This window comes from Scyliorhinus torazame, chromosome 2 (assembly GCF_047496885.1).
Source record: "Scyliorhinus torazame isolate Kashiwa2021f chromosome 2, sScyTor2.1, whole genome shotgun sequence".
NCBI classification, from domain to species: domain Eukaryota; kingdom Metazoa; phylum Chordata; class Chondrichthyes; order Carcharhiniformes; family Scyliorhinidae; genus Scyliorhinus; species Scyliorhinus torazame.
This window is the reverse complement of record NC_092708.1, coordinates 123,912,943-124,201,300: the sequence shown is the minus strand read 5'-3', so window position 1 is coordinate 124,201,300 and position 288,358 is coordinate 123,912,943. Positions and strand designations below refer to the sequence as shown.

General features: G+C 48.2%; 2 protein-coding genes and 1 pseudogene across 6 annotated transcripts in view; all 3 read left to right on the top strand.

The window, feature by feature from the left end:
- LOC140391665 (WAS/WASL-interacting protein family member 1-like) overlaps positions 1-9,949 on the top strand; it is a 192,561-nt gene extending 182,612 nt beyond the window's left edge. For all 3 annotated transcript variants that reach the window (XM_072476389.1, XM_072476406.1, XM_072476398.1), the window contains exons 4-8: positions 1,203-1,355; positions 3,162-3,992; positions 5,931-6,140; positions 6,804-6,917; positions 9,437-9,949. In XM_072476389.1, coding sequence (XP_072332490.1) covers positions 1,203-1,355; positions 3,162-3,992; positions 5,931-6,140; positions 6,804-6,917; positions 9,437-9,498 — 1,370 coding nt within the window. In that variant the 3' untranslated portion in view covers positions 9,499-9,949. The remainder of the gene's footprint in view (positions 1-1,202; positions 1,356-3,161; positions 3,993-5,930; positions 6,141-6,803; positions 6,918-9,436) is intronic.
- A 63,555-nt stretch (positions 9,950-73,504) lies between these two features.
- On the top strand, positions 73,505-237,121 carry LOC140391655 (lysosomal cholesterol signaling protein-like). 3 transcript variants are annotated; one of them, XM_072476355.1, is made up of 16 exons: positions 73,505-73,597; positions 100,925-101,428; positions 140,171-140,570; positions 147,574-147,739; positions 148,138-148,293; positions 155,447-155,530; positions 160,193-160,313; positions 161,391-161,469; positions 191,948-192,041; positions 205,632-205,845; positions 226,983-227,081; positions 227,501-227,634; positions 228,744-228,839; positions 228,974-229,038; positions 233,228-233,365; positions 235,572-237,121. In XM_072476355.1, exons 2-16 carry the CDS (start codon positions 101,026-101,028, stop codon positions 235,777-235,779), a joined length of 2,457 nt encoding a protein of 818 aa, XP_072332456.1. In that variant the 5' UTR covers positions 73,505-73,597; positions 100,925-101,025; the 3' UTR covers positions 235,780-237,121. The 3 variants fall into 3 exon arrangements, with proteins under 3 accessions (XP_072332456.1, XP_072332476.1, XP_072332466.1); XM_072476375.1 differs by having other exon boundaries at positions 235,524-235,728; XM_072476365.1 differs by lacking the exon at positions 73,505-73,597 and adding an exon at positions 73,613-73,837.
- LOC140407790 (nuclear cap-binding protein subunit 2-like) lies at positions 87,065-87,730 on the top strand (annotated as a pseudogene).
- Positions 237,122-288,358: the final 51,237 nt, after the last annotated feature.

Genomic DNA, 288,358 nt, shown 5'->3' with positions numbered 1-288,358 from the left:
AAAAATTAAGAAGCTTATTGCTCTAATTTAATTATGTAAAAGATCCTGATGTTTTTACGTTAGAAAATTATACACTACTGGATTTGTTCAAAGTCTGTAACCCCTATATGAATTTACATGCAATATACAATCCATTTACACACTGTCAAAATGCTTCCCACAACACTATTTGCATTTTGCATCCATGTGCTGTTTAAAATTCTGGTTAAATTTGTTTACGCTTTTTTTTAATCCAGTTACCAGAATTCATTCAATTATATGAACAAGGAGCAGGAGTAGGCCATTCAACCCCTCAACCCTACTCCACCATTTAATAAGATCATGGCTGATCTGATATTAACATCAAATCTGATCCCACATATCCCCAATAACCTATAGTCCTCTTGCTTTGTAAATATCTGTACACCTCTGCCTTAAAAATATTCAAAAACTCTGTTCCCACAGTCTTTTCAGGAAGAGAATTCCAAAGACCCTCAATTCCCTTCAGAGAAAGAATTTCTCCTCACCTCCATTTTTATTGTTAAGCAGTGACCCCTAATTCTAGATTCTCCCACAAGACGAAACATCCTCTCCACATCCACCCTGTCAAGACCCCTCAGGATCTTTTTTGTTTCAATCAAGTCACCTCTTTACACTTCCAAGCTCCAGTGGATACAAGCCTAGCCTGTCCAACCTTTCCTCATAACACAACCCGCCCATTCCAGTAATTAGTCTGCTCCACCTTCTCTGTACTGCTTCCAACACACTTGCATCTTTCCTTAAATAAGGTGACCAATACAGTACACAGTCCTCCAGTTGTGGCCTCACCAATGCCCTGGATAACTGAAGCATAGCCTTCCTGGTTTTGCATTCAAAAGGACCTTTTTGTTTCATGACCCAAATTATTTTTTTGTTCAAATTGTTTCAAGGAAAGAACCCTTTTTATCTTGCACAAAAATAGTTTTCCCTGGAACAGGAATGTAAGTCTGGCATTCTGTCACAAGAAGACATTACTTGAGACTAGATTTTACAACTTTAATGAGCAGAAGATCAAGAATCTCACAAACCATTGGCTTCGGTATCATTCTTCAGATGACCCACTGGGCAAATGAGACTCAATGCTCGAAGCTACAACTTGTAATATATAACCTGTGTTACAGTATTGATAGGGATGGTTTACCGATCCTTTACAAATAATATCAATTGTATTTCTTTTTAAACAGCACCTAAAGGACCTGGAGGAGGCGGTGGCGGTGGTGGCGGTGGCGGTGGTGGCGGTGGCGGTGGAGGTGGTGGGGGTGGATCTGCTGGTTTAGGTGGATTATTTGCAGGAGGAATGCCAAAGCTTCGGTCTGCAGGAAACCGAGAGAGTTCAGGTAAGTTCTAATTCATTTTAATCTTGCTTAATATTTTCCAATCATGGGGGCGATTCTCCCAAATGGAGCCCAAGCGTTTCACGACAGCACGAAACGGGCACGGGGAAGACCGATTCTGGACCCCATAGGGGCCAGCACGGCGCGGTCCACACCGCTCCAGCCTCCCTTCCCAGTGCCAAATGGGCGCCGCGCCAACCCGCGCATGCGTGGGGAAACCGGCCTCGACTCAACATGGCGTCTGTGTTCAGGGGCCGGGTGCGCAGGAAAGTGGGGGAGGGGGGGGAGAAGAGGTTGGCCCGCCAATCGGTGGGCCCCGATTGCGAGCCAGACCCCATCGGAGGCCCCCCCCCAGGGACGGAGCCCCCCCCCCCCCCCGACCGTTCGCGCAGACCGCCAGGGGTGAACGGCGCCGGCGGGACTCTGTCATATCCGCACGGCCCATCCGGGCAGGAGAATCGGCGGCCCCGACAATTCCAGCGGCCCGTGGCCGGCGCCGTGCACATGGCACTGATTCTCCGAACCTCAAAGAATCGCACGCCGGCGTCGTGGCACGGTTGCGCCGATTCACCGGCCCACCGCGGGGCTCGGAGAATCGCCTCTCCATGCCTTTTATTATTTTTACATCCCTATTTCCATACAGTGCAGTTTCTTTAAAGGAGTTACTCGCCTGATTATGTTGACTGCTATGATTGAAAATTACTGTGTACTTTTTAATTACATCTTTGTGTTTGTTGCTTTGTGGTGTGAGTAAGAAATTATAGCCATTTGCTGATTTCAATAAGGATCAAGAAGTTTTGAGTTAGCAAAAAAAATAGAGGTGTTGATAAAGTCAACATTACTGCAAAGGAGGGTTCTATTATATTTTAAACAATGACTCCATGGATGGAAGAAACATGAGGTCACTAATACCCTGAAGCGCCTCACTCCGTCAGACGTTCCCTTGCCCTTCAGGCACATCCAGCATCTGATCATACCTGGTTAGATCAGCGTACCACTCTGGCAAATTCTGGCTATGTGGCCTGGGTAAAGGTGCGGCCTGGACCCCTAAACCACTGAAGAATGACATTTATAAAGAAACATCACTGTGACCACCATTCAGAGGGGCACTTGAGGCACCCTTGTTACATTTATGGAGGAAGGATGTAGGAACCAGCCCCCTCCCCCTCCACCAGACTTTACAACTTTACATACTTATTATAAAGTCAGGCACCTCTTCTTAGTTGTGAAGGCACTGGCTAATAGCATGATATACCCCCCCCCCCCTCCCCCAGCCCCCTCCCCCCACCAGCCCACTCTTGGGTGGTGATTAGAAATACAGATAATGAGTGTGAACGGATTATCAATGCCAAGTGGTACAGACCAGAATCACAATTGGGCATAGGAGCCATATTATGTCAGAACCTGCAGATATTTGGCTGCCCACCTAACAATTGTTCACTTGCATTGTAACAAAACATTTTTTCCCCCAAAACAACCATTAGGAGCTGGTTCTGTTCTTTCTCCTCCCATCAGTTTATAATTTAAAATTGCTGTACTTAGCACACAATGGGTGATTATTTCTTCCCAGTGTAATTTAGCTGTATTCCTGGAGCCCCATGTCATGTTTGTGGCTTTCAAGTATCTTAAAGAGAAAAATAAAAATGCGTAAAAGGAGTAGATAAATCTGTTTGTCAGACTCTATTTGTCTGTTCACAATTCAGACAAATTAACTGCTGCAGAATAAAATAAAATTGTACATAAATGCTAATGTTTGCAAATAAACTCTATTTCCTGTATATCATACATTTATTATATTTCTATCCACAGATTCTGGTGGAAGTAGACCGCCAATTATGCCTCCTGGTGGAAGATCATCTGGTCCCAGACCATTTGCAATAAACAATACTCCACCAAGGATGTCTGGGTCATCTCCTTTTCCAAGGAATAATAATCCTGAGCCACCAAGAAATAAATTGCAGCCACCAAATCAACCAAAATTTTCAAGGCCAGATATAGGTTCAAAGCCTGATGTAGGACCACCACCGTTACCAAATGCACCACGACCATCAGCATCAAATATGCAGAACAGAGGTCCTCCACCTGTACCGGGAAGTCGAACGTCAAACCCAGGACCTTCTCTACCAAATCGCAATCAAGGGTCTCCTCGTCAGTTCTCTCCTACTGTTCCACAGAGCAGTGCAAATAGATCTTTTCTGCCTCCCACCCCAAGCAGACTTGCTGAAGACAAGCCTTCACCACCAAATCCTCCACTTCCCAATTCAAACAGACCTCCATTGCCTCCTACTCCCGTTAGGATGACAGATGATAGGCCTCTACCACCTCCAATGACAAGTAGACCCCCACCCAACCGGGATGGCCCTCCACTTCCACCACCACAACATCAGAAACCACCTGTCCCTCAAACACCTCGGCCAACTCCCTCTTTCCAAGCTCCACCCCCACCACCACCTAATCGACCAGGACCCCTTCCCGCTCATCCAAGCGCTGCTCCAGATGTTGAAATTCCAAAGCTCCCTCAACGGAATTTGTCCCTCCACAGCACTTCATCATCAGCATCGCCTGGGCCAATGCGAAGTGGTCCTCTTCCTCCCATCGAAAGACCTCCACCACCTGTCAGAGACCCCCCCAGCAGATCGGGTAGGTTCAATGAATATTTCAACATCTCTTGTTTGTTACCCTACAACTCCTCCTCCCCCCAGGTTTTAAACCAAGATTAAAAGCAAAAGCTCCTGCTGATTGGTATTGCTGCCTGTATTAATCACAACATCTCACTGCTACATTACAGCTTTGTATCCGGTTGTTATTCTTTTAACTCCACCACTGATTTCTTCTTTTCCAAAGTTCTGATGGCATAATTTGTCACCTTCTGATCCTTAACATTGCACTAGTTGCACCAACACATGCTCTGTTCTGCTGAAGTAACCTTGGTGCCTATTCCTTTTCCCTTCCTGCAACCTTCCCCTTTGGCAGCATGAGTACCTTAGCTGGGAGTTCTGACAGTGGGGCAAATGCTAGCAAATCAAATAGCAGAGTGTTTGGAAATGGGAGGAGGCAAAGGGAATGAAATGAGGATAGATAGAGCGAAGGTCAAGGAATGTGGATGAATGATGAAGAGAAGAATGAGGAAGTAATGGAAGGAATGTGAAGGAAGAGAGGAAGGACAAAGAAAGATTGCTGATTTTGGTTTCCCTTCTTTTAATCCCACAAATAGTTGAAGTTTGCACTTCAGCGTGGAAAATGCCAGCTTGGCATTTTGGCAGTGCCAGCCTGGAACCCTGGCAGTGCCCTTACGAGCTGACTGTCACCTTGGCAGTGCCAGGCTGACACTGGCAGGGTGCAAGGAAGGTACTGCAGGGTGTCCAGGTGGCACCAGCAGCGCCAGGGCATGCATCTGTGGGCCTCCAATAACCTGGGAGACCCCCACAAGTGTTGTTCCATCTGTCCCTGTTTGTGGAGACCAGTACCGAACGTGCTCGCCCGAGGTCGCCAATGTGAGGGAATTGCCTTGGTTAGATCTCAGGAATGCACGTTAGTGAGACTAGCTGTCTCACTCTAATATGCTGATTTGCCAGAAGGTGGTCCTACCCACAACTGGTAGGATTTACATCGCGACGTCTCGCGAGATCACGATAGATCTCGCGAGGCATGCGAGCTGGGTAAATCCTGGAAGTGGGATTTCCCAGCATCTACCGGTTGAATTGCTTTGCGACGTGCTGCTTTTGGGTCGCGACGCGAGTTATCTTTAAAGCAGGTTGTAAATACAAAGCCGACTCCTGTAATTTGAGCATATAACCTAGGATGACACTGTAGTGCGCTATTTAGTGTGTTGTGAATCGGCAGACGTGTCATCCTTCTGATGAAATCAAGGCCTCATCTGCCTGTTTAAATGGGCGTAATAGATCCTACAGCAGTATTCAAAGGAGGGTTGTTCTTGTATCATATGCAGCAGTTTGCCCTCAATCAGCATCTTAACTGTTTCAACAGCGGATTAATTGATCATTTATCTCATTGCTGATTGTGCGACACTGCTGTGCACCAATTAGCTATGCATTTGCTTCCATAACAACAACGATTACAAAGTAAGTAATTAACTCTGAACATTGGGGTGTCTGGGGATGTAAAAGATGATTTATTAATGAAAGTAATTTCTTACTCTCAATTAAGTTTGGGAATTTTAGAGTGTATAAGTGTAGTTCTTTTCGAACAAAACAAGAATAAGGGCACTGTACATTGGGGAACCTGTAAAAACAAAGAAATGGGAGGAAAAGCAAAATGTTAGAAACTTCACAGTGACATGCTCCTGATCTAATTTAATGTGCCCTAAAGTTTGAGAAAAATCTTGAAGGTGGGGGGTGGAGGAAAGATACCGACACAGTTTTATATACTTTCAGCAATAAAACAATAATCTCTAATTTAAATAATATTGAGAGCATGAATATGAATAATTTTCTGATTCCAGCGCCATTGTTAAGAAGCTCTTTGCACACACTGCATTCATTTTCTTGAGGAAGCTGACTTCTTGGCAATTACTCTATAAGATTGCACACTAATTGCTTTCTGAACTTCTTAAAACAGGACCTCTTCCACCACCACCTCCAGCTAGTAGAAATGGTAGTATCCAGAAAGCACCACCTGTCCCACAACCCCCGAATCGAATGGGTTCAGACACGAGAAGTGGCTTCAGACCCCCACTTCCTCCCGATCGAGGAAGTCCTGTTGCCCCACCGCCCCCACCGACGTCAATGAGGAATGGCTTTCAGGAGTCCTCACAGTCAATGTGTGAAGGTAAATATTACACACAACTCACCCTCCCGAAAGTGTTTTCAGAATATATGCACAAATTTATCAAGAAATAACATTTAACTGACGTGTAAAGCAGTCAGACGACTGAGTTGTGAGGAAAACCTAATTGAGCTCCCAGCTCTGGGTCACTGTTCGTGTGGAGTTTGCACATTCTCCCCGTATTTGCGTGGGTTCTGCCCCCACAACACAAAGATGTGCAGACTAGGTGGATTGGAAACGCTAAATTGCTCCTTAATTGGGAAAAATGAATTGGGGGTACTCTTTTTAAAAAAATAAAAAATAAAAAATTTAAAAGTAAAGAAAAACCTAATTGAGTTAATTTGTATCCGTCTTTAATGTTCCAACTCTAATTTCTGTGTTGCATCTCTCCTAATAGCAGCTAAGTATAGAGAACTTGCTGTATAAAATACTGCAGCCGAGATCCCACACCACCATACCACTCGGTGGAGCTGCTACACCATATGGCAGTGCTGGAGAAAATTCACAAAGTCCAGCATCAATTAATGGATTCAAAAATATACATTCATTTATGTTATTTCCTAGAAATAAGTTACAAATATTGCAGTATTTAGATTTAACACCAGTATAAATATAGATATGTTGATGGTCATGTATTGCAAAATGAATTCTTTTATCTGACTACAGATGAGTGGGAAGGCAGATTTTCTTTCCATTCCATCTCTGAGCTTCCACCACCGGAACCATATGTAAACTTCCCAAAAACGTATCCTAGTAAACAGAACAAGGCAGAGAGCAGAGGTGAGTAGCAGAGGAATCTGCCAAACCCCAGTTATGAAGTTTGAAGCAATAGGAACTGAAAAAACTCCTTTCTTGATTTTAAAAAGAAGTTTATAAATTTTACATTTGTGATGAATATTAACCAGGTATTACATATTGCATCTTCCTTGACCCATGGGGATTTAATAGAACAATTCGGAGGTACTAAATAACTAGAAATGATGTTTATACAATTAATAGCTGAGCCTTGCTTCCTGGTTCAATTTTCTGAGGACAGAATTGGCTCACTGGTGATTACTACCAGGGAAAAGTAGCACAAATAATGGCACATAGGTGAAGTACCAGAGGGTAAGTTGTGCTTCTGAAACCGGGACCCACTTTCAGAAGCAAAGAGTAGAGCATTGACAAAAGCAAAAACAAAATAAATTCAGTATAAACTTACTTCAGAATTTAAAATATTGCATAAATCACAGAGCAACATTTGGGTAAAACAAAACTGAATTGTGTAAGTTGTTGAGGGAGAAAGAGAAATTCAAGCGACTTGTCTTCACTAAGGAGGCCACAGGTAATCTTCCGGAAATTCTAAGGAACAGAAGGTCTAGAATGAAGGAGGAACTGAAGGAAATCCTTATTATTCAGGAAATTGTATTGGGGAAATTGATGGGATTAAAACTTGATAACGTCCCCAGGGCCTGATGCTCTGCATCCCAGAGAACTTAAGGAAGTGGCCCTAGAAATAGTGGACGCATTGGTGATCATTTTTCAGCATTCTATAGAGTCTGGAAGAGTTCCAATGGATTGGAGGGTAGCTCATGTAACCCCACTTTTTAAAAAAGGAGGTAGAATGAAAACGGGGAATTATAGGCCGGTTAGCCTGACGTCGGTGGTGGGGCAAATGCTGGAGTCAATTATAAAAAATGAAATAACTGAGCATTTGGAAAATAGGGACAGGATCAGCCCAAGTCAGCATGGATTCACTAAAGGGAAACCTTGACAAATCTTCTGGAATTTTTTGAGGATGTGGCCAGTCGAGTGGACAATGGTGAACCAGTGGATGTTGTGTATCTGGACTTTCAAAAGGCTTTTGACAAGGTCCCACACAAGAAATTAGTGAGCAAAATTAAAGCTCATGGTATTGGGGGTGATGTAATGACGTGGATAGAGAACTGGTTGGCAGACAGGAAGCAGAGAGTGAGAATAAGCTGGTCCTTTTCAGACTGGCAGGCAGTGACTAGTGGGGTACCGCAGGGTTCAGTGCTGGGACCCCAGCTGTTCACAATATACATTAAAGATTTGTACAAAGGAATTGCATGCAATATCTCCAAATCTGCAGATGACACTAAGCTGGGTGGCAGTGTGTGCTGTGAGGAGGATGCAAAGAGGCTATAGGGTGACTTGGACAGGCTGGCTGAGTGGGTAATTACTTGGCAAATACAACATAATGTGGGTAAATGTGAGGTTATCCACTTTGGTGGCAAAAACAGGAAGGCAGATTATTATCTGAATGGTGGCAGTTTAGGAAAAGGGGAAGTGCAACGAGACCTGGGTGTCGTGGTGGAACAGCCGCTGAAGGTTGGCATACAGGTACAGCAGGTGGTGAGGAAAGCTAATGGCATGCTGACCTTCATGGCGAGAGGATTTGAGTATACGAGTAGGGATGTCTTGCTACAGTTAAGACAGGGCCTTGGTGAGGCCACACCTTGAGTATTGTGTGCAGTTTTGGTCTCCTAGTTTGAGGAAGGACATTCTTGCTATTGAGGGTGTCCAGCAAAGGTTCACCAGAATAATTCCTAGGATGGCAGGACTAACATACAGAGAAGGATTGGATCGACTGGGCGAAGATGAATGAGAGGGGATCTCATAAAACCTATAAAATCCTGATGGGACTGAACAGGCTAGATGTGAGAAGAATGTTCCCGATGTTTGGGACATTCAGAACTAGGGGTCACAGCCTAAGAATAAGAGGTAAGCCATTTAGGACAGAGATGAGGAAGAACTTTCCTCAGAGAGTTGTGAACTTGTGGGATTCTCGACCACAGAAAACTGGTGGGGACAATTCATTGGATATAATCAAGTGGGAGCTGGACGTGGCCCTTGCAGCTAAAGGGATCAAAGAATATGGAGAGAAAGCGGATCTGGGATACTGAATTTGCATGATCCGCCACGGTCATATTGAATGGTGGTGCAGGCTCGAAGGGCCGAATGGCCTGCTCCTGCACCTATTTTCTATGTTTCTGTGTTTACCCTCATACTATCTAAGGGATTATTACTCAAATTCATTATTTGGGAAGAGGAAAGATTATTGGGACAGGGGGGAATTTTAATTTTATTCTTCAACTAGTTTACTATTTCTCTTCCAAAACAATTAATATCTAAATCTGTGGTGACCATCATCTCTTTCTAGAATTGTGCAACAATTAACTTTACAATTGTTCTCAGTATCCATACCTCCGAAAACTATTAAAATACCATTTAACCGGAAATGTTACACTTTATAATTATAGAGATTGCGTATTTCTTATGATCTTTTACTCCAACAGATTCAGGCCGGAGAGAACGAGGTGCTCCGCCCCTTCCACCAATTCCACCTATACCAAGGTGAAAACAGATATGACAATTGAAAGCTCATGGAAAGCCATTCTACTCTTCGACCACCTTGCATGCTTTAACTGCAGACTTGCTACAGGGATGTTGAATTTGCCTCTTATCAGCGTCAGTCATTTTCAGCTGTAGAAATGCTGGCTGTCTGGCATTTTGTTTATGTGATGCTTACAGCATCTAGAAATTAAAAAAATAATTTCTCCTTTGCATTTTTTGACTGCTTTAATGTAAAACATGCTAACTTGTTTACAATATTGTGGACCAGAATAAATACATGTATTTTGCAAGAATATTTCTTTAACCTATTTTATACAGTAGCAGTATCGGTCGGGTGCTCAATGTATGATGTCTTCTAATAAAAATAGGCACTTTGGCTTTAATATTGAATATTCTTAAAGGTTATGTTATCAAATTGAATTTAAATAAAGAGCAGAATTGCATTTTTCAAGCTACCTGTTGTAAATTGTAAACCAAAAAGACCTGGAAAGCAAAAAAAAACTAACTGCTATTGATTACAGGGTTGCCTGTTGTACTTATTAACTTTGGGAGTTATCTATATAAAACACATAGTCGGCAGTTAAAAATACCAAATAACGAGTCCCAATACCTACATGAAGCTGGACTAATGGGATGATTTGAGGGTATCAAATTAGGAAGTTCAGTCTGAATAAAAGCTGTACATAACTAATCCATTTTAGGTACCTTCTCTACCCATTTACACCTTTTAAAAAGTACTATATTTACTTTAAAGGTATAAAACTAGTATAATTTACCACTTAAAATATTAGAAATAACCTTGTAAGGTGACTAAGTATAATAAAAATGGAAGAGAAAATTATATTGATGGTGAGGAAAACTGGGTGTCATGTAACTGGCTGTAATCGTTCTGTTGCCCATTTTGAGTGATTGTCTTCAACCAATTTAACCACCGTAAATGTTTTTAATCTTTCGATGAAGTCTCCGATGGAGATAATGTAAATGGTTTGTTATCCCTTTGATCCAGTTAGAAACAAGCATTTTCATTATCACAGAATTAGAAAGAATTACATGGGATATACAGCACAGAAATAGGCTGCAGTCTTCGCCAGTGTTTGGGCTCCACACGGGGCTTCTGCCATTCTATCTAACTCAGCATTTCTTACTATCTTTATTTTTTCATACTTGTTTGGTTTCCTCTCGAAAGCACTTGTCTGCTTAAATTCCATCTGCCATACTTCTTCCCATTTCACAATCCTGCAGATGTCATCCGAAGCCGAAAACTATCCTGCAATTTACAAGTTCCCTTTCAAGCCACTCACAATCCTGACCGGAAATATATCGCCATTCCTTCGCTATCACTGGGTCAAAATCCTGGAACTCTCTTCCTAACAGTACTGATGTGGAGATGCCAGCGTTGGACTGGGGTGAGCACAGTAAGAAGTCTTACAACACCAGGTTAAAGTCCAGCAGGTTTGTTTCGAATCACTAGCTTCCTGAGGAAGGAGCTGTGCTCCGAAAGCTAGTGATTCGAAACAAACCTGCTGGACTTTAACCTGATGTTGTAAGACTTCTTACTGTCCGAACACTACTGGTGGTGTATCTACACCACGTGGACTGCAGTGGTTCAAGAAGGCAGCTCAACACCATCTTCTTGAGGGCAATTAGGGATGGGCAATAAATACTGGCCTAGCCATCGATGGCGACCATCCCATGAAAAAATAAAAACAGCCCTCACCCATGTTGTACTACTTTGCCAAGTTTCATGTCATTTACAAACTTTACAATGTTGCTCTCCACAGCTGAGTCTAGCTTGATGATGAAAATTGCAAAGAGCAATGGAATCAAAACAGGTATGTTACGATGGGGATCCGTAAACCAAAATAACAAACTTTACTGAATGATCCCCAAGGAAGAAATTACTAGACAAGTATTCACATTTTAAAACTTTAACATGAATCAGAATCAATGAAAATTAAACAAGAATTAACAGGAAAATCACTGAGTATTACACTTAGAATGGTAGATACACCAATGATAGAAATAGTCAGCCGGGGGTTCACAAACCGAGGGTTAAGAGCCCTGATGGGACGTGGGATGAGAGGATTGAGATCGCAACCATGATTGGCTCTGAACCCCCATCACAAGTGTGCAACCAATTTTTTTTCTGGCCCCTGTTTGCTGAGAGGGGAGGGAATGAGCTCTTGAGGGAGCATTACTGTCTGCCAGAAGCACACCCAATTTTTTTTCTCTGCCCTTGATTTGCTAGGAAGGGAGAGTACCTTCAAGTGGCCTCTCGCATGACAGGGTGACATCAATCAATGGGAACCCTAATTGGATGATCAGTGAGTGGGGGAGTGATGTCATGTTGCAATTGAAGGGTTGGGGTGAGAGAGGTGGGATTTAAAGGAATGTTCCAGGACTCCTCATTGGCACGGTGCTTGTCTAATCTGGAGCTTAACAGTTAGTCCCAGCGAGTACAGAAGATAACTTTCACGAAATAGTTTAAAAATATAGATTTTGTATGTGTATGATGTATGTTTAACTTTAGCATGCAAACTTAAAAAAAACATTGAATGTTACTTCTGTTTTGTTCTGCGGTTGCTGTATGTGGCACCAAAGGCGAGTGTGAGGACCAATAATATGAGTTTGAGGAGCTTTGATTTACTCAAGGGTACAAGGCAGGGGTGCCGGCTGCCTCTGTTACTGTTTGCGCTGGCCACAAAGCCATTGCCTATGGCTCTCAGGGGGTCAGCGGAGTAGCAGGGGATTATGAGGGGGACAAAGGGAACATCAGTGTCACTCTATGCCGATGACCTTTTGCTGTATGTTTCGGATCCACAGGAGTGTATGGGAAGGATCATGGGACTGCTGGGGAGGTTTAGAGGGTTCTCGCAGTACAAGCTGAATGTAAGGAAAAGTGAGGTTTTCCGGTGAATGAGCTGGGATGGCGGGCTAATTTAGGGGGGATGCCATTTACGTAAGCGAGGGATAGGTTTAGGTATTTGGAGATTCAGCTAGTGAGGGAATGGACGGGGCTCCATAAGTGGAACTTAACAAAGCTGGTGGAGGAAGCCAGGGAGGATCTTAGGAGGTGGGATACACTGCACTTAATGCTGGCGGGGAGAGTTCAAGTGGTGTAAATGAATATTCTGCCAAAGTTCTTGTTTATTTTTCAGTCTCTCCTGATCTTTATACCAAAGGCCTTTTTTCGGAAAGTGGAAACGATCATTTCGACTTTGTATGGGCGGGGAAGGTGCCGAGGGTCGAGAGGACCCTGCTACAGAGTCAGCAGGCGGGGTTGGTGTTGCCGAACCTCCTTCGTTATTGTTGGGCGGCGAATGTGGATAAGGTGCGGCGATGGTGGGAAGGAGAAGGGGTAGAGTGGGTTAGGGTGCAGGAGGAATCTTGTAAGTGGCCTAGTTTGAGGACAATGGTGACGGCAGTGTTGCCAATGGCTCCGAGTAGGTATTCCGAGTAGGTGAAGGTATGGATTCAGTTGAGGAGGCATTTTAGGGTGGAAGGGATGTTGGTTGGTGTTAATGCCGCTTTGCGAGAATCATGGGTTTGAGCCGGGGGGGATGGATAGTGTACTCAGGAGGTGTAGGGAAGTGGGGCTGGTCAAGGTGAGGGATCTGTATTTGGGGGAAGGGTTTGCCAGTCTGGAGGAGCTGAGAGAGAGGTTGAGCTGCCGAGGGCAAGTGAGTTCAGATATCTGCAGGTTAGGGACTTTGTGCGAAAGGTATGGGGAGGTTCCCTAGGTTGCTGGGATACACCCTGCTGGGGCGACTGCTCTGTCCGGATGTGGAAGGGGTGGGAAGAATTGGGGACGTATACAAGTGGCTAGGAGGGCAGGGAGGCGAGCGGGTGGTGAAGATTAGGAGAAATGGGAAGGGGAGTTGGGAGGAGAGATCAACTGGGGATTATGGAATGAGGCACTGCGTCGGGTAAACGGGACCTCCTCCTGTGCCAGAATGAGCCTTGTACAGTTTAAGTTGGTGCACAGGGTGCATATGACTCGGGCAAAAATGAGTGGGTTCTTTCAGGGGGTAGCAGATGAGTGTGTGAGGTGTGGGCAGGGGAAAGCGAATCACGTGCACATGTTTTGGGGTTGCGAAAAATTGGGAAGATTCTGAGCAGGAGTGTTTGCGGTCTTAGCCAGGAAAGTGGAGGAGGGAGTGGACCCGGACCCTTTTGTGGCGATATTTGGGGTTTCAGAGAAGTCGGAGCTCATGGAGAGGAGGATGGCTGGTCGTAGCCTTCACCTCTCTGATTGCACAGCGGCGAATTTTAGTGGAGTGGCGGTCGGCATCGCCACCGGGGGTTGCAGCTTGGTTGGGTGACCTATACGACTTTCTGTGGTTGGAGAAGATAAAAATGAGTTAAGGGGCTCTGCAGAGGGGTTTGTGAAATGGTGGGGGATGTTTGTGACCACGTTTGAGGAGCTGTTCGACGCAGGGGAGGGTGGAGGGGGGTGAAAAAGGGGAAACAATTTGTACAGACTGTATGGTTGGCTGCTGGGAAATATGTTTCCCAGGGTGTTTGTGTTGTAACCTGTTTTGATACATGTTGGTAATAAAATACATGAAATAAAATGGGTATCGGCATGTGATGCAGGATGGGGTTTTGGCTGCCCACAAGGGGGGGGAAGGGAGGAGGGGAGGGTTGCAGGTGTGTGGGATGGGGTTAGTGCCAGGGGCACACTGCTGCCTACTCACCATGGCCCCTGAGGACGTTGTGCAGTTTTTCCGGCACTGCTGGCCCGTCCGGATGGTGTTGTCCACGGCGCTCATGTCCTCTGCCACCTGCACCCAGGCACAGCGAATGGCAGCAGCTGGCAGCCTCCTTCCCAGGCCGGGGTACAAGATCATCCCCCGCTCCTCCACCGCGTCCAACAGGATTTCCAGCTCAGCATCTGTGAACCTCGGGGCTGCTCTCCTCGCTGCCATCTTGTTGGCGTATGTGGGGAGTGATGTGTGTTTATGCAGCTGCAACTTGTCAGCCTCCTGAGTGTCAATCGTGAAACCGGCGAATCTGGCACCATTTCCCATTAGAATCAATTGTGTTCCACGTGGTGCCGGAGTTAGTACCTAGCGGAATCGCTCCAGCTGCTGCGCTGGTTTTTCTGTTGTAAAGGTCCATGGATTCTGCATTGGTGTCAACACTTAGTCTCAGAAACGGAGAATCCCGCCCCATGTGTTTGGAATGTATTCCATCACATTTCTGACTTGTTCTTTGTAGATGGTGGACAGGCTTTGGAGAGTCAAGAGGTGAGTTACTCACTGTAAAACAGGACTCTTGGCAAGTTGCTGTAGTGCATCTTTTAAATGGTTGGCATTGCTGCCATTGTGCACCAGTGGTGGAGGCTCTGAATATTGAAAGTGGTAGATTAAACGGTGGCCCTGCTACCTCACGGCGCTGAGGTCCCAGGTTCGATCCCGGCTCTGGGTCACTGTCCGTGTGGAGTTTGCACATTCTCCCCGTGTTTGCGTGGGTTTCACCCCACAACCCAAAGATGTGCAGGGTAGGTGGATTGAACACGCTCAATTGCCCCTTAATTGGAAAAAAATGAATTGGGTACTCTAACTTTTTTTCAAAAAGAAAGTGGTAGATGAAATGACAGTCAAGCGGCAGCTCTATCTTGGATAGTCTCAAGCTTCTTGAGTGTTCTTGAAGCCGTGCTCATCCCTTGTACCTTGTAGATGATGGACAGGCTTTGGGAAAGCAGGAGGTGAGTTACTCACCACAGAATTTCCAATCTCTGATCATCTCCTGTAGCCACAATATTTATTTATTTTAAAAATCTTTTTATTCTCAACATTTTCATCAATAAACAACCAAAGAAAAAACAAACAAAAACAAATACAGCAACAAACCCCACATACAAACTGCCCCCTCCGCTCAATATGCAGACCAAAACATTCACCCATACATTCCAGGTAAAAAAACACAAGTTAACAATCAATCCGTAAACAGTGTAACCAAAGAAAACATACCTTTCTCTCTTTCCCCCCTTCCGCCCAATGCTCAATTCTCGGAAGTGCATAATAAACAGCCCCCATGAATTGTGAAACCTTCCTTCATCCCCTTCAGCTGAGACTTCACCATCCCGAGAGTCAGAGAAATTCAAGTAGGTACCCCCCCCCCCCCCCCCCCCCCCCCAAGCCGTGTTAAAGGATGGAGAAGCTGACCTCCACCCCAACAGGACCCACCTCCGGGCAATCAGCAAGGCAAAGGTTAACATCTGCCCCGCACCCGCCTGCTGCCCGTGCCGGTCCGACCCCCCACAAAGGCTTCCAGGGGCCCTGATTCCAAGTTCACTAGCACTACCCTCGAGATGACCCTGAAAACCTGCCTCCAACAAACCCCTCACATTCCACGTAACTATCCTAACCGAGGGTCTCTCAACCACCCCCCCATCCACAATCATCATAACTCCAGGTCCTGCCCACTGGGCTTGGCCCATCCCGTCCCATTATTACCATCGAGCATCTCCCTCCCAGAATCCTCCCATCCACTTCCTCTTGAAATACCTCACCCAGTATTGGTCCCCTCCCCCAATCTTTCACATCTCCTAGGTCCATCGAAATCTGTTCTACCAGGCTCTGATGGTCACAGCCCCTCCCCCCACCATACAACCGTTCACTGGCCAGCTTGAGCTAGCCAGTGTGGAGGCCCCTGCCCAGACCTCACTCCCCTCCAAACCCTCCCCCCTGCCTGGTCCCAGGAAGTGGAGATGCCGGCGTTGGACTGGGGTGAGCACAGTAAGAAGTCTTACAACACCAGGTTAAAGTCCAACAGGTTTGTTTTGAATCACTAGCTTTCGGAGCACTGCTCCTTCCTCAGGTGAATGAAGAGGTAGGTTCCAGAAACATATATATAGACAAATTCAAAGATGCAAGACAATACTTAGAATGCGAGCATTTGAAAGGTAATTATGTCTTTACAGATCCAGAGATAGGGGTAACCCCAGGTTAAAGAGGTGTGAATTGTCTCAAGCCAGGACAGTTGTTAGGATTTCGCAAGCCCAGGCCGGATGGTGGGGAATGAATGTAATGCGACATGAATCCCAGGTTCCGGTTGAGGCCGCACTCGTGTGTGGAACTTGGCTATAAGTTTCTGCTCGGCGATTCTGCGTTGTCGCGTGTCCTGAAGGCCGCCATGGAGAACGCTTACCCGGAGATCAGAGGCTGAATGCCCTTGACTGCTGTCTGGGGTTACCCCTATCTCTGTAAATACTTAATTACCTGCAAATGCTTGCATTCTAAGTATTGTCTTGCATCTTTGAATTTGTCTATATATATGTTTCTGGAACCTACCTCTTCATTCACCTGAGGAAGGTGCAGTGCTCCGAAAGCTAGTGTTTGAAACAAACCTGTTGGACTTTAACCTGGTGTTGTAAGACTTCTTACTGGTCCCAGGAAAACAAAGAAATCCCTTTCAACACACAACCCAACACACAACCCAAGTGTAAACACACAAACCCCAAAGAACCATCATTGCCAAAGAAAATCCCAACTCTTACCTTGTCCAAATAGGCAACTTCTACTAATTTAGCACAAATAACAACATGCAGTGAAAAACAGAGCTACATACATTCCTCCACCACCCCCTCCCCCTCAGTCCAAGACCAACCCTCAGTCCCATTTCTCACTTCTGCCCCAGTCCTTCTGCCTTCACAAACGCCTCCGTCGCTTCCACCGTCTCAAAATAAAAGTCTTTGAAGTTGTAGGTTGTTGCTATATTTATTTGGTAATAAATATGGCAGTCAATATGGTCGCCTTTCTTAATCCTAATTATGAGTGTACTTTCAGAGTTGCCAGGTATCTCTCGATACCGCCGCAAGGTTCAACCCGAATACCGATCAAAGAGCCAATACACCAGTTACTTAGTTCAAAGTCAATACTATTTATTTACACACAGTAAGATCTACTCATGCGCAATAATACTACTGCAGTGGGAAATGGTTCAGAAGGGCACTTGGCACAGAAGGTGGCTGCCTGACACACAAGATGGAGACACAGAGAATAAAGCAGACATAACTGCTGCCTGGAGCCCAGCGGGGTGCCAGTGGGACAGATAGGAACAGAACCAGGACAAAGGGAGCCAGACAGTAAGATTAAGAAATACATAAATGTGGAACACCACTTGAATAAAGCTGACTTCAGCCAAGGTGTACACAATGATATGCTAATACGAATGTCTTGGGCCGTTTCCTAAAACAAAGGGACAATCGATACTGCTTTCCTGCTGCTACCTGCAACCTGTAAAACCTCTTTAACTATAACCATGTGTAAATGGCAAAACACTTACAAAGCGCGATGTACAATCTATAAAATGTTTAAAGATAACTAGGTGATAATTGTTTTGTATCTGGGCTCATTGTGAACCCAAAGTATAAAATGAATGACTGCCATTCAAACCGGGAGAAAGGCTGGCTACCGTACCGCGGGGTACGTACGCTTTCTCCCGAAGCTTCGTGTGACAATAAAACTGCACTGATTTGAACACAGCAAGTCTGACTCTTGAAGTGGTTGATTTTTCCCACAACACTACAAACTAAATTATTTCTATCACTAACACCTATACTTAACTTCGGGTGCCCACTTAGTCAGAGGAACAATGGCCGTTGTTCGGATCTGAGGTTGTTGGGTTTGAAGAGGTAACAGGAGTACAGCTAAGGTCGTCCGTCTGGTAGCGAGCGTTGACCTTGAACTTACTTGCTTGTGGTGATACTGGTGGATGGGTCTCTCCGCTTGAGAACCGAATCCAAGAGACCGAATCTTTGTTGGGGGTTCCTTCTTATACTTGGAGGGACTTCGCGCGCTTTTAGGTGGGCCTTAGACTTGGTCCCAATTAATTGGGCAGCTTCTTGATCATTGTCATCGATCTAAACCATTAAAGGGATGGGTGCCCTGATGGCTGGGTGTGTCCTAGGTGGCCTTTGGCCTTGCTTTGTTTGTGTCTTTCGGTTGGGGTACTGGCGCCGGGATGTCTGCAATAGTATCGGCTACCTGAGTATTAGTCCTTTGATCCTCGGAGATGGGCCATCAATATGTTAATTGACCCAGAGTTTCGATTCCGTCTGCTGACTGCTTCCCAAATATACATTCAGGCTCTGTGCCTGCTTGTTGCTTAGTATTGTCCACATTTCCCTATATTCTCTGTGAGTGTCCATTTTGTATTCTGAAAGTGGCCATCCCAGATGGCTACACTCCCTTCTTGTGATCCTCAACGCGAAACGTGAAGGATCATATTACTGAGTCTATTTTGTTCTCTGCCTAAGTCGACCACCCACAATCAAGGTCAGGTTCTACTCTACTCTGTCCTATGGATTGGAACTTTTACCTAAATTGCTTTATATACATCACATTATTATAAAATCCTAAGGGGCGCTATGACATTCAGGCATGCATTACAATTAAAACACGGGAACCTCTAACTATTCTTCTCTAAACTATCGTTAGTCAATTAAAAGAACTTACAACAGTATAAACTGTACAATAGCAGCATTACATGTCTCTGTATCTTGGCAGTCAAGTACAGGATTTCACATCTTTACTAGAACAAACAAACAAATTAGGCGATGCACTTTATTCATTTAAAGCGAGTGGGGGGTTTGCTGAAGTCCGAAAATAGGGAGTCTGAGGCTATATACCGGAGTGCGGGAGGCTTTCCTTCACCATTTCCTAAGTCTCTGTGTCTGGATGCAGAGTATCGATATGACTAACAATGCTTCCACGATGTAGGACAGGGAATACGATGTGATAGATTTGTCACACCAGGTTGGTGTATCAGTGGCTGTCTCTGGGTGTGGATGGGATGGGAAACATTCACGGCCTGTGGGGTAGGGGTCAGGGGGGATCGTGTCCATGTACAACTGGAGGGATCCTGCGAAGATCCAAATGTTGACCATGATGTCTGTCTTCATGTTTTCTTTCCTTTCTTGGTCTTCCTGTGCCTACTATTGTTCTGAATTTCCTGTGGACACAAGCATAATATCTGTTATTATCTTGTTTAAGATCTCGTATATCTGTCTGTCTGTCCTTTTATTAACAATTGCCCATTAAAATTTTCACCATATGTGACTCCCTCGTTCTTTTTTTAAACCAAAAATTTTGGGACAAGACATCCGAGAAGAAAATGCTGTCACAGCGCGAGCAATCTTGCGGCCTGTGTGATCGATGCGGTGAGTGTACCATCCAAGTGTTTGAGGATGTAAATAACATATGGGAGAACAACCTAAGGGTCGCCGGAAAACAAACAAAAGAGTTTTGAACCAAAAGTTCCGAATCGGGTGCGTATGGGCCACGGCGGGGCAAGTCCCCGGGGAGGACGGTGACCAGTGCAGTAGTGCACTACCCGAGTGTAGCTGACCGGATGGGGGTCCTCAGGCAGGGCGGGGACGAATGCCGTTACTCCACTGCCTGAGCGACCGGATAGGAACGGAAAGAATTTGTGTTCATCGTGGATACTGCCTCTTATGATTACCTTCGAATCAGAAGAGTAGTTATGATTGGGTGTCTGCCAACAAACTAGTTCCTTTAACTGCCAGTGGGCGTTATAAGAGTGGTGGCGTGGGGGCATGAATAAACTTTAAATGTTTGTTACTTTAAATGTTGAATGTTGTTTGTGCACTTAAAGTAACAAACATAACATAACAAAATCGGGCAGGCTCCATCAGAAGGACACCGTAAATCTCCATCGGTTCCTTTTTACCATCATCTGGACACCTCATTGCTCTATAGCGAACATAGTCGCAAAGGGGCTCGTCTGGTGGGAGTCAGACTCTGAGTCATTATCTTCTCCCAGTTGCCATACTCGTGACTGGTGTAGCTGTGCCAAAGCTGCTTGGGGTGAAGTGTGGTCCATCTCATCATTCCGGATGAGTCTGTAAGAATTGTCGCGATGCCAATGTTTCGTGTCAAGGTTGGAGGTGGTAGGGGGCAATCCATAGTCATCGGGCGGTGGGTCTGGATCAGGGGCCTTTATGTATGTGGTCTCAAAGGGGTCGAATGAATCTTGTTCGGAGTCGCTGGGAGTGGGGCCTGGTGCAGGAGTGTAATCGTGTCGCAGTGCCATGGGGCTGTCGCTATCGCTGTCGTTGTCGGTGCTGGATGAATGAAGGGAGAGGCGGAGTCGTGCCTCTGGGGGTGGAGTTGCAGTAGTGTCTGAGGATGGGCTGGACTGGTTGGGGGAGGGTAGGACTAGGTCGTCCGTGGGCGGGGCGTGTTCATCTGCTGCTGCAAGTGAGATGTGGTGTGAGTGGTTGTTCTGTGTGCCATAAGCCTTAAGCTGGTTTATGTGAAACCATCCAGACTTGCCATTGGGATAGGTGATCTTATATACGGAGGGGCTGACTTTATCAGAAATGGAGTAGGGTCCTACAAATTTGGGGGAGAGGAATGAACTGGGGTTGTACAGGGATAGCATGACCTGCTGCCCTACTACAAATTCTGTGGCATGTACTGTCTTGTCAAATCAAACTTTACTTTGCTTCTTTTGTGTCCCAAGCCTAACAGCTGCGGCGAGCAGGGCTGCTTTTACATTATCAAGATTCTGCTGTACTGCTTTCTCATGGGTGAGGGCGGTGACTGTGGGGCTGGCCAAATCAAGCCCTAACAAGTATTCTGTTCCCTTCATGGGTCGTCCGGTCATGAGGGTGTGGGGGATGTATCTTGTCGAAGTGGATACCGTGTTCCTTATAAACATAAGTGCAAAGGGAAGAACTGTGTCCCAGGTGCTATTGTGCTGTTGCACCATTTTCCTGAGGGTTACCTTGAGAGTTCTAGTCATTCTCTCTACGGTTCCGCTTGATTGGGGGTGATATGCAATGTGGAATTTTTGGCGGATGCCGAAAATTGTGAGGACGTTTTTCATGACGCGTCCTGTGAAATGTGAGCCTTGGTCTGACTCTATACGACGGGGAAGTCCCCATGTTGTAAAGATGTGCTGCGTTAGGATCTTGGCTGTCGCTTTAGCCGTGTTAGTTCTGGATGGAAAAGCTTCCACCCATTTCGTGAAGGTGTCGATGACCACCAACACATACTTAAAACCATTCTACCAGCGGGGTAGGGGTCCTATGTAATCAATCTGCAAATTCGTCCAGGGGCCATTAACAGGGCGGGTGTGACTGAGCTGACCTTTCCTTGCACATCTGTCCGGATTGTTCTGGGCGCAGATTAAACAGTTTTCAATGTAATGCGTTACATTGGATTTTAATTCGGGCCACCAGCAGAGAGGTCTGAGGTGGGCGAGTGTTGCTTCTATGCCTTGATGTCCATGGTTGTCATGGAATTGGCAAATAATTTGGTTTCTGTCCTGGGTGGGGACTACATAAATACCTTCTTTTAAAATTATACCGTCATGTGTCGTCAAAGTGTTCTTGTATTTATCGTAGGGGGCTGGGAAGTTGCCTTTTAAAACTTCCCTGAGCTGTGCATCTTCCTTTTGGGCCTGAGCTAAATCTTGAATGTTGGTCTGTGAGACCTGGACCGCGTGTACTGGGGCACTCTCGGGGGGATTCCAAAAGTGACCGTGTCTGGAACCTGCCTTTGCTAGGGCATCTGCCTTAACGTTACCAGGAGGGGAAGAACGATGGTGGCTACGAACTTTAATGATACCATATTTCCGATCTTTAGCTGTCCTGAGAATATGCTGGAGTAATGGGGCTGAGGGTAGGGGCTTTCCAGCTACGGAAACAAATCCTCTAGATTCCCACAGGGGTAGAAATTCCGTTAAACTATTGCAGATATATAAGCTGTCGGAGTACATGTCAGCTGGGTTCGGGAACGAGTCGGGGTGCTCTACAATATATGCTACGACTGCTATTTCTGTTGCCTGTGAGCCTAGATGTCCAGGCAATTTCAAGGAATCTCCTCTAACGCGCTTCCCTGCGCGTCCTCTACATATATGCCACAACCAGTAATTTGTTTACCGTTCAAAACTGTGGAGGAGCCATCCACATAAATCTTAAGGGGTGCGCCTATGTCAGTGGGCTGGGGTCTCTGGGGTGTAGTACCTGGCTTCGGGGGAGCTGACTTTGGTACAAATGGCCCTGAATTGTGCCTGGTGGTGATGATCTCACACTCATGTGGGGTGCCTGCGTAATGTAAATTGTCTGCGAGGAAAATGTGTGTTTTTGTCCTCTTTACTGTAATGTCCCGTCCCTGTAAGAGAAGGGTCCATCGGGCTGCGCGAATTTGGTTGACTGTGCCGTCCTTTAGTCTACCATCTAGCAGAAGTTGTGTTGGGGTGTGCTCTGTTAAAATGGTGACGGGGCTGAGTCCTGTTATGTAGGTGAAGTATTGAACAGCCCAAAAAACTGCGAGCAGGTGCCTTTCGCAACTGGGTCGAGAACTCGTGAGGGGTATGCTACAGGGCCTAAACGATTGTGTCTTTCCTGGAGGAGCACGGCCAAAAGGGTTCGGTCGGTGGTTGCATCTTCAATTGCGTATGGGGAGAGAGGATCTGGGACCTGTAATGCGGGAGCTGTGCTGAGTGCTTGTTTTAATGCATCCACGGCATCCGTGTGCTGTGGAATCCATTCCCAAGGGGCTTGCTTCTTTAGGAGTTCGGAGAGAGGGGCTGCATTTGTCGCAAAACCGTCTATGTGATTCCTACAGTAGCCAATCAGTCCTAGAAATGACCGGAGGGCTGTGACATTATGGGGTAGGGGTAATTTGAAAATGGAGTCAATGCGTTTCTGCTCGATCTCGCGTTTGCCATGGGTGATCACTGTGCCTAAGTAAATTACTTTTTCTTGTAGAATCTGGGTCTTTTTGAGGTTCACTTTACATCCAATTTCTTGAAGGAATCCTAATAATTTGGTGAGAAGCGAAATGTGCTCTCCCTTAGTGTCCGTCTGTAGAAGCAAGTCGTCTACATACTGGACAAGGCAATTGGGTCGGGGAAATTTGGCTAATCCATTCGCCAGCTGTCGGTGGAAAATGGAGGGGGAGTTGTGGAAGCCTTGTGGAAGGCACGTCCACGTGTATTGCTGTCCCTGGAAGGCGAAAGCAAATTTATATTGGCATGCTTTATCCAATGGAATGGACCAAAAGCCGTTGCTAATGTCCAAAACCAAAAAAGATTTTGACTGGAGTCCCTGTTTTAACATTGTCTCATGGCTATGGTGGGGGCTGCTACTGGGGTTACTTTGTTTAGTTCCCTATAATCGATGGTCAGTCGCCATGATCCATCGGGTTTCCTGACGGGCCAAATTGGGGCCTTGTTCATTGAGGCTAATGAACGGAGTATGCCTTGGTCAAGCAGACTCTGGATAACCTTTGCGATTTCTCCCTCTGCTTGTTGGGGAAAACTGTACTGTTTTGGGGGTTTGGGGTCGGGTCCTGTAATGTTGACTAAACCTGCTATCTTGCCGCAGTCGTGCTTATGCTGGGCAAAAGAAGCCTTGTGTCTCTGTAGAAAGTCTCTAACGTCTTTATCCTGACTAATGGCTCGAGGGTTGAACCAGAAGTCTCCTACTGCGCTAATTCTGTGTGCGTAGTCTCCAACTGTGAGTGTGGCAGGGGCTCGTGCTGCCTTTCCCATTCTCCACACACATTTGTTTACGGGGTCGAACGATAGATTGTGGGAGCTCATAAAGTCTATCCCCAAAATGTGTTCAGCAGTCTGGGGTAGATCGATTAGAACTACGGGGTGTTTGGTTTTAATGTTCCCTATCTGAATCACTACAGGGGCTGTGATGTGTCCCTGCTACAAGTGCCCTGTAAAACCGCTGAGAGTAATGGTGTCTGTGGTGGGCCATGTGTCTCGTTGAAACATTGTGGAGGAGTTTAGCGTGGTGCGGGACCCACCTGTGTCCCAAAGAAATTCTACGGGGTGTCCCCGGATTGTGCCTGCCACTACCGGTCTTCCGGCTTTGTCCCAAAGGGTGTCCCAGACCCAAGTTGGGGAGTCCGGACACCGTCAATCGGTGCTGTTCATATCTGCGTTATCGAACTGGGCGCTAATACTATGAATTGGCTTGGCCCTATTCTTATTCAGGGTGTTTGCCTGCTGGTTTCGCTGCTGTTTCTGGAGGGCTTGACACTCTCGTGCATAGTGTCCTAATTGTCCACAATTGTAACATTCTTGGGATTTAGGCTGCTGTGGGCTGTTTCTTCCCTCACTTACCCATGTGGGTTCTGATGTGTCCTAACTGGGTGCATGTTAGCATCTGCCTGCTCTTCCTCTGCTTTATTGTAATCTGATTTTCCCTGAATGGACTGTTCCCAAGCTAGGGACAATCCCTTTAGTACCCATTTCTCATTGTGGGTCTCGTCTGAGGGGTCATAATTGGTGCAAGCTCTCTGTCCTGCTTCGGTCGCGTGAGAGACTAGGATTCAAGTCCATTTGGCCATATTGTCTGGTGTCAAATGGGCGCGGGCTAACTCTCCGAATATTGCTGTGAAATGAATCCACAGGCATCCAGCAAACGCTGTGGGGTGCTCTGTCTTTTTCTGCCTACATTTATTTAGGCCTTCTACGGGGTCTCCCTTATTGTAGCCGATCGCATCTAGGATCGCTGCATGCAATTCTTGGAGGGTGCCTCCTCCTACATTTTGTGGGTTGGGAAGGGCTGCCACGACTGAGGGGTCGAGACTCAAAACTGTGAGCTTCTCGTGCTCTGTTTCATCCAGGCCGTACATGGTCGCCTGTTGTTTGACTCTTGCGAAATAATGGTGTGGGTCCGATGTGGGTAGGAACGGTGTTATCTTATCGCACGCGTCCCTTAATTGAGTGACGGTTAATGGGGTGGTGTACAGAAAATCTGGGTCTCCGTCTGTTGTGGCCCTGCGCTGTGTGGTGACAGGGTTCATGTGCCGTCGGGGGTGGGGGTGCTTTCCTTTTCTGAGGTTTGTACTGGGTACATGTGCCATGTACATATCGATGGGCAGTCTCATTTAACTCCTGCCAATCGGGGCCATTTTCCTGATCTAACTGGGGTCCAAATGTATTTTGGAATCCATTTTGTACAGAAAGCAGGGATTTCAGGTCTGCAATTTGCTTTCGGCATTTGGCTGGTCTACCGAGCTCTGCCTTTGTTCCATCGTGGAACTGTGGAGTGCTCGTAGGGCTGCTTTTAAATTGTTACATTGTTTCTTTAATTGCTCGACTTGTTGTTCTGTCTCTTCTCGTACCAACACCGTGCGTTGCGTGTCTTGGTAGGCCTTATCATATTGTGACTGAAAGCTGCTTAGGTGAGCAAGACAAGATTGGTGTGCCCGTTTGACATCAGCCATCTCCTTGTCCTTTGCCGCTAACTGCTCTCTAAGTTGTCTGTTAACTTCTTTGTACTCACTAACGCCTCCCTCACTATTCTTATCTCTCTCTTCAATCTCTCTGTGGAGCGTCCTCATGACCTCTGTGCTTTGCAATTGTGCCAAGCAGGACACGATTGCCATCGGCTTACGAGCTTTCCCTAAGCTTTTCTTATGAATCTCGGTCAGGTTCTCCCACCAAGTATAACTTCCGGAACCTGTTTTGTCGTTTGCACAGAATTCACTCCAAAGGGGCCATCCTTTCCCTTTGAGATATTTTCTAATTTCCTCTTCCCAAAAGGGACAATGCCCTGCTCTACTGGTTGCTGCGACCTCAAATTCCTGGGGGTTCATAAGGCGTTCCATTGCCTTCATTGCCATCTCTACTGTTATCTCTGGGTTTCTACCGAATTTGGAACAGGAGGGAATAAAGTGGTGATGTAAACATGGGTACGGCTTACGCTATTTTCCGATCTACAAAACTCCCGACAGTTTTACGCAACAATATCTATCAAGTTTACCTCATATCCCTTGTTAGTATGCATGCAAATAACACACTTCCGAATCTTGGTGGTTTGATTGATATTGGTCTTACGCTTGTGGTTTTTCTTTTTCCAATTGGGTTTCTAATTCAAATTTGGGTTCTTTCGGAGTGACAAAGCCACTTCTAGGTCGAGTCCCGTCAGATGTCGCCAGTAATGTTGCTGTATTTATTTGGTTATACATATGGCGGTCAATATGGTTATACATATGGCGGTCAGAGTCGCCAGGTATCTCTCGATACCGCCACAAGGTTCAACCCAAATACCGATCAAAGAGCCAATACACCAGTTAGTTAGTTCAAAGTCAATACTATTTATTTACACACAGTAAGATCTACTTATGCACGATAATACTACAAACGAAACTATCTCGATCACTAACACCTATACTTAACTTCTGGTGCCCACTTAGTCAGAGGAACAATGGCCGTTGTTTGGATCTGAGGTTGTTAGTTTCAAAGAGGTACAGGAGAACAGCTAAGGTCGTCCGTCTGGTAGCGAGTGTTGACCTTGAACTTACTTGCTTCTGGTGATGCTGGTGGACGGGTCTCTCCGCTTGAGAGCCGAATCCAAGAGACTGAATCTTTGTCGGGGGTTCCTTCTTATACTTGGAGGGGCTTAAACTTGGTCCCAATTAATTGGGCAGCTTCTTGATCATTGTCACCGATCTAAACCAATAAAGGGGTGGGTGCCCTGATGGCTGGGCGTGTCCTAGGAGGCCGTTGGCCTTGCTTTGTTTGTGTCTTTCGGTTGGGGTACTGGCGCCGGGATGTCTGCAACAGTATCGGCTACCTGAGTATTAGTCCTTTGTTCCTCGGAGATGGGCCATCAATATGTTAATTGACCCAGAGTTTCGATTCCGTCTGCTGACTGCTTCCCAAATATACATTCAGGCTCTGTGCCTGCTTGTTGCTCAGTATTGTCCACATTTCCCTATATTCTCTGTGAGTGTCCATTTTGTATTCTGAAAGTGGCCATCCCAGATGGCTACAAGGTCACCCTCAACTTAGCTGGGTACACTATGCCGAACTGCACCCTGCTGTTATACACTGCAGTCTTCACTCGGCTGAAGGCCGCCCGCCTCCTCACCAACTCCACATAAAGTCCTGGTATACACATATACCAGCTACAGCCCATTGCACCTCCCGCTTCTGCTTTGCCCAACACAGGACCTTCTCTGCAAGTCAGGCAGGTAAAGGGAACCAGCAGTCAGGAACTCAGGAGCCTCAGCCCTTGACTCTGTCCAACAGGTATGAGGCACTTGCTCCCTGTGTGGATGGCGAACAGGGCTGCAGGAAGGATGAGTCAGCTGACCAAGGCACCATGTTTCAGCAGGCCATTCAAGGGGAGGGAGTAAATAGGCAAGTTGTAGTTGTAGGGGATTCTATTATCAGGGGGATAGATAGTATCCTTTGTGAGCAGGATAAAGAGTCCCGCATGGTATGTTGCCTGCCCGGTGCTAGGGTGCGGGACATCTCTGACCGGCTTGAAAGGATACTGGAGAGGGAGGGGGAGGATCCAGTTGTTGTGGTCCATGTCGGTACCAACAACATAGGCAAGTCTAGGAAAGAGGACCTGTTTAGAGATTATAAAGAGCTAGGATTCAAATTAAAAAACAGGCCCTCAAGGGTCATAATCTCCGGATTACTGCCCGAGCCACGTGCAAATTGGCATAGGGAGGCAAGAATAAGGGAAGTTAACACGTGGCTGAAAGAGTGGTGTGGGAAAGAGGGGTTCCTTTTCATGGGACACTGGCATCAGTTTTGGGACAGGGGGGACCTATACCGTTGGGATGGTCTCCACCTGAACAGAGCTGGGACCAGTGTTCTGGCGAAAAGAGTAAATAGGGTGGTCAATAGGACTTTAAACTAAAGATTGGGGGGAAGGGAAAGTCAGGGACCCAAGAGGTGAAGTAATCAGTGGGAAGCGTAGCTGCTTAGGAATACAAAAAAGCACGAAAAGACAAAACTCAGGAGAGGTTACGATAGTCCCCATCCCACAAAATATGACACAGTGTATGGAAAGGCTCAGTAAACCAAGGTCCACCACACTAAGAAAACAAAAAGGGACGGTCAATAGAGAATTAAAGGTGCTATATTTAAATGCGCGCAGTGTACGGAACAAGGTAGATGAGCTTGTGGCCCAGATTGTGACTGGCAGGTATGATGTGGTAGGCATCACAGAAACATGGTTGCAGGGGGTTCAGGACTGGCATTTAAACATCCAGGGATTCACAACCTATCGAAAAGACAGAGAGGTGGGCAGAGGGGGAGGGGTTGCCTTGTTAATGAGGAATGAAATTAAATCAATAGCACTAAACGACATAGGGTCAGATGATGTGGAGTCTGTGTGGGTAGAGTTGAGGAACCACAAAGGCAAAAAAACCATAATGGGAGTTATGTACAGGCCTCCTAACAGTGGTCAGGACCGGGGGCACAAAATGCACCACGAAATAGAAAGTGCATGTCAGAAAGGCAAGGTCACAGTGATCATGGGGGACTTCAATATGCAGGTGGACTGGGTAAATAATGCTGCCAGTGGACCCAAGGAAAGGGAATTCATTGAATGTTTACAGGAGGGCTTTTTGGAACAGCTTGTGATGGAGCCCACGAGGGAACAGGCCATTCTGGACTGAGTGTTATGTAATGAGCCAGACTTGATTAAAGATCTTAAAGTAAGGGAGCACTTAGGAGGCAGTGATCATAATATGGTAGAATTCAATCTCCAATTTGAAAGAAAGAAGGTAGAATCAGATGTAAAGGTGTTACAGTTAAATAAAGGTAACTACAGGGGCATGAGGGAGGAACTGACGAAAATCAACTGGGAGCAGAGTCTAGTGGGAAAGACAGTAGAACAGCAATGGCAGGAGTACTGGGAGTAATTGAGGACACAGTACAGAGGTTCATCCCAAAGAAAAGAAAGGTTATCAGAGGGGGGATTAGGAAGCCATGGCTGACAAAGGAAGTTAGGGAATGCATCAAAGCAAAAGAGAAAGCCTCTCATGTGGCAAAGAGTAGTGGGGAGTCAGAAGATTGGGAAGGCTACAAAAACAAACAGAGGATAACAAAGAGAGAAATAAGGAAAGAGAGGATCAAATATGAAGGTAGGCTAGCCAGTAACATTAGGAATGATAGTAAAAGTTTCTTTAAATACATTAAAAACAAACGGGAGGCAAAGGTTGACATTGGGCCACTCCAAAATGACGCTGGTAATTTTGTGATGGGAGACAAGGAAATAGCTGAGGAACTAAATAAGTACTTTGCGTCAGTCTTCACAGTAGAAGACATGAGTAATAAATATCCCAACAATTCCGGAGAGTCAGGGGGCAGAGTTGAATATGGTAGCCATCACAAAGGAGAAAGTGCTAGAGAAACTAAGAGGTCTAAAAATTGATAAATCTCCGGGCCCAGGTGGGTTACATCCTAGAGTTCTAAAGGAGATAGCTGAAGAAATAGCGGAGGCGTTAGTTATGATCTTTCAAAAGTCACTGGAGTCAGGGAAAGTCCCAGAGGATTGGAAAATCGCTGTTGTAACCCCCCTGTTCAAGAAGGGAACAAGGAAAAAGATGGAAAATTATGGGCCAATTAGCCTAACCTCGGTTGTTGGCAAGATTCTAGAATCCATTGTTAAGGATGAGATTTCTAAATTCTTGGAAGTGCAGGGTCGGATTAGGACAAGTCAGCATGGATTTAGTAAGGGGAGGTCGTGCCTGACAAACCTGTTAGAGTTCTTTGAAGAGATAACAAATAGGTTAGACCAAGGAGAGCCAATGGATGTTATCTATCTTGACTTCCAAAAGGCCTTTGATAAGGTGCCTCACGGGAGACTGCTGAGTAAAATAAGGGCCCATGGTATTCGAGGCAAGGTACTAACATGGATTGACGATTGGCTGTCAGACAGAAGGCAGAGAGTTGGGATAAAAGGTTCTTTTTCGGAATGGCAACCGGTGACGAGTGGTGTCCCGCAGGGTTCAGTGTTGGGGCCACAGCTGTTCTCTTTATATATTAACAATCTAGATGACGGGACTGGGGGCATTCTGGCTAAGTTTGCCGATGATACAAAGATAGGTGGAGGGGCAGGTAGTATGGAGGAGGTGGGTGTCATGATATTCAAACACACACATCATGATAGACACACCAACAGACAAATCAGAACACACAACACCACAACCAATGACAGAAAGATATAAAAGCATAGACACGACCCCCGGTGGTCAGTATTAGCTGCAGAGGAGGACCAGGACAGATCTGTTACCAAACACACTCAGGGAGACAGCACGTGCAGAGTATCCAGAACGAACTGTATTATAAGAGTTAAAATAAAATAGAGTTGTACCACATACAACTGTGTTGGCTCATCTGTGCACCAGAGCACCCAACACCACATGGTACAGGAGTGGATCGATACCTGCCGGCATACCTCAGTGTACAGAGACAACCAGCAGTGCCCAGGCAAAATGATAGAGCTCCCGGTTCCGCAGCCGCTCCAGTGCTACGGCGATCTCCGCGAAAACTGGCGGCGATTCCGGCAATGGTTCGAATTGTTCCTGGTGGCAGCTGAACTCCAAGACCTGGATGATAGCGAAAAAATTGAATTTCTCCTCACCATCGCCGGTGCAAGGGCAAGAGAAATATTCACAAGGTTCAGGTTCTTCAGGAGGCAGCAAAGGTACGATTACCAGGCAGTCCTGGACAAATTCTCCAAGTACTGTGAAGAAAACGCAATCCAATCGGCAAGTAAAGGTAAGAAAAGCTGCAGTACTCACCTCGTGGCTGGGATCCCGGAGCCCGAATTCCCAGAGGCCGAAATCCCGGGCCTGAGAGAGGGCTGGGTCGAGGTCGGCGGCCATCTTGCTAAAGGTATCACGCTAGCACAGTTGCGCGAGCAGTGCGCAGAACCGGAAGTTTTGTTTGCGCATGCGCGAGATGCTGCGCATGCGCAGTCAAGAAAACGGCCATCGGTAAAGGAACAGCGATCTGAGCATGCGCAGTCGCTTCCTACGTGCTACATACCGAGCGTCAGGATGTCAGAGGCCCCAGACTGCACCAATTTAAAGGGGAAATGTCCCAAATCCAATTTAAAAGGGAAACGTCCCACATCAAAAAAACAAAAATCTGTTAAAGCTGTAAAACAACCTTCCCTCACCTGGAATGACAGCACATTGCCGCAAATTGACCCAGGAGATGAATTTGACCTCCGAAGAACCCTCCGACAAGCAGTTACCTACGCACAAGCCGATGATTCCGACCTCGAATACTTCGATGACGATCTTTACAGTGTTTCCGGACCTCGCGAGCCCAATGATAGCTCCGTGGTCCTATACGACTATGACCTATGACTCGGACAAACCTTTCGTGTTGCACATTGGCGGCCCCCACATTGAATCCGACGCAGATGCGGATTCATTTTTCGGATTTGAGGATCTTCAATCCAGCAGATATGACGTTCCAACTTATCAGTACCGGATGATGCTGCAGCCTGACATTAACAGACAGGGAGCGGTGCAAGCACATGGAGAGCGCCCTGCTGCCACACAGAGCGTGGTCCACGTCCCAGTCAACGTTCCCGACTCTATGAAAGAAGACATGCAAGACTCCAGAGTGCAGTCCTCGCATGAACCAGAAGTGACTCCAGTGTCACAAGCTTCCACAGAGAGCTCGTGGACAGACTCCACAATTGCAGAAATGCAAGACTCCAGAGCGCAGTCCTTGCACGGACAAGAAGTGACTCCAGTGTCACAAGCCTCCACAGAGAGCTCGTGGACAGCCTCCACGATAGAAGCAACGCAAGACTCCAGAGCGCAGTCCTTGCACGAACAAGAAGTGACTCCAGTGTCACAAGCCTCCACAGAGAGCTCGTGGACAGCCTCCACGATAGAAGCAACGCAAGACTCCAGAGCGCAGTCCTTGCACGAACAAGAAGTGACTCCAGTGTCACAAGCCTCCACAGAGAGCTCGTGGACAGCCTCCACGATAGAAGCAACGCAAGACTCCAATGTGCAGTCCTTGCAGGAACAAGACCATGAGGGTCTAGCAACTTCTCCTGACCAACCAGCGGCAGACGATGCAAGTCTGCCATGCTCACGTGAACAGCAAGAAGGCTATAACAGCCTACCATGCTCCACTACACAGCAGCATGACCATGACGGTCTCTCATGCTACAATGAAGGGCACAGCGCTGAAGACTGTTCAAGCCCAACTGAAGACAAGCCAAAGGAATCGCCTCGTCCAAGCCCGAAGAAAAAAGGTTTATGCGCTGACCTTCAGGATCATTATAGCCGAACAGAGATTAATAATGCTGCACGGCCACAGAAGGATGCTGAGGATTTGCTAACGAAATTAATTGAATGTTTAACTTGCAAGGAGCAGACTGAGAATTGCCAGTGTTTTAGTACGGATCGAAAAAATGGACAAGACATTGATCCTCAGGTAATGGAAATAACACAACCTGAATCATATCTACAGCAGGGACGAATGTCTCCCTTCAACACAACGCCGCAAAATCCCAACTTCGGAGACCAGCAGTTAGTCAGTAATGACTCTTCACACCTTGAGGGGAACATTAATTGCATTGAACCTATACACACTCCACTGATTATTGAGCAGAACATTGGAGCAAGAATCCTGAGGACACCGACATCGAGTAGCCAGATAACGAATTTAAAACCCACAGCAGTTTCAAGTGAACCAAGTATGCTTTCCACTAATGGTGAAGATGCAGATAAGGTCGACCCGATTATCCATTGTACCACACTAACCCCAGTGATTAAGCAGTTATGTATGGGGAGTATAATGTGGGCAATTGAGAACAGTAAAAGAGAGACTGTGACCATGCCAGTCCCAGCAAAATCAGACCCAGAGACCATGAAGGCATGTACATTAGACAAAGATACATATGAGGTACCTGAGAAGAAAAGTGAAATGGAATGTTCTTTGGAAAATAGTACAATGTCGATAGAAACATTGGATCCTATATTCGAGACCATACATATGGGAGAATTTGGGGGTAATAAACAAGGTTCTGCAATGTCTGGGGGAAGATTTAAAATTCCAAAGAAGAAAAGCCCAAATGAAGGACAACGGCAAGACAATGACAGTCCACCGACATGGTGTGCACCACCAGATGAAAACTCTGACAATTTACCCAACCCTAGTGAACAGCAAGCTGCTAATGAGGATCTATCCACGGGATGTGAGACGAGTGACGACAGCATCCCACTTCCCATGCAAAAGGTGCAAGGTGACAGACCTCGCCTAGTGCGTACCGAGGCACTCGACGATCACGGTGGGACCACTGACGACTGCGGTGGCGGCGCACCGCTTCCACCCTCGATGGCTCGACCCTCTCCACTGGTTGGTACATTCCTGCATGTTCCGACTCCAGAAGTGCAGCTTCAGGGAATCTCGGCTGCCTCCAGTGAACCTGTTGGGACTCTGGACGGGGGGCATCGACGGAAGGCAGACCGGACTCCAGATGGGGAGCAGCCAAGCGCCGACTCTGATTTGCGCACGCCAGACCTTGCTCCGGACGGGCGGTGTCGCGGCCTCGGTGATGGCACGCTCAGGGTGACGGCGGATGCCACGGCGACAGGGAATGGATCGCGTGGCAGTCCCACTGGGTCGGCAGTGGCAACCAGCACTGGCGGTCCAAGATGGACACACCAATTCGCGCCATCGCCAGACGTTGATGCGAGCAACAATTCTCTCTCCAAGGCGACATGCTTCGACGTTTCTCTGCGGAGTCGCCCTTCCGGCACAGCAGGTGGCCGGAACCAGCGTGCACGGTCTCGGCCAACTTCCACATCTGGCACAGTCATCGCCTTGCATGATATTAGTGATGGTGCTACTTCGATGGCAACGACCCATCGGCTACAAGATGCCGTCCACCACAAACATAAAAAGAAAAAGACTCCACCTTGTTCCTGGCATGCAGGGCGGATGGATTGGTGCGTAGGCGCAATCAGCGAGCTTTGCGCCGCCTTCCACGCTCGCAACTGAACCGTACGCACACGCCGGATCCTCCACTGGTTCCCAAGGATGACTTTGTGGAGATGCCACGGATCATGCCCCTTCCATCGCCACCAGAACCAAACCACAGCCAAGGCACCACTAACAGAGATGTTGAATGTTATATTTGCACGAATGAAAAAACCAAGCACTGCACGAAGTACAACAAATGGTAAAGTAGAGACTTCGGCAACAGCATCACCTCCAACAGTCCAAGGTGAACCAGTGTGACCCCAAATCTCCACAGCTGAACCGGCTTGAGGACCAGCCCATTCTTGAGGCGGTCACCCATTAGACTGGACTTATAACGCTGTTCATACGTTCAAAAAGTCAAACACTTCTGTATTATAACCTGTTGTTGTTTATTGTTCCAGATATCGTCTGACCAGACCAATGTTCAAGTTTTTTTTTCTCTCGCATCCAAGTTTTGTTATGGTACAACCTTGTTAGTTTGACGCACCCGACATCGCCCCATGTAAATAGTTACGTCATATACACACGCTGTACACAACACACACACACACTCTTAGATGCACTCACGACACAATTATATTTATAACCACGTAGGCACATATCTTTGTAAAAAGGGGGGATGTCATGATATTCAAACACACACATCATGATAGACACACCAACAGACAAATCAGAACACACAACACCACAACCAATGACAGAAAGATATAAAAGCACAGACACGACCCCCGGTGGTCAGTATTAGCTGCAGAGGAGGACCAGGACAGATCTGTTACCAAACACACTCAGGGAGACAGCACGTGCAGAGTATCCAGAACGAACTGTATTATAAGAGTTAAAATAAAATAGAGTTGTACCACATACAACTGTGTTGGCTCATCTGTGCACCAGAGCACCCAACACCACAGTGGGGAGGCTGCAGAAAGATTTAGACAGTTTAGGAGAGTGGTCCAAGAAATGGCTGATGAAATTCAACGTGGGCAAGTGCGAGGTCTTGCACTTTGGAAAAAAGAATAGAGGCATGGACTATTTTCTAAACGGTGACAAAATTCATCATGCTGAAGTGCAAAGGGATTTGGAAGTCCTGGTCCAGGATTCTCTAAAGGTAAACTTGCAGGTTGAGTCCGTAATTAAGAAAGCAAATGCAATGTTGTCATTCATCTCAAGAGGCTTGGAATATAAAAGCAGGGATGTACTTCTGCAGCTTTATAAAGCATTAGTTAGGCCCCATTTAGAATACTGTGAGCAATTTTGGGCCCCACACCTCAGGAAGGACATACTGGCACTGGAGAGGGTCCAGCGGAGATTCACACGGATGATCCCAGGAATGGTAGGCCTAACATACGATGAACGTCTGAGGATCCTGGGATTATATTCATTGGAGTTTAGGAGGTTGAGGGGAGATCTAATAGAAACTTACAAGATAATGAATGGCTTCGATAGGGTGGATGTAGGGAAGTTGTTTCCATTAGCTGGGGCGACTAGGACCCGGGGGCACAGCCTTAGAATAAAAAGGAGTCACTTTAGAACAGAGATGAGGAGAAATTTCTTCAGCCAGAGAGTGGTGGGTCTGTGGAATTCATTGCCACAGAGGGCGGTGGAGGCCGGGACGTTGAGTGTCTTTAAGACAGAAGTTGATAAATTCTTGATTTCTCAAGGAATTAAGGGCTATGGAGAGAGAGCGGGTAAATGGAGTTGAAATCAGCCATGATTGAATGGTGGAGTGGACCCGATGGGCCAAATGGCCTTACTTCCGCTCCTATGTCTTATGGTCTTATGGTCTTACATTCTTCTCCTTCACGCGATACCTACGGAAACAAATAATCACTGCTCTTGGCAGTTCATTCGCTTTTGGTTTCGGCCTCCACGCCCTCTGAGCCCGATTCAGTTCGTACCGAGAGGGATCTTCCCCCTCCCCCAACATCTTGGCAAAATACTCCGACGGCCTCGGGCCCTCCACTCCTGCAGGCAGGCCCACCATCCTCAGATTTTACAGCCTAGATCTGTTTTCCAGGTCCTCCACTTTGGCTCACAGAGCCTTGTTGGCCTTCACCACCCTCTGTAGCTCCTCACCCATCAAGGTGACCTGATCACTGTGTTGCGACAAGGCCTCTTCCACTCCCTTCAGTGACTCAACCTGCTCCCGCACCTCAGCCGATGTCCTTGACATCGCCATCTTCACCAGGGCAATCACCTCCTCCACCAGCACCTTCAATGCTGCCAGCATCTCCTTCCTCATCACCTCCATGTGCTTTGCGAACTGTTTTTCAAGTTCCACAAACATCACCTCGGTCATCTTTTATGCAGTGAACAGTGCGGCCCCACCCAGTGACCCAGCCTCCACCATCCTTCCAGTTGCCAAGCCGACTCTTCCACTTGACGGTGAACCTTCATTCGCCCTCTTCTGCACGGCAGCTTTCCTTTGGGTTTTGGACATCTTTCTTCCTTATGTCTTCCTCCACTTATTTAACCAAAAATTGCACCTGGGACCGGGCATTAAATTCTAAAAAATCAAGCCTCGAGCAGGAGCCATCCAATGTGCGACCTCCTCCTACATGCCACCACCGGAAGTCAGCCACGGTATTTATATGGCTCTTCTAGTTAAGTTCCTGGCCAATGGTAAATCTTCGGGCATTGATGTTGCAGATTTAGTGAATGTAATGCTGTTGAATGTCAGATGGTCAGATTTTGTCGTTTTGGTGACTATCATTGCTGGGAATTGAATATTACTTGTCATTTATCAGCCCAAGACTGAATGTAGTCCGAACCCTGCTGCAGGCTGGCACCAATCCGCCACCAGCTGAGGGGTTACAAATGGAACTGAACACCATTCCTCTACCTGAAACAACTTTAAGGCTGTCCTTCGAATGGGCATCCAGCACGATCTTAAAGAGGCTGCAGGACCTATTCCTAACCTCACTCAGTGTCTACATAAGCTCATTTAATAGCTTCACTGCTGTTATCAATTTAAATGAGTTAACAGCACAGTCTCTCAATTGACTCTTGGACTTGGGGACCACCATGGCCCAGTAACACTGAGAAATCTATTCACTGGAACTATTATTGCTTTGTTCACCCATTGTTTTAATACATTTGTTCACCAGCTGTTGTTTTATCCAAAAATCTGTTTGCAATACTTTATGGCCATTTCTGGAGAAATTTATTTTTGAAATCGACATTCTTATCCTTATTGAACGTATTTTCGCACCGTGACCTTGTAACTTACCCCCTTAAAGAATTTTCTACCAGCTGATTGTTTTGTCCAATAGGTGCCAGTCATTCTAGTGGTAATTAATCATTCATTTAAGCTTTATAACTGTCCCCAAATTGATGGGGATACACCCATAGCCTATATTCACAAAGTGCTCTTCTAGCACGAGCTGCTGAAAGGCAGAGGAACCCTAAGCAACTTTGCATTCTCTAATCAAGGGCACTGTGGACTATCATTATTCTCCAGCAGCCACTCAATTAGGATCATCTGAATTGGCACAGATCAAGGACCATCTGCTGTTTTTTAAAACTCACTGCATAAAATTATTGAGCCACGAGAACAGCCTCCTTATAATTTCCAATAATTTGTCCACAAACGTTTTTGTATTGACACAGATTTGCTGCTGCATCTTTACAAATTGCACATTTGCCACTAGTTAGATAATGGGCTGTCCAGGTGGAAATTTGCTACTTGGGCACCTGCCCAATGTGATCGTTGGGGGCTCCTTTGGTTTTCAGGTTCTGGTTTCATTAGCGGTTCACTGTGAACTGTGGGTGCTAAACCGTCGCTGCAGATCATGGTTTTCTGCAACAGAAAATTGTCTGGCTGAAGGATACAACTTGCCGGTAGAGATAAGTCTGGCTGGGGAGGGTGCCGATGCTGCAAGAGACAAGAACAGGAGTATTTCATGCCGGCGTCAACGGGCCTCTTGCCCAGCGATTCTGTTGCCCACAGGGAGCCAGCACGGTGCTGGAGTGCTCGCCGCTGCTCCAGCTGCCGTATGCGGCCCTGCACTGCTCGCCACAGGTCCGCGCATGAGCACGCCGTGTGCCGACACCGCGCAACATGGCGGAGCCACACAGCGGGCCGGTGCACAAGAAGATAGGCCCCCCCTGGATCGCGTACGCCCACCGATTGGTGGTCCCCAATCGCAGGCCTGGCCGTCACGGAGGCCCCCCTGGAGACTGACCCCCCCGCCCCTCCACCAGGACGGCCACCGCAGCTGTGATGCCGAGCTCCCGCCAGGTGGAACCATATGTGACCCACGCTGGCGGGAACTCGGCCGGTTGACCGCGGAGAATCGGCGCATGGGCCTCTTTCAACGGCCTCCGACGTGCGCCGCTTCAACTGCCCGTGGACGACTGGCGGCGATACTCCGGAGAATCGATTCCCGGTGTCGGACCAGCGTCGCGGGCCGTCTTGGCGGCAACTCCGAGTCTCCGAGCCGCGCCAGCCCTTAAATAGTTGAGGCCTCAAAATTGACCCTTGCAGCATTTAACCTGCTGTTACCATGACCTTTAGAATAGATTGAGCATTTTCTCTAATAATAATCGCTTATTGTCACAAGTAGGCTTCAATGAAGTTACTGTGAAAAGCCCCTAGTCGCCACATTCCCGCTCCTGTTCGGGGAGGCCGGTACGGGAATTGAACCCACGCTGCTGGCATTGTTCAGCATTATAAGTCAGCTGTTTAGCACACTGTGCTAAACAACCCCTTACTACTGATGTCAGTCCAGTTGGTCTTTAGTTCCCTGTTTTTTCTGCTCCCCCTTTCCTGAACAGCAGGGTTACATTTTCTACCTTCCCATCCATGAGTACTATTCGAGAATCTAAGCAATTATCTGACGAGGTTGGTGGAGCAAATGGAGGAGGATTTCAAAAGATGGGACATGTTACCGCTCTCGCTGGCGGGTAGAGTGCAGTCGGTCAAAATGGTGGTTCTTCCGAGGTTTCTGTTTGTGTTTCAGTGCCTTCCCATCGTGATCACTAAGGCCTTTTTTAAGAGAGTAGGCAGGAGTATTATGGGGTTTGTGTGGGCGAATAAGACCCCGAGAGTAAGGAGAGGGTTCCTGGAACGCAGTAGGGACCGAGGAGGGCTGGCGCTGCCAAACCTGGGGAGCTACTACTGGGCAGCAAATGTGGCGATGATCCGCAAGTGGGTTATGGAGGGAGAGGGGGCGGCATGGAAGAGGATGGAGATGGCGTCCTGTAAAGGAACGAGCCTGGGGGCATTGGTGACGGCACCGCTGCCACTCTCGCCGACAAAGTATACCATGAGCCCGGTGGTGGCGGCAACGCTAAGGATCTGGGGCCAGTGGAGACGGCACCGGGGTGCAATGGGAGCATCGGTGTGGTCTCCGATCAGGGGTAACCACCGGTTTGTCCCGGGGAAGATGGACGGGGGGTTCCAGAGCTGGCATCGGGCGGGGATTGGAAGAATGGGGGACCTGTTCATCGACGGGACGTTTGCGAGCCTAGGGGCACTGGAGGAGAAGTTCGAGTTACCCCCGGGAAATGCCTTTAGATATATGCAGGTGAGGGCTTTTGTGAGGCGACAGGTGAGGGAATTCCCGTTGCTCCCAGCACAAGAAGTTCAAGATAGGGTGATCTCGGGTGTATGGGTCGGGGAGGGCAAGGTGTCGGAAATACACCAGGTGTTGAAAGAAGAGGGGGAAGCGCTGGTTGAAGAGTTGAAGGGTAAATGGGAGGAGGAGCTGGGGGAGGAGATCGAGGAAGGTCTGTGGGCTGATGTCCTAGGTAGGGTTAATTCCTCCTCCTCGTGTGCCAGACTCAGCCTGATACAATTTAAGGTGGTCCACAGAGCGCACTTGATGGGGGCGAGGTTGAGTAGGTTCTTTGGGGTAGAGTACTGATGTGGAAGGTGCTCAGGGAGCCCGGCGAACCATGTCCATATGTTTTGGTCATGCCCGGCACTGGAGGGGTTCTGGAGAGGAGTGGCGGGAGCAATATCTCAGGTGGTGAAAGTCCGGGTCAAGCCAAGCTAGGGGCTAGCTATATTTGGAGTAGTGGACGAACCGGGAGTGCAGGAGGCGAAAGAGGCCGGCATTCTGGCCTTTACGTCCCTAGTAGCCCAGCGAAGGATCTTGCTAATGTGGAAGGAGGCGAAGCCCCCCAGCCTGGAGGCCTGGATAAATGATATGGCTGGGTTCATAAAGTTGGCGAGGGGGGGAGGGGGGGGGAAAGGGGGGACTGCCTGGGAGGGTGGACGAGCAAGAGATAACATGAAGGGTTGGGGAAACTGGCACGTACGGGTGAGGGCCAGTGTACAAAGCTGTGTAAATATATCATTTTGCTATGTATATATCTTGCCACTCAGGTTGAGAGGGTTGTTAAGAAGGCGTACGGTGTGTTAGTTTTTATTGGTAGAGGGATTGAGTTTCGGAGCCATGAGGTCAGGTTGCAGCTGTACAAAACTCTGGTGCGGCCGCGTTTGGAGTATTGCGTGCAATTCTGGTCGCCGCATTATAGGAAGGATGTGGAAGCATTGGAAAGGGTGCAGAGGAGATTTACCAGAATGTTGCCTGGTATGGAGGGACGATCTTATGAGGAAAGGCTGAGGGACTTGAGGCTGTTTTCGTTAGAGAGAAGAAGGTTAAGAGGTGACTTAATTGAGGCATACAAGATGATCAAAGGATTGGATAGGGTGGACAGTGAGAGCCTTTTTCCTCGGATGGTGATGTCTAGCACGAGGGGACATAGCTTTAAATTGAGGGGAGATAGATCTAAGACAGATGTCAGAGGTAGGTTCTTTACTCAGAGAGTAGTAAGGGTGTGGAATGCCCTGCCTGCAACAGTAGTGAACTCGCCAACACTAAGGGCATTCAAATGGTCATTGGATAGACATATGGACGATAAGGGAATAGTGTAGATGGGCTTTAGAGTGGTTTCCCAGGTCGGCGCAACATCGAGGGCCGAAGGGCCTGTACTGCGCTGTAATGTTCTATGTTCTATGGCACAAAGATAAAGCAGACTTAGACAGAAAGAGGAACACCTAATTTGTGTAAGGAGAGGAATCAAATCACTCTCAGGAAGAGGTCGGTTTTTCTGTTTGGCAGAAAACAAGTCAGGAGCTTGTGGAGGTAATGTGTGAGCTGGCTAAAAAGATAAGAGGCATTGAGGTTGGGAGCAGGATTTTTAGCCATCACTGAACATCCAAAAATAAATGAGTGTACAATGGTGCAATCATGTGATCAAGTGCTGAAATGAAAGAGGACAGGATTACTCAACAAGAAAGAACACGTCAGGACAATATGGACGGAGGTGACAGAGCTATTCAATGCTGTTGATTTTCTGGACCAAATCTGAAGATTCTTTGAGGTTACAATTGGTCGCCAAGCCAAGTAATCAGGCAGCAGTTCTACCTGAGCTGCTCATCACGATAAATTTACAGCAGCATTACGTGGGGAAAATTCAGGGAATTTTGCTCCTGCAAATACTTGTGCAAATACACAGGCATAGTCATTGGTTTTCTTTTAGTGTGCCATGTTGACATATTATAATGCTGCCTATGTTGGCCATTAAGTAGGTCAACTGTCAAACATTAATTTATTATAGTAGCACAGGTTTCCTTATAACTACATGCTGAAAAACTTGCACAAGTTTTATAATTTCCTGAGTACGCTATTGCATTTCATATCACATTTTCTTGATTTGCTCAACCATTCATTCTGTATACATAGGCTGGCATTGTAACACTTCACTACTAACACACTGCAAACCTGTTATGGGCAACTTGTTTCAAGTGGCATTCTACTGTAACCATTTTAAAATATACATAACCATTTCTGAGACTAACAGCTGGATTCTTCGATTTTGAGGCATGTGACTAGTCTTACGACCAGAAAGTCGGCGCCGCCCCTGCATTGATGCTCGGGCCGGTGGGGGGCTAGCAGCCGCGCCACATAAAGCCCCCAGCTTCACCTGTAGATATGGATGGAGAATTGCTGGGTCCGTGGCCACGCATGCGCATGGTGGCAACCTGTGGCGGCCGCACCGTATAACATGGCGCCAGCCAAGCGCGGACCCGGCCTGCCAGATACTGCCCGCCCCCCCCCGTATCCCCCTCGCCACCCCCGGACTACCCCCCATCAGTCATCCACCGAAGCCACCTTGGCCAGCGGAATGGCTCCCCTCCCGACTGTGGCGCCGCTGGACACAGTCCGCAGCCGCCATACGAGGTTCCCGAAAGCTGTGAGCACACGCGACCGACGCCGTCGGGAAGTCAGCCCATCGGGGCGGAGCATCGGGAAGGGCCTAAGGTGACGTCCTGAGGCTGTCCCGGCGGCGTGCGCCGTACTCAGCTATTACCCTGTTTCTGAGGGGGCAGAGCATTTGAAAAATGGCACCGCCTCCGATTTTGGCGTAAAAGCGGATTCTCAGGCCAATCGCCGAATGCAATTCCGGCATCGGCAATCAGAGAATACAGCCCTAAGTGTTGACACCAACGCAGAATTGGTGAACTTTCACGACAGCAAAACTGACACCGCACCTGGACCGATCCTGCTATTGTTAAGGGGCTAGCACCGGCACCACGTGGATCACAATCAATTCCAATGAATAATGGTGCCGGATTCACCGGTTTCACGACTGACTCTCAGGAGGCTGATGAGCTGCAGCCGCATATACACACTTCACTCCCTCCACACACACCATCCCATCAAACAGGATGGAAGTAAGGAGAGCGGAACCAAGGTTCGGGATGCAGAGCTCAAGACTCTCTTCGATGCCGTGGAGGAGAGGAGGATGACTCTGTACCCTGGCCCGGGAAGGACGTTGCCAGCTGCCACCATTCGCTGTGCCTGGGGCAGGTGGCTGAGGTGGTCAGCGCCATGTGCAACGTTGCCGGACCAGCCAGCAGTGCCGTACAAACTGCACAACCTCCTCAGGGTGGCCAGGGTAGCACTGTGCCCTTCGCACCAACCCCCGTCCCACACACCTGTAACGCAATCACAACCCCCACCCCCACCACCACCTGGAGGGCGGCCAAACCCCCACCCTGCACCACATGCCGGTGCACATACCGGCCACCATGGCCAGATGCTCTGGCCACTGAAGCCACCAGCTACCCACCCCCTGGGCTGCATGTATCGGACTGTCTAACACTGTGCATCTTCTGCTTCCCCCTCCAGGAGAAAGCCCCCCATAACTGCCAGGAGCGGGAGAAGACAGGAGTCGGACCGCCGGACCTGCGGCCCCTCACTGTGGCTCAGCAGAGGACCCTGGATGTGGTCGGTGGCCCTGAGGAAAGAGAGGTCGCCGAGGTGGAGTTCAGACGGGGGCAAGGAAGTGAGACCCCACTTAGTTGTGGTTACCCATGACACGTGTATCAACCACCCGCCCCAACACCACCCCCTCACACCCACCCCCACCCCCACACCCATACCACCCTCACTCCCATCCTCACCCCCACACCGCCCTCAAAACCACACCAACACCACCCCCACACCCATACCACCCTCACCCCCACACCACCCTCAAAACCACACCAACACCACCCCCACACCCACACCACCCTCACCACAACACCACCCCTACATCACCCTCACCCTCACCCACACACTCATCCCCACGCCACACCGGTCCGTGGTCTAATCATGCATCTTGTCCTGTGTCTGGAAGGGCCTGCTGGGGATGGGGTGGGTCTATCTGGTGTCCCCCACCCCCAGCTAGTGCCGCAGTCGGAGCCCCCCGTGAGCCGAGCAGTGACAGGGAGAGCAGCTCAGACGCCAGCCCTCCGCCCGAGGCACAGTGGACCCGGAGCTCGAGTCTGAGGAAGGCAGTGACTTTCCCTCACAGCTGTCTCCAAAACCCTCCACCATCCCAGAGACACTCACCTCAGTTGGGCACTTTACTGAAGAGGCTTCTGGGATACTATCTGGTGCTCACCACACAGCTGATCCGGTACAGCAGGTGGAGGTAGGAATACCTGAGGGGGCGGATGGTCGGAGGGTGTGCTGACCCCAGGAACTAGCTGCCATCCAGACAGATTTTGGGCTTCTGGAACAAATAGTCCCATCGATTGTGGAGAGCCAGGGACTACATGAGGGGTTGTCAGTGACCATCCAGAACCTGCAGGTGCAGTTGGAGGAGTCCAACCGTGTGCAGGAACAGGAGGTGGTGCTGACAATGCATGCCACCCAAGCCAACACAGTACGGGTGGATCTGCGGTGCTGTCAGACGTGGTGCATGTGGTGATCTCTGTAGGTGCATGCACACAAGGGGTTAATGGGTAGATAGCAGCACCACATGATCACCAGAGGGTTGGACCAAAAGGGGTATAAAGGGCAGCCACACAGGGGGCGCGATTCCCCACTCCCACGCCGAAGTGGCCGCGCCGTCATGAACGCCATCGAGGTTCACGAGGCGGAAGGGAAAGAGTGCCCCTACGGCACAGGCCCGCCCGCGGATCAGTGGGCCCCGATCGCGGGCCAGGCCACTGTGGGGGCACCCCCCGGGGCCAGATCGCCCCGCGCCCCCCCCCCCAGGACCCCGGAGCCCGCCCACGCCGCCTTGTCCTGCCGTTCAAAAGGTGGTTTAATCCACGCCGGCGGGACAGGCAATTTATCGGCGGGACTTCGGCCCATCCAGGCCGGAGAATTGAGCGGGGGGGGCCCGCCAACTGGTGCGGCGCGATTCCCGCCCCCGCCGAATCTCCGGTGCCGGAGACTTCGGCAACCAGCGGAGGCGGGATTCACGCCAGCCCCCGGCGATTCTCCGACCCGGCGGGGGGTCAGAGAATGACGCCCCAGAATCACATAGATAGTTAGTGGAGTTACATTTAGTTACAATTGTTAAATCTTGTTATCCAATTCCTAGTTCCCATGTTAAGGTAAAGAACTCACGTATTAATAGTTATAATTACTCAATAAACCTTTGTTACTGGACGAGTTCGAGTCTTCTGCAACAAGATTCAGAGGATCTCACCGTCAGCCAAGGATTGAGTTACACTTGTTATCGACCACGCAGGTAACACTACAGTGCAGACTCCGAGGGAGGCGATCCAGTCCCAGAGGGAGATGGCGCAGTCACTGGCTGATCTGACAGTGACTGCGCCATCAGTAGGTGATGGTGATGTGGCGCAGTCCCAGACGGAGATACTCCACTCCCTGTGCGAGCATGCAGACCCAGGTCAAGACCAGAACGGGCCTCCAGGACAGTCAGTGCCAGGTGGCATGGGAGCCTCAGGGGATGGCTCCGCTCAAGTTAGTCGACTAGGGCAGCTTGGGCAGGAGGAGGTGATGGGGCCTGCGCCGGTGACTTCTGCAGGGGAGGTGCTTGAACACCCCAGCAACTCAGAGGCCCCCCTCCTGTCCCTGGTGCATCAAGTGGGCAGCGGGCAAGACAGAGCAGCACCACCACACCTGTGACACCCGAGCAGCAGCCGGGTCCATCCAGGCCCGGTCGCCCCAGAAGACGGCAGCCAACGGGGACCCAGGTCACAGGGCGGGAATGACAACAGACAGCCTCCACTCCTGCTGTACCATCTGGGGAACCACCTAGATGTAGCATTGGGGCCCATAAGGCCAGAAAGTTAGATACTAACTTATCAGCAGGGCTTCGGCCCATTCGGGCCGGAGAATCGAGTGGGGTGGCATGGGTGCGGGGCATAGTTTAGTAAAAGGGGCTAGGGCACAAACCTGTACACATTTGTTCACATTAAACACCTATTCCACTGTTACCACCTGTCTTGGTGCTCTGACAGATGGGTGTCAGGGGTGGGCTGGCCAGAGAGGGCGGAATGAATGGGCAGACGTTGTGGGTGCCCGCCCCCCCCCCCCCCACCCCCCGCCCCACCCCCCAACCATCCCCACCACTGTCGCCCCAGGGAATCGATGGGACCGTGTGATAGAACGGCCAGCTTACATGAAGGGGTCACCCAGGTGGACAGTGGAAAGTGCTATCATGGGTAGGAGTCAGACGTTGGTATACGTGGGCAGCACGGTAGCATAGTGGTTAGCACTATGGCTTCACAGCGGTAGGGTCCCAGGTTCGATTCCCGCTTGGGTCACTGTCTGTGCGGAGTCTGTACGTTCTCCCCGTGTCTGTGTGGGTTTCCTCCGGGTGCTCCGGTTTCCTCCCACAGTCCAAAGATGTGCAGGTTAGGTGGATTGGGCATGCTAAATTGCCCTTAGGTTAGAAGGGGTTGCTGGGTTACGGTGATTGGGTGAAGGTGTGGGCTTGGGTAGGGTGCTCTTTCCAAGAGCCGGTGCAGACTCGATGGGCCGAATGGCTTCCTTCTGCACTGTAAATTCTATGATGTGGAGCACCAGAGCTCATCGCAGAGCGGGTTGTCATCATCCTCCATCCCATGGTCCAGACGCGCTGTTACTGCCAATCCAGGATCCCCATCCTGCACTGCGGCAGATATGTATCATGGAGGGGGTTGCAGGTGGGGTGAGGGGGGGGTGGCGGGGAGCGAGGCGGTTTGGGGGTGGGATGTGGTATCCGTCCCCTGGCCAGTCCCCCCCATCCCCTTCCCCCAGTTGGTGAACATGGAGGCGATCAGTGTTCCCTGTGCCCGTTTGCCCTGGCGCACATGTTGTGCGGCCTCCCGTGCCTGCCTGGACCGCATGTCCTACCCATCCTCACCCTCTCCCGCATCCTCCTCTTCAGACGAGGCCTCCTCCTCCTCCACCACCACGTCGCCCCCCCCCCCCCCCTCCCCCGCTGCACGATATTGTGGAAGACGCAGCAGACCACCAAAATGCGGGCGATTCTCTCAGCGTCATACTGGAGGGCCCCTCCAGAACAGTACAGGCACTTGAGGAGGCCGAAACATCACTCGATCACGGACCTGGAGATTGTATGGGCGTCGTTATAGCGGGTCTCCCCATCAGCCTGTGGCCTCCAGATAGGTGTCGTCAGCTAAGACCGCTGCGAATAACCCCTGTTGCCCAAGAGCCAACACCCCAGCCGGGGGGGGGGGGTCTCGAAAATGTAGGAATCATCGTGTGTGCCAGAATGAAGGCATTGTGCTTACTGCCTGATGTGTTGGGTGTTCTGGATCACATACAGGTCACCAACACTTGAAGTAGTGCAACACTATTTTATTAGAAGGTTAACTATTTAAACATACTTGAACTGTGGGTAAATACGATACCAGCTTTAACTAAAGACCTTTGCCTTGTCCTAACCAGTTGATGCACTCAGCACATGGTGAATGTCTGTGTTGCAGGCTGTGAGCTCTGTGCTCCGAGCTGGCTGCTACTCGAATGAGCAGGAACTCTGATACCCACTGTCTTTATAGTGCGTGTGCTCTCACTGGTGATTGGCTGTGGTGTTGTGTATGTTGATTGGTCCCACTGTGTGTCCATCAGTGTGTGTCTGCACCATGAATACGGGTGTATATTATGACACTGCCCATGTATCGGGCGCAGGCGTGTATGATGCTCATCTGATGGTCACATATCAACTGCACGTTCATTGAGTGGTTCCTCTTTCAGTTTCTGTAGAGCTGCCTGCCATCCTGGACCCACGGCATACTGATGGTGCCCGCTGCCTGGACATCCTGGTGGGCTCAGTCCACATTGAAGTGGCTATATTGAGCTGCCTTGGCATATGGGGCCTCCATGACGGCATGTTTGCAACTATGCACCGAGGTCTGTGAGATCCCGGACAGTTCCCCACTCAGCACCTGGAAGGACCACATGGCATAAAGGTTTGGGCGACAGTCACCTTGACGGCCACTGGGAGCGGATGCCAACCCCATACCGCCGCTGTGTCAGGTGTGCCATCATCTGGCAGATGTGTCACACTTCACTCTGCTCAGCCAGAGTCTCCGACAGCATGCCTGGTCCAGTAGGTCCTCGAATGACAGGCGGTGCCCGGTCCTCTGCAGCCAGGTCCTCTGCAGCCCGTTCCTCTGCAGCCCGTTCCTCTGCAGTCCGTTCCTCTGCAGCCCGTTCCTCTGCAGCCCGTTCCTCTGCAGTCCGTTCCTCTGCAGCCCGTTCCTCTGCAGCCCGGTCCTCTGCAGCCCGTTCCTCTGCAGTCCGTTCCTCTGCAGTCCGTTCCTCTGCAGCCCGGTCCTCTGCAGCCCGTTCCTCTGCAGTCCGTTCCTCTGCAGCCCGGTCCTCTGCAGCCCGTTCCTCTGCAGCCCGGTCCTCTGCAGCCCGTTCCTCTGCAGCCAGGTCCTCTGCAGCCCGTTCCTCTGCAGCCCGTTCCTCTGCAGTCCGTTCCTCTGCAGCCAGGTCCTCTGCAGCCCGGTCCTCTGCAGCCCGTTCCTCTGCAGCCCAGTCCTCTGCAGTCTGTTCCTCTGCAGCCCAGTCCTTTGCTGCCGTACCTCGGCTGCCCGCTCAGCGGCTCCAGCTTCCCCCTCCTCTCCGAACGGCCCCCGCTCACTCACCCACAGGGCATCTCGCAGAGCTGTGATCATTACCACGGCAGCCATCATTGCTGATTGAAAGCCATACGCCATTGTCTGCAGGGGCTGGAAGGCCAATATGTTAGCATGGTGTATACTCCCGTGCCCAGCCAGGTTCCATGGGCTACATGGTGGTCCCGGATGGCACTGAGGACTACACCCACACATGTCCCTCCCCACCCCCGGCACACCTGCCCTATTGGTGCCCGCCATCGGTGCCCCCGCTCCTGGCGCCCTCCCTGCAGCCAGGGGTACCATTGGCTGGCACTGCCCTCACTGGGGACTGCCTTGGGTGTGGCCTTGGGTGGTCCCCCGGTGGGTGGTGGCCGGTTGAACGGGGTGTTTGGGGGAGGGGGGACATGCTGTGGCAGGTGATGTGGTGCAGAGGTGGGGTAAGGGGGTGGGCGTACCCATACAGCCAGTGTCACTGTGTAGAATCAGGGGAGTGGTGGGTGGTCAGTGTGTGCGCAGCAAGATGGCTGCCGTAATGGCGGTTGTTGCCTGGGCGCCGCCCCAGTCCTGTGGGGGGGGGGGCACCCCGGCTGCTCAGCCTGTTTCCCCCCCCTCCCCCAGTCCTGGCAAGGGCCCCCCCCGACAGCCAGCATGGCCAGTGCCCAGGCCGCCAGCCCGCATTCACTCCATGCCATTTCCCACCTCCTCTCTCTCTCGCTCAGCTGCCACGACGCCAGGTTCACAGCGTTTGAAACCACAAGTGAACCACGCCATCGGGAACTCAGCCTATCGGAGGTGGTGAATCTTGGAGGCCCCGGAGAACAGGGGGTGCAATAATCCCATCGGAAGTCTAAGTGCCGACGCCGGAGTGAAAACCGGAGTGTCTCACTCCGGCGTCGGAGCCCACTCCCAGCTCCCTATTCTCCCGCCCCTGGGGGGCTAGGAGCGGCGTCGCTTCATTTACGCGCTCCGGGCCTTGGCGCCACGTAAAAGCGTCGCCGCGTAAATGATGCGGCAGCACCGCGTAAATGACGTCACCCGCGCATGCGCAGTTGCCGTCCTCCCCGAGGCCACCCCGCAAGAAGATGTCGGGTGGATCTTGCGGGGCGGCGGAGGAAAGGAGGTCCTCCTTCAGAGAGGCCGGCCCGCCGATCGGTGGGCACCGATCGTGGGCCAGACCCCATTTGAGGGCCCCCCCCGGTGCAGGAACACTCCTCCCCCCCCCCCCCCACAGGCCGCCCCCCACAGGCCGCCCCCCCCCAGCGTTCCCGCGCTGTTCCCGCCGGCAGTGACCAGGTGTGGACGGCGATGGCGGGCACCTGTCATTTTGGGCAGGCCGCTCGGCCCATCCGGGCCGGAGAATCACCGCTCACCCGTTGCAAATGGCGAGCGGCGATTCTCCCAGCGGCCAGCCGTGATTCTCGCCGTGCCGGTTTGGGAGGGGTGGGAGAAACGTGTGCGGGCATTGGGGCGGCGTGGCGGAACACGCGCGGCAACCCGGAGATTCTCCCACCCGGCCGGGGGGGGGGGGGGGGGAGAATTCCGCCCAGGGTGTCAGACCCGCTAATTATATGCCTACTGTACTTTAACAGCGCACGGTGAGCAACGCGTTTGGGTCATCTTCGGGGTGCCGGAGCATCCCAATTTGGTGTCAAACCGGAGCCTACCCCGATTCTGACGTCGGAAGCTACTCTCCACCCAATCGCGTTGTACGATTTAGCCATCTGCAAGCAGAGAATCCCGCCCTTAGTGCTGACACCTGGACTGAATCCTGAGTGTTCTTTGGCTCCAAAAGTGGTGCCGATCCCGGAGCAAATCAGGACACGATTCACGTTTCACGATTCCGGTGTCACTGGATGGAGAGTCCCGCCCTCGATGTTGGTGGAATTGCAAGAGGAACAACCTGTGTTCAGGGGTTTCAACCTCACTGATACGACCATCAATTCACGCGAGACAGTGAGTGGAAGTGAACGGTGGCTTTAATCGACTAGAACAGTGCCTGCCTGCGACTTCTCTGCTAGTGAGAGCCGCCTACAGGGCAGCTGCTCTTTATACCTTCCCTCAAGAGGGCGGAGCCGGGGGCGGAGCCCACAAGGGCACCAACATGATACATTCCATGTAGTACAGTACAATTGTCCATAGGTGGAGCCCACATGGGCAACAGCATGATACAATGTGATACACAATGTGATACAGTGGTGAATGGTTGGTACAATACGTTCACCACACTCACAAAGCATGCCTACTAATGTTCTTTAAAGCAGAATACATAAAGGTAGAAATTAGTACACATTCAGCTCATTTTCCTTGTATTAAACAAACTCAAAATACATTAATATATTTGGGATTTGTCCCATTTTTAAATTTGTGCGAACAATGTTTTAAGGATCTAAACTCCGCCAATGTGTAAATTACAGGCCTAGTGCTTATGCAAAGATCTCTTTTAAAGAAAACAATTGTCAGCAATGAGCAGGTGGGCCCAACCCCAGCTCTGCTCAAGATGCCTCAGTAACCCCATGGCGTCCAACAAAAAACCCTGCTTGAGTTCCTTGATTCCAAAGTAGGACCGCTGCTCCTGTTTGTTCTCCGTCCAATTACCTTTCCCCACCCCCATCTTATTTCTCCACAGCTCCCGATTATTTTGCTGGTCTTGCAATATATCTGAGACCCACTGCGGCCAAAGTATCATTAAGTGTCATAAAGTTCAGCAGGTTTCTGACTCAACTCAGGAAGCCTGGCGAGTGAGAGAAGAGCTGCTGTTCTGGTCCTTTGACAAAACAAGGACTGGTCTGAGCGAGTGAGCGAGAGACAGCTTGACCTGAGAGCTGAAGTCACAGTTGATCCACAGGTTAGCAAGGCCATTATTTAAAAAAAGCAACAACTGGGCTGTATTTATAGAGTGATAGAATTGAAAAGTAGAGAAGTTATGTAAAATTGTATATTCCATTTTAATTAGACCCCTCTTACGAGTGTGCGACTGTGTGCGATTCTGGTAGCCATATTATAAGAAGGATATCAAGGCACTTTTGTGTGTGTAGAATGGAGGTTGGTAGAGTCCCTACCTCTGAGTCAGAAGCTCTGGATTCAAGCCATCATTATAAGCCAGAGAATCCAGAAGAAACTTCTCGACCCAAAGAATGATGAACACAGGGAGTGGTTGAAGTGAACTGCAAAGATGCATTTGAGGGGAAGCTGGCTGAGCATGAGAGGCAGAAGTGAACTGAAGCTTCTGATGGCTTTAGAGGAGGAAAGACAGTAGGGGGTTTGAATGCAGCAGGAAAAGTTTGGGCAGAGCGACCTGTTCCTGTGCCATATCCTGTGTAAAATTAATAACCGTTTTGCTCACCAGGGGAGAAGCTCTAATTTAAATTCAGCCCAAGTCCAATTTCTACAAACATTGAAATTCTGAAATATAATACAACAAAGCCAGATTTTTTACCTGCAACCTATAATAATAATCTTTATTGTCAGAGTAGGCTTACATTAACACTACAATGAAGTTACTGTGAAAAGCCCCTAGTCGCCACATTCCGGCACCTGTTCAGGTACACTGAGGGAGAATTCAGAATGTCCAATTCACCTAACAAGCACGTCTTTTGGGACTTGTGGGAAGAAATTGTTGCCAATCGGAATACTATCCCACCAGCGTCACCAATAATGTTGCTCTTTAGAGTCGCCAATATGATACTGAGTGTTTCTATTTCTCTTACTGAACCACAAGGCTTTCCCGTATATCAGTCAAATGACCACTCAACCAGTTAGTCAGTTCAAGTTCAAAGATGGTTTATTTACACACAAGGGGTACTTCAACATGCAAGCACAATATACAAGTTAAACTACACCTATCAGCTGCAGTAACCTATACTTAACTTCAGGCAACCGGCACTGTGCAAATGGACAACCTTTATCTTGATCTCACGTGGCTGGTTTGAAGAAGTGGCTCTGTCTCAGCTGGACTCATCCGTCAGGTAGCGATCGTTGGTCTTGACTGTCTGGTCGTTATGCTGCAGTTGGGCTGGCACAGGCCGGATCCAAAAGAGACTGAATTGGTTGTGTCCCCTTTTATCCCTCTGGAGTTTCGCGCTCTTTGGGGCGGTCCTTAATCTTGGACCCAATAATTCGACAGGCTTCGATCATTGCCTTCGACTTTGGCCAATAAAGGGGCGGATGCCTTGGCGGCTGGGCGGGTCCGTGGCGGTCATTGACCATGGCGGTTCAGCTCTCTGTGTAAAGGGAGTGGTGCCGCTCAGTCTGTGACTGTATCAGTTTCTTGATTGGAGTCCTATTTGTCATGATATGCAAACATGAAACCAATGAACACTCAGAATAGGATACAACCAATTGGCAGTCAGGACACACAAAGGTGGCATCACCACAAGGGGGCATGACATAAACACTATAAAAGGGATGAGGCACTCACATCCTGCCTCTTTCCACAGACAGACATCTAGAGAGTTAGACAGGGTTGATCAGCAGCATCACACCCCCCGCACGTGGCTTAGAGCAAGCTGGGACAGTTAGACTGAGTTACTACAGTTAGATTAGCAGAGAGTCGAACTCATTTGAGAACTGTGTTAATAGTTCAATAAACACGTTGAACTCATTTCAGAGTCTGGAGCATCCTTTAGTTAAGACTGCATCAAGTAGCAGCCTAACACAACATGATACCAGGACTGTTCAATCTATTTAATTCAACTCATCAAGATCCGTGACAACCAGCTACTGAATACAGGCACAATGGACAAGATTCAGGCTCCTCATCAGCTCAGGACCACCGGCAATCTTAGTGCCAACTGCCGATCATTCAAGCAGAAATTTCAACTATATGTGGAAGCATCTGACCTCAATGGCGCGACCGATGCTCGGAAGATAGCTCTTCTACTCACCACTGCGGGTGACCATGCGATAGAGATCTTCAACTCTTTTCACTTTTTCGAAGGGCAGGACAAAACGCAGTACCAAACCATCCTGGACAAATTAGACAGCCACTGTGAGGTGGACACCAACAAAATCTTCGAGCGCTACATCTTCAAGCAGAGGATGCAAGGTAAAGACGAATCCTTCAACTCCTATCTAACTAACCTTAAACTGCTAGCACAATCCTCCAACTTCGGTGATATCACTGAATCCATGATCAAGGCAAAATCGTTTTTGGAGTTCACTCTGATCCTCCGCGAGAGCAATTGTTGAAAATCAAGCACATGGCCCTGCCAGTCGCGATTGAAACGTGTACTGTGCATGAGCACTCTAAAAATCGCTATTCACAGTACAAAACGGCAGAAAGTGAAAAACAAGCCTCCCACGAAGTGGAGAGTGTTCAGGCCATCTCCCGGATGCAGCGCCTCCACATTGACGAAAGCGACCATTTTGCGCGCTCTTCCCGGGGCCCGATGCATGTGCAAAGCGATCGGGAACACGAAGCAGCCGAAAACCGCACTGCGCAGGTGCAGACGTCCGAGAACCGCACCGCGCATGCGCAACGACGCACTGAGCGTCATGACGCCGACGTCATGACGTGTGCGAGCTGCGGCACCGCCCATTTTTTAAAAAACTGCCTGTGGGAAACCAAACCACTATGCAGCCCTGTGCAGATCTGCACCACCAGTCAGGAGCCAGCGCTCCCAATTCCGACAGCGGCGCATCAGAAGTGTGCAACACCGAATGCATGACTCTGATCCAGGCAGTGCGACGGATCCAGATGATGAATACCTGGACAACACTTACCGAGTGGGCATTATTACGAAATGCGAATACGCCACACCAGACACATCGCGAGTCCAATCAATCCTGGCCGTGGATTCTGAGGACGAACGGCATGCAGTGATGAAGGTCAACCACTGCCCCATCCAGTTCAAACTGGACGCAGGTGCCTCCGCCAACCTGATTTCGCAGGTGGACTTCAAGAGAATCAAGAAGCCCCCACAATCCTTCCAGCTGCCTGCAAACTCCTGGACTACAATGGAAACGCAATCAAGGCACTGGGGTCCTGCCACCTGCAGGTGTCCAGCCGACACACACAAGCAAGCTTACGCTTCGAGATTGTTAAACCAGACAGGGCGTCCCTGCTAGGTGCATACGCCTGCAAGCAACTGAACTTCATTCAAAGGGTCTACACCACGACACCGTCCCATTCGAATCTTCAGGCCAGTATTGACGACATCCTAACCCAGTACCCAGATGTATTTAGCGGGATGGGCACGTTGCCGTACGAGTACAAGATTCTACTGCGGCCTGATGCCAAGCCAGTGGTCCATGCATCACGACATGTCCCTGCTCGACTGAGAGGGTGCCTGAAGGCAGAGCTCACGAGTCTACAACAAAAAGGCATCATCTCCAAGGTCACTGAACCAGCCGACTGGGTCAGCTCGATGGTGTGCGTAAAGAAGCTTTCGGGGGACCTACGCATCTGCATTGACCACAAGGATCTAAACAAAAACATTATGCGGGAACATTACCCCATCCCGAAGAGGGAAGAAATCACGAGTGAGGTGGCACATGCGCACCTCTTTACAAAATTGGACACATCCCAAGGATTTTGGCAAATCCAACATGAAGAATCCAGCAGAAGGCTCTGCACCTTCAACACGCCTTTTGGCAGATTCTGCTACAACCGAATGCCATTTGGCATCATCTCGGCATCAGAGATTTTCCATCGCATCATGGAACAGATGATGGAGGGAATAGAAGGGGTTTGTGTCTACGTTGACGATATCATAATCTGGTCCAATACCCCAGAGGAACATGTGTCGCGACTCAAGAAAGTATTCCGACGCATACATGAACATGGCCTCAAGCTAAACAGGTCCAAGTGCTGTTTTGGGACATGCACGCCGAAGTTCCTGGGCGATCAGATTTCGCAACACGGTGTGCGCCCGGCACAGACAAAATTAAAGCCATCGAGGCAATGAAAGTCCCCGAGGACAAGAAGGCAGTACTGCGCTTCCTGGGAATGGTCAATTTCCTTGGCAAGTTCATCCCGAATTTGGCCACTCACACCATGGCCCTACGCAACCTGGTGAAAAGATCAACCGCCTTTGAGTGGAAGGCGGAGCACCGAACAGAGTGGCTGGAGCTGAAAGCCAAGCTCACCACTGCACCCGTCCTTGCATTCTTTGACCCAGACTGAGAGACCAAGATATCCACAGATGCCAGTCAGGATGGCATTGGGACGGTGTTGCTTCAAAGAGACGACACGTCATCCTGGGTACCAGTCGCATACGTGTCACGGGCAATGACACCCACTGAGACCAGATATGCGCAGATTGAGAAGGCGTGTTTAGGTCTTCTCACCGGCATCCTCAAATTTCATGATTATGTCTACGGCTTGCCAACATTTACTGTTGAGATGGATCATGGCCTCTGGTCCACATCATCCACAAGGGCATGACGCCTCGTTTGCAGAGAATTCTGCTCAAACTCTGGAGGTATGATTTCAATTTGGTGTACACACCTGGCAAGGAGCCCATCATCCCCGATGCATTGTCCCGCTCCGTCAACTCACCCAGTGAACCACTGGAGATCATCCAGCACATTGAATTGTAGGTACAACTGTGTGCAAGCACTCTCCCGGCAACTGCTGAGAAGATCGTTCTCATCCGAGAAGAGACGGCCAAAGACCCCCTGTTGCAGCGAGTCATCCACAACCTCAGCAATGGCCGGCAGAAAGAGCAATGCCCTCAATTTTACAACGTCAAGGACGACCTGACGCTGATCGACGGCATCCTGCTCAAGCTGGACAGGATAGTCATCCCACTACGTCTCCAGAGCATGGTGCTGTGGGAGATTCATGAGGGGCACCTGGGTGTAGAAAAATGCAGACGCAGGGCCCGGCAAGCTGTCTTCTGGCCCAGCATCAATCAGGACATCACGGACATGGTCCTGACCTGCAAAACCTGTCAGAGGTTCCAACCAGCGCAGAGCAAGGAGACGCTCCAACCACATGACCTAGAGACCTCTCCGTGGTCCAAGGTTGGCATTGACCTATTCCACGCGAATGGTCGCGACTATATCTTAATCATCGATTACTTTTCGAGCTATCCTGAGGTGCTGAAGCTGCCAGACCTCACCTCATGGACCGTCATCAAAGCGTGTTAAGATACATTCTCACGGCATGGCATCCCGACCACCGTCATGAGCGACAATGGTCCGTGCTTCCACAGTCGAGAATGGTCCATGTTTACCAAGAGCTACAATTTCAGGCATGTCACCTCCAGTCCGCACTATCCGCAGTCCAATGGCAAAGTCGAAAAAGGGGTGCACATCGTTAAGCAGCTCATCCGCAAGGCCTCGGACTCCGCTTCCGACATACACCTTGAACTACTTGCATACCGGGCGACTCCGTTGTCCACTGGCATGTTGCCAGCTCAACTGCAGATGAACAGGGACCTGCGGACGACATTTCCAGCCATACACCTGCCCAACCTACCGGTGCTGCAGAAGATGCAGCAGCTTCGCGACAGCCAGAAGCAGGGCTATGACGCACATGCCACCGATCTGGACATGCTATGCCCGGCAGACACGGTCAGAATCAAGATACCGGATGGTGGGTGGTCTGCTTCGGCTGTCATTGTTTGACAGGCCGCGCCCAGATCCTATGTCATACGTATGGCTGATGGCTCCATTGTGCGAAGGAATCCTGCAGTGGTGAAAAGTTGCTTGCCCACAACTACTTCCCCTCCATTTCCACATGTCGAATTGCCACCTCCAGACACCTCGAACCACGAGGCCACCAGTCATGCCTCCCACTCGCCTGTCAAGGCACCGTCATCCCCTCCACCACCTCTCTGGTGGTCGACGAGGATCAGACGCAAGCCTTAGAGACTGGACTTATGAGCATTTGTTTTGTTTGTTCTGTTCTGTGTTCCTCAGTCAATCACATTAGACAGACACATTCACTTGTATATACATCTAAAAAAAAAAGGGGTAGATGTCATGATATGCAAACATGAAACCAATGAACACTCAGAATAGGACACAACCAATGGGCAGTCAGGACACTCAGAGGTAGCATTACCACAAGGGGGCATGACATAAACACTATAAAAGGGATGAGGCACTCACACCCTGCCTCTTTCCACAGACTGACATCTAGAGAGTTAGACAGGGTTGATCAGCAGCATCACACCCCAGCACGTGGCTTAGAGCAAGCTGGTACAGTTAGACTGAGTTACTACAGTTAGATTAGCAGAGAGTCGAACTCATTTGAGAACTGTGTTAATAGTTCAATAAACACGTTGAACTCATTTCACAGTCTGGAGCATCCTTTAGTTAAGATTGCAACAAGTAGCAGCCTGTGTTATCCGAAGCAGCATAATACAACACTATTGTTCTGGGGAAATGGGCCATTAGAATGCAAACGAGTGGGGGTTTCGACCAGGTCTAGCTATCTGCGTTTCAAATACACATAAGCTCTGTATCTGTCTGAGTCCTGTGTTGACAATAATTCCCATGGTCCTTTGCAGATGGCCATATCCCGTCCTCTTGATCCTGAACGTGAAGCGTGGTAGATCACACTGTTTATCCTTTATCATCCTTGGTGTGCCGGTCACCTTTGGTCAAGGACAGGTTCTACACTACTCTGTCCTGTATTTTGGGCATTTACCTAATTTTATTAACACATCACAAATTAATAATTTCTAACGGGTCACGACAAAACATTTCACTATTAAACATTTAACTTATCCACACAATTGATTCTCTAACACTATCTAAGCTACTCTCATGCTGCTGGCGAATATCAAAAAGAACGTATGTACAGCACAAAAATTTTAAAACAGCAGCATTACATTTCTACTTAATCTTGGAAAGTTTACAGAGGTACATGGCTATAATTCTTACAGCAAGTAATTCAGTTTTGTTGAATGCCGAAAAAGGGGGCTCGAACTGTATATATCAGGGACCGGGAGGCTTTTGCTCGCCATTTACAGAGACAAAGTGTCTGAATGATCCTGCAGATTATTGCAATTACTAGAAGAGTCTCTACTGTGTATGAAAGGGGGTTCCATTGACCAATGTTTTCGCACCAAGTGGGGGTGTCAGTGTCTATCTCTATGTGTGGTGTCGTGTCCGGGCTAGGGGTGTCATGTTGTGTGGTAGTGTTCGGGCCTGGTGTGGTGTACATTAAAATAGTCCGTTGCGCGCGCAGTTGTAGGAGTCCAGTGAAGATCAAAACGTATGTCAGCGGTCCTTGCTTCATCTTGTCTTCTTCCGTGTTCCGTGTGATCCTGGGGGTGCAAGCATAATATCTGTTATTATCTTTGGTTAATATCTCGTTTTTCTTGTCTTTCTCTCCTTAATCCTATTTCCCATTATGATCGTCACCATGTGTGACTCCCTCATTTATTTTTTTAAATAACGTTTTGAGAGACAAGAAATACCAATTTTTAAAGTACAGAGACTCCCACAGCTTGTGGTCGATGCTTGGAGTGGGCGGACAATTTCTCCGTCCAGTCTTTTCTTTACTCCAACCAGTGGTGGTTGAGGCTCATCTTAACCAGCTGAATTTTAGGGCGGCCAGTTTTATTTATTTGTTAGCCGCAATCGCATTAGCCTGGGGTGTAACTAGCATATGTAGTCGGTGTAGTGTGACCGAAGAAGAGAGGAAGGAGGAGAGAAACAAAAATGAAGTGGCATTACTGAGGTGTCCCTGCCATGAGAAGTGGTGGGTAAGCGCTCACAGTTTGCATGGGGCAGCTGGGACCTTGTAGCTGCTGTGGGTGGTGTTCTCTTTCATATCTGGGGGCTAGTCTAGCTGGTGGTGGGGGTCTCCGGCAATCTCGGGCGAAGTGTCCTGACTGCCCACAGTTGTAACATGACCCCTGGGACACGTAAGATGGAGCAGGCTCTCTGGTGTATTGCTCCCTTGGGTATGGTTCCCTGAGATATTGGACTTATATTGGAGATATAGGGGCTGTTTAGCACAGGGCTAAATCGCTGGCTTTGAAAGCAGACCAAGGCAGGCCAGCAGCACGGTTCGATTCCTGTAACAGCCTACCTGAACAGGTGCCGGAATGTGGTGACTAGGGGCTTTTCACAGTAACTTCATTTGAAGCCTACTTGTGACAATAAGCGATTTTCATTTCATTTCTCCTCTACCCTCGTGTACCCATGCGGGTCGGTGGCTAATCGTAACTGGGTGCATGTTTGCTTCCATATCGTCCTGATCTGTCTGTCGGTGTAGGGTTTGTTCCCATGCTCTAGAAAGTCGTTTCAATACCCAAACTTCATTGTGTGTGTGGTCTGCGGGGTCGTAGTTTACACAAGCCTTTTGACCTGCGTCTGTGGCATGCGAGACTAAGGTGATGTCTTCCTCATTTAGGTGCGCGCGGTTCCATAAAATGGATCCAAAGGCGACCTGCAAATGCTCTCCCTTCTTTTGCCTGCAGTGATTTAAACCCTCGACTGGATCTCCCTTGTTGTACCCGATCGCATTTAAAATGGCCGGTTTCATTTCCTGTAGGGTTCCTCCTGCTACATTCTGGGGTTCTGGCAAAGCTGATCTGATGGACTGGCTAAGGATCATAATCATGAGTTTAACTTCCTCTCTTTCGTCTCGACCGTACATAACTTTCTGTTGGCGCACTTCCTCAAAGAAGTTGTGCGGGTCTGCGGTGGGCTGGAATGGAACGATTTTGGTGCAAGCATCTCTCAACTGGGTTATGGATAGTGGGGTGGTGTAAACAAAATCAGGCTCATCCTGATCCGAGGACTTGCGCTGTGTGATAACCGGATTCATGGGGGTGGGGGGGTGCTGCCTGTGCAGTCGGTGGTGCAGGTGCTTTCCTTTTTGGGGCTTGGGGAGGGGCTCGATTCTGATTTCCTGTATCCTCTCCATATCTCTGGGTGCTGTCATTTAATTCTTGCCAAGTGGTGTGCTCCAAATTGGTGTGCTCGTTTCACATCAGCCATCTCCTTATCTTTAGCTGCCAACTGTTCCCGGAGTTGCTCGATTATTATATCGCTTTCACTATTGTTTCCCTCATTCTTCTCGTCTTTCTCAACTAACTGCCTGCGGAGCGTCTTCACGGCCTCCTCTGTGCCTCGCAACTGTGCCAAACAGGACACTATTGCCATCAGCTTTCGGACTTTCGCTGCATTTTTTTATGGCCCTGTTAGGTTGTCCCACGAAGTTTGTCCTATGCTTCCTGGACGTGACTCATCATTTGCACAAGAATTGGATCAAAGGGGCCATCCTTTCCCCTTTAAATACTTCCTCAACTCTTCCTCCCATATGGGGCATTGCTCTGCTCTGTAGTTCGCTGTGACCTCGGGTTCCTGTGGGTTCATTAAACGTTCCATCACTTTTGTGGCCATTGCTTCTAGCACAGGGCTAAATCGCTGGCTTTGAAAGCAGACCAAGGCAGGCCAGCAGCATGGTTCAATTCCCGTAACAGCCTCCCCGAACAGGCGCCGGAATGTGGCGACTAGGGGCTTTTCACAGTAACTTCATTGAAGCCTACTTGTGACAATAAGCGATTTTCATTTCATTTCATTTCATTTCCATTTTTTCATATCTCTTTTCCTACTTCTAATCTCTCGTTTCCTACCATTAATCTCTGTTTCCTATTGTTAATTTGGGACAGGGCGATAAGGCGGCGATTTGAACTGCGGGTATGGCCTAAGCTATTTTCCGGTTCACAATTCCCTCGATAGTTTTGACACAATCTAACGAGTTTACCTTATATCCCTGTTGGTACCCATGCAGGTTAGTACACACTTCCGAAATTCGATGATTTGGTCGATATGGGCTTGCACTTATGGTTCTTTCTTTCTCTCGCAATTGGATTTCAAAGTTTTGTGGGTTCACTCGGAGTGACAAAATCACTTCTAGTCGAGTCCCATCAGAGGTCACCAATAATGTTGCTCTTTAGAGTCGCCAATATGATACTGAGGCTCTTTTTATGATATGATGTTATGTCCCAACAGCGTCGCCAATACTGTGGGTGTTTCTATTTCTCTTACTGAAACACAAGGCTTTCCCATATATAGGTCAAATGACCACACAACCAGTTAGTCAGTTTTAGTTCAAAGATGGTTTATTTACACACAAGGGTTAGGGTTAGGGTTAAGTAATACAACTTAAACTACACCTATCAGCTACAATAACTTATACTTAACTTCAGGCGACCGGCACTGTGCAAATGGATAAGGCCTTTATCTTGATCTCACGTGGCTGGTTTGAAGAAGTGGCTCTGTCGTTGCTGGGCTCAACCGTCAGGTAGCCATCGTTGGTCTTGAACTTGGCTGGCTGGTCGTTATGCTGCAGTTGGGCTGGCACAGGCCTGATCCAAAAGAGGCTGGCACAGGCCGGGTCCAAGAGACTGAACACATGGCTGTGTCCTCTTTTATCCCTCTGGGGTTTTGCGCTCTTTGGTGCGGTCCTTAATCTTGGACCCAATAATTCGACAGGCTTCGATCACTGCCTTCGATTTTGGCCAATAAAGGGGCGGGTGTCTTGGTAGCTGGGCGGGTCCTTAGCGGTCATTGACCTTGGCAGTTGGGCTCTCTGAGTAAAGGGAGTGGCGCCGATCAGTCTGTGGCTGTATTGGTTTCTTGATTGGAGTCCTATTGTTCTGGGGAAATGGGCCATTAGAATGCAAACGAGCGGGGGTTTCGATCAGGTCTAGCTATCTGCATTTCAAACACACAGAAGCTCTATATCTGTCTGAGTCCTGGGTTGGCCATAATTCCCATGGCCCTTTGCAGGTGGCCATCTCAGATGGCTACACCCGGAGGAAACCCACGCAGACACGGGGAGAACGTGCAGACTCCACACAGACAGACAGTGAACCAAGTTGGGAATTGAACCTGCGACCCTGGTGCTGTGAAGCGACAGTGCTAACCACTATGCTGCCGTGCCACCCATGACCTGACCTGCATGACACAATCTTTTCCAAAATGCAGAACTCATAAAACACTTGCCTATTGAATATCCCAGAAATGCTGAAGATGTGCAGGTTAGGTGGATTGGCCATGATAATTTGCACCTTAATGTTAAGGGGTTATAGGAATAGGGTAGGGAAGTGAGCATGGGCAGAGTTCTCTTTCAGAGGTTGGTACAGACGCGATGGGCCGAATGGCCTCCTTCTGCACAGTAGGGATTCTATGATTAAAAGATGACACTCTAAAGGAATTTCAATGTTAGGTGGTGTGGAAATAATGGTAACAAAGGGGATAAGGAGCTGATAGAAAGGGATGGGACTAATGAGGGCACACTGGAAACATGGTGGCGAGAAGCTCCAGTGATTTGGGAAGAGGGTAGAAAGGAGAGGCTGATTACCACATTTTCCTTGCAGTTTCCATTGAAAAGTACATTCTGGAGCGAATAGCACCTGCTTTTTCATCATACCACAACATGTGGTCTAGCCATTTAAAAAATATGTGTATTCATTCATGGGATGTGGGTGTCATTTGCTAGGCCAGCATTTACTGTTCATCCCTAATTGTCATTGAGAAGGTAATGGTAAGCTGTCTTATTGAACCGCTGCAGCCCATTTGGTGTAGGTACACCCTCAGTGCTGTTAGGAAGGAAGTTCCAGGATTTTGACCCAGCGACAGTGAAGGAACATAAGAACATAAGAACTAGGAGCAGGAGTAGGCCATCTGGCCCCTCGAGCCTGCTCCACCATTCAATGAGATCATGGCTGATCTTTTGTGGACTCAGCTCCACTTTCTGGCCCGAACACCATAACCCTTAATCCCTTTATTCTTCAAAAGACTATCTATCTTTATCTTAAAAACATTTAATGAAGGAGCCTCGACTGCTTCACTGGGCAAGGAATTCCATAGATTCACAACCCTTTGGGTGAAGATGCTCCTCCTAAACTCAGTCCTAAATCTACTTCCCCTTATTTTGAGGCTATGCCCCCTAGTTCTGCTTTCACCCGCCAGTGGAAAAAACCTGCCCGCATCTATCCTATCTATTCCCTTCATAATCTTTTATGTTTCTATAAGATCCCCCCTCATCCTTCTAAATTCCAACGAGTACAGTCCCAGTCTACTCAACCTCTCCTCGTAATCCAACCCCTTCAGCTCTGGGATTAACCTAGTGAATCTCCTCTGCACACCCTCCAGTGCCAGTACGTCCTTTCTCAAGTAAGGAGACCAAAACTGAACACAATACTGCAGGTGTGGCCTCACTAACACCTTATACAATTGCAGCAGAACCTCCCTAGTCTTAAACTCCATCCCTTTAGCAATGAAGGACAAAATTCCATTTGCCTTCTTAATCACCTGTTGCACCTGAAAACCAACTTTTTGCGACTCATGCACTAGCACACCCAGGTCTCTCTGCATAGCAGCATGTTTTAATATTTTATCATTTAAATAATAATCCCTTTTGCTGTTATTCCTACCAAAATGGATAACCTCACATTTGTCAACATTGTATTCCATCTGCCAGACCCTAGCCCATTCACTTAGCCTATCCAAATCCCTCTGCAGACTTCCAGTATCCTCTGCACTTTTTGCTTTACCACTTATCTTAGTGTCGTCTGCAAACTTGGACACTTTGCCCTTGGTCCCCAACTCCAAATCATCTATGTAAATTGTGATCAGTTGTGGGCCCAACACTGATCCCTGAGGGACACCACTAGCTACTGATTGCCAACCAGAGAAACACCCATTAATCCCCACTTTTTGCTTTCTATTAATTAACCAATCCTCTATCCATGCTACTACTTTCCCCTTAATGCCATGCATCTTTATCTTATGCAACAACCTTTTGTGTGGCACCTTGTCAAAGGCTTTCTGGAAATCCAGAAATACCACATCCATTGGCTCCCCGTTATCTACCGCACTGTTAATGTCCTCAAAATATTCCACTAAATTAGTTAGGCACGACCTGCCCTTTATGAACCCATGCTGCGTCTGTCCAATGGGACAATTTCCATCCAGATGCCTCGCTATTTCTTCCTTGATGATAGATTCCAGCATCTTCCATACTACCGAAGTTAAGCTCACTGGCCTATAATTACCCGCTTTCTGCCGACCTCCTTTTTTAAACAGTGGTGTCACGTTTGCTAATTTCCAATCCGCCGGGACCACCCCAGAGTCTAGTGAATTTTGGTAAATTATCACTAGTGCATTTGCAATTTCCCTAGCCATATCTTTTAGCACTCTGGGATGCATTCCATCAGGTCCAGGAGACTTGTCTACCTTTAGCCCCATTAGCTTGCCCATCACTACCTCCTTGGTGATAACAATCCTCTCAAGGTCCTCACCTGTCATAGCCTCATTTCCATCAGTCACTGGCATGTTATTTGTGTCTTCCACTGTGAAGACCGACCCAAAAAACCTGTTTTGTTCCTCAGCCATTTCCTCATCTCCCATTATTAAATCTCCATTCTCATCCTCTAAAGGACCAATATTTACCTTAGCCACTCTTTTTTGTTTTATGTATTTGTAGAAACTTTTACTATCTGTTTTTATATTCTGAGCAAGTTTACTTTCATAATCTATCTTACTCCTCTTTATAGCTTTTTTAGTAGCTTTCTGTTGCCCCCTATAGATTTCCCAGTCCTCTAGCCCCCCACTAATCTTTGCTACTTTGTATGTTTTTTCCTTCAATTTGATACTCTCCCTTATTTCCTTAGATATCTACGGTCGATTTTCCCTCTTTTTACCGTCCTTCCTTTTTGTTGGTATAAACCTTTCCTGAGCAATGTGAAAAATCACTTGGAAGGTTCTCCACTGTTCCTCAACTGTTTCACTATAAAGTCTTTGCTCCCAGTCTACCTTAGCTAGTTCTTCTCTCATCCCATTGTAATCTCCTTTAAGCACAAAACACTAGTGCTTGATTTTACCTTCTCACCCTCCATCTGTATTTTAAATTCCACCATATTGTGATCGCTCCTTCCGAGAGGATCCCTAACTATGAGATCCTGAATCAATCCTGTCTCATTACACAGGACCAGATCTAGGACCGCTTGTTCCCTCGTAGGTTCCATTACATACTGTTCTAGGAAACTATCGCGGATACATTCTGTAAACTCCTCCTCAAGGCTAACTTGACCGACCTGGTTAAACCAATCAACATGTAGATTAAAATCCCCCATGATAACTGCTGTACCATTTCTACATGCATCTGTTATTTCTTTGTTTATTGCCTGCCCCACCATAATGTTACTATTTGGTGGCCTATAGATCACTCCTATCAGTGACTTTTTCGCCTTACTATTCCTGATTTCCACCCAAATGGATTCAACCTTATCCTCCATAGCACCGATGTCATCCCTTACTGTTGCCCGGATGTCATCCTTAAATAACAGAGCTACACCACCTCCCTTACCATCCACTCTGTCCTTCCGAAAAGTTTGATACCCTCGGATATTTAACTCCCAGTCGTGACCATCCTTTAACCATGTTTCAGTAATGGCCACTAAATCATAGTCATTCACGATGATTTGCGCCATCAACTCATTTACCTTATTCCGAATACTACGAGCATTCAGGTAAAGTACACTTATGTTGGCTTTTTTACCTCTGTTCTGAATCTTAACACCTCGCTCAGTAACCTCTCCTAAGTTATATTTCCTCTTAACCTTTCTCCTAATTTTCCTTGTCGTCAAACCCATATCTTCCTGTAGCAACCTGCCGCGTCGCTTACCATTAATGTTTTCACTTCCATTTTTATTTCTTTTAGTATTCCTGGTCCTATTCACTGAGCTCCCCTCAGTCAATGTACCTTGTACTGTCGCCCTTTTTGATTTTTGACTGTGGCTTCTCTGCCTTACACTTTCCTCCTTACTGCCTTTTATTTCTGTCCCTGTTTTACTACCTTCCAACTTCCTGCATCGGTTCCCATCCCCCTGCCACATTAGTTTAAACTCTCCCCAACAGCTCTAGCAAACACCCCCCCCTAGGACATCGGTTCCAGTCCTGCCCAGGTGCAAACCGTCCGGTTTGTACTGGTCCCACCTCCCCCAGAACCGGTTCCACTGTCCCAGGAATTTGAATCCCTCCCTCTTGCACCATCTCTCGAGCCACGTATTCATCCTCTCTATCCTGACATTCCTACTCTGACTAGCTCGTGGCACTGGTAGCAATCCTGAGATTACTACCTTTGAGGTCCTACTTTTTAGTTTAACTCCTAGCTCCCCAAATTCAGCTTGTAGGACCTCGTCCTGTTTTTTACCTATATCGTTGGTGCCTATGTGCACCACGACAGCTGGCTGTTCACCTTCCCCCCACAGAATGTCCTGCAGCCGCTCTGAGACATCCTTGACCCTTGCACCAGGGAGGCAACATACCATCCTGGAGTCTCGATTGCGTCCGCAGAACTGCCTGTCTGCTCCCCTTACAATTGAGTCCCCTATCACTATAGCCCTGCCATTTTTCTTCCTGCCCAGCTGCGCAGCAGAGCCAGCCACGGTGCCATGAACCTGGCTGCTGCTGCCTTCCCCTGGTGAGCCATCTCCCTCAACAGTATCCAAAGCGGTATATCTGTTTTGCAGGGAGATGACCGCAGAGGACACCTGCACTGCCTTCCTACTCTTGCTCTGTCTTTTGGTCACCCATTTACTATCTCCCTCAGTACCTTTCACCTGCGGTGTGACCAACTCACTAAACGTGCTATCCACAACGTCCTCAGCATCGCGGATGCTCCAAAGTGAGTCCATCCGCAGCTCCAGAGCCGTCAAGCGGTCTAACAGGAGCTGCAACTGGACACACTTCTTGCACGTGAAGGAGCCAGGGACAGTGGACGTGTCCCTAAGCTCCCACATCGCACACGAGGAGCATGACATGGGTCTGAGATCTCCTGCCATGTCTTAAACCTTCGGTTAACTTCAACAATTTCAATTTCCACCCAAAAAAATTTAAATAAATAAATAAACAACAAAGAAAAAAATAAATAAATATACCAATGAAAAGAAACAGAAAAACAGAAACACTACTTACCAGGGATAAAAAGCACTTCCTCCCAACCCAGCTTTGAATTCCCACCTCGATTCAAATTCCCAAACTCACTCTTTGCTGTCTCACTCCTGGCTGTCTTCTCTCTGGCTCACTGGGAGAACTCACTGGGAGTGAGTTTACAAGTGGCTCTTTTTAAACTGTCCTGAATTGACTCCCCTCCCCCACCTGCTTTCAGATCAAAGTAGATTAAAGTGACTGACACTTAACTGCCAACCAGTTATGTGAGTGGGTGGGACAGCCCTTGTTAACCTACACTGCACAATACTAGCTTAATTTAAATTAATTTAAACTCCAGAAATTTAAAAGGAGCTGCCTTACTGATTCAATTCAATTCAATTCAATTCCCACCTCGATTCAAATTCCCAAACTCACTCTTTGCTGTCTCACTCCTGGCTGTCTTCTCTCTGGCTCACTGGGAGAACTCACTGGGAACTCACTCACGACGATATAGTTTCTAGGGAGGAAGGTGTATGGCTTGGAGGGGAACTTACAGTTGTTCCACAGTGACTGCTGTCCATATCCTTCTTGGTGGCAGAGGTCATGGGTTTGGGCGATACTGCCAAAGGAGCCTTGGTGAGTTACTGCAGAGCATCTTGTAGATGGTACACATGGCTGCTACTGTGTGTCAGTGGTGAAGGGATTGAGTGTTTAAGGCGGTGGATAGTGTCAATCAAATGGGCTGCTTTGTCCCAGATGGTATTGAGCTTCTTGAGTGCTGTTGGAGCTGCACTCATGCAGGCAAATGGAGAGTATTTCATCACACTTCCTGAAGAAAGGAAAAAAGAAATGTAAAGAAAGAGAAGTAAATTGAGTTAAAGACAATGGAGAGAGAGAAGAAAACAGCAAGGCTTGCCTGTCTTGTGTTCTCACTTTACGTAGCGTATATTCTGCGCTGTTCTATTAAGCTTCCATTAACAAGTTGTGTCTAATGCAGAACACTGCAATGCAACTCATCAATCAACCCTTATTTATAGACTCTCACAAATATAAAATCTTGGAATAGTTTACTCTAATCACCTAATCCATTCTTTTAATTCTCAAGTTTTTTTCCCTCTTTTAACCTATTTCACAGAATCTCACTAGTTCTATGCTCTTACTGTTCTTGATGGAACTATTTGGGATGTTTTACTTGTACCAGAATTTTCAATCAAATCTTTCTGGCTGCCTTGATTCTGCAGTTTTACTCACCCAGGGAATTACCCTCCATTAGAACCAGGCTGGTGTGCGCAGTACTCATTTGTACAGACATTGAATTTGAAGAAATCCTGGACCGTGAATATAAACTGGGTACGTTTGGTCTTCCAATTTCATGTGCTTCATTTACTCAAGTAAAGTGCCATCTAAAGCATTAACCTCTCTGTCTTTATGTCAACATCATTGGCAGAATACCCAGTACCATTGACTTATTCACTTGGTAATTTATTGTATTGAGATCTCAGAAGCTCCCTTCCATACTTTTTCCATAGAATCATAGATTTTACAGGACAGAAGGAGGCCATTCAGCCCATCAGGTGTACACCGGCCCTTAGAAAGAGCACCCTACTTAAGCCCATGATTCCACCCTATCCCTGTAACCCAGGGACCCCACTTAACGTTTTGGACACATAGGGGCAATTTAGCATAGTCAATCCACCTAACCTGCACATCTTTGGACTGTGGGAGGAACCCGGACCACCCGGAGGAAACCCAGGCAGACACGGAGAGAAAGTGCAAGCTCCACACAGACAGTCACCAGTGGCAGGAATTGAACCTGGGTCACTGGAGCTATGAGCAGCAGTGCTAACCACTGTGCCGCCTCAGTATTGGTTACCTCAGTATCACATGAACATAGTGACATATTTTGTACATCCCTGACATTTAACTTGCAATATTATGCCAATTTTGAGTGGCATATGCTGTGTGCCATTTAAAAAATATTACATGTACATTACAAGCATTACAGCTCCACCACTTAAAGCAGGCACATTGATCTCAACACAATTTACTTGTTATACAATTTGGATGGATTATATTTCATCGTATTCAATTTTTTTATCTCCCTTGCAACTGACTATACCTGAACTATCCATTACTAAGTGGGTACATGGGAGTTGTTGCTAAGACTTGGTGTTACATAATGATCATATGTTCCTGTCTCTGGCTGAATATATGCCATAGTTACAGTGTAATGTTTCACATGATTTTTACTCTGTCAGAATGAGGCAAAAAAACATGAACTCCTCATTTGCACTTCCAGACTGGTGCTTTTGGCTGAGATTACTTAACCTTGCTTCAATATCTTCGGCTGAATTCCCCATATCTCCACATAAGCAAGGAGTATGTTAGATAACTGCAATAAATACAAAAAATACTGGAAAAGCTCTGGCACATCTGTGGAAAGAAAAACAGAGTTAATGTTTACAGCTGGTATGATTCTTCAGAACTACAGAGGAGTAGAAATATGATGAGTTTTATGCTATTGACAAGGGGGACTGGAGCAGATGGAACAAAATAGGTCAAAGATAGGGAGATAAAATGACAAAAGATATCATGGACACAAGACAATGGGAGTAGTGTTAAAGACAGGTGTTAATAGTTAGCAGAATATGTTAATAGCAGAACAAGGGTCAGCACTGTCTGAAAGCAAAACATGAGAACATGATACAGACTGGTACTTGGGGATGAGGCAGGGAAGCTAATGGGGAAAAAACAGTAAAAACTGGGAAATAAGAGTAGTGGTCCAAACTGACATTCTATTTGAAGAAAAGAGAAAGTGCTGGAAAATCTCAGCAAGTCTTTTCTAATTGGAGGGCTGTGACCAGTGGTGTTCCACAGGGATCAGTGCTGGGACCTTTGCTCTTTGTAGTATATATAAATGATTTGGAGGAAAATGTAACTGGTCTGATTAGTAAGTTTGCAGACGACACAAAGGTTGGTGGAATTGTGGATAGCGATGAGGACTGTCGGAGGATACAGCAGGATTTAGATTGTCTGGAGGCTTGGGCGGAGAGATGGCAGATGGAGTTTAATCCGGACAAATGTGAGGTAATGCATTTTGGAAGGTCTAATGCAGGTAGGGAATATACAGTGAATGGTAGAACCCTCAAGAGTATTGAAAGTCAAAGAGATCTAGGAGTACAGGTCCACAGGTCATTGAAAGGAGCAACACAGGTGGAGAAGGTAGTCAAGAAGGCATACGGCATGCTTGCCTTCATTGGCCGGGGCATTGAGTATAAGAATTGGCAAGTCATGTTGCAGCTGTATAGAACCTTAGTTAGGCCACACTTGGAGTATAGTGTTCAATTCTGGTCGCCACACTACCAGAAGGATGTGGAGGCTTTAGAGAGGGTGCAGAAGAGATTTACCAGAATGTTGCCTGGTATGGAGGGCATTAGCTATGAGGAGCGATTGAATAAACTCGGTTTGTTCTCACTGGAACGAAGGAGGTTGAGGGGAGACCTGATAGAGGTATACAAAATTATGAGGGGCATAGACAGAGTGGATAGTCAGAGGCTTTTCCCCAGGGTAGAGGGGTCAATTACTAGGGGGCATAGGTTTAAGGTGAGAGGGGCAAGGTTTAGAGTAGATGTACGAGGCAAGTTTTTTACGCAGAGGGTAGTGGGTGCCTGGAACTCGCTACCGGAGGAGGTAGTGGAAGCAGGGACGATAAGGACATTTAAGGGGCATCTTGACAAATATATGAATAGGATGGGAATAGAAGGATACGGACCCAGGAAGTGTAGAAGATTGTAGTTTAGTCGGGCAGCATGGTCGGCACGGGCTTGGAGGGCTGAAGGGCCTGTTCTTGTGCTGTACATTTCTTTGTTCTTTGTTCTTTGTTGTTGTCTGACAGCATCTATAGGGCGAGAAAAGAGCTAACGTTTCGAGTCCAATGACTCTTTGTCAAAGCTTTACCTGATTCACCTGAGGACGGAGCAGTGCTCCGAAAGCTAGTGATTCGAAACAAACCTGTTGAACTTTAACCTGGTGTTGTAAGACTTCTTACTACTATCAGGTGTTGACCTTTCCTTTTTTGCTGCTTCCTGTTCCATGTCCGATGAGTTCTGTTGCTGCTGTGCATTGTCAAAATGTATGACAAGGCTCTGTAGGATGCAATATGTAAGTATGATACAGGAGACTTTTATGGGGAACACCCTGACCATACAAGGAACCTGAATCTTTGTTTGACATGCTTTACGGTGTTCGCAATTGTGACTCTGGTAGTCCATTGTCTTTGATCATGCCTGTTGCTTAGGTGTGAAGGATCACAAGCCATATGTGTACAGGAATTATCTCTCGTATACCAGCAGCCACTTGCCACATTCTTGGAAAGGTCAAATATTAAGGTGATGGCTAATTTTTCCCTGTGAAAGCATTCACAGCTGTCGGGATACTGTCTCAATATCTGCATTATTCTGTTTGTGAACAAAGACAATATTCTCCGACCCTCCGCGCCGGAATCACGCCTGGCGCGGGGGCGGAGAATAGCTGGTCACGCCGGAAAACCGGCGCGACGGCACTTCCGCGGACCCACCAGTCGCATGCACGCGCGCGGTCGACGCGGCGCCAGTTGGGGGCTGTTGGCACAGGTCCCAATGGCGATTCTCCATGGTCGACAGGCCGAACTCCTGCCGGTGTGGTTTACATCTGGTACCACCCAGCGGGAGCTCGGATTCCTAGTGGGGGGCGGGGGGTACTTGACTCCGGGGGGGGGGGGGGCCTCAGCGGTGGCCAGGCCCACAAGCGGGGGCCACCGATCAGTGGGCCATTGCAATATGTGGCGGACCTACCTTACTCTGTGCAGGCCCACTGTGTGCCTCCGCCATGTCGGCGGCGGCCGCGCGGCCTGGACAGCAGGGCCCCGCCGGCAGCCAGAGCTGCGGGACGCACGCCGGGGCTCTGCTAGCCCCCTGGAAAATGGAGAATCACCCTGGACTTTCGAGGAAAAAGTCCGGAGTGATTCTCGCCCGTTTTCCGGTTTTAGTCCACAAAAGGGAGAATCCTGGCCATGGTGTTCAGGAATTGTATGGAAATGTATCCTATTTATGTAGATGGCTCATTGGTACTCTGGAGCCCCGGTATAACATATGTGGTATAATACCCCAGACCTGAGGGAAGCCAGCCACTATTGCAAATCCCCAAGTGTCCTGGTGGTGACTATTGATACCAATGGGAAAAAGCATTTCCCATTAATTAGCCTTGAGATGGATATACTTTTTAATATATAATTTGTTACTTATGCATTAACTTTTTACATAGCTCCTATTTCCGTCCAGATCTTATTACGTAACAATGTATAACCTTTTAATTTCTGATCGCCGATCAAAATGTGAATACAGGCTTTAAGCTTTAATCAATGCCACTGACGAAATATTTTTGGTACATTTCAAATCAGGTTTGCCCCTTATATTATAGCATTTAACTATTTTCATTAGAAAATATTTGGAAAAAGAGTTAATTTAAAATGTTTCATTTTAAAGACTAGTGTATTCACCAAATGTATTGGGTACTCATTTCAGCCTGTTGCAGATGATTCTGTCCATGAATGTATTGGTAGGAACGAGCATCCCACGTAGCATACAAGGCTACCAACCAAGTGCTGGAAAATGGGATTAGAACAGATAGGTGCTTGATGGCTGGCACAAACACGATGGGTCGGAAGGCCTCTTTCCGTGCTGTAAGACCCCAATGAAATCCCATTTTCACTCTGAGGAGACCCTCCATTGTATTGTGATTGGATTTGGAATAAATCTAGCAGCTCAAAACCCATCATACGGTGTGGGCCATCAGCAAGAGCACAATTGTATTGCACCCCAATCTGTGTCCTCATGGCCCAGCAAACCCCACACTACTCGCCTTTTGAACAGTGAGTAGCATCACCGCCTGCTGTAAAGCTGTTTAGTCTGAGTGAGGCAGAGAGAGAGAGAGAGTGTGTGTGTGGGTGGAGGGCGGGAGAGATCCTGTGGTTGGCTCCGACCCGCTGCCACTCAGGGCCGGCGCGCAATCACTCAGCATAGTTGGAGCTGAACTTAAACAGAGAGGCGGAGCGGGAAGTGCGGTTCGACAGCGGAGGACAAGCTCGCAGGAAAAAGACAAGAAAGGTCCCTCGGCAATGTGCATGGTAACAGTCTTTTAATACATTCTACGGGAAAGAAACACAGTTTGTAGGCGCTGCCTTTGTGTGAAAGCGCCGATTGATCGTCTCAACCCAGCACATCGACTTCATGTCCAGGTTTTGCGACAGTGACGATCAGCAGAAATATTTAACCAAACATTACACCTCCAGCTCATGGTGCAATACGCTGTGGCTGGCTTGGATTATTCAGCGGCGACAGAGCTGAAATATAACTGGGTGGAGCCGGTAAGCCTCCCGTCACGTTTGAACGGGGAAATGTTGCAAGTGTCATCTCAGATAAGGGATTTTGTGCCATCTCATGACCTCTCAATTCCCCAGTAAAATCAAAAATCGGGGTCAGTGCCACCTCTTGAGGTGATAAGTTAACCTCCTCTAAAATAACCTCATTAAAAGCTGAGAGGAATTGATCAGGAACAGAGAGTGCAAAGAAAAGCTGCATAAAAATAAAAGTAGCATGACTTGCCTGTTAACCATAGTTCGTCAATCACCCAGAATGATTCTTCCCTTAAGTTGTCTGCCTGTGTAACGTAATTGCTAGATTGAATAATGTAATATTTGTTAATTTACTTGGAGTGTTTTCCAGCTGCAATTATGCTATAGTGTTTTTGATACTGGTACTTGGTTTTTACAGCAGTATGAATGTGAAACACTAATGTTTGCTGAGGCAAAGTGGAACTATATACAAACCTCAAAATGTACAGTGCTGATTATCAAAACAAAATTTGTGAAATTCTCAAGAGCTGGATGGGCCACTTTCTTTACTAGCATGAAAACTCTTAAGGTGGTGACTAATTAAATCTTAGATTTACCCCGCTGATTGATTAATTTATTGTCACATGTACCGAAGTACAATGAAAAGTATTTTTCTGCAGCCAAGGGAACGTACACAGTAAGCACATAGTAGACAAAAAGAATAATCGACAGAGTACATTGACAGCTAGTACATCGACAAGTAGTGATTGGTTACAGTGAGGAACAAGGACCAAATAAAGCAAATACATGAGCAAGAGCAGCACAGGGCGTTGTGAATAGTGTTCTTACAGGGATCAGATCAGTCCAAGGGAGAGGCATTGAGGAGTCTAGTAGCTGTGGGGAAGAAGCTGTTCCTATGTTTGGATGTGCGGGTCTTCGGACTTCTGTTTCTTCTGCCTGATGGAATGATCTGGAAGAGGGCAAAGCCTGGGTGGGAGGGGTCTCTGACAATGATGTCTGCCTTCCTGAGGCTGCAGGAGATGTAGACAGAATCAATGGGAGGGTGGCAAGCTTGTGAAATGTGTTGGGCTGAATTCACCACACACTGCAGTTACATGCAATCTTGGGCCAAGCAGTTGCCATACCAGGCTGTGATGCAGCTGGATAGGATGCTCTCTATTGCACATCTGTAGACGTTTGTGAGAGTCGATGCAGACATGCCAAATTTCTTTAGCTTCCGTAGGAAGGAGAGATGTTGTTGGGTGTTCTTGACTGTTGTATCAACGTGAGTGGACTGGGTCAGACTGTTGGTGATTGTGTCCTCCAGGAACTTCGAGCTATCAACCATCTCCACTTCGGAGCCAGTGATGTAGACGGGGCTGTATTTTCTATTGATGTTGCACTACGTATAATAAATCTGTTTATTTCATTTTACTGCTTATCTGTATGATGTAACATGAAAACTGCATTGAATTAAGACAAAATTTGAGGTAAACTGATCTATGAGTTATTTGGTATGCATGTATGTATTGCCTTTTGTGACCTTAACAAGACTGTTTCTTGCACAGTATTTATATGAAATCTATATTTAGAGACATGCTTTTATGTCAAGAACATAGCACAGGGTTCAAATGACACTGTTAAAACCTTGGCTCATCTGGCTCAGATGAAATAACTGAAACACTGGGGTACACCAAGATATCACCAGGTTCAATCTCAGTATGTAGTGAATTTGTTAATCAGATGACACAAATGTGAATATGACAATTGGCCTCTGTGTCCCTTGGTAAAGGAGGAGGAAATCAATTGAGATTCATGCTTCTAATAGCATGTGCTAGAACTGTAGTTGTGTGAGTACTGGATTGGGTACACACCCAAGGACCATTTGGGTAATTACAAGAAATATTTGTTTGGTTTTAATGCCCCTAGTCACACTTGAGCAGACATCACACCCCTATGACCTGGACTGTCTAGTGCAGTGTTTTTCAAACTTTTTTTCCTGGGATCCACTTTTACCAACCGGCGAACCTTTGCGACCCACGCCGGTTGACCTTCGCAACCCACTCTGTCCAGCTCCTCCATGATATTGAATATCTCTATATCAAATATCCTCTCGACCTTCTCCTCCATGTCCCAATGTCAAAGATGCAGATTAGGTTGATTGACCATGCTTAAATTATCCTTTAGTGTGCAAAGGTTAGTTAGGGTTATGAGATTTCAGGGGGATGGGCCTGGGTACAGTGCTCTTTCAGAGGGTTGGTGCAGACTCGATGGACAAGAAGGCCTCCTTCTGCACTGTCGGGATTCTATAATTCCGAAATCTATCTTCATAACTGAAGTTCCTCATTCCTGGAACCATTCTCGCAAATCTTTTCTGTACTCCCTCCAATGCCTTTACGTCTTTCCTAAAGTGCAGCAGCCTGAACCGGATGCTTAGGCTGAACAAATATCTTACACAAGTTCAGAATAACCTCCTTACTCTTGTATTTTAAGCTACCATTCATAATGCCTAGGATACTGTATTCTTAATTAACCAACCTGACCTGACACCTTCAATGACCTATACACATATATACTTCGGTTCCTCTGCTCCTGCACCCCTTTAGAAGTGTGCACTTAATTTTGTATTTGTATTGTATTGCCAGCCTGGAGGCAGGATATCAGGTAGTGGGCAAAGTGAAATTTGAATAGCCTGCATCCGTAGCTTTTGAGGGTGAGGGAATGGTAAAAATCTTTGAAAGTGAAGAGAAACACCACTTTAGATCAGCAGCTAGTCTTTCTCAGATTGTACGACAGCAAGGATACTGGAAGTGAGAGCCTTTAAGGCTCAGGAGTTAGTGCAATAAAACGGGACCAAGAGTCCATATTCAACTGTTTTAAGCCAAGTTTGTTTTAGTGTTGTGGTCGTACTGTGTTCTGTGCCACAACTCAGTCTTGTGACAGTTCTGTTTATAGTTAAGCTTGTTTACTCAGCTCTCTTGATAAACTGACCTTTTCTTATTAATTGCTGTGCAAAAGTCATGATGGGTTCAACAATACCGGTCGCAATGTGACAACTGCTACTTTTTAGTATCATTTAAGCATAACTCATTTATCTAATATGGATGAGTTGAAAACTCGATGAGCAACAGAAATCCAGGAGCAGTATTTTCCTGTGCGCTTCACGACGTTGGCATCACGCTCAAATGAGGGTCAAAAGCCAGCACGGTGAGGAACAGTCACTCATCTGTGACTTTGATTCATTTAACCAATTAGTGGTCAGAGGGAGGGGGGAGGGGCGCCATCCAATTAGGATGGAGGGTGGATTGTCGGAGCTGGAGGACCAGTTGGAGGCGCTCCAGTTGGAAAGCAGTAGCATGATGCCATTGAGGGTAAGTGAGAGGATAGCCACAGTTAGAGGCATCCTCTCTCAAACTTTCTAAATGTAAAATTAAAAAAGCCGTGCTGTGCCACCACTGTGACGTGGGGTTAACCCTCCGATGACGGCCAGCAGCTGCTGCTGAACCCAGACAGGCAAGGTGGTCTTCTAAGTCTGCCAGGAGCACTAGATGCCACGGCCATCTCTCTGTTTCTCTCGCTCTCTCTCTATTTCTCTCTATCTCTTTTTCTCTCTATCTCCGCACCACCAGTCTGGCACTGGGAGGCTGCCTTCAGGCAGCTGTACTGCCTCCTGCTCCCTGCGGAGCACTGGAAGCTGACTGAAAAATCCCAGTTGATCTGTTGACAAACATTTAATAAGCTCAATTGACTACTTCTTGCTTGTGGCCGGGTAACTCTGCTACACTGGATCCTCCAAGTCATTGTGGCTGGATGACAACACCTGCAAGCATTGGGTGTGGCTACCAGTATTGATACAGGAGCCAAGATGCAGTAAGAAAGCAAACTGTGTGGGAAGTCTGATCTCTTGCAACCATCGCAAAGCTGCCCTGGATTTCAAAACCTTTGCAATGCGTGCAGGCTAAGAGGGTGCTGGGCTTGCCAATGCAGGAGAGCTAGATCTGGACCAGAGATTACAAGAAGAGACAACCAAACAAAAGGTACTAGGGCTGGTTTAGCACAGTGGGCTAAATAGCTGGCTTGCAAAGCAGAACAATGCCAGCAGCGCGGTTTCAATTCCCGTACCAACCTCCCCGAACAGGTGCCGGAATGTGGCGACTAGGGGCTTTTCACAGTAACTTAATTGAAGCCTACTTGTGACAAGCGATTATTATTATACTAGCTGCAACAACAGGGAGTGCGTCGCAGATGCAAGTGCAACACGATTCACAAGGTTAGCGGCAAGGCAGACCAAGGTGAGGATTTGGAGTGGAGAAATCTTCAATTAGAAAGTGAACAGGCTTCCCACATCGTAAATGTGCCACAATTTTTAAAAAGTGTTTTATTATGGTTTTTCATTTTAACCAATAATGCAACAGGAATGGTGCAGCTCAGCACAAAACAAGTGGCCAAGGTGCCTGGCAAGGAAACTATGTATTGGCCTGGAAGCAACAAGGATATTGAAAAGGTAGTGAGGATGTATGAAGCATGCCAGAGTCACAAACTATACCAACATAAAGAACCACCACACCCTTGTATGGCTTAGTGTATTTTCATGTTTGTTCTTATGAATATCTTTGTAATACTCTTTCAGTAACAAAGCATGACTGTTAACAGGTTGTTTTTAGGCCATCTTGCATGAACACAGTTATGCAGGAAAAGAAATGTTCCGAGGCTGTGACACTGCACAGCAGACATTTGCTAAACTTTAACCAAGTGTGGGTAGAAATCACCTAATCTTGGGACTATATGTGGAGTAAACATCAGAGGAGTTGTACTAAAATGCTGTTTTCAGCATCGTTGCTTGGCTAAATGTTGAGAAGCAATTTTTAAAAAATTGGTATATGTTTAACAGCAATGGCAGAAATAAATAGGTCAGATAAGTTAGGTGCGAAACCACGAGTCATAGAAAGCAAGAAAAGTCAGACAAGTATGAACTTTGGGCAGTAATGGATGGCTAATTAAGTAATTTTTAATCAATGAAATGGATAGGACGGAGTTTTACCTAATATGGCACAAGGTCGAGGCTGAAAGGGGCATAAGAGAAGAGCTTGTTGAGCTTCTCGGCATGCACCAAGATGTGAAACTGGACTGTGGTCAACAGAACACAAGAGACAGCACTGTAGTCAACCAGAGGATCGTGAACCAGTTCCAGAGTGAACTAATTGCATAACAACTCCCATGTGAAGTATCACATTTTTGTACTTATTGCGATTAACTTAAAACATTGGGTACAGGTAACTTAAAACATTGGGTACAGGAATATTATTACAGGTTTCACAATGTGGTCTGTAGCTAACCTGAACTAAGGGTCCAAAAATCATATTAAGGAATTAGCACACAAACTATGGAACTTACACCTTCACTCGGTTCCAACGCACCCATAGCACAATATTGCGACAGATTTATTCACTATCCCTGGCAATGACTTTCTCCAAGTCATTAATTACTTTTCCTAATCATCATACAATTGAAGCTCACCTTGAGTGCATCCAGGAGGTAGTCACAATGAGCGTGACATTCAGTTTGGTACATCCAAAGGGATTATATCAGACAATTGGCACAATATACTTGAAGCAAACCTTGAAGGTACCAAATGGGGGATAAACCATGTGACAACCTTGCCACACACTCCCAGATCCAACTGTCTTGCCGAGCGAATGGTTCTCGTCATTAAGGCATTAATCAAGAAGTGTAGAGAATTAAAACAAGACATTGAGGGTGGCATCTTTAGGCATGAGCTTACCGTTACCAGTGGAAATCATGTGTGGAAAGCAGGTTAGGACCATGCCAAGCCACCTTTGTCCAAATTCTCAAGAAAAGAGGAGAAACTTCTTTAAAAACAAGGGAGGATCAAGATGGCACATGACCAATGTGCAGGTGCAGAAATGCCCAGTCTGCATGTAGGACAAAAGGTTTGGGTCATACATGCCACCCATGAGATGATAAGGAGAAATAGAAGCCAATGAAGGGAATTGCCCAGCTGTATAACATCCAGCACTCCAGTTGCATCTAGAAAACATCCCAAGGTGACTAAGAGAGAAAAATGTTGGAAGACCATTGCCGTGGCTCGAGACAATACATTGGAGACTTCCAGTAACAACAAAGTGGGTTTATTAACAGTAGGCAAAGGCCGCGTTGGACTTTGCGAAAAAGAAAGGGCTGGTGATGGATTGAGAACTTTTGAACTTGGCTGCAACGTTCATGTTTTTGTTTTTTCTTTTTGTTTCTCTGTTTTTGTAAAAAGTTTCCTGTTTTGCGTTTCATGGAAGATGTTTGTGATGCCGTTTGCATTGATTTGGAACCAGCGGTAGAGCTGAGTGAGTTAAAGTTTTCATTTGCACTGTTGGGGAATGGAGGGGTGCTTGTTTTGATCTTGGTGTTTTTCTGTTGGGCAATTGTGTGGGGATTGTTTGATGTTGGAGTTTGTTTGTATGAGCGGTGGGGAGGGAACAATAGGTGTATGCGCGGGGGGGAGGGAGGGGAGGGAACAATAGGTGGGAGACTATCTGGAGCCGGGAATGGGGGCCACCAAGCTAGCTGGGCGAGTTAGCTCTCGGAAGCGCTGTGGGGGGTGTGCATATGTTTGGTTTAGTAAAGGGGTTGGGTTACAGGGTGTTGTTACTAGGGGGGGATGAATGTTCTGCTGATGAGGGTGGGACTTGGGCTGAGGGATAGAGAGGATGTTGGGGGCGGAGGCTGCCTGGGGATGGACCGGTGGAGGTGCGAAGCACAGGCTGTAGGCGGGTCTAAAAAAGGGGATGGCTGATCGGCAGAGTGGGGAGGGCAATGAGCCCCCCAACTAGGCTGATCACCTTGAATGTTCGAGGGTTAAATGGGCCAGTCAAAAGGGCACATGTGTTCGCGCATCTTAGGGTATTGAATGCGGACGTGGTGATGTTGCAGGAGACGCACCTTAGAGTTATGGACCAGGTTAGACTGAGGAAAGGCTGGGTCAGTCAGGTCTTTCACCCGGGACTAGATTCAAAGACTAGAGGGGTCGCAATCCAGATCAATAAGCGGGTGGTGTTTGAGGCGGGTAGAATAGTCTCGGATGTGGGAGGTTGGTACATTATGGTCAGTGGGAAGCTAGAGGGGGTGCAGGTGGTATTAGTAAATGTGTATGCGCCAAATTGGGACGATGTGGAGTTTATAAAGAGGATGCTGGGGAAGATACCGGACGTGGACTCGCACAGGTTGGTCATGGGAGGGGACTTCAACACAGTTATGGATCCTGGCTTGGACCGGTCAAGCTCAAAAACGGGCAGGGTGCCAGCAATGGCAAAGGAACTAAGAGGGTTCATGGAGCTGATTGGGGGGGGTGGATCTATGCAGATTTGGGCAGCCGAGAGTGAAGGAGTTCTCCTTCTACTCACATGCATAAAGTGTATCCCCGGATTGATTTCTTTATTTTGAGCAGGGCCTTGCTGGCTGGGGTGGTGAACACGGGGTATTCGGCGATCACAATCTCAGACCATGCTCCGCACTGGGTTGACCTGCAGGTTAGTAAAGACAGTAACCAGCGCCCGCACTGGAGGTCGGATGTGGGATTTTTGGTGGATGAAGGGATGTGCGAGCGGCTGAGGAAATGTATTCAGAGCTACCTGCAGGTCAATGACACGGGAAATTTCAGCAGCGGTGGTGTGGGAAGCACTGAAGGTGGTGGTCAGAGGGGAGCTGATCTCCAGCCGGGCTCATAGGGAGAAAGTGGACAGGGCGGAGACGGACCAACTGGTCAAGGAGTTACTACAGATTGATAGGAGGTGGGCATACCCAGAGGCAGGGCTTTTAAGGGAACAGCAGAGGTTACAGGCGGAGTTTAGCTTCCTGACCACAGGGAGGGCAGTGGAGCAGCTGAGAAAGGCGAGGGGGGCAATCTATGAACATGGAGAGAAGGCCAGCAGAATGCTTGCACAGCAACTTAGGAAGAGGAAGGCAGCTAAGGAGATCGGGAAAGTAAAGGACGGAGATGGGAACCTGGTTGGTGATTCAGTAGGAGTGAATAAGGCGTTTAGAGATTTCTACAGCCGGCTGTACAGGTCGGAACCCCCTACGGGGCACCGGAGGGGATGAGGCACTTCTTGGAGGGGCTGAATTTCCCAACAGTGGACGGGGAGGGTGTAGAAGGGCTAGGGGCCCCAATTGAGCTGGAAGAGATAGTAGAAGGCTTGAAGGCCATGCAGGCGGGTAAGGCCCCGGGTCCGGATGGGTACCCAGTGGAGTTTTATAAAAAGTTCTCGGGGATATTGGGGCCGATGTTGTTGAGGATGCTCAGTGAGGCAAGGAAAAGAGGGGTGCTGCCCCAGACGATGTCACAGGCCATGATTTCGCTGATTCTTAAGCGGGACAAGAACCCGGAGCTGTGTGGGTCCTACAGGCCAATCTCCCTGTTGAATGTAGGTGCCAAGTTGCTGGCCAAAATCTTGTCCTCCAGGATCGAGGATTGTGTTCCGGACGTTATTGGGGAGGACCAGATGGGGTTTGTTAAGGGCAGGCAGTTGATGGCCAATGTAAGAAGGCTGTTAAATGTGATCATGATGCCCCCGGAAGGTAGGGAGGTGGAGGTAGTGATCGCAATGGATGCAGAAAAGGCTTTTGATCGGGTAGAATGGGACTATCTGTGGGAGATAATGCGACGGTTCGGATTCGGGCGGGGCTTTATTGACTGGGTCAGGTTACTGTATCAGGCTCCTGTGGCAAGTGTGCGGACGAATAGGACAACATCGGACTATTTTAGACTGCACCGAGGGACGAGACAGGTATGCCCCCTCTCCCCGCTGTTGTTTGCGCTGGCTATAGAGCTGTTGGCAATTGCTCTGAGAGCCTTGAGGGGCTGGAGAGGACTGGTCCAGGGGGGTGGAGCACAGGGTTTCGCTCTATGCGGATGACCTGCATCTGTACGTTTTGGACCCAATAGAGGGGATGGAAGAAATCATGAGGACTCTAGGGGAATTTGGACGGTTTTCGGGGTATAAGCTTAATATGGGAAAGAGAGAGATGTTTGTGGTCCAGGTGAGGGGACAGGAGAGGCGACTGGGAGAGCTGCCATTTAGGCTAGTAAAGGGAAGCTTTAGGTACCTAGGCATCCAAGTGGCGCGGGAATGGGACCAGCTGCATAAATTGAATCTGGCCTGGCTTGTGGACCAAATGAAGGACGATTTTCGGAGATGGGATGCGCTTCCGTTGTCTCTGGCTGGGAGGGTGCAAACGGTGAAGATGACGGTCCTCCCGAGATTCCAATTTGTATTTGAATGTCTCCCCATCTTTATTCTGCGGTCCTTTTTTAAGCGGGACAACAGAGTGATCACGGGCTTCGTCTGGGCGGGCAAGGCCCCGCGAGTAAGGAAGGTAATGCTTGAGCGGAGTCGGGGAGAGGGCGGGCTGGCGCTGCCAGATTTTAGCAACTATTACTGGGCGGCTAATATAGCCATGATCAGGAAGTGGGTGGTGGGGGAGGGGTCGGCATGGGTGCGTATGGAGGTGGCTTCATGTAAGGGCACCAGTCTGGGGGCGTTGGTAACTGCGCCTCTGCTGTTCCTGCCGGCACCGTACTCCACCAGTCCAGTGGTGGTGGCGGCCCTGAGAGTTTGGGGCCAGTGGAGACGGCATGTGGGAGCAGTGGGAGCATCGGTCTGGGCCCTAATCTGTGATAATCACCGGTTTGCCCCAGGGAGTATGGACGGGGGGTTCCGGTTATGGTGGAGAGTGGGGATTGAAAGGATGGGGGATATGTTCATAGAGGGGAGCTTTCCGAGTACGAGGGAGTTGGAGGAAAAGTTTGGGTTGGCGAGGGGAAACAAATTCAGGTATCTGCAGGTGCGGGACTTCCTTCGTAAACAGGTGTCAACCTTCCCGCTCCTACCGCTAAGGGGGATTCAGGACAGGGTAGTTTCCAGAGGGAGGTTAGGAGAAGGGAGCATCTTGGACATTTATAAGGAGCTTATGGGGTCGGAGGAGACGCAGACCGAGGAGCTGAAGCGCAAGTGGGAGGAGGAGCTTGAAGTGAGATAGAGGATGGTTTATGGGCAGACGCATTGAGTAGAGTCAACACGTCCGCAACATGTGCCAGACTCAGCCTGATACAATTTAAGGTTGTTCACCGGGCTCACATGACAGTGGCCCGGATGAGCAGATTTTTGGGGTGGAGGACAGGTGCGCAAAATCTGTGGGAGGACCGGCGAACCATGTCCACATGTTTTGGACATGTCCAAAGCTTAGGGGATTTTGGCAGGGTTTGCGGACGTCATGACCACGGTGTTAAAAACAAGAGTGCGCTGGGCCAGAGGTGGCGATTTCCAGGGGGTCGGAAGACCCGGGAATCCAGGAGGAGAAAGAGGCAGACATTCTGGCCTCTGGTTCCCAGGTAGCCCGGAGACGGGTACTATTAGCTTAGAGGGCCTCAAATCCTCCGAAGTCGGAGATCTGGCTATTGGACATGGCTAGCTTTCTTTGTTTGGAGAAAATCAAGTTCGCCTTGAGAGGGTCACTGTTAGGGTTCGCCCGGAGGTGGCAACCGTTCGTCGACTTCTTTGCGGGAAATTAATCGTCAGCAGACGCGGGGGGGGGGGGGGGGGGGGTGGGGGGGGAGAGTAGTTTAGATTAGAGTAGGGGTCAATAAGCGTGGAACCTGTACGAGAGGTAAATGGCTTTTGCGCTATGTTTATGGTTTCATGTATATTGTTTACATGTCACTATACCAAAAATACCTCAATAAAATGTTTATTAAAAGAAAACAGTAGGCAAAGGCAACTATATACAGGAGGTTTTTGATTTCTGGTTGCGCGATGCAGGGGAAGTGCAGGTGGTGTTTCTCCCGACAATTCTTTTTATAAGTTCCTTCTTAACGCGGTATCTGCCACTCAAATCTAAGCTAAACACCCAGATAACAATTTTTTTTAATATGCCCCAAATGTACAGGCAGAAAATATTAAATGATAAATGTCAAGTCGGCTGCAGTTAAGATGGCAGCCGGCTCCCACGTGCTTCAAACAACCGAAATTCTGAGCAAAATGTTGGTTGCTGAACTTGACAACTCCCAACGAAGTTAGGCTCTGGAGCTGAAAAATTCATTGGAAGAATCGCAGGGTCATGTTCGGTCCTCCCTCGACACCATTCGTTTAGCTGTCAACTCTCACACTAGCACCTTGCCGACTTCGAGGCGGCCCTTTTGGATCATAGTGACAGGATCCGTACACTGGAGTCAAGGCTGACTTCGACAATGAAGGAGAACGTGTTGTTGCGGGGCAAAGTCAATGACTTGGAAAACCGATCAAGACAACAAAATTTATACACTGTTGGCCTACAAGAAGAGACTCTAGGACAAACCCAAACACAGTTTATCTTGGAATTATGCAAAAAGGTGGTGGGCGAAGATACATTCCCTAAATCCCTGGAGTTAAACCAAGCCCACCATACCTTTTGGCCGAAACCTCACCCTGGCAATATCCCTTGGGCCATTGTAGTCCAGTTCGATCACTTCAAAGATAAAGAGCTTGTTTTTCGGTGTATGAAGAAGCACCACAATGTTACTTATCAAGGCCATTCGATCAGGATCCACCAAGTAATGAGTGCAGTCCTGGCACGGGGGCGTGCAGCATTTAACAACATCAAGTCCACGCTTTACAAGAAAGGTATTATCTTCAAGCTGATTCACCCTGCCCGTCTCTGCATCGCATTTAACAGAGAAGATCATTTCTTGACACGACTGACGAGGCAGATTCTTTCAGCGACGCATACCTAATTCTTGATGTGTTTACTGGAACATGTTTGTGGAATTGATTTGGGTTTTGTGTGTATGAATACCTGTATTGACCATTTAATATGTTCAAAATTAAGGGCATGTTCGATTTTTTTTTGTTCATACTAGATTACTACATTAGACGAAGCAACTTTCCAATGGTGTGTTATCTTCTTTGCCAATCACTCCCTAATGAGTATGTTTGCCCACCGAAGACACTCCATGTTACTGGTCATGGGTTCTGTGGGTCCTTGCATGGCTGATGAGCCCGGTCCTAGAGCTGCATCTTCGACTGCACACTTGACCGGTGTTTCTGGGATGTGTGGTCGGTCCTTGGACTCTAGATCGTTGGTATTCCTTTCCTAGGCTCCTTTCCCTGGCCTCCTGTTGTGATTGGATGTCTTCAGAGAATTATCCCTTCATCAGGAGGTTCCTCCAAGTGAGTGTCTTCTGGGCAAGGGTCTCCCAGGCTTTTACATCTATGTTGCATTTCTTGAAGTAAGCCTTCAGGGTATCTTTGAAATGCTTCCTTTGGCCTCCTTTCGTTCGGGAGCCTTGCTTGAATTGGTCGAAGAGGATTTGCTTTGGCAGTCAGGACTCTGACATCCTAAGCACGTGGCCATCCTAGTGAAGTTGATTTTGGATGATGGGCCTCGAATCGGGTGCTCTTGGCTCCTTCAAGGAACTGATGTTAGTATGCCTGTTCTCCCAGCTGATACGGAGAATCCATCTCAGACAGCGTTGATGGTACCTCTCCAGGGCCTTGAGGTGGCATCTGTAAGCTTCTGAGCTGCGTAGAAGAGTTGGGGGATGAGGTCTTGTACACGACGACCTTGGTATCAGCTTGTTGGATTCATCAAAGACTCTCGTCATTAGACATCCGAAGGAGGCACTCATGGATTGGATATGATGTTGGATCTCCTCATTGATGTTGGCCTTAGATGAGAGGTGGCTTCCCAGGTAGGAGAAATGTTCCACATTTGGTAGGGTTTCTCCCTTGATCTTGAAGGAGGGGGAGACTGGATCTTGCCCTGGGGCAAGTTGGTAAAGGACTTGAGTTTTCTTGAGGTTGAGACTGAGACTGATTCTTTGGTATACTTCTATGAAGGTGTCAAGCATGGCTGGAAGATTCTCTTCTGTGAGAGTGGAGATAGCGAAGTCATCCACATACTGAAGCTCCACAAATAATTTCAGTGTCGTTTTCTTCTTGGATTTCAACTGTTGAGATGGAAAGGTTTTCCGTCCATCCTGCAAGACCAGGGTTTTTCAAACTACGGGTCACGACCCGCGGCTGGGCCATAGGCAGGTGTCAAGAGGGTCACGGAACGATCAGTCGTGTTGTTCCTGATCGAGGGCGATGCGTCCAATGGTCGCGACCGGCTTATAAGGTGAGCATGCTGGCCGTGAGGGACCGATTCCGGACAGGTGCAGATGGTTTCCTTGCTCCGGTTGTTGAGCGACGCGGCTCTCCTCTCCTCTCCGGCACCATGTCTATGGTGCTGAAAGCCTTCAACAGTGAATCTCACATGGAGCAGAGCCAATACCGAGACCAGCACTTTTGGGGAAGCCGATATGAGCAGGACAAATTACTGAGATATAACTGCACTCTCTATGTTGGGAATCTGTCATTTTACACTACCGAGGAACAGAACTATGAACTCTTCTCAAAAAGTGGTGATGTTAAGCGAATCATCATGGATTTGGACAAACCAAGAAAACTTCATGCGGATTCTGTTTTGTGGATTATTACATACATAGTGATGCTGAACAATGCATGAGATTTATTATTGGAACATGCTTGGATGATCGAACCATCCAAACAGATTGGGATACAGGCTTCAAAGAACGCAGACAGTTTGGGCGAGGAAAATCTGGTGGTCAAGTACGTGATGAATAAAGGATAGATTATGATAGGGGCTGTTTAGCACAGGGCTAAATCGCTGGCTTTGAAAGGAGACCAAGGCAGGCCAGCAGCACGGTTCAATTCCCGTAACAGCCTCCCCAAACAGGTGCCGGAATGTGGCGACTAGGGACTTTTCACAGTAACTTCATTGAAGCCTACTCGTGACAATAAGCGATTTTCATTTCATGATGCTGGATTTGGAAAACTGGTTCAGATGCTGAAAGTCCCAGAACCAAGACAGAAATTCTAGACTTTCACTAACTGTACATTTGACATAATGAAGCTAGAATCTGCATAGAATCCTGGAATTGAAGAATACAGTTGACACGTTAATGCCTATAGCTTTGTGCTGTTCATTCGTTGATCGGCCAAATTAACTCTTTTTAACAGTTTCAAGCAAGAAGCGCCCAGTTTCTGAGGTGAAATCATTGTGTCCAATTTTGGTTCCTTCTAAAGTTGTAATTTTTGTCACTCTTAGTAAAAACAGAATAAAAACCTGAAAGAAAAAGAGAATGCTGGCGGGTAACGTGTTTCAAATACAAACAATGTAGTCTTCCAATCAGAAGTGGCAACAATGTACTCTTCCCATCAGACGCAGCAGCAGAGAGCATGACACGGTCCCTCATATACACTGACCTCATGCGCTCTGTATGTCCGTGATTCCTCCATTTTCTAGCTGCAAGCAAGCAAGGCAACAGGACTGTGAAGAACTGAAGATGGATCGTTTTGTGATAAGGAAGAGAGGGCCAGAGTCACAAAGGGGCCAGGATCTCACAACTGAATCTGCTGGAGAGAGATGCTCGAGAGAGTCCATGGCAGGATAAAGCAGCGCTGTATACTGACTTCCAGGGCCTCTGGTGAACAAGCTACAAAGAAGAAACTGAAATCGGGAACAAAGCAGTATAAAGATCATCTCTTGAGGTATGGCTTTGTTAATTGCGCCAAGCAAATCAGAAGGCAAAGCCCATGTGTGTTATATGCAGGGATGTACAGGCAAATGCAAGTTTTAAAACCCTCAAAACTTCAATGGCATTTGACGACTAAGAATGGCGAGTTTGAGGTCAAACCTCATGATTTTTTTCAAGGGATGCACTGAGAACTTAAATCATCAACAGAAGTCCTCCGCTTCTATCCTCCCTTGCCAATCTAGATATCCACCATTTTATTTTCGGAGGGAATCTAAACTGTGTTATAGACCCAAAGCTGGATTGCTCAAGTCCAAAGACTCTCGCCCTCACCGGCGTTTCCAATGCTCTCTCCACCGTTATGACTCAAAAGGGGTGTGCGGACCCTTGGCATTTCCTCCACCCAGCACAAGGGACCTTTTCTACTTCTCTCCTATCCACCATGCTTACTCATGCATCAACTATATTTTTTTGGACAGAGCTCTTCACCCCACAGTTAAAATTGCCGAGTATTATATCAGACCATCCCTTGACCTGTCTCTTGCGTCCAAAGCTAAAGGTTAGCCTCCATGGAGATTTAAAACAACCCTAGTATCTGACAACGGTCTTGTAAATCTATATCTACCATTTATAGATGTTGTTATTTAAACAAACAAATCTGACTCCCATGACCCCATCAGTATTATGGGAGACCCTCAAGGTGGTTCACTGGGGAAATGTAATTTCTTACAATGCATATATTATCAAAGAACAAAGAACAAAGAAAAGTACAGCACAGGAACAGGCCCTTCGGCCCTCCAAGCGTGTGCCGACCATGCTGCCCGACCAAACTACAATCTTCTACACTTCCTGGGTACGTATCCCTCTATTCCCATCCTATTCATGTATTTGTCAAGATGCCCCTTAAATGTCACTATCGTCCCTGCTTCCACCACCTCCTCTGGTAGCGAGTTCCAGGCACCCACTGTGTAAAAAAACTTGCCTCGTACATCTACTCTAAACCTTGCCCCTCGCACCTTAAACCTATGCTCCCTAGTAATTGACCCCTCTACCCTGGGGAAAAGCCTCTGACTATCCACTCTGTCGATGCCCCTCATAATTTTGTAGACCTCTATCAGGTCGCTCCCCAACCTCCATCGTTCTAGTGAGAACAAACCGAGTTTATTCAACCGTTCCTCATAGCTAGTGCCCTCCGTACCAGGCAACATTCTGGTAAATTTCTTCTGCACCCTCTCTAAAGCCTCCACATCCTTCTGGTAGTGTGGCGACCAGAATTGAACACTATACTCCAAGTGTGGCCTATCTAAGGTTCAATACAGCTGCAACATGACTTGCCAATTCTTATACTCAATGCCCCGGCCAATGAAGGCAATCATGCCTTATGCCTTCTTGACTACCTTCTCCTCCTGTGTTGCCCCTTTCAGTGACCTGTGGACCTGTACACCTAGATCTCTCTGAGGGTTCAATACTCTCTGAGGGTTTCAATACTCTTGAGGGTTCTACCATTCACTGTATATTCCCTACCTGCAACGGTCCCAGCACTGAATCCTGCGGAACACCACTAGTCACAGCCCTCCAAGTAGAAAAGCATCCTTCCATTGCTACTCTCTGCCTTCTATGACCTAGCCAGTTTTGTATCCACCTTGCCAGCTCACCCCTGATCCCATGTGACTTCATCTTTTGTACTAGTCTACCATGAGAAACCTTGTCAAAGGCCTTACTGAAGTCCATATAGACAACATCCACTGTCCTACCTGCATCAATCATCTTTGTGACCTCTTCGAAAACTCTATCAAGTTAGTGAGACACGTCCTCCCCTTCACAAAACCATGCTGCCTCTCACTAATACGTCCATTTGCTTCCAAATGGGAGTAGATCCTGTCTCGAAGAATTCTCTCCAGTAATTTCCCTACCACTAATGTAAGGCTTACTGGCCTATAGTTCCCTGGATTATCCTTGCTACCCTTCTTAAACAGAGGAACAACATTGGCTATTCTCCAGTCCTCCGGGACATCACCTGAAGACAGTGAGGATCCAAAGATTTCTGTCAAGGCCTCAGCAATTTCCTCTCTAGCCTCCTTCAGTATTCTGGGGTAGATCCCATCAGGCCCTGGGGACTTATCTACCTTAATATTTTTCAAGACACCCAACACCTCGTCTTTTTGGATCTCAATGTGATCCAGGCTATCTACACACCCATCTCCAGACTCAACATCTACCAATTCCTTCTCTTTGGTGAATACTGATGCAAAGTATTCATTTAGTACCTCGTCCATTTCCTCTAGCTCCACACATAGATTCCCTTGCCTATCCTTCAGTGGGCCAACCCTTTCCCTGGCTACCCTCTTGCTTTTTATGTATGTGTAAAAGGCCTTGGGATTTTCCTTAACCCTATTTGCCAATGACCTTTCGTGACCCCTTCTAGCCCTCCTGACTCCTTGCTTAAGTTCCTTCCTACTTTCCTTATATTCCACACAGGCTTCGTCTGTTCCCAGCCTTTTAGCCCTGACAAATGCCTCCTTTTTCTTTTTGACGAGACCTACAGTATCTCTCGTTATCCAAGGTTCCCGAAAATTGCCGTATTTATCCTTCTTCCTCACAGGAACATGCCGGTCCTGAATTCCTTTCACCTGACCCTTGAAAGCCTCCCACATGTCAGATGTTGATTTGCCCTCAAACATCCGCCCCCAATCTATGTTCTTCAGTTCCCGCCTAATATTGTTATAATTAGCCTTCCCCCAATTTAGCACATTCACCCGAGGACCACTCTTATCCTTGTCCACCAGCACTTTAAAACTTATTGAATTGTGGTCACTGTTCCCGAAATGCTCCCCTACTGAAACTTCTACCACTTGGCCGGGCTCATTCCCCAATACCAGGTCCAGTACAGCCCCTTCCCTAGTTGGACTGTCTACATATTGTTTTAATAAGCCCTCCTGGATGCTCCTTACAAACTCTGCCCCGACTAAGCCCCTGGCACTAAGTGAGTCCCAGTCCATATTGGGGAAGTTGAAGTCTCCCATCACCACAACCCTGTTGTTTTTACTCTTTTCAAAAAACCTGTCTACCTATCTGCTCCTCTATCTCCCGCTGGCTGTTGGGAGGCCTGTAGTAAACTCCCAACATTGTGACTGCACGCTTCTTATTCCTGATCTCTACCCATATAGCCTCACTGCCCTCTGATGTGTCCTCCTGTAGTACAGCTGTGATATTCTCCCTAACCAGTAGCGCAACTCCGCCACCCCTTTTACATCCCCCTCTATCCCGCCTGGAACGTTTAGCTGCCAATCCTGCCCTTCCCTCAACCAGGTCTCTGTAATGGCAACAACATCATAGTTCCAAGTACTAATCCAAGCTCTAAGTTCATCTGCCTTACCCGTAATACTTCTTACATTAAAACATATGCACTTCAGGCCACCAGACCCGCTGTGTTCAGCAACTTCACCCTGTCTGCTCTGCCTCAGAGCCATACTGTCCCTATTCCCTAGTTCTCCCTCAATGCTCTCATCTTCTGACCTATTGCTCCCGTGCCCACCCCCCTGCCATACTCGTTTAAACCCTCCCGTGTGACACTTGCAAAACTCGTGGCCAGGATATTTATGCCTCTCCAGTTTAGATGCAACCCGTCCTTATATAGGTCACACCTGCCCCGGATGAGCTCCCAGTGGTCCAGATAACGGAAACCCTCCCTCCTACACCAGCTGTTTAGCCACGTGTTTAGCTGCTCTATCTTCCTATTTCCAACCTCACTGGCACGTGCCACAGGGAGTAATCCCGAGATTACAACCCTAGAGGTCCTGTCTTCTAACTTTCTGCCTAGCTCCCTGAACTCCTGCTGCAGGACCTCATGCCCCTTCCTGCCTATGTCGTTATTACCAATATGTACAACGACCTCTGCCTGTTTGCCCTCCCCCTTCAGGATGCCCTCTACCTGTTCGGAGACATTCTGGACCCTGGCACCAGGGAGGCAAGACACCATCTTTCACGTCCACAGAAGCGCCTATCTGTGCCCCTGACTATAGAGTCCCCTATGACTATTGCTCTTCTGCGCTTTGACCCTCCCTTCTGAACATCAGAGCCAGCCGTGGTGCCACTGCTCTGGCTGCTGCTGTTTTCCCCTGATAGGCTATCCCCCCCCCCCGACAGTATCCAAAGGGGTATACCTGTTCGAGAGGGGACAACCACAGTGGATTCCTGCACTGACTGCCTGCCCTTTCTGGTGGTCACCCATTTCTCTGCCTGCACCTTGGGTGTGACCACATTTATATAACTGCTACCTATGACGCTTTCCGCCACCTGCATGCTCCCTCAGTGCATCCAACTGCCGCTCCAACCGAACCATGCGATCTGTGAGGAGCTCCAATTGGGTGCACTTTCTGCAGATGAAGCCATCCGGGACGCTGGAAGCCTCCCGGACCTGCCACATCTCCCAGTCAGAGCCTGCACCCACCCCTCGAACTGACATTGCATCAATTAATTCGTAAATTAAAGTTAAAAGTTTTTTTTAAAGTTACTGTTAACTATAGGTTTCCTAGCACTAGATTTCTACTATAAATGTGAAAGCTAAATACAGTACTCTCCGATCTCTGGCTTAGATACCCCTCTAAATTATAATTAAGTAATTATGTTTAATTAGTTTACCAATGCTTAATTTTTAAAATTTAGTGTAGATTCCCAACCAGCCAATCAGGTCACAGCTTTTCTGTGATGTCACGTCAGGTCTCTTCCCCCCCCCCCCCCCCCCACACACACACACACACACACAATTTGAAAAGGTAATGAAAGTAAAAATGAGTAAATATCACTCACTTACCTTCTGACGGTCTCAGATGCTCTCAGGTTCTCTCCCTGCTGATTAGAAGTTACAGGCCAGAAGAAAGAGAGAGCACAAAATAGTAGGGGAAAAGCACCTTCTCCCACTCTGCACCGAATTACCTCACTGCACCAAATTACCAAGTTTCAAATTCCCACTCTGGCTGGTGTCTCACTCAGGCTGCGCAAACAAAGAAAATGAAAACAACAACATTTGGTGGATTCAATCTTAGAAATAGGCCATCAATATTCCATTTCCCCCACTCCTGAGTTATATGTAGACAGGCTAAGCTCCAGACTCGTTTTACTTACTTTCCATAAGTAAAGCTGCGCGTATATTACAATATTCAAGGGGGGGCGCTTTATGAATACTGGGATAAAGCTGGCCGGCATAAATTGCGGTCTTCATGCCCTTGACCTGGCTAACTCATTGTGGACCTCATCCTCATAACTTCGCAGGATGCCTTGAAAAGCGCTGTTTAAGATTTTAAAGATTTATAGGCAATTTAGAATAATTTACGGTACCAGTCCCTCCCCATCAGACTTGGTCTGAGTCCCTCTATGACAATCAAAAGCAGCTGGGCCTCTTGTTCTTTGCAAGCTACTGGTGGTCCCAAGAATTTTTAGGGTTTCCCCCGTATAGGTCCACAGCTTGGCTGTTGTGCTACCTCAATTCAGGGTCTGAGCCCCTTCTGGAATGTATTCAAATGTCTGCACCCCCACAACCGTGACTGATGTCCCCTGTATTGACCTCCATCTTCAAAGGTCTTCCGGCCACTTGCAGAATTATTTATTAGGGGCTGTCTTATTTACCTGACGAAACTCAGATGGTACATTTCATGTTCCTCCTCAGAGCTCTTCTCCACTTGGTTCAGTAGTGTTGTGGATTGCTGCTGTTTTGTTTTTCATTGGCACGCTCTGCCTCGCGCGGCAACAAGCCTGCATATGGCCTCTTCAGTTGCAACAAAAACAGACAAACTCGTGACAATGGCAAGCTTCCTGGAGGTGATCTTTCCCACACAAATAGCAATGCACCTGTCTTGGCATAACGATCCATTCTTTTCCTGATTTTCTGACTTTGATCCGGTCCCGAGGACTGTGTTTGGTACTCTACTTTACCTGTTGATCTTATTACAGTCCTCACAGCCGTACTGCCTCACAACTAGTTTACTTCTTCTGCGGCACTTTGTAGTTCAAATGCGCCTTTTCCAGCGCACTCCATTGCCTGAGCTATTTCGATTGCTTTGTCTAACGTGATTTTAGTTTCAGCCAGGAGTTTTTTCTGGGTGCTTGTTAATTCCACACACTAGACAGTCCTGCAGCATATTGCTGAGCTCAAGATAATGCACTGGAGAATTCCAGTAACAACAAAGTGTATTTATTAACAGTGGGCAAAGGCAACTATATACAGGCACAGAGAAATGATGTTTAGGTCTTGATTCTCCAGCTCTGGGGTCCACACTACAAAGGCCCGTGCTACCGGGCCCCCGCGCCTTCTCTCTATCGATCGGGGGTTCATGCGCTCCCGCATGATTGGTTCTGAGCCGGTCACGTGGACCACAGAGCTTGACTCCTTAATACAACCACCATTAAACACCAGCACTCCAGTAATACACAGGATACCAATGCCTATGTGCCTCCAAGTCAAGGACACCGAAGTGATAAGTTAGATCTCAGGAAGGTTACACTGTTGTGAGATCCAGGAAGATTAGTAAGCCACCTAAACATTGTATAAACAGAAATCTACCTTTTTTGTAAATAGTTTTTGCAACCATATTTACCCTTAATGAATGAAATGTTATTCTTTGGGGGGGGAAAAAGTGGAAATTGCATCTCACTTTAAGAGAATATGTAAATGATGTACAGGGATTATCACAGAACCAACATGTGACTGGTACTCTATATTGAGCTTTGACAAAGTGTCATTGGACTCAAAACGTTAGCTCTTTTCTCTACCTACAGAAGCTGCCAGACCTGCTGAGATTTTCCTGCATTTTCTCTTTGGTTATATATTGTTGTTGCTGTTAGTGTTGATGGTTGCTATTGGGGTGTGTTTTGAATCCCGAGAGTAAGACCTGTTTGTTGAGCTCTCCTGCAGTGAGTACATATAATGAGTTCTAGTCTCCAAATTAAAGGAATCTATTTATAGTTTACCAATCCCATGTGTGTTTGGTTAGTTTGCATAAAGAAGCCATAAACGCAAGCATCAGTTCAGTAAGAAGTTTTATAACACCAGGTTAAAGTCCAACAGCTTTGTTTTGAATCATTAGCTTTCGGAGCACTGCTCCTTCCTCGGGTGAATGAAGAGGTGGGTTCCAGAAACATTTATATAGACAAAGTCAAAGATGCAATACAATACCTTGAATGCGAGTGTTTGCAGGTAATTAAGTCTACAGGTCCAGACGGAGCAACTGGAGAGAGGGATAATCACAGGCTAAAGAGGTGTGAATTGTCTCAAGCCAGGACAGTTGGTAGAATTTCGCAAGCCCAGGCCAGATAGTGGGGGATGAATGTAATGCGACATGAATCCAAGGTCCCGGTTGAGGCCGTACTCATGTGTGCGGAACTTGGTTATAAGTTTCTGCTCGGCGATTCTGCGCTGTCGCGCGTCCTGAAGGCCGCCTTGGAGAATGCTTACCCGAAGATCAGAGGCTGAATGCCTTTGACTGCTGAAGTGTTCGCCGACTGGAAGGGAACATTCCTGCCTGCTGTTTGTCGCGCGATGTCCGTTCATCCGTTGTCACAGCATCTGCATGGTTTTGCCAATGTACCACGCTTCGGGACATCCTTTCCTGCAGCGTATGAGGTAGACAACGTTGGCTGAGTCACACGAGTATGTACCGCGTACATGGTGGGTGGTGTTCTCACGTGTAATGGTGGTACCCATGTCGATGATCTGGCACGTCTTGCAGAGATTGCCATGGCAGAGTTGTGTGGTGTCGTGGTTGCTGTTCTGAAGGCTGGTTAGTTTGCTGCAAACAATGGTCTGTTTGAGGTTGCGTGGTTGTTTGAAGGCAAGTAGTCGGGGTGAGGGGATGACCTTGGCAAGTATCAGTTGGCAAAGCTGTGAGGAGGGGAAATGGAGGCCAGGATCCAGGATTCATTTCAGAAATCACCAGATGCTGTATTGAGGAGATGGTATATTTTATTCTTTAATGGGAGGTGGGCTTTGCTGGCAAGACCAGTATTTATTGTCCATCTCTAATTTGTCTTCGGTGAAGGTGCTGTTAAGCCACCTTCTTGAACCATTGCAGTTCATATGGTGTAAGTACACCGACAGTGCCCCGAGGAGGAAATTTCAGAATTTTGACCCAGCAACAGTAAAGGAATGGCAATGTCATTCCGAGTCAGGATGGTGTGTGACTGGGAGGGAACTTGATCATAGCTGATATGTTCCTCATTCCATTCTCCTGCCTTCTCCCTATAACCCCTGATTCCTATATTAATCAAGAAATCCCCATATTAATCAAGAACACCAGATTTGTACTTGAGGTGCTGTTACCTACAGGGCTACAATCCAAGAGCTGGATGGTGGAATTAGACAACATAGTTCTTTCTTAGAACATAAAAACTAGTAGCATGAGTAGAAAATTTAGCCTTTCGAGTCTGCTCCACCGTTCGATACGATCATGGCTAATCTAATCATGGCCTCATCTCCACCGTCCTGCCCGTTCTCCATAACCCATTACTAATTCAAAATCTGTCTAACTTCTCCTTATATTTACTCACTGTCCCAATATCCAGTGCACTCTGGGATAGCGAATTCCACAAATTCACGACCCTTTAGTCATGAATCTCTTTTAAATTTATAAGTGTTTTAAATGTTCTACCCCTTATTCTAAGGCTATGACCTATCATTCTAGAATGCCCCACAAGAGCTCCACGTCTACTTTATCCATACCATTTTTTAAATGTATTTTTATTCAAATTTTTAGCATTTAACATTTTACTAAACAACACAGAAATATTACACCCCAAATACAATAAACCCCGCACCAATCGCCCCCCCCCCCCTCCCAACAGTTGACCATAACTAGCTCTCCGAAATGCAAAATAAACAAATCTCATCTCTTGTGGATCCCCTCATCTGCTCCCCTTAGGGCAACTTTCACCTTCTCAAGATGTAAGAACTCTATTAGATCCCCCAGCCACACTGAGGCACAGGCTGGAGAAGCTGACCTCCACCTCAACAGAATCCGCCCATGAGTGATCAACAAGGCGAAGTTTAAAATCTTGCCCCCGCTCCCGTCTGCAACTCTGGCAAGTCTGACACCCCGAATATGGCCCCCAGGGGACCCTGCTCTAAATACACATGCAAGATCGCCGACATGGTGCTGAACATGACCCCCAAACGTTCACCAACTTCAGGCAGGACCAGAACATGTGCACATGATAGCCAGGCCCCACACTGTTCGCAAGTATCCTCTCTCCCCTCAAACAGCCGGCTCATCCTTGAATTTGTCAAATGAGCCCTGTGCACCACCTTCAACTGTATCAACCCCAGCCTCGCAGACGAGGTTGAGGCATTCACGCTCTGTAGCACCCCACGCCACAGTCCTCCTTCAGCGCCTACCCCAACTCCTCCTCCCACTTGATCTTAACCCCCTCCACAGACACCTTAACTGCCTCCAGAATCCTCCCATAAATCACCGAGACAACACCATCTTCCAACCCCATTACCAATAGCACCTCCTCAAACAACGAGGAGGCAGGCTTGATCAGAAAGGTCGGAAAAACCTTTCTAGCAAAGAGACACAGCTGCATAAACCAAAAACCCTCCTCACGCGGAAATCCAAACGTCCCCCTCAACTCTTCCAAGCTTGCGAACCACCTCTCCAAAACCAAATCCTTTAACTCCTTCACCCCTCTCTCTTCCCATCCCCAAAACCTTGCATCCATCCTCCCCAGCTCGAGTCCATGATTCCCCCGGAATGGCATCAGCCTTGACCCCGTTCCCACCTAACGTGCTGCCAAAATTGCCTCCAAATCTTCACGTGGCAACCACCACAAGACTTCCCGAATACTTCCCCGGGACAAACAAAAGTCGTGCCATCGCCGGCATCTGCAACCCCAACCCCCTACAATAACCCACTTCCATCCTCACCCGTAATGCCTCCGCCTCCCAACTCCAGCCCCGCACCTTCTAGGCGTTCGCCGCCCAGTAATAATGCATCAAGTTCGGAAGGCTCAACCACTCCAACGGCCAGATGCTCCATTCCTGAGACTAGGGTTGACGCCGGGGCAGGATTAGTGGACTTCTACGGCAGCAAAACTGGCGCAGCACCTGGACCAATTCGCCGGCCGTTAAGGGTCTAGCACCAGCGCCACGTGGAACACGATCGTCTCCAATGAAAAACGGTGTCGTATTTGCCGGGGTCGGGATTACCACTCGAGGCTGACCAGCTGCATATTAGCACTCCACTCCCCACACACGCCCACCCCAGTAAACAAGGTGGCACTGGTTGCACTGGAGCACACCGATCCTGTTGATGGGTCAGTTGGGGCCAGAAGATACCTAGGGGGGTGGCTTGGGGGGGACCCTTACGACCCATGATACTATGTTCACGGTGGGCAGTCGGCGCTGTGCATATCTACATGGCTGTCTTGCAGACTGCGGCAATGGTGTTCCGTGTCCGTCCACCTCGACCCATGGCCCACACCCTGGCTACCCGCCGCTACTCCTCCCAGCCCTGGCAGAAGTTCCCTGGCCAGCGGCACAACTGTCAGCGCTCTATGGCCATGTTGGACACTTTTCATACCCCCCCCAGCGGAGGCGAAGGATCGTGAAGACCCCAGAGAATACCAGGTCCGACCCGCTAATGATATGCAAAGGGCGTTTATTGTATGTGCTGAGTGGAACGCATTGACGCTGTTGTTGAACACCGGAGAATTATGATTTGCCGTGAATCTGGCACTGACCACGCTTTCGGTGTCAGAGCCGATTCTCCGCCCAGTCACCTTTCCCAATTTTGGCGTTGGCTGACGGAGAATCCCGACCCTCATCTCTGGGATCAATCTAGTGAACCTCCTTTGAACTGCCTTCATTGCCACTACATATTTCCTCAAATAAGGGGACCAAAACTGTGTAGAATACTCCAGGTGTGGTCTTACCAATGCCCTGTACAGTTGCAACAACACCCCCTTACCTTTATACTCTATTCCTTTAGCTATAAATGCCAATATTCCATTTACATTCTTTATTACCTGCTGTACCCACTTGCTAGTTTTCTGCGACTCCTTCACGAGGCCACCCAGATCTCTATACACCAGAAGTCTCTCCCCATTTAGATAATAAGTTGCCGTTCCATTTTTCTGAACAAAATGGATGACCTCTCACTTATCCACGTTAACTCCATCTAACCTATCTATCCAATTGTAAGGTTCTTATTTCCTCATTGCAACATACTGTTTCACCTATTTTAGTGTTGACTGCAAATTTGGCTATAGAACATTCTATCCCTGTATCCAAGTCGTTAATATAGATTGTAAATAAAAAGTTGGGGCCCAAGGACCGAACCCTGTGGCACCCCACTAGTTACAGCTTGACATCTAGAAAAATACTTATTTATCCCAACTCTCTGTCTTCTGTCCTTCAGCCAGTCTTTTATCCAAGCTAGTGAGTTACCCCTAACCTCGTGATCGATCCTTATGTATTAACCTTCTGTGTGGCACCTTATCAAATGCTTTCCGGAAGTCCAACTATACTACATCTGCAGGATCCCTATAATCCACTTTTCAACCTCTGACTTTGCTCCTTTTACCATGGTATTTATGAGGCTGGTCAATCATAACTGCCAGATGTTGATGCTGGAGGGTGTTTAGTGATGGGCATGCTATTGAACATCAATGGGAAATATTATTCTGCAGGGATGGGATCAAATCTGTTGAACAGTAATGTTCTTCTGAGCCCATCTTCTGCAGCTCCAAAATATAATACCAAAGTGGGATTACAATATATATGTTTTTATAAATTTAAAGTACCCAATTCATTTTTTCCAATTAAGGGGCAATTTAGTGTGGCCAATCCACCTAGCCTGCACATTTTTGGGTTGTGGGGGCAAAACCCATACAAACACAGGGAGAATGTGCAAACTCCACACGGAGTGACCCAGAGCCGGGATCGAACCTGGGACCTCGGCGCCGTGAGGCAGCAGGGCTAACCCACTGCGCCACCGTGCTGCCGGGATTACACTATATTGAGAGACTTAAGTGTGGGAAATATCAACCAGATCTCCAGGTGCGTATTGGCTAAACCATCCATAGAACCGATTGGTGTGATATATATCCTTGCAGGACACCCGCTAGTAGTTGAGCAGGTATGGTTTGCTCAGCCAGGGTATCGGTTAGACAATACAATTTTCCTTCATGCCTCAGGATGTCAGGTTGATGGAAAGAGAAGATTGAGCAGACCTTCTGACCCTGATGGGTATTTAGTGACCAATGCTGTAAGTGGTCAAATATATAGGTTGGGTGAGGTTAGGACCAGACTTGACTACGACATACCCATGCTGTCACATAGCCTGTTGGCACTCCCCACCAAGAGTCACATTAGGATAAAAGGAATGATCTCTTGAATGTGGTACTCAAAGCCATTGAATCATACCCCAGCAAGGAATACATTTCTTTCAGGAAAGGAGGATATTTTGAAAAATGGCAATTATTATTTGTCTTTTAATACCATGAGTACATATCTGTTCAAATTGTCATTGATTTTCTTTTTCTTTCAGCACCCAATGGGAGTCTTTATTTGATACATGAAAACTATCATCATTGACGCGTTTCACATATCCAATTCTTCAAAAAGGAAACCAGCCTGGAAGCTTACAGCATGGCAAGTTTGGATATTAGCACAAATTCCTCTGCGGGCTTTGTTCCTTCAATGTCTATTGACCGGCTTTTCCCAGCCCTTTTAGAATGTTTCGGCATCATTCTTTGTGGGTATGTTGCTGGACGAGTCAACATAATTACTTCTACGCAGGCCAAAGGTTTAGGAAGTTTTGTCTCAAAGTTTGCGCTTCCTGGCCTCCTTTTTAAGAACATGGTGGTTTTAGACTTGGCTCACATAAACTGGAGTTTTCTTTGGAGTATTCTTGTGGCTAAAGTTGCAGTTTTCATACTTGTTTGCACCCTGACTCTCCTGATAGCAAGTCCGGAAAGCCGATTTGGTAAAGCTGGACTCTTCCCAATTTTTGCTACACAGAGTAACGATTTTGCTTTGGGATACCCCATAGGTAAGTGTATTATAATAAATTTCTTTTAACTTGACTGCTACCGAATTCAAATTAAGCTGTGGAGAGGGAGGATAGATGGTCAGTCTTTTTGTTCCCATTTAAATGTAAGTGTTTCATAAAAATAAATACTGACTATAAATCCTTAAATCCAATGGCGTTAAGTATCTGTTAAATGTTAGACATTTTACCCAGACATTGTGAGTAGCTGCTTCCACTCTGCAAAATTTAGTGATTTAGTTGTAAAAAATATCCTTTGTTTGTTTAAACAAAATAATTCACTTAATAGGCCATTTCTGGTAAGAAAATTGCTGCATAATTTAAATGGGAATTTGTTACAAGTAATGGTCCTTCCAGGACATTATTTATTTCAAAATAATGTTGGAAGAGAAATAGTTTTCAGGATAGTAGCAGATTTCAGTAGAACATAGACAAGCTTGTGAAATGGTTAGGCACTCATGAGATGTAATTTAATGCAACTAAGCATGAAATGATGTACTTTGGGAGGATGAAAAACGGGTAGCATAACCTAAATAATTCTAATAGAAAATCTAAACAGTTCTGAAGAAGAATCATATTCGACTTGAAATGTTAACTCTGTTTCTTTCTCCACAGATGTTGCCAGATGTGCTGGGTGTTTCCAGCACTTTGTTTTGATTAGCATCCCCAATATTTTGCTTTTATAATTTAAATGGTGCTACTTTTTAAGAGCAGAGAGGGACTGCATCGCGGACTGCAGATTGACAGATATTTAAGTTAAGATTGGAGAAGCTGAGATTGTTCTCCTTAGAACAGAGAAGGTTATATGGAGGCCTAATAGAGATATTAAAATTGAGGAGTTTTGATAAGGTGAGTAAGGGGAAGCTGTTTGCTCTGGTAAGTGGGTTTGTAACCAGGGCTCATGGATTTTAAATGATTAGCCGATGATATGGAGGGAAAATTACAGGGAAAACTTTTTCTTGTTTCAATTCCCCCCACCCCCCCCTTAAAATGAATGAATTGCCACCACACCAATACTATTCAACATGCTTCTGGGTAATAAAACGGATAGTTTCATAAGAAATCGATCAAGTGTTATAGGACTCTGATGCAACATTTAACTACACTAATGTGTTACTTTGTGTCACCTGTGATCCATTTTCTATGTAGATACAATAAAGTGATTTTATTCTGCACAACAATTCAAACTTAATTTGCTATAAAGTACAATATTGTTCGCCATAATATTTACCTACAATGATAAAACTAAATTGTTACTGGTTCGGTTATATTTTAACCTCTGTGGGTTGAGATGGTAAATGTGAACCATCCCTGGTTCCAGGAAAAATAAACAGCTTAAACTAGATAAATGCTGGTTTATCTGGTTCTGCCACTGCCCTTCATATAGAAGGGTGGGCCTTAATAAAACCAGTTTGTCTGTATTTCTGAAATGTTCAGCAATTTTGATAACTGAATTGTCGAGGAGTTGCTTATTTAATATGCTGTGTTTAGTTTGGTTCAGATTATCATTTGGTGCATTTTGATGAGTGCCTTTTTGTTTGGAGAGCTGTATATTTTGGGAAGAAGTATTTTTGAAAGATTCTACTTCAGAGCCTGAAATTGTAAATATTCTTGGACCCGTTGCCAAATGCCACTTCAGGCTATTAAAACTTTACATGGCATTTCTGAGGAAGCAATTTTTAAAAAAATATATATATTTATTGAAATTTTTATTCCCCAAACAACAATTTTTCCTCTTACAAAACAAACGCTTTTAACCATACACATGTAACAAAACCCCCTTATCTATTGACCTAAACTAAACTAAACCCCCCCCCTCCCCCTGGGTTGCTGCTGCTGGTCATCTGTCTTCCCTCTAACGTTCCCCTAGGTAGTCGAGAAATGGCTGCCACCGCCTGGTGAACCCTTGAGCCGATCCTCTCAGGGCAAACTTTATCTGCTCCAGTTTAATGAACCCCGCCATATCGTTTACCCAGGCCTCCAGTCCGGGGGGTTTCGCCTCCTTCCACATGAGTAGGATCCTACGCCGGGCTACTAGGGACGCAAAGGCCACAACGTCGGCCTCTTTCGCCTCCTGCACTCCCGGCTCTTCCGCAACTCCAAATAGAGCTAACCCCCAGCCTGGTTTGACCCGGGCCTTCACCACCTGCAAAATCACTCCCGTCACTCCCTTCCAATACCTTTCTAGTGCCGGGCACGCCCAAAACATATGTGCGTGGTTTGCCGGGCTCCCGCCACACCTCCCACATTTGTCCTCCACTCCAAAGAAGCTGCTCAATCTTGCGCCCGTTATGTGTGCTCTATGTAGCACCTTAAATTGAATCAGGCTAAGCCTGGCGCATGAGGAAGAGGAATTCACCCTGCTTAGGGCATCAGCCCACATACCCTCCTCTATCTCCTCGCCTAATTCTTCTTCCCACTTTCCTTTTAGTTCGCCCACCGACTCCTCCCCCTCTTCCCTCATCTCTCGATAAATCTCTGACACCTTGCCCTCTCCGACCCACACCCCTGAAAGCACCCTGTCCTGTATCCCCTGCGCTGGGAGCAATGGAAATTCCCCCACCTGTTGCCTAGTAAACGCCCTCACCTGCATATATCTCAAGAAATTTCCCCGGGGCAACTTATACGTTTCCTCCAATGCTCCCAAGCTCGCAAAAGTCCCATCTATAAATAAATCTCCCACCCTCCTAATTCCCAACTGGTACCAGCTCTGAAATCCTCCATCCATTCTTCCTGGGGCGAACCTATGGTTGTTCCTGATAGGGGACCCCACCAGGGCTCCCCGCACCCCTCTCTGTCGCCTCCACTGTCCCCAGATATTCAGTGTTGCCACCACCACCGGGTTCGTGGTAAACTTTTTAGGTGAGAACGGTAGCGGCGCCGGACTTTCTCTCCAGTCTTTTCCACGCCGCTCCCTCACCCTCCATCATCCATCTACGTATCATTGCCACATTGGCGGCCCAATAGTAATCGCCCAAGTTCGGTAGTGCCAATCCCCCTCTGTCCCTACTACGCTGAAGGAACCCCCTCCTTACTCTCGGGACTTTCCCTGCCCACACGAAGCTCGTGATGCTCCTGTCTATTTTATTAAAGAAGGTCTTGGTGATTAATATAGGGAGACATTGAAATACAAATAAGAACCTCGGGAGGACCATCATCTTAATTGCTTGCACCCTGCCCGCCAGCGATAGAGGCTGCATGTCCCCCTCTTGAAGTCCTCCTCCATTTGTTCTACCAGCCGTGTCAGATGAAGTCTGTGCAAGATTCCCCAGCTCCTAGCGATCTGAATCCCCAGGTATCAGAAGTTTCTTTCCACTTTCCTTAGCGGCAAGCCTTCTATCTCTCTACTCTGGTCCCCTGGATGTATCACAAATAATTCACTCTTCCCCATGTTTAGCCTATACCCCGAGAATTCCCCGAACCCCCTCAAAATTCGCATAACCTCTATCATCCCCCCCGCTGGGTCCGAATAACAGGATATAATGGACGTATAACAATAGGTCATCCGCGTATAACGAGACTCGGTGTTCTTCTCCCCCTCTAATCACCCCTCTCCATTTCCTGGAGTCTCTCAACGCCATGGCTAGAGGTTCAATTGCCAACGCGAACAACAATGGAGACAGCGGGCATCCCTGTCTTGTTCCCCTATATAGTCGGAAATACTCCGATCTATGTCGACCTGTAACTACGCTTGCCGTTGGAGCCCCATAAAGAAGTCTAACCCAGCTAATAAACCCGTTCCCAAACCCAAACCTCCTTAACACTTCCCATAAATACTCCCACTCCACCCTATCAAATGCCTTCTCTGCGTCCATTGCCGCCACTATCTCTGCCTCCCCCTCCACTGGGGGCATCATTATCACCCCTAATAGTCGTCGCACGTTAACATTCAGTTGTCTCCCTTTTACGAACCCTGTCTGGTCTTCGTGCACCACCCCCGGGACACAGTCCTCTATCCTCGATGCCAGTACCTTTGCCAGCAATTTGGCGTCCACGTTCAATAGTGAAATAAGTCTATAGGACCAGCACTGCAACGGATCTTTGTCCCTCTTCAAAATTAGCGATATCGTCGCCTCCGACATCGTCGGGGGTAGAGTCCCCCCTTCCCTGGCCTCATTGAACGTCCTTGCCATCAACGGGGCCAACAAGTCCACATATTTTCTGTAATATTCCACCGGGAACCCGTCTGGCCCCGGGGCCTTCCCTGCTTGCATGCTTCCCAGTCCCTTAATGACCTCGTCCACCTCAATCGGTGCCCCCAGGCCTACCACCTCCTGCTCCTCCACTTTCGGGAACCTCAATTGGTCCAGGAACTGCCGCATCCCCTCCTCTCCCTCTGGGGGTTGAGACCTATACAGTTCCTCATAAAAGGTCTTGAACACCTCATTTATCTTTCCTGCCCTTCGCACCGTGTCTCCCCTTTTGTCTCTAATTCCTCCTATCTCCCTCGCTGCTGCCCTCTTTCGCAATTGATGAGCCAACAGGCGACTAGCCTTTTCCCCATATTCATACTTCCTCCCCTGTGCCTTCCTCCATAGTACCTCCGCCTTTCTTGTGGTCAGAAGGTCAAACTCCGTCTGGAGTCGTCTCCTCTCCCTGTACAATTCCTCCTCCGGGGTCTCTGCAAATTCCCTGTCCACCCTTAAAATCTCCCCCAGTAATCTTTCCCTTTCCTTGGTCTCTGTTTTCCTTTTGTGGGCCCCAATAGAGATCAGCTGTCCTCTGACCACCGCTTTTAGTGCTTCCCAAACCACTCCCACAGGGACCTCGCCGTCATCATTGACCTCCAGGTATCTCTCAATACACCCCCTCACTCTTGCACACACTCCCTCATCCGCCATCAGTCCCACATCTAATCGCTAGAGTGTTCTCTGCTCCCTGCCCTCTCCTAATTCCAGGTCCACCCAATGTGGGGCATGATCCGAAACCGCTATGGCTGAGTACTCCGCTTCTTCCACCCTAGAGATCAACGACCTTCCCAAAACAAAAAAATCTATCCGGGAGTACACTTTATGGACATGGGAGAAGAAGGAAAACTCCCTAGCCCTAGGTCTAAGAAATCGCCATGGATCCACTCCCCCCATTTGGTCCATAAACCCCTTAAGTACCTTGGCCGCTGCCGGCCTCCTTCCGGTCCTTGAGCTAGATCCATCTAGCCCCGGGTCTAGCACCGTATTAAAGTCCCCTCCTAGAATCAAGTTTCCTACCTCCAGGTCCGGTATACGCCCCAGCATCCGTCTCATAAATCCCGCATCGTCCCAATTTGGGGCATACACATAAACCAACACGACCTCCATTCCCTCCAGCCTACCACTCACCATTACATATCTACCTCTGCTATCTGCTACGTTGTTCTTTGCTTCGAATGCTACCCGTTTCCCCACCAAAATGGCCACCCCTCTGTTCTTTGCATCCAGTCCTGAGTGGAACACCTGTCCCACCCATCCTTTCCTTAGCCTAACTTGGTCCGCCACCTTTAGGTGCGTCTCTTGGAGCATAACCACGTCTGTCCTTAGTCCTTTCAAATGCGCGAGCGCTCGGGCCCTTTTTATCGGTTCGTTCAGGCCTCTCACGTTCCACGTGATCAGCCTCACTAGGGGGCTACCTGCCCCCCTCCCGTGTCGACTAGCCATTACCTTCTCTAGGCCAGTCCCATATCCCGCCTCCGCGCTCCCGCTCGCTCCCCCAGCGTCGCACACCATCCCCGCCCACCCACTCTTTAGCCATTTCCTTTTGGAATTCCGCAGCAGCAACCCAGTTGTCCCCCCCCCCCCTTATCTAGCTTGATTGCTCCCCCCATGTCACTTCCGTAAGTCAGCTGACTTCAACTGACCCCGGCTGCTCCTGCTCACTCCTCGACCCCCCCCCCCCCCCGTGGGGGAACTCCCATCCGCCTTGCGCCTGTCTTCCCGCCTTATTCTTTCTGCCGCGGGAACATCCGTTTACCTGACCCGCCTCTTATGGCACAGCTTCCTTTCCCCTCCCCCTCCCCTTCCCCATTCTCCGACTGTGTCCCGTCTTTCCCCCATCACCGGCGCCCACATTTCCCCAATGTCTCCCCCCCCCCCTTCCCAGTTTGCTTCTCAATTAACTTCACCCATAACATTAACAAAATCAATAACTATAACATTTCCTGCAGCATCAGTCCCTCAGTTCCCATCCAATTTCTCTTCTTTGATGAAGGACCGTGCTTCCTCCGCCGTCTCGAAATAATGGTGTCTCTCCTGATACGTGACCCATAGTCTTGCCGGCTGCAGCATCCCAAACTTCACCTTCCTTTTATGCAACACCTCTTTGGCTCGGTTGAAGCTCGCCCTCCTTCTCGCCACCTCCGTACTCCAATCCTGGTATATCCGTACCACAGCGTTCTCCCATCTGCTACTCCGCACCTTTTTAGCCCATCTCAGGACCTCTTCTCTGTCCTTAAGGCGGTAAAATCGCACGATTATCGCCCTCGGTGGTTCTCCCGCTTTTGGTCTTCTCGACTGAATCCGATTTGCCCACTCCACCTCCATGGGGCCCGTAGGGGCCTCAGCACCCATCAGTGAGCTCAGCATCGTACTTGCGTACGCTCCACAGTCCAGTCCTTCCGCACCCTCAGGGAGACCAAGTATCCGAAGGTTCTTCCTTCGCGCTCCGTTTTTTAGGGCCTCAATCCTTTCAGTGCACTTTTTATGAAGTGCCTCGTGCGTCTGAGTCTTAACCGCCAGGCCCAGGATCTCGTCCTCAATATCTGTCACCTTCTGCTCCACCACGTGAAGCTCTGCCTCCTGGGTCTTTAATGTCTCCTTGAGCCCCTCAATTGCCTGTAGCATCGGGGTCAGCACCTCCCTCTTCAGCAGCTCCACGCACCGTCTCACGATTTCATCCTGCTCAGGCCTCCATGTCGCCTGCGCTTTCTCCGCCGCCATCTTGAACTTCTCTCCCTCTGACCTTTTGGTCGATGATTCCTCGGGCTGCAGCCGCCGCCGCCGGTTTTTTCCTCCTTCGTTTGGGGGGGGACTCCCTTCTCCCACACCCCACACCGGGCTGGGTCGACAAAAAATTCCCCGTTGGGGCTCTTAAAAGAGCCCGAAGGTCCATCGGAGCTGGAGCCGCTGAAACGTGCAGCTAGCTCGGCATCACCGCAACCGGAAGTCCCTGAGGAAGCAATTTGATTAATAAATCTTGTCTTGTGGGCATATCAACGCAAAATGGCAAAACATTAAATACCTGAAAAACCAGAATCTTGATATGTAATACACCCAATTTAGCTCTGACACATCCAGTCCGCTCACTGCTCATGGAGGCAAAGCCCAGAACTACGCAAAGAAATGCATCCGATTTTAAATCTTCTTCCAGACTTTGCAAATAAAGCAATGGATCAGAGAACTTCATATAAATTTGAGAGCAGTGGCAGCGGCTCTGAATAAGAGCCAGGCAGGTGGGAAGCTGTTGAATTGGTATTTGCTGCTTGTCACAATATGGACAATTTCACCATAATTCATGGATAATTCACAGGTTGCTATCAGTAGCATTCCAGCAAGTACGTTGCGATCCTCGAATTGTTCATCTCTGGGTGCGATTCACCCAATAACTGACTCATTTTTGGGCGGGTTTGGCAGGGTGATTCACCAGCTCTTTTGGTGAGATCCAGACCTGTATTCACCCACACTTAGTCATGTTTTTGGGGCGTGGGGAGTTCCTCACTGGTAAATCCCACACTTAGAATTTTTTTCTGCAGTGGGGAAGTAAACTTGCCGGCCAGACCTACTCGTCCGAGATCGTTGCGCCATTTTGAAAGGGTGCCCAAACTCAAAGTGAGGTCGAGGGTCCCTTATCCCCACCCTCGGACAATGCAACCACCCACCGAAGTGGGCAACACCCCCAATCTTCAACCCCCACGGGGCGACCTCCCCACCATCACTAAATATTATAGTGAACCCCATTACCACCCAAGCATGTGGGTGACCCTGCCCCACACCCATTCATCATTTGAGCATTCCCCCCATCCTCCCAGCAAGTGAGCATGCCCACGATGGGGTCACTGAGGGCCCCTCCACCTTTAGGGCCCTCGCCCCACCTTTAGGGCCCCACTTTCAGTCTCTCCCTTTCAGGAACCCCCCCACCCCCCTTTCATGGGCATGGCCCCCTCAGACCCCACCCCTTCACAGTTCCAACCTGGCATCCGCACACTGTCCCAGGTATCCTGGCAGTACCAACCTAGTACCTGGCCTCAAACAGGCTGCACATATTTAAATGAGCCTAATGGCTCATTTAAATATGATTATCAGGGCACCATCCAAATCACGCCGGGCATCACGAGTCATTTTAAATATTTTTTATTCTCCCTTTTCACATTTTCTCCCAAATATTCACCCACCAACAATAAACAATAATCAGTAACAAATATGTCAATCCCCATATCAATAACAACGATCCCATCCTCCCACCAAACCCCAAACATTAGCCCGCATGTTCACATAAACAAATGACAAGAAGGAATCAGGAATCACCCATAGTCACCATTAACACCCACCGCCCAACTAATGTTCGATGTTATCCAGTTCTTGAAAGTGCATGATGAATAATGCCCATGAATTGTAGAACCCCTCCATCCTTCCCCTCAGTTCAAACTTAACCTTCTCAAGAGTCAAGAATTCCAACAGGTCCCCCCACCACGCCAGGGCACAGGTGGGGAGGTTGCTCTCCAATCCATCAGGATCCGCCTTCAGGCGATCAACGAGGCGAAGGTCACAACATTTGCCTCCGCACCCATTTCCAACCCTGGCTGGTCCGACACCCCGAATATGGCCTCCCGGGAGTCCGGGTCCAGTTTCACGTGCACCACTTTAGAAATTACCCTAACCTCCTTCCAGTAATCCTCTAGCTTTGGACAGGACCAAAACATATGACCTCTAGCTTTGGACAGGACCAAACCCCCCCCCCCCCCCCCCCCCCCCCCCACCTCCGCAACGTTCACGCACAACTTCTACTCCTTCAAAGAATCGGCTCATCCTCGCCCTCATGAGGTGCGCTCTATATACCACCTTCAGCTGTATCAGCCCCAACCTTGCGCACGAGGTGGAGGCATTCACTCTCCGGTGCACCTCACACCAGAACCCCTCCTCCATATCCTTTCCCAACTCTTCCTCACACTTTGCTTTGATCTCTTCCAGTGGTGCCTTGTCCTCTTCCAAAATAGCTCCGTAAACCGCTGACACTATCCCCTTCTCCAGTCTCCCTGTCGTCAGCACCTCCTCCAGCAACGTGGAGGCCGGCTCCACCGGGAAGTTCTGTATCTCCTTTCTGGCAAAATCTCGAACCTGTATGTATCTAAACAGTTCCCCCTGCTCCAGCCCATATTTCGCTTCCAGCTCTTTCAATCCTGCAAACCGACCCCTAAGAAACAAATCTTTTAGTGTCTTAATCCCCTTCGCCTCCCATTTCCGAAAACTTCCATCCCATCTCCCTGGCTCAAATCTGTGTTTCCCCTGAATCGGCATTTCCCTTGACCCTGCCCCCAACCCGAAGTGTTGGCAAAACTGCCTCCAAATTCTGAATGAAGCTATTATTACCGGACTTCCTGAGTACTTCCCCGGGGCCATCGGGAGCGGCGCTGTTGCTAGTGCTTTCAATCCCGACCCCCTGCACAAACTCTCCTCCATCCTGACCCACTGGGAAGCAACCCCTCTGACCCAGCTCCGCACCTTCTCCACATTCGCCGCCCAGTACTAATACATCAGGCTCGCAAGACCCAAACCCCCTGCCTGCCTTCCCCTCTGTAGCAGCACCTTTGTAACTCTGGCCACCTTCCCTCCCCATATGAATGAAGTAATCCTTCCCTCAATCTCTCTGAAAAAAGCCTTTGGCAGGAAAATCGGCAGGCATTGAAAAATAAACCGAAATCGCGGCAACACGTTCATTTTAACCGCCTGTACCTGACCCGCCAGTGACAGAGGGAGACCATCCCACCTTGCCAGATCAGCTTTCACTCTGGACATCACGAATTCATAAGCTCATTTTGGGCCTCCCCCGCCAGTGCAATGGGATTAGCAACGAGGTGGGAAAATCTCACCCTATATTTTTGATCAACTCATGCGCAACATATGAGTAATTTGTCAAGTTTGACAAGAAAATAGAATTTGAAGTAATTTGCTGAAGATTTCTTCCAGTGATTATTCTACATCAGAAAATACAGCTCGCTGGAACAAGAGTATTTTTTTTGTTCATCTATTAACTACTGGAGGCGAGATTTTATGGTGCATGATGGAAGGTTTAAAGTAACCGTTGTTTTCTACTGCTGTGACTGCCACACTGCAATTTGCCAATTTGCATTAATGAATAGGAAATGAAGGGAGGGCAAACAGAAAAAAACAGAAACGTGCATTTGGATGTCTCACAACACTGCCTGGTCAATAAGGTGTCTAGATTCTTGGCAGGATTTTCCATGCGTGTTTGTCGGTGGTGGCGACGGTCTGCTATTGGCCAGCGCGCACTGGCAGCAAGGTTTCCCGTTCTACGCAACCTCTGACACTTTGCCGTTGGTGGGACCGGAAGATCCTGCCGGCGAGCATGGCTGGAAAATTTCGGCCCATGTGTTTCTCAATAGTGCTTCCTACCATATAGTTGCAGGCCACTTGCACAATGCCAATTTAGATGCCCATTGACATTATCATTCTGTGCACACGATGTGTCATATAACATCTACTGTTGATTCGTCGAATGTTACTAGATTGAGTACACATCTGTAAATCTAGATGCACTAGAGATAATAATCTTAATTATTGTCACAAGTAGGCTTACATTAACACTGCAACAAAGTTACTGTAAAAAGCCCCTAGTCGCCACACTTTGGTGCCTGTTCGGGTACACTGAGGGAGAATTCAGAATGTCCAATTCACCTAACAAGCACGTCTTTCGGGACTTGTTGGAGGAAACCGGAGCACCGGGAGGAAACCCACGCAGACACGGAGAGAAAGTGCAGACTCCGTACAGACAGTGACCCAAGGCGGGAATCAAACCTGGGACCCTGGAGCTGTGAAGCAACAGTGCTAACCACTGTGCTACCATGCCCCCATTTCACACATATGTACTTAAATCCAACAGGGATTGAGATTTTCCATCTCTTTTCCTTTACCAGTGAATTCCTTTTTAGAAATTGTTAGTTCCTTGCAAAAAGAAAGGTGATAAGCTCAACAAAGTCATTTTCTACTGAGGAAGAATCGGCACAAAACATACTTTTGCAGCTGGACACAACTAACATGAAAGTACCTTGAAGGGCAGAGACTTATTAAAATTCCTGAATTTTCATGTTGACAGCATTTTTCAACAAGAATTTTCAAGTTGCCCAGTGGTATCCATGGATACTTTGCTTGTTATTGGATTCTGCCAGTTTCTGCGCACTGAGCATGTGCCTTGTTAGTAGAAAGGAAATACCTATAAACTGTGAAAGACAATTGGAAAAAATAAACTTGCCAGCAGATACTTGCCTATTCTGCACAGCAGATTTCTACAGATTTTCTGTTTCAAATGGTGTAGTTATGCCCCAACAAATGCACAGATTGATAGGGATCTGTGCTCCTGGCGTGTACATGCAAATGTGATTTTGAACCTTGTGCTCAAAGTGAAATAAAAAGAATGCTCAAAGCCAAGATGTGAAAAATTTTGCAAGATCAGTGCAGAGTGCGTGTGAGTGTGTTTGCTGAGTTTAGTTTGTGCAAGCAGAAGGTCTCCAAGTTGCCATAGCTGCTGGTGCAATGGGCAACAGTGAGGGAAGATCAGCAGCCTACCGAGCCCACGACGCAGCCAAAGCTCGTGTTGATCAGTCTTGGTCTTTGGATAACGGGAAGATCAGATGGAGAACAATTTCTGCTGCAACTCACAGTGCAAAAGAAAAAGCAAAATGCTGGAAACTGAAATAAAAACAGTAAACGCTGGAAATACCCAACAGTCTGGCAGCATCTGTGGATAGAGAAATGGAATTTATGTTTCAGGTCGTGCCCTCTCATCAGAAAAGCACAAAAACAATTGATCTGAGTTACATGCTATGACACATGTTTGACTGCAATAGGTATACTAATGGCCCTTGGGCAAGGATTGATTGAATTAGCATTATGATAGCTGGAATCTTTTTCTCCTTGTTTATTCAATAGCTGAACCACAGGTTATGCAGGTCGAAGAGGCAGCCCCAAGTCTACCTCAGTCAGAACAGGGATCAAACTCTGGGTGATTGCCACTATTCTAGAAGATAGTCACTATAAAAGAAGATAGGAAGACTTTTTTTTCAATGTATAAAAGGGTAAGAGAGAGGTAAGAATAGACTTGGACCACTGGAAAATGAGGCAGGAGAAGTAGTAATAGGAAACAAAAAAATGGCAGAGGAACTGATTAGTTACTTTGCATTAGTCTTCACGGTGGAAGACACCAGTGGGATATCAGAACTCCAGGAGAATCAGGGGGCAGAGGTGAGTGTAGTGGCCATCACTAAGGGGAGGGTTCTGGGGAAATAAAGGTCTGAAAGTGGATAAATCACCTGGACCAGGTGGACTACACCCAGGGTTCAAAAAGAGATAGCTGAGGAGATTGTGGAGGGATTGGTGGTGATCTTTCAGGAATCACTGGAGGCAGAGAGGGTCCCAGAGGACTGGAAAATGGCTAATGTAACACCGCTGTTTAAGAGGCAGGGAGGGGGGTGGCGTAGTAGGTTAGCACTGCGGCCTCATGGAGCCAAGGCCCCAGGTTCAATCCCGGCTCTGGGTCACTGTCCGTGTAGAGTTTGCACATTCTCCCGGTGTTTGCGTGGGTTTCACCCGCACAACCTAAAAATGTGCAAGCTAGGTGGATTGGCCACACTAAATTGACCCTTAATTGGAAAAAATGAATTGGGTACGCTAAATTTTTTTTAAAAAGGAAGGGAGGGAGGCAGAAGACAGGAAATTATAGGCCGGTTAGCCTGACGTCGGTCATTGGTAAGATTTTAGATTCCATTATTAAAGATGAGATTGCGGAGTACTTGGAAGTGCATGATCAAGTAGGACTGAGTCAGCACGGCTTTGTCAAGGGGAGGTCATGTGCGACAAATCTGTTAGAGTTCTGAGAAAGTAAAAAGGAAATTAGACAAAACAGAACCTGTGGACGTGATCTATTTAGATTTCCAGGTCTTTGACAAGGTGCCATAATGGAGGCTGTTAAATAAGTTAAGAGCCCAAGGCATTAAGGGTAAAATGCTGGCATGGATAGAGGATTGGCTGACTGGCAGAAGGCAGAGAATGCGGATAAAGGGGTATTTTTCAGGATAGCAGCCGGTGACTAGTGGTGTACCTCAGGGGTCGGTGTTGGGATAACAACTTTTCACAATATGCATTAACGATCTGGAAGAAGGAACTGAGAGCACTGTTGCTAAGTTTGCAGATGATACAAAAATATGCAGCGGACAAGTAGTATTGAGGAAGCAGGGGGTTACAGAAGGACTTGGACTGGCTAGGAGAGTGGGCAAAGAAGTGGCAGATGGAATACAAAAGTGTGAGGTTATGCACTTTGGAAGGAAGAATGGAGGCATAGACTATTTTCTAAATGGGGGAAATGTTTAGGAAATCAGAAGCAAAAAGGGACTTAGGATTCCTAGTTCAACATTCCCTAAGGTTAACGTGCAGGTTCAGTCGTCCATTAGAAAAGCAAATGCAATGTTACCATTCATGTCGAGAGGGCTAGAATACAAGAGCAGGGATGTACTTCTGAGGCGGTATAAGGCTCTAGTGAGACCTAATTTTGAGTATCGTGAGCAGTTTTGGGCCCCGTATCTAATTAGATGTGCTGGCCTTGGAAAGGGTCCAGAGGAATGATCTCTGGAATGAAGAGCTTGTCATATGAGGAGCGGTTGAGGACTCTGGGTCTGTATTCATTGGAGTTTAGAAGGATGAGGGGGATCTTTTTGAAACTTACAGGATACTGCGAGGCCTAGATAGAGTGGGCATGGAGAGGATGTTTCCACTAGTAGGAAAAACTAGAACCAGAGGGCACTGCCTCAAACTGAAGGGATGATCCTTTAAAACAGAGATGAGGAGGAATTACTTCAGCCAGAGGGTGATGAATCTGTGGTGTGGAGCTCTTTGCCGTAGAAGGCTGCGGAGGCCAAACCACTGAGTGTCTTTAAGACAGAGATAGATAGGTGCTTGATTAAAAAGAGGATCGGGGTTATGGGGGGGAAGGCTGGAGAATAGGGATAAGAAATATATCAGCCATGATTGAATGGTGGAGCTGGTTCAATGGGCCATGTGGCCTAATTCTGCTCCTGTGTCTTATCTGAATGGCAGCAGTCTGAGCAAACTGGCCTCACGATATCTAGAGTAAGTACAATGAATTTCAACACCACAGATGTCTGTAGTCACTGGATTCAGTATGACTAATGAAGTGCAAAGCTTGCTGATCAGGATCACTAAAGCTCCATGAATAAATTACCATGATCACTGGAATACAAACACCTACTGCTATCACTGGCATCAGTGTTAATGCCATGCAAGCATCTAGTTTAAAGATCCCCAGTTACTCAGGCTCAAGGACTTTGATCTATTTACTTTAGAGTAATGGAGACTTGGTGGTTTCTAAAGTAATTTAAGTGTTAGGTAGAATCCCATTGATTGTTCTAGTTCAACCAATTAGGGAGGGCCAGGGAACACAACAATGTAAAAGTGGCAAAGGACTGGAGGTTGAGCAGTTCTCTTTCCCAGAAAATTATGAGCCTACGGAATATTTAAAAAAAACATTTTACACGATGTGAATGTCGCTGGTTAAGACCGTATATATTGCCCAACCCTAGTTGCCCTTCAGAAGGTGGTGGTGAAGCTGCCTTCTTGAATCGCTGGAATCCCTGAGGTATAGGTACACCCACAGTGCTGTTAGGGAAGGAATTCCAGTATTTTGACCCCGCGACAGTGAAGGAATGGGGATATATTCCCAAGTCAGGGTGGTGAGTGAGTTGGAGGGGATCCTCCAGGTGATGGTGTTCCCAGGTATTCTTTGCTTTTGTCCTTCTAGATGGTAGTGGTCGTGGGTTTAGAAAATGCTGCCGAAGGAACCTTGATGAGTTCCTGCAGTGCATCTTGTAAATGGTGTACACGGCTGCCACTGTTCGCCAGTGGTGGAGGGATTGAATGTTTGTGGAAGGAGTAACAATCAAGCCGGCATCTTTGTCCTGGATGGTGTAGAGCTTGTTGAGTGTTGGAGTTGCACTCTTCCAGGCAAGTGGAGAGTATTCTATTTCACTCCTGACTTGTGCCTTGTGGTGGACAGGTTTTGGATGGGGTCAGCTGGTGAGTTACTCGCCACAGGATTCCTAGCCTTTGACCTGTCAAGGGGCGATGGTTAGACCCTCTCTTGTTTGAAATGGTCATTGCCTGGCATTTGTGTGGCGTGAATGTAACTTGCCACTTGTCAGCCAAGCCTGGATATTGCCCAGGTCTTGCTTTATTTGCACTACTTGGGTTTCTGAAGAGTTACAAATGGTGCTAAACATTGGGCAGTCATCGCCATTTCTGACCTTATGATGGAAATAAGGAATTTAATGAAACAGCTGAAGATGGTTGGGCCTGAGCGGAGATGATTCTAACCAGCACAACCATCTTCCTTTGTGCCAGGTATGACTCAATCCAGCGGAGAGTTTCCTCCCGATTCCCATTGACTCCAGTTTTTCTCGAGCTCCTTGATGCCATACTTGGTCAAATACTGTCTAGATGCCAATGGCAGTCCTTCTCACCTCACTCTGGAATTCAGCTCTTTTGTCCATGTTTGAGTCAAGGTTGTAATCATAGAATTTACAGTGCAGAAGGAGGTCATTCGGCCCATCGAGTCTGCACCGGCTCTTGGAAAGAGCACCCTACCCAAGGTCAACACCGCCACCCTATCCCCATAACCCAGTAACCCCACCCAACACTAAGGGCAGTTTTGGACACTAAGGGCAATTTATCATGGCCAATCCACCTAACCTGCACATCTTTGGACTGTGGGAGGAAACCGGAGCACCCGGAGGAAACCCACGCACACACGGGGAGGATGTGCAGACTCCGCACAGACAGTGACCCAAGCTGGAATCGAACCTGGGACCCTGGAGCTGTGAAGCAATTGTGCTATCCACAAGGCTACCGTGCTGCCCGTAATGAGGCCAGGAGTTGAGTAACCTGGCGGAACTCAAACTGAGCATTCGTGAGCTGGTTATACGAGTAAGGAGTAAGTGCCGCTTGATGGGCAACACGGTAGCACAAGTGGATAGCACTGTGGCTTCACAGCGCCAGGGTCCCAGGTTTGATTCCCTGCTGGGTCACTGTCTGTACGGAGTCTGAATGGTCTCCCCGTGTCTGGGTGGGTTTCCTCTGGGTGCTCCGGTTTCCTCCCACAGTCCAAAGACGTGCAGGTTAGTTGGGATTGGCCACACTAAATTGCCCTTTTGTGTCCAAAATAGGTTAGGAGGAGTTATTGGGTTAGGGGGATAGGGTGAAAGTGAGGGCTTAAGTGGGTCAGTGCAGACTTGATGGGCCGAATGGCCTCCTTCTGCACTGTATGTTCTATGTCTATGATAGCACTGTTGTTGACTCCTTCCATCACTTTGCTGACGATGGAGAGTAGACTGATAGGGCGATAATTGGCAAGGTTGAATTTGCCATGTTTCTTGTGTACAAGACACACCTGGGCAATTTTGCACATTGCTGAGTCGATGCCAGCGTTGTAACTGCACTGGAACAGCTTGGCTACGATTGTGGCAAGTTCTGGAGCACAAGTCGTCAGGAGTATTTCCGGAATATTGTCAGAACCTATTGCCTTTGTGGTATTCAGCGCCTTCAGTAGTTTCTTGACATCGCGCGGAGTGAATGGAATTGGCTGAAGACTGACATCAGGGTGATGAGGATATTTGTGGAGTCGCCTCCTCCAATGAGCTGTTTAAATGTCCACAACCATTCACGGCTGGATGTGGCAGGACTGCAGAGCTTAGATCTGATCTGTTGGCTGCAGATTGACTCCCCGAACAGGCGCCGGAATGTGGCGACTAGGGGTTTTTCACAGTAACTTCATTGAAGCCTATTTGTGACAATAAGCGATTTTCATTTCATTTCACTTAGCTCTGTCTCTCACTTGCTGTTGTTTTTTTTTAAAAATGTATTTTATTACAAACATGTATCAGAACAGGTTACAGCAAATAAACACCCCGGGAAACATACTTCCCAACAATCAACTAAACAGTTTGTACAACTTCTTCCTCCTTATCACCATCCCCGCTCCCCCCCCTCCAACCCCCACCACCATCCTGTCCCGTGACGAACAGTTCCTCAAACACGGTCACAAACATCCCCCACCTTTTCTAAAACCCCTCTGTTGAGCCCCTTAACTCATACTTTATCTTCTGCAACCGCAGGAAGTCGTACAGATCGCCCAACCATGCTGTTACCCCAGGTGGCGATGCCGACCGTCACTCCAGTAAAATTCGTTGCCGTGCAGTGAGAGAGGCGAAGGCCAATACATCGGCCTTCCTCCTCTCCCTGAGCTCCGGCTTCTCTGAAACCCCCAAATATCGCCAACAAAGTGTCTGGGTCCACTTCCTCCTCAACTATCCTGGCTAAGACCGCGAACACTCCCGCCCAGAATCTCTCCAATTTTGCACAACTCCAGAACATATGCGCGTGATTCGTTGGCCCCCACCCACACCTCCCACACTCATCTGCCACTCCCTGGAAGAACCCACTGGGGAGGTGGTGGGAGCAGGTACGATAGCGGCATTTAAGGGGCATCTATACAAATATATGAATAGGGTGGGAATGGAAGGATACGGACTCCGTAAGTGCATACGGTTTTAGTTTAGGCAGGTACAATGGTTGGCGCAGGTTTGGAGAGCCAAAGGGCTTGTTCCTGTGTTGTATTGGTCTTTGTTCTTGTTCTCTTTGTTATTCTTGCCCGGGTCATATATACCCGGGTCATATATAGATGGGTAGCACAAGTAGATAGCACTGTGGCTTCACAGTGCCAGGGTCCCAGGTTCGATTCCCCGCTGGGTCACTGTCTGTGCGGAGTCTGCACATTCTCCCCGTGTCTGCGTGGGTTTCCTCCGGGTGCTCCGGTTTCCTCACACAGTCCAAAAACGTGCAGGTTAAGTGTATTGGCCATGCTAAATTGCCCTTTGTGACCAAAAAGGTTAGGAGGGGTTGTTGGGTTACAGGGATAGGGTGGAGTGAGGGCTTAGGTGGGTTGGTGCGGACTCGATGGGCCGAGTGGCCTCTTTCTGCACTGTATGTATGTATGATATACTCCATGTACCACCTTAAACTGTATTAGGCTCATCCTTGCGCAAGAGGATGTCCCGTTTACCCTAGGCAGTGCCTCACTCCATACTCCCTAATTGATCTCTCCTCATCAACTCCCCTTCCCATTTCTCCTTAACCTTCACCACCGGTTGTCTCCTACTCCCCCAGCCACTTGTATGTATTCCCAATTGTTCCCACCCCTTTCACACCCGGAAGCAGCAGTCGCTCCAGCAGGGTGTATCCAGGCAACCTAGGGAACCCGTTCCAGACCTTTCGCGCAAAGTCCCTAACCTGCAGATAACTGAACTCACTCCCCCTCAGCAGCTCTACCCTCTCCTGTAGCTCCTCCAGACTGGTGAACCCTTCCTCCAAATACAGATCCCTCAGCTTGACCATCCCTACTTCCCTCCACCTCCTGTATACAATATCCATCCCCCGGGCTCAAACCCATGATTGTCGCAAGCAGCGTTAGCACCGATATCCCCTCCATCCTAAAATGCCTCCTCAACTGATTCCAAATCTTCACCGTGGACTGCACCACCGGACTCCCTGAATACCTACTCGCTGCCTTTGGCAACACTACTATCACCATAGCCCTTAAACTGGAACCCATACAAGATTCCTCCTCCATCCTAACCCACTCTACCCCTTCTCCTTCTCACCATCGCCGCACCTTTTCCATATTCGCCGCTCAGTAATAATGAACCAAAGATCACAAAGATGGTTGATACAGGTAGGGCAGTGGACATTGTCGAGATGGACTTCAGTAAGGCCTTTGACAAGGTCCCTCATGGCAGTCTGGTCCAAAAGGTGAAGTCACACGGGATCAGAGGTGAGCTGACAAGATGGATACAGAACTGGCTAGGTCATAGAAGGCAGAGAGTAGCAATGGAAGGGTGCTTTTCTAATTGGAGGGCTGTGACTAGTGGTGTTCCACAGGGATCAGTGCTGGGCCCTTTGCTGTTCGTAGTATATATAAATGTTTTGGAGGAAAATGTAACTGGTCTGATTAGTAAGTTTGTGAACGACACAAAGGTTGGTGGAATTGCGGATAGCGATGAGGACTGTCAGAGGACACAGCAGGGTTTAGATCATTTGGAGACTTGGGTGGCGAGATGACAGATGGAGTTTAATCCGGACAAATGTGAGGTCATGCATTTTGGAAGGTCTAATACAGGTAGGGAATATACAGTGAATGGTAGAACCCTCAAGAGTATTGACAGAGAGATCTTGGTGTACAGGTCACTGAAATGGGCAACACAGGTGGAGAAGGTAGTCAAGAAGGCATACGGCATGCTTGCCTTCATTGGCCGGGGCATTGAGTATAAGAATTGGCAAGTCATGTTGCAGCTGTATAGAACCTTAGTTAGGCCACACTTGGAGTATAGTGTTCAATTCTGGTCGCCACACTACCAGAAGGATGTGGAGGCTTTAGAGAGGGTGCAGAAGAGATTTACCAGGATGTTGCCTGGTATGGAGGACATTAGCTATGAGGAGAGGTTGAATAAACTTGGTTTGTTCTCACTGGAACAAAGGAGGTTGAGGGACGATCTGATAGAGGTCTACAAAATTATGAGGGGCATAGACAGAGTGGATAGTCAGAGACTTTTTCCCAGGGTAGAGGGGTCAATTACGAGGGGGCATAGGTTTAAGGTGCGAGGGGCAAGGTTTAGAGGAGATGTACGAGGTAAGTTTTTTACACAGGGGAGTGGGTGCCTGGAACTCGCTGCCGGAGGAGGTGGTGGAAGCAGGAACAATAGTGACATTTAAAGGGCATCTTGACAAATACATGAATAGGTTGGGAATAGAGGGATACGGACCCCGGAAGTGTAGACGATTTTAGTTTAGATGGGCAGCATGGTCGGTGCAGGCTTGGAGGGCCCAAGGGCCTGTTCCTGTGCTGTACTTTTCTTTGTTCCTTGTTCTTTGAACCAGATTCAGCAGTGCCAACACCCCCCTTCTGCCTCTGTAGCAGGGTCCTCCCAAGCCTTGGCACCTTCCCCGCCCACAAAGCCCTAAATAATCAATTGTCCAATTTCCGAAAAAAGGCCTTTGGTGTAAAGATCGGGAGTGCCTGAAAAATAAACAAGAACCTCGGCAAAATATTAATTTTTACCACTTGGACCCTCCCCGCCAAAGTCAACTGCAGTGTATCCCATCTTTAAGATCCCCTGGCCTCCTCCACCAGCTTCGTTAAGTTCCACTTATGGAATCATAGAATTTACAGTGCAGAAAGAGGCCATTCGGCCCATCGAGTCTGCACCGGCCCCCGGCAAGAGCACCCCACTTGAGCCCACACCTCCAACCTATCCCCGTAACCCCACCTCACCTTTTTGGACACTGAGGGCAATTTAGCATGGATTGGCCACCTAATCTACACATCTTTGGACTGTGGGAGGAAACCGGAACACCTGGAGGAACCCCACACAGATATAGGGAGAATGTGCAGACTCCGCACAGACAGTGACCCAAACCGGGGAATCGAACCTAGGACTCTGGCGCTGTGAAGCTACTGTGCTAACAATTGAGCTACCGTGCCCCCGTCCATTCCCTTGCTACCTGAATCGCCAAATATCTGAACCTATCCCTCGCCACCTTAAATGGCATCCACCCTAATTTAGCTCGCTGTCCCAGCTCATTCACCGGGAAAACCTTGCTTTGCCCTACATTCAGTTTCTACCCCGAGAACTCTCCAAACCTCCTCAGAAGGCCCATGATCCTTCCCATACTCTCCATAGGATCCGAAACATACAGCAATAGGTCATTGGCAAAGATGCTCCCTCTGTCCCCTCATAATCCCCTGCCACTCCACCGACCCCCTGAGAGATATCACCAATGGCTCAATGGCTAGCGCAAACAGCAACGGCAACAGCAGTCACCCCTGCCTCGTACTCCTATGTAAATCAAAGCTTCATGAGCTCATATTATTCGTCCTCACACTCGCCCTTGGTGCCACATCTAGCAACCGCACCCATGCCGCAAATCTCAGCCCAAATCCAAACCTTCCCAGAACCTCGAACAAGTATCGCCACTCCACCCGGTCGAATGCCTTCTCTGCATTCATGGACACGACTACCTCTGGGTACCAAAGCTCCCGACGGATTCATAACTACATTCAACAACTTTCTTGTATTACTCGCAGGCTGCCTACCTTTCACAAAGCCTGTTTGATCCTCTGCAACTACCCCAGGACACAATCCACCATCCTCCCTGCCAACAACTTAGCCAATAATTTCACATCCGTGTTCAATAGTGATATGGGCCTATACAACCCACATTCCACCGGGTCCTTCCCCTTTTTCGGGATTAATGTAATCGTTGCCTGCGTCATCATCTCCAGCAGCTCCCCCTTCTCCAGCACTTCATTTAACGCCCCCAACAGATGCGGTGCCAAGTCCATCGCAAACTCCTTATAAAATTCTGCCGGGTACCCATCCAGCCCCGGGACCTTTCCCGACTTCGTACCCCTGCCACTATTCATTACCTCCCTCAGCCCCAGGGGCTTCTCCAACACGTGCCTCTTTGCTTCGTCCACCTGGGGAAACCAGCTTATCCAGAAATTGCACCATATCCCCCTCCTCTCCGTCAGCTCCGTCTCGTACAGTCTCTGGTAATACCCTCTAGACGCTTCATTTATCTTCCCCGGCTCCGACACCACATCCCCAGCCCCAGTCCGTATCTTCAATATTTCCCTGGACACGGCCTGCCTCCGCAGCTAGAGTGCCAGCATGGGGCTCGCCTTCTCCCCATACTCATATTGCACCCCCCTTGCCCTATGCAGTTGCCCTACCACCCTCCCCGTTGTCGGCCTGTCAAATTGCCCCTGCAAATTCTTCCTCTTTGCCAATCCTTCCGTGGTGGGCAGCCTCGAATATTCTCTGTCCACATCCACTATCTTGCTCATTAGGCAGTCATATTCCTCCCTCCTTTCCCTATCCACACGAGCCTTAAACAAGATAATTTCCCCCCGAACCACCGCCTTTTGTGCTTCCCAAAGAATGGCCGCCAACGCCTCCCCATTCTGATTCAACTCCACACACACCTTAATCGCCGCCCGCATCTTAACACAAAAAACTCCATCTGCCAGGAACCCCGAATGAAACCTCCACCCCGGCTCTCGTCCCGATCTAAACCGAATCTCCAGCCAGTAGGGCGCATGGTCTGAAATAACTATCCCCGCATACTCTGCCCCCTCCACCCCAACCAAAATAAGCAATCCTCAAATACAGCTTATAAACGTGCAAAAAAGTGGAAGACTCCCTTCCCTCTGGGTTCTGAAAGTGGCATGGGTCCACCATACCCATCCTCTCCATAAACCCCCCAGCTTCTTTGCCATTCGTACCCTATCCATCGACCTGGGGCTCGACCTATCCATCCTCGGTTCTAGGACACATTTAAATTTTCTCCCATGATAAACTAGTGCATGGCCAAGACCGGGATTGCTGCCAGCAACCCCCTCATAAAACCCACATCATCCCAATTTGGTGCACAAACGTTTGCCAACACCACCGGCATCCTTTCCAATACCCCACTTATACCCCACTTACAATCACCCCACCAGAATCCCTCACCTCCTTCGCACTCACAAATCCCATTCTCTTGCTCATTAAAATTGCCACTCACCTTGATTTCGAATCAAACCCTGAGTGGAAAACCTGCCCGACCCACCCCTTCCTTAACCTGACCTGGTCTTCACGTGGAGGTGCGTCTCCTGCAGAAAGACCACCCCTGCTTTCAAGCTCCTGAGGTATGAGAAGACTCGTGATCTTTTAACCGGTCCAATAAGTCCTCGGATGTTCCACGTTACCAACCTTACCGGAGGCTTACTCCTCCATTCCCCTCTACTGTCCGTCATCTTCCCCCCCCCCTTAACTCCAGCCCCCTTAATTCCACCCTGTACCCAGCCCACCCCAGATGGCCCCCTTCCCCACCCCTGACCATGTCATCTCTCACCGCCTGCCACACGCGTCAACCCCTTTGGCCTTGTTGACCCCTACCCGCCGTTTCACCAACTCTGCTCCAATGTCCTGAAATATTCGGACCTTGTTCCCCTCTCATTCGCAGGTATGCTTCTCCTTGGCCCAAAGCAAGCTCTTCTCTTTCTCCACAAATTTATGGAGTCTCACGATCACCCCCTGGGCGGCACCCCAACTCTAGGTTTCTGCCTCAGGGACCGATGCGCTCGGTCCACTTCAGGGGCCTTATCTAGCACCAATTCCGCCACCAGCCCCGCCAGCAACTTTGAGACGTATCTCGTGTCACTCACACCTTCCACTCCTTCAGGCAGGCGCCCTATTCACAAGTTCTGACTTCTCAAGGTATTCTCCTGCTCCTCCACCTTTGCCCTCAACATTTTACAGTGGTCGCCGAGGAGTTTCACCTCCGCCTCCAGAGCCACCACATAAATCGCTGTGGTCCGAGATCACTCATTTGATCTCCCGAATCTACGACCCCTACACCGCCAAGCACTTCTCCACCCGTTCCATCGAACACTTCAGGGGTGCCACAGCTCCTTCGATGGCCTTCGAGCATTTCCGTCCTCTGCCGGTGGAATTCCCTCTTTAATAAAAGTCATCAACTGCTCCATCTGGGGCTTTCCACCTTGCACCAGCCCTTCCCCCTCTGCCATCCTTACGCCGGCTGCTGCGTCACAGATTTCCTCCCAACTCTTTGGCCAGGTCTCTCACCGTCTTCTGTGGGTTTGGTAGCCAGCGGACACACCACTCTTGGGGGAAACTACTCCTCTGACCTTCAACTACACCTTTTTGTCAAAATTCCACCCAATATTGGTAAAAAGAGCTCTTTCCTATGCCTTTGAGCAGGAGCTGCCCTGTGCGACCACTCACACCATGGCCGTCACCGCAAGTCCCACTTGCTGTTGTTTCTGGCTGTTGTGATGGTGCTGACAAGAGGGAGCTGGGCAGTTTCTCAACTGGGACAGGCACTGCATTGTACAGATAACATTTGTCAAAGTGATCTCTGGGACTGGTTCCGATCACTGGCGGGAGGTGGGGGTGTCATGGAGAGGAATTTTCCATAGTATTTCTTTCCCTCATGGGCCCTGGGGTTTTCTCTTGTTTTGCCTCTCATAAGAGATTACATATTTGCAGAGGTGGGTGGGAGCTGAGGTGGAGGAGGCAAAGTGTTTAGCCAGAATTGTCGGACCATCCCTAGATGTGTCAAGCTTGATTGTTGTCACAGTTTATCAGATCTTTGATTCATAAAGCAGGGCGGTTTCAGGTAGTATCAAAGTACACATTTAATGTTGCAGATCTTGATGGCAGAAAAGCACAAATCTTAATTAAGGCAGGTCCGAAGAATCATTGCAGATCTTTGCAGTAGCAGTATATATGTTTTTGATTCAAGTAGCACAGATGCACAAATCGTGAACTGAAACAGGAAGAACTAATGTAGAAAGCTAATGATGAACTTTGAAGTTTGAACTTTGTGAGACAGGAAGGATAAGCGCCATGATGAGATTCTTAACTTTTATATGACTGGAAGTGACATCGATGGGATTGCACATACAACGAACAAAGAAAAGTACAGCACAGGCAAAGGCCCTTCGGCCTTCCAAGCCTGCGCCGACATGCTGCCCGTCTAAACTAAAACCTTCGACACTTCGGTATCCCTCTATTCCCATCCTATTCATGTATTTGTCAAGATGCCCCTTAAACGTCACTATCGTCCCTGGTTCCACCACCACCTCCGGTAGCGAGTTCCAGGCACCCACTACCTTCTGTGTGAAAAAACTTGCCTCATACATCTCCTCTAAACCTTGCCCCTCGCACCTTAAACCGATGCCCCTAGTAATTGACCCCTCTACCCTGGAAAAAAGTCTCTGACTATCCACTCTGTCTATGCCCCTCATAATTTTGTAGACCTCTATCAGGCCGCCCCTCAACCTCCGTCGTTCCAGTGAGAACAAACCAAGTTTATTCAACCTCTCCTCATAGCTAATGCCCTCCATATTAGGCAACATCCTGATAAATCTCTTCTGCACCCTCTCTAAAGCCTCCACATCCTTCTGGTAGTGTGGCAACCAGAATTGAACACTATACTCCAAGTGTGGCCTAACTAAGGTTCTATAAAGCTGCAACATGACTTGCCAATTTTTATACTCAATGCCCTGGCCAATGAAGGCAAGCATGCCGTATGCCTTCTTGACTACCTTCTCCACCTGTGTTGCCCCTTTCAGTGACCTGTGGACCTGTACACCTAGATCTCTCTGACTGTCAATACTCTTGAGGGTTCTACCATTCACTGTATATTCCCTACCTGCATTAGACCTTCCAAAATGCATTACCTCACATTTGTCCGGATTAAACTCCATCTGCCATCTCTCCGCCCAAGTCTCCAGACAATCTAAATCCTGCTGTATCCTCTGACAGTCCTCATCGCTATCCGCAATTCCACCAACCTTTGTGTCGTCTGCAAACTTACGAACCATGTGACATTTATGCAACCAGAAGTAGAACCATCCAATGTTTGCTGTATGTCATGGGTTTAATAAACAGTCTCTACTTTGGGAAACACACCCAAGCCCAGAGAAACAGATAAATGTTGGGAAATGCTAATTGGAACCCTAGATTTGCATTAAGCGCAGCAGGGGTTTCAGTAACTAAAATAATGCAGTTCATATACAAAGCAGTTGGAAACTTGCCAATTGAGAATTAGAATGTACATCATGCAGAGTTGAGTAGAACAATTGCAACCCCCCAATACCAAGTCTGGAGAGACAAATCAATCACTGGTACCGTCTGATTGCTGTACAAGATTTCATTAGTTTCAATCTCATCCTTTTGCACCAATTCAGTCTGCTTTCCTCCTTTCGGTATGATCCTCCTCCAAAGAATACTACTCGTACTGGGCATGCTTATTGTTTGCAGATTAAGTTACCTCAAAATTGATGCAAGAATGAAACTAGCTCAATAATCCGCTCTGGTAGCGAACACAACCCAGTGTAATCACTATAGGGGCTAGGATTATTTGTACTCCGATGAATATTTTAACAGACCTAACCAAATCTGCACTCATGATGACAAGTGTGTAGTTTGTCTAGGTTACTTGATTTCTTCAACGATTTGGGCAGCACGGTAGCACAGTGGTTAGCACAGTTGCTTCACAGCTCCCGGGTCCCAGGTTCGATTCCCGGCTTGGGTCACTGTCTGTGTGGAGTCTGCACGTTCTCCTGTGTCTGCTTGGGTTCCTCCGGCTGCTCCGGTTTCCTCCCACAGTTCAAGGATGTGCGAGTTGGGTGGATTGGCCATGATAAATTGCCCTTAGTGTCCAAAAAAGGTGGGGCAGGGTTACTCTGTTATGGGGATAGGGTGGAGGTGTGGGCTTGGGTGGAGTGCTCTTTCCTGGGGCTGGTGCAGACTCAATGGGCCGAATGGCCTCCTGCTGCACTGTAAATTCTATGATCTATGATAGACGTCGTTTTCTATTACCAATTCTTATTTTTTCGTCATGGATTTTTAGAGCTTTCCATTATTTGGTGTGCTGTTGACTAGATTATAAGGAGGAGAATACTATACAAGTGATTTATATTGAAGATGGAAACTGCATTTTGACCTCAGCATAAATAGTGTTGGGATTGGGTCCAAACACTATCAAACTCCATAACTTATACAGAGAATGCCACACCTTTAATTTTGCATTACCACTTGCCAATGTAAAATAAACCAAAAGGTAAATATAAAAAATGTAAATAAACTTTTGTGTCACCATTAACAAGCTTACATTAACACTGCAATGAAGTTACTGTGAAAATCCCCTAGTCACCACATTCCAGCAACTGTTCAGGTACACAGAGGGAGAGTTCAGAATTCCCAGCTGGTACAGGAATTGAACCCACGCTGCTGGCCTTGTTCTGCATCGCAAACCAGCTGTCTAGCCCACTGAGCTAAACCAGGTGGCAAAGCCTTTAGGTGTAAAATGTAGTTTACTTTGGATAATAGAGCATAATAATTTGTGCTGTGGTTTGCTGATTGTTGAGCACTTGTGTTATGTTTACACAAAAGCAACTTGCATTAAATAGCACCTTCAACGGAAAAAATCCCACGGTATTTCAAGGTGTATAACTGGATGAAAATGGATACTGGGTCAAATATTTTTTTAAATATAAATTTAGAGTACCCAATTCATTTTTTCCAATTAAGGGGCAATTTAGTGTGGCCAATCCACCTACCCTGCACAGCTTTGGGTTGTGGGGGTTAAACCCACGCAAACACGGGGAGAATGTGCAAACTCCACACGGACAGTGACCCCAGGCCGGGATCCAAACCCGGGTCCTCAGAGCCGTAGGCAGCAATGCTAACCACTGTGCCACCATGCTGCCCACTACTGGGTCAAATATTGAGCTCCTAGGAGGGGCAATCATAAACTTGACGTTAAGAGATTTAGGGAAGTAATTGTTGAATGTAGAGCATGGAAAACTGAAGGCACTTTAGCTAAAGGGATAAGGGAAGGAGAGAAAGCCCAAAACACCATAATTAGAGAAATGACGCCTATTTGGTTGGTGTAGGACTGGAGGAGGTTTTGTCGGGTGAGCAAGATGAGGCAATTGAACAGGTAGTCTCAATCATGCAATTAGCGATAAAGGTGGAGGGGCAACAGGGAAATGGTTGAATGAGACAGTTGATTATGTCAGTAAAAAGCCTCGGCATTATATTTGCTACTCCTGATCCCGGAGTGCCACCTCTTAAAATCCCCATTCGTTCGCTCCACCAACCGGGCCAGATTCAATTTATGTAATTGCTCTCATTCCTCTGCCACCTGGATGCCCAGATACCTAAAACCTACCCCCACAACTTAAACGGCAGCTCGCCCAACCTCCTCTCCTGTCCCCTTGCTTGGGTCGGAAAGACCTCACTCTTCCCCATGTTTAACTTTTACCCAGAGAACCGGCCGAATTCCACCAAAATCTCCATGTTTCCTTCCCACCCCCCCAATATTTTCTAATGGGTCCGATACATAGAGCAACAGGTCGTCCGCAGATAGCGAGACCCTATGTTCCACCCCACCCCGCACAATCTTTTTCCAACCCCTTTACGCTCTAAGCGCCATTGCCAGTGGCTCTATCACCAAGATAAAGAGTAATGGGAAGAGTAATCTGCCTTGTCCCATGATGCAGCCTGAAATACCCTGAACTCACACGGTTCGTCCTTACACATGCTGCTGGTGCCTGATCCAACAACTGGACCCAATCCACAAACCCCTACCCGAACCCAAACTGCCTCAGTATCTCCCACAAATATTCCCATTCTACCCGATTAAAGGCCTTCTCCGCGTCCATAGCGATCGCCACCTCTACATTCCGTCGCTCCGAGGGCATCATTATAAAATGTTCAACAGACGCCTAACATTGACCGACAGATGCCTGCACACAGTCCTCAATCTGCGAGGCCAAGATCTTTGCCAACAAGTTGGCGTCTACATTCAGCAATGATATTGGGCAGTAGAACAAAGAACAATACAGCACAAGAATAGGCCCTTCGGTCTTCCAAGCCTGTATCGATCATGATACCACCTTGGCCAAAACTCTCAGCACTTCCTTGTGCCGTATCCCTTTATACCCTTCCTATCCATGTGTTTGTCGGGATGCCCTTTGAAAGCCGTTAATGTGTCTGCTTTCACAACCTCCCCTGGCAACGCGTTCTAGGCTTTCACCGCCCTCTGCGTAAAAAACCTGCCTCGCACATCTCCTCTAAACTTTGCCCCACGCAACTTAAACCGATGCCTTCTGGGGACTGACCCCTCCACCCTGTGAAAGAGTGCTTGCCCATCCACTCTATCCGTGCCTGCCATAATCTTGTAGGCCTCTTATCAGGCCACCCCTCAACCTCCGTCATTCTAATGAAAACAGTCCAAGTCTATTCAGCCTCTCCACGCAGCTAACACCCTCCAGACCAGGCAACATCCTGGTAAACCTTCTCTGCACCCTCTCCAAAGCCTCCACATCCTTCTGGTAGTGTGGCGACCTGAATTGTGCGCAATATTCAAGTGCCAAGTTCCAAGATTTAGACAGTTTAGGAGAGTGGTCCAAGAAATGGCTGATGAAATTCAACGTGGGCAAGTGTGAGGTCTTGCACTTTGGAATAAAGAATAGAGGCATGGACTATTTTCTAAACGGTGACAAAATTCATAATGCTGAACTGCAAAGGGACTTGGGAGTCCTAGACCAGGATTCTCTAAAGGTAAACTTGCAGGTTGAGTCCGTAATTAAGAAAGCAAATGCAATGTTGTCATTCATCTCAAGAGGCTTGGAATATAAAAGCAGGGATGTACTTCTGAAGCTTTATAAAGCATTAGTTAGGCCCCATTTAGAATACTGTGAGCAATTTTGGGCCCCACACCTCAGGAAGGACATACTGGCACTGGAGCGGGTCCAGCGGAGATTCACACGGATGATCCCAGGAATGGTAGGCCTAAGATACAATGAACGTCTGAGGATCCTGGGATTATATTCATTGGAGTTTAGGAGGTTGAGGGGAGATCTAATAGAAACTTACAAGATAATGAATGGTTTAGATAGGGTGGATGTAGGGAAGTTGTTTCCATTAGCAGGGGAGACTAGGACCCGGGGGCACAGCCTTAGAATAAAAGGGAGTCACTTTAGAACAGAGATGAGGAGAAATTTCTTCAGCCAGAGAGTGGTGGGTCTGTGGAATTCATTGCCACAGAGGGCGGTGGAGGCCGGGACGTTGAGTGTCTTTAAGACAGAAGTTGATAAATTCTTGATTTCTCAAGGAATTAAGGGCTATGGAGAGAGAGTGGGTAAATGGAGTTGAAATCAGCCATGATTGAATGGTGGAGTGGACTCGATTGGCCGAATGGCCTTACTTCCACTCCTATGTCTTATGGTCCTAAGTGCAGCCTTACCAAGGTTCTATACAACTGTAGCATGACTTGCAAGTTTTTTGACTCGATACCCCATCCAATGTAGGACCCACACTGCTCCGGATCCTTGTCCTTCTTCAAGATTAAAGCTAATGAGGCCTGCGATAACGTGGGGGGGGGAGCTCCCCCTTCTCACTTGCCTCATTAAATGCCCTTACCAGCAGGGGCCCCAGGTCTCCCAAAATCGTTATATAGAATTCTACCAAAAAACCTTCTGGGCCTTGGACCTTCCCTGCCTGCATCAACTCCACCAGTCCAATGGATGCTCCCAACCCCTCTACCAGGCCCTCCTCTACCCTCTACCTTGGGGAACTCCAGCCCGTCCACACCCCCACTGGGTCCAATACCATTCCACCCTTACTGTCCTTCACCCCACCAAACTCCCTTAAGCCTCTTGCTTCCTGGGTTGGTGGGCCAGCAATCTGATAGCCTTCCCTCCGTACTCATACACTGCACCACTGGCCCTCCACAACTGCCCTACTGCCTTCCCCGTGGACACCAGCCCAAACTCCATCTGGATCTTCTGCCTCTCCTTCAACAATCCAGCCTCCGGGGCCTCCTGTCCATACGCAGGATCTCATCCACCATCCTTGCTTTCTCTGCTCGCTCCTCCTTCTCCCTCTGCACTCGGATTGATATAAACTCCCCCCTAATCACTGCCTTGAGTGCCTCCCACAGCGTGGCAGCCGTGACCTCGCCTGTATCATTTAGTTCCACATACCCCCGAATGGCCGCCCTCACCCCTCACACACCTCCTCATCCGCTAACAACTGTAGGTCCAGCCACCACTGCGGGCACTGGGTCCCCCTCCGGTCCACTTGCAAGTCCACACACTGCGGCGTGTGGCCTGAAACCACAATCTGCGAGTACCCCGAGTCGACCACCCCAGCCAATAAAGTCTTACCAACCGCAAAAAAATGATCCGAGAGTTCACCTTGTGCACAGGGGAGAAGTATGAAAACTCCTTCGCCCTCGGTCTCCCAAACCTTCACGGGTCCAACCCCCCACGCGCTCCATGAATCCCTTCAGCTCCTTCGCACCGCGACACCCTCCCCGTCCTCGGGCTCAACCAGTCCAGCCCTGGATCAATGGCTGTGTTAAAGTCCCCCCCCTATAATCAACCAGTAATAGTCGGGATCTTCCCCAGCACTTTCCTCATGAACTCTACATCACCCAATTTGGGGCATAAACATTTACCAGGACCACCGGCATCCACTCCAGCTTCTCACTCACCATCACAAACCTTCCCCACGAATCTGCTACTATATTCCCCACCTCAAACGCCACCCGTTTGTTTACCAGCACCGCCACCCCCCATGTCCTCATGTCTAATCCTGAATGGAAGTCTTGGCCTACCCTACCTTTCCTTAACCTTGTCTAATCCCTGATCTTCAAATGCGTTTCTTATAAAAAGGCCACGTCCGCCTTCAAACTCCTCAGGTGCTCGAAAACACACAACCGTTTAACTGGCCCATTCAGCCCCCTCACGATCCATGTGACCAGCCTGCTCAAAGAACAAAGAAAAATTACAGCACAGGAACAGCGTCCTCCAAGCCTGCGCTGATTCAGATCCTCTATCTAAAACTGTCGTCTATTTTCTAAGGATCTGTATCCCTCTGCTCCCTGTCCATTCATGTGTCTGTCTAGATACATCTTAAATGACGCTATCGTGCCCGCCTCTACCACCTCCGCCAGCAATGCGTTCCAGGCATCCACCACCCTCTGTGTAAAGAACTATCCACGCATATCCCCCTTAAACATTTCCCCTCTCACCTTGAACTCGTGACCCCTAGTCATTGAGTCCCCCACTCTGGGGAAAAAGCTTGTTGCTATCCACCCTGTCTATACCTCTCATGATTTTGTAGACCTCAATGAGGGCCCCCCTCAATCTCCGTCTTTCTAATGAAAATAATCCTAATCTACTCAACCTCTCTTCATAGCTAGCGCCCTCCATACCAGGCAACATGCTGGTGAACCTCCTCTGCACATTCTCCAAAGCATCCACATCCTTTTTGTAATGTGGCGACCAGAACTGTACGCAGTATTCCAAATGTGACCGAACCAAAGTCTTATACAACTGCAACATGACCTGCCAACTCTTGTACTCAATACCCCTTCCGATGAAGGAAAGCATGCCGTATACCTTCTTGACCACTCTATCGACCTGTGCAGCCACCTTCAGGGTACAATGGACCTGAACACCCAGATCTCTCTGTACATCCATTTTCCCCAGGGCTTTTTCATTTACCGTATAGTTCGCTCTTGAATTGGATCTTCCAAAATGCATCACCTCGCATTTGCCCGGATTGAACTCCATCTGCCATTTCTCCGCCCAACTCTCCAATCTATCTATATTCTGCTGTATTCTCTGACAGTCCTCTTCACTATCTGCTACTCCACCAATTTTAGTGTCATCTGCAAACTTGCTAATCAGACCACCTATACCTTCCTCCAGATCATTTATGTATATCACAAACAACAGTGGTCCCAGCACGGATCCCTGTGGAACATCACTGGTCACAGTTCTCCATTTTGAGAAATTCCCTTCCACTACTACTCTCTGTCTCTTGTTGCCCAGCCAGTTCTTTATCCATCTAGCTAGTACACCCTGGACCCCATGAGACCCAATCCCCTGCCGATCAACGATATCCCTTCTTAGGTCAGCCTTGGCCCTGCCACATGCCCCTCCAGGCCCATCTCAGATGATCACCGTCACCACACCCTCCCGTGTTACGCCAGCAGCTCCCCCTCCCCATCCCCCCTTCCCTTAAACAAAACAATCATCCCATCCCGCTCTACTACACTAACCACCCAATCACCCACCACTGCCCTCCCATTAACTAGCCCACCCAGCTAGTCTGGTAGCCCCCACCCAAGGCACCAATGCCTCCTACTCCCTGCTGATTTCCCACCCCCCCTGCTCGCACACCACACAACCAACAATGCAACAAGAACAAAAAAGGTGCAGTCATCCCCAATCGCAACAAAACATCTCGAAGGAGAAAAGTTCTTCAACAACCAACAAAACAAAAGATACAGGAAAGAACCAAAAAAGCACTCATCTCCTCGGCCCTCCTCCACAGTTCAATGTCCTCCTTCACCTGTCAGTCCATTCTCTCTTTAAAAACTCCATCGCCTCCTCTGGTGTTCCAAAATAATGTTCTCAGCTATTAAGGCAAGCCGGGTACAACACGATTGTACCCGGCGGTGCCGGGTTCATCAGCGGGGCTGCACGGTAGCATAGGGGCAGCACAGAAGCATAGTAGTTAGCACAGTTGGTTCACAGCTCCAGGATCGCAGGTTCGATTCCTGGCTTGGTTCAATGTCTTTGTGGAGCCTGCACGTTCTCCTCATGTGTGCGTGGGTTTCCTCCCACAGTCCAAAGGTTGCGCAGGTTAGGTGGATTGGCCATGATAAATTGCTTAGTGTCCAAAAAAGGTTAGGTGGGGTTACGGGAATAAGGTGGAGGTGTGGGGCTTAAGTAGGGTGCTCTTTCCAAGGGCTGGTGCAGACTCGATGGGCTGAGTGGCCTCCTTCTGCACTGTAAAATCTGTAAACATCCCAAATTTCACCCCCTTTTTAAAGAGGGCAGCCTTCACCCGGTTAAACCCGGCTCTCCTCGCCAGGTCCACGCCCAGTACCCAAAGCTCGCTCCCCTCCCAAGTGCATCTCCTCGTCTGCCTCGCCCATCTCAATATCTTCTTGTCCAGGAACTGGTGAAGGCGCATCACCATCGCCCTCGGTGGCTCGTTCACCTGAGACTTTCTCATCAGCGCCCTGTGTGCCCGCGCCCAGTCAACCTCCTGGGGCTGGTCAAAGGCCTCTCTCCAGTCCAACTTGTCCAGCATCTTGGCTACATACGAGCCAGCATCCGCTCCCTCGATGCCTTCAGGCATCCACACGATTCTTAGGGAGTGGTCTCTGGGAGTGGTTTTCCAGATCCTCCACCTTCTCCTTTAACCGCTTCTAGTTCTCTCGCAACAGACCTATTTCAGCCGCCAACGAGGCAAGCTGATCCTCATGCTCCCCCACCGCCTCCTCTACTTTCCGACTAGCCTGGCCCTGGGACTGCTGCCTCGACGGTTCCACCGCCTTGGCTAGATCCTCCTGGGCCTCCAATTCATTTAAAAAGTCCACCAGTTGCTCCGTCAACCATTGGGCAGGCAAGGCAGATCAGACCCTTTACCCACTGCCATCTTGACCTGGGTCGCACGAAAATTCTCCTGCTCCAAGTGCTCCCTTCTTCTCGCTCCATTTCTGTACCATGGATCTATCCACCAGCCCCACCAGTGGAGTCAAACCTTTCTCCAATGACCCCGACACATTTTTTACGCATCCACCCGACAAAGGGGGAAAAGATCAAAAACATAGCCTCGAGCGGGAGCTGCCAAATGTGCGACCACTCACACCATGGCCACCACCGGTAGTTCCCTTTCATATTCCCTCCTGAAGCCACTTCATGTCCTGATCTTTTTTCCTCGCAGGCACATGCACTCGATGAGCCCGAAAGCTGGTCTGAAATGCACTTTTGGCCGCAGTCGGCACCAGAGCATGGCTTCACGCTGGCTCACAGCCAGCCAGCATGAAATGTGTGCTCTGAAATGCTGAGCGCTGCCAGGGAGGGCGGTGAAGAGTGCGGCTGCTGAGAGAGGGGACGGTGCAGACGGTATCATGCAGAATCAAGCAAGTGATAGCATGATACTTAGACCATCAAAAATGTTATTTTCCGAACAATTTATCCCTCCCTGGATGAGGAATGGTGAATAAACATGACCACTGCTTGGCTGATGGGCCCATGCGCCAAGCATAAAAGCACACTGGTCACGTAAAATTAGGACCAATTGCATGCTTAATGGGTTTAATTACCCTTTCAATTGTCAGCAGGCGAGTCTCCAACTCTCGCACATGCCCGCTGAACGTAATATCGCACGAGGGCACCATGTCACCAGAATCCATCATCTCAAGTGATTTCGCATGCACTAGGGTCGGAAACAAGTCCGTTCAAGCTCTGTGAAATTCTGGCCCATCTCGCTACCTCTCCTCCATTAATTAAGTCGTTAGCACTGCTGCCTCACAACGCCAGAGGCCTGAGTTTAATTCCAGCCTTGGACGACTGTCAATGTGGAGTTTGCACTTTCTCCCAGTATCTGCATGAGTTTCCTCCGGGTGCTCCAGTTTCCTCCCACAGTCCAAAGATGTACAGGTTAGGTAGGGTTATGGGGATAGGGCAGGGGCGTGGTGTTCTTTCGGAGGTTTGGTGCAGACTCGATGGGCCGAATGGTCTCGTTCTGCATTTGTAGACGTTCCATGGTTTTTTAAAAAAGTATTTTTATTACCCCCTCGCCCCCCCAACACCACCACCACGGATTGCTGCTGCCAGTTTAATTTTCCCCGAGAAAGTCGACGAACGGCTGCCATCTCCGAGAGAACCCTAGCGTAGACCCTCTTAAGGCAAACTTTATTTTCTCAAGGCTGAGAAACCCAGCCATGTCGTTAACCCAAGTCTCTACACTCGGGAGCTTCGAGTCCCTCCACATTAATAAAATCCGTCTCCGGGCTACTAGGGAGGCAAAGGCCAAGACATCGGCCTCTTTCGCCCCCTGAACTCCCGGGTCTTCTAACACTCCAAAGATCGCTATCTCCGGACTCGGCACCACCCGTGTGTTAAGCACCTTGGACTTTGCCCTCGCAAATCCCTGACAGAACTCTCTAAGCTCTGGGCATGCCCAAAACATGTGGACATGGTTTGCAGGGCTGCCCTTGCACCGCATACAACTGTCTTCTACCCCAAAAAACTTGCTCATTCTCGCTGCCGTCATGTGTGCCCGGTGGACCACCTTAAATTGAATTAGACTGAGCCTGGCACATGATGAGGAGGAATTAACCCTGCCCAGGACCTCTGCCCACAGACCCGCTTCCAAGTCCTCACCGAGCTCCTCCTCCCACTTGCCCTTGACCTCCTCCACCGGGGTTTCCTCCACCTCCTGTAGTTGCTGGTAGATATCCAACACCTTTCCTTACCCCACACAGGTGCCGGAGACCACCCTGTCCTGTATCCTCAGTGGCGGCACCGTCGGTGATGCACGATCAATCACTACTGAAGCGAGATTGTAGTCCAATTGAAGGCTTTAATGAACAAGTAGTTACCCCAGCAGCTCCGGTACAGAATGACTGCTGTGGGTGAAACACAGACTCTTATGCTCCGCCTGCTGGGCGGAACCAGCAGGCAGGTTCCACCACTCGTACTACAGTATAAGGTACATCCCACCTAGGTACCGCAATACCCCTAATATAGCCAACCGCAGTCGGAAAGGCCACTACCTGTTTTTTCAGGAAGGCTCGTACTTGCAGATGTTTAAAGGCGTTTCCTGGCGGCAGATTAAATTTGTCCTCTAGCGCCTTCAAACTGGGAAAGCTTCCGCCTATGAACAGATCTCCCATCCTTCTGATGCCTGCCCTCTGCCAGCTCTGGAACCTACCATCCATCCTATCCGGGACAAACCTGTGGTTGTTACATATCGGGGTCCAGACCGATGCTCCCTCCACCTTCTTGTACCTCCTCCACTGTCCCCAGATCCGCAGTGTTGCCACCACCACCAGACTTGTGGAGTAACGGGTCGGCGAGAACGGCAAAGGAGCCGTTACCAAAGCTCCCAGACAAGTACCTTTACATGACGCCGCCTCCAGCTGCTACCACGCCGCCGCCGCCGCCCCCCCCCCCCCAATCGCCCACTTCCTAACCATAGCTATATTGGCTGCCCAGTAGTAGTTGCGAAAGTTCAGCAGCGCCAACCCCTCTCCCCCCCCCCCCCCCCCCCCCCCCCCCCCCCGACTGCGCTCCAACGGCAATCTCCTTACTCGCGGGGTCTTATTTGCCCACACAAAGCCCGAAATGACCCTACTCACCCACTTAAAAAAGGCCTTAGGTATGAAGATGGGGAGGCACTGAAAGACAAACAAATATCTGGGGCGGACAATCATTTTCACGGTCTGCACCCTCCCTGCCAGTGACACAGGAGCATGTCCCACCTTTAAAGTCCCCTTCCATTTGCTCCACCAACCCAGGTAACGAAAACTTTTCTCTACCATCCTGAGCAGCAGCTCTTTCAGTCTCTCCTCCTGCCCCTTGGCCTGGATCACAAATAACTCGCTTTTTCCCATGTTCAGTTTGTACCGTGAAAATCTACCAAAACCCTCAGGATCCCCGCAGAACCTCCCCCATCCCTTCCACAGGGTCCGAAATGTACAGGAGCAAATCATCCGCTTACAGCGAGACCCGATGTTCCACCACCCCCCCCCCCCCCCCCCGAACCAGTCCCCGCCAGTTCCTCGAGGCTTTCTGCGCCATAGCTAGCGGTTCTATAGCTAGGGCAAATAGTAACGGGGAGAGGGGACACCCCTGCTTCATTCCCCGGTGAAGCTCGAAGTACCCCGACTTCAGCCGGTTTGTACATACACTTGCTACAGGCGCCTGGTACAGCAATTTCACCCAGCCAATAAAGCCCTCACCAAACCCGAACCTCCCCAGCGTTTCCCACAGGTACTCCCACTCCACTCGGTCAAAGGCTTTCGCTGCATCCATCGCTGTTAACACTTTCGCCTCCCCTCCCTCTGAGGGCATCATAATAATATTCAAAAGTCTCCGGACATTGGCGTTCCATGGTTCTAATACATTCCTTAATACCTATCTCTTTGACCAAGCTTTTGATCACCTGTCCTAGTATCGCCTTGCGTGACTTGGTGTCAAATTTTATTGATACAGCTCCTATAAAACACCTCAGGATACATTAAAGATACCACAGCACAATCAAAGGCATCAAGTAAATGAAAGTTTTTGTTGACATGATCCCGAAAGATTTCATGACGGATGGCTAAGCCAGTTACATAGAATCATCGATCATAGAAGTTACAGTGTAGAAGGAGGCCATTCGGCCCATCGGGTCTGCATCAGCTCTTGGAAAGAGCACCCCACTTAAGCCCATGCTTCCACCCTATCCTTGTAACCCAGTAACCACACCTAATATTTTGGACACTAAGGGCCAATTTAGCATGGCCAATCCAGCTAACCTGCTCATCTTTGGACTGTGGGAGGAAACCGGAGCACCCAGAGGAAACCCACACAGACACTGGGAGAAAGTGCAAGCTCCACACAGTCACCCGAGGAATGGAATTGAACCTGGGTCCCTGGAGCTGTGAGGCAGCAGTGCTAACCACCGCGCCACCCACATACGCGCCACATTCATGCAATTCTTTGTTTCTTGGGCATGTAGTGAGAATTGGGGACCATACCAAAGGGATTAACCAGGTTGGAAGAGAGTAAGTCTTGCTGGGGACAAAGGCATTGAAAAATATTGGAGAGCGAGTGGTTAAGCACTTCAATGACTGCAAAGGCAAGATGGAGAACTAGAGAATTAAATGCCGAGGCAATGGGGGCTTATTCCTAGCATGGATAGCTTTGTGAGGAATATGATGTTACATAATCGAATAATTAATTTTATAATGTAAATACTTTATATAAATCTGCATTGCCAGGAATTTAACTTCTGTTATGGTAACCTAATGGTTTTATGTGTTTCAGTTGAAGCTCTGTACAGAGACACTTTTCCTGAATACCTTCAGTACATTTACCTGGTGGCTCCCATATCACTGATGTTGTTGAATCCAATTGGTTTCATCTTCTGTGAAATACAGAAATGGAGGGAAAACATAAACACCCAGCAAAGCAAACTGAAGACTGTTGCACTGGTACTGTTACAGGTTTTTAAAAACCCAATTGTTTTTATGGTCATTGTTGGAATTTGTGGGAATTTTATCTTTGAACAAAAGATTCCGGTGATTATCGGAGAATTTCTGGATGGTCTGGCAAGCTCTTTCAGTGGTTCAGCTCTCTTTTATCTTGGACTTACAATGGTGGGGCAGATCAAGAAGCTGAAAAAAAATTCATTTGTTGCAATTATTCTCCTGATCACAGCCAAACTGTAAGTAGAAAAATCTTGCCATCTGATATAAGTACAATTAGTGCCTGATTCAATTAAGTTAAATTTTCTATACTGTGCATTTAATATGGTTGTGAAGCTTTTTTAATAACTGGATACCTCTTGTGAAATCAAAAAATATTCACAACTGCTTTTTCCCTATATTCACAATGTGTCTGTGACTGACTTCAGGATAGATGTAACAGAGGAAAAGTGTATTTTATCAAAAACGGGAAGGCAAATGAGAAGTAAACATCCATAAGGTTAAAAGGAGGAGGAGGAGGTAAAAGTAGGTGGCACAGGGTGAGTCTGTCAGTCTGGAATTGTCCAGTAAGTATACAGTTCTTGATATCTACACTGAAGGCATGGACTGAGACACAAGAGAGGGTTATCAAGAGCAACAACATGGTATTTGAATTCATTGGGTGGTATCTTCTGCCTTTCCCCATGGTGACTGGAGAGCATTTAATGAGTGAGGAGACCCCTGTTAAACCCATGGTGGGATGGCCTGTGGGTGGCCTTCCTGCCTCATCACTATTTGAGGTCCTAAAGTGGGCAACAAATTCCCACTTAAGGATCTCGTCCTGCTGCTGCTGTATTAACCCAGCAGCAGGCTGGGGGTTCACCATGTGGGGAGCGCAACAAGCAAACTGGCATATTTGCTTCCTGGTTGTCTGGAGAGCGGCTTCTTTGCTCCAAAGCACTCGGTGCCTGATAGAGGAACCCAGTGTCAGGAAGGTGAAGGATGGGGGTGGGGGAATGACTGCCCTTGCTGCTGACTCCAACCAAGCAACCCCATTCACTCACCTGCCTGAGTCTCTCCTTGACCTAATGTCTTGGGTCAGTGTAATAATGGCAGCAGCCACCACCTCCCTGGTAGTAGTGTTGAGTACAGAAGAGCCGGTGAATCAGTCCCTGATCCCAGGTGAAGCCCATTGCTATTCTGCCAAGTGCCTGAGTAGCAAACATTCAGTGGACTTTCCCGAAAAGAGGGGATGCAGGGTTCCCTCTGGCTTTTTAGCTGACAGACCAGGTGAGGAATTTCTCCTGGCCTTCAATCCCAATGAATCCTGAAAAAAGGCGGAATGATGTTGCGATGCCTAGCTGACTTCACGATAATTGGATTTGATTTCCCGCAGGCACAGAAACCTACCTCTCTTTGCCGACAACAGAAACTCCTGTCGCTTCCACATATGTTTATTCACAAGGGCATAAAATATGAGATATGGCAGCAGCTGTAACTTCTATAATGAAGGAGACAAACATTTTGGAAAGAATCTTCCCAGGCAAAGAGAGGTAGGTTTATGGGACTGTGGGAAATCAAATCCAATTATCGTGAAGTCGGCTAGGCATCGCAACATCATTCCGCCTTTTTTCAGGATTCATTGGGGCGGGATTGAAGGCCAGGAGAAATTCTCCACCTGGTCTGTCGGGAAACCAACTTAAGAACTGTTTTAACGCTCCATTCTGGATTTAATAGCCTAATTCTGCTGCTATATCTTATGGTCTTATGATCAGGGGTTATAGGGAGAAGGCAGGAGAATGGGGACGAGAAAAATATCAGCCATGATTGAATGACGGAGCAGACTCGATGGGCCGAGTGGCCTAATTCTGCTCCTAGGTCTTATGGCTCCTGTTTCCTTACCCGTTCAACTCGCCAGGTTCAGCGAGGAGAATGAACAACAGGAATAGCTTCAGCTTCTTCAATGAAACTGGCAAGCTTGTAAGGCTTTGATCAGTGAAACTGAAGAACCCCCAGCCATGGCCAGGGAAGAGACTGCTGTTCAAAGCATTTCTTCTGTCCGAGAATACTTTCCCTACTTGACACATGCAAGGCACTTCATCTGTCTAGCTGCTGCACACCCCGGCTGAGCAGGCAGTAATTGATAAGGTGCTTGTCACTGCAGGGTCACTATTTGGCACTTGACAGTGTTATGCCATACACCTTTCCTGTCCTTGAGATCCTCAATTATCTTGATGCACTCTCCCCAAGTTGGAGAGACTGCAGTTCTGCCACTTGGGGAGCCCATAGTTGGGAAGTGATAATCTTTATTGTCACAAGTAGGCTTACATTAACATTGCAATGAAGTTACTGTGAAAAGCCCCTAGTTGCCACATTCCGGCGCCTGTTCGGGTACACAGGGAGAATTTAGAATGTTCAAATTACCTAACAGCACGTCTTTCGGGGCTTGTGGGAGGAAACCGGAGCACCCGGAGGTAACCCACGCAGACATGGGGAGAACGTGCAAACTCCACACAGACAGTGACCCAAGCCAGGAATCGAACCTGGGACCCTGGAGCTATGAAGCAACAGTGCTACCCACTGTGCTATCGTGCTGCCTTAGTTAATGCTGTGGCTTTGCGAAAGGGCACCCATTAGTCAAACGGGTTCCTTACCTACAATTGGGCTGGCATTTCAGCAGGGATTAAGTGCAGAAAGATTTCACCCTTTGTTTTGCAGCCATGACTGGGAGTCCTGAATGGGATGTTACAGGACTCCAGGGAGAATGGAAAAAGTTACCAAATGTGACCAGAGGTAGTGGTTCATGTAGCTATCAGTGTAGTGGGAAAGAGTAAAATCAACATTTTGTAGAGTTTCAGAGATGGACTAAATATTGATGTATGAGACTTTGAGGATAGTTAAAATAGATAAACATGAAATAGGAGACATATTTGGATGGATTGGACAGTGGCAAAACCAGAGAAAGGAAATGGTTGTTAGGGGTCAGTGATGCCAGGTTGCCACAGGTTAGTGCTAAGTTTTTTTTAAATAAAGCTTATGTAAATGATTTTTGTACTGTGGGCAGAAATAAAGTTGCATACGTTTATAGAAAACACCAATTGAGAGGAAAATGCAAAATATAAAGGGATCTGGGCAAGTTGGAAAGGTGGGTTAATGGGTGGTAAATGCCATTTAATGTGTACAAGTGCAAGATAATGATAATAGATAAAGACTTGGAAGATAATCTAAAGGCTCTAGGTTATTGTATTTGCATATGTATTATTGAATTTCATAGTAATTCAGTCTTTGTGAAGCATGTTGACCAGTTTGAAATATGCAAATATTATGACAAATATAAATTACAAAGCATAAATGATCTTCTCTCATTTATGCTATCACATTAAATCTCTTTTCTGTGTCCCTGTTCTTTGCGTGCTCTTTTAAAAAATATATCTTATTCCAACCAATGCAAATAAAATTCACAAATAAAAAACACTCAAGTATATTACAAACAGTTCGTCATTTTCTTTTTACAAACTACTATTATTGTCCCCCCCTCCCCCATAATTGATTTCCCACTAATTGCTGGTCACAGACAGATCTTTAAAGAAAGCAATGAACAGGTTCCACTCTGAGTAAAACCCTTCCGATCCCCGAATGGCATATTTAAACTTTTCCAGTTGCAGAAATTGTGCCAACCCTGCCAAGGCCCTAGATGGCATCGCCGACCTCCATCCAAGCAGAACTTGTCGCCAGACAATCAGAGGAGCGGGGGCCAAGGTGTCAACCCTCTTCCTCCACTGAGCAGCTCCGACAAGCCCGACACCCCAAAGATCTCCACCAGTGGGCAAGGTTCCAACCTAACCACCATAATCACTGACATGGGGCGAGATTCTCCCATTCGGCGGCAGAGTGTCCAAGCCGTCGGAAACGCCGTCACGTTTCATGACGGCGTGAACAGGCCACTGGGAGAACCGATTCTGGCCCCTACAGGGGGCCAGCACGGCGCTGGAGCGGTTCATGCCGCTCCAGCCTCCCACCCCGGCACAAACTGTGCACCACGGGACCCGCGCATGCGCAGTGGCACCGGCGCCAACCCGCGCATGCGCGGTGGCCTCCCTCAACTTGCCGGCCCCGATGCAACAAGCCGTGGGAGTTCAGGGGCTGGCGCGTAAGAAAATAGGGGAGCGCGAGGCCGGCCCGCCGATCGGTGGGCCCCAACTGCGGGCCAGGCTCCATCGGAGGCACCCCCCGGGGTCGGAGCCGACCCCCTCCCCCAAACAGGTCGCCCCCCCCCCCGACACTTCGCGCAGAGTTCCTGCCGTTTGCGACCAGGTGTGGATGGCGCTGGCGGGACACTGCCTTTTTAGAGCAGCCGCTCGGCTCATTTGGGCTGGAGAATCGGCGGCCCAGCCGCGTACAGCAGCCCGCGACCGGCTCCGCGCCGGCGCCGATGGCGCCGACTCTCCACTCTGAATTGCGTGTCGGGGCGGCGTAGCCCGGTTGTGGGGATTCTCCGGCCCGGCCCCGGGCTGGGAGAATCCCGCTCCCGGTATTAAAGAACAAAACCAATTTTGGCCAGAACCAGAACATGTGCGAGTGGTTCGCTGGCAATCCGTAAATACCACTCACACCTATCCTCCACATCGGGAGAACTCACTCGTGCGCTCGAGTCATGTGCACCCTGTGGATTACTTTAAATTGTATCAAGCTCAGCCTGATGAAAGAGGAAGTAGAATTTACCCTACACAAAATCTCACTCCAGGCCCCTCCCTCCAGCCCCAAGCCCAATTCCTCTTCCTACTTCCCCGTACTCTTTTTTTTTAATTATAAAATATATATTTAAAGTACCCAATTCTGTTTTTTCCAACTAAGGGGCTATTTACATTGGCCAATTCACCTAGCTTGCACATCTTTGGGCTGAGACCCATGCAGACATGGGGAGAATGTGCAAACTCCACACAGACAGTGACCTGGGGCTGGGATCAAACTCAGGTCCTCAGCGCCGTGAGGCTGCAGTGCTAACCCCTTTATCACTTATAATGCAGCCTTCCCCATCTCCAGCAACCACACATGCATGTCCAATTCATCACAAGACAACATTCTATCTATCAGTGTAGTCTAGGCAACTGGGGGAATGAAGAGAATTCTTTGCGAACAAAGTCCCACACCTGCATATACCTAAACTTGCTCCTGCTCGGGAGTTAGTATTTTTCCTTCAACTCATCCAGTCCCACAAACCTGTCCTTCACAAACAGATTCCTGATCGTCTCGATCCCCTCCCTCTTCCAAAGCCTATACATTGTATCTATCCCAGACGGTGCAAATCTATGATTTCTGTAGATTGGCGACAGTACTGACATGCCCCATAATCTAAAATGTTGCCTGGATTGATTCCAGATTTTTAAAGATGCCATCAGTACCCAGTTTATTGTGAATTTGGCCAAGGAAAATGGGAGAGAGGCAGTAACCAATGGCCTTAAACTCCACCCCAATCTAGCGCCGGCATCTCCACATCATGGATACCTCTCCACTCATTCAACGATCTAAGTGCGATAGCCAAGGGTTCAATTACTAGCGTGAACAACAACGGACGTCCCTGTCTCATGTCCCTGTACAGATTGAAATACCCTAAGCTCACCGTGTTAGTCCAGACACTCGCTGTGGGAACACTATATAAAAGCCTCACACAGGAGATAAATGTTGGCCCAAACCCAAACCATCCCAGAACCTGGACGAGGTACCTCCATTCCACCGGATCAAAACTTTCTCTTCATCCATGGAGATGATTACTTCAGACACCTCCCTCTTAGATGGGGACAGAGGCCTCTACCATTTTCTCCTCTTCAGAGGCTTGAGTACCTTCTGAATCCGACGAGGATCCCTTACCCGACCTCTGCCTTGTGTTGTATTCACCAGACATCACTCGAAAGAAGGGAACTTATTCTAGTATACGGCACCAATCTCTTCCCCCAAAATACCTGTTAACAAGGGAGAAGGGGCCAAATAAATACCAAATCCCCAGGCGTGAGTCACTGCATGTGCAACTGTTTACCTCCTATCTGCCACCGGAGGTCATGGGCGGGATTCTCTGAAATGGAGGCAGAGTGTTTGCGCCGTCGTGAACGCCGTTAAGGTTCATGACGGCGCAAAACGGCCCCTATCCCGACCGATTCAGGGCCCGATAATGGGCTAGGAGCGGCGCCGCGTCATTTACATGTGCCAGGCCTTGGCGTCGCGTAAAGGCGGCGCCGCATACATGACGCGGCTGGCGCCGCATAACTGGCGTCACCCGCGCATGCGTGGTTGCCTTCCTCTCCGAGTCCGCTCCGCAAGAAGACGTCAGACGGATCTTGCGGGGCTGCGGAAGAAAGGAGGTCCTCCTTCAGAGAGGACGGCCCGACGATCGGTGGGCACCGATCGCGGGCTACACCCTATTTGAGGCCCCACCCGGTGCAGGATCTCCCCCCCCCCCCCCCCCCCCCCCGCCCCCGGCAGGCCGCCCCCCCAGCGTCCCCGCGCTGTTCCCGCCGGCAGCGACCAGATGTGGACGGCGCCGGGGGGAAGCCGCCGTTTTGGGCTGGCCGCTCAGCCCATCCGGGCCTGAGAATAGCAGGGGTGCCGGAGAATCGCCATTTTGGGTGCCTCGTGCGATTCTCCGGCCTGCACCGCGCGGAACTTGACGGGGCCGTTCTCGCTGCTTGGGGGAATCGCGGGAGGGCGTCGGACCGGCGTTGCGGGAAAATCTGGCGACCCAGGCGATTCTCCCAACCGGCGCGGGAGCTGAGAATCGCGCTCCATGTGTCCCAATCCCAACTACTAGTTCACACACACACCCACACACACATGCTTGCACTTGTTCACTGCTCCTTTTCACTTTTTAGTTGGATCTTTCTCACTACCTATTATCGCTATCTATTTTCAGTTGTGTTCATTCATTCTGAATCACGTTTGTTCTTATCTCACAAAATCGCGCCTGCAATTTTGGCCTCCCTTCCTTATGAACTCCGTGCTCTTTCACTTGTTTCCCTTTTCCCTTCATTCATTGCACATCTTTCCCATTGCTCACTCCTGTGTTCTTGTTCTTTCTTCTCCAACCGTTGCATATTCTCTGTTTCCATGCCACAGTGTTGGGTGATTAACTTCATAGTCTAGGTTTAACAATTCACTGAAATTCAAGTTGGGAATTTGAAAATTGTCATCAAACTTCTCAAAAGGGCAATATGATTAATTATTAATGTTTCATTTAATTTTAATGATACATCTGTGTTTTAAAATTCATAGATTGGTCCTTCCTCTCATCAGCCGTGAGATGGTGGAATTACTAGATAATGGCAGTACAGAGGCTAACTACACCAGTCTCTCGAACTATGCATTTTTATATGGCGTTTTCCCAACAGCACCAAGCGTAGCTATATATGCAAGTCAGTACAATATGGAAATTGAAATCGTAAGTATGTAGAGGATCACTCTCATTTTAAATTTCAGAAAGGAACGTTTTTTACAAAGCAAGGATATATTAAGGATACAATATATTTTAAAAAGTGGGTATTTAAGAGTTTGCAGTCTTTTGAATTACATTTTCAGTCTTCATCTGACTCCCGCGTACTAAGTAACTCAAGCCTCAGAAAAATTTAGAATGGATACTGCTGGATAAGCTTATAATGCACTTTCCAACCAAAACCATGATGTTTGTTTTCTGTGGAATTACTGACTTTTGAGGACTGAAGACAGTATGTAAAGGAAACGCTCATTTAGCCAATCATGAGTCAATGATATCGCATGCATTTTTCTTCTGTTTCTACCTCACAATTTATGAATGACATGGATATGAAATTATTTTTGTAGGTGACATCCGGGATGGTGATAAATACATTTGTATCTGCTCCCATTATGTATTTGTCCGCATGGCTTTTGACAATTCCATCGATGCACACACATGTGTTGCAATCTGAAATTCGGAACATCAGCTTTGACATAAGCATAGTCACCCTCATTTTTCTGGTTAGTACGTAGCTTCTGTAAAAACATTCCTTTTTAATATTACACATCTGCTGAAGCATACTATCACTGCTCTTGAAAAATTATTTGTTGTTGGCAGTAAAGTTATTGTTAATTTATAATCTATGTGGTTGGTTTACATTTTGAGGTGTTGGTTGACTTGCAGTTTAAATTGCTGCTAAATTTTATATCATTAAAGTCTCATTAGTTCACTCAAAATTATCTTTTTGGATAATGATGCTTCCAAACTCCAGCAATACCAGTGCAATCCTGTCACACTTCAGAACTCTCCACCCTGGTTCTGACAAAGACCAGGATCATCCCCAGTTATATCAATACCCCTGACTGTCCTTGAGTGCAGCTCAATCTTCTTTCATCTTAACGACCAGACATTTATCTCAAGTTGCTAAATGCTAGGTATTCACTTCCAATGGCATAAGTATACTTTTATTGTTATAAAACCATGATCTGCGTGATAGACACACATACATAATATATGTAGTGATATTCAGATATCAATATACATGATCAATGTATGTAAATGTAGTACAGTCATTTCAACACTAGATGGCTCACAGTCAGATACTATAAGAATTGGTTTCCCGCCTTTTCTAAGTCAGATGAGAGGATGATGTGATTCAGAACAGTGTACAAGAAAGACATAGAATAGCTAGAGTGAGAGAAGTTGGAACTAGTTTATTATAATAGTGTATAGTTATATAGTTATCTGTATTGTACTTTAATTCTTTATTGGTAGTTTAGTATTGAGTAAAAGGACTCACAGTTTATTATTTTATTACTCATTAAATAGTTCATCTTTCAACAAGAATATTGTTGGTCATTTTATCATCCTGGTGGATTCAAGAGTAATATATATATATTTTAGATAAGTCATTATTTAAAATATAACAATATATATACAAAAATACATCTGTGCACTTCGCATCAACCGTACCATCATGGAAATTAACTTCTACACACCCTGATCTAATATCTCGTACATTGTAATCCTTCTTCAGCTGATGACTACATTCAGCTTTGACTCTGTACAGCGATACGGGCAAATAACTATATAGAATTAGATATAACCACAGTATAGTAACACTGAAGGATGAAGGAAAATTGAGACTTTCAGAATTCAATTGTTAATATTTTAAAATAATGGGTGGGATTCTCCCAAGCCCCCGCTGGCGTGTTTGGTGGTTGGCACAGTGCGAGAATATGACGAGAGGGCCAGAAATCAGTTTCATGCCGGTGTGAATTTATAGCAGGATCCTCCACGGGTGCCCGCCATGGCAGATTGGAAAACCCACCAGAGGATGGCGTAAACCTCATCGGCATCCTATTAATGGAGCAGATAAAGGCCCGACCCCCACACCAGATTCTCCATGATGTCGCCAGAAAACACTTTGGCACGAAACACGTTCATATAAAGTAGCTTGCATGTCAGAATTCAACGGAACAATGCCTGAGGATGCCTCCAGAGTTCAGGTTGGAGGCTGCCTGCACCTCTGGAACACCCACAGTAATAGTGGGTTGGAGTGCATCTGTAGGTGGATCGATGTCCTGGAGGGGATCTTTGTTAAACAAAGATATTAAGGGCCAAAGGCAGGTATATGGAGTTAGACACAGGTCAGCCATGATCTCATTGAATGGCAGGACATTTTCAGGAGGCCTACCTATTTTCTTCAATGGTGGGCCAGTGATGTTGGGCGCCTTTTCAATATGACACCCGGGCACAATGGCGGACTATAATAATAATAATAATATGTGCCAACCAGGCTTGTCCCACCACTGTATACAGCATGAAACAACCAGGTTTATAATTAATGAGGTTGGGGAAAGAAGATTAGGTGTGTTTTCCCGCTGGCCACCTCAGCGGGAAACACTCCACGTTCCTGCCCCCCGCCACAGCACTTAGTCTCAAATTGGGAGAATTCTGCACTGTAAAGTCTATTCTATGGTAATTCTGCCCAGTGAGTATGCTTGCTCATTACATCCTGATTTACTTCAGCATTACCCTCAACAGAACAAACACACCCATTTGGGTGACCGTCTGATCTATTTAATTTAAAAAATATCGGTAAGCCTGAAGTAACTATTTCCAGTTTATATTGAAATAAATTGAATATTCTGTGAATAGGCACATGAATTATACAATCAAAATGGGAACCTTTGTGGCACATATGTGTCTGGTTCTTTGTTTCAATTTATTGTATGGACTGTATAATCTGTATTGCAACAGTATGTTGATTTTACTTAACAATCAAGACAGCCACTATTTTTTCTGTGGGCTCCGAGCATTCACCTTCAAAAGGGTTTCAGTGGTTTCTGTCCAATTTCACCGCACAAAATTGCATAAATCTGTACGTTACTATCTCACCCAAAAGATTCCATCAGTACAGCACTGAAGTGTCACCCTAAATTATGTGCACCAGTGTCTGGAGGCAAGCTTGATATCACAGCCTTGGAGACCAGAATGCTACCACTGATCTAATTGTGATGAATGAACCTAAATTTACAGTTGAAATTATAACATAAATCTATAAAAAGGGTCAATCAATTCAATATAAAATAGCTGTATCAGCCCGCTTTACCTCTGCTGTGTTCCAAGTTCCTAAAAATTATCTGAGTAAGATCCATGATTCACAAGGCAGCCTCAGTCTCAATTGACACTGATTTCCAACCCTACCCTCGCACTATAAACCATTCCCCTGCCACAACTCCTTCCCTACTATTACTCCAACTCTTCTTTTGCCAGCCTTACACCTCCTCGCCGACAAACGCTGACTAGCTTGCCTGTCTTATTTATTTAAATTTTACAAGTCCTGGAAAAGTGCACTTCAGTACTCAGCCACTTGAAGGAGCATTCAAAGGTCACAACCAATATCACAGGTCTTCAGTAAAACAAAGTCAACAGGCAAGTACAATTTGAAACCCAGCTGTGCGAATGTTGCAGTGAAACTTTATTTGCATTGTCCCTGATGCCACTCCTTCCTCATCTGTTTGCATTTACTCATGTATACGCCTCCACCACTGTTTAGATATGATTACTCTGGTGCCTATTCTGTGACTGCTAATGATGTATTTCTAGTGGTACACGCTCAATCTGATTCCTTTATCATTATTGCACCCTGTACTCTAAAGTGATAGCCGAGATTACTCAGAACACATACTCAGCAACTGACTAATGCATTCTGCTATTCTCCATTTCTCCTGTTCTTTATAAATCTTTAATCTTTAACTTACCATGACCAAAGCTATGCGATCCATCTGTACTTGAATGAAACTTTAAAAAATGTAATTTATCTGAGATGTCTGAAAGTGCTACAATTGAGCACGGTAGCACAGTGGTTAGCACAGTTGCTTCACAGCTCCAGGATCCGAGGTTCGATTCCCGGATTGGGTCACTGTCTGTGCGGGATCTGCGCGTTTTCACCGTGCCTGCATGGGTTTCCTCCGGTGCTCCGGTTTCCTCCCACAGTCCAAAGATGTGCAGGATAGGTGGATTGGCCGTGCTAAATTGCCTTAGTGTCCAAAAGGTGGGGTGGGATTGCTGCGTTACGGGGATGGGGTGGAGGTGTGGGCTTGGGTAGGGTGCTCTTTCCAAGGGCCGGTACAGACTCGATGGGCCGAATGGCCTCCTTCTGCACTGTAAATTCTATGATTGCCTCAGATTCTTATCAGTAGTTGAGTAGCTAAATCATCATATTTTTGCCTAGGTCTATTTAGACCTGGTGGTCTCAAAGAGCTAGACCAGGTTAAGAACACCCCTAACTTAGTAACAAACCTGTTGGACTTTAACCTGGTGTTGTAAGACTTCTTACTGTGCCCACCCCAGTCCAATGCCGGCATCTCCACATCATTAGTAGCAAATGACTTTGCACACAGCAGTGCCATTATCTGTATAAGCAAAAGAACTATGAATATACAAATACTTAATATTGTTATAATGGTTCTGCAATAAATCAACATTTCCTTTGAATTACCAAATACAATGCCATGGGAAAACTATTATTTATATATTAGTTAATATTAACCACTTAAAAATGCTGATCAAAGAATATTTTTAAAAGCTGATTAATTGATGGGCACGGGAGCAATAGGTCAGAAGGTGAGAGCATTGAGGGAGAACTAGGGAATAGGGACAGTGTGGCTCTGAGGCAGAGCAGACAGGGAGAAGTTGCTGAACACAGCGGGTCTGGTGGCCTGAAGTGCATACGTTTTAATGCAAGGAGCATTATGGGTAAGGCAGATGAACTTAGAGCTTGGATTAGTACTTGGAACTATGATGTTGTTGCCATTACAGAGACCTGGTTGAGGGAAGGGCAGGATTGGCAGCTAAACGTTCCAGGATTTAGATGTTTCAGGCGGGATAGAGGGGGATGTAAAAAGGTAGGTGGAGTTGCGCTACTGGTTCGGGAGAATATCACAGCTGTACTGCGAGAGGACACCTCAGAGGGCAGTGAGGCTATATGGGTAGAGATCAGGAATAAGAAGGGTGCAGTCACAATGTTGGGGGTATACTACAGGCCTCCCAACAGCCAGCGGGAGATAGAGGAGCAGATAGGTAGACAGATTTTGGAAAAGAGTAAAAACAACAGGTTTGTGGTGATGGGAGACTTCAACTTCCCCAATATTGACTGGGACTCACTTAGTGCCAGGGGCTAAGACGGGGCGGAGTTTGTAAGGAGCATCCAGGAGGGCTTCTTAAAACAATATGTAGACAGTCCAACTAGGGAAGGGGCAGTACTGGACCTGGTATTGGGGAATGAGCCCGGCCAGGTGGTAGATGTTTCAGTAGGGGAGCATTTCGGTAACAGTGACCACAATTCAGTAAGTTTTAAAGTACTGGTGGACAAGGATAAGAGTGGTCCGAGGATGAATGTGCTAAATTGGGGGAAGGCTAATTATAACAATATTAGGCGGGAACTGAAGAACATAGATGGGGGCGGATGTTTGAGGGCAAATCAACATCTGACATGTGGGAGGCTTTCAAGTGGCAGTTGAAAGGAATACAGGACCGGCATGTTCCTGTGAGGAAGAAAGATAAATACGGCAATTTTCGGGAACCTTGGATGACGAGTGATATTGTAGGCCTCGTCAAAAAGAAAAAGGAGGCATTTGTCAGGGCTAAAAGGCTGGGAACAGACGAAGCCTGCGTGGAATACAAGGAAAGTAGGAAGGAACTTAAGCAAGGAGTCAGGAGGGCTAGAAGGGGTCACAAAAAGTCATTGGCAAATAGGGTTAAGGAAAATCCCAAGGCTTTTTACACGTACATAAAAAGCAAGAGGGTAGCCAGGGAAAGGGTTGGCCCACTGAAGGATAGGCAAGAGAATCTATGTGTGGAGCCAGAGGAAATGGGCGAGGTACTAAATGAATACTTTGCATCAGTATTCACCAAAGAGAAGGAATTGGTAGATGTTGAGTCTGGAGAAGGGTGTGTAGATAGCCTGGGTCACATTGTGATCCAAAAAGATGAGGTGTTGGGTGTCTTAAAAAATATTAAGGTAGATAAGTCCCCAGGGCCTGATGGGATCTACCCCAGAATACTGAAGGAGGCTGGAGAGGAAATTGCTGAGGCCTTGACAGAAATCTTTGGATCCTCACTGTCTTCAGGGGATGTCCCGGAGGACTGGAGAATAGCTAATGTTGTTACTCTGTTTAAGAAGGGTAGCAAGGATAATCCCAGGAACTACAGGCCGGTGAGCCTTACTTCAGTGGTAGGGAAATTACTGGAGAGAATTCTTCGAGACAGGATCTACTCCCATTTGGAAGCAAATGGACGTATTAGTGAGAGGCAGCACGGTTTTGTGAAGGGGAGGTCGTGTCTCACTAACTTGATAGAGTTTTCCGAGGAGGTCACTAAGATGATTGATGCAGGTAGGGCAGTAGATGTTGTCTATATGGACTTCAGTAAGGCCTTTGACAAGGTCCCTCATGGTAGACTAGTACAAAAGGTGAAGTCACACGGAATCAGGGGTGAGCTGGCAAGGTGGATACAGAACTGGCTAGGCCATAGAAGGCAGAGAGTAGCAATGGAGGGATGCTTTTCTAATTGGAGGGCTGTGACCAGTGGTGTTCCACAGGGATCAGTGCTGGGACCTTTGCTCTTTGTAGTATATATAAATGATTTGGAGGAAAATGTAACTGGTCTGATTAGTAAGTTTGCAGACGACAAAGGTTGGTGGAATTGCGGATAGCGATGAGGACTGTCGGAGGATACAGCAGGATTTAGATTGTCTGGAGACTTGGGCGGAGAGATGGCAGATGGAGTTTAATCCGGACAAATGTGAGGTAATGCATTTTGGAAGGTCTAATGCAGGTAGGGAATATACAGTGAATGGTAGAACCCTCAAGAGTATTGAAAGTCAAAGAGATCTAGGAGTACAGGTCCACAGGTCATTGAAAGGGGCAACACAGGTGGAGAAGGTAGTCAAGAAGGCATACGGCATGCTTGCCTTCATTGGCCGGGGCATTGAGTATAAGAATTGGCAAGTCATGTTGCAGCTGTATAGAACCTTAGTTAGGTCACACTTGGAGTATAGTGTTCAATTCTGGTCGCCACACTACCAGAAGGATGTGGAGGCTTTAGAGAGGGTGCAGAAGAGATTTACCAGAATGCTGCCTGGTATGGAGGGCATTAGCTATGAGGAGTGGTTGAATAAACTCGGTTTGTTCTCACTGAAACGAAGGAGGTTGAGGGGAGACCTGATAGAGGTCTACAAAATTATGAGGGGCATAGACAGAGTGGATAGTCAGAGGCTTTTCCCCAGGGTAGGGGGGTCAATTACTAGGGGGCATAGGTTTAAGGTGAGAGGGGCAAGGTTTAGAGTAGATGTACGAGGCAAGTTTCTTTACACCGAGGGTAGTGGGTGCCTGGAACTCGCTACCGGAGGAGGTAGTGGAAGCAGGGACGATAGTGACATTTAAGGGGCATCTTGACAAATATATGAATAGGATGGGAATAGAATGATACGGACCCAGGAAGTGTAGAAGATTGTAGTTTAGTCGGGCAGCATGGTCGGCACGGGCTTGGAGGGCCGAAGGGCCTGTTCCTGTGCTGTACATTTCTTTGTTCTTTGTTCTTTGAGATGGATCTCAATTTTAAGTTGAAACCATTTATGTACTTACACAACTTTGTTCTTTCATATAGGTTTGGTCTGTGGCTGTTATGCTTCTGAGTAAGAAATTTAAGCAGTTGCCACATTTACTCGCTGTTAATTTGCTGCTTGCCCAGGTAAGGCCCTTAAATTATTAATTATTAGGGTCAAATTTTGTGGTATAACATATTCATTGAGAAATAGTTGGGCTGGTGGGCATTGCACATTTTCTGCAGGTACTTCAACTGAGGGAAATGTTAGCAGAATGGAGCAAATCCCAACGTTGAGCTAACAAGCTGGTCCCAGACTCTCATTTGCTGACAGCAAAACTGGATCAACAATTTTACCACAGACAGCCTCCTAATTGACCCCCAACCACTGCAAAATGACCTTTATGTCAATTGCCCAGCACACAGTCCACCACAGAGAAACGTCCCCAATGGTGTGACTGCACTGGGAGGCTATCTTGATGCAGCTCCCTGGAATTTTACTGACACCCACCACCCCCTTCCAGCCTGTTGTCTAGGCTGATTTTGGAAGGACAGTAACTAAGAAAAGGAGGCTCTGTTAATTAGGGATGACATGAGTACAGTAACGAGAGATTACCTTGGTTCTAAAGATCAAGATTTAGAGTCTGGGTAGAGATGAGATTGGGGCGGCAGTGGTTGGCACTATTGCTTCACACGCCGGGGTCCCAGGTTCGATTCACAGCTTGGGCCACCTTCTGTGCAGAGTCTGCACGTTCTCCATGTGTCTGCGTGGGTTTCCTGCTGGTGCTCCGGTTTCCTCCCACAGTCCAAAGATGTGCAAGTTAGGTGGATTGGCCGTTCTAAATTGCCCTAAATGTCCAAAATGGTTAAGCGGGTGGAGGTGTGGGCTTAAATGGGGTGCTCTTTCCAAGGGCTGGTGCAGACTCGATGGGACGAATAGCCTCCTTTTGCATTGTAAATTCTATGTCTGTGTCTAAATAGCAATGGAAGAAGTCATTTGTGGGTGTAGTTTATAGGACCATAATAGTAGCAAAACTGTAGAATGGAGTATACAGGAAGAAATAATGGGGCTTTGTAAGAAAGGTGCAGGTTGAGCATCCCTTATCCAAAATTCGAAAAGCTCTGAAATCTGCACTTTTTTTCAAGTGAATTTAATTATATTACAATGAGACAGCATTAATTAATGACTTCATAGTGAAGGAGCATCAAGGCAGCAGTGATCATAACATCATTGGATTTTGCATTCAGTTTGAGGGTGAGAAGAGCCATTCTAAGACCAGTGTTTTAAACTTAAATAAAAGCAATTACAAACGTGTGAATATAGAACTGACTAAAGTAAACTGGGAAATTAGATTAACGGGTAGGGCATTAGAGACAGACATTAAAGGAGATATTTCATAACACTTATCAAGAAAGAAAGAGTCCAGGAAAAGAATGCACTATCCGTGGCTAGCTAAGGAAGTTAAAATTAGTACCAAATTGAAAGAAAAAGTGCACAATTCTGTGGAGTAGTGGTAGGTAAGAAGGTTGGGAAGAACTTTTATAAAACAATGATTGAAACAAAATGAGGGAGAAATTAGAGCATGAGAGAAAATTAACTAGAAATGTAAAATTAGATCGTAAGAATTTCTACAATTTTTAAAAAAGGAACAGCATAATTAAAGGGACAGAGTAAAAATAGGGAATTAATAATGGAGAATAAGGAAATGGTGAAAGCATTGAATGGATGAGGTGAAATGGATTATTTCCCTGTGTTAGTTCTCACTCCACATGACAGAAGCCCAGTCTGATAGCTATATTCATCAGTGCTGAGTGGGGCAGCACCAAATCACTCTTGGTGATGGATCTTGCACAGTGGGTAGCACTGTTGCTTCACAGCTCCAGGGTCCCCGGTTCGAATCCCGGCTTGGATCATTCTGTGTGGAGTTTACACGTTCTCACCGTGTTTGCATGGGTTTCTTCCGGGTGCTCCAGTTTCCTCCCACAAGTCCCGAAAGATGTGCTGTTAGGTAATTGGACATTCTGAATTCTCCCTCCGTGAACCCGTACAGGCGCCGGAATGTGATGACCATGGGATTTTCACAGTAACTTCATTACAGTGTTAATGTGAGCCTACTTCTGACAATAAAGATTATTATTATGAGCATGATTCTCCCAAAAGGGATCAAAGTCCCCGAATGAGCACGTTTAGCCGTATGTTTCCTGACACTCGTAGTACCACGAAACACATGGCTATTCAACACGATTTGTGTTGGGACCTGAACGCGGGACCCGTGGCCAAGGCTGCTCATAGCCCCACTTTTCACAGTGGCGAGCTCTGCTCGCCAGAACTCCCCATTGAAGCGGGGTGGGCAGCACGGTAGCATAGTGGTTAGCACGATGGCTTCACACCACCAGGGTCCCAGGTTCGATTCCCGGCTTGGGTCACTGTCTGTGCAGAGTCTGCACGTTCGCCCTGTGCCTGCGTGGGTTTCCTCCGGGTGCTCCGGTTTCCTCCCCCAAGTCTCGAAATTAGATAATGTGGACATTTTGAATTCTCCCTCTGTGTACCTGAACAGGCACAGGAATGTGGCGACAATGGGATTTTCCCAGTAACTTCATTGCAGTGTTAATGTCAGCCTACTTGTGACAATAATGCTTATTATTGTTATTTTAAAAATCGGGACTTCATTTTTAAATGGCATCCCAATCCCCAAGGCCCCCAAAACAATCCCCGACCTCCCCCCAAGCCCGAATGCAATATGGGAGCTTTCCTACTAGTGGCAAGCTAGAGTGCCCTGATCCAAGGATTACAGACAGTTGTACTTTTGGGTTCGATTATACGAAATATACCAACCAAAGGTGTACATTTGTTTCAAAATTACCTGTGCCCATTTACAATGAATAATTAGGATTACATGATGTGGCACGGTGGCACAGTAGTTAGCACCGCTGCCTCACTGCATCGAGGCCCGGGCTCGATCCCGACCCCGGATCACTGTCCGTATGGAGTTTGCACATTCTCATCGTGTCTGCGTGGGTTTCGCCCCCACAACCAAAAGATTTAGATTTAATGTCATGTGTACCGAGGTACAGTGAAAAGTACTGTGTGTGTACAGTGCAGGCAGATTGTTCCATACCTGTAAAACATATGACGTACAATAAATACACAATGTATATACATAGACATAGGCATCGGGTGAAGCATATGGAGTGTAGTGCTACACAGTAGAGAAGGTGCGTGGAGAGATCAGTTCAGTCCATAAGAGGGCCAGCGGGAAAGAAGCTGTTTTTCAATCTGTTAGTGCGTGTCCTCGTGACATTTGTACCTTCTGTCCGATGGAAGAGGTTGGAAGAGAGGAAACCCCGGGCGGGATGGGTCTTTGATTATGCGGCCCGCTTTCCCGAGGCAGTAGGAAATGTAGACAGAATCAATGGATAGGGTTCACGTGATAGACTGGGCTGTGTTCATGACTCTCTGTAGTTTCTGATGGTCCGAGCAGTTGCCAGACCAGGCTGTGATGCAGCCAGATAGGATGCTTTCTATGGTGCATCTGTAAAAATTGCTAAGAGTCAATGTGGACATGTCGAGTTTTCTGAGGAAGTATAGGCATTGTTGTGCTTTCTTGGTCGTAGCGTTGGTGTGGGTGGACCAGGACAAATTGCTGGTGATGTGTGCACCTAGGAATTTGAAGTTGTCAGCCATCTCTACCTCGGCACCATTGATGCAGACAGAGGTGTGTACGACAGTTCGCTTCCTGAAGTCAATGACCAGCTCCTTAGTTGTGCTCTTTGAGGGAGAGATTGTCATTGCATCATGCCATTAGGTTCTCTATCTCCCTTCTGTACTCTGACTCATCGTTGTTTGAGATCCGACCCACTATGGTCGTGGTATCAGCAAACGCGTAGATGGAGTTGGAGCCAAATTTTGCCATACAGTCGTATGTGCACAGGGAGTATAGTAGGGGGCTAAGTACGCAGCCTTGCAGGGCCCCGATATTAAGGAGGTGTCATTGTTTATTCTTACTGTTTGTGGTCTATGGGTCAGGAAGTCGAGAATCCAGTTGCAGAGGGAGATGCCAAGTCCTAGATTTTGGAATTTGGATATGAGCTTGGCTGGTATTATGGTGTTGAAGGCGGAGCTGTAGTCAATGAATAGGAGTCTGTTGTAGGAGTCCTTTTTGTCGAGATTCTCCAAGGAGGAGTGTAAAGCCAGGGAGATGGCGTCTGCTGTGGACCGGTTGTGGCGGTATGCGAATTGCAGTGGATGTGCAGGGTTGGTGGATTGACCATGCTAAATTACTCCCTAATTGAAAAAACTAAATTAAAAAGCATTACATGACGCATAACATATGAGTATAGTCATCCAATTGAAATTTGGATACATCTACTTAATTATAATATCACCAAACGCATATTTTTCTCTGTTTATCTAATAACTTCCAGATATAGGTATGATAAGAATATATTTTGACCAGTGATGTATAAATTCCCTTCCCCATTGTTCCTTGTTGTAGTGAACACACATAAGCTGCACAGTGTTCAATTGAATCCTTGTATGCGAATTGTGTAAAGAAGCTTTCTCTATAATCTGGTCCTTGGTTGTTGTCTGTGGATAGTCTGAGCTGAAACAACTGTTTTCTCATCACTAGTTTTCCGTCTTTGAGGATTTAGCAGCATGTGTGGCTTTCAACTTGTATGATTTCTAATCCTTTCAAGGGATAAAAGAAAAATTCAGCTTACTTTGTAGAAATAAAAGTCAATTCTGATTCTTATTCTCTCAATAAACTGAATATTAATCACTTTGTCCATTGATTAATTGTTTTCCAGACCATGGTGTGTTTGGGAATGATCATGTGGTATATTATCACCAAGCAAAATAATCTTCTGGGTCAAGTCCTGGTGTTCATTGTGCTATATAGTTCTTTGTATAGTACATATGTATGGACAGGTAAGGTGCCTAAAATCTAATTAATGTTAGAAGGCTGTTTCAGCCCATTCAGTTGCCTTTCCTCATTTGTATGTTGTAATAATTTCTTGCATAAGTCGGTAATGGAGTTGCTCTGGGAGCCTTCAACATTGACTCCAGATCCCAGGAAGTCTCATGGCACGATGATGAAAACAAGAACAAGAAAACTCCCTACTGTTTACCACATATTAGGAGTGTGATGGAATACTCTCCACTTGCCTGGATGAGTACAGCTCTAACAACACTCAAGAAGCTCTAATATCATTCCCAAGGACAATTAGGAATGAGCAACAAATGTAGGCCGAGCCAAAAATGCTTGCGTCCCATGAAAGAATAAAAAATAGTACAGGACAAAGCATCCTGCTTAATTGGCACCACAGCCACAGCCTTCAACATTCGCTCCCTCTACCACCAGCTCACAGTGGCAGCAGTGTGTACTATCTACACGATGCACTGCAGCAACTCTCCAAGGTTCCTTCGACAGCACCTTCCAAACCTTTGACTTCGAAAGACTGGACAGCAAATGTATGGGAAAACCACCACCTGCAAGTTTTCCTCCAAGTCACACACTATCCTGACTTAAAATTATAGCGCGGTTCCTTCACTATCACTGGGTCAAAATCCTGGAAATTCATTCCAAACAGCACTTTGGGTGTAATTATGCCACATGGATTGAAGCGGCTCACTACCACCTTCTCAAGGGCGAGATCCAGATCGTGCCGGACGGAGCGATTAAAGCGACTTGCCATCGGCCTGGCGCGGAGCCCAATTTGGGGCTCATGCAAAATTCACTGATTGCGCCCGAATCTGTGCCGGACACATCAGGGTTTCTAAATTGCACCAGTAGTGATATTACCTGATGAAGGAGCTGAGCTCTGAAAGCTAATGACTCCAAACAAACCTGTTGGACTTTAACCTGGTGTTGTAAGACTTTTATTTTAAGAACAGATAGCCTATCTGATCATTTATTTCATTAATTTGGTCTCTGATTAACAACAGTTAGTTCAGTGAGTTCTTGCAAAATGATTTAAAATGTCCCCAACCAATTTCTTTTAATAGGCCTCATAGCACTGTCATTACTTCTGTTGGAGAAAAATGCGTTCAAGCAAAGAGGATTCTTCATTGTTGCAGGATGGGGGTGAGAAAACTTTGAATTTTCCACTTTTAATCTTTGCTCCAAAAGGTTTTTTGGGAGTGGGAAATTATTTGCGTTTTCAAATCTTATCTGTGGGTGCAGGAAACAACAGTGTAATTCAACCATAAACTGAAGACGGGGCAGTGTAACATCCTTTTCTGTGTTGCTATCACGGAGGTAATGGGTAGGATTCGCCCTTTGGGACCTATGGGCGAGATTCTCTGCCTCGTGACATCACAAACGAGAACCGCGATTGGGCGGAGCATCGGGCGCCGGGCCAAATTATAGGTCCACGCCCGGCGCCGAATCGAGTGCCTTGCTCCAGTCCCTGCCTGGTGACGATAACTAAGTTTGTACCCTGCGCCGGCATGCAAAACCGCCATTTACATTAATTTCAATGTCATTAGCGCATTTGACCCAGTATGCTCTGGGGCTCCGCAATTCTCCGCCCCACTCAGGAAGTCATGTGGGCACAGTTTACTACAAACAGGGATGGGATTTCATGGGTGCTGAGGGTGAGAGAGAAGGTAAGCAAAGTTAGAATTTTTAAAAAAAACTGTAGCGCTTCCTGGGATGTGGCTACCAGGGCGGCAGGGTGTAGCGGGGTGTGACTTGCTGTTAGCTTCATGGATTCGTGGTGTCCTCCTCAGGATCGGGGTAGAACAAAGAACAAAGAAAATTACAGCACAGGAACAGGCCCTTTGGCCCTCCCAGCCTGTGCCGATCCAGATCCTTTATCTAAACCTGTCTTCTATTTTCCAAGGATCTACTTCCCTCTGTTCCTCGCTGTTCATATATCTATCTAGATGTATCTTAAAAGATGCTACCATGCCCGCCTCTACCACCTCCGCTGGCAAGGCATTCCAGGCACCCACCACCCTCTGCGTAAAAAACTTTCCACGCACATCTGTGAGAGCATTGAGGAAGAACTAGGGAATAGGGACAGTGGGGCTCTGAGGCAGAGCAGACAGGGAGAAGTTGCTGAACACAGAGGGTCCGGTGGCCTGAAGTGCATATGTTTTAATGCAAGAAGTATTACGGGTAAGGCAGATGAACTTAGAGCTTGGATTAGTACTTGGAACTGTGATGTTGTTGCCATTACAGAGACCTGGTTGAGGGAAGGGCAGGATTGGCAGCTAAACGTTCCAGGATTTAGATGTTTCAGGCGGGATAGAGGGGGAAGTAAAAGGGGAGGCGGAGTTGCGCTACTGGTTCGGGAGAATATCACAGCTGTACTGCAGGAGGACACCTCAGAGGGCAGTGAGGCTATATGGGTAGAGATCAGGAATAAGAAGGGTGCAGTCACAATGTTGGGGGTTTACTACAGGCCTCCCAACAGCCAGCGGGAGATAGAGGAGCAGATAGGTAGACAGATTTTGGAAAAGAGTAAAAACAACAGGGTTGTGGTGATGGGAGACTTCAACTTCCCCAATATTGACTGGGACTCACTTAGTGCCAGGGGCTTAGACGGGGCGGAGTTTGTAAGGAGCATCCAGGAGGGCTTCTTAAAACAATATGTAGACAGTCCAACTAGGGAAGGGGCGGTACTGGATCTGGTATTGGGGAATGAGCCCGGCCAGGTGGTAGATGTTTCAGTAGGGGAGCATTTCGGTAACAGTGACCACAATTCAGTAAGTTTTAAAGTACTGGTGGACAAGGATAAGAGTGGTCCTAGGATGAATGTGCTAAATTGGGGGAAGGCTAATTATAACAATATTAGGCGGGAACTGAAGAACATAGATTGGGGGCGGATGTTTGAGGGCAAATCAACATCTGACATGTGGGAGGCTTTCAAGTGTCAGTTGAAAGGAATTCAGGACCGGCATGTTCCTGTGAGGAAGAAGGATAAATACGGCAATTTTCGGGAACCTTGGATAACGAGAGATATTGTAGGCCTCGTCAAAAAGAAAAAGGAGGCATTTGTCAGGGCTAAAAGGCTGGGAACAGACGAAGCCTGCGTGGAATATAAGGAAAGTAGGAAGGAACTTAAGCAAGGAGTCAGGAGGGCTAGAAGGGGTCACAAAAAGTCATTGGCAAATAGGGTTAAGGAAAATCCCAAGGCTTTTTACACGTACATAAAAAGCAAGAGGGTAGCCAGGGAAAGGGTTGGCCCACTGAAGGATAGGCAAGGGAATCTATGTATGGAGCCAGAAGAAATGGGTGAGGTACTAAATGAATACTTTGCATCAGTATTCACCAAAGAGAAGAAATTGGTAGATGTTGAGTCTGGAGAAGGATGTGTAGATAGCCTGGGTCACATTGAGATCCAAAAAGACGAGGTGTTGGGTGTCTTAAAAAATATTACGGTAGATAAGTCCCCATTGCCTGATGGGATCTACCCCAGAATACTGAAGGAGGCTGGAGAGGAAATTGCTGAGGCCTTGACAGAAATCTTTGGATCCTCACTGTCTTCAGGGGATGTCCCCGAGGACTGGAGAATAGCCAATGTTGTTCCTCTGTTTAAGAAGGGTAGCAAGGATAATCCAGGGAACTACAGGCCGGTGAGCCTTACTTCAGTGGTAGGGAAATTACTGGAGAGAATTCTTCGAGACAGGATCTACTCCCATTTGGAAGCAAATGGACGTATTAGTGAGAGGCAGCATGGTTTTGTGAAGGGGCTGTCGTGTCTCACTAACTTGATAGAGTTTTTCGAGGAGGTCACTAAAATGATTGATGCAGGTAGGGCAGTGGATGTTGTCTATATGGAATTCAGTAAGGCCTTTGACAAGATCCTTCATGGTAGACTAGTACAAAAGGTGAAGTCACACGGGATCAGGGGTGAGCTGGCAAGGTGGATACAGAACTGGCTAGATCATAGAAGGCAGAGAGTAGCAATGGAAGGATGCTTTTCTAATTGGAGGGCTGTGACCAGTGGTGTTCCACAGGGATCAGTGCTGGGACCTTTGCTCTTTGTAGTATATATAAATGATTTGGAGGAAAATGTAACTGGTCTGATTAGTAAGTTTGCAGACGACACAAAGGTTGGTGGAATTGCGGATAGGGATGAGGACTGTCGGAGGATACAGCAGGATTTAGATTGTTTGGAGACTTGGGCGGAGAGATGGCAGATGGAGTTTAATCCGGACAAATGTGAGGTAATGCATTTTGGAAGGTCTAATGCAGGTAGGGAATATACAGTGAATGGTAGAACCCTCAAGAGTATTGAAAGTCAAAGAGATCTAGGAGTACAGGTCCACAGGTCATTGAAAGGGGCAACACAGGTGGAGAAGGTAGTCAAGAAGGCATACGGCATGCTTGCCTTCATTGGCCGGGGCATTGAGTATAAGAATTGGCAAGTCATGTTGCAGCTGTATAGAACCTTAGTTAGGCCACACTTGGAGTATAGTGTTCAATTCTGGTCGCCACACTACCAGAAGGATGTGGAGGCTTTAGAGAGGGTGCAGAAGAGATTTACCAGAATGTTGCCTGGTATGGAGGGCATTAGCTATGAGGAGTGGTTGAATAAACTCGGTTTGTTCTCACTGAAACGAAGGAGGTTGAGGGGAGACCTGATAGAGGTCTACAAAATTATGAGGGGCATAGACAGAGTGGATAGTCAGAGGCTTTTCCCCAGGGTAGGGGGGTCAATTACTAGGGGGCATAGGTTTAAGGTGAGAGGGGCAAGGTTTAGAGTAGATGTACGAGGCAAGTTTTTTACGCAAAGGGTAGTGGGTGCCTGGAACTCGCTACCGGAAGAGGTGCTGGAAGCAGGGACGATAGTGACATTTAAGGGGCATCTTGACAAATACATGAATAGGATGGGAATAAAGGGATACGTACCCAGGAAGTGTAGAAGATTGTAGTTTAGTCGGGCAGCATGGTCGGCACGGGCTTGGAGGGCCGAAGGGCCTGTTCCTGTGCTGTACATTTCTTTGTTCTTTGTTCTACCTCCCTTAAACTTTCCCCCTCTCACCTTGAAATCATGATCCCTTGTAATTGACAACCCCACTCTTGGAAAAAGCTTGTTGCTATCCATCCTGTCCATACCTCTCATAATTTTGTAGACCTCAATCAGGTCCTCCCTGATTTGGTGGTAATTTGGTGGTTTGGCTCAGACTACCTCAGACTGCATTATTTGTTTTAAACGCGCCTATTTTGTACGAGTTACAAGGCCCTGGCGGCTCACTCTGCTAACTGCTAACTGCTCACTGTATCCTGTAAATGTTTACAGATACTCAGGTGATTTTGGAGCCCACCCAGGCCACCCCTCTGGAAACCCTCAGACCCCAACTGGCCCCCAGATACACATCAGACGTGGAGACGGCCTGCTACCTATCTTCCATTCTGACCTGTGGTGCCTTTGGTGGCCCTCCTCTGGAGTGCCTGGACCTGGATGAGCCCAGCCGACTTGCAGGTTTCACAGGTGATGGGGTGCCAACCTGTTCTGCACGCTGCCCATGAGATGCACTAGTGTCAGGTGGGGGATTCAGAAGCGCTGAGGTGTTCCAGCATCTCCCCTGCGAGAGGCGCCAGCACAGGCCACATCACTTCTTCCTTCCTTGGGGTGCCCGATGGCCCCCGGCAACTCCATGGACGGAGCTGAGACCGGAGTGAGCTCCCGAGGCTCCTCCATCAACTGGCGCAGCCAGTCCTGGTGATCACTCTTGTCTCAACCAGGGTCTCGATACCAACAACCAAGGAGCACAGAGACTGAGCCATGTCCCTCAGTTCGTGAATCATGTCCCTCATGCGCCTCGGTCATGTCCCACTGTGTATGTCAGCACCCGGCCAATCGCCCTGATGCTTTAACTGGCCCAAGTTCTGGAACGCCGCAGAATGTCCATGTGGGCCCGGTACATGGCTGACTGTGACTGGGCTCCCGTGGCCTGAGTGTCAGCTGCACAGTGTGCCCCAAGCCTTGGACGTCTTGACCCATGACTGTGACTTTTCGATTCAAAGTTTCCACTGCGGACGCCACCCGTTCAGTGTTGGCCTGGGTACCATGCATCGTTGACACCAGCTCTTGCACCTGAATGCAGTTGGACTCCACTACCTGGACCTGCAGGTGCTGGAAGGTTGTTGACACTCCCTCCTGTAGATCCTGGCTCTGCGACTGCATCTCCACCAGTGATGGGAGATACTTCCCAGAAGCATGGCACCCCTCCTGACTACAGCTGATTCCTGGGATTGTGCAGCCCTCCCTGCCCACTCCCTCAGGAGTCCCTACCTCTAAATGATGTGCTGCAGCATGTGTGATGTGGGCACCAGAAGGTGACCCAAGAGCCTCTTCACTAAAATGCCCCACCAATGTGATAGTATCTGCGTTGGCGTGGGGTGTTGGCGAATGCAGTGCTTAGAAGTTGATGTCGTCCCCGGACTGATCCTCTGGGGTGTGCTGGGTTATGGCTGGTGTTGCCTTTTCTGTGGTTCTGCTGTAACTACGGCAATCAGTGAGTTTGCCCTCCTTTCTTTTGATATCTATATTCTAATGCTCAGAGTCGCCAGGTATCGAATGATACCACCACAAGGTTCAACCGGCTATCGATCAAAAAGCTAAACACCAGTTAGTTAGTTCAAGGTCAAGGGTACTTTATTTACACACAATTAGTCATGCAACATAAACACTACTAGATAACTGCACCTATCGACTATGACAACCTGTACTTAACTTCAAGCACCCGGCTTAGGTCAGAGGAACAGTGGCCGCTGTTCGATTCTGGATCTATCGAGTCTGGAGAAGTAACTGCTGCTCAGCTGGGCTCATCCGTCTGGTAGCGAGCGTTGAACTTGGACTTGCTTCTGGTGGTGCTGCAATTGGAGATGGTCGTAGCCGGGGCGCCAGGTCCAAAAGAGGACGAACATATGGCGGACTCTCTTCTTCTGGTTGGGGGTTTTCGGGCTCTTTTGGGTGGTCCTTCAGTTTGGACCCCACTAATTGGATGATCCCCGATCACTATGTTCGATTTCTAACCAATAAATGGGCGGGTGCCTGGATGGCTGGGTGTGTCCCAAGCGGTCACTGACCCTGTTGTTTACGCTTCCCTAGAACAGGGAGTGGCGCCGAAATGTCTGGGACTGTACCGGTCACTCAAGTACCAGTCCTTTGTCATGGTGGAGATGGGCCATTGTTATGGGTCAGGGTTTAGAGAGCCCCCAAGTGTATCATGGAGTTCACCTGACCCACAACTTTTAATAGATTGTGGTATGGGGAGCACACTGCTCACTCTACAGTTATGGTACAGCAGAAATGGACCAGTATTTTTTTAAACAAAGCAATATATATTCTATGAACTCAAGTTAACCTTTTCAAAACAAACAGTGAACATCTTAGCAACAATTAATTCAAATTCAACCCCCAAAGAATACAACAGAGTAATTCTTTAAGCTATCCTTTTAACATCCAAAATACTTAACAAACCTTTAAACAGGAGCACATTAGGTTCACATTCTATTGAGAACATTTATAATTCTGAATTCACCAAATGATCCAGAGATAGTCTTTGGATGGCAGAGATCAACAGGACAGCTCTTTGTTTAACTTCAGCTGCAGTCACTGGAAAACCCAGACACACCCAAGCTTTTTCTCAAAGTGAAACTAAAAAGCAGAACCAGAGCTCAGCTCCACCCACACTCTGACATCACTGCAGTAACATGAGCAGCCAAACATTTCTTAAAGCGACATCCTCATGACACCTCCCCCAAGAAAAAGAAAATAAACCATCAACTTCAAAATGGTTTCATTTTTCACCTTTTCACCATCCTTTAAGAAATGCACACAGTAAATATACTTTTTCGTTTCAAAAAAACAACACACACAAACAGGTATAATAATAGTCCATTTTTTTTTTTTGTTCTTCCTCCAACTGAAATCTTTCTCGATTGACAGTCTCTTTGAACAAGAAGTCTGCACGATCCGTCATTTCTCTACGCCTCGGCATTTCTCTTTAAAGTCAAATACTTTAGTTCAATCAAATCACAAGAGTCCCTTGCAATTCTCCAACACAGGAGCATTGGTTATCACCGCTTTCAGGCAGTCAAATGCCTGTTGAAAGTCCGCTGTCCACTGAAATTTTCGACGTTTCTTCAGGCAGTCCATCAGTGGAGCAATTACGCTCCAAAACTTTTGCACAAATGTTCGATCAAATCCACTCATGCCAAGAAATCGCATTATTTCCCTTCGTCTCGAGGGTATCGAAAACTCCTCAAGGAAAGTGATTCGGCCTTTTCCAAATTCACTTTTGGCTAGGTTTATCAACAAAGCCGCCTCCTGAAGTCGATCGAATAACTCCATCAGATGTTTTAAATGTTCTTTCCATGTCTGGCTGAAAATTATCAGATTGTCAATGTATACCGCACAATTGGGTAATCCTGATACGACTTTGTTAGTTAACCGTTGAAATGTGGCTGGGGCGTTTTTCATGCCAAATGGCATAACTTTGAATTGGTATATACCATCTGGAGTCACAAAAGCTGAAATCTCCTTCACCCTTTCGGAGAAAGGTACCTGCCAGTAACCTTTAATTAAATCCAGTTTGGAAATAAAAGCTGATTGTCCCACTTTCTCAATACAATCCTCCAAACGTGGGATAGGACAAGAGTCCGTTCTTGTAACTGCATTAACCTTACTATAGTCCACACACAACCGTTGGGTACCGTCTGGTTTTGGTACCATCACTATGGGTGAACTCCATTGGCTGCAACCCACTTCAATTATGCCATTTTTAAGCATACTTTCAATCTCTTTGTTAACCTGTGCCAATTTTAAAGGGTTAAGTCTGTATGGATGTTGTATGATTGGAACAGCATTTCCCACATCTACATCATGTATAGCCATTTTAGTACTTCCCAATTTATCTCCACAAACTTGCCCATGTGATATCAATAACTCTTTCAGATCAGTTCGCTTTTCCTCTGGAAGATAACTCAACAATTTATCCCAATTTTTAAGAACATCCTCATTTTCCAATTTAATTTGAGGTACGTCAAATTCACAGTCATCTGGATTTGGTTCGTCACTTTGAGTTAGAATCATTAAAACCTCCTCCCTTTTCTCTCCTTTCCTTTCAAAGTACCTTTTAAGCATATTCACACAACACACTCGGTGAGTCTTCCTTCTACCTGGTGTTTTTACCACACAATTCACCTCACTTAATTTCCTTTCAATCTGATAAGGTCCACAAAACCTAGCTTTTAAAGGTTCACCTATCACTGGTAACAATACACTTTATCTCCACTGGCAAAACTACGAACTTTGGATTTCTTGTCCGCTACCCGTTTCATCACATTTTGTGCAATTTTTAAATGTTGTCTAGCCAATTCACCTGCTCTATTTAATCGTTCCCTAAAATTTGAACACGTAATCCAATAGTGTAATTTCCGATTTCTCACCCACCAATTTTTCCTTAATCAATTTAAGTGGTCCTCTTACCTCATGACCAAAAATTAGTTCAACAGGACTGAATTTGGTTGACTCATTTGGTGCAGCCCTAATTGCAAACCGTACGAATGGAATTCCTTTAGCCCAATCCTCTGGATAATCTTGACAATAAGCCCTCAACATTGTCTTTAATGTCTGATGTCACCTTTCTAACGCTTCCTGCGATTCTGGATGGTACGCAGTTGATTTACATTGTTTTATTCCGAAGCTATCCATAACTTCTTTGACTGACTTTGAGGTAAAATTTAATCCTTGATCCGATTGTATTTCTGTGGGTAGTCCATATCTAGTAAAGAATTTCAGTAACTCCTACACAATCTTTTTAACTGGAATGGCCTCTGGAAACCTAGTAGACACATCCATTATAGTCAAAAGATATTGATTCCCACTTTTTGTTTTAGGAAGCAATCAATTAGGACCCTTGTAAAAGGTTCCTCAAATGCTGGAATGGGTATTAAGGGCGCTGGTTTTATCATTGCTTGAGGTTTCCCTATCACTTGACGTTTGTGACATGATTGACAAAATTTAACTACATCTTTATGTAGTCCAGGCCAATAAAAATGTTTCTGGATTTTAGCTTCAGTTTTCCTTATCCCCAAATGACCTCCCACTGGTACCTCATGTGCAACTCTCAACACCTCCTTTCTATACCCTACCGGCAATACTACTTGATGAACTTCTGCACACTTTTCATCCGCCTGCATATGTAAAGGTCTCAATTTTCTCATCAAGACATCACTTTTACGGTAATAACACTCTGGTATACACTCAGATTCCTCTTCCGTATATGCTTTCTGATACATCCGTTTTATTTTTATATCTTTCTGATGTAACTCAGCCAATTTTCCTGAACTAAAAATATCCGCCTCATCCTCCAACTGTTCTTGTTCTTTTTCAACCATCTGATCAAAAATCGTTTCTGATAATTGCACTTCAACTTCATCTTCACTCTCTGATTTCTCCTCTTGTCTTAACCTGTGACTTTGCGACCTTGTTACTACACAATCCGGAAAAATCCCAAGATATTCGTCCTTCCACACTTTAGTTGACTGATTTTCCAATGGCTTATCAACCACAGTAGGCATCACTCCCACTTGCGATCCAGCTATATCATTACCTGACTGCTTAGAGACAGTGGACTGGTCCATATTTAAGAACTCAGCGACCAACTTAAATGAGTATGCCACCACCGTCACAGACTTCATCAGCAAATGTGTGGACGACTGCGTGCCAAAGAAAGCAGTACGTGTGTTCTCCAACCAGAAACCATGGCTCAATCGCGAGATTGATTCCCTACTGAAGGACAGATCTGAGGCGTTCAAGGCAGACGACCCTGACCTATACAAGAAATCCAGGTACGACCTCCGCAAAGCCATCCGGAATGCCAAGAGAGAATATCAAACCAAGCTAGAGTCACAGACAGACTCTCGGCGGTTGTGGCAAGGACTAAACAACATAACGGGCTACAAAGCAAAGCCGAACAGTATCTCTGGCAGCAGCGCACCACTCCACGATAAACTCGATGCATTCTATGCTCGGTTCGAGCAGGTAACCAACAATCCGCTGGCGAGTGCCCCAGCAGCCCATAATTCACCCATACCCACCATCAAAGCTACCAAAGTCAGATTGGCCTTCCTGAAAGTGAACCCTCGGAAGGCGACGGGCCCAGACGGGATCCCTGGTCATGCACTCAGCCTGCACGGACCAGCTGGCAGAGGTATTCACGGACATCTTTAACCTGTCCCTACTCCACTCCGAGGTCCCCACCTGCTTCAAGAAGACCACCATCATACCGGTACCAAAGAAGAACCAGGCAACGTGCCTCAATGACTACCGACCAGTGGCCCTGACTTCAGTCGTAATGAAGTGCTTCGAGAGGTTGATCATGAAGTGCATCACCTCCATACTCCCAGTTCGCCTTGATCCACTGCAATTCGCATACCGCTGCAACCGGTCCACATCAGACACCATTTCCCTGGCCCTACACGCATCCCTAGAGCATCTCGAAAACAAGGACTCCTACATTAGACTCCTATTTATTGACTACAGCTCTGCCTTCAACACCATAATCCCAGCCAAGCTCACATCAAAGCTCCAAAACCTAGGACTTGGCTCCCCACTCGGCAACTGGATCCTCGATTTTCTGACCAACAGACCACAATCAGTAAGAATGAACAACAACACCTCCTCCACAATAGTCCTCAACACCGGCGCCCCGCAAGGCTGCGTACTTAGCCCCCTACTCTACTCCCTGTACACACACGACTGCGTGGCAAAACTTGGTTACAACTCCATCTACAAGTTTGCTGATGATACGACCATAGTGGGCCGGATCTCGAATAACGATGAGTCCGAATACAGGAGGGAGATAGAGAACCTAGTGGAGTGGTGTAGCGACAAAAATCTCTCCCTCAATGCCAGCAAAACTAAAGAGCTGGTCATTGACTTCAGGAAGCAAAGTACTGTATACACCCCTGTCAGCATCAACGGGGCCGAGGTGGAGATGGTTAGCAGTTTCAAATTCCTAGGGGTGCACATCTCCAAAAATCTGTCCTTGCCCACCCACGTTGACGCTATCACCAAGAAAGCACAACAGCGCCTATACTTCCTCAGGAAACTAAGGAAATTCGGCATGTCCACATTAACCCTTACCAACTTTTACAGATGCACCATAGAAAGCATCCTATCAGGCTACATCACAGCCTGGTATGGCAACTGCTCGGCCCAGGACCACAAGAAACTTCAGAGAGTCGTGAACACCACCCAGTCCATCACACGAACCTGCCTCCCATCCATTGACTCCATCTACACCTCCCGCTGCCTGGGGAAAGCGGGCAGTATAATCAAAGATCCCGCCCACCCGGCTCACTCACTCTTCCAACTTCTTCCATCGGGCAGGAGATACAGAAGTCTGAGAACACGCACGAACAGACTCAAAAACAGCTTCTTCCCCACTGTCACCAGACTCCGAAATGACCCTCTTATGGACTGATTTCATTAACACTACACCCTGTATGCTTCATCCGATGCCAGTGCTTTTGTAGTTACATTGTATATGTTGTGTTGCCCTATTATGTGTTTTCTTTTATTCCCTTTTCTTCTCATGTACTTAATGATCTGTTGAGCTGCTCGCAGAAAAATACTTTTCACTGTACCTCGGTACACGTGACAATAAACAAATCCAATCCAATCCAATCTAACCCAAGATAAACTGTATTCCTGGACAAGATAGTTTCTCTATTACTCCTCCTACCACTTCACCACTCTTCACTGGACTTTCCAACCTTACCTTATATAATGGCACGCTACTCCTCTCACCCTGAATTCCACATATTACCACCTTTTCTGGCAACATTCTTCCCAACCTACATAACTCCTCATCTCTTACCATTAAAGATTGACTAGCTCCCGTATCTCTTAAAATTGTGACTTCTTTACCTGCTCCTCCTGATACATATGAGTAAACTTTACCCACACAAGTAAATTCTTTAACGACATCTGGCACCTTCTTATCAATCACCTCTTGAACAATCTGTACAATCTTTTGCACCTCCTTCGCTTCCCATGGGCTTTACCACTCTAACAAACCCCACTGTCTTATCCTGTTTTACCACATCAGCCTTCCCAGTGCTTTTCTTCAACCACCAACACTGTGAGTTTACATGGCCTAGTTTATTACAGTGAAAACATTTGAAACTTTTCATTTCTTTTCCACCCTCCTGGTTTTTTTTTTTAAACTGAGGTACGCTCTCCTTATTATCTCCCATCAGATCACCTTTACCTTTACCACTTGAATATTTCTCATGTCCCCAGTTTCTATCCCTCACAGGCTGAAACTGATGTTGGAAACCAAGCTTTGATTTATGAACTAATTCATAATCATCTGCTGCTAATCTCGCAGTTTTAACCCTCTGCTCTTCCACATGAGTTCTCACTACATCAGGAATTGAATTTTTAAACTCCTCCAAAAGTATAATTTCTCTAAGAGTTCCATACATTTGGTCTATTTTCAAAGCCCTTATCCACCTATCAAAATTACTCTGTTTGAGCCTTTCCAACTCCATGTATGTTTGACCAAATTCTTTCCTTACATTTCTAAATCTTTGTCTGTAAGCTTCAGGCACTAGTTCATATGCACCTAAGATGGATTTTTTCACCCCCTCATACGTCCCAGATACCTCCTCCGGTAGTGATGCAAACACTTCACTAGCCCTACTTACCAGCTTTGTTTGAATCAGTAATACCCACATGTCCTGTGGCCATTTCATTTGTTTAGCTACCTTCTCAAATGAAATGAAAAAGGCTTCTACCTCCTTCTCGTCAAACCTTGGCAAAGCTTGGACATATTTAAATAGATCCCCACCACGCCTTTGACTAAGACGCTCTTTCTCACTATCCTCATCACTATCATCCAACTGTACGTTTCCCTTTACGTCTGCCAATTCTAACTGACTGTCCTGTTTCATGGCCATTTTCTGAAGTTCAAACTCTCTCCCTTTATCTTTTTCCCTGATCTGTATCTCCCTTTCTTTTTCTTTTTGTTCTGCTAGGGCTATTCTTTCTTTCTTCTCTCTCCTTTTCTTTGACCTCTCTATCTCTCTCTCTTTCTTTTTCCTCTCTTTCGTATTCAAGCTGCTTTAACTCTTTCTCATGTTCCATTTGTTTAATTTGTAACTGAATTTTTGCCATTTCCAATGAGTCAAACTGTATCTCAGGCAACGTTAAATGCTTAACCACCGCCATAATTACCTCATCTTTTCGCATTTTGTCACGTAATGTTAACTGCAATGTTTTTGCCAAATCTAACAGTCTGCTTTTAGTCTCTGTCCGTAAGGTAGTGCGTGTGACCGTCTCCACCCCCAAAACATCTGAGCCTCTGAAAGAGCCATTGCACACTCCCCACTTAAACTAAAATACCACACCTGAAAAGCAACCACAATATGCTCACCCCTCACTGCCTTTTAAGTTCACTAAGCCAATCCAATAGATAGACTTTTATCCCCCTCAAGCCCCCAATTGTTATGGGTCAGGGTTTAGAGAATCCCAAAGTGTATCATGGAGTTCACCTGACCCACAACTTTGAATAGATTGTGGTACAGGGAGCACACGGCTCACTTTACAGGTATGGTACAGCAGAAATGGACCAGTATTTTTTTAAACAAAGCAATGTTTATTCTATGAACTCAAGTTAACCTTTTTAAAACAAACAGTGAACATCTTAGCAACCATTAATTCAAATTCAACCCCCAAAGAATACAACACTGAGTAATCCTTTAAGCTGTCCTTTTAACACCCAAAAGACTTAACAAGCCTTTAAACAGGAGCACAATAGGTTCACATTCTATTGAGAACATTTATAATTCTGAATTCACTAAATGATCCAGAGATAGTCTTTGGATGGCAGAGATCAACAGGACAGCTCTTTGTTTAACTTCAGCTGCAGTCACTGGAAAACCCAGACACACCCAAGCTTTTTCTCAAAGTGAAACTAAAAAGCAGAACCGGAGTTCAGCTCCACCCACACTCTGACATCACTGCAGTAACATGAGCAGCCAAACATTTCTTAAAGCGACATTCTCATGACACCATCAAACGCTAATCGGCCCATCAAAATGCTAATTGGTCAGAGTTTCGATACCGTCTGGACTCCTTGCTTGCAAATATATATTTCAGGCTCTGAGCCTGCCTGAATCCTGCTTTGTCCATTTTACCCGCTATGCTTTGCGAGTTTCTCTGTTCCTGGTTGCAATTGGCCATCCCAGATGGCTACACTGGTACCCCAGACGGGCCGGCTTGGTCTGATGGTGATCCTGGAAGACCGAAGTCAGGACACATGATGCGATCTCGGGAAACAGTGGTCGAGGGAGAAGGGTGACTCTATTGCTATAGGGACATCAATTTGCATTAGGGGCTCCCATGCTGACCTCCACCTCAGAAGTAGCCGCCTCAGAAGTAGCCCTCTCCTACACTTCCCCGGCTAACTCCACCACCCTCTGCTCGGTGGAGTGAGAGTCCAGAAGTCTGGGGTGCCCCTCCTGGTCTTCTCCTGCTCTTTTCTGTTGTGGGCCGTCTTTTCCACGGGGACACGTAAAGGACATGATCAGACGCATGGAGGCGGTTACACAGGGGGATCTGTAACTGGTTGTGCAGGTCAAAGAGACACAGCCTGAGTGAGTAAGACACATCCAGAGTGGGAATTTGAAACTTGGTAATTTGGTGCAGTGAGGTAACCAGGAAAGGTAAGTGGTTAATCTAATTCTGCTGTTTTTCAGTTAAAAGTGCAGTGTAGATTAGTGTCTGATTGGCTGAAGCTGCCCCCACCCTAATTGCTGAGAGGCAGTTATCTGGCAATCACCTGAGGCCTGTTTAGGGGCACAAAGGTACACATTGTATTCTTCTCTGAAGTTTTAGTGTGAGTCATCCTGAAGTCTGTATAAAAGACCGACAGAAAGCGCACTCAGTAAGCGTTGCGCAGGTCAAAGAGACACAGCCTGAGTGAATAAGACACATCCAGGGTGGGAATTTGAAGCTTGGTAATTTGGTGCAGTGAGGTAATTCGGTGCAGAGTGGGAGAAGGTGCTTTTCCCCCTACTGTTTTGTTCTCTCTCTTTCTTCTGGCCTGTAACTTTTAATCTGCAGGGAGAGAACCTGAGAGCATCTGAGACCCTCAGCAGGTGAGTAAGTGATTTTTACTAATTTTTACTTTTATTACCTTTTCAAATTGTGTGTGTGGGGGTGGGGGGGGGGGGGGGGGGGGGGGGGGGGGGAGGGAACTGAAGTAACATCACAGAAAAGCAGTGACCCGAGTGGCTGGTTGGGAATCTACACTAAATTTTAAAAATTAAGCATTGGTAAACTAATTAACCATAATTACTTAATTATAATTTAGAGGGGTATCTAAGCCAGAGATCGGAGAGTACTGTATTTAGCTTTCACATTTATAGTAGAAATCTAGTGCTAGGAAACATATAGTTAACAGTAACTTTTTTAAATTTTTTAAACTTTTAACTTTAATTTACTAATTAATTGACACAATGTCAGTTAGAGGGGTGCAGTGCTCTGACTGTGAGATGCGGCAGGTCCGGGAGGCTTCCAGCATCCCGGATGGCTTCATCTGCAGAAAGTGCACCCAACTGGGGTTCCTCACAGACCGCATGGTTCGGTTGGAGCAGCAATTGGATGCACTTAGGAGCATGCAGGTGGCGGAAAGCATCACAGATCACAGTTATATAAATGTGGTCACACCCAAGGTGCAGGCAGAGAAATGGGTGACCACAAGAAAGGGCACGCAGTCAGTGCAGGAATCCCCTGTGGTTGTCCCCCTCTCGAACAGGTATACTCCTTTGGATACTGTCGGGGGGGGGGATAGCCTATCAGGGGAAAACAGCAGCAGCCAGAGCAGTGGCACCACGGCTGGCTCTGATGTTCAGAAGGGAGGGTCAAAGCGCAGAAGAGCAATAGTCATAGGGGACTCTATAGTCAGGGGCACAGATAGGCGCTTCTGTGGACGTGAAAGAGACTCCAAGATGGTATGTTGCCTCCCTGGTGCCAGGGTCCAGGATGTCATCCTGAAGGGGGAGGGCAAACAGGCAGAGGTCATTGTACATATTGGTACTAACAACATAGGCAGGAAGGGGCATGAGGTCCTGCAGCAGGAGTTCAGGGAGCTAGGCAGAAAGTTAAAAGACAGGACCTCTCGGGTTGTAATCTCGGGATTACTCCCTGTGCCACGTGCCAGTGAGGCTAGAAATAGGAAGATAGAGCAGTTAAACACGTGGCTAAACAGCTGGTATAGGAAGGAGGGTTTCTGTTATCTAGACCCGGCTCTTCCGGGGCAGGTGTGACCAGATAAGAAGGACGGGTTGCATCTAAACTGGAGAGGCATAAATATCCTGGCCGCGAGGTTTGCTAGTGTCACACGGGAGGGTTTAAACTAGTATGGCGGGGGGGTGGGCATGGGAGCAATAGGTCAGAAGGTGAGAGCATTGAGGGAGAACTAGGGAATAGGGACAGGATGGCTCTGAGGCAGAGCAGACAGGGTGAAGTTGCTGAACACAGCGGGTCTGGTGGCATGAGGTGCATATGTTTTAATGCAAGAAGTATTACGGGTAAAGCAGATGAACTTAGAGCTTGGATTAGTACTTGGAACTACGATGTTGTTGCCATTACAGATACCTGGTTGAGGGAAGGGCAGGATTGGCAGCTAAACGTTCCAGGATTTAGATGTTTCAGGCGGGATAGAGGGGGATGTAAAAGGGATGGCGGAGTTGCGCTTTTGGTTAGGGAGGATATCACAGCTGTACTACGGGAGGACACCTCAGAGGGCAGTGAGGCTATATGGGTAGAGATCAGGAATAAGAAGGGTGCAGTCACAATGTTGGGGGTTTACTACAGGCCTCCAAACAGCCAGCGGGAGTTAGAGGAGCAGATAGGTAGACAGATTTTGGAAAAGAGTAAAAACAACAGGGTTGTGGTGATGGGAGACTTCAACTTCACCAATATTGACTGGAACTCACTTAGTGCCAGGGGCTTACAGGGGGCAGAGTTTGTAAGGTGGCATCCAGGAGGGCTTCTTAAAACAATATGTAGACAGTCCAACTAGGGAAGGGGGGGTACTGGACCTGGTATTGGGGAATGAGCCCGGCCAGATGGTAGAAGTTTCAGTAGGGGAGCATTTCGGGAACAGTGACCACAATTCAGTAAGTTTTAAAGTGCTGGTGGACAAGGATAAGAGTGGTCCTGAGGTGAATGTGCTAAATTGGGGGAAGGCTAATTGTAACAATATTAGGTGGGAACTGAAGAACCTAGATTGGGGGCGGATGTTTGAGGGTAAATCAACATCTGACATGTGGGAGGCTTTCAAGTGTCAGTTGAAAGGAATTCAGGACTGGCATGTTCCTGTGAAGAAGAAGGATAAATACGTCAATTTTCAGGAACCTTGGATAACGAGAGATATTGTAGGCCTCGTCAAAAAGAAAAAGGAGGCATTTGTCAGGGCTAAAAGGCTGGGAACAGACAAAGCCTGTGTGGAATATAAGGAAAGTAGGAAGGAACTTAAGCAAGGAGTGAGGAGGGCTAGAAGGGGTCACGAAAAGTCATTGGCAAATAGGGTTAAGGAAAATCCCAAGGCTTTTTACACGTACATAAAAAGCAAGAGGGTAGCCAGGGAAAGGGTTGGCCCACTGAAGGATAGGCAAGGGAACCTATGTGTGGAGCCAGAGGAAATGGGCGAGGTACTAAATGAATACTTTGTATCAGTATTCACCAAAGAGGAGGAATTGGTAGATGTTGAGTCTGGAGAAGAGTGTGTAGATAGCCTGGGTCACATTGAGATCCAAAAAGACGAGGTGTTGGCCGTCTTGAAAATAAGTCCCCAGGGCCTGATGGGATCTACCCCAGAATACTGAAGGAGGCTAGAGAAGAAATTGCTGAGGCCTTGACAGAAATCTTTGGATCCTCGCTGTCTTCAGGGGATGTCCCGGAGGACTGGAGAATAGCCAATGTTGTTCCTCTGTTTAAGAAGGGTAGCAAGGATAATCCAGGGAACTACAGGCCGGTGAGCCTTACGTCAGTAGTAGGGAAATTACTGGAGAGAATTCTTCGAGGCAGGATCTACTCCCATTTGGAAGCAAAGGGACGTATTAGTGAGAGGCAGCATGGTTTTGTGAAGGGGCTGTCGTGTCTCACTAACTTGATAGAGTTTTTCGAGGAGGTCACAAAGATGATTGATGCAGGTAGGGCAGTGGATGTTGCCTATTTGGACTTCAGTAAGGCCTTTGACAAGGCCCCTCATGGTAGACTAGTACAAAAGGTGAAGTCACCCGGGATCAGGGGTGAGCTGGCAAGGTGGATACAGAACCGGCTAGGTCATAGAAGGCAGAGTAGCAATGGAAGGATGCTTTTCTAATTGGAGGGCTGTGACTAGTGGTGTTCCGCAGGGATCAGTGCTGGGATCTTTGCTGTTTGTTGTATATATAAATGATTTGGAGGAAAATGTAACTGGTCTGATTAGTAAGTTTGCAGACGACACAAAGGTTGGTGGAATTGCGGATAGCGATGAGGACTGTCAGAGGATACAGCAGGATTTAGATTGTTTGGAGACTTAGGCGGAGAGATGGCAGATGGAGTTTAATCCGGACAAATGTGAGGTAATGCATTTTGGAAGGTCTAATACAGGTAGGGAATATACAGTGAATGGTAGTACCCTCAAGAGTATTGAAAGTCAGAGAGATCTAGGTGTACAGGTCCACAGGTCACTGAAAGGGGCAACACAGGTGGAGAAGGTAGTCAAGAAGGCATACGGCATGCTTGTCTTCATTGGCCGGGGCATTGAGTATAAGAATTGGCAAGTCATGTTGCAGCTGTATAGAACCTTAGTTAGGCCACACTTGGAGTATAGTGTTCAATTCTGGTCGCCACACTACCAGAAGGATGTGGAGGCTTTAGAGAGGGTGCAGAAGAGATTTACCAGAATGTTGCCTGGTATGGAGGGCATTAGCTATGAGGAGCGGTTGAATAAACTCGGTCTGTTCTCACTGGAACGACGGAGGTTGAGGGGCGACCTGATAGAGGTCTACAAAATTATGAGGGGCATAGACAGAGTGGATAGTTAGAGGCTTTTCCCCAGGATAGGGGGGTCAATTACTCGGGGACATAGGTTTAAGGTGCGAGGGGCAAGGTTTAGAGTAGATGTACGAGGCAAGTGTTTTTACACAGAGGGTAGTGGGTGCCTGGAACTCGCTACCGGAGGAGGTGGTGGAAGCAGGGACGAAAGTGACATTTAAGGGGCATCTTGACAAATACATGAATAGGATGGGAATAGAGGGATACGGACCCAGGAAGTGTAGAAGATTGTAGTTTAGTCGTGCAGCATGGTCGGCACAGGCTTGGCGGGCTGAAGGGCCTGTTCCTATGCTGTACTTTTCTTTGTTCTTTGTTCTTTGGTGACGTGTGTGTAAGGCACCTGGCCAAGGAAGCCAATACAGGTGTTGGGGTTTAATGCAGAGTGGGATGTAAGGGGGATGCAGGCAGATGGGTTTTGATTTACCTCTTGGGGAGCGGGGGTGTGATGTGAGGAGTGAGGGACGGGATTGATGCCAAGGGCACCCGAGCTGACCTAAAGAGGTTGTTCAACTTTTTGCGGCACTGCTTGCCAGTCCGCTTGGTGAGGTTCATGGCGCTGACCGTCTCAGCCACCTCTGCCCAGGCCCGGTTGACGACTTCAGGGAGCAGCATGGTAGCATAGTGGTTAGCACCATGGCTTCACAGTGGCAAGGTCCCAGGTTCGATTCCCGGCTTGGGTGACTGTGCGGAGTCTGCATGTTCTCCCTGTGTCGCCGTGGGTTTTCTCCGGGTGCTCCAGCTTCCTCCCACAAGTCCCAAAAGAAGTGCTGTTTGGTGAATTGGGCATTCTGAATTCTCTCTCTGTGTACCGAAGAGGCGCCGGAATGTAGCGACTGGGGGCTTTTCACAGTAACTTCATTGCAATGTTAATGTAAGTCTACTTGTGACAATAAAGACTACTAGAAAAAAATTATTAAGTCGCCTCCTGCCCCCCCTGGGGAAAATGATGACCTGCCTCCCCTCCACCGCATCCAGCATTCTATCCAGTTCTGCATCCATAAACCGGCTCTTCATGGGGCCATCATCTTGGTTGGAATGAGGGTGTTTGGGAATTGGAGTGCTTATAAGCTCTCTGGTACCAATCCCTGCCCTTGTGAATCTGACGGCGGTGCCATCCAGGCACCTACCAGGGTGGCAGCGCCAAGGAGCACTGCAATGGTGCCCGAGTGCCAGGGTGGCACTGTCAGGGGGCGAGGGTGGCCATGCCCATAACATGAAGGTGGAAGGGGGGGGGGGGGTTGAATGGTGGGAGAGTGCAGAGCAGGCAAGTAGGGGCCTCTGGAGGTTGGAGGGGTGATGTGTGGAGGTCCTGGAAGGGAAAGGCTGCTGTAAGAGGGCTTGGGGGGGGGGGTGAAGATAGGGGACCCCCAGGGACCCTATAGTGGGGTGTTCTCACTTAGGGGGGGGGGTGGTAATGTCCATGTGTGTGATGGGTGACATTGCCCATGGGTGGAGGGTGGGGGGGGGGGGGGACCCACAAGCACACTTAGATATCGGAGCACTCTTTCAAAATGGCGGCCCGATCTCAAAGTTCAGTTCCCCAGTGCTAAAACAATTCCAAGTGTGGGCTAAACTTCCCAGGACCCAAGAAAGTGACTAAGTGTCATTGAATAGCGGTGGGGAACTCATCGGCTCTATCCCTGAAAATCCCGCCACAAATTAACTTAGAAATTCTTTGGGAGACTTCCGGCTGCGGCTATGCGGAGCTAAGCCGCACGATTCGGTAGCTCCCGCGAACACGGACTTTCGGGCTCGATAGAAGAGCCCCAACGGAACTTTTTTAACAGCCAACCCGTGGGGAAGAGAGGAGAGAGGTCCCCTACTAACTTGTATGGACCGGACCCGCAACGAAACGGCCAAAAAAGTGGCATTGGAGCAGCGGGAGAAGAGAGGGAAAACAAGCAAAATGGCGGTGGCCGGGGACAAAGAGGAGATGCAGGAATTCATCAAGCGCTGCTTCGAGGAGCTGCGTAAGGAGATGGTGGCGCCTATGTTGGCAATAATTGAAGGACTTGGGGCAACCCAGAAAGCCCACGAGGTGAAGATCCAGGAGATCCAGGAAAAAGTGAGTGAGAATGAGGGGTGAGAGTGGAGTGGCACGAGGCGCTACACAAGACGTGGGCGGGAAGACTCGAAGACCTGGAGAACAGGGCGAGGAGAAATAATCTGAGGATCCTGGGTCTCCCAGAAGGAGTGGAGGGGGCCGACGCCGTGGCATATGCGGGCACAATGATCGGGGCGCTGATGGGCGCGGAGGCCCCCCCGAGGTTGCTGGAGCTGGAAGGGGCGCACCGAGTGCTGGCGAGGAAGCCCAAGGCAAATGAGCTGCCAAGGGCGATTGTGGTGAGATTTCACCGGTTTACGGACAGAGAGAGGGTCCTGAAATGGGCCAAGAAGGAGCGGAGCAGCAAGTGGGACAATGCAGAGATCAAAATATACCCGGACTGGAGCACGGAGGTCGCTAAGCGGAGAGCGGGTTTCAACCAGGCCAAAGCGGTGCTGCATCGGAAAGGAATGAAATTTGGAATGTTGCAGCCAGCGCGACTGTGGGTTACACATAGTGGCCAACACCACTACTTCGAAACGCCCAAAGAGGCGTGGACCTTTATACTAACTGAAAAGTTGGACTCTAATTGAGGGTTTGTGAGGGTGGGGGGTGTTTGAGGGTTGAAGTATGATGGTTGTTGCATATAGGGGGTCAATCACGCGCAGGGAATGTTATATGGGCTGGGGGAGAGAGACAAGGCCGCGACAGGAGCTGCGCCAGAGGGGGCGGGGCAGGCTTTGGAAAGCACGGGGTTCTTTTCCCGTGCGCGGGAAGAAAGGCGGGAAGGGGAACGAAGGAACGTATATTGATGGGGAGACTCCCACACGGGGTGTTCAAAGGGATGGCGGGGGAAGCCAGGGTCAGCAGGTGTCAGCTGACTTACGGGAGTGATATGGGGGGAGCAAAAAGCTAGACAGGGATCTAGCGGGAGGGGGGGGGGAGGGTTGCTGCTGCACTGGCCGAACGGGAATGGGACACACAAGAGTTGGTCGGGACGGAGGTCCCCCAGCTGGGGGACTGGAGGGTGAGGGAAACGCGGATACGGGATTGGCCCAGAAAAGGAGATGGCTAGTCGGCGGGGGGGGTGAGAGCCCCTCCAATCCGGCTGATAACGTGGAACGTGAGGGGCCTGAATGGGCCGGTGAAGAGGGCTCGAGTGTTCGCGCACTTAAAGGGACTGAAGGCAGACGTGGCTATGCTCCAAGAGACACACCTGAAGGTGCCTGACCAGGTTAGTTTGAGAAGGTGATGGGTAGGACAGGTATTTCACTCGGGACTGGACGCGAAAAATAGAGGGGTGGCAATTCTGGTGGGAAAGCATGTGTCACTTGAGGCCAAGACTATCGTAGTGGATAATGGAGGGAGATATGTGATGGTGACTGGTAGGCTGCAAGGGACGTGGGTGGTGTTGGTAAATGTATACGCCCTGAACTGGGATGATGCTGGATTCATGAAGCGCATGTTGGGGCGCATTCCGGACCTGGAGGTAGGAGGACTGATAATGGGAGGGGACTTCAATACAGTGCTGGATCCAGCATTGGACCGCTCCAGATCAAGGACGGGAAAGAGGCCGGCGGTGGCCAAGGTGCTCAGGGGGTTTATGGATCAGATGGGGGGAGTGGACCCATGGAGGTTTGCAAGACCGCAGGCCAGGGAATTTTCTTTCTTTTTCCACGTGCACAAGGCCTACTCCCGGATAAATTTCTTTGTTCTGGGCAGGGCGCTCATCCCGAGGGTGGAGGGGACGGAGTATTCGGCCATAGCCGTTTCGGACCTCGCCCCGCACTGGGTGGAAATGGGGCTGGGAGAGGAGAGGGACCAACGCCCGCTGTGGCGGCTGGACGTGGGACTGCTGGCAGATGAGGTGGTGTGTGGGAAGGTGAGGGGGCGTATCGGAAGGTACTTGGAGGCCAACGACAACGGGGAGATGCGAGTGGGGGTGGTATGGGAGGCGTTGAAGGCGGTGATCAGGGGAGAGATAATCTCCATCAGGGCTCATAGGGAGAAGACCGAGGGCATGGAAAGGGAGAGGTTAGTGGGGGAGATTTTGCGAGTGGACAGGAGATACGCAGAGGCCCCGGAGGAAAGATTACTTGCGGAAAGGCGACGGCTCCAGACGGAGTTTGACCTGTTGACCACGGGGAAGGCGGAGGCATAGTGGAGGAAGGCGCAGGGGGCGACCTACGAGTACGGGGAAAAGGCCAGTCGGATGCTGGCACACCAGCTCCGTAAGAGGACGGCAGCGAGGGAACTAGGGGGAATCAAAGATGGAGGGGGAGCCACGGTTCAGAGTGCAACGAAAATAAACAAGGTATTCAAGGCCTTCTATGAAGAGCTGTACAGATCCCAGCCCCCAGGGGGGGAAGAGGGCATGAGACGATTCCTAGACCAACTGCGGTTCCCGAAGGTGGAGGAGCAAGAGGCGGCTGGTTTGGGGTCACCAATCGGGTTGGAGGAGTTGAGTAAGGGTTTGGGGAGTATGCAGGCGGGGAAGGCCCCGTGGCCAGACGGGTTCCCGGTGGAGTTCTATAGAAAGTATGTGGACCTGTTGGCCCCGCTACTAGTGAGGACCTTTAACGAGGCAAGAGAGATGGGGACCCTGCCCCCGACAATGTCGGAGGCGACAATTTCCTCGATTCTGAAGCGAGACAAGGACCCACTGCAGTGTGGATCGTACAGGCCGATTTCGCTCCTCAATGTGGACGCTAAGTTATTGGCAAAAGTGCTGGCCACGAGGATTGAGGACTGTGTCCCGGGGGTGATTCATGAGGACCAGACGGGATTCGTAAAGGGCAGGCAATTAAATACTAATGCGCGGCGGCTCTGAAACGTGATAATGATGACATCGGAGGAGGGAGAGGCGGAGATAGTGGCAGCTATGGACGCGGAAAAGGCCTTTGACCGAGTAGAGTGGGAGTACCTCTGGGAAGTGCTGCGTAGGTTTGGGTTCGGGGGAGGGTTTATTAGTTGGGTTAAGCTCCTTTACAGTGCCCCGGTGGCGAGTGTGGTGCCGAACCGGCGGAGGTCGCAGTACTTTCGGCTGTACCGAGGGACGAGGCAGGGGTGCCCTTTGTCCCACCTGTTGTTTGCATTGGCAATCGAACCCTTGGCCATATCACTGAGGGAGTCTAATAAATGGAGGGGGGTGGTCCGCGGGGGAGAAGAGCATCGGGTGTCGCTATACGCGGATGACCTGCTGCTGTACGTGGCGGATCCAATGGAGGGGATGGTGGAGGTCATGCAGACTCTGAGGGAGTTTGGGGAGTTCTCGGGCTATAAGCTCAATGTAGGGAAGAGTGAGCTTTTTGTATTACAGGCAGGGGACCAAGAAAGAGGGATAGGGGACCTACCGCTGAGGAGGGCGGAGGAGAGCTTTCGGTATCTGGGGATCCAGATAGCCAGGAGTTGGGGGGCCCTACACAAATTGAATCTGACGAGGTTGGTGGACCAAATGGAGGTGGACTTCAAAAGATGGGACATGTTGCCGCTCTCGTTGGCGGGTGGAGTGCAGTCGGTCAAAATGGTGGTCCTTCCGAGGTTTTTGTTTGTGTTTCAGTGCTTTCCCATCGTGATCACAAGGGCTTTTTCAAGAGAGTAGGTAGGAGCATTATGGGGTTTGTGTGGGCGAATAAGACCCCGAGGGTAAGGAGAGGGTTCCTGGAACGCAGTAGGGACCGAGGAGGGCTGGGGCTGCCAAACCTGGGGAGCTACTACTGGGCAGCAAATGTGGCGATGATCCGCAAGTGGGTTATGGAGGGAGAGGGGGCGGCATGGAAGAGGATGGAGATGGCGTCCTGTGAAGGAACGAGCTTGGGGGCGTTGGTGACGGCACCGCTGCCGTTCTCGCCATCAAAGTATACCACGAGCCCGGTGGTGGCGGCAACGTTAAGGATCTGGGGCTAGTGGAGACGGCACAGGGGTGCAGTGGTAGCCTCGGTGTGGTCCCCGATCAGGGGTAACCACCGGTTTGTCCCGGGGAAGATGGACGGGGGTTCCAGGGCTGGCATCGGGCGGGGATTAGAAGAATGGGGGATTAAGTTTGCTTTGAGAGGGTCTGCGCAGGGGTTCTACAGGCGGTGGCAACCGTTCCTCGACTACCTCGCGGAGCGTTAGAGGAAGGTCGGTCAGCAGCAACCTTGGGGGGGTGGGGGAGGGGGGGGGAATGAGCAGGAGATAACATGGAGGGTGGGGGGAAACTGGCACGTGCGGGCGAGAGCCAGTGTATAAAGCTATGTAAATATACCATTTTGCCATGTATATATCTTGCTCAGTGCGATTTTGTGTTATTTTGTTACGGGGGGGGGGGGGTGGTTATTGTTTGTAAGGGGGAAAAATTGTGTTGTTAAAAAACTTTAAAAAAAGAAATTCTTTGGGAGAATTGCTCCCTTAGCCTCCCAAATGGAGAATCTCGCCCTATGTTCTTCCGCCGGAGTTGATTGCTGGGAGTGCAATCAGGAAGTAAGTCACAATCCTTTGCCATGCAAATTCATGGGGGGGGGCAGCCACCACCACCACCACCACCACCACCACCACCACCACCACCACCACCAAGCAATTCAACCCCTACCCCCTCAGTCAGTCAGCTGGATTTAAACCCTCTCAGATCTTTGATCTGCAAGCCTTTCATTCATTTGTCTGTGAAATTACTTACATCAGGCTTCCACACATGCTCCGCTGTCTGTATGGTTGCATTCACCTTCCTTCATGCTTGAGTTATTTTGAAGTCCCCAGCTGTGAAACGAACTGCAATGTTTATAAACATCTAGCTATGATTGACAACTTCTAGACCATATCAAAGATAGTTAAGTGCTTTCTGCAGAGAAAAAGAGGAAGTGAGCACTTAACAGCGCTAGCGCGGGATGTGCAAATCACTCTTCTGGCATTGTGAAGCGGAGAATCCAGTCCAATATTTTCATTCCTTTGTATTCATCTGTGATCAATATAGCTCAAGTGGACAGATTTCACTGAAACAGATCGGATCTGGCCAAAGGAAGAACTGACTTGTTTTTGGTGACGTTGCGAATCCGGATCCAGTTTGATGAGAAATCCATAGAATCTGGTTCTGTCACTCATTTTGGAGTGTGGTGTGTCCGTTCACCTATTTATTTATATATACTACATACTTACCCTGAATATTAGAGTATAAGGGGGATCTTGTAAATTGTTTATCTTTATGAATCTGGATGTATCTGTGAAGGTATAGTAGGGTGAAGGAGTGGTGTGCTTTGAGTCATTTACTGGTATTTGGATTGCGATCTTTACAACCTTTTTGTCCAGTGTAATAAAATTCATTTTTCTTTAATTAACGTTTTATTCACTTCTCAAGATGGCACTGGAACATGGCGACTCTCTGTGAGCTATCACACAGACACTCTTCCTACATCTCTTATAACCGTACTAACCTTTTAAAATGTAATTCTTTTTTATTTTTTTATTCTCCTTTTTCACATTTTCTCCCACATTTACGTCCATCAACAATAAACAATAGTCAGTAAGATATGTCACGATCCCATCTACCCCCAAACCTCAACCCACATGTTTACATAAACAAATGACAAAAAGGAATCAGGGATTACCCGTAGTCACCCTTAACCTTACACAGCTCTTCTCTCTCTCTCTCTCTCTCCTCCTTCCTCTCCCCCCCCCCCCCCCCCCCCCCCCCCCCCCCCCCCCCCCCCCCCCCCCCCCAGGTCTCCAGCTCCTCCCGTCCACTGCCTCTTGTAAAACTCCTCCTCCCAACCTCGGTTCCTTCCCCCCAACTTTCCACCCCAGCTAGACCACTCGGACCCTGTTCTCCCAGGCTCCGGTGGCCGCAGCCCCTACCCCTCCTCACGCCCGTTCACTGGCCGGCTTAAACCAGCCAGCGTGGAGGCCCCGCCCGGGCCCCTTTCCCACTTGCCCGGCCCTAGGAAAGCTCAAAGATCCCCTTTTAGCACACAAACCCCGCATATCCACCTACACCCCAAAGAACCCTCATTTCGAGTGAAAGTCCCGTCCCTTCCATTGTCCAAATATATACCACATTGGCTCCTTTAGCCTCTACACCTGCGCGCAGTGATACAAAAAAGAAGAAAAATGCAGTCATGAGGTTATATCGGCACATGGCCATTCCGCAATTTGTCAGTTCTGCCACAGTCCTTCTGCTTTCGCAAACTCCTCCGCTGCTTCCGCCGTTCCAAAATAAAAGTCCCTGAGCTTGTAAGTCACCCTCAGCTTCGCTGGATATACAATGCCGCACCGCACCTTGCTAATGTACAGTGCCCTCTTCACCCGGTTGAAGGCAGCCCGCCTCCTTGCCAGCTCCACCGTAAAGTCCTGGTATACACGTATACCAGCTCCAGCCCACTGCACCACCCGCTTCTGCTTGGCCCAGTTCAGGACCTTCTCCTTCACACTGTACCTACGGAAGCATAGAGTCACTACCCTTGGCGGCTCACTCGCCTTTGCTACAGGCCTCCACGACCGATGAGCCCGATCCAGTTCATATCGGGAGGGATCCTCCCCCTCCCCCAATAGTTTTGCCAGCATCGCGGCAAAATACTCAGTCGGCTTCGGTCCTTTAACTCCTTCGGGCAGCCCCACAATCCTCAAATTCTGTCGTCTGGATCTGTTTTCCAGGTCTTCCATTTTTCCTCGCAGATCCTTGTTAGTGTCCATCACCTTCCGCATCTCTTTCCCCATCGAGGCAAGTTGATCACCGTGCTGCAATAACGTCTCCTCCACTTCCTCCCTTGCTCTCGCACCTCCGCCACTGCGCTCGCCACCTCCGTCCTCACCGGGGAAACCGCCTCCTCCACCAGCACACTCAAAACCTCCCTCATCTCCTTCCTCACCGTCTCCATGCATTTCGCAATCTGCGCCAACTGCTTTTCAAATTCCGCAGCCATCACCGTAGTTATTTCTTCAGCCGTAAGCAGTGCGACCTTCCCTGGTGCTCCAGCCTCCATTTTCCTTGGTGACCCCGCGGTGACCTTTCCACTCCCCGACGGACCTTCGGCTGTTTTTTTTTCGGCCGTTTTTTTTGCTCACCCTCGACATTTTTCTTTGTTTTTCTTTTTCCTCCTGTGTCTTCACTGTGCCTCCTCCGTGCCTTCTCCCTGCTTCTGCCGCCTCCGTGGACCCTGGGACCGGGCTTAAAGCCCGAAAATGCCGTTCCTGAACGGGAGCCCTCCATTGTGCGGCCGCCTCCCGCCCGCCGTCACCGGAAGTCCTTAAAATGTAATTCTAGCACTAACACGATCTATAACCTTTATGCTCACCACTGTCTGCCTATGTATTTACATCGTATATTTATGCATGTCCTGTTTTTCATGTATGGAATGATCTGTCTAGACTGTAAGCAGAACAATACTTTTCACTGTACCTCGGTACACATGACAAATCAAATTCAATTCAATATTTTTTGTTTTAAAAGGATACGAGCATGCTCTTGTGAATCTGTTCAGTAACTGCCCTCTGTGATTTCTTTAAGTTAGGACCTATCAAGTCAGTTTTCATGCTGGGGTCTGATTGTCCTGTATTTACATCCGCTGAGATTGTAACAACCTGAGGATTTGTGAATAGTGCTGAACATTGTGCAATCACCTACAAACATCCCCATTTCAGACCTTACGATGGAGGGAATATCATTGATGAAGCAACTGAAGTTACTTGGGCTGAGGACACTATCTTGGAGAACTCCTGCAGTGATGTCCCGGCACTGAAATGATTGACCTCCAAGAACTACAGAAAGCTTTCTTTGTGCTAGGTATGACTCCAACCAATAGAGAGTTTTCGCCCTGATTCCCAGTGACTTCAGTTTTGCCAGGGCTCCTTGTTGCCATATTCGTTCAAATGCAGCCTTGATGACATGGGCCATCACTCCACCTCACCTCTGGAGTTTAGCTCCTTTGTCCATGTTTGGACCAAGGTTGTAATGAAGCCAGGAATGGAGTGGCCCTAGCGGAATCCAAAGTGAGCATCAGTGAGCAGGTTATTGCTGGATAAGTGCCACCTGATAACATTGCTGATGACTCCTCCCATCACTTTGCTGATGATCAAGAGTAGACTGATGGGGCGGTAATTCGCCAGTTTGGATTTTTCCTGCCTTTTGTGGACAGGACATTCCTGGATAATTTTCCACAATGCTAGATGTATGCCAGTGTTGTAACTAAACTGGAACAGCTTCCTGGATGGTGTCATGTTTGAGTTTTGTTGGAGCTGCATTCATTCAGGCAAGTGGAGAGCATTCCCTTACACTCCTGGGGAATCAAGAGGTGAGTTACTCGCTGCAGGATTCATAGCCTCTGACCTGCGTAGTAGCCACAGTATTTATATGACAAGTCCAGTTCCGTTTCTGGTCAATGGAAACTCCCAAGATGTTGATAGTTGAGGATCCAGTGATGGTAATGTCATTAAATATCATGGGGCAATGGTTAGATAATCTATTGTTGGAGATACTCATTGTCTGGCATTTGTGTGGCAGGAATATTACTTGTCACTTAAAAGCCCAAGCCTGGATATTGTTCAAATCTTTCTGCATTTGGACATGGATTGCTTCAGTATTTACGGAGTGGTCTATGGTGCTGAACACTGGGCAGTCATCAACGAAGATTCGTACTTTTGATCTTAAGGTGGAAGGAACGTCACTGATGAAGCAGCAGAAGATGGTTGGACCTAGGAAACTACCCTGAGAAACTCTTGCAGTGATGCTCTGGAACTGATGACATGATTGACCTCCAACAACCACAACCATCTTCCTTAATGCTAGGTATGACTCCAACCAGCAAAGAGTTTTTGACCCGATTCCAAATGACTCCAGTTTTGCTAGAACTCCTTGATGCTACACTCTGCGAGATGCTGCCTTGATGTCAAGGGTAGTCACTCTCACTTCTGAGGCTTGATTCTCCACCTGCCGCAAGAACGCCACTGGCGAAACTCGTACAATCGAGAACTCCATTGACCTCAGGCAGGATTCTCCGGTCACCAGGCGGACGTGGCCGGAGAATCCCGCCCCTGGAATTCAGCTCTTTTTTTCCATGTTTGAATCAAGGCTGTAATGTGTAGCTGAGTGAATCAACACTCATAAAAGGTGCTCAGGAGGCTTAAAGGAGTTACTGATGCCTCTAAACCTGTAAGCATCTAAAGCAGGCCTGATTTTGCACCTTGCACATTTTATTTCACACATTATACATGCATTCACAGCAGTGCTTGCATGTCAGCTAAAGTCACCTTGAAACATATGTAATCAAAAACCTTGATGTCAGTACTGAAAGTCTATGTTAAGATTAATTGTGAGTTTTCTGCCATGTCCATGTCTATAAGACCCGTACTACAGATGTGACTTTATTTCATGATGCTTGCCTCAGCTAATATCCATTTTAAATTTATTTGTTAATGCATTATTGTGACCCATTATTCTCGCAATTAATAGCTGTAAGTTTTTGTTTTATTAGAATACCGGCATTTGTTGTGGGAATGCTATTGATTACTGGTCATCCAAATACACAACTACTGGAAGATTCAGCATTCTTTTATGGAAATACTCAGGTATGAATTAAGTGGATCTCTGAATCACCTTCAAAGTATATCGCTAAAACAAGTACAAGTTCTTACATACACTGACTAGCATGGAAATTCAGTCTGCAGAGATCTACATTTTCTTCCAACTGTTGTCCTAGAATAATGTAAACCACTGATGCATTTATGACCAACATGCAAGTTTGGAGAAATGTAAAAGTAATTCACTTTTTATATACTTTATTTTGAAATACTTGAAATTTGGTAGTGTGAAACTGTTGAGGTCAAGATGGAGCATATTTTTATCATTCAGTGCTTAAATCATCAAAAGAAAAGCTTTCTTTGTGCTAGGTATGACTCCAACCAATAGAGAGTTTTCGCCCTGATTCCCAGTGACTTCAGTTTTGCCAGGGCTCCTTGTTGCCATATTCGTTCAAATGCAGCCTTGATGACATGGGCCATCACTCCACCTCACCTCTGGAGTTTAGCTCCTTTGTCCATGTTTGGACCAAGGTTGTAATGAAGTCAGGAATGGAGTGGCCCTAGCGGAATCCAAAGTGAGCATCAGTGAGCAGGTTATTGCTGAATAAGTGCCACCTGATAACATTGCTGATGACTCCTCCCATCACTTTGCTGATGATCAAGAGTAGACTGATGGGGCGGTAATTCGTCAGTTTGGCTTTTTCCTGCCTTTTGTGGACAGGACATTCCTGGATAATTTTCCACAATGCTAGGTGTATGCCAGTGTTGTAACTAAACTGGAACAGCTTCCTGGATGGTGTCATGCTTGAGTTTTGTTGGAACTGCATCACAATGGACAGATGAGCTTTAATAGTTATGGCTTACAATGATGAAATCCACCTATACATAGAATTTCTGACACAGAAACAGTTCTTTTGCTGGCTGTTTCTGCTCCACATCAGTCTCCCACCCATTATATTTACCTTGCTGTACTCTATTGACATATTGAGTTAAAGAATAAACAATCTTTCAGATTTATTTTCAAAGACCAGCTGAAGCTGGGAAATATCACTGCTATTGCTATGTGCTCACCAGTGATCTCTTCTTTGTAGTGTAATCTATAGGTCAATCTTAATAACTGGCACCAATAGGGCAGCTCCAAGACAGAACTTGTGTGCAGGAATAGCTCAGGAGAGATGCAGATGCACAGGATGATGAGCCCTGATGCTGCGAGTTTGCGACTTAAGAAAAGTTTGGGTAGTTTCTTGGATTTTCATCAGGCTAAGAGGGAAGAGGTAGTTTGATCTGAGAGTATTAAGATCCCTCCATTTTTCTGTAGCTCACAGGACCAAGTTGTATGCAAATAATCTGCAGTGTTTTTGTTTTGGGTTCTGAGCCATAAAAATAAATTAGCTCCCAAAGTTCAATCCTCGGTCATTGCTTCGTTAACTGATCCCAGTCAGGGAGCCATAAGTGGACCTATAATTAGCCTCAGTGACGTGGAAGAGAACAATGCCTTTGTGAGATTGCCAATAAAGGAGGAATTATACTGTAATTTGCTATGTTCAGACAATGTGTATCTATTAGAACATTAATTAGGCTTTTGAAAGGTGCTTCTGCAATACATTATCGTATTTGCTAAAAATTAGATGGATGGGTGAAATTTAACATATGTAGTCTCACTGTTCACTAATGTTAACAAGACTGTTCATATAATTATAAAACAGCATAGTTCCAAGTTTTATGTCAACAAATGACTAATTGTGGAAATGCACGGTATTCTTTATTGTATTGAATTGACTGAGCGATAGGTCAGAAGGTGAGAGCATTGAGGGAGAACTAGGGAATAGGGACAGTGTGGCTCTGAGGCAGAGCAGACAGGGAGAAGTTGCTGAACACAGCGGGTCTGGTGGCCTGAAGTGCATATGTTTTAATGCAAGAAGTATTACGGGTAAGGCAGATGAACTTAGAGCTTGGATTAGTACTTGGAACTATGATGTTGTTGCCATTACAGAGACCTGGTTGAGGGAAGGGCAGGATTGGCAGCGAAACGTTCCAGGATTTAGATGTTTCAGGCGCGATAGAGGGGGATGTAAAAGGGGAGGCGGAGATGCGCTACTGGTTCGGGAGAATATCACAGCTGTACTGCGGGAGGACACCTCAGAGGGCAGTGAGGCTATATGGGTAGAAATCAGGAATAAGAAGGGTGCAGTCACAATGTTGGGGGTTTACTACAGGCCTCCCAACAGCCAGCGGGAGATAGAGGAGCAGATAGGTAGACAGATTTTGGAAAAGAGTAAAAACAACAGGGTTGTGGTGATGGGAGACTTCAACTTCCCCAATATTGACTGGGACTCACTTAGTGCCAGGGGCTTAGGCGGGGCGGAGTTTGTAAGGAGCATCCAGGAGGGCTTCTTAAAACAATATGTAGACAGTCCAACGAGGGAAGGGGCGGTACTGGACCTGGTATTGGGGAATGAGCCCGGCCAGGTGGTAGGTGTTTCAGTAGGGGAGCATTTCGGTAACAGTGACCACAATTCAGTAAGTTTTAAAGTACTGGTGGACAAGGATAAGAGTGGTCCTAGGATGAATGTGCTAAATTGGGGGAAGGCTAATTATAACAATATTAGGCGGGAACTGAAGAACATAGATTGGGGGCGGATGTTTGAGGGCAAATCAACATCTGACATGTGGGAGGCTTTCAAGTGGCAGTTGAAAGGAATTCAGGACCGGCATGTTCCTGTGAGGAAGAAGGATAAATACAGCAATTTTCGGGAACCTTGGATGACGAGAGATATTGTAGGCCTCGTCAAAAAGAAAAAGGAGGCATTTGTCAGGGCTAAAAGGCTGGGAACAGACGAAGCATGCGTGGAATATAAGGAAAGTAGGAAGGAACGTAAGCAAGGAGTCAGGAGGGCTAGAAGGGGTCACGAAAAGTAATTGGCAAATAGGGTTAAGGAAAATCCCAAGGCTTTTTACACGTGCATAAAAAGCAAGAGGGTAGCCAGGGAAAGGGTTGGCCCACTGAACGATAGGCAAGGGAATCTATGTGTGGAGCCAGAGGAAATGGGTGAGGTACTAAATGAATACTTTGCATCAGTATTCACCAAAGAGAAGAAATTGGTAGATGTTGAGTCTGGAGAAGGGTGTGTAGATAGCCTGGGTCACATTGAGATCCAAAAAGACGAGGTGTTGGATGTCTTAAAAAATATTACGGTAGATAAGTCCCCAGGGCCTGATGGGATCTACCCCAGAATACTGAAGGAGGCTGGAGAGGAAATTGCTGAGGCCTTGACAGAAATCTTTGGCTCCTTGCTGTCTTCAGGGGATGTCCCGGAAGACTGGAGAATAGCCAATGTTGTTCCTCTGTTTAAGAAGGGTAGCAAGGATAATCCCGGGAACTACAGGCTGGTGAGCCTTACTTCAGTGGTAGGGAAATTACTGGAGAGAATTCTTCGAGACAGGATCTACTCCCATTTGGAAGCAAATGGACGTATTAGTGAGAGGCAGCACGGTTTTGTGAAGGGAAGGTCGTGTCTCACTAACTTGACAGAGTTTTTCGAGGAGGTCACTAAGATGATTGATGCAGGTAGGGCAGTGGATGTTGTCTATATGGACTTCAGTAAGGCCTTTGACAAGGTCCCTCATGGTAGACTAGTACAAAAGGTGAAGTCACACGGGATCAGGGGTGAGCTGGCAAGGTGGATACAGAACTGGCTAGGCCATAGAAGGCAGAGAGTAGCAATGGAAGGATGCTTTTCTAATTGGACGGCTGTGACCAGTGGTGTTCCACAGGGATCAGTGTTGGGACCTTTGCTCTTTGTAGTATATATAAATGATTTGGAGGAAAATGTAACTGGTCTGATTAGTAAGTTTGCAGACGACACAAAGGTTGGTGGAATTGCGGATAGGGATGAGGACTGTCGGAGGATACAGCAGGATTTAGATTGTTTGGAGACTTGGGCGGAGAGATGGCAGATGGAGTTTAATCCGGACAAATGTGAGATAATGCATTTTGGAAGGTCTAATGCAGGTAGGGAATATACAGTGAATGGTAGAACCCTCAAGAGTATTGAAAGTCAAAGAGATCTAGGAGTACAGGTCCACAGGTCATTGAAAGGGGCAACACAGGTGGAGAAGGTAGTCAAGAAGGCATACGGCATGCTTGCCTTCATTAGCCGGGGCATTGAGTATAAGAATTGGCAAGTCATGTTGCAGCTGTATAGAACCTTAGTTAGGCCACACTTGGAGTATAGTGTTCAATTCTGGTCGCCACACTACCAGAAGGATGTGGAGGCTTTAGAGAGGGTGCAGAAGAGATTTACCAGAATGCTGCCTGGTATGGAGGGCATTAGCTATGAGGAGGGGTTGAATAAACTCAGTTTGTTCTCACTGGAACGAAGGAAGTTGAGGGGAGACCTGATAGAGGTCTACAAAATTATGAGGGGCATAGACAGAGTGGATAGTCAGAGGCTTTTCCCCAGGGTAGAGGGGTCAATTACTAGGGGGCATAGGTTTAAGGTGAGAGGGGCAAGGTTTAGAGTAGATGTACGAGGCAAGTTTTTTACGCAGAGGGTAGTGGGTGCCTGAAACTCGCTACCGGAGGAGGTGGTGGAAGCAGGGACGATAGTGACATTTAAGGGGCATCTTGACAAATACATGAATAGGATGGGAATAGAGGGATACGGACCCAGGAAGTATAGAAGATTGTAGTTTAGTCGGGCAGCATGGTCGGCACGGGCTTGGAGGGCCGAAGGGCCTGTTCCTGTGCTGTACATTTCTTTGTTCTTTGTTTGTAGAAGCTCCATCTTGGTATTCTTGTCTTAGCTGAAATCTGAGAAATATAACTTTACTTGAAAAGCAGCGCTGTAAATATCCATTATTTTTCAATTATATTTTTGCAACTTATGTACAGTCTTGGTGCAATGTGACATCCCAAGGCAATTCATAGTACATCAAACCTGGGGGAAAAGACTCACTATTTGACTGGAGAGTTGAATTTTGAAGAGGCTTTTGTGAGTGTAAAGAGATGTGGAGAGTTTCAGAAGAGATTTTCAGAATGTAAGGTCACAATGGTTCATGGATCTGCCACTAGTGTTAGTTCGAAGGCAGTGGGGTTGGAGTGACGCAGAGAAATCTGTACAAGGAGGAATTGAATTAACTGAGAATGCTAGGGCTGTAGGAGATTTCAATAGGTAAAGTGGAAAGATGCCACAGGGGATTTTATAATAAAGCTAACGCTTTAATACAATGCGAAATGAGCCAGAGTTGGCCAGTCAGAACTGGGTACCTAGAGATGCGAGCGGCAGAGCTTCGTATGAATTGGAAATTGTAGTGCAGCTCAGAAGGTGGCTGGAAGAACAATTCCCCCAGTGACGAAGGTAAGGATGTGAATTCCATCAACGGTACGGTTAACCAGGGAAAAGAGTCAGGATTGGAAAAACTGGTCAGAGCCTTTACTATCTCCTTTTTGACATTCATAAGAACTAGGAGCAGGAGTAGGCCATCTGGCCCTTCGAGCCTGCTCCGCCATTCAAGGACTTGAAGACTTAATTGCCTTGATTCCTGTTTACCTGTTCAGAACTAAATTATTTTCTACAGTCATTTCATAAAGTCACAGAGACTTACAGCCCAGAAATGGGCGATTGGACTTATCATTCTGTACTGGCTCCATAAAAGAACTGTTAAAATTAGATCCAGCTTTTTCCACATAACCATGCATATTGGTTCTCTTCAAATGTATGTCCTATAGTCATCACCATTTCAGTTAATGCGTTCCAGAATGTAACAAAAGAATGGGTGCGATTCAGTGGACTTGAGGTACTGAGAAACATCTCGCTATTCAATGGTACTTTGCCAGTTTGTTTTGGCCTCGGGCAGATTCTCTCCACCGAGACTGCACTTGGAGGGATTTCCAGCTGGCTAGCTAAAGCTCACCGGTAGGAAAGGCTCCTCGCAGATCAGATCACTATTTTATCTGGATGTCCCGATCTCTTTCCCCCCCTTTTTTTTTTGAACCCCGGGCCAGATCCCTAGCAGTGCCAATCAGGCATCCAGGCACACTGGCACTGCCCACCTGGTGTCCTGACAGTGCCAGAGTGGCACTGGATCAGCTGTGTGGTGAGCTCCAGATAGTGTCCCAGGAGCCTCTTCACTAACCTGCCCAACCAAGGTGAGTGCCTCTGGGATACTGCAGGGTGTTGGAGACAGCTGTGACAGAAAATCACTGTCATCCTCCGACCCGAGCTCGGGGTCTCCTGAGTCTTGGGCGGAAGGCTGGTGTCCGAGCTGCTTTCAGCGATGGTGCTGGCTCACGGGAGGACTCCGGCTGTGGCTCCTGAGCCGCCGAGTGTCTTTAACTAGGAGATGCACCTGTGGAAAAAGAGATTGTGAAATTCTACAAATGTCACCTAGAAGGAACCGGAGGTGAAGAAATGCAGGGCTGTATTGACTTTGATCTCCACTGGAAATGCATACCTACCTTGGTCCAATTAGAAAGAAACTCACTCTTGACTGGATAAAGCTACTGTATAAGGAGCCGAGGGCGAGTGTCTGCGCAAATAATGTCAGCTCGGGATATTTTTCTCTCCACCGTGGGACTAGGCAGGGATGTCCCATACCCTCCCTGTTGTTTGCGCTCGCGATTGAGCTGCTGGCCATCGTCTTAAGAAGTCCGGGGGGTATGGAAAGGGATAATGTGGTGGGGGAGGGTAGAGCATAGGGTGTTATTATATGCGGATGATTTGCTGTTATACGTGTCATAACCGAGTGTGTGAATTGGAGAAATATTGGAGCTGCTTCGAGTGTTTGGGTTTTTCTCGGGGTACAAATTAAACTATTTTGTGGTGTCTCGGCAGAGTGTGGGGGGGGGGGGGGGGGGGGGGGGGCTGCCATTCCGTTAGGCAGGGACTCACTTTAGATATCTGGGGGTGCAGGTTGCTCGGGATTGGGGGGGACTCTGCAGGTACAACATTTCTAGTTTGGTGGGGAGGGTGAAAGCTGATCTGGCAAGATGATCTGGTCTCCCTCTGTCACTGGCGGGTCGAGTACAGGCGGGTAAAATGAATGTGTTACCATGATTTTGGTTTATTTTTCAATGCCTGCCGATCTTCCTGCCAAAGGCATTTTTAACAAAGATTGAGGGAAGGATTACCTCTTTCATATGGGGAGGGAAGGTGGCCAGAGTCAGAAAGGTGCTGCTACAGAGGGGAAGGCAGGCAGGGGGTTTGGGTCTTCCGAACCTGTTGGGGGCAGGGTCAAGGGAAATGCCGATTTGGGGGAATCATAGATTTGAGCCAGGGAAGTGGGACGGGAATTTTTGGAGATGGGAGGAGAAGTGAGTTGGGGCACTAAAGGATTTGTTCTTAGGGAGTCGGTTTGCAGGATTGCAGGAGCTGGTTGCGAAGTATGGGCTGGAACAGGGGAAAATGTTTCCTCCCACAAGTCCCGAAAGACGTGCTGTTAGGTCATTTGGACATTCTGAATTCTCCCTCTGTGTACCCGGACAGGCGCCAGAATGTGGCTTTTCACAGTAACTTCATTGCAATGTAAGCCTACTTGTGACAATAAAGACTATTTTTTTAGGTGGCATATAGAGCACACCTCACAAAGGTGTGGATGAGCCGGCTCTGTGAGAGGGTAGAAGACGTGTGTGAACGTTGCGGGGGGGGGGGGGGGGGCCCAAACCATGGGCGTCATTCTCCGCCGGCGGGAGTCTCCGTTTTGCCGGCGCCCGGGGTTTTCCCGACGGCGTGGGGCTGCCCCACAATGGGAAACCCCATTGACCGGCCGGTGTTACGGAGACTCCCGCCGGCCGGTCGGGGCAGAAATGTGGCGGGGCGGGTAGGAGACTTTCGCCCCTTGTTCATCAGTTTGGACAGGACCAAAACATGAAGATTACTTAAAGAAGGTTTTTAGGGTAATCTCTACGGTGGTGCACATGAAACTTGACCGAGGCCCTCTCGAGGCCGTATTCAGGGTGTCGGACAAGCCGGGGTTGGAAACGGGTGCGGAGGCAGATGTTGTAGCCTTCACCTTGTTGGTTGTTGTTTGGGGGTTGGTGGGAGGATGGGATTGTTGTTGTTGATGAGGGGATTGACATTGTATTTGTTACCATTGATTGTTTGTTGGTGGGTGTAAATTTTGAAGAAAATGTGAAAAAGAGGGAGAATAAAAAAATATACCCTCGCTCAACACCTCCCACCATTCCAGAACTTATTGTAACCTTTGAAAGAGCTGACTACACTGTCATTCTCCAGTGCTTCTCTCCCATTGCATTGTCGCACGTCCTGAATTCACCCCCCACCATCTGGCCTGGGCTTGCAAAATCCTACCAACTGTCCTGGCTTGAGACAATTCACACCTCTTTAACCTGTGATTATCCCTCTCTCCAGTTGCTCCGTCTGGACCTGTAGACTTAATTACCTGCAAAGACTCGCATTCAAAGTATCGTCTTGCATCATTGACTTTGTCTATATATATATATATATATATATATATATATATTTCTGGAACCCACCTCTTCATTCACCTGAGGAAGGAGCAGTGCTCCGAGAGCTAGTGATTCGAAACAAACCTGTTGGACTTAAACCTGGTGTTGTAAGACTTCTTACTGTGCTCATAAGCTTGTGACAACAATAAAGTGTGACAGCTAGCTTACTTATAATGTACTGACATTTTCAATCATTAGATAGGGCTCCCATGCAAAATAAGGTAGATCGTACAAAGTTTAGTGTAGTAGAACTAAAATGCTGCAGTGAAATAAATTGTTTGCACGGTAGAGCTTCTATAAAGATGTATATTTTTATTGAGAAAATGTTTCACTATAACAAAGTAGAAACACAAAACAAATACAATCCCAAATTTCACCCCCCCTAACATCTGACGGTGACCATCGCCCTGAAATAGGAAATGAAAGGCTGCCACCTCGAGTCAAATCTTTCTGCTGACCCTCTCAGGATGTACTTGACCTTCTCTAAGTACAAAGACTCCATAAGGTCACTCAACCATGACAAAGCACTGGGCAGAATCGGAGTCGTCCACCCAAGCAGAACTTGTCTCCGGGCTATTAACAAGGCAAAGGCAAGAGCATCTGCCTTCGCCCCCGTCTGCAGCTCTAGCGAGTCCGAGACCCCAAAAATAGCCACCAGCTGACAAGGCTCCAGTTCAATCCCAAAAATCCCTGGCATGCTGTTGAGGAAGGAGACCAAAAGCTCACAAGTTTAGGACATGACCAGAACATGTGTGTATGATTCGCTGGCCCCCCCCTGAGAACAGCGCTCGCCCTTACCACTCCCGTAAAAACCCACTCATCCGCGCCGTGGTCAGATGTGCCCTATGCACCACCTTGAACTGAATCAAGCTGAGCCTAGCACAGGGGGAGGTGGAGTTGACCCTGTGAAGAATCTCACTCCACACACCCCTCCATCAAAAACCGGACCCAGCTCCCTCTTCCACTTATTCTTACCTCATCCAACGGAGCTGGCTCTATTGACAAAATCCGACGATAAATATCCCGATATGTTCCCCTCCCCCAACTCAGCCAGCGAAAGGACTCTGTCCAACAGAGAGAGCGAGGGTGCCAAGGGGAATGAAGGAATATCCTTGTGCAAAAAGTCACACACTTGAAAAAACCTAAATAGATTAGACTTCAGGGGCGTCATTCTCCGATCTCCCGCCGGGTTGGAGAATCGCCGGGGGCTGCCGTGAATCACGCCCCTGCCGATTGCCGAAGTCTCCGGCACCGGATATTTGGCGGGGGTGGGAATCGGGCAGCGCCGGTTGGCGGGCCCCCCGCTCGATTCTCCGGCCCGTATGGGCTGAAGTCCCGCCGATAAATTGCCTGTCCCGCCGGCGTGGATTAAACCACCTTTTGAACGGCGGGACAAGGTGGCGTGGGCGGGCTCCGGGGTCCTGGGGGGGGCGCGGGGCGATCTGGCCCAGGGGGGTGCCCCCACGGTGGCCTGGCCCGCGATCGGGGCCCACCGATCCGCGGGCGGGCCTGTGCCGTGGGGGCACTCTTTCCCTTCCGCCTCCGCCATGGTCTCCACCATGGCGGAGGCGGAAGAGACTCCCTCCACTGCGCATGCGTGGGAAACTGTCAGCGGCCGCTGACGCTCCCGCGCATGCGCCACCCGGGGATGTCATTTCCGCGCTAGCTGGCGGGGCAACAAAGGCCGTTTCCGCCAGCTGGCAGGGCGGAAATTCCTCCGGCGTCGGCCTAGCCCCTCAATGTTGGGGCTCGGCCCCCAAAGATGCGGAGCATTCCGCACCTTTGGGGCGGCGCGATGCCCGTCTTATTGGCGTTGTTTTGGGCGCCAGTCGGCGGACATCGCGCCGTTTCGGGAGAATTTCGCCCCAGAAGTTGGAAATTCCCCAACAAATCTTCAAAACCGGTGAACTTCCCAACTATGGTCGGGATTTGCCGGGGGGCGGCGTGAATCCCGCTCCCGCAAGCTGCCGAATTCTCCGGCGCCGGGGTTTTGGCGGGGGTGGGAATCGCACCGCGGCGGCCGTTTGCAGCGGCCCCCACGGCGATTCTCCGGCCCACAATGGGCCGAGCGGCTGCCTGTTTTAGGCTGGTCCCGCTGGCGTAAATTAGATCTGGTACTTACCGGCAGGACCTGGCTCTGTGGGTGGCCTCTGGGGTCCTCTGGTGGGGGGGCTTGCGGGGTGAATCTGGCCCCAGGGGGTGCCCCCACGGTGGCCTGGCCCGCGATCGGGGCCCACCGATCCGCGGGCGGGCCTGTGCTGTGGGGGCACTCTTTCCCTCCGCACGTCTGCTGTGGATCTCCGCCATGGCCGGTGCGGAGACGAACCCCTCCTGTGCATGAGCTGGGATGACACCAGCACAATCTGGCGCTCCCGCGCATGCGCCAACTCGCGCCAGCCGGCGGAGGCCCTTCGGTGTCGGTTGATGCGGCGCCAAGCCCCTTCCGCGCTGGTTGGCGCGGCGCCAATCCCGCCGGCGCCGGCTTACCCCTGAAGGCGCGGAGGATTCCGCACCTTCCGGGCGGCCCGACGCCGGAGTGGTTCACGCCACTCTCGGCGCCAGTACCGCCCGCCGGGCAGGGGAGAATCCTGCCCTATATGTACCCAAACCACGCCAACCCCTCCCTCCCCCAAGACCCGAACAATGAGTCCAAAACCACTGGAACAAAATGCTGATTTCTGCAGATTGGGGCTGACAACCTAAAATATTGTTGAAATGTCTCCATATCCGCAGAGTAGCCACCACCACCGGACTTGATGTAAACATTGCGGGGGGGAAGGTGGAAGAGGGGCCGTAACCAAGGCCCTCGAACTAATACCCTTACAAGCATGCCTCTGTCCACCCCCATATGAAATCAGGACCTTTAAGCCACCCCTCTACTTTCTCAATGTTTGCCGCCCAATAGTAAAGTAACAAATTTGGTAGCGCCGATATCTTCCCCTCTGCAGACACTTCCAATGAATCTGTGGAGTTTTGCCCGCCCAAATAAAGGAGGAAATCGATTTATTCACCTCCACAAAGAAAGATTTGGGAAGGACAATTGGGTGACACTGAAACAAACATAAAAACCTGGAAAGGACATTATTTTTTACTGACTGAACCTTGCCTGCCAAGGACAGAGGGAGGTTCTCCCATTTTTTCAATGTGAACTTAACCCAGTTCAGTAGGCTATAAAATTAAGTTTATGCAGCGAGGCCCAGTGGTGGGCCACCCGGATTTCCAGCTAACGAAAGCTAGCTCTGGCCAAGCGAATAGGCAACATCCCCAAATCGGCACCACCCTCCAGGGAGTTCACCAGAGAATATTCGCTTTTGTCCAGATTCAACTTTTTCCCGAAATGGAGCCAAAACCCATAACTGACTTCATTATCTGCTCTACGCTGGAGAGAGGATCCATTATACAACAGCAGAACATCTGCGTACAAGGACATCCTATGCTCCCTCCCTCTTTATTCCCCTCTACCCCATTGATGACCTCAATGCTCTGTCCAGAGGCTCAATTGCCAAGGCAAACAATAGGAGGAACAATGGGCAACCCTGCCTCATACCTCTATTTTACAAAGTATTCCGAACTCAGGGCATTCGTACGAACACTACCAGTGGGGGCTCTATATAAAAGACGGATCCAAGATATAAATATATGCACAAACCCAAACCTTCCAAGGACTTCGAACAGATACCCCATTCCACCTTCTAAACCACCTCATCAGCGAACATTTAAATAATCACCTCTGGCTCAGGGACTTGAGAGAAATAATATTAAGCAAGCGCTGTATGTTGGCTGAAAGCTGGCTGCCCTTAACAAACCCAGTCTGTTCCTCCAAAATAACCCCGTAAGGCAGGACTCCAAGCACATTGCTAAAACTTTCAGCAATAGCTTAGCGTCTGCATTCAATAACGAAATAGGGTGATACGACCTATATACTGTCGTATCCTTATCCTTCTTTAAAATCAAAGAGAATGATGCCTGTGCCAATGCAATTGGCAATACCTCCTGGGTCAAGGAATCATTAAACATATTTAACATCAATGGATCAGCTGACCCGCAAATTTCTTGTAAAATTCTATCGGGAATCCATCCGGGCCTGTATCCATACCCAACTGTATCAACCCAATGCATTTCATGATCTCCTCTGGGCTGAATGGGGGCTCCAACTCCTCTCTTCTCTCTCACTCTACAACTGGGATGGACAAGCCATCCAAAAATTCCGTCATGGGCAACCTATCATCCAGGGTTTCTGACTTAGAAAGTCTGCGACAAAAGGCCTCAAAAAAACTCATTGACCTTACGTGGGGCTGAGACCAACCTGCCACTAAGGTCCTTCAGCTGTACTATCTCGCATGAGACAGCCTGCCGCCTCAGTTAGTGCACTAAAAGGCAACTGGCCTTCTCCCCATATTCATAAAATGCCTCCCTCGAGCGTCGCAGCAGATGCACTGCTTTGGCCCGTTGAGAACAGCGCAAAGTCCATCTGTAATTTCTTCCTGCTTGCTAACGACTCTGGTGTCGTGGTAAGCCAGTACTGGCAGTCCACCTGAAGGATGGAATCAAGCAACCTCTGTCTTTCGATCCTTTAACTCTTCTCTTTATGTGCCCTATAAGAGATTATCTCCCTCTTAATGACCACTGTCTGAGCCTCCCACAACGTGGAAGGCGAGATAGTCTCACTTCTATTAAAATCAATGTGCTCCCCAATGGTGGAGGATAGCCTATCACAGAATCCCTTGTCCTCCAGCAACATCGTATCCAGCTTCCTTGTGGGGCGCTGAGCGGGGCCTTTATCCAACACAAAATGTGGAGTATGATCTAAAATAACTATTGCCAAATATCCAAGGAAGGAGAAACCTATACCCCCCCACGAATTTGCTGGTGCGAGTCTAGATTGGGAATAGAAACCAACAAATTGTTGACGAAAGCTGTATCATCCCAGTTCAGTGCATATAAATTAACTAGAGCCACCAGAGTACCCACTAACAATTACTACCTCCATTTGAAAGAGCTTCCAAAAAGATATGATCCATGTATGAATAGAAATATGACCAAAAATCTGTTTGCTACAAGAGGCTGCATTCTGTATTTTCAATTGATCTGATCTTCAAATTCACACTTTTTGAAGGGCTATGATGTGTGTGTTTTTGTTTTCCCCTTCACATGTTTCTCATTTACAGGTTATTAGTACTGCATTGGTACTGTCCTGCAGCATTGTTCTTGCGGGCTCATCATTGATGTTACTGAGTCGGAACAGGCATAATAATGCTTACCAGATACTACAGCGCAACTCTATTTCCAGCAATACTAGTGTGGACCCTAGACTGAAAGAAATCCAACCAACAGCTAAAAATGTAGCACCTGATGCAGAATTTGCAACTGGAGAAAGTGAAGGTATTTGTTTGTTTACTTGATACAGCATGGAATGACAGATGTGGCATTTGTTACCTCTTTCCTCCTTAAAACTTCTGTATGGGCGGCACAGTGGTGCAGTGGTTAGTACTGCTGCCTCACAGCGCCGAGGACCCGGGTTCGATCCCGGCCGTGTTCATTGTCCGTGTGGAGCTTGCACATTCTCCCTATGTCTGCATGGGAGAAATGGTCTCTCATGACTTGGTCATTGTCAAATAATGGGGTCTAAGTTTCACCCATTCACACATCTTTGTGGTAGAGTTGGGGGGTTTGCACACCCATTTCTTGGAATTCCACTTCAAAGCCACAAGGTTTACAAAAAATATTGTTAACTACTTTCTTTAATTATATGAATAAGGGCAGCAATTAACCACAGGAAAGATTTGTTGCATTTTAATCACTTCTCAGTGAGATGTCTTGAAAGTTTGTTTGCAATTTAATCTCATCCAGATATGACGGCTAGTTCCAGGGCCTTGTATTTTTACAAGTATGTTTGCCAGGAAAGAAAAGGTCACATGACTCCTCAAATCCATTTTTTTGGGGGGGCGCGATTCAACGACCCTTTTATGCCCGGCGCCGGGTAAGAACCAGATCTGAATATTTAAATGAGCCTAATGACTCATTTAAATACCTGGACACCGATTCACCCGGTGCCCGGGTCTCACGGGCAGATCCTGGGAGACCTCTCCAGGATGCCATTTAGTGCTGGTTACAACTTGGTTCGTAACAACCAACAACCTGGTTATATATAAGTCTTTATAAAAGTCTTTCCCTAGGTACGGTGGCACAGTGGTTAGCAGTGCTGTCTCACAGTGCCAGGGACCCGGGTTCAATTTCAGCCTGGGTGACTGTGTGGAGTTTGCACTTTCTCCCCGTGTCTGCATGGGTTTCCTCCGGATGTTCCGGTTTCCTCCCACAGTCCAAAAATGTGCACGTTAGGTGGATTGGCCATGATCAATTGTCCCTTAGTGTCCAAAGAGGTGCAGGTTAGGTGGGATTATGGAGTTACATGGATAAGGCGAGGAAGTGAGCCTAGGTCGGGTGCTCTTTCAGCGGGTTGGTTCTGTGGGATGGTTTGATGAGATCAAGAATGGCCACTATCAGGCCTTCTCTGCAATTGGGGCCCCCAATGGCAGAAGCCCACTGAGAGCTATTGGCAAATCAGAGGCCAGCAGTCTTCATGCCATGAAAACCAGTGAAAGCAGATATTGATGGTGGCTGTGCACCTAGCAGAGGCCTAGGATTATCGTGGGACCCCCAGATCAAGTTGAGGGGAGGTGGGATGGACGTGTCCTGGGAGAGGGGGAGGTGTTTCGGACGCAACGGCTTGGTTTGGCTTGCAGTGGCCCAGCCCCCTAAAGCTGGATCCCTCGATTGGGCACAGACTGCCTGACTATGACTGGCCCATACACCACCTCCAGAAAGCCACTGGCAAATTCCAGCAGGGTTTGCTGGGTGACCTTCCAAGGGTGTCGGAGCACCTTGTAGCCTGTGGATCCCGAGTCCAGCAAAACAAAAATCAATGATTAATTTTGTCACTCTGGGTACTTTGCGACCATCTAAGTTTGGAAACAGCAAGCCCATAGTTCTTTTACAAGAGTGCTGACTCTTAATGCAATAATTAATTAAGTTGGCAGCCAACCACGTACACCGTAATTATGGTCCCTTCTTCTTCAGATAAATTTTAAATGAGATTCCGACGCCAGTGACAGTGATCCCCCCCCCCCCCCCCCCCCCCCCCTGTCCTTGAGAAGAAAAATCCATCTCGACTGGGCCTACTTCAAGACCCGACCCCAGGGAGGAAACAGACCACGGGACTCAGCCCAACCTGCCTCAGAAAGCCCCTGCCCACGACTCAGGATCCCCGAAATGGCAGAGACCCCATGCGAGAACCCGAACGCGCTGCAAGGTGCCCGTGCCCGCAGAACTCCGGGACCCATCTGGATTGCAAACATGGCCCCCGAGCAACCCCTCTACCTCAACCAGCGCCCAGGACCCTGCCAGACGCGACCCCAGAAATGTAACCAGCGCCCTGGTCCCCGCCAGCGCCCTGGACCCCGCCAGATGCAACCACCTACCTTCCACAAGGGCTGACGACTCCCATCGGATCCCGGCACCATCTATCCGCAGCCGCCGTCCGAGGAAGCGAGGGAAACGCGGAGGTCTGCAGGTTAGACTGAAGCAACGCGGTTTCAAGACCCCTCTCCCCAGCATACTCCTGGCAAACGTCCAAGCGATCGAAAACAAGCTGGGTGAACTTAACTCTAGACTTGCCTCTCAGAGGGAAGTAAGAGACTGCTATGTGCCCTGTTTCACAGAGACATGGCTCACCCCCGCCTCACCAGACTGTGCCATACAACCTGAAGGCTTCTCAATTCACCGAGCGGACCGCACCGCGTCATCAGGCAAAGCAAAGGGTGGAGGAGTTTGCCTCCTCATCAACTCCTCCTGGTGCTTGGATGTGGTGACCCTGGCGACCTACTGCTCCCGGGACCTGGAATACCTGACCGTGAAGTGCCGCCCATACTATCTTCCACATGAGTTCACTTCAGCCATTATCACAGCGGTCTACATCCCACCCCAGGCAGAAGTGAGGAAGGTGGTGGACGAACTGTACACAGTTATAAACAACTACGAAACAGAACACCCGGAGGCCTTGTTCATCGTGGCCGGAGACTTCAACAAGGCCAACCTCGAGTGTGCTGCCAAAATTGCACCAGCACATCTCCTGTCCCACCAGGGGCAACAACACTCTTGACCACAGCTACTGAAAAATCAAGGGCGCCTACCATTTCACCCCCGACCGCACTTTGGGAAATCAGACCATAAGACTGTGCTCCTTCTCCCGGCATACAAGCAGAAACTCAAGCGGGAGAATCCAGCTAAGAAGGTCGTGCAGTGCTGGTCCGAGGAAACAGAAGAGCTCTTATGTGACTGCTTAGAAACAGTGGACACGTCCATATTTAAGAACTCAGCGACCAACTTAAATTAGTATGCCACCAACCGTCACAGACTTCATCAGCAAATGTGTGGACGACTGCGTGCCAAAGAAAGCAGTGCGTACATTCCCCAACCGGAAACCATGGCTCAATCGCGAGATTGACTCTCTACTGAAGGACAGATCTGAGGCGTTCAAGGCAGACGACCCTGACCTATACAAGAAATCCAGGTACGACCTCCGCAAAGCCATCCGAGATGCCAAGAGAGAATATCAAACCAAGCTAGAGTCACAGACAGACTCTCAGCGGTTGTAACAAGGACTAAACAACATAACGGGCTACAAAGCAAAGCTGAGCAGTATCTATGGCAGCAGCACACCCCTCCCCGATGAACTCAATGCATTCTATGCTCGGTTCGAGCAGGTAACCAATAATCTGCTGTTGAGTGCCCCAGCAGCCCATAACTCTCCCATACCCACCACCACAGCTTCGAAAGTCAGATCGGCCTTCCTGAAAGTGAACCCTCGGAAGGCGAGTCTGCGTGGACCAGCTGGCAGAGGTGTTCGCGGACATCTTTAACCTGTCCCTACTCCACTCCGAGGTCCCCACCTGCTTCAAGAAGACCATCATCATACCAGTGCCAAAGAAGAACCAGGCAACGTGCCTCAATGACTACCATCCGGTGGCCCTGACTTCAGTCGTAATGAAGTGCTTCGAGAGGTTGATCATAAAGCGCAACACCTCCATACTTCCAGAAAACCTTGATCCACTGCAATTCACATACCGTCGCAACTGGTCCACAGCAGACGCCATTTCCATGGCCCTACACTCATCCCTAGAGTATCTCGACAACAAGGACTCCTACACCAGAGTCCTATTTATTGACTAGAACTCCGCCTTCAACGCCATAATCCCAGCCAAGCTCATAATCAAAGCTCCAAAACCTAGGACTTGGCTCCCCACTCTGCAACTGAATCCACGATTTTCTGACCAACAGACCACAATCAGTAAGAATGAACAACAACACCTCCTCCACAATAGTCCTCAACACCGGCGCCCCGCAAGGCTGCGTACTTAGCCCCCTACCCTACTCCCTGCACACATACGACTGCGTGGCAAAATTTGGTTCAAACTCCATCTACAAAGTTTGCTGACGATACGACCATAGTGGGCCGGATCTCTAATAACAATGAGTCCGAATACAGGAGGGGGATAGAGAACCTAGTGGAGTGGTGCAGCGACAACAATCTCTCCCTCAATGCCAGCAAAACTGAAGAGCTGGTCATTGACTTCAGAAAGCAAAGTACTGTACACGCCCCTGTCAGCATCAACGGGGCCGAGGTAGAGATGGTTAGCAATGTCAAATTCCTAGGGGTACACATCACCAGAAATCTGTCCTGGTCCACCCACGTCGACACTACCACCAAGAAAGCACAACAGCGCCTATTCTTCCTCAGGAAACTAAGGAAATTCGGCATGTCCACATTAACTCTTACCAACTTTTACAGATGCACCATAGAAAGCATCCTATCTGGCTGCTTCACAGCCTGGTATGGCAACTGCTCGGCCCAGGACCGCAAAAAACTTAGAGAGTCGTGAACACCGCCCAGACCACCACACAAACCTGCCTCCCATCCATTGACTCCATCTACACCTCCCACTGCCTGGAGAAAGCGGGCAGCATAATCAAAGACCCCTCCCACTCGGCTTACTCACTCTTCCAACTTCTTCCATCGGGCAGGAGATACAGAAGTAGAGAACACGCACAAACAGACTCAAAAACAGCTTCTTCCCCGCTGTTACGAGACTCCTAAATGACCCTCTTAAGGACTGACCTCATTAACACTACACCCTGTATGCTTCATCCAATGCCGGTGCTTATGTAGTTACATTGTATACCTTGTGTTGCCCTATTATGTATTTTCTTTTATTCCCTTTTCTTCCCATGTACTTAATGATCTGTTGAGCTGCTCGCAGAAAAATACTTTTCACTGTACCTCGGTACACGTGACAATAAACAAATCCAATCCAATCCAATTCTTCAGCCACTGGTATATGGTGACAACAACCCTTTAAGTTGATGTATGTTGTCCGCAGTCAGCCTATCTCTCTTCTGGGCAGAGATGCCTGTGTAGCTCTTGATCTTCTCAAGCTGGCTGAAGATGTCAAGAGTACAACGTCGTTAGCTGGCCAGAACATCTCGGTCCTGAGTCCTTAACTACTAAAGGGTATTCTGACTTTGATTTCGCCTGCAAATGTCACTTCTCCTTTTGCGGAGCAAGTTTGTCCATCATCATTCCAGATCTCAAAAGTCCCCATGGTCAGATCAATCTACTGCATTATCATTGCACCTCCAGTGGAAGTAATACCAGAAAAGGATCAACTGTGTGAGGAGCCTCTACCTCCAACTACAATGATAGTACAGCCAGTGGACACACCAACCATCTGCACTCATAACAAATTTCAGCCAGTGTGCCAAAACCACAAGGGATGCTGGAATCTGGTAGCATTTACAGGCCATCAAAAACAAAAGCTAAAGGTGAGCATGCTACTGAATCATTATCTCGCCACAGGAATGCTCTTCCTCAGCCTCGGTGAACTTCCTGGTGACCTAAACGGAAAAAGAAGTAAAAATATCACTAAGCAGACAAATACCATATTCATCCACCCATCAAGTAACAGTCAAGATAAACAACAGCTATACAAAGAACAGTACAGCACAGGAACAGGCCCTTCGGCCGCCCAAGCCTGCGCCGACCATGGTACCTGCCTAAACTAAAACCGTATGCACTTACGGAGTCCATATCCTTCCATTCCTATATATTGCCAGAACAACCAGACATGGTTTAGCATCAAGGAATGGAAGAGACAAATTAAACCAGACACAAGTACCAGTCAAATCTCCAAGCCAACAACAAGAACAGGAAACAGCAGACCCTACCATGCTCCCAACAAACAGCGAACAAGATATGGAAGAATTATAAGGCCTCCAGACCGCCTGAACCTTTAACTTCAAGTACTTGAAGTGGGGAGATGGGGCAGTGAGAATGTTGTCAATTATAATGTTAATGCTGTAATGGCAAAAATGTTAGAATAACATCAAAGTTGTAACAATAAGGGTATTGCACAAGACTTATAACAATGTAAATCTTGGAAGTAAACTAAAATTATTATATACATGAAATAAAGACTTGGGGAAGGTGTAGGGTACATGAAGGGTTAATGTGGGATTGAGTACAATACCACATACAGTGATGTAGAAGACACATGAACCAGAATCAGGGTCAGTCTAGAGATGGACAGAGTTGGGAAAAGACCTAGACTGGAGTCAGTTCCATACCTGTACCCTCTACTGTAAATTTGTACATAGTTATGAATCGTTAATAAAGATTTGCAGCTACACCTTCAAGTCCAAAGCAGGATTCTTCATTCCGCACTTTGCATCAGCTTGTGCTCAAGTCCCGCAGTAAGTCTTGAACCCACAAACCTAAGTCTCAGATGCACGAGTGCTACCAACTGAGCCATGGCTAAAACTAAAGATATTGGACCCTTGCTGATGTGTGCAGGCATTGAAAAGCATTGACTGCATGCAGAAATCAATAGTGAGCAGCTAGCCAGAAATTGGCATAATTACATCACTGGTCCACTGAACTTTGTGAGCAGGATAATCGACCAATATGATCCCTGAATCAATTTTAGGAGCTTCCCAATGTAACCCACGTGCTGGCGAGAAAGTTTTCTCCATTCACACTTAAGGTCATGATAATCAGTGAACTGTCAGCCCTCACACAGCGATACAGAGGAAGCGGTGACGTAGTGGTATTGTCATTAGACTAATAATCCAGAGACCCAGGGTAATGCTCTCGGGTCCTGGGTTTGAATCCCACCTTGGCAGATGGTGAAATTTTAACTCAATAAAAATCTGAAATTAAAAGTCTACTGATGATCATGAAACCATTGCCAATTGTCGTAAAAACCCATCAAGTTCACTAATGTCCTTCAGAGAAAGAAATCTGCCATCCTTACCCAGTCTGGCCTACATGTGACTTCAGACCCTCGCAGCGATGCGTTGACTCTTAACTGCCCCCCTCTGAAATGACCTAGCAAGCCACTCAGTTCAAGGGCAATTAGAGATGGGTAACAAATGCTGACCTAGCCAGTGACACCCACATCCCAAGAACAAATTAGGAACAAAAAACTCAACAAGCAGTCTGGATCTACTGAAAAGGAGAAAAAAATTGAGACAATGATTATTACATTATACAAAGAGACAAACTAATTGACTAACTAACTAGAGAAGTAACTAAACCTGAGGGCAGAGATTAATAATAATAATAATTTTTATTGTCATCTTTATTGGGCAGCATGGTAGCACAAGTGGCTAGCACTGTGGCTTCACAGCGCTAGGGTCCCAGGTTCGATTCCCCGCTGGGACACTGTGCGGAGTCTGCACGTTCTCCCCGTGTCTGCATGGGTTTCCTCCGGGTGCTCCGGTTTCCTCCCACAGTCCAAAGACGTGCAGGTTAGGTGGATTGGCCATGGTAAATTGCCCTTAGTGTCCAAAATTGCCCTTAGTGTCCAAAAAGGTTAGGAGAGGTTATTGGGTTACGGGGATAGGGTGGAAGTGAGGGCTTAAGTGGGTCGGTGCAGAGTCGATGGGCTGAATGGCCTCCTTCTGCACTGTATGTTCTATGTTAATCTATGTTAAGTAGGCTTACATTAACACTGCAATGAAGTTACTGTGAAAAACCCCTAGTCGCCACATTTCGGCGCCTGTTCGGGTACACAGAGGGAGAATTCAGAATGTACAAATTACCTAACAGCACATCTTTCAGGACTTGTGGCAGGAAACAGGAGCACCCAGAGGAAACCCACGCAGAATCAGGAAGAACATGCAGACTCCACACAGACAATGACCAAGGCCGGGAATCGAACCTGGGACCCTGGAGCTGTGAAGCAGCAGTGCTACCCACTGTGCTACTATTTAGCATTTAATTTTACACTAAAAATCTAGCGCCAGGGACCATATAGTTAATTGTAACATAATCAAATAACGATTTAAGTATTTATTTTAAATTAATTAACTCAAGCTTAAATGTCACTCAGCGGGGTGCAGTTCTCTAACTGTGAGACATGGGAGATTCATGGAGCTTCCAGCATTCTGGTCGACTGCAGGAAGTGTAACCAATGGCAGCTCCTCACAGACCGCGTGGTTCGGTTGGAGCAACAGTTGGATGCACCTAGGAGCGTACACGTGGTCACACCCAAGGTGCAGGCAGACAGATGGGTGACCACTAGAAAGGGCAGGCAGTGAGTGCAGGAATCCCCTGTGGCTGACCCCTCTCTAGCAAGTATACTGTTTTGGATACTGTTGGGGGGGATAGCCTATCAGGGGAAAATAACAGCAGCCAGAAAAGTGGCACCACAACTGGCTCTGTTGCTCAGCAGTGGAGGGCACAGTGCAGGAGAGCGATAGTAATAGGGGACTCTTATAGTAAGGGGCACAGATAGCCGCTTCTGTGGACGTGAGACTCCAGGATGGCATGTTGCCTCCCTGGTGCCAGGGTCAAGGATGTCTCTGAACGAACACAGGACATCCTGAAGGGGGAGGGTGAAGAGCCAGAGGTCGTAGTACACATAGGTACGAAAGACATCGACAGAAAGAGCAATGAGGTCCTGCAAAATGAGTTCAGGGAATTGGGCAGTAAGCTAAAAAGTAGAACCTCTAGGGTTGTAATCTCAGGATTACTCCTTGTGCCACGTGCCAGTGAGGCTAGAAATAGGAATATAGTGCAGCTAAATACGTAGCTAAACTGGTGGTGTGGGAGGGATGGTTTCAGATTTCTGGACCACTGGGATCTCCTCCGGGCAGGTGGGACCTGTACAAGAAGGACAGGTTGTATCTAAACTGGAGGAGCACCAATGACCAGACTGTGAGGTTTGCTCTGGCTGCTGAGGGGGAAAGAGGGGTACGGAAAGTGTGCAACATTGCCATGGTGTGCTGATAGTTGTGCTGCTGGCCGGGAGGGCTTCTGCCAGGCTTGGGGGAGTAGCGGGGATGGCCAGGAGGTGGGCTGTGGGGTTGGGGTGGACGGGGACAGACACCATTGTCACAGCCTGCCAGACCGCTATGCGGCTGTACATGCAGCTGACTGCCCACTGTGAACTTAGCGCCACGGGTTGTATGGGTGCCCCCCAGGCCATCCCTCCTAGATACCCTCTGGCCCCATCCGACCCATCAATGGGATGGGTGCGCTCCTGCGCAACCAGTGCCATCTTGTTGGTTAGGATGAGTGTGTGTGGGGAGTGGAGGGCTCATACGTGGCTGCAGCTTGTCAGCCTCTCGAGTGCCAATCCCTGCCCTGGCGAATCTGACACCATTTCCCATTGGAATCGATCATGTTCATGTGGCGCCGGTGCTAGCCCCTCAATGGTCGGTGAATTGGTCCAGGTACGGCGCCAGTTTTGCCGTCATAGAACTCCACTAATCCTGCCCCGGTGTCAACACTTCGTCTGAGGAACGGAGCATCCAGCCATCGGTGTTCGAAGAACGAGAGAACTCCAATCCAGCCCAAGCTCATGGTCTACAGAGCAGCCTTGGTCTCCACCCTGCTGTACGCATCAGAAACATGAACAATGTACAGTATATGCTTCAAATGCCTGGAGAGATATCACCAACATTGCCTCCGCAAAATCCTGCACATCCACTGGCAGAATAGGCATACCAACGTCAGCATCCTCTCCCAGGCCAATATCCCCAGCATCGAGGCACTGGTCACACTCGACCAGCTGCAATGGACGGGCAACATTGTCTGTATGCCGGACCTCCGGTGGCGGCAATGAGTGAGTGAGCCGCACATTCGGTGGCTCTCATTCCGGCGGGATTTGAGGACCTGGTTCCCCGGTTTTGCGGGACTGCGGAGCGCTGGAAAGACGGCCACGGAGGTGCTGAGGAACAGGCAGAGCTGCATGGAACCGCGGGAGAGCAGAAAGCAGCGAAAACGGGAGAGGAAGGGACAAAGGCAAGGTGCAGGGGAAGCTGACCCGGGAGCAAAGATGGCAGACCTGGTTAAGGAGCTGGGGGAGGCGGTAGAGGAGCAGGCGCACGCACAGACGATGGCTGCGCTAGAAATCGATGGGTTGAAGGAGAGACAGAGAAGACTGCTGGACAGAGTAGAGCCCGCAGACAAAATCTGAGGATCATCGGCCTCCCTGAGGGGGCTGAGGGAGCAGATGCCACAGCGTTCGTGGCTGACATGTTGATGCAGCTGATGGGGACTGACGCCTTTCCGTGACCGCCGGAGCTTGAGGGGGCACACAGAGTACAGGCGAGGCAGATGCGTCCGGGGAGCCCCCCATCCGATGGTGATTAGGTTCCACAGGTTTGTGGAGAAGGAGCGAGTGCTATAGTGGGCAAAGAGCGCTAAGATCAGCACGTGGAATAACCGTGTTCTTCGCATTTACCAGGACCTAAGCCAGGAGGTGGCCAGGCGGCGAGCAGCCTTTAAATAAGTTAAGGAGATGTTGTTCAAAAAGCACGTGAAATTTGGTCTGCTCTTCCTGGCTCGTCTTTGGGCCACGCATCAGGGCCAATACCACTACTTCTCCGAGCCTGAAGAAGCGATGGACTTCGCGAGGGATCAGGGGCTGGTCCCGAAAAAAGGGCCCACGGACGCAAGCTAGGTTCCGAGAGTTATCGTTTGGGGGGATGCCTACTGTGCCTGGACTGACAGTCGACTGTTTACTGCTTTAAAGGTGCCATGTGTTGTACTTTTGGGCAGCTTTTGCCTCCGGGGAGTGCAGGGGGAGGGGATCCCCCTCTCGTATGCTCTTTTTTTTTCTTTTCTCTTTTTCTCTGCTGTTGTTGGTACCTTTCGTCGTGTTCTCTGGGTGTGCTGGAGCCTTCATTGTAACATAAAGGTGGCCGGTAAGCAATGGGGATTAAAGATGTTGGTTGGAGTTTTTTTTATGTCTATGGTTTTTATGTTTGTTTCGGGTGGGTGTAATACGGGTACGGTGTTGCTATTTTATTAATGCTCAGAAAGGGACGTGGGTTAACACTTATCTGTGTACTCAGCTGGAACTGTGTTGTACCTGGAGCAGCCTCACGGTGCTGTTTGATGTTTCCATCTTGTTTGATCTTTCCCATTTTAGTGAGACTGCTCCAGTGGGTCGGAGGGGGGGATGTTGTGCTGGGGAGTGGGGAGATGAGGTCGGGGAAACTATGGAAGTGAGACAAGGGGGCGCCGGAGGGGTGAGTCACCGGGCTAGCAGATTGGCTAGTCAAGGGAGTCAGGTGGGGGGGTGAATACAGCCAGTAGATGGCAGGGGAGGTGAAGAATTCGGAATCCTCAGCAATCACTATTTTAGACCATGCCCCGCACTGGGTGGACCTGCAGGTCGGGGGGGCGAATTACCAACGCCCGCAATGGAGGTTAGACGTTGGATTGTTGTCGGAGGATGGGATATGTGAGAGACTGCGGAAGTGGATGCAAAATTACTTGCAGGTGAACGATACGGGGGAGGTTTCAGCAGCGACCCTGTGGGAGACGCTGAAGGCAGTAGTGAGGGGAGAGCTGATCTCAATTCGGGCTCACAGGGTCAGGGTGGACAGAGCAGAAATGGACAGATTGGTTAAGGAGATTCACCGGATAGACAAGGAGCATGCGGGGTCCCCGGGGGAGGACCTACTCAGGGAACGACAGAGACTGCAGGCGGAACTGAGGGTGCTATCAACGAGTAGGGCCGTGGAACAACTTAGGAAGGCAAGGGGAGTGGTGTATGAGCATGGGGAGAAGGCCAGCAGATTGTTAGCGCAGCAACTCAGGAAGATGGAGGCGGCCAGGGAAATAAGTAGAGTGGTGGACGGGAAGGGGAGCAGAGTGGAGGACCCGTCAGGACTGAATAAGGTATTTTGGGACTTTTATAGTAAGCTTTACATTTCAGAACCCCCGGAGGAGCCGGAGGAGATGAAACGGTTCCTGGACGGACTAACCTTCCCAAAAGTAGGCGGGGGACTAGTGGACGGGCTGGAGGCCTCGATTAGAGCAGAGGAGGTACTGGGGGGCCTAAAGGCCATGCAGTCGGGGAAAGCCCCGGGACCGGATGAATACCCAGTGGAGTTTTACAAAACATTCTCGGAGATAGTGGGACCGGCCCTGACTAGGGTTTTTAATGAGGCGAGGGACAGAGGGACCCTGCCTCCCGACGATGTCGCAAGCCACCATCTCGCTGATATTAAAGCGGGACAAGGGAGACTTCCGGGTGCGGCGATGACCAGCTGAGTCGCACGTTTCGGCAGCTCCCTGTGAAACGGACTTTTGGGCTCTTGATAGGAGCCCCAACGGCAATTTTAACGGCTGAAAACACCGTGCGGTAAACCAGAAGGGTGTTCCCCCTGGACACGGATGGAAAAAGGAGAGGAAAGTGGCCGGATTGCAGCGGATCCTTTGGAACAACGGCAAGGAAGGCAAGCAGAAACCAAGATGGCGTCGGAAGGTGGCAGTTTAACATGGGGCCCTGAACAACAAGAGTTCTTGAAATGCTGTGTGGAAGAGATCAAAAAGGAAATGAAGAAAGAGCTGTTGGCCCCGATATTACAGGCGATTGAAGGGCTGAAAGAGGAACAAAAGACACAGGAGCAGGAGCTTCGGGTCGTGAAGGCGAAAGCAGCAGAGAATGAAAACGACATACAGGGCCTGGTGGTGAAGTCGGAGATACAGGAGGCACACCAGAAACGATCTGTGGAGAGGTTGGAGGCACTGGAAAATAACGCAAGGAGGAACAACTTGAGGATTCTTGGCCTTCCTGAAGGTGTGGAGGGGGCGGACGTCGGGGCATATGTGAGCACGATGCTGCACTCGTTAATGGGAGTGGAGGCCCCGACGGGTCCGTTGGAGGTGGAGGGAGCATACCGAGTTATGGTGCGAGGATCGAGAGCAGGAGAAGCTCCCAGAGCCATAGTGGTGAGATTTCTCCGTTTTAAGGATAGAGAAATGGTCCTGAGATGGGCGAAGAAAACTCGGTGTAGTAAATGGGAGAACGCGGTGATCCGCGTCTATCAAGATTGGAGTGCGGAGGTGGCGAGAAGGAGGGCGAGCTTTAATCCGGCCAAAGCGGTACTTCACAAAAAAAAGATAAAGTTTGGAATGCTGCAACCGGCAAGACTGTGGGTCACATATCAAGGGAGGCACCACTACTTTGAGACGGCGGATGAAGCGTGGACTTTTATTGTAGAAGAAAAATTGGAATGATTGGACTACGAAAATGAACGTTTGGACAAAGTGGTGGGACGAGTGGGGGGGGGGGGGGCGAAGAGGGATTGTATGATTAATCCTGCGGTATGGTAACTTTTCTTTCTCCCACAGGTGGTGATGGGGGGAGGTGGGGAGGGAGAGGAGATGGGGCGTTGGCCATGGGAGGCGGGGCCAAGGGAGAGGCGCGGGCTTGGTTCCCGCGCTATGATAATTATGGCGGGAATAGAGAAGCAGGAAGGAGGGGGCGCCGCATGGGGCGAGCCGTGATCACGGGGGGAAGCCGAGGTCAGCCAGAGTTTGCTGACTTCTGGGAGCAACATGGGGGGAGTAATTACGCTAGCGGGGGGGGGGGGGGGGGGGGGTGGAATTACTGGGTTGCTGCTGCTGGGGAAAGGGGGGAGTGGGTACGGGAAAGGATGGGCGGGGGGGCACCGTCTGGGAGAAATACAGCCGCGTGGGAACTGGGCGAGAAGCTGGAAAAAGATGATGGCTAACCGGCAAGGGGGGGGGGTGGGAAGCCCCCCAACTCGGCTGATCACGTGGAACGTGAGGGGGCTTAACGGGCCGATAAAGAGGGCACGAGTACTCGCACACCTTAAGAAACTTAAAGCAGATGTGGTCATGTTACAGGAAACGCACCTGAAACTGATAGATCAGGTTAGGTTGCGCAAAGGATGGGTAGGGCAGGTGTTCCATTCGGGGCTGGATGCGAAAAACAGGGGGGTGGCTATATTAGTGGGGAAGCGGGTAATGTTCGAGGCAAAGACTATAGTGGCGGATAACGGGGGTAGATACGTGATGGTGAGTGGCAAATTACAGGGAGAGATGGTGGTGTTGGTAAACGTGTATGCCCCGAATTGGGACGATGCCAATTTTATGAGGCGAATGCTAGGACGCATCCCAGACCTAGAGACCGGAAAGTTGATAATGGGGGGAGACTTTAACACGGTGTTGGAACCAAGGCTGGATAGGTCGAAGTCCAGGACTGGTAGGAGGCCGGCAGCAGCCAAGGTGCTTAAGGATTTTATGGAGCAGATGGGAGGGGTGGACCCGTGGAGATTCAGTAGACCTAGGAGTAAGGAGTTCTCGTTTTTCTCCTATGTCCATAAAGTCTATTCACGCATAGACTTTTTTGTGTTGGGTAGGGCATTGATCCCGAGGGTGAGGGGAACGGAATATACGGCTATAGCCATTTCGGATCATGCCCCACACTGGGTAGACTTGGAGATAGGGGAGGAAACAAGAGGGCGTCCACCCTGGAGAATGGACATGGGACTAATGGCGGATGAGGGGGTGTGCTTAAGGGTGAGGGGATGCATTGAAAAGTACTTGGAACTCAATGACAATGGGGAGGTTTAGGTGGGAGTGGTCTGGGAGGCGTTGAAGGCGGTGGTTAGGGGGGAGCTGATATCAATAAGGACACATAAAGGGAAGCAGGAGAGTAAGGAACGGGAGCGGTTGTTGCAAGAACTTCTGAGGGTGGACAGACAGTATGCGGAAGCACCGGAGGAGGGACTGTATAGGGAAAGGCAAAGGCTGCATGTGGAATTTGACTTGCTGACCACAGGCACTGCAGAGGCACAATGGAGGAAGGCGCAGGGTGTACAGTATGAATATGGAGAGAAGGCGAGCAGATTGCTGGCACACCAATTGAGGAAAAGGGGAGCAGCGAGGGAAATAGGGGGGGTGAGAGACGAAGATGGAGAGACGGAGCGGGGAGCGGAGAGAGTGAATGAAGTGTTTAAGACATTTTATAAAAAATTGTATGAAGCTCAACCCCCGGATGGGAGGGAGAGAATGATGGAGTTTTTGGATCGGCTGGAAATTCCCAAGGTGGAAGAGCAGGAAAGGATGGGATTGGGAGCACAGATCACGGTAGAAGAAGTGGTGAAAGGAATTAGGAACATGCAGACGGGAAAGGCCCCGGGACCGGACGGATTCCCAGTTGAATTTTACAGAAAATATTTGGACTTGCTCGCCCCGCTACTGACGAGGACCTTCAACGAGGCAAAGGAAAGGGGACAACTGCCCCCGACTATGTCAGAAGCAACGATATCGCTTCTTTTAAAGAAGGAAAAGGATCCGCTACAATGCGGGTCCTACAGACCAATCTCCCTCCTCAATGTAGATGCCAAGGTCTTGGCCAAGGTAATGGCAATGAGAATAGAGGAATGTGTCCCGGGGGTGGTTCATGAGGACCAAACTGGGTTTGTGAAGGGGAGACAGCTGAACACGAACATACGGAGGTTGTTAGGGGTAATGATGATGGCCCCACCAGAGGGTGAAACGGAGATAGTAGTGGCGATGGATGCCGAGAAAGCATTTGATAGAGTGGAGTGGGATTATCTGTGGGAGGTGTTGAGGAGATTTGGGTTCGGAGAGGGGTATGTTAGATGGGTGCAGCTGTTGTATAGGGCCCCAGTGGCGAGTGTGGTCACGAATGGACGGGGATCGGCATATTTTCGGCTCCATAGAGGGACAAGGCAGGGATGTCCTCTGTCCCCATTACTGTTTGCACTGGCGATTGAGCCCCTGGCGATAGCGCTGAGAGGTTCCAAGGGATGGAGGGGAATACTTAGGGGAGGAGAAGAACACCGGGTATCTTTATATGCGGATGATCTGCTACTATATGTGGCGGATCCAGCGGAGGGGATGCCAGAAATAATGCGGATACTTGGGGAGTTTGGGGATTTTTCAGGGTATAAATTGAACATGGGGAAGAGTGAGCTGTTTGTGGTGCATCCAGGTGAGCAGAGTAGAGAAATAGAAGACCTACCGTTGAGGAAGGTAACAAGAGACTTTCGTTACCTGGGGATCCAGATAGCTAAGAATTGGGGCACATTGCACAGGCTAAATTTGACGCGGTTGGTGGAACAGATGGAGGAAGATTTCAAGAGATGGGATATGGTAGCATTGTCAATGGCAGGGAGGGTGCAGGCGGTTAAGATGGTGGTCCTCCCGAAATTCCTTTTTGTGTTTCAGTGTCTCCCGGTGGTGATCATGAAGGCTTTTTTCAAAAGGATAGAAAAGAGTATCATGGGTTTTGTTTGGGCCGGGAAGACTCCGAGAGTGAGGAAGGGATTCTTACAGCGTAGTAGGGATAGGGGGGGGCTGGCACTACCGAGCCTAAGTGAGTATTATTGGGCCGCTAATATTTCAATGGTGAGTAAGTGGATGGGAGAGGAGGAAGGAGCGGCGTGGAAGAGATTAGAGAGGGCGTCCTGTAGGGGGACCAGCCTGCAGGCTATGGTGACAGCCCCATTGCCGTTCTCACCAAGGAACTATACCACGAGTCCGGTGGTGGTAGCTACACTGAAGATTTGGGGACAGTGGAGACGACATAGGGGAAAGACCGGAGCACTGGGGGGGTCCCCGATAAGAAACAACCATAGGTTTGCCCCGGGGGGAATGGATGGGGGATATGGAATGTGGCAAAGAGCAGGTATAACGCAATTGAAAGATCTATTTGTGGATGGGAAGTTTGCGAGTCTGGGAGCGCTGACCGAGAAATATGGGTTGCCCCAAGGGAATGCATTCAGGTACATGCAATTGAGGGCTTTTGCGAGGCAACAGGTGAGGGAATTCCCGCAGCTCCCGACACAAGAGGTGCAGGACAGAGTCATCTCAAAGAAATGGGTGGGGGACGGTAAGGTGTCGGATATATATAGGGAAATGAGAGACGAAGGGGAGACTATGATGGACGAACTAAAAGGGAAATGGGAAGAAGAGCTAGGGGAGGAGATTGAGGAGGGGATGTGGGCAGATGCCCTAAACAGGGTAAACTCGTCGTCCTCGTGCGCCAGGCTAAGCCTGATTCAGTTTAAGGTATTACACAGGGCACATATGACTGGAACACGGCTCAGTAAATTTTTTGGGGTGAAGGATAGGTGTGCGTGGTGCTCGAGAAGCCCAGCGAATCATACCCATATGTTTTGGTCATGCCCGGCACTACAGGGGTTTTGGATGGGGGTGACAAAGGTGCTTTCGAAAGTAGTAGGAGTACGGGTCGAACCAAGCTGGGGGTTGGCTATATTTGGGGTTGCACAAGAGCCGGGAGTGCAGGAGGCGAAAGAGGCCGATGTTTTGGCCTTTGCGTCCCTAGTAGCCCGGCGCAGAATATTGCTAATGTGGAAAGAAGCCAAGCCCCCGGGGGTGGAGACCTGGATAAATGATATGGCGGGGTTCATAAAGTTAGAGCGGATTAAGTTCGTCCTAAGGGGGTCGGCTCAAGGGTTTACTAGGCGGTGGCAACCGTTCGTCGAATATCTTGCGGAAAGATAGATAGGGGAGAACAAAGAAGGCAGCAGCAGCGGCCCAGGACTTGGGGGGGGGGGGGGGGGGGGAGATGGGGGGATGGGGGGGGGGGGGGGGGGAGAGATGGGGGGGATGGGGGGGGGTGGCCTGAGACAAGGGGGGATGGGGGGGGGGGTGGCCTGAGACAAGGCAGTTGCCAATTAGGGCTAGTTTTTATTTTTAATTTTGTTATTTAATATTTATTTATTTGTTGTTGTTTTTGTTTAAATTTAAAAAGGTCATTATTATCTTTATTGTTACAATGTTGTGTAAAGGATGCACAATGTACTGTGTTGGTTGACCAAAAATTTTCAATAAAATATTATTTAAAAATAAAAAAAGCGGGACAAGGACCCGGAATCCTGCGGGTCATACAGGCCAATCTCCCTGATCAATGTGGATGCCAAGCTCCTGGCCAAGGTTCTGGCGATTAGAATTGAGGACTGCGCACCGGAGGTGATTGGGGACAATCAGACAGGGTTTGTGAAAGGCAGGCAGCTGACAGCCAACTTGAGAAGATTGTATAATGTGATTATGATGCCCCCGACGGGCAAGGAGGTGGAGGTAGTGGTGGCAATGGACGCTGAGAAGGCCTTCGACCGGGTGGAGTGGGAGGTACTCAGACGGATTGGATTCGGGGAGGGACTGGTTAATTGGGTCAGACTATTGTACCAGGCCCCAAAAGCTAGCGTAAGGACGAACAGGATAATGTCAGATTACATCAGACTACATCGCGGGACCAGACAGGGATGCCCACTCTCCCCGTTGCTGTTCGTGCTGGCCATAGAACCGTTGGCGATTGCGCTGAGAGCTGCAAAGGGGTGGAAGGGAATGACTTTGGGGGGGGGGGGAAGCACAGGGTCTCTATGAGGATCACCTGCTCCTGTACGTGTCGGACCCACTGGCTAGAATGGAAAATACACTGGAAACAATGAGGAAGTTTGGCCGGTTCTCAGGGTACAAATTAAATATGGCCAAGAGTGAGATGTTTGTAGTGCAGGCGAGGGGCCAGGAGAATAGACTGAAGGAGCTGCCATTTAGGCGGTTTGGGAAAGTTTCCGGTACTTAGGGATACAGGTGGCACGAGACTGAGGCAGGTTACATAAGTTAAATTTGACTAGAGTGGTGGAACAAATGAAGAGGGAGTTTCGGAGATGGGATGCACTCCCGCTGTCACTTGCGGGGAGGGTGCAGACGGTAAAGATGACAATCCTCCCTCGATTCCTGTTCATCTTCCAGTGCCTCCCGATCTTTATCCCACGGTCTTTCAAAAGGTCTGGCAAAATCATCATGAGCTTTGTCTGGGCGAGAAAATCCCCGCGGGTGAGGAAGGCGATGCTTGAAAGGAGCCGCAGCGAGGGGGGACTGGCATTGCCGAATCTGATCAACTGCTACTGGGTGGCTAACATAGCCATGATTAGGAAGTGGATGGTGGGTACAGGGTCTATCTGGGAGCGAGTGGAGGCGGCTTCGTGCAGGGGCACTAGTTTGGCAGCCCTGGTCACGACTCTCCTACCGCTTGTGCCGGCCAGGTACTCCACCAGCCTGGTAGTGGGGGCGGCCCTGCGGATTTGGGGTCAGTGGAGAAAGCATGCAGGGGAGGTGGGTGCGTCGGTCTGGGCTCCAATTTGTGATAACCATCGATTCGCCCCCGGGATATGGATGGAGGGTTTCGAACATGGCGGCGGGCGGGGGTGAGGAGGGTGGGCGATATGTTTCTGGAGGGGAACTTTGTGAGTTTGAGGGAGTTGGAGGAGAAAGCTGGGCTGGAAAGGGGAAATTACTTCAGGTACTTACAGGTACGGGACTTTCCACGCCTCCCGTCAATAGGGATCCAGGACAGAATAGTCTCTAGAGGAGGAGGAGGGTAGAGTCTCGGATATTTACAAGGTGCTCATGAAGGGGGAAGAGTCCAAGACGGAGGAACTGAAACTCAAATGGGAGGAGGAGCTCGGCGGGGAGATGGAGGACGGGCTGTGGGCGGAAGCCCTGAGTAGGGTAAACTCAACCGCAACATGTGCTAGGCTCAGCCTGATTCAGTTTAAGGTCGTTCACCGGGCCCACATGACGGTGGCTCAGATGAGCAAATTCTTTGGGGTAGAGGACAAGTGCGCTAGATGCGCGGGAGGACCAGCGAACCATGTTCTCATGTTTTGGGCATGCCCTAAGCTTAGGGGGTACTGGGAGGGATTTGCGGGGGTCATGTCCCGGGTGCTGAAAACAAGGGTGGTGATGAGTCCAGAGGTGGCAATTTTCGGGGTTTCGGAAGACCCGGGAGTCCAGGAGGAGAAAGAGGCCGGTGTTCTGGCCTTTGCTGCCCTGATAGCCTGGCGGCAAATACTGCTGGCATGGAGGGACTCAAAACCACCGAAGACCGAACTATGGCTTTCGGACATGTCAAGTTTTCTGGGTATGGAAAAAATCAAGTTCACCTTGAGATCTGTATTGGGGTTCGCCCGAAGGTGGCAACCATTCATCGACTTCTTCGCGGGAGAGTGAACGTCAGCGGGGGGGAGGGGGGGGAGACTAGAGTAGAGTAGGAGGGATAAATAGGCGGGTAGTGTCTATGGGAGAGGAGCGGGTATGTGCATTATGGTTTGGTTGAAGTGTTGGCTTTTCATTGATGTTTGCATATTTCTGTAATCTGTAACTGTTTACAATGCCAAAACATTCCTCAATAAAATTGTTTGTTTAAAAAAAAATCATTGTCTGCATTCCCAACACAAGATTCCCGAAACAAGTGCTGCACTCCGAGCTCCGCAATGGCAAGCGATCCTAGGAGAGCAGAGGAAACTCTACAAGGACCCTCTGAAAGCCTCCCTAAATAAATGCAACATCCCCACCTCTCACGTGGGAATCATTTGCCTTCGAACACCACAAACTGGAGAAGAAGCATCCGCGAAGGCGCCAATCACTTTTGAGTGTCATAGGGTGGAGGACGCGGAGGACAGATGTAAACAGTGGAAGGAGAGTGCAGAATCCAGAACGTCCCACCCATCTACCTCATCAAACACCACCTGCCAAACCTGTAGTCGAGTCTGCAGATCCAGGTTTGGACTATTCAGCCACTGCAGAACCTACCTGCCCGGATTGGAAGCAAATCATCCTCAATACTGAGGGATTGCCTGAGAGAGAGACATACTTGGAACTGCTGCTGAAAATGTGTTTTGATTTGGTTTCTGAATTTGAACATTTGCAGTTAATTATTTTAATTTGTATTACTTGGTTATTTCATTAATCTTTCAACCATTTCTGTCTATGACGTAACTGGATTGTGTTTTCTCAAAATATATATCTTTTTATGTAGCTAGAAATACATTTTGCAGTTTTTACAGGATTCAACAGTTTGTAGAATTTGATCTACTTTTTTAAGATTGCATTAATGTTATTCTGTTAGGCGGTTTTGAACAATTATGATTTTAAGATTCACTTTTCTCAAATTTTCTGCTGTTATATTTGGTGCTTATTTGAAAAGACGTGGCATAATAATTTTGGAGGGCTTGAGGTATAATAGCAAGCACAGTATATATGGACTTGAATTTCAGCTTTTAATTCCATATGTAAACATTTTTTTTATTGGCATTGTTAAGTATGGAAGCGGATGTTTAAGGTATTTCTACTTTACTCACAGAAATCTGTGCATGTCGAATGGAAAATCAAGGTGAATTATGTTGTGGCAACCAGCAAGTTCAGAATAATGATACAAGTATAAATGAGGCATTACTGAGTGGTAAGTTTATTAAACCAATATTGATTGGCTATTAAAGCATTCAGTTTTAATAACTTAAATGTTTTGATGGCTAAAAGTAATACCAAAAGTATGATACGTACTGCACAACTTTTACGCATACTAATCTAAATCCTTATCTCGTCAAACATTCTGGTATGGTATTTAAGAAGATATTGATAATTTGGCTAAAATGTTTAAAGTTTAAACAGGCTGCATTTCTTGTGGTGCAACTTGTATTTTTGAGTTAAACAATTGGATTTCTCAACTAGGCACTAATGAAATAATAACTTTAAGAGGAGAATCTTTGTTTGCTGCGAGTCTGATATTGTTAAGTTTACTTCCCTGCAATTGACAAAACTCAAAACGATAAAATGGTAGTTTCTGTATCTACAATACGTTACTTATGATATATTTTGCAGCAGAACAATGTACGGCCTTGTGCAAAGCTGAAAACTGCATGTTGATCCAAGAAGAACAGCGTTTACAGAATACAGATCCACAGTTAGCCAGACACGTGCTGCTGTGCTTGCTTCTCATTATAGGCTTGTTCGCTGTAAGTCTGACATTTTTTATTCAGTTCTTCCTTGACTTCAATCAAAAAACAAAAAATATATTTCATTTTTGCCCTGTAGTGTTTACCTTTTATCTTGCTCACTTTCCCTCCCCTTCTTACCTGAAGATGATTGGGCGGGATTCTCCGAGCTCGCGCCGCGTTGGAAAAATGTTGGAGGCGCGGGAAATTCCCGCCAGGCCGCTCTGATGCCGGGCCGCCAATTTTCCGGCGACCGGAGAATCGGCACCAATTGCGCCCGCACGGTCGCTGGTCGGAGGCAGCTGAAATAGGCCCCCGCGGCGGTTCTCCACGGGAGACGGGCCGAACTCCCGGCAAGTCCCACTGGTGCAGTTCTAACCTGGTCCCACCCGACGGGAGTTCGGACCCGCGGCCGCTGTGGACGTCCTGATGTTGGGGTGGGGGGGGGGGGTGCGAGGGGATCTGACTCCGGGGAGAGCCTCCACTGGGTCCAGGCCCGCGATCGGGGGCATCTGATCGGCGGGCGGCCGCGTTCTGGAGGGGGCCTACTTCCTTCCACACGGCCCACTGTAAACTCCCCGCCAGCGCGGAGACGGCAACCACACGCATGCACAGACCCGCGCCGGCCGTGCAGGGCCGCCTTCTGACGCCGGAGCAGCGCGCAGCTCTCCTGCACCGTGCTAGCCGCCTGAACAGTGGTGAATTGCTGGGCCAGGAGACCCGTTGACGCCGGCGTGCACACTCCGGTGTATACGCCGGTGTCAACACTTGGCCGGGATTTCGGAGAATCCCGGCAGATGTTCTTAGTTGGTTCAACAATTCTATAGCCTCTGTTCATCCTCCAGTAGTGCTCCCAAAGAGCCTCTAATTCATGTGAGCCTTGACAGTGAATTTCAGCAGACTGCTGGAGAAGGCAAATGAATAACCAAGAATGGAGCACCTGACTATGTCTTTCTCCCTATGCTGCTGCTTGTCACAGTTGAGCAATGGCAATTGCCATTTTAGTTGACCTAAGTATTACTGTGGGAAATGCTTGCCGAGAACATTATCTGTTTCACTGAGCTTGTACTTGCATCAATTGTATAAATAGCTTTTTGATTTGTCTCTCTTTGTTTTATTTCATTTTTCAGAATGTGTCCAGTTGTTTGTGGTGGTTGGTTAATCATGAGCCAGGTCGCCTTTACGTTGAGCTGCAGTTCTTCTGTATAATCTTTAATTTTGGTCAGGTTTGTATTTCTGAAATGCCAGCTTTATGTGACGCTGTTGTGATATTTCAACAGTAAACGTTAATCTATTTAGTGATTAATATCAATTGAAGTGTAATGGTAAATAATTAATCCACATTCCTGTTTCCTTTCAGGGTTTTATTTCCTTTGGCATATTTGGACTTGATAAACATTTAATCATTCTTCCATGTAAAAAGAGGTAAATAATTTTATTTCATACATCTGCACACACCCACTTCTGTCTCTTAAAATAAGTGACAGTGCAGCAGCTCCAGCAGTTTGCATTAGACCAGCATGCTGAGAGTTTTGATTGACCATCAGTGCAACCTGCATATCTCAGTTACCCACGTACTGCCAGTGTTCCTGATGACAAACTTCAGAGAAAAAGGAGAGCGTCAGAACTTGCCTGATAAGCCTTTTGCTGCAAAGGAGTTTAGCCAGTTTGCAATCACGTATTGTAGGGGCTGGTTTAGCACACTGGGCTAAATCGCTGGCTTTTAAAGCAGACCAAGGCAGGCCAGCAGCACGGTTCAATTCCCGTACCAGCCTCCCCGAACAGGCGCCGGAATGTGGCGACTAGGGGCTTTTCACAGTAACTTCATTGAAGCCTACTTGTGACAATAAGCGATTTTCATTTCATTTCATTTCATGTAATTAGTTGCAGTCATGACGTTCACAGTATATTCTGTCCTGTCATTGTGACTGAAGATATGCCAACCTGGTTGACCAGTGGTAACAGTGAAAGATGTCAAGGGGAAGTTTAAAAAAAAAAATGTTGTGATACCAGAGAATTTCTACATTATCAAAAAGCTTTAAAGTCCTGCAGCTGCCATTGATATTCAGACTATCTACCTACCTAGCTGTATCTACCTACATGTCTATATTTAAAATGTGACAGCAATTATGTTCTTCTGTCTGTGATAACACAGCAGTGCCCTCACTGGGGGAGGGTGTAATTACAGTGTGACAAGTTTATGATTAAGATTCAAAAACAACTTCTTCCCCACTGTTACCAGACTCCTGAATGACCATCTTATGGACTGAACTGATCTCGCTATACATCTTCACTATAGTTTTTTGTTTTAGAAAACATTTTATTGAAGCATTCGAAACAACAGAGCGGTCCGACACACGCAACAACATCACAATAACATACCCAATTTCTCCCCCCCCCCTCACCGCCCTACCTCCTGACTGCCCGTATATTAGATTTCCTATCCGTATTCTCCAATGCCATTCTCCCCCCCCCCCCCCCGGGCGAACCCCTGAATTGAACCTCTTAAAGCGAACTTAATCTTCTCCAGCCTGAGAAACCCTGCCATGTCATTGGCCCATACCCCTGACTTTGGAGGCTACGAGTCCCTCCATCCCAGCAAAATCCATCTCCGGGCCACCAGCGAGGCATAGGCCAAAACGTCGGCCTCTCTCCCCTCCTGGGCCCCCGGATCCTCTGACAGCCCAAATATTGTCATCTCTGGACTCGGAGTAACCATCCCTTCCAGGACCTCTGACATAACGTCGGCAAATCCCTGCCAGAATCCCCTCAGCTTCGGACACGCCAAAACATGTGTACGTGATTCGCTGGGCTGCCCACACCTGTCCTCCACCTCCTCAAAAAGCCTACTCATCCGGGCCATAGTCATATGAGCCCTATGGACCACCTTGAACTGGATCAGGCTGAGCCTGGCACACGACGAGGATGAATTGACTCCTCAAGGCCTTTTCCCATAGTCCGACTTCCAACTCCCCTTCCAAACTCTTACCCCCACTTCCTCTTCACCTCCCCGATTGGAACCCCTTCCCACTCCCATCAATTCCTTATATATTTCCGAGACCCTCCCCTCCCCAACCCCTGTTTTTGACATCACCTTATCCTGCAGTCCCCTTAGAGGGAGGCGAGGGAAGCTTGGAACCTGCCTCCGGACAAAGTCCCATACCTGCAGGTACCAAAATCTGTTCCCACCCGGCAACTCAAACTCCTCCTCTAATCTCTCCAGGCTCGGAAAACCCTCTTCAATGAAAAGATCACCAAATCTCTCAATCACTGCCCACTGCCACCTTACAAAGCCCCCGTCCAGCCCTCCCGGAACAAAACGGTGGTTGTCACAGATCGGTGACCACACCGACGCACCCGCCAGTCTCATGTGCTGCCTCCATTTCCCCTACACCCTCAGGGCTGCCACTACCACTGGGCTTGTGGCGTACTGAGCCGGCGAGAACGGCAGAGGTGCTGTTAACAAAGCCTCCAAACTCGCACTTCCTACCCATCGATATATTCGCCGCCCAGTAATAATTAATAAAATTCGGAAGGGCCTAGCCCCCCATCCTGTGCCACCGTTCCAAAAGGACATTCCTCACCCTCGGGACCTTATCGGCCCATGCGAAACCCAAGATCACCTTCCTGAAAAATGCCATAGGGATAAAAATTGGGAGACACTGAAACACAAACAACAAACTCGGGAGGACTGTCATTTTCACAGTCTGTACCCTCCCCGCCATTGACAGCGGGAACACGTCCCACCTGCGGAAGTCCCCTTTCATTTGCTCAAACACCCTGCCCAAATTTAACTTATGGAGCTGACTCCAGTCCCTTGCCACCTGAATCCCCAGGTACATAAAACTCCTTCCCACCACTTTAAACAGTAACTCACTCAGTCTCCTCTCCTGCCCCCATGCCTGAATCACCTTTTACCCATGTTTAATTTGTAGCCCGCGAACCGACTAAATTCCTCCAATATCTCCATGATCCCAGCTATCCACCCCAACGGGTCTGTTATGTAAAGGAGCATGTTGTCCGTGTAGAGTGAAACCCTATGCTCCTCTCACTTTCCCACGCCAGATGTTCGATTACCTAAGCACCATTGCCAAGGGCTCTATGGCCAGGGCAAACAGCAGTGGGGAGAGTGGACACCCCTGTCTGGTCCACCTACACAAACTAATATATTCTGACCGGACCCAGTTGGTCCTTACATTCGCCATCGGTGCCTGATATAACAGCCGGACCCAGTCAACAAATCCCTGCCCGAACCAAACCTTCCCAGGATATCCCACAGGTACTTCCATTCTACCCGATCAAAGGCCTTTTCTGCATCCTTGGCTACCACCACCTCGACCTCGCGCCGCTCCGCAGGCATCATTATCGCATTTAAGAGCCGTCTAATGTTGGACATCAGGTGACGTCCCTTCACAAACCCCGTCTGGTCCTCCCCTACCACCTCCGGGACACAATCCGCTATGCGCATGGCCAAGATCATTGCCAGCAATTTTGCATCCACATTTAACAGGGAGATCGGCCTATATGATCCACAGGTCTCTGGATCCTTATCCCGCTTCAGAATAAGGGAAATCGATGCCTACAAAAACGTTGGGGGAGCACTCCCAGTTCCTTGGACTCATTAAAAGCCTTTACCAGGAGCGGCCGCAGCAGCTTTTTGTAGAACTCGACCGGGTATCCATCAGGTCCTGGGGCCTTACCCAATTGCATCGCCCCCCCAATCCATCTATAATCTCCCCAATCCCGATTGGGCCTCCAAGCCTTCCACCAACTCCTCGTCTATCCTCAGGAACTTCAGACCCCCCCCCAAGAATTGCTTCATACCCTCCTCCTCGGCTGGGGGTTCCGATTTGTACAGTTTACTATAAAATTCCCGAAACACATCATTCGCCCCCGCCGGATCCACAACCACCTTCCCCCCTGTATCCTTTACTTTCCCAATTTACATCTTCTCTATTGTTGTAGCACTCTGCTCCGTATGCTTCACCTGATGTCTATGACCGTGCATTTATCACATGTCCTATGCTTTTCATGTATGGAACAATCTGCCTGGATGTACACAGAATAATACTTTTCACTGTACCTCGGTAGACGTGAAAATAAATCTAAATCTTATGAAAGCAGTTCTGTTACAAATATGGACATAAACATTTACAATGGAAAACATTGACAGGACATGCATACCAGGGTAAAACCTTTGATTTATATGACACACTTCAGAATAGGCACTAGACTATAATTATAAATTAAAACGGATTGACATAAAACAGTGTATTTGTGTAACTTTCCTGATGCGTAGAAAGTGGATGTGGGTTCACACCCCTCTTACCCCATTATGAAGCTAACTTCTTTCTTCTGCTGTACTGTCGCAGAGCTGCTTTTGTACAATTTTAGGACTGTGTTATTTGCAGCTATGAGTGAAAACATGGTTGCGCTCCCCATGCAATCACCAAGATGGTAGGAGGAAAACCAGATGGACCTTGGTCCTTTTTTTTGTGTAACAATTCCTATATTCCACCCCTAGAATGGCAAAGTGTGCTCAAGAGTTGTGAATTAGAGTTTATTTGGCAATTTTTGGCATGTCATTAGTTAATTATTCTGGTTAACCTGACAGGCTGGAATTCCTATGGTATGGAAGAAATCTAGGAGTACAGGCTGACGATACATTAACTGAGGACATAAGGATGACTTGCCAACAGTTTTCTCAATATCATAAGCATCAATGTGCCAGAGATATTGTCAAAGAGAGGAGGTATGAGTTTCTATTAGCATGACACATGCATTGTGCTATTCAATGCTTGGTATTGGCAATCCATTGCATTTTCTTAATTTGCTTGGACTCTTAATAGTTTTGTTTCAATCTGAAACACTCAATTTATTTCTGAAGATTTACTAATACTCCACTAATATTTATTCTTAAAGGCTTTTGGTATAATTCAAATTCACAGCAATATTTTCATTGCTGTAAACATTTGCTCTACAATATTATGCACTTGAGTATGGCACAAATTAATGAAGTAGCAATCTTTGTACAGGAAACTTTTAAATATATATTATTGTATTGAAAGCAGTAGTTTTAATTAATAAGGATACAATGCTTAAAATTTGGGGAAACTTTTGAGCGATTTGTACATGTTGCACTTTTTAAATATGTTAGGCGGAAGTCTCCGGCCTCTCAGCCGTGTGTTTCTCGGCAGTGCACCGTTCGCTGGCGGCAGGATGCTCTGCTCCCACCGCTGTCAATGGGAATTCCCATTGAAGCCACCCCATGCCGCCGGGAAACCCATGGGCGGAGGTTCACTGCCAGCAGCATCAGAGAATCCCGCTGCCAGCAAACAGCTGGAGAATTTCAGACGTTTCCTCTACAGAAACACATTCCTGTATTTATTAAAACATTTTTCTTTCCACAGATGCTTTTTATGTAGATTTTGATTCACCTTCAGAATTGCTGATTGGGTGAATGATTTTGGTTTGCAACCTGGATGAATGATTTGCATTGTATAGTGCTTGCATGGAAAGTTGCATGTTTGAAGCAGAATTAAGATACAAAATTGTGCTCAAAGCCAATTTTATCACAAAAGGAGATGCATTAATAAGTGTTAATCTCAGATTATTTATTTATATCAGATATCAGTGATAAATATGTTTGGTTAGGTTAGTCTGAACAGAATAGCACTTCAATTTTGCTAAAATCACTTGTCACATGACAATGTCTCACACAAGATCTATGTGTGAGGTGGTCGGAGGTTTATTCCAGTGGGAAGTGCTGAGATGAACTCTACCCCAGCGAGGGCAAGATCCAGATCACACCAAGCGGAGAAAATCAGGTGGACTCACAATCAGTCCAAGGCCTGGCACAGAGCCCGATTTGGAGCTCACATGCGATGTATCCATTGTGCCCCGATCCGCGCAATGGAGTCGCTGATTCATGCCCCAAATCTGGAGATAACTTAAATACGCAAGAAGGTTTTGGCAGCCGACTGACTGAGGCAGAGGTGGATATTATTGAGGTGGAAGTAGGCAGGTAGACAAAGAAAATATGAGGGGGTAATTTTCAGCCCGAGATCGCCATCAGAGAAACGGTGACAAGGGCAGAAAATCCGGAGAGAATCACTTTTCCTGTCTTTTCCCACCCCTTGCCGGCAACGTCTCCAGGTTCACACCCACAAAGGGTGGGATCCTCATTAAAATCAATTTTAATATTATTAATGGGACACCCCACCACATGGTCCTCCCTCACTAAATATTCATCGCTCGCTGACATGATGTCACGTAGGTGAGGTTTACAACAGGTTTGACAAACTGAGAAACAGTCAGGGGATCCCTCAGGGATGTAAAGGCAACTATAACCCCTAAAGGGAGAGGGACATGCCTAGACGGGCCCTTGTGGGAGCCCCATTTGGGGGTGGGGGGGGAAACGGGGTCTTGAGGGCCCGCTCATTTTTTTTATTTAAGAGAAAAACTAGTTTGTGCAAGTGGAGAGTTTTCAGACAGAGCCTGACACTTTGCCAAATTCTGGTACGATTCTGGCCAAGGGGTCGGAAGCTCAGCTAGGGGTCAAATAGAGCTGAGATTGTGAACAATTGAGTTGAGTCTAAAGATGGTAGACAGAGAGATAGGCTAAGGGATCAATGAACAATGGCTTGGTCTTCCCAATCCAAGTCTGGATGCTGGACAAGCAGTCTGCCAACAGTGGCCACGAGAGGTGCTGCTAAGGTAGAGCTGGGTGTTGTTCGTGTGGGTGTGGAAGTGGGATTTTGTGTATAAATTTTGCGTAATGCCAAGATATGTTTTTGTTGAACCTGGCTGCAGAGAGTTGATTTTGGACATCTGTTGGTTTATAATTAGTCTTATTTCCTACCATCCCACCGCTTTCTACTATTTTTGGTGTTTCCTTTCCTGTGAAACAGTGATGTGAAACTTGCAGACCAAGTGGATGAATCATTCCTTTGACACAGGTGTGGTGCAGAAACCTTCGCAGATGTCTTCCAGGGCTGTGATCTGGTGGACTGGTTGATTCAAGTTGGTCTGGCTCATGACCGAGGTGAAGCTGTTAAGTATGGAGAAGAATTGCTGGAAGGCGGTATCATTCAGCACATTACAAATGAATATACATTTGAGGATAAACCTTTGTACTATCGTATGATGCGGATGAATGAAGCATGATTTGTGCTACCATTAGAGCGGCTTTAAATCCAGAGATCAAATGTGAGATTTTCCTCATTGCTGTAAAATGTATTAGACATTTTAAAAGTTGTCTTTTAAAAAAATGTTTGTACTGTTAACCAAAGAATTTGAAATCCCCATTTACTAAATAGAATGGTTAAATTTGCTCCCAATTTTTACTAAGATTTAAAACCCATGCAGTATTAATGTATAGAAAGTGATGTTTTATCTATGGAAATGTAAAATGTGACTCATTCTGTAGTCGCAAAGTAGAGAGTGGTTTTAGGGTTTACCTTGCACCATATTGCAAGCATATTTAAGCCAAATTAATGGTACTGCATTGAAGTAATGAGTTAACATTTTATGTTCTGTACCTGGGGAACAGAAAAACTAACAACGTTTGCAGCAAATGGGTGCTCATAATGGAGCTGGATACTTATATTTAAAAAGCCTCAACCTTCCATGTATCATCACTGTGATATTGAACACTTGATATTTCCGCTTAACTTTAATAAGAAAACTAATACATGGAAAGAAAAGCAATGGCTAAAACAGGGTTAAAAATATCACGGACTACACGTTGTACGAGTCTGTTTCTTTTCAAATAAATTTCGAGAACCCAATTTTTTTTTTCCAATTAAAGGGCAACTTAGTGTGGCTCACCCACCTACCCTGCACATCTTTGTGTTGTGGGGGCAAGACCCACACAGACACAGGGAGAATGTGCAAACTCCTCACGGACAGTGTCCCAGGGCCGGGATCAAACCCGGGTCCTCAGCGGTGTGATGCAGCAGTGCTAACCACTGCGCCACCATGCCGCCCAAAGATTCTCATTTCAGAATGTGCCCTCACGTCAGCTTTGCCGTGAGGCAGCAGTGCTAACCACTGAGCCACCGTGCCGCCTGTACCAGTCTGTTAAACAAATGAAATTCACATTCATATCAAATCCAGCAGTCTGTACATGGATCTTCACAACGGGTATGCTGACATTCACATAACTAAATGTTAAAAACTGCACTTTAAGTTAAAAGGTGCACTTTTAAATTCAATATAAAACATACAGAAAAGGCCAAGTGAAAGCTGAATTGTTTATTTATATTTATCCAAAGTATCTGTTTAACACTGAATTGTGAAAGATTACAAAATATCTGATGGATTATAAATGATTGTTAACCTATTTCTTTTATTCTTAATTGTAGCTATATGGTAAAATTTAAAAATATAATGAAAAGGCGTGTCATTTGTTGGAATGTAAAATCCTGGTATTGTAATAAATATTTTGATATGTTTAAAGGTGTCCCTGAGTCTTGTACAAATAAAGAAATAAAACTTTTTTTAAATACTCGAGTGTCTAAAAGTTTGAGTACTTTTAGATTTTGACTAGTAGGCATATGGCTGAACTTAATAACTCATGCTCGATTTGCTTCATTATTATTTAATATTACCTGCCTTGTGTTAAGAACCTAAATTACTTGAGATTATTGATCTTGCATTTGGGTATCTTTTGTAGAATATGTAATTTTTGACAAGTAGTTGCAGGTTAATAATTTAAGTGGTCACATTATGTCTGTTTCATGTATACCTGAATAAAGCTCTAGTGGCACATGTGCATTTAATGAAATTGCTCAGAAAGATAGTTTTGGATTTTAAATTTGTTTGCTTAAAACCCATTCTTCTTTAGATCACATTTTCCCCACATTAGTGTAATTGATCTAGGCCTGGAACATGACCTGGGAAAATGACATGGTACGTTATTGCTGTTTATGACATCTTCTGACATACACCCCGTGATACACAAGTAATAATAATCGCTTATTGTCACAAGTAGACTTCAATGAAGTTACTGTGAAAAGCCCCTAGTCGCCACATTCCGGCGCCTGTTCGGGGAGGCCGGTACAGGAATTGAACCCGTGCTAGCCCGGGTGTCAGTTCTGCCTTGTTCTGCATTACAAGCCAGCGGTTTAGCCCACTGTGCTAAACCATCCCCTACAACTCTGTAGTACAACTCTGAAAGGACTAGCCAGAAACTATGACCAGAATTTTCCTGCCATTCTCACTGGCAGTGAACCCCTGACGCAGGTTTCCCAGTGGTGGGGGTGCATAGAATGGGAGACCTCATGAACAGGGGCGGGACCAGAAGATCCTGCCCCCAGGCAGAATTCCATCGCCAGAAACCATGCTGCCAAGGGTGTGGGAAATCCCAGCCCACATTTTCCTTTTTAGGGTTTAAATTTGTTGTATTCTTTTATTTATTAACAACATATTTTAATAAGTTAATTAATAACATTTCAGCCATTGGACCCATTTTCTATGGTGCTGCATTGGCTGTAGGCATGCTCCTGCCAATGGATAATGATAAGTTTTGACTGAAATCATTTTATACCTAGTTTTCAGAGACCCTCACCTGACACATCTGACTAAAGTGGTCAGATCTACCTTAATTTGGAGCATTGGGTTGCCTGCAATAATCAGGCACATCAACTGAGTTGGCATCCCTCAAAGATGAATCGTTAAACTAACTTAGAATTGGACAAACTGCTGATTTGCCGTAAGAGATTAGTGTTCTCATTCAGTCTCCTGTTAGTTGATTTGGGTGCCGTCAGCAAAACTACCATGCGGGATGTCACTTCATCAGAACAGGTGCTGCCCAGCTCAGAGGAAAACTATTATAGGAGGTGACGTGTAGATCAGGAGGGAAAGGATAGGTCTATTGTAATAAAGAAACAAAATAATTTAAGAATATGCAATGTGCTCCAAACAAATAAGGCTGCTTTATGCTCACCTGTTGGATTTTCAGGGCCTCAATCCTGAATGACGCCATTCATGTGTCCCTTTTATCTGCAGGAACGGTGGGTGCTCAGTCTTAATCTGCTGCTTGAGCACAGAGCTGATTGAATACAACAGCTGTAGTGGATCAGATGTACTTGAGGTTAAGCAAGTGGAAGAAAAGATATCACAGGAAGACAGAATTGATTGGTTGCTGAGTATTGTAGCCTTGTGTCCCTATTTCCAAAGCCCGGGTGTTAGTCTAAGCATATGGGAAATTATTTTGTTTTAAGAAAACAAGGGTTGAGTTAAAACATTGAAGTGAACTTCCCTATATTTGAGTGAGTCAGCAGAAGTAAGCAACGGGTGAGTTTATTCTTTCTGGAGAAGTGTTATTATTTAATAGACAGAGGAATGGTGGGATAGCCGTTCAGTGATAATCTTGACCCTAGCACCAGAGAGGCACCATACTGTCCTGGATTCACATCTACGGCCACAAAAAGCACACCTCTTGAGTGCACATCCTCTTCCATGAAGGAACTTTGGGTGCTTCCCATTTTCTTGATGACCATATGTAGGAAGTGTTAGCTGCCCAAGCTCAAGCTCTGGGTTTCGGAGCTTGAACGACAGCTGGCAGTACATCGGTGAGGTAGAGTGCATTGTACATAGCATGGTGAAAGGTGAGGTTACCCCCACAGTGTGTATGCAGGGAGAGAGGGAATAGATGAACACCAGGCAGTCAAGAAGATACAGGCAAATAATGCAGGACTTCCATGAATGCATCCCACTATCCAACATGTATTCTGTTCTGAATATTGATGGGAGTGATTGTTCATCTGGGGAATGCAGTTAGGGCCAAGTACATGGGATCATAATTGACTCAGTTGTACAATGAGGCTTGTAGAGGTGGAAGAGCAATAGTGTAGCAAACTCGATAGGGGAACAGGCAGATGTTTCTATGGCCGTAGGTATGAGTCCAGGATGGCTTATTGCCTCCCTAGTGCTAGGCTAAAGACTGAACAACTGCAGAGCACCCTGAAGAGGAGGGTGAACAGCCTGTGGTCATGGTCCACATTGGTATCAATGACATGGGGTGCAATCCAATGGCCAAGCTGCACCTGAAAACCCCTATGGAACCCTCCCAAACTGCGTTTGTGTTGGGGGAGGGTCGGGGACAGCTTTGGGGCCTCGGAAATCGTGACGCCATTTAAAAACAGCGTCTGATCTCTCACTACACCAGGGAGTTCCGGCGAGTGGAGTTCCCCAGTGTACAAAATGGGGCTATGTGCAGCCTTGGCCATGCATTCCCCGCTGAGGTCAGGAAGTTAGACACTAGTTAAGTTGGCACGGTGCAGGGCACAGTTTTGTTCTAGGGGCTGGGGCATAAATCTATATATATTCGTTCACATTAAACATCTGTTGTCATCCTTACAACCTGCCTCAGTGCTCTGATGGGTGTGAGGGGTGGGCTGGGCTGGCCAGGGGAGGAATGGGCAGACCCTGTGAGTGACCTGGGCTCCACACACCCCGACCATCCCAGGGATTCGATGGGACCATGCGATGGAATGGCCAGCTTGCATGCTGGAATTACCCACGGGCATGGTGGAATGTGCTACCGTGGGCAGGAGTTAGATGTTGCCCAATGATGTGAAGCACCCGTGTTCATCACAGAGCGGGTTGTAATCATCCTCCATCCCATGGACCAGACTAACTGTTACTGCCAACCCACGGCCCCCACCCCGTACTGCCACAGATAATAATAATCTTTCTTATTGTCACAAGTAGGCTTGCATTAACACTGCAATGAAGTTACTGTGAAAATGTCCTCGTCGCCACATTCCGGCGCCTGTTCGGGTACACAGAGGGAGAATTCAGAATGCCCAATTCACCCAACAGCACGTCTTTGGGGGCTTGTGGGAGAAAACCAGAACACCCGGAGGAAACTCACGCAGACACGGGGAGAATGTGCAGACTCCACACAGACAGTGATCCAAACCGGGAATTAAACGTGGAACCCTGGAGCTGTGAAGCAACAGTTCTAACCACTGTGCTACCGTGCCACCCATGTATCATGGAGGGAGTTGCAGGTGGGGGGATGGGAAGTGGTGTCCGTGTCCCTGGCCTGTTCGTCCGTGTCCCCCCCCCCCCCCCCCCCCCCCCCCGCTAGAAGTGATCAGAGTGTCCTGTGGACATTGTGCGGCCTCCCGTGCCTACTTGGGCCCCCTCCTGTGCCTACCTGGACCCCATGTCCCACCCATCCTCGCCCTCCCCCCCCCCCCCCCTCCTCCTCGTTGGACAAGGCCTGCAGGTCCTCCTCCAACACATCACTCCTCCACAACATTACGCTGCAGGCCCCCACGGTATGGGTGACTCTCTCAGTCAGGGAAGGGGGGGAGGGTCTCGAACATGTCAGGAATCGTCGAGTGTGCCAGGATGAAGGCGTTGTGCACACTGCCCGGGTATCGGGCACAGAGGTGAATGATGCACAGCTGATGGTCACAGATCAGCTGCACGTTCATTGAGTGGAATCTCTTTTGGTTTGTTTAGAGCAGCCTGTCATCTGCAGGTGCTCATAGGGTAACATGCATCCCATAGATCACCTCCTGGATCCGGGACATCCTGGCAATGGTGGGAACCCCGCTGCCCGGGCATCCTGGTGTGCTCGGTCTACACTGAAGTGGATATATTGAGCCACCTGGGCATGTAGGGCCTCCGTGAGGGCGTGGATGCACCTGTGCACCGAGGTCTGTGGGATACCGGACTCGGCATCTGAAGGAGCCCATCGCATAAAGATTTAGGGCGACCGTCACCTTGATGGCCACCAGGAGTGGGTGTCCTCCCCCATACCCCCACAGTGTCCGGTGTGCCATCATCTGGCAGATAGGTCGCACTGCCTCTGCTCAGCCGGAGTCTTCAATGGCAGGCCCTCGAATGACAGACGATGCCGGTACATGCAAGGCCTCATGTGGCGCCTCCTTGGCACCTCCTCGGTCTGTTGGGTGACCGACTCTCCACCTGAGCGGCTGCCCCCTGTCCCTCTACTGCACACTCCACTGCTGCAGTTTCCTCCTCCTCGAATAGCTCCAGCTCATACAGCCACAGGGCATCCCCCAGGACTGCAGCGACTAGCAGGAAGGCCACCATTGCTGGTTGTATTCCAATATCCACCGTCTGCGGAGGTGAAGGGCTGACATGTTAGCATGGTGTGTACCCCCGTGCCCAACCAGGTCCACCAGGCTACATGGTGCACCCAGTTGGTACTGCGGGCTCTGCCCCTGCAGGCCCCCACCCACATCCCTGGCCCTGTCGGTGGCCGGCACCACTGGGGCCTCTGGACCTGGAGCCCGTCCCTGATGCCAGGGGTACCATCGGCTTGCACTGCACTCACCAGGCGTATGCACTAGCCCCCGTCGAGGCTACTGTGGGTGTTGCCCTGGGTAGGCGGCCGGTGGGTGGTGGCCCATACGGCCAGTGTCACTCTGCAGAACCAGGTGCCTGATGGGTGGTCAATGGGTGCGCTGCAAGATGGCTGCGGTAATGGCGGTCCATGCCTGGGCACTGCCCCAGTTCTGTGGCGGGTCACCCTGGCCACTCGGCCTATTCCCCCCCCCCCCCCCCCCCAGCCCTGGTAGACCTCCTCCCCTCCACCCGGCCAGTGTCAGGCCCGGCAGCCGTAATCGCTCCTCTTTGTGTCCTACCTCCTCTCTCCCTCATCAGCCACCACGCCAGTTTCACGATTTATGAAAGCACAAGTGAATCGTACCGTCAGCAACTCGGCCCATCGGAGGCAAGGCCACACATGTCCCCGTTTTGTACAGTGGGGAGTTCCGCTCGCTGGAACTGCCCCGTGTAGCGAGAGATCTCTGAAGAGCTGGTCTCACCGGCCAGTTCAGCTCCCTAGTGTTGAAAAGATTTCTAAGTGTGACCACGGAGAAACTCCCCCAAAGCTCAAAAAATTACTTGAGGGCGCGATCTAACTGCCACGTTGCACCCAACACGGGAAGCCAGTATGTCTGCCAAAAGGCTCTCATGAGATTTACCCGACTCACCATATCAGCCGACGTTTGGCTGCACTCTAACCAGCAGGGCAGCCACTGAAGTACCTGCCACTTCTGAAGAGACTTTTACAGCTCCATCAATATTCTCCCCCAACTGCAAACCCCGCCCAACCCCCCAATCCCTTCCAGTTCATGTATTTGACACTGTAGCCCTTTCCCTATCAGAGACTTGTGCCCAGCCCTGCGTGTGCAAACGTTCTATCCTCACAATCCCTCCCTGCCAAATAAGGAGCCAGTGGCCTCAACGAAAGGTGTTAGAGATTGCAAATGTGACCCTTCTCCTGGGTCTCCAAGAGAGTCCAATAGGAGTGTCCTCCCTGAGCGAGCCTTGTGCATTCCTGCTATAATATTGCCAGCTGCTTGTGTGGAGACGTTCATACTGTGCAGGCATGCAGCTCTATGTCAAGATGCTGACGTGAGGGCACATCCAAAAGATGAGAGTCTGAGAGATTGTCTTTGGGTGGCACGATGATGCAGTGGTTAGCACTGCTGCCTCATGATGCTGAGGACCCAGGCTCGATCCAGGCCCCAGGTCACTGTTTGTGTGGAGTTTGCACATTCTCCCCGTGTCTGCATGGGTCTCACCCCACAACCCAAAAAGATGTGCAGGGGAGGTGTAATTTTTTTAAAAGAGAGATGTGTGTCTTTGCTGCAAGCTTTGCAGCTATGATATATTGAGCCAGTGTTTAACACTGAGGTTGTGTCAGAAATCTGCTCATGTCTCCTAGGCAGGTCTGGGTTCCAGACACTCAGACTGTGTGATACAGAGGGGGCTAGGTTGACCTCTGGGGTGGTGGGTGTCATAATATACACCAGTATATCATGGTGCAGCCACACACACTGATGGACACACAGCAAGACCAATCAACACACACAACACCGCAGCCAATCACCAGTTAGCGCACACTCACTATAAAGACAGGGGGCATCAGAGTTCCCGCTCATTCGGGGTGCAGCCTCTCAGAAGGACAGAGCTTACAGCACAGATCTTCACCGTGTGCTGAGTGCATGGACTGGTTAGGACAGGCATAGGTCTTTAGTTTAATCTAACATCGTGTTAACCCACAGTGAAAGTATGTTCAACAATTTCTAACTTAATAAAATAGTGTTGTACTATTTTAAGTGTTGGTGGCCTGTATGTGTTCCACGGATCCAGAGCACCCAACACATCATGGTACCAGTAGTTGGGGATGTTAGAACTTCTTAGACCTACCTGCAAGTGATCTGCCTTCCACCAGCATACAGCCAGCCTGCAAAATGGACAGCGTCCGCCCGCCGCTCCGCATCACCGGTAACCTAGGGGCCAACTGGAAGATATTCAAACAACGCTTCCAGCTCTACCTTGAAGCCACAGACCGGGAAGCTGCCTCGGACACCAGGAAGATCGCTCTCTTCCTATCCACGGCCGGGGAACATGCCATCCACATTTTCAATTCTCTCACCTTTGCTGATGGTGAAGATAAATCAAAATTCAAGATGGTCCTCCTTAAGTTTGACAGTCACTGCGATATCGAGGTGAATGAACGTTTCGAGCGCTATGTATTCCAACAGCGTTTGCAGGGTAAGGATGAACCTTTCCAGTCCTTTCTCACCCACCTCCGCATCCTTGCGCAGTCCTGTAATTACGGGCCCACCTCCGACTGCATGATATGCGACCAGATCGTTTTTGGTGTTCAGTCGGACCCCCTACGCCAGCAGCTCCTCAAGGTAAAGCAGCTCACCCTAGCGACTGCCATCGAGACCTGCGTGCTACATGAACACGCCAGTAGTCGGTATTCCCACATCCAAGCGGCTGAAACGGCGCGGCAAGGTCCCCACGAGGCAGAACGGGTCCAAGCAATCGAGCAACTCCAGGGCCTCAGCCTGGATGAGGGCGGCCATTCTGCGCGCTTTTCGCGGACTTGTGCGCACCGAACGAGGGGACGGCGACGTTGACGAACGTATTGCGCTGGTGCGCACCATGTACGACCGCACCGCGCATGCGTGGTGGCGCAGCGAACGTACTGACGCTACAACATGCGGCAACTGTGGCTCCGCCCACTTAAAGCGGCATTGTCCTGCCAAATCCCGACGATGGCTGCGATGTGGCAAACTTGGCCACTATGCTGCTTTATGCAGATCAGCTCAGCCTGCCAACTCTCGTCACTCCAGCCAGCCCCGCAGGAATGTCCGGGCCATTCAACCCACGGTCACCGAGCCCGATTCGGGCCTGCTACCCGATATTGACACCGAGGACCCAAAGGCGCCTTTTCAAGTCGGTATCATTACAAAAAACAGGGTGTCCCCGAAGCAAAGAATCCAGCCTCTATCGGTATACAGCATCGATCCGGACGATGAGTGGTGTGCCACCCTTACGGCCAACCGGTCCCAAATACGATTCCGCCTGGACACCGGTGCCTCCGCCAATCTCCTTGAGGAGCTTTGTGTCAAACCAGCTATCCTGCCATCAGCCTGCCAGCTATTAGATTATAATGGCAATGCCATTGCTGCCAGCGGCTCATGCCAACTTGAAGTGACGCACAGATTACGCAAAGCCATCCTTCCCTTTGAAATCGTGGGCTCCTCGATAGCCTCCCTGCTTGGCGCGCAGGCATGCAAGCTGTTGAACCTAGTTCAGAGAGTTCACTCTCTCTCTCCTGCTGACATGTCTGCCTTTCAGGACACTGACTTCAGGGCGCAGCTCGACGCCATTATCAACCAGTACCACAACATCTTCGAGGGCATGGGCACGCTCCCGTACACCTACAAGATTTCATTAAAACTGAATGCCACGCCTGTGGTGCACGCACCTCGCAGGGTCCAATCACCCCTTAAGGACCAGCAGCTGCAGGACCTCCAGAACCAAGGAGTGATTTCCAAAGTCACGGAACCGACCGACTGGGTCAGTTCCATGGTATGTGTAATAAAGCCTTCCGACGAATTGAGAATTTGCATTGATCCCAAGGATCTAAATCGCAATATTATGAGAGCGCACTATCCAATTCCCAAGCGAATTCCGCGAAGAGCTCACATGTGAGATGGCTCGCGCCAAGCTCTTTACCAAACTCGACGCCTCAAAAGGATTCTGGCAAATCCAGCTCGATAAATCCAGCAGGAAACTTTGCACATTTAACATCCCCTTTGGAAGATATTGTTACAAACTGCCGTTTGGGATCATCTCTGCATCAGAAGTGTTCCATAGGATTATGGAACAAATGATGGAAGGTATTGAAGGTGTTCGCGTCTATGTCGATGACATAATCATTTGGTCCACCACCCCGCAGGAGCATGTTAGTCGCCTCCAGCGCGTATTCAGACGTATACATGAGCATGGCCTCCGCCTCAACAGGGCCAAATGCTCTTTTGGTCAGACAGAACTTAAGTTCCTCGGGGACCACATCTCCCAATTAGGTGTGCAGCCGGATGCGGACAAGGTAGCTGCCATCACAGCTATGAAAACACCAGAGGACAAGAAGGCGGTCCTCCGATTTCTGGGCATGGTCAATTTTTTAGGGAAATTCATCCCTAACCTCGCCTCTCATGCCACGGCTCTCAGGAACCTGGTCAGGAAGACGACAAGCTTCCAATGGCTCCCTGCCCACGAGCGCGAATGGAGAGACCAATGGAAAACTGACCATGGCCCGGTCTTGGCTTTCTTTGATCCAGCAAAGGAGACCAAAATTTCGACCGATGCCAGTCAATCCAGCATTGGGACAGTACTCCTTCAATGTGATGAGGCCTCATCATGGGCCCCCGTTGCATATGCGTCACGTATGATGACCCCACGGAGCAGCGCTATGCGCAGATAGAAAAGGAGTGCCTGGGCCTTCTGACCGGTGTTGTTAGGTTTCACGATTATGTCTACGGACTTCCTCAATTCACCATCGAGATCAACCATCGCCCGCTGGTCAATATAATACAGTAAGACTTGAACGACATGACGCCTCGCCTCCAGCGTATTCTTCTCAAGATCCGGCGATATGCCTCCCAGCTGGTATACACCCCAGGCAAGGACCTCATCATTGCTGACGCTCTCTCCAGGGCAGTCAACACTCCATGTGACCCAGCGGGATTTGTCTGCCAGGTTGACGCCCATGTGGCATTTGCGGCCTCCAATCTGCCTCGGATGAACGTCTCGTCCAAATTTGTTGCGAGACGGCGGCTGACCCCTTGCTACAGCGTGTCATGTGCCACCTAATGGACGTGTGGCTCAAGAGCCAATGCCCTCAATTCTATAATGTCAGAGATGATCTGGCGATAGTAGACGGGGTTCTGCTAAAACTGGACCGCATTGTCATCCCACATAGCATGCGCCAGCTTGTCCTGGAACAACTACACGAGGGCCACCTTGGCGTGGAAAAATGCCACCGATGGGCCCGAGAGGCAGTGTACTGGCACGGCATTAATGAGGACATAGCCAACACAGTGCTCAACTGCCCCACTTTTCAGCGCTTCCAGCCGGTCCAACCACGTGAGACCTTGCAGCTCCATGAGTTGGTCACGTCATCATGGACCAAGGTGGGCATCGACCTGTTCCACGCGCTGGGTAGAGACTATGTCCTGATTGTGGACTACTTTTCGAATTACCCGGAGGTGATACGGTTGCACAACCTCACCTCGTCTGCAGTCATTCGTGCATGTAACGAAACCTTTGCTCGACACGGCATCCCGCTCACGGTTATGTCGGACAATGGCCCCTGCTTCGCCAGCCAAGAATGGTCCAGCTTTGCCAGGCGGTACAATTTTGCCCATGTGACATCCAGTCCCCTGTACCCCCAATCCAACGGCAAAACAGAGAAAGGAGTACATATCGTCAAACGGCTCCTATGCAAGGCTGCCGATGCTGGGTCTGATTTGTACCTTGCCTTGCTGGCCTATCGCTCCGCCCCACTGCCCACTGGCCTGTCGCTAGCCCAGTTACTAATGAGTCGCACCCTGAGGATAACTGTGCCGTCCATCCATGTCCCAGACCTCGACCACGTTCCGGTCCTTCGCCGGATGCAGCTGTCTCGTGCACAGCACAAGGCGGCTCACGACTCCCGTGCAGTTGATCTCCCTGCTCTGGCTCCAGATGATAACGTCCGCATCCATCTTCCAGATGGTGGCTGGTCTGCAACCTCTGTTGTCCTTCGGCAGGTGGCCCCCCGCTCGTTCCTGGTTGGTCTACCAGATGGCTCTATTCTGTGCCACAATCGATGTGCCGTTCGTCTCGTTCCATGCTCGCCACGTGATCCTCCAGTGTCGCCTCGCCCTCCTGCTGACCCTGCCACGGACTTTGCAGAGCTCCCTGTCACTCTGCCTCCCCCTGACATTGACGCAGTCCAGCCTGCTATTGAACCGGCGGCTCTCGACCCACCCTTGAGGCGGTCAACCAGAATTCATTGCCCACCTCAGAGACTAGATTTATGAACTTTCGAATTTATGGACTCTCTGAATTGTTTCGTTGCTTTGTTTGATCGTTTCCCTGGTTTGTATATAGTGTTGATCTCGTTACTCTTGTTGCATACTGCTTCTCTGCACCAGGCACCATCCCATGTAAATAGCTTAGTTCTCATGTACGTAGTCCTGTAAATATGTCTTCGCACCCCACACGCAGTTAGGAACATTCTCACCACACATTATTTATTGCCACACACATACATTTTTTTATAAAAGGGGGGATGTCATAATATACACCAGTATATCATGGTGCAGATACACACACTGATGGACACACAGCAAGACCAATCAACACACACAACACCGCAGCCAATCACCAGTTAGAGCACACTCACTATATAGACAGAGGGCATCAGAGTTCCCGCTCATTCGGGATGCAGCCTCTCAGCAGGACAGAGCTTACAGCTTACAGCACAGATCTTCACCATGTGCTGAGTGCATGGACTGGTTAGGACAGGCATAGGTCTTTAGTTTAATCTAACATCGTGTTAACCCACAGTGAAAGTATGTTCAATAGTTTCTAACTTAATAAAATAGTGTTGCACTATTTTAAGTGTTGGTGGCCTACATGTGTTCCACGGATCCAGAGCACCCAACACATCAGTGGGAAATCACCTGAGCCTTAGGAGTGGGTTGGCTGATAGTCTCACCAGTGAAATTTCTATCCTGACGGGAGCTGTGTGCCAAAGAGGAACCCACAGCCACTGGTCCATGTATGAACTCAGCTCTGTTCATCCTCTCATTCATCTGCTGTGGAGCTGTGCATCTAATGAGGCGTCCCAGCCGCTGGCCTGAGATTCAGCTTGGCTTCACCCATCTCTTTGATGAGAGTGCTGAGAGACAGTGATGAGGGTCTCCAGATGGGTGGGGTAATTGAAAATCTACATGACCAGGAGACCTCAGGGCAATCCAGTGAAAGTGACAACAATCAACAGTTTAAACAGCCGGGCTGATTAGTACTTTGGATGTTCCTGCTGTCACGGGCGGGAATCGCGTTATGGCTGGCTGGGCGGGCCCGTAGACTCACAACGGGTCTGACGCCCGGCGTGAATCCCAATTTTGGTCCAACGGGCTTTTCACCGTCCGATCGCGAATCCCGCTTCTAGCAGGAGTAACCAGAGAATCCCGGCCCACGTCAGCAGGAACGTGCTAAGTAATAATTAGCATTCATTCATGGAGCAGGGAGGATACACCGAGTCTGCAAGATGAGTGACAATCATGCTGAAAATCGCCATTGCAAGAATCTGTCCTGCTGTGGAAAGAAGTGAAATGCCCCAATGATTGTCACAGAAGAACATCTTTCCCTTCTGTTTTGCATTGCTGTCAGCTGGGAATTATGTTAAATACCAAAAGAGCAGAAGCTGAAATTCTTCGTAAGGAAGACAGAGTTTTGAAGGATTTTGTGACTGAGTTTGATGCCCTATCTGCTGTGTAGGTTGCTGAACCAATTTGTAAAATCTGTCTGATTTTTCATCTGCCAGTAAGTGTGTAATTTATAGTTTACAATCAACCGCAATTTTACTGTTTATTCATGATTAATTTATGTTGATTTTGGGTTTTAGAGTACAGCTTGGTACCAAAGATCATCTTTATTATTTGCTTTGTTTGACTCTTGTACAGTAAAAATTATTGGGATTTAAATCATGAAATCTTGTGACTTTATTCTTCCAGTAAATAAATGGGATTTTGGATTTATATCCTTTTTTAAAAAAGCAGTCACTGGTCTCAATCAAGAACACAACAGAATTTACAGCACAGAAACAGGCCTTTTATCACTACTGGTTCATACTAGATTTTATGCTCCGCATGTGCCTCATTCCATCTCACATAATTTAACCCTTTTTTTAAAGCTATTTTATTCCAAACAAACACAATATCAACAAAATACACAGTCCAACAAATCATAGTTAACAGTTTGTACAATTTTTCCTCTTTTAATCCCGTCCACCTCCCCACCCCCCGACAAACAGCTCCTCAAATAAGGTCATGAACGGCCTCCACCACACTTTGAAGCCCTCCTCTGACCCCCTTAAAGCAAACTTAATCTTCTCCAGCCAGAGAAAGTCATACACATCTACCAGCCTGACCACCACTCCCAGTGGCATATACGACCTCCAATTCAAAAAGATCCTTCACCGGGCGTTTAGAGAGGCGAAGACCATGACATCGGCCCCCTTCCCCGCCAGCAGCTCGACTCCTCTGAAACCTCAAAGATTGCCATCCTTGCCCGAGTCATGTGTACCCTGTGCACCACCTTGAACTGAATCAAGCTCATCCTCGCGCAGGAGGAGGTTGAGTTCACCCATCGCATCGCCTCACACGAGAGTCCACATCCTACCTCCCTCCCCAAATCCTCCCACTTATGCTTTATCCTTACCACCAGTGACTTGCCCTGCTCTTCCAACCACCCATATATACCCCCAATCCAGCCCTCCCCACGTCATCAGGAAGCAGCAGTTGCTCCAATAACATGTACTCCGGTTGCTGGAGGAACGGCTTCCCCTTTCACACAAAGTCCTGCATATACCTAAATTCACTCTCCCTCGGTAACTCAAATCTCTCCCGCAGCTCGTCCACTCCAGCAAACATCCCCTCAGAGAAAATATCCCTAACCTGCACCAGCTCCACCTCTCTCCACATCCCATCCAACCCCCAGCCTAAACCTCCCACACAGTGGCACCAACACCAACATTTTATCCAACTTAAAAAACCTCAACTGACTCCACATCATAGAACATAGAACAATACAGCACAGTACAGGCCCTTCAGCCCACGATGTTGTGTCATCCATTTGTCCTAATCTAAGATCAACCTAACCTACACCCCTTCAATTTACTGCTGTCCATGTGCCTGTTCAAGAGTCGCTTAAATGTCCCTAATGACTCTGACTCCATCACTTCTTCTGGCAGTGCATTCCACGCACCCACCACTCTCTGTGTAAAGAACCTACCTCTGACGTTTCCCCTATACCTTCCTCCGATCACCTTAAAATTATGTCCCCTCGTGACAGTCATTTCCGCCCTGGGGAAAGTCTCTGGCTATCCACTCTATCCATGCCTCTCATCACCTTGTACACCTCTATCAAGTCACCTCTCTTTCTTCTTCGCTCCAGTGAGAAAAGCCCTAGCTCCCTCAACCTTTCTTCATAAGACATGCCCTCCAGTCCAGGCAGCATATTGGCAAATCTCCTCTGCACCCTCTCCAAAGCATCCACATCCTTCCTATCGTGAGGCGACCAGAACTGGACACAATATTCCAAGTGTGCTCTAACCAGGGTTTATAAAGCTGCAGCAAAACCTCCTGGCTCTTAAACTCGATCCCCCTGTTAATGAAAGTTAACACACCATATGCCTTCTAAACAACCCTATCAACCTGGGTGGCAACTTTGAGGGATCTATGTACGTGGACCCCAAGATTCCTCTGTTCCTCCACACTTGCAAGACTCCTCCTGCCTTTAACCCTGTATTCAACATTCAACAGTCGGCCTCCCCGTATACTTCCGCGGGGCTAATGGCCACCGGGCCGTCACCAGGAACCCCCATCCCCACCAACGCCTCACCTTCTCCACATTCACAGCCAGTAATAATGCATCAAGTTTGGGAGCGCCAACCCCCCTTTCTGCCTCTGCCTCTGTAGCAGAGCCCTCTTCACCGGTGTCTTCCCCACCCATATGAACTCCAAATCAGTGCCTCCACCCTCTGGAAGAAGGCCTTAGGGTGGAAGATCGGGAGGGTCTGAAAGACAAACTGGAACCTTGGCACCACATTCATCTTTACCACCTGCACCTCCCTGCCAACGTCGTGCAAAATACCGTACCTCTTGAAATCCCCCTTTGCCTCTTCCACTCACGCTGTCAAGTTCCACCTGTGCACTGTGGCCCACTCATGCATTATCTGGATCCCCAGAGACCTGAACTGCTCTCTTGCCACCTTAAATGGAAGTGCCTCCAAATTAGCCCCCCCCCCCCCCCCCCCCGCCACAGATTCACCGGAAACACCTCGTTCTTCGCTACGCTCAACTTATACTCGGAGAAGGCCTCAAATCTCTCCACCAGACCTATAATTCTGCCCATACTCTCCAGCAGGACTGACACAAATAACAACAGGTCATCTGCATACAGTGACACCTGGTGCTTCCTACCCTCCCTCACAATCCCTAAAAACTCGACCAAATCCCAAAGGGCCATCACCAAAGGTTGAATCGCCAACACGAATAACAACGGTGACAGCAGGCACCCCTGACTCGTCCCCCTATGTAACCCAAAATACCCTGAACTCATCTCGATCATACGCACTTTTGCTACAGGGTATGCCACAAGCTTTGGCCCAAACCCAAACCTACCCAGAATCTCAGATACCTGCACTCTACCTGGTTAAACGCCTTCTCCGCATCCATGTACATAATGACCTCCGGTGCCTGCCCCCCCTGACGGAGTCATAACTACATTCAGCATTCTCCTAATGTTACTGGAGAGCTGCCTACCCTTCACAAAACCCGTTTGATTTTCAGAGACCGCCTCCGTCACACACCCCTCCATCCTACACGCCAACACTTGTGCCAGCACTTTCACACCCGTGTTCAACAAAGAAATAGGCCTGTAAGACCCACGCTCCAGTGAGTCCTTCCCCTTTTTCAGGATCAACGAGATCTACACCTGTGACAATATTGCTGGCAAGTCACCCCTTTCCACCCGCCTCACCGAACATCCCCAACAAGTGGGAGGGTCAACTCTGTTGCAAACTCCACGGATCCAGCATCCACATCCTTTTCATAAACCCTCCCAGCTCTTTCACCATTCCTGATCTTCCCATCGACTAGGGGTTCGTACCTGTCTACCTTTAGCTCCATAACACAGTTAAAATCCCCTCCCATAATTAGTTGGTGCGAATCTAAGTCCGGAATTGACCCCAGTAATCTCTTTACAAACCCAGCATCGTCCCAACTAGGTGCCTACACATTGCCTAACACTACGGGTGTCCCCTCTAACACCCCACTCACCAGCACACACCTCCCCCGTCCAGGTCTCACACCTCCCTGGCCCCATAAACCTTGTTTTCTTGCTCAACAAAATGGCCACCCCCCTTGAGTCAAAACCTCAGTGAAATATTTGTCCCACCCATCCCTTCCTCAGCCTAACCTGATCCTTCACCCGGAGATGCGTCTCCTGCAAGAAAATCAACTCCGCTCTCAAACTCTTCAAAAACCCGGGATCTCTTTACTGGATTGATTAACCCGCGGATATACCATGTCACAATTCTTACCGGAACCTAACGCCCCCACACCTCTCTATCATCCTCCATCGCCTCCATTCGCTCTGCTCGCTCAAACCCACTCTGTACCCGGCCCATCCAAGATGGCCCCCTGCCGATGACCATGCTCATCTTCCATACCTTCCATGTCGCATTCCCCCCTCCCCTTCCCCCCCCCCACAAACTGGCCAACCATTGCGGCCTCCCTGCCACACTTCCTCTACCAATCCCACCTTAGCCTGAGCACAGGCCCCCAAACACTCCAAAAAACATCCAAATGTCAACACAATACAAAGGGCCTCATAAAACACACCCCTGACATGAAAGAACACCAAAATACACAAACACATCCTCCTAAAATACAAAAGGCGGGGAGGGGGGAGCGATCACCTTTCCTTACAAACTTACAACTTCAACAGTTCGCCCCATCGGCAACCTACAACCACATCAAATCCCAACTTTGCTGACTTAACGCTTCCATGCCATACCGTCCTTCAGTTCTCGCCCAGCACATGGTCCATGAAAAAGTCTTTCGCCTCCCCCGGCATCTCAAAGCAACATTCCCGGCTGCCATGAGTTACCCAGAGTCTGGTCAGGTACAATACCCCGAACCAAATCGGTCAGCTGTACAAGACCGCCTTGGACTTGTTGAAACCTGCTCGCCTTTTTGCCAGCTCCGTGCCAAAGTCCTGGTAGATCCGGATTCGATTACCCTCCCACTCACAGACTCGCTTTACCTGGACCCACCTCAGGATCTTCTCATTGTCCAGAAACTTGTGCATCCGCACAATCACCGCCCGTGGCAGCTCCCCTGGTCTCGGCTTCTGCCTCAAGGACCTATGGGCCCGGTCCATCTCTGGGGCCTCATCCAACACCTTTTCCTCCACCAACCTGGCCAACATCCTCAAAACGTACTTTGTGGCACTCGTTCCCTCTACTCCCTCCGGCAGACCCACAATCCGCAACTTCTGTCGCCTGGGCCTGTTCTCCTGCTCCCCCACCTTTGACTGCAGCAACTTGAATAGATCTCCCAGGATCCCCAGCTCCACCTCCAAAGACACAATCCGATCACTCTGGTCGGACGTCACCTTTTCCACCTCCTGGTTCGTCTCACTTTTCCACCAGATCCAGCGAACCGCGAAGAGGTGTCACTGCTCCCTCAATCACCTTCAACCAGTCACTATGCATCTCCTTCCTTTGCTGCCGTGATTCCTTCTTGATGAAACTCATCAATTGCTCCATCTGAGGCTTTCCTGCCGCCGCCGACCCTCCCCCTCCTCCATTTTCATGTTGCTCTACGAGTCTCCTCCAACTCCTTAGCCAGTTCCCGCACTGTCTTCTGCCAGGTCTGATAGCCAGCAAACATGCCAATCCAGGGGAGAACTTCTTCCCTGACACTTTCCGCTCCACCTTCCTGCCGAATCTACCCCAAACATGGGTGAAAAAGGCCAAAACCAACACCTTCGAGCTGGAGCCACCCCGTATGTGACCACTCACACCATGGCTGCCACCAGAAGTCCTCTGTGGTACCCTCAATAATAACGCTTAGAGTGTAAACAGTAAAGAAGGCTTTAATAAACTAAGAACTAGACTAGTGCAGAGACGTGTGCTAACTACTGCACTGCCCACAAGGCGGCCCCTTATATATGGCTCCCAGATGGGCGGAGCCGGAGGCAGAGTTCTCCAGGGTTCCAAGCCCGGTCTTAAAGGGGACATCACCTTACATGATGACAAAGGTACAGTGTTACAGTAACCGCTCATCACATCCTCATTTAACCCTCTTAACATATATTTCTGCTCCTTTCTCCCTCATGTATTTATCTAGCTTTTCCTCAAATCTATCTGTGCATTTATATCTATTATTTATATCTGTGATATGTACACATACCTGTATAATCCCATAGAGTTTCCCTTTGTGAGTCCAGTGTTCTGATATTTGGCTCTTTTCCTTTGGCCCCTTGACATTTGTTTTTCTCCTTTAATCTGTTGATTACTTTTTACTCTCTTTGCCCCAAGTGCTCCCTTGTGATTTGGCTACATGATTTTTTTCCCCTACATTATTGTTCTCCCTCATATCTCTCTGCCTCAATCTCTACCTGTGACTTTCCCAAATCTCTCTGTGATCATGTTATTGAGCTGTTAACACTGTCACTCATATTCTCTCTGTATCCATCTTTTCTGTTCCATGCCTCATTGAAAAAGCTGTATGCCTCCATCTAGCAGTGCTTCAGATAATCATTAACTTTTATAACTGAAATTTCTAAGTTATACAAGAATATCAATTTAGCATTAAGAGAGGAAGCTTTAGTATTGAGCTGCATGATCTGGGGGTTTCAAGGTATAAAACCCCTCTAATTAAAAATGTTACGGTCCGAATTCTTAATTTCTAACTCTAAGGTCCTCAGTTGTGCTTGACCTAACAAGGTACAAGCAGAATTTATTATATAAAATGTTAATATACTGAGCAAGAAGCAGTGAAGACACCCTGGATACTCTCTATCCTCAATGGCCTATGATTCTGACAGCACAGCCAAAGTCTGTTTTCTTTTGTCTCCGAAGTAATGCTGAACTGTTTCAGAAGTATACCATTGAAGCGATGGTAGAAACTGTGCCAACAAGAACATTAATTCTCCAACTTTTATCCCTATGACTCACCATTCAGGCATTCCTTTTTTGGGAATGATCCAAAATCACTCCTTCTATTGGCTATAGAGTGAAGATTATCTTATGTCACACCCCCTTTGCAACCCCTGCTTTATGGGTCATAAACTGAGGTACAGCTCTATCTCTTACTTCCGAAGACTCCAGAAGTTTACATTCCATTACAAATGAATGAAACGTTTCCCCAGACTCAGAACTGTCACAAACAAATTCACATTCTCTTGTCAACATATATTTTTAAAATAAATTTAGAGTACTCAATTAATTTTTTCCAATTAAGGGGGAATTTAGCATGGCCAATCCACCCACCCTGCACATCTTTGGGTTGTGGGAGAAAACCCATGCAAACATGGGGAGAATGTGCAAACTCCACACGGATAGTGACCCAGAGCTGGGATTGAACCTGAGACCTCGGCGCCGTGAGGCAGCAGTGCTAACCACTGTGCCACCGCGCTGCCCTTGTCAACATATTTTAACCCAAACCTCACACAAAAGCTATTAAGATCAACAGTTCAGTTCCTTATCATATCAGAAAATAAAGCTTTCCTTCTGCTAAAGATCAATTAAAGCAATGCATGGTTTGTTCAAACATAAGGGGCTAAATTCTCCACCTCGCGCGTTGGTAATGGCGTTACCGATAAGGTGAAGAATCCAGCTGTTGTGAAGAAAACAGAATCCTTCCCAGGCGCTGATCCGTCCAATGCGCCAACTCCCCACTGGCATCAAGATCGATGTTCGTACCCAGTGAAAACACATTTGTATTCACTTATCGAGCCAGGCACCATATTCTCCAGGCCCGCATGATTCTCCGGTTGTCTGGACCGAGAATCACGTGGGCGAGAAGTACTAGTCCTGACAAACGTGGCCCTAAAGCAGTGGATCTCACAGTGGGCCAAGGGGTAACTCTTTAAGGGAATTGTCTCCAAAATCCATCCGAGGACCACCCTTCTCCCCACAATGCAACCTGTCCACCTCACCAGACACCCACAGAGACACGCTAAATAAGGAACCCCCCAGGGACCCCCTGAATAAAGTGACCCCCCAGAGACCTCCTAAATAGACACCCTCCACAGGCACCCCCTAAATAAGAAACCCACCTTCAGAGACCCCCTAAATAAGGAGACCACCCCCGGAAAGTGACCCCCGTCAGGAAGCCCCCTCATAAAAGAGACCCTACTGCCAGGAAGCTCCCCCAGAAGAGAGATCCTGCTCGGAAGCTAGAGAGAAGTCCAGCCAGAGGCAGTGAAAAACATTACTGCTTTAACACTCACCTCGGCAATACACCGTCTGGCTCAGTCACAGGAGCTATCAATCAAAGCTTGATGTACATAAACATTGCAGTTGGAGCACTTCAGAGTTACTCAACCATGAAGAAAGATGAATGGAACAATACTGACAGCTGGGGTGAGTGGAAGCTGTCAATCAAAGTGAAATCAATATCAAAGAGAAATGAATGTATGCCTTGCAGATCGAAGATCTGAGAGGGTTTAAACACAGCTGACTGGGTTTCTCTTTCCAGGAATTGAGGGGTGCTGCGTCCAGTGTCTGAGAGGGCTTCCTGACAGGCATCTCTCTTCTGGGTGGCTTTCTGACAGGGGCCTCTCTTCTGGTGGGCTTCCTGACAGGAGTCTTTCTTCTGGGGGACATCCTGACAGGGATCACTTTTCTGTGGGACTGTGGGGGTCACCTTATTTAGGCGGTCTCTGGGGGGTCTCTTTATTGAAGGGTCTGTGGGGGGGGGGGGTCTCTTTATTGAGGGGGTCACTATGGGGGGTCTCTTCTTCAGGGGGTCTCTGGAGGGGGTTTCTTATTTAAGGATTTCTGTGTGGGAAGGGCTGGCAGGTTAGGTCACCCATTCTGGATGGGAGGGGGACCTAGCAAATCTGGGGGGTTGGGGGTTGAATTGCGATGCAGTGGGGGGGGTTGGTCAATCGTGGGACCTCACTATCGGGCTGCCCGCTCAAAATGGTGGCCCCATAATGGTATTTCCTAGGGAATCCCTCGTAATCCTTGGCAATTAGGTGCAATTTAGCACTGCCAGGAGAACATCGTCTCCCAAACGGATAATTTTGCACAAGGTGTCATTCAAAGTTTAAGCTGTTGACCTCAATGCTGTAATTATTCCTTCAGAGCAGAAACATCCTTGAATTCAGACCTGGTGGCACCACTGCAGTCATAAGTTAATCATAAGAACATAAGTACATAAGAACTAGGAGCAGGAGTAGGCCATCTGGCCCCTCGAGCCTGCTCCGCCATTCAATAAGATCATGGCTGATCTTTTGTGGACTCAGCTCCACTTTCCCGCCCGAACACCATAACCCTTAATCCCTTTATTCTTCAAAAAACTATCTATCTTTACCTTGAAAACATTTAATCAAGCAGCCTCAACTGCTTAAAAGCAAATTAATGCGGATGCTGGAATCTGAAATGAAAGGGAAAATGCTGGAAAATCTCAGCAGGTCTGGCAGCATCTGTAGGGAGAGAAAAGAGCTAATGTTTCGAGTCCGATGACTCTTTGTCAGCTCTGACAAAGAGTCATCGGACTTGAAACATTAGCTCTTTTCTCTCCCTACAGATACTGCCAGACTTGCTGAGATTTTCCAGCATTTTCTCTTTAGCCTCAACTGCTTCACTGGGCAGGGAATTCGATAGATTCACAACCCTTTGGGTGAAGAAGTTCCTCCTAAATTCAGTCCTAAATTTACTTCCCCTTATTTTGAGGCTATGCCCCCTAGTTCTGCTTTCACCCGCCAGTGTAAACAACCTCCGCACATCTATCCTATCTATTCCCTTCATAATTTTATAAGATCCCCCCCGCACCCTTCTAAATTCCAATGAGTACAGCCCCAGTCTACTCAACCTCTCCTCGTAATCCAACCCCCTAAACTCTGAGATTAACCTAGTGAATCTGCTCTGCACACCCTCCAGTACCAGTACGTCCTTTCTCAGGTAAGGAGACCAAAACTGAACACAATACTCCAGGTGCGGCCTAACTAACACCGTATACAATTGCAGCATAACCTCGCTAGTCTGAAACTCCATCCCTCTAGCATTGAAGGACAAAACTCCATTTGCCTTCTTAATCACCTGTTGCACCTGTAAACCAACTTTTTGTGACTCATGCACTAGGACACTCAGGTCCCTCTGCACAGCAGCACATTTTAATATTTTATCATTTAAATAATAATCCCTTTTGCTGTTATTCCTACCAAAATATATAACCTCACATTTGTCAACATTGTTTTCCATCTGCCAGACCCTAGCCCATTCACTTAAACTATCCAAATGCCTCTGCAGACTTCCAGTATCCTCTGCACTTTTTGCTTTACCACTCATTTTAGTGTCATCTGCAAATGTGGACACATTGCACTTGGTCCCCAACTCCAAATCATCGATGTAAATTGTGAACAATTGTGGGCCCAACACTGATCCCTGAGGGACATCACTAGCTACTGATCGCCAACCAGAGAAACACCCATTAATCCCCACTCTTTGCTTTCTATTAATTAACCAATCCTCTATCCATGCTACTGCTTTACCCTAAGCGCCATGCATCATGATCTTATGCAGCAACCTTTTGAGTGGCACCTTGTCAATAGGTTTCTGGAAATCCAGATATACCACATCCATTAGTTCCCCAAGGTCTACCGCACTGGTAACATCCTCAAAAAATTCCACTAAATTAGTTAGGCATGACCTGCCCATTATGAACCGTGCTGCGTCTGCCCAATGGGACAATTTCCATCCAGATGCCTCATTATATTTCTTCGCTGATGATAGATTCCAGCATCTTCCCTACTACCGAAACCAAGCTAAATGGCCTATAATTACCCGCTTTCTGCCTACCTCCTTTTTAAAAAAAATATATATTTATTAAAGTTTTTTAACACAATTTTTCTCCCTTACAAACAATAAACCCCCCCCCCCCCACCCCCCGTAACAAAAAAAAAACGAGAAATCGCGCAGAGCAAGATATATACATGGCAAAATGATATATTTACACAGCTTTGTACACTGGCCCTCACCCATACGTGCCAGTTTCCCCAACCCTTCATGTTATCTCTTGCTCATCCACCCTCCCAGGCAGTCCCCCCTCTCCCCCCCCCCCCCCCCAAGGTTGCTGCCGCTGCTGACCGACCTTCCTCTAACGCTCCGCGAGATAGTCTAGGAACGGTTGCCACCGCCTGTAAAACCCCTGCGCAGACCCTCTCAAGGCGAACTCAATCCTCTCCAACTTTATGAACCCAGCCATATCATTTATCCAGGCCTCCAGGCTGGGGGGCTTCACCTCCTTCCACATTAGCACGATCCTTCGCCGGGCTACTAGGGACACAAAGGCCAGAATGCCGGCCTCTTTAGCCTCCTGCACTCCCGGTTCGTCCACTACTCCAAATATTGCTAGCCCCCAGCTTGGCTTGACCCGGACTTTCACCACCTGAGATATTGCTCCCGCCACTCCTCTCCAGAACCCCTCCAGTGCCGGGCATGACCAAAACATATGGACATGGTTCGCCGGGCTCCCTGAGCACCTTCCACATCTGTCCTCTACCCCAAAGAACCTACTCAACCTCGCCCCCGTCAAGTGCGCTCTGTGGACCACCTTAAATTGTATCAGGCTGAGCCTGGCACACGAGCCATTTTGGGGTTCTGAAAACACCCTTGCATAACAATTGGGGGCTCGTCCGGGATAAAAGTCTATCTATTGGATTGGCTTTTGTGAACTTAAAGACAGTGAAGGATTGTTGCTTTTCCGGTGTGGTATTTTAGTTTAAGTGTGTTGTGAACAATGGCTCTTTCAGAGGCTCAGATGTTTTGGGGGTGGAGAATGTCACACGTAGTACCTTACGGACAAAGACGAAAAGCAGACTGTTAGATTTGGCAAGAACATTGCAGTTAACATTACCTGACAAAATGCGAAAAGATGAGGTAATTATGGCGGTGGTTAAGCATTCAAAGTTGCCTGAGATAGAGTTTGACTCATTGGAAATGGCAAAATTTCCGTTGCAAATTAAACAAATGGAACATGAGAAAGAATTAAAGCGGCTTGAATACGAGAGGGAGAGGAAAAAGAAAGAGAAAGAGAGAGAGGAAAAAGAAAAGGAGAGAGAAGAAAGGAGAAAAGAAAGAATAGCCCTAGCAGAACAAAAAGAAAAAGAAAGGGAGATACAGATCAGGGAAAAAGATAAAGAGAGGGAGTTTGAACTTCAGAAAATGGCCATGAGACATGAAAGTCAGTTAAACTTGGCATACGTACAGTTGGATGATAGTGATGAGGATAGTGAGAAAGAGCGTCATAGTAAAAGGCTTGGTGGGAATCTATTTAAATATGTCCAAGCATTGCCAAGGTTTGACGAGAAGGAAGTGGAAGCCTTTTTCATTTCATTTGAGAATGTAGCTAGCTAAACAAATGAAATGGCCACAGGGCGTGTGGGTATTACTGATTCAAACAAAGCTGGTAGGTTGAGAAGTGTTTGCATCACTACCGGAGGAGGTATCTGGAACGTATGAGGAGGTGAAGAAATCCATCTTAAGTGCATATGACCTCGTGCCTGAAGCTTACAGACAAAGGTTTAAAAATTTAAGGAAAGAATTTGGTCAAACATACATGGAGTTTGAAAGGCTCAGAGTAATTTTGATAGGTAGATAAGGGCTTTGAAAATAGACCAAACGTATGAAGCTCTCAGAGAAATTATACTTTTGGAGGAGTTTAAAAATTCAATTCCTGATGTAGTGAGAACTCATGTGGAAGAACAGGGGGTTAAAACTGCAAGATTAGCAGCCGAAATGGCAGATGATTATGAATTAGCTCATAAATCAAAGATTGGTTTCCGACATCAGTTTCAGCCGGTGAGGGATAGAAACTGGGGACATGAGAAATACTCAAGTGGCAAAGGTAAAGGTGATCTGATAGGAGACAATAAAGAGAGTATACCTCAGATTAAAAAAGAAATCCAGGAGGGTGGAAAAGAAATGAAAAATTTCAAATGTAAAGTCACAGTGTTGGTGGTTGAAGAAAAGCACTGGGAAGGCTGGTGTGGTAAAACAGGATAAGACAGTGGGATTTGTTAGAGTGGTAAAGGAAAGCCCAAAGGAAGCGAAGGAGGGGCAAACGATTGTACAGCCTGTTCAAGAAGTAATTGTTAAGAAGGTGCCAGATGTCTTTAAAGAATTTACTTGTGTGGGTAAAGTTTACTCATGTGTATCAGGAGGAGCAGGTAAAGATGTCACAATTTTAAGAGATACAGGGGCTAGTCAATCTTTAATGGTAAGAGATGACGAATTATGTAGTTTGGGAAGAATATTGCCAGAAAAGGTGGTGTTATGTGGAATTCAGGGTGAGAGGAGTAGCGTTCCATTATATAAGGTAAGGTTGGAAAGTCCAGTGAAGAGTGGTGAAGTGGTAGGAGGAGTAATAGATAAACTATCTTGTCCAGGAATACAGTTTATCTTGGGTAATGATATAGCTGGATCGCAGGTGGGAGTGATGCCTATTGTGGTTGATAAGCCAGTGAAAAATCAGTCAACTGAAGTGTTGAAGGATGAATATCCTGGGTTTTTCCAGATTGTGTAGTAACAAGGTGGCAAAGTCACAGGTTAAGACGAGAGGAGAAATCAAAGAGTGAAGATGAAGTTGAAGTGCAATTATCAGAAACGATTTTTGATCAGATGGTTGAAAAAGAACAAGAACAGATGGAGGATGAGGCGGATATTTTTAGTTCAGGAAAATTGGCGGAGTTACAACAGAAAGATGTCGAAAAAGAACAGATATATCAGAAAGCATATACGGAAGAGGAATCTGAGAGTATACCAGAGTGTTATTACCGTAAAAGTGATGTCTTGATGAGAAAATGGACACCTGTACATATGCAGGCGGATGAAAAGTGGGCAGAAGTTCATCAAGTAGTATTGCCGGAAGGGTATAGAAAGGAAATGTTGCGAGTTGCACATGTGGTACCAGTGGGAGGTCATTTGGGAATAAGGAAATCTCAAGCTAAAATCCAGAAACATTTGTATTGGCCTGGACTACATAAAGATGTAGTTAAATTTTGTCAATCATGTCACACATGTCAAGTGATAGGGAAACCTCAAGCAGTGATAAAACCAGCACCCTTAATACCCATTCCAGCATTTGAGGAACCTTTTATAAGGGTCCTAATCGATTGTGTAGGACCGCTTCCTAAAACAAAAAGTGGGAATCAATATCTTTTGACTATAATGGATGTGTCTACTAGGTTTCCAGAGGCCATTCCAGTACGTAATATTACAGCTAAAAGGATTGTGGAGGAATTACTTAAATTCTTTACTAGATATGGACTACCCACAGAAATTCAATCGGATCAACAATCGAATTTTACTTCAAAGTTATTCAAAGAAGTTATGGATAGCTTGGGAATAAAACAATTTAAATCAACTGCGTACCATCCAGAATCGCAAGGAGCATTAGAAAGGTGGCATCAGACATTAAAGACAATGTTGAGGACGTATTGTCAAGATTATCCAGAGGATTGGGATAAAGGAATCCCATTTGTATTGTTTGCAATTAGGGATGCAGCTAATGAGTCTACCAAATTTAGTCCTTTTGAACTAATTTTTGGTCATGAGGTAAGAGGACCACTTAAATTGATTAAGGAAAGATTGGTGGGTGAGAAATCGGAAATTACACTATTGGATTACGTGTCAAATTTTAGGGAACGATTAAATAGAGCAGGTGAATTGGCTAGACAACATTTGGAAGTTGCACAAAATGTGATGCAACGGGTAGCGGACAAGAAATCCAAAGTTCGTAGTTTTGCCAGTGGGGATAAAGTTTTAGTGTTGTTACCAGTGGTAGGTGAACCTTTAAAAGCAAGGTTTTGTGGACCTTATCAGATTGAAAGGAAATTAAGTGAGGTGAATTATATGGTAAAAACACCAGATAGAAGGAAGACTCACCGAGTGTGTCATGTGAATATGCTTAAAAGGTACTTTGAAAGGGAAGGAGAGAAAAAGGAAGAGGTTTTAATGATTCTAACTCAAAGTGACAAACCAAATCCAGATGACTGTGAATTTGACATATCTCAAATTAAATTGGAAAATGAGGATGTTCTTAAAAATTGGGATGAATTGTTAAGTCACCTTCCAGAGGAAAAACAAACTGACCTGAAAGAGTTATTGATATCACATGGGCAAGTTTGTAGAGATAATTTGGGAAGTACTAAAATGGCTATACATGATGTAGATGTGGGAAATGCTGTTCCTATCAAACAACATCCATATAGACTTAAGCCTTTAAAATTGGCACAGGTTAACAAAGAAATTGAGAGTATGCTTACAAATGGCAAAATTGAAGTGGGTTGAAGCCAATGGAGCTCACCCATAGTGTTGGTACCTAAATCAGATGGTACCCAACGGTTGTGTGTGGACTATCGAAAGATGAATGCAGTTACAAGAACGGACTCTTATCCTATCCCGCCTTTGAAGGATTGCATTGAGAAATTGGGACAATCTGCTTTTATTTTCAACTTCCAGACATGGAAAGAACATTTAAAACATCGTATGGAGTTCTTCGATCGACTTCAGGCTGCGGGTTTGGTGATGAACCTAGCCGAAAGGGAATTTGGAGAAACCCGAATCACTTTCCTTGCGGAGTTTCCGATACCTTCAAGACGAAGGGAAATAATGAAATCTCTTAGCATCAATGAATTTGATTGACGCTTTGTGCAAAAGATTTGTAGCGTGGTTGCTCCATTGATGGACTTGCTCAAGAAACATCAAAAATTTCAATGGACAGCAGAGTTTCAACAGGCATTTGACTGCCTGAAATCTGTGATCACCAATGTTCCTGTATTGGAGAAATGCAAGGGGCTCTGTGGTCAGATTGAACTAAAGTATCTGATTCTAAAGAGAAATGCTGAGGAGTAGAGGAATGGATGGATCGCGCAGAGACTTTGTTCAAATAGACTGTCAATCGAGAAGGATTTCGGTTGGAGGAAGAACAACAAAGAAAAATGGATTATATGATTATACCTGTTTACGCGTGTAGTTTTTTTGTGTGAAACGGAAAAGTATTTTTACTGTGTGCATTTCTTAGTGGATGGTGCAAAAGTTGACAGTTTATTTTTTTTTCTTGGAGGGAGGTGTCATGTGAGAGTACCTTTAAGAAATTGATGTTTAAGCAATGTACCTTTAAGAAAACAGTGATGTCAGAGAGAGGATGGAGCTGAGCTCAGTTCAGCCACTTTTGAAGTTTCGGTTTTGAGGAAAAGAGCTTGGGGGTGTCTGTGTTTGCAGTGAGCTGCATCTGCTGTGATCTCCGCCATGAAAGATTATCTCTGGATCATTTGGGTGATTTAAACTCATAATAGTAAAGCCTTTAACCTGATGTATTTCTGTTTAAAGGTGTTAAGTCTCGTGGATGTTGAAAGGAATAACTGAAGGGTTATTTAGTGTTGTAATATTTTCAGGGTTATCTTTGCAGTAAGGGGTGTTAAGAGATCCAAAGTTTATTTAAGAGGTTAAATTGAGTTCATGGAATAAACATTGATTTGTGTTTAAAAACCCACGTGTCCATAATTGTAATCCCACACCTTGGGAACAAGCCATGTGCTCGGAAAAGCAACAATAGCATTAAAGGGAGAGGTTGGTTGAACTCCATGATACATTTTGGGGTTTTGAAAACGCCCCTCCCATAACACATTGTAATCTCCTTTGTTTAAGCCCAAAACACTAGTGTTTTTACCTTCTCACCCTCCATCTGTATTTTAAATTCCATCATATTGGGATCGCTCCTTTCGAGAGGATTCCTAACTATGAGATCATTAATCAATCCTGTCTCATTACACAGGACCAGATCTAGGATCGCATGCTCCCTCGTAGGTTCCATCACACACTGTTCTAGGAAACTACCGCAGTACATTCTATAAACTCCTCCTCAAGGCTCCTCCTCAGTCAATCCTTGAGTAGACGTTATGCACTTGGGAGAAGGAGAATTCTTTCTCCCTTGGGTGGCCATTGGTCCACGACCCCCATCTTCTCCATAAAAAGTCCAAGTTCTTTTGCCATGTTAGAGGTCTTTCCCTGTCCACCTGTGGGTCCTGTATGCCATGATCAGTTGGTGCATATCTGTGCTGGGGATTTCCGCCAGGGTCTTCTTTAAGAACTCCGTGTCGTCCCAGTTGGGAGGGTACACGTTAACGAGGACTACCGGTGCCCCATCTAGGACACTGTTGACCACAACGTACCGTCCCCTTGGGTCCGTTACCGTCTTTGTTGCCATGAACATCGTCCTCTTATTAATTAAAATGGTTACCCTCCTGGCCCTCATCCCATAACAGGAATGGTAGGTCTGTCCCACCCAGCCCTTCCTTACCCACAGTTGGTCCTTTTCCCTCAGGTGCGTCTCTTGGAGGAAGACGATGTCGGCTTTCATATTCCTCAGGTGGGTGAAGACTCTGGATCTTTTCACTGGGCCGTGAAGTTCCCTGACATTCCAGGTGACTATCCTGATGGGGGTTTTTTGTCTCCCCCGCTTCTGTGGGATTAACCATATTTGCTTGATGGCCATGCCCCTGCACTCCGGGGTTTCCCTTTTTTAGGGGGCTGTCCAAAATGGCCACGGTTATTGTTCTCCCATTGAGGTTGGGCCCCTGAGCTCCGGGGCTTCCTTTTGTCCAGGGGGCATCCAACATGGCCGGCAGCTGTGCATCCGCCATTTGGATATGCCTCTGCACTCAGGGGTCTCCCATTGCCCAGGGACCCTTCTAGGTGGTTGCTTAAAGCGTCATTTTGTTTCAAGCCACCACATATAGCCTGCTGTAGCCAGTCTACCATTTTCCATCTGTCTTTGCCTATTTCTTTCTCACTGTGCCCCCACCCCCCCCCCCCCCCTCCCGTAGCCCGCTTCTCCCTAATCCCCTTCCAACTGCTTCTCTCCCTGCTTATATCCCCACCTCACCCCCATTACCTGTCCCCCCCCCCCCCTCACTCCCACTACTAGGCGCTTTCCCCCTTGCTGGGGGCATGCAGCGGCCTCTGTCCTTCGCATGAGTCCCAGTGCTAGCGATCCCGCTCGTGTGGTGTCTCCCTTCCTGAGAGTTACTGTTTCCTTCGGTCACCCGCTCTCTGAATTTCTTGCTCGCTCTGTCCCTTGTCTCACTCTGTACTTGTCTGGGCACCACTCATTCCTTCTTTCCTTCGCCACCTTCATTTTTCAGAGCGAGGCCATGTTCTCCCGCATAAAGCGGTCTCTGTGGTGGTGAAGAGGGTGGGGGGGGGGGGGGAGGCTCTTGGCTCTTTTCTTCCCCCACCCCCCTTGTTAGCGCATTGCAGTGTTACAGTCTCGTTCTGTGGGCTCCTCATCGTTTCCCCTATAGCCACTTTTCCAGCCCGCACTCTGCAACAGACTTATCTGCCTCCGCAGGGGTTGTAAAAAGTATTCTTTGCCTTGGTATGTGACCCAGAGCTTGGCTGGTTACAGCATACCAAATCTTACGCTGCCCTTGTACAGCACAGCCTTTGCTTTGTTTAATTCGGTCTGACACTTGGCCAGGTCAGCCCCAATGTCCTGATTTATTCTCATCTTATGTCCTTCCCAGCTGCAATTATTGTCTGGCCCAGCGCAGGATTCTCTCCTGGTCTTGGTATCGGTGCATTTTCGCTATAAACGCCCATGGCTGGTCCCTGGCTTTGGGCTTGGAGTGACCGGGTGCGCTCTGTCGATTTCTGGTGGGTTGGGGAAGGTCTCCCTTCTCACCAGGTTGCCCAGCATTTGGGCCACATAGTTTGTGGGGTCCCTACCTTTGATCCCCTCCGATAGGTCCACGATTCGTAAGTTCTGCCGTCTCGACCGGTTCTCTTGGTCTTCGACCTTTCCTTTAGGCTGTCCTGTGTCACGACCAGCCTCGGCACCTCGTTTTCTAGGGTGACGATCCGGTCACTCTGGTCCGTTGCGGCTCTTTCCAGGTCTGTGATTGTTGCCTCCTTGGCCTCCAATCTCTTTTCGGCTTTGTCCAGGGCGAGGTGCATGTGTGCCAGGGCTTCGGCTAACGCACCCTTCCCTGCTGCCTGAATGTCCGATTTTATCTCGTCCCTGTGCTCCCTCAGTGCTCTTGAGAGGAACGCCATCCAGCCACCTGCCCCGGTGAGGGAGGGATTCGTGCATCCAGCCACCTGCCCCGGTGAGGGAGGGATTCGTGCGTGGCTGGTCAGGCCCTCTCGCTCCGGCAAAGTTCAGGTTTCGCCGGTCGGCTCGTCCCACTCCTGAGGGGTGTCATTCTCCGACCCCCCGCCGGGTTGGAGAATCGCCAAGGGCTGCCGTGTATCCCGCCCCCGCCGGTTGCCGAAGTCTCCGGCACCGGATATTCGGCGGGGGCGGGAATCGGGCCGCGCCGGTTGGCGGGCCCCCCCCGCTCGATTCTCCGGCCCGGATGGGCCGAAGTCCCACCGATAAATTGCCTGTCCCGCCGGCGTGGATTAAACCACCTTTTGAACGGCGGGACCAGGCGGCGTGGGCGGGTTCCGGGGTCCTGGGGGGGCGCGGGGCGATCTGGCCCCGGGGGGTGCCCCCACGGTGGCCTGGCCCGCGATCGGGGCCCACCGATCCGCGGGCGGGCCTGTGCCGTGGGGGCACTCTTTCCCTTCCGCCTCCGCCACGGTCTCCACCATGGCGGAGGCGGAAGAGACTCCCTCCACTGCGCATGCGTGGGAAACTGTCAGCGGCCGCTAACGCTCCCGCGCATGCGCCGCCCGGGGATGTTATTTCCGCGCCAGCTGGCGGGGCAACAAACGCCGTTTCCACCAGCTGGCGGGGCGGAAATTCCTCCGCCGTCGGCCTAGCCCCTCAATGTTGGGGCTCGGCCCCCAAAGATGCGGAGCATTCCGCACCTTTGGGGCGGCGCGATGCCCGTCTGATTTGCGCCGTTTTGGGCGCCAGTTGGCGGACATCGCGCCGTTTCGGGAGAATTTCGCCCCGCTGGTCTCCGTTCGGCCCCTGGATTGACTTTTGCTCAGCTTTCTTTCTTTTTTCTTTTTCCCCCTGTTGTTCTGGTGAAGTTGAGGGGATGAATTGTTCGATTTTAAGGCGTTTTTACAGATGAAAAGTGGCTATTTTGCAGGTTCGCGGGAAGGGAGTCACCTGATGTGCGACTTCTCAGCACATTTTCGTCATCGGACGTCCGGGCACCACCACTGATTTTTTTAGAGTTTAGAGAATTTAGAGTACCCAATATATTTTTTCCAATTAAGGGGCAATTTAGCATGGCCAATCCACCTACCCTGCACATCTTTGGGTTGTGGGGCAAAACCCATGCAAACACGGGGAGAATGTGCAATTTCCACACAGACAGTGACACAGAGCAAGGATCGAACTTGGGACCTTGGCGCCGTGAGGCAGCAATGCTATCCACTGCACCACCACTTATGACGCTGATGTCGTGCTTCAGGCTTTTCACTGAAGTCATCACCCTAGCAGGGTTGACCTCGGTGCCATGCACTGTCGGCACCATCTCCTGTGCCTGCAGCCTTTGGGACTCCTTCAATCGGCTTTGCAGTCGCTGGAATGTCATTGACACCCCCTCCTGAAACTCACGGCCGTGTCCTAGCATCTGCAATAGCTCTGGGAGAATCTTGTCCACAGGCTCGGCCTCTGACCAGGTCTCAGCTGAGTCCTGAGATCCAGCAGACCTCCAACTGCTGTCTCTCTTGGATGTTTTTGCCTCCACCTGATGTGCATCAGCAATTATTTGGTGCCCACCAGGACGGACATGTGGTCAGTGAGAGGGACGGATCATTTTGTCTGACATGAACTCACTTGGTCATCTGGGTGAAGGAGAAGTGGATCCTCACCTCCGTGGCAGAGGCCAACCTATCTGTTGGCGGAAGCTCTCTCCTCAATCAACCCCGCGATATCCAGGGCCTGTTCCTCATAGGGGGTGAAGGCTCAGATCTGTGGAACTCCGTCCCCTGTATTGGCCCTTATTATGGGTTATCTTCTCCTGCGGGGACAAAGAGAGTGCATTGTGAGCAACGTGCTTGATGGATCGGAGGGTCAATAGCAGATGGCATGTGTGGGCACCGCAACTGGACATGAAAGAACATAAGAACTAGGAGCAGGAGTAGGCCATCTGGACCCTCGAGCCTGCTCCGCCATTCAGTGAGATCATGGCTGATCTTTTGTGGACTCAGCTCCACTTTCCGGCCCTAACACCATAACCCTTAATCCCTTTATTCTTCAAAAAACGATCTATCTCTATCTTAAAAACATTTAATGAATGAGCCTCAACTGCTTCACTGGGCAAGGAATTCCATAGATTCACAACAGTTTGGGTGAAGAAGTTCCTCCTAAGCCCAGTCCTAAATCTACTTCCCCTTGTCATAATATCCACTCATGTATATAATGAGATGCAGACAGGCAGTGATTGACACATAGGATGACCAGTAAACATACAACACAGCACAGCCAATCACTAGACAGGACACTAACACTATAAAGCCAGAGGGCACTAGGTTTCCCGCTCTCTCGGGACCCAGCTACTGAGACAGTCAGAGTCTACGAGCTAGCAAGCACAAACACCATGCGGTAGCTAGTAAGTCTGGTCAGGCTACTACAAGGTCACTAGTCAAATCAGTATAGTCTCGACCCACAGCTGAATATGTACAGCAGTTCATCTAGTTGAATAAAACAGTGTTGGATCTTCTCCTGTGTTAGACGTCTGTTTCTAACTTCCCTGCATCGAGTGCAGTCCACATCGAACCAACCTGCCTAACACATCATGGTACCAGAGTGATACTGATCTTGACGGACCTACCTCAAGCGAATCAGCATTGACCAGCAAGCAGCCATCCAGTGAAATGGAAAACATCCAGCCTCCTCCGCAACTTCGCATCTCCGGCAACCTCGGCACCAACTGGAAAATCTTCAAGCAAAAGTTCTTCTTGTACATCGAGGCCTCCGACCTCGAGGCAGCATCGGATGCCAGGAAGATCGCATTATTTCTCTCCACTGCGGGGGACCATGCCATCCATATCTACAATTCGCTTACGTTCGCCAACGGCGAAGAGAAGACGAAATTCAAAACAGTCATACTGACGTTCGACAGCCACTGCGACATTGAGGTGAATGAGAGCTTTGAACGATACATCTTCCAGCAGAGGCTTCAGGGTAAGAATGAACCTGTTCAGTCCTTCTTGACCCATCTCCGCATCCTAGCGCAGTCATGTAACTATGACTCGACGGCTGATTCACTCCGACTCCCTGCGGCAGCAGCTCCTTAAAATCAATCAGTTGACCCTCTCTGTCGCTATCGAGACGTGCGTTGTCCATGAGCATGCTAAGAATCGTTACTCCCACATCAGGGCGGCAGAAACTGCAAAGCTGGTCTCCCACGAGGCAGAAAGGGTGCAGGCCATTGCACAGATGCAGGGCCTGAGCATCGAGGAGAGTGGCCGTTTCCCATGCTTTTCTCGGATTCCTGCGCATGTGCACCACGACCGTGTGGACGAAGAGACCGAAAACCCGACTGCGCAGGTGCGTACGTCGGCCGACCGCACTGCACATGCGCGATGGCGCACGGATCGCGCTGATGTCAGCGTTATGACGTGTCTGAATTGTGGCTCCGCCCACTTAAAGCGGCAATGTCCGGCAAGAGGACGCCGATGTCTCCAGTGTGGCAAGCTTGGCCACTACGCAGCCCTCTGCAGATCCGTTCCACCGCTCAGCAGCCAGCGATCCCAGCTGCGGCGCAGACGTATCCACTCAATACAAAAATGCATGCCAGATTCTGTTCCCGACAGCCCAACAGACCCTGATGCTGACTGCCTCCAGTCTCCATATCGGGTGGGCATCATAACCACACATGAGCTGGCCTCCACCACACCTGCGCAACGCCTCTCGATCCTCAGTGTGGATCCCGCCGACGAGTGGTGTGCTGTCCTCACAGTTAACAAGGCTCGCATCCGATTTAAACTGGACACCGGCACGTCTGCGAACCTCATCTCGCAATCCGACCTCGACACCATCCGGGCCCGACCAAGCAGTCTTCCACCGGCCTGCCAGCTCCTTGACCACAATAGCAATGCCATAGCTGCCAGTGGCTCGTGTCAACTACGGGTATCCAACAAGGCGATCAAGGCAACGTTACGATTTAAAATCGCCATGCCTGACAGGGCGTCCCTGCTCGGTGCTCGCGCCTGCAAGCTCCTGAACGAGTCCACACCATGTCATCGTCACCGGCGACGGCCTCGCCTGATGGAAATTTGATAGCCGACATAGATGACATTATCACGCAGTACCACAGTGTATTCGATGGAATGGGCACGCTCCCGTACCGATACAAAATACTGCTCAAGCCAAACGCCACCCCTGTAATCCATGCACAATGCCGGGTGCCGGCGCCCCTCGAGGATCGTCCAAGACCATGGCATCATCTCGAAGGTCACGGAGCCAACAGACTGGGTCAGCTCCATGGTCTGCGTAAAGAAGCCATCAGGGGAGCCCCGCATTTGCATTGATCCCAAGGATCTAACCCGCAACATCATGCGGGGGCACTACCCAATCCCGAAGCGTGAAGAGTTAACCAGTGAGATGGCTCATGCCAAATTCTTCACTAAGTTGGACGCTTCCCGGGGTTTTTGGCAAATACAGCTGGACGCATTCAGTCGCAAGCTGCGCACGTTCAACACCCCGTTCGCCGCTACTGCTACAACCGGATGCCTTTCGGTATCATACTACCTCCAAAGTGTTTCATCGCATCATGGAGCAGATGATGGAGGGCATCGAGGGGGTACGAGTATACGTGGATGACATGATCATCTGGTCCACAACGCCCCAGGAACACATCGCTCGCCTCAAGCAAGTCTTCCAGCGAATTCATGAACATGGTCTCCAGCTCAACAGGGCCAAGTGTTCATTTGGTCAATCTGACATAAAGTTTCTAGGCGACCACGTCTCGCGGCAGGGTATGCGGCCAGACGCCAACAAGGTCTTGGCGATCACTGCCATGAAGACCCCGGAGGACAAGAAGGCGGTCCTCCGCTTCCTCGGGAAGGTCAACTTTCTCGGGAAATTCATTCCCAATATGGCATCCCACACCACGGTCCTCTGCCATCTCGTCAAGAAGTCAACGGAATTCCAGTGGCTGCCCACACATGAAGCGGAATGGCGTGAGCTGAAAGCAAGGCTCACCACAGCCCCAGTTCTAGCTTTCTTCGACCCAACCAAGGAAACCAAGATATCAACTGATGCAAGCCAGGACAGCATTGGGGCGGTGCTCCTCCAGCGAGATGACTCCTCGTCTTGGGCTCCAGTGGCGTATGCCTCCAGGGCCATGACGCCCACTGAGCAACGGTATGCCCAGATCGAAAAGGAGTGTCTGGGTCTCCTGACATGAATAGTCAAGTTTCATGACTACGTTTACGGCCTGCCGAAATTCACGGTCAAAACGGACCACAGGCCTCTAATCCACATAATCCAGAAGGATTTAAATGACATGACACCTCGGTTACAGCAAATTCTTCTTCGACTCCGCCGCTATGACTTCGAACTTGTCTACACTCCAGGCAAAGAGCTGATCGTTGCAGATGCCCTATCCAGGTCTAACCACACCGTGTTCTTGAACAAGGTGACTTCATCTGCCACATAGAAGCGCAAGTGCAATTGTGTGCCACCAACCTCCCAGCCTCTGACGAACGGGTGGTCCAAATTCATGAGGAAACGGCCAAGGATCCTTTACTGCAGCGTGTGATGCAGCACCTTACCCATGGCTGGCAGAAGAGACAATGTCCCCAATTCTTTAATGTTAAAGACGAGCTGATGGTTGTGGAGGGAATCCTTCTGAAACTCGACAGGATCGTTATTCCTCAAAGCATGCAGGCTATGGTGCTGGGTCAACTTGGAGTCGAGAAATGCCGACGCAGAGCTCGGGAGGCGGTTTACTGGCCGGGCATTAACCAGGATATTGACAACACAGTCCTCAACTGCCCCACCTGTCAGAAGTTTCAACCAGCTCAACCGAAGGAAACAGTGCAACAGCACGGGATCGTGACCTCTCCGTGGTCCAAAGTAGGTGTAGACCTTTTTCACGCCAAGGGGCGTGACTATGTACTTCTGGTCGACTACTTCTCCAGTTACCCAGAAGGGGTGAAACTGTCCAACCTCACGTCGAAGGCGGTCATCAAAGCCTGCAAAGAAACATTCGCCAGGCACGGGATACCACTCACAGTAATGAGCAACACCGGTCCATGCTTTTATAGCCAAGAATGGTCTGATTTTGTACAGTCCTACAACTTCCGTCACGTTACCTCCAGTCCCCAGTACCTGCAATCAAATGGGAAGGCCAAGAAAGGGGTCCATATTGTCAAGCGGTTGCTGTGCAAAGCTGCAGACTCAGGCTCTGACTTCAACCTGGCGATGCTGGCATACAGGGCAACCCCACTGTCCACTGGGTTGTCTCCAGTGCAGATGCTCATGAATCGTACTCTGAGGACCACAGTCCCAGCTATCCATGTTCCAGACCTTGACCACCTCACGGTACTACAAAAAGTGCAGCAGTCCTGGGCCCAACAGAAGGCCACATATGATGCACATGCCATGGATTTACCTGAGCTGGCTCCAGCCGATCATGTTCGCGTCCAGTTGCCTGAGGGCAGTTGGTCAGCCACAGCTGTTGTTGTCAAACTAGTTGCCCGAGGTCTTTCATGGTTTGCATGGCTGATGGCTCCCTGCTACGGCACAACAGACGGGCATTGCGAAGAGTTCCATGCCCACCACCTGACCGCAGTGCTCCGCTGGCTATCATGCTTCCTCCGGACGTACCCTGCCACGAGGCCACCTATCTGCCAGCGATCCTGCCAGCCCACATGACCACCGCAATGGCAGCGATCCCACCTCTCCATGTGCAGGCAGCTCCTGATCCACCTCTGCGGCGATTGACAAGAATTCGTCGCTCGCCACAAACACTAAATCTGTAGACTTAACTTTTGTAAATTTTTGTGACTGAATCCATCGACTTAACTCTTGTAAATATTGCTTAGTTTGCCATGTATCTGCACTATCGACACCTTCCCATGTATATACGTTTGTTCAATCACCGTTTGTATATAGTCAGGCATATAGATATAGATATATATATATATATGGTCATCCTAAGACCTCAGTATTTATTTAACTCAAAAAAAAAGGGCAGATGTCATAATATCACTCATGTATATAATGAGATGCAGACAGGCAGTGATTGACACATAGGATGACCAGTAAGCATACAACATAGCACAGCCAATCACCAGACAGGACACTAACACTATAAAGCCTTAGGACACTAGGTTTCCCGTTCTCTCGGGAGCCAGCCACTGAGACAGTCAGAGTCTACGAGCTAGCAAGCACAAACACCATGCGGTAGCTAGTAAGTCTGGTCAGGCTACTACAAGGTCATTAGTCAGATCAGTATAGTGTCGACCCACAGCTGAATATGTACAGCAGTTCATCTAGTTGAATAAAACAGTGTTGGATCTTCTCCTGTGTTAGATGTTTGTTTCTAACTTCCCTGCATCGAGTGCAGTCCACATCGAACCAACCTGCCTAACACATCACCCCTTATTTTGAGGCTATGCCCCCTAGTTCTGCTTTCACCCGCCAGTGGAAACAACCTGCCCGCATCTATCCTATCTATTCCCTTCATAGTTTTATATGTTTCTATAAAATCCCCCCAGCATCCTTCTAATTTCCAACGAGTACAGTCCCAGTCTACTCAACCTCTTCTCGTAATCCAACCCCTTCAGCTCTGGGATTAACCTAGTGAATCTCCTCTGCACACCCTCCAGCGCCAGTACGTCCTTTCTCAGGTAAGGAGACCAAAACTGAACACAATACTCCAGGTGTGGCCTCACTAACACCTTATACAATTGCAGCATAACCTCGCGAGTCTTAAACTCCATCCCTCTAGCAATGAAGGACAAAAATCCATTTGCCTTCTTAATCACCTGTTGCAACTGTAAACCAACTTTTTGCGACTCATGCACTGGCACACCCAGGTCTCTTTGCACAGCAGCATGTTTTAATATTTTATCATTTAAATAATAATCCCTTTTGCTGTTATTCCTACCAAAATGGGTAACCTCACATTTGTCAACATTGTATTCCATCTGCCAGAACCTAGCCCATTCACTTAAGCTATCCAAATCCCTCTGCAGACTTCCGGTATCCTCTGCACTTTTTGCTTTACCACTCACCTTAGTGTCATCTGCAAACTTGGACACATTGCACTTGGTCCCCAACTCCAAATCATCTATGTAAATTGTGAACAATTGTGGGCCCAACACTGAAACCTGAGGGACACCACTAGCTACTGATTGCCAACCAGAGAAACACCCATTAATCCCCACTCTTTGCTTTCTATTAATTAACCAATCCTCTATCCATGCTACTACTTTACCCTTAATGCCAGGCATCTTTATCTTATGCAGTAACCTTTTGTGTGGCATCTTGTCAAAAGATTTCTGGAAGTCCAGATATACCACATCCATTGGCTCCCCGTTATCTACTGCACTGGTAATATCCTCAAAAAATTCCACTAAATTAGGTATACACGACCTGCCCTTTATGAACCCTTGCTGCATCTGCCCAGTGGGACAATTTCCATCCAGGTGCCTCGCTATTTCTTCCTTGATGATAGATTCCAGCATCTTCCCTACTACCGAAGCCAAGCTAAATGGCCTATAATTACCCGCTTTCTGCCTACCTCCTTTTTTAAACAGTGGTATCACGTTTGCTAATTTGCAATCCGCCGGGACCATCCCAGAGTCTAGTGAATTTTGGTAAATTATCATTAGTGCATTTGCAATTTCCCTAGCCATCTTTTTTAGCACTCTGGGATGCATTCCATCAGGGCCAGGAGACTTGTCTACCTTTAGCCCCATTAGCTTGCCCATCACTACCTCCTTAATGATAACAATCATCTCAAGGTCCTCACCTGTCATAGCCTAATTTACATCAGTCACTGGCATGTTATTTGTGTCTTCCACTGTGAAGATCGACCCAAAAAACCTGTTCAGTTCCTCAGCCATTTCCTCATCTCCAATTATTAAATCTCCCTTCTCATCCTCTAAAGGAACAATATTTACCTTAGCCACTCTTTTTTGTTTTATATATTTGTAGAAACTTTTACTATCTGTTTTTATATTCTGAGCAAGTTTACTCTCATAATCTATCTTACTCTTCTTTGTAGCTTTTTTAGTAGCTTTCTGTTGCCCCCTAAAGATTTCCCAATCCTCTAGTCTCCCACTAATTTTTGCCACTTTGTATGCTTTTTCCTTCAATTTGATACTCCCCTTTATTTCCTTCGATATCCACGGTCGATTTTACCTCTTTCTGCCGTCCTTCCTTTTTGTTGGTATAAACGTTTGCTGAGCACTGTGAAAAATCGCTTGGAAGGTTTTCCACTGTTCCTCAACTGTTTCACCATAAAGTCTTTGCTCCCAGTCTACCTTAAAAATGTTTTTATTCAAAATGTTTCAATAATTTTTACAAACCACTACAAAAGAAAATATAATGCAAAGAGAACAAAACAATATGCCAACAAAAACAACTTAACCCTCTAACAAATTAACAATTTAACAAACAAAACAAAACAAGGTGGGGCATTTGCCCCTTACAAATTAAATGAAATCAACCCCCCCCCCCGCCCCCCGCCCCCTGGGTTGCTGTTGCTGCTGACCTCCATCTATAGTTCCGCGAGAAAGTCAAGGAACGGTTGCCACCGCCTGGAGAACCCCTGCAAGGACCCTCGCAAGGCAAACTTCATCTTCTCCAACCTGAGAAACCCAGCCATGTCACTGACCCAAGCCTCACTTGGGGGTTTTGCGTCCCTCCACATTAACAAGAGCCTTCTCCGGGCTACCAAGGAGGCAAAGGCCAGAACTCCGGCTCTTTCGACTCCTGCACTCCCGGATCATCCGATACCCCAAATAGCGCTATCCCCCAGCTCGGTTTTACCCGAGTGTCCAAGACCTTGGACATAGCCTTTGCAAAGCCTTTCCAAAATTCTGTAAGTGCCGGGCGTGTCCAAAACATATGGGCATGGTTCGCTGGGCTCCCTGAACATGTCACACACCTGTCCTCTACCCCAAAGAACTTACTCATTCTTGCCCCTGTCATATGCGCCCGGTGCACCACTTTAAACTGAATCAGGCTCAGCCTGGCGCAAGGTGAGGAGGAATTGACCCTGCCCAGGGTGTCAGCCCACAGGCCGTCATCCAGCTCCTCACCCAGCTCCCCCTCCCACTTGCCCTTCAGCTCCTCCACCAAGGCCTCCTCCGCCTCCTGCAGCTCCTGGTATATGTCCGATACTTTGCCATCCCCCACCCACACGCCCGAGACCACCCTGTCCTGTATCCTCCCGGCAGGTAGCAGTGGGAATTCCCCCACCTGCTTTTTCACAAACGCCCAAACCTGCATGTATCTAAAAGTGTTCCCCGGGGGCAACCCAAATTTCTCCTCTCGCGCCCTCAGACTGGCAAAAGTCCCATCGATAAACAAGTCCCCCATCCTTTTGATACCCGCTCTGTGCCAGCTTAGGAACCCGCCGTCTATCCTACCTGGAACGAACCTGTGGTTCGGGGTCCAGACTGAGGCTCCTACCTCCCCCTATGTAGTCTCCACTGCCCCCAAATCCCCAGTGTCGCCGCCACCACCGGGCTCGTGGTATACCGTTTCGGCAGAAGCAGCAACGGTGCCGTCACCAGTGCCCCCAGGCTAGTATCTGTACAGGACGCCGCTTCCAACCGTTTCCACGCCGCCCCCTCTCCCTCCATTACCCATTTCCGAATCATAGACACATTCGCTGCCCAGTAATAGCTGCACAAGTTTGGCAGCACTCCAAAAACAGTCTCTTAACCCGCGGGGTCTTATTTGCCCACACAAATCCCGTAATACTCCTATTTACCCGCTTGAAAAAGGACTTGGAGATGAGAATGGGCAGGCACTGGAAGACGGACAGGATCCTAGGGAGGACCGTAATCTTTACGGACTGCACCCTGCCCACCAGGGAGAGTGGCAGCATGTCCCACCTCCTAAAATCCTCCTCCATCCCACCAGCCGCGCTAAATTAAGCTTGTGCAAGACCCCCCTGCTCTTGGCCACCTGAATGCCCAAGTACCGAAAGCTCCTCTCCACCATCTTAAGCGGCAGCTCTCCCAACCTCTTTTCCTGGCCCCTCGCATGCACCACAAAAAGCTTGCTTTTTCCTACATTTAGCTTGTATCCCAAGAAGTCTCCAAAATCCCTAAGTACCCGCATGACCTCCCCCATCCCCTCCACCGGATCCGCAATGTACAGAAGCAGGTCATCCGCATACAGTGAAACACGGTGCTCCTCCCCACCCCACCCCCACCCCAAACCAACCCCCTCCAGTTTCTGGACTCCCTCAACGCCATGGCCAGCGGCTCAATCGCCAGGGCAAACAGCAGGGGGGACAAGGGGCACCCCTGCCTCATTCCACGATATAGTCTAAAGTGCCCCAACCGCCGCTGGTTCATCGAAACACTCGCTACCAGTGCCTGATACAACAATTTGACCCACCCTACGAATTCCTCCCCAAACCCAAATCTGCCTAACACCTCCCACAGGTACTCCCACTCCATCCGGTCAAAGGCTTTCTCCGCGTCCATTGCCGCTACCATTTCTGCGTCCCCACCCTCCAAGGGCATCATAATCACATTCAGAAGCCTCCGCACATTCGTATTCAGCTGCCTGCCCTTCACAAACCCCGTCTGATCCTCATTATTCACTCCCGGGACACAGTCCTCAATCCTAGTGGCCAAGATCTTGGCCAACAGCTTGGCATCCACATTAAAGAGCGAAATCGCCCTGTCGGAGCCGCATTGCAGCAGGTCCTTATCATGCTTGAGGATAAGCGAGATCAGAGCCTGCGACATCATCGGGGGAAGGATTCCCTTTTCCTTAGCCTCGTTAAAAGTTCTCACCAGCAACGGGCCCAACAGCTCCAAGAATTTTCTATAGAACTCTACGGGAAACCCATCCGGCCCCGGGGCCTTGCCCGCCTGCATACTCCCCAACCCCTTAATTAATTCCTCCATCTCAATCGGGGCCCCCAATCCCTCTACCCGCCCTTCCTCCACCTTTGGAAACCTCAGCTGGTCCAGGAACTGCCTCATCCCCTCCCCTCCCTCCGAGGGTTCCGACTCGTATAATTTACCATAAAAGTCCTGAAAGACCTCGTTTATCTTAGCTGAGCTCAGCACCATGTCCCACCCCCCCCCATCTCTAAATCCCCCAATCTCCCTAGCCACCTCCCTCTTCCGCAGCTGATTCCCCATACTCATACACTGCTCCCTGTACCTTCTTCAACTCGGCCTCAGCCTTCCCCATGGTTAGCAAGTCAAACTCCATTTGAAGGCTCCGGCTCTCCTTCAACAACCATTCCTCGGGGGATTCCGCATACCTCCTATCCACCCTCAGTATCTCCCCCATCAACCTCTCCCTCTCCATCCTCTCCCTCTTCTCCCTGTGGGCCCTGATTGAGATTAGCTCCCCACTGACCACTGCCTTCAGCGCCTCCCAGACCACACTCACCGAAACCTCCCCATTATCATTGGCCTCCACATATCTTTGGATGCACCTACGGACCTACCCACAAACCTCCTCGTCCGCCAGTAGTCCCATGTCCATTCGCCACAGCAGGCGTTGGCCTCACTCCTCCCCCATCCCCAGCTCCACCCAGTGCGGGACATGGTCCAAGATCGCAATGGCCGAGTACTCCGCCCCCTCCACTCTCGGAATTAGCACCTTGCTTACCACAAAAAAATCTAACCTACTGCAATCCATTAACTCAAGTCCAACTTCTCATTCTTGATGAAAGTCCACGCTTCATCCGGCGTATCAAAATAATGGTGTCGGTCCTGGTATGTGACCCACAGCCTTGCCGGCTGTAGCAGCCCAAACTTCACCCCCTTCCCGTGGAGGACCGCCTTGGCCCGATTGAATCCTGCACGCTTCTTGACCAGCTCTGCACTCCAGTCCTGATAAATCCAGATCTCGGTGTTCTCCCACCTGCTACGCCGCTCCTTCTTTGCCCATCGCAGGACACACTCCCTGTCGGTGAAGTGGTGGAACCTTACCACCATAGCCCTCGGCGGCTCGTTCGCCTTCGGCCTCCTTGCCAGGACTCTGTGCGCCCCATCCAGCTCCAGGGGCCTCGGGAAGGCCCCCGCTCCCATCAGCGTACTCAGCATCGTGGTCACATATGCCCCAGCATTCCCTCTATGCCTTCAGGGAGACCCAGAATCCGCAGGTTCTGCCTCATCAACCTATTCTCCAGGTCCTCCAGCTTCTCCTGCCATTTTTTGTGCAGCGCCTCGTGCGCTTCCACTCTGACCGCCAGGCCCAGAATCTCATCCTCATTATCAGAGGGCTTCTGCTGCACCTCCTTGATCGCCGTCCCCTGCATCTTCTGGGTCTCCACCAGCCTTTCAATCGACACCATCATAGGGGCCAACACCTCTGCCTTCAAGTCAGCAAAGCAGCTTCTTAAAACCTCCTGCTGCTCCCGGGACCATTGGGCCCACGCTGCCTGATCCCCGCCCACCGCCATCTTGTTTTTTCACGCCCGTTCTCCTCTCTTCTCTAAAGCCACTTTTTTGACCGCTCCACTCCTGGTCCACCCCATACAGTGCTGGGGGACCCTCACTGCTTCCTTCCCACACCGGGAATCGTCGTCCAAATGCCGCTGGAGCTCCTTAAAAGGGCCCAAAAGTCCGTTATCGGCGGGAGCTGCCGACCGTGCGGCCTACCTAGGCATAGCCGCAACCGGAAGTCCTAGCTCTTCTTTCATCCCATTGTAATCTCCTTTGTTTAAGCACAAAACACTAGTGTTTGATTTTATCTTCTCACCCTCCAATTGTATTTTAAATTTCACCATATTGTGACTGCTCCTTCCGAGAGGATCCCTAACTATGAGATCATTAATCAATCCGGTCTCATTACACAGGACCAGATCTAGAACTGCTTGTTCCCTCATAGGTTACATTACACACTGTTCCAGGAAACTATCGCGGATACATTCTATAAACTGCTCCTCAAGGCTGCCTTGACCGACCTGGTTAAACCAATCGACATGTATATTAAAATCCCCCATGATAACTGCTGTACCATTTCTACATGCATCAGTTATTTCTTTGTTTATTGCCTGCCCCACCATAATGTTACTATTTGGTGGCCTATGGACTACGCCTATCAGTGACTTTTTCGCCTTACTATTCCTGATTTCCACCCAAATGGATTCAACCTTATCCTCCATAGCACCGATGTCATCCCTTACTATTGCCCGGATGTCATCCTTAAATAACAGAGCTACACCACCTCCCTCACCATCCACTCTGTCCTTCCGAATAGTTTGATACCCTCAGATATTTAACTCCCAGTCGTGACCATCCTTTAACCATGTTTCAGTAATGGCCACTAAATCATAGTCATTCACGATGATTTGCGCCATTAACTCATTTACCTTATTCCGAATACTACAAGCATTCAAGTAAAGTACATAGAGGCGATTTTGGTGGCCCTGCTGCTGGTCCTCCAACCCCTTGGGGGAACAGGATGCCCCATCTCCCATCGACGTCGTCGAGAAGCCTGGTCAGGTCGTCATTGCCAAAGCAAGGTGCAGGTCTACGTGCTGCCATTCTTGCGTGTTCATGGGAGAAAGTGGCGAAGGAGCATTTAAAAGCAGCTCCCCCTCGTTAGTGGCGAGGTGCTGAGGCACTAATCTGGCAAATCAGATGGCAAGACAGCTAGTAATGGCGAGAAGCTCATGGGGGCTCATTTCTGGTCCTAAGTGTCACTAAATATGGGCCACGATACCCCACTGCGGCTGTCGAGAATTACCCTGCCAATCGCACCCAAAATGACACTTAGAAATGTTTGTGTTAAATCGCACCCATAGAACAGAGTCTAAAAAGATGGTTAGATGCCTGTGCAACAATATACAGTGTCTTATATAAAACAGGGAAGCTGGAGGCAATAATGGATTGGGAGGTAGCAGCTATAGAAGGGACTACTGAAATATGGCTACAGAAAATCTGGATTGGTAATTAAACTTTGCATCCATGCATTTAAAATAATCTACAGCGTGAAAGCAGATATATTATTACACATATTTTCTAATTCATTAGATAACAGTGCAGTTCCAGAAGATTGATAAATAGCTAAAGTTAGAAGGGAAACAAAACATGCCCAGGGAATTATAGACCAGACAGCTTAATATTGGTGGTAGGAAAAATTAATAGAATCTTTACAAGAGAGAATAGAAGAACATACAGAAAATAATACAATATTGAATAGTATGCATGTTTTCAAAATGGAAAATCTTGATCAACATTACTGATTTGTTTGAGGTAACAGAGAGATTAGACAACAGTAATACACGAGATGTAATTTATCTGGATTTTCAAAAAATCTCTGATAAAGGGTCCCATAATAGAACATAGAACATAGAACATAGAAAATACAGCACAGAACAGGCCCTTCGGCCCACGATGTTGTGCCGAACCTTTGTCCTAGATTAATCATAGATTATCATTGAATCTACAGTGCAGAAGGAGGCCATTCGGCCCCCTGAGTCTGCACCAGCTCTTGGAAAGAGCACCCTACCCAAACTCAACACCTCCACCCAACACCAAGGGCAATTTGGACATTAAGGGCAATTTATCATTGGCCAATTCACCTAACCCGCACATCTTTGGACTGTGGGAGGAAACCGGAGCACCCGGAGGAAACCCACGCAGACACGGGGAGGACGTGCAGACTCCACACAGACAATGACCCAAGCCGAAATCGAACCTGGGACCATGGATCTGTGAAGCAATTGTGCTATCCACAATGCTACCGTGCTGCCCTTAAGAACAAATAAATCTACACTATATCATTTTCCCGTAATCCATGTACCTATCCAACAGCTGCTTGAAGGTCACTAATGTTTCTGACTCAACTACTTCCACAGGCAGTGCATTCCATGCCCCCACTACTCTCTGGGTAAAGAACCTACCTCTGATATCCCTCCTATATCTTCCACCTTTCACCTTAAATTTATGTCCCCTTGTAATGGTGTGTTCCACCTGGGGAAAAAGTCTCTGACTGTCTACTCTATCTATTCCCCTGATCATCTTATAAACCTCTATCAAGTCGCCCCTCATCCTTCTCCGCTCTAATGAGAAAAGGCCTAGCACCCTCAACCTTTCCTCGTAAGACCTACTCTCCATTCCAGGCAACATCCTGGTAAATCTTCTTTGCACCTTTTCCAGAGCTTCCACATCCTTCCTAAAATGAGGCGACCAGAACTGTACACAGTACTCCAAATGTGGCCTTACCAAAGTTTTGTACAGCTGCATCATCACCTCACGGCTCTTAAATTCAATCCCTCTGTTAATGAACGCGAGCACACCATAGGCCTTCTTCACAGCTCTATCCACTTGAGTGGCAACTTTCAAAGATGTATGAACATAGACCCCAAGGTCTCTCTGCTCCTCCACAATGCCAAGAACTCTACCGTTAACCCTGTATTCCGCATTCATATTTGTCCTTCCAAAATGGACAACCTCACACTTTTCAGGGTTAAACTCCATCTGCCACTTCTCAGCCCAGCTCTGCATCCTATCTATGTCTCTTTGCAGCCGACAACAGCCCTCCTTACTATCCACAACTCCACCAATCTTCGTATCGTCTGCAAATTTACTGACCCACCCTTCAACTCCCTCATCCAAGTCATTAATGAAAATCACAAACAGCAGAGGACCCAGAACTGATCCCTGCGGTACGCCACTGGTAACTGGGATCCAGGCTGAATATTTGCCATCCACCACCACTCTCTGACTTCTATCGGTTAGCCAGTTCGTTATCCAACTGGCCAAATTTCCCACTATCCCATGCCTCCTTACTTTCTTCATAAGCCTACCATGGGGAACTTTATCAAATGCCTTACTAAAATCCACGTACACTACATCCACTGCTTTACCTTCATCCACATGCTTGGTCACCTCCTCAAAGAATTCAATAAGATTTGTAAGGCAAGACCTACCCCTCACAAATCCGTGCTGACTATCCCTAATCAAGCAGTGTCTTTCCAGATGCTCAGAAATCCTATCCTTCAGTACCCTTTCCATTACTTTGCCTACCACCGAAGTAAGACTAACTGGCCTGTAATTCCCAGGGTTATCCCTAGTTCCTTTTTTGAACAGGGGCACGACATTCGCCACTCTCCAATCCCCTGGTACCACCCCTGTTGACAGTGAGGACGAAAAGATAATTGCCAACGGCTCTGCAATTTCATCTCTTGCTTCCCATAGAATCCTTGGATATAACCCGTCAGGCCCGGGGGACTTGTCTATCCTCAAGTTTTTCAAAATGCCCAACACATCTTCCTTCCTAACAAGTATTTCCTCGAGCTTACCAATCTGTTTCACACTGTCCTCTCCAACAATATCGCCCCTCTCATTTGTAAATACAGAAGAAAAGTACTCGTTCAAGACCTCTCCTATCTCTTCAGACTCAATACACAATCTCCCGCTACTGTCCTTGATCGGACCTACCCTCGCTCTAGTCATTCTCATATTTCTCACATATGTGTAAAAGGCCTTGGGGTTTTCTTTGATCCTACCCGCCAAAGATTGTTCATGCCCTCTCTTAGCTCTCCTAATCCCTTTCTTCAGTTCCCTCCTGGCTATCTTGTATCCCTCCAATGCCCTGTCTGAACCTTGTTTCCTCAGCCTTACATAAGTCACCTTTTTCCTCTTAACAAGACATTCAACCTCTCTTGTCAACCATGGTTCCCTCACTCGACCATCTCTTCCCTGCCTGACAGGGACATACATATCAAGGACACGTAGCACCTGTTCCTTGAACAAGTTCCACATTTCACTTGTGTCCTTCCCTGCCAGCCTATGTTCCCAACTTATGCACTTCAATTCTTGTCTGACAACATCGTATTTACCCTTCCCCCAATTGTAAACCTTGCCCTGTTGCACGTACCTATCCCTCTCCATTACTAAAGTGAAAGTCACAGAATTGTGGTCACTATCTCCAAAATGCTCCCCCACTAACAAATCTATCACTTGCCCTGGTTCATTACCCAGTACTAAATCCAATATTGCCCCTCCTCTGGTTGGACAATCTACATACTGTGTTAGAAAAGCTTCCTGGACACACTGCACAAACACCACCCCATCCAAACTATTTGATCTAAAGAGTTTCCACTCAATATTTGGGAAGTTAAAGTCGCCCATGACTACCACCCTATGACTTCTGCACCTTTCCAAAATCTGTTTCCCAATCTGTTCCTCCACATCTCTGCTACTATTGGGGGGCCTATAGAAAACTCCTAACAAGGTGACTGCTCCTTTCCTATTTCTGACTTCAACCCATACTACCTCAATAGGGTGATACTCCTCGAACTGCCTTTCTGCAGCTGTTATACTATCTCTAATTAATAATGCCACCCCCCCACCTCTTTTACCACCCTCCCTAATCTTATTGAAACATCTATAACCAGGGACCTCCAACAACCATTTCTGCCCCTCTTCTATCCAAGTTTCCGTGATGGCCACCACATCGTAGTCCCAAGTACCGATCCATGCCTTAAGTTCACCCACCTTATTCCTGATGCTTCTTGCGTTGAAGTATACACACTTCAACCCATCTCCGTGCCTGCAAATACTCTCCTTTGTCAGTGTTCCCTTCCCCACTGCCTCATTACATGCTTTGGCGTCCTGAATATCGGCTACCTTAGTTGCTGGACTACAAATCCGGTTCCCATTCCCCTGCCAAATTAGTTTAAACCCTCCCGAAGAGTACTAGCAAACCTCCCTCCCAGGATATTGGTGCCCCTCTGGTTCAGATGCAACCCGTCCTGCTTGTACAGGTCCCACCTTCCCCAGAATGCGCTCCAATTATCCAAATACCTGAAGCCCTCCCTCCTACACCATTCCTGCAGCCACGTGTTCAACTGCACTCTCTCCCTATTCCTAGCCTCGCTATCACGTGGCACCGGCAACAAACCAGAGATGACAACTCGGTCTGTCCTGACTTTCAACTTCCAGCCTAACTCCCTAAACTTGTTTATTACCTCCACACCCCTTTTCCTACCTATGTCGTTGGTACCAATGTGCACCACGACTTCTGGCTGCTCCCCCTCCCCCTTAAGGATCCTGAAGACACAATCCGAGACATCCCTGGCCCTGGCACCCGGGAGGCAACATACCTTCCGGGAGTCTCGCTCGCGACCACAGAATCTCCTATCTATTCCCCTAACCATTGAATCTCCTACAACTATTGCTTTTCTATTCTCCCCCCTTCCCTTCTGAGCCCCAGAGCCAGACTCAGTGCCAGAGACCTGGCCGCTAGGGCCTTCCCCCGGTAGGTCATCCCCCCCAACAGCATCCAAAATGGTATACTTGTTTTGAAGGGGAACGGCCACGAGGGATCCCTGCACTGTCTGCCTGTTTGTTTTTTTCCCCCTGACTGTAACCCAGCTATTCTTTGGGTGTGGTTACCTCCCTGTAACTCTTCTCAATCACCCCCTCTGCCTCCCGGATGATCCGAAGTTCATCCAGCTTCAGCTCCAGTTCCCTAACACGGTCTTTGAGGAGCTGGAGTTGGGTGCACTTCCCGCAGGTATAGTCAGTGGGGACACCGGTGGTATCCCTCACCACCCACATCCTACAGGAGGAGCATGTAACTGGCCTAGCCTCCATCCCCTCTTACCTTAAAGAATATAGCTGCCCTGTGGACCAACTGGATCTCCGCCCTCCGACTCTGCTCCCAGTCAGCTGCACTTCCTGTAAACTCCTGGCTCTCTCCGCACTCTTTGCGGAAATGTCGGAAACAAAATGAAAGGAGCACCTTACTCCCTCCTCACCTAACTCCCTCAGTCACCAAACTCTCACTATCGCACTCAAAAAGCACCAAATTCAGCACTCAGTGCAAACTGAGACTAATGAGCTAGGTCCGATAAAGTGGAGTTGAGGACAAGTGGGAGAATAGGTTGCTTGCTGCCTTCAAGACAGGATGTGGAGATGCCGGCGTTGGACTGGGGTGAGCACAGTACGAAGTCTTACAACACCAGGTTAAAGTCCAACAGGTTTGTTTCGATGTCACTAGCTTTCGGAGCACTGCTCCTTCCTCAGGTGAATGAAGAGGTCTGTTCCAGAAACACATATATAGACAAATTCAAAGATGCCAAACAATGCTAGGAATGCGAGCATTAGCAGGTGATTAAATCTTTACAGATCCAGAGTTGGGGTAACCCCAGGTTAAAGAGGTGTGAATTGTACCAAGCCAGGACAGTTGGTAGGATTTCGCAGGCCAGATGGTGGGGGATGAATGTAATGCGACATGAATCCCAGGTCCCGGTTGAGGCCGGGACAGGAAGCAGAGAAGATTTTATTATTCTTTCA

Bases quoted from the DNA above. Each gene is read 5' to 3' on its own strand.
- LOC140391655 (XM_072476355.1), top strand. From the start codon at position 101,026: ATGGCAAGTTTGGATATTAGCACAAATTCCTCTGCGGGCTTTGTTCCT. The intron at 101,429-140,170 runs GTAAGTGTATTA...TATGTGTTTCAG, and splicing joins TGCTTTGGGATACCCCATAG to TTGAAGCTCTGTACAGAGAC. The intron at 233,366-235,571 runs GTATGAGTTTCT...CCTTTGACACAG, and splicing joins GATATTGTCAAAGAGAGGAG to GTGTGGTGCAGAAACCTTCG.